Here is a 282010-nt window from a genome sequence, read left to right as displayed (position 1 = left end):
GGTCATAATGACCCCTGTTATCTCAGCTGGCTTGATTTCACAATGATGTCTGATGATGTCATAATCACCCTGTTATCTCAGCTTGCGATGTCATAATGATGTGAGTGATGTCATAATGATGTGCATGATGTCATAATGACACCTGTTTACTAGTTTTCAGCTTGGAATCTCATTGATCGTATTGATGAATGTCATATGACCCTGTTACTAGTTTGTTTCCACCTGAAATGATGTTCACCAGTCGATAAGTTTCACCTGGAAGACCTGATGTCATAAAGACCCTGTTATTTCAGCTAGAATCTAATGACATTTGATTTCTCAATGATGTGATGATGTTCATAGCACCCTATTACTAACCACCTGTCGAGTCTGACAACAGGCAGCAGTATAGACCAAGTGGGCAGATCATTTCCACTAATGGGCCCCAATATTCACTACTACGCGATTCCTTGTGTTCAATGAGTTGAATGATGTCCAAAGGAACAGTTCCAGCGCTGACCAATAAAACTGGGGAAGATAGACAGACTTGTGCAAAATAAAAATGTTCTAATACTACGTTAGTTAGCCAAAAAGTAATGTATAAAGGCTGGTAGTACGGATGTGTAACATCAATACAGAACACGACTTCCGCTTTTCAGCCTCTCTAACTCGAGCTAGTCAACGTCTTGAAGGGGACCACATGGGCCCTTCATGTCTCTGATTGGTTCACTGCCTGGTAACCAAGGTTAACCAGTCAGTGTTAAACCGGGCTTGCAAAGCAGGAAGGAGTCTTCTGCTATTATGTGAGACATCCCAGTCACTCCAGCCTTTATACAACAATTTTTGGCCTAACTAAACATATAGGAAAATGTTTGTATTTTGCAGAGCTATCCTATTTACCAGGTTTGAATTATATACACGAACAATCCTTTAATGGTTCCAAAAATCCAGGCTGAATTGTCGGCCCCCCCATACCATTTTCACTCTCACAAATCTGGCCTCGTTGCTAAAAGTTGACACCCCTGCCTTAACCTCTGCCTTACCACTAATGTCCAGTGGAACACACTTTGAAATATATTGTCTCACAGGTTAAAAAAAAATGATTGTAGGAGGTCCACCTATTTTACCAAGCGGCAGAGTTTTTAATTCGAATATTCAAATTCAAAATTCTTAAAAGGAACAGTATTTTTTTGTTTAATTTAAAATCAAATTTGGCTACTTACCTAGTGACTTACGCTAAAATAAATGTGAAATTCAAATACAAAATTAAAATTTCCAATTTGACTCTTGATAAATCTGCACCCTCTAATGTAAGAAAAAAATCGCCCTTTTGTAAATGCTAATAAATACATGATAACGTGAACACAAAAGTTACAAGTTAAAGTAGTTGCCCAAAAAAAAAATCTTTTAGCACTTTAATTGCAAGAATTTTTACTAGCTTAATGCACAAAACATGCCTTAATAGTGATGGCGAATTTGACGCCTTTTCGCTTCGCCGAAAAATTGGCAAAAAATTTCAGCGCGAAATTCGCCGAAACGGCAGAAAAATTCGCCGAAAAAACGGCGCCGCGTCTCGTTTTGATGCCGCCCGCCCAGTTTGACGCCGGCGACCGTTTTTCGACGCCGGCGCCCGTTTGACGCCGGCGGAACTTTTTTTGTAAAAATTTTTTGTGACGCCGGCGAATTTTTAAACCGCGAAATTTTCCGGGCGTTTCCGCGAATTTATTCGCTCGGCCCGAATCACGCAAATTCGCCGCGAATCTCGCCCATGCGCGAATAAAATTCAGCCCCATCACTAGTCCTTAATACATTGGTAAAGGCGTTGAGTGCAGCAGGACTCCTTATATTTGTTCTATATGAATTTCATGCGTCACACCTTATTTGCACCCTCGCTATATTGTTTAAAAATTCAATCTTTCTTATTCTGCATACTATCTTGTTCTGAATTGATTTTATGGTTGTTATGTGAAAACAATAAATATTTCAAATCAGATGCAAAAAAAATAAATAAACAAATAAATAAAATTAGCGGTGAGCACAACTTCCCTTGTTTGTTATAGTTTCATAAACGAGCATGGCCAAGCTCCATGTTGTAGCCCCCAGCCTTCCCAGCTATAGTCATGGTGATCCCAGTGTCCGTCAAAAAAAGGCATGGACGGTTTAGAGGGTTGCACCGAATACCGGTTTCTGGCCTTTCTCAGCCAGGACGCAAGAATCCGTGTCCTGAATCCTCGATTTCGCATATGTAATTTAGGGGCAGGTAGCGGAAATCACGTGACTTTTCGCCACAAAAGATTTCATGCTTTTCCCACCTGTATCATCATGACCCTACATAGCAAATTGTGGATCAGATTCATTCGCAAGTTTGGCCGCGCGAATCTTCACCAGAGATTCATCGATTTGGCTGAATCCCAAAAGTGGATTTGGTGCCATCCCTACTAAAATGATATAATGAAGCAATAGAATCCTAAGAGAATCAGATGAAGTTGGAGTGTAGGACTGCGCCAGATATGGATGACTTGATGTTAGTTGTCCAGCTTAAATATTATAAAAATACCCCCACTTGTAATATATAAGCGGATAATATAAGTTACAGAAGACGTTGTCCAATGACATAGCAAGCACGAGCGTCGAAGGCTGAGTGTTTATATACAGGTCATGGAACTCAGAGTGAATTCTAATATGTCCTCATATTGCAAACAGGGGTTACTTACTTATTATAATACACCACATTTCCAGTGAGTCATGTGAAGAAACGACATCCACTAGCTCTGATTCAGAACCAAATGACATTCACTAGGCACCATTGATAAGCGATATAATCAAAGGACGATTCATGGCTTCTGTTATATATTAGCAATCTCAGGACAAACAATCCCTGTTTTGTTTACCAAGGGAAGGCCATTTTTTTGTAGCTGTAATGCACAAAAATGTCTCAGTGACCTTAAACTATATGAACTAATGCGATTTGAGTGCGCAGAGGACTCTTGTCTCCTCTGAAGGAGAACGGGGCAACTAGATTGGTGGAAGGAGTGGACCACAGAGTACTGGATTATCATTTTAATATTAATTTCTCTAAAAAAACATACACGTATATTACTCCGAGCTATAAGCTGATAAAAGAGTATAAGCCGAGGTACAAAATTTACCTACGAAACCTGGAAAACTTAATTGACTCAGAGTATAGCCGTAGACACAACACAGCCCAGTCTCCCAGCAGCGCACATTTCGCCAAAGCGACCCCCCACAATCAACCGGACTTCTTTGCAAAGTTGATGCGTAACCGAGAATTGCCAGACGGATTACTGTGTGCATTGTCCCACTTTCCCCATTTACCAGTGCAGAGGGTGCTGTGTGATCATTGCCATCACTGTTAAATCTTTCGACTAACCAACAGAGGCGCTGGGTGATATTCAGTCACTGTTATTCTTTCATAATAATCAACAGGAGGGCGCTGCTTTGTTTGATTTATTGGGGGCCAGTCCAAACTTTGTAAAATTTCCCCTTTCATATAACCAATAAGAGGGCCGCACTGTTATTCTTCATATAAACCAACAGACAGGGAGCCTGTGTGATCATTGCAGTCTCTCCCCAACGTTAACTTTGGTATAGGAATGATTGAAAAGTGAACTGCAATCACAGCTACTGCCACTGACTCCAGTATAAGTGCGAGGTAGGACTTTTTCAGCACATTTGGGAATAGCTGACCAAACTCGCGCTTATACTTCGACGTATAATACAGGTAAACCATAAGAATCTCATACAGTGAAAAAGCAACGTGTTTTCAATGGAAAATTATTAAATGGTTGTTCCCCTTAAGTTACAATATCAGCGTCATGATGTGAGAGAGTGCCGACTTTCTGAGACAATTCCGCAATTTGGCTTTTATCTCTTTTTTCCAATTACAGGTTGTTCTTCTTTTTAATCATTCCAGCAGTCCTTCAGTTTGCTTCTAAAATATGCTACTTTCCAAAATTACCCTTAGCAACCAAGCATTGAAACTAAGAGACCTGGATAGTGAAGAGAGGAATACATACAGTTGCAATAACCCAATCAAGCGCCCCAAGACCCTGCGATTAGCTGGAATCGCAAATACACCACCACTTAAAACCTATGCAAGATCTATGTTAGAAGTCACAAATGGCAGAGGTCCTTGAACCATCTTGAACTCTAGGTTACATGTCAATTTTCTCTCCAGATGGATCTATTGCGCCCAAAAACTCGAATCAATTTGCTGCTTTGAGTTATGTCGCCAGAAAACTTGATTCATTCGTGTTCTGGGTTAGACTTGAACCTCGCATATTTGGGTTTTTGCCAATTGGGTTTTTTCTTAAATAAGATATATTTCGAGTTTTCGAGTGCATTCGAGGTAAAAAAAAAACCTCTGACACTCGAATTTTTGATCAATAATCCCTTAACAGAATACTTGTTTTTAAGATGGAGTCATACCTCAATCCGTTGCCACCATTATGTAGCGAGCTTAATCTGAAGGTTTTTTGAGCTTCGCTGTCAGTCTTCGCGACTCAAACTAACCAAATGCTATGTAAGTAGATGACAAAAATCGCATAGAAAAAGCGATAGAACCCGTGCAAACCATCGCTGAAATAATGTGTACTACCAAATATGAAGAACATCTTAAATTTGAGGTTTCAGACCAATTATAAGCAAAGAAAAAAATCAAAAACCTGATTGTTAAAAAAAGGTCCAACTGGATCACAGCAGCCATTCCATTGACCTGTAGGACCTCAACTGCTTTTCACTGCTGACAGTTTTGTATCCGAGTTTTTCCCCAACTCCTTTCATTCAGATAAAAACCTACATTTAAACTTTAATAAAGTGTCCACACATCAACATCAATCAACATCATCGATCATCCATCATAGTGACAACATCTCTGTTGTCACCCGTGTGTTTTATTCATTTTCCAGCTATACAGTTAAAATATTTTTAAATTAGGGATTGTCATCCTGGGTCATATCTTCTTTATGATTCCAGGGATCTTTTCCAATAGTGTCCATATTTATCGAGTTCGCCTTTAAAGTGTAGGTTCATTTTCCTCATTAGCTGCTTATCCACTAGATTGTCCCTTCTATAGCCATCATGCATGTGGGCCTGTCCTTTTCTCCACGTTGAGCATAAACAAGTACCCACCCTTTGACACTCCGAACAGATTTGACCAACGAGCGAGTTTGTCTACAGTGTCCTGGGTGTGGAGCCGTTCCCAAACAGCGTTCGTTAACCCACTGGCCCTGCTGCTACTATTAAGTTGGAACAGTGCATTGATAAAAGTCTGTAAACAGACATTCCGGTCCTCGGCGCCCCTGAGAGAATGCGAGCTTAGCGGCCGAGCGCCCACCATCCAGCGTGCATAGCTGCAATCCAATATTCCAGCACATACTTTTAAATCCCGTGGCCAGGCTGTTGGTGGAGAGACAAGTGCTGAGCCGGTCCTGTTCGATATTGGCAGCGCGAGTTTGAAGCGGTCCAGCCGTTCTCGAGTAAAGAGCCATTTTGGTTGTCAGACGAGTTCCTGAGTACCTAGTGCTGCGTAGGCCTGTTACTGCACTTGTCTTGGCGCACTCTCTTGGAAAGAAGCGGTTCCCTCAATTTGCCCGTGATGTATTTCCTGCCGTGTATAGTACTTTTATTATTCACAACGCCATCTGCTGGTTGTGCTGGCTTAACTTTTGCTGAATGCAGTTTAATAAAGACCCATTGCTGGTTGAGGCTGACACTGTCTGCATAGTGCTGCTGTGGAATTCGTGAGTTACCTCAGAGAAGCCTCTCCTTAATTGGTCCTGGATACAAATTTAGGCTAGGTGTCTTGCTAGTCAAGGCTTATCGCCTTGTCAGTGTGTGTTATTGCGAACCAGTTTGTGGACGTGCTGCCTGGCTTTTCAGCTATTCTGACTTCTCCCACATTATTAAAATTCTCCTCTTCTACATATGGCACCTAGATTTTTGTGTTGCATTCTATCACTAATTGTTCTCAAGTTAAGAAGAAAAAGTTATTGAATAACACATCAGGATTATAAACAAAAACAAAACAAAAACACAAAAAAAACTAAAAAAAAAAACCTAAAAAAAAAATTAAGGAAATTTCCAGTAATAGTACTTTAAGGAATCTCTCATCGTGGATCTCGTACATATGCTATTGATCATACTTGGACTATTCCTGATATAAACTTAGATATGGCCTTAGAACTTTACTTATTACTCATTTATATTTGTAAATTGGTTTCTCTCACTCACGAGCTCTTTACAATGATGCTTTATTTTGCTGATGTTGTAAGTCATGCTCATCTTCTACTTTTGATATACTACATATAGTAAAAATGTCTCTTAATTAGTTTCGTGGAAGATTAATCGTAGTAATCATTTATAAAAAGAAAAAAAAATCCTAACAGCAACTTAGAAAGCACTAAATGTGATGGTTGCCCTTCTTCAAGAAACTCATCTAACAATGATCTCTGACAATGTCCACACTTCTTAGAGATTGGGTTGGAATTATTGCTTTTTCCCCAGCCTAAAATATGAAAGGAGGCGGTAGCAATTTTATTTCACCGAAACTTAAATGCCCAAATTTATCAGAGATAAAGATGAGCATTGGTAATTTATTCATGTTGAAGTTTGATTTATGATAAGAACAATGGTCATTTTATCGATTATGCCCTCCCAAACACACATAAAGAAAAAATTCTTGCTGAATCTTAATCATAGGATCCTCGACTATCCCTCAACCTCAAATAATTATTGTAGGGGGTTGATCTCAATGAGACTCATTGGTCTCTAGACAAGATCTGCGATTCCACTTAAGGCCTAATGCAGGAAAAAATCCAAATAATAAATGGCGTTAATTTTAACTCTCTGGTTTGACTGATTGTCTGCGCAGACTTTTACACCCAACAGAAAGGACTTTTACACATTTCTCCTCCCAATATATGGTTGGGGACCAGAATTGATTATGTCTAGTTTCAAATGACGTTGTTGGTAAAACCATCTCTGCGGATATTGGCTATTGTCACTCTGACCATTTGCACCTGTGATACCCAAATTGCCACTTCTAAGCGTTTCAGAAGATTATGTTCACTGGTCCGTTCCAAGTTAACTCTAGCAGATCACCCCAAATTTCAAAGATGCTTTAAGAAAGGCTGGGATTTATTTATCTACAGCAAAATTCAACATTCTAATAACCCATCTGCTAATGTGGGAAACATCTAGCGAAATCCGTGATTAAGGTGAGATATCAGCCTAATTACAATACTCGACTTACACGTAAACAATTAATTATAATGTTTGGAAGTTGAGCCTTACAGCAAGAGATTGCTACCTTGAAACTAAAACGCCATTTCCTTCCCTCACAAATAGTCAGAAATATAAAGAAGTGTCTAAATCTTTAAAGCATGGTAACTTTAAGAGATTCTACCTTTGCTCAACATTCCCAAAGCAAAACTGGCTAAATTTTAACCAACAATAATAAAGCTAATATTTTGTTTTTTTCTTTTTTTTTCTTTTTTTTTTAATGTTTAGTGAAACCTCTACTAGATCCCGCTGAATAAGACATTCTGCTTTGATTAACGTTAGTTTACAACGGTTCCTGCACCAATAACCCATCAAAATAGTCTAAAAAATCTTAAAAGATTATTACGAATCTCTGTCATTCTTGCTCTGGTCAAATTCTTGTGAGAAGAGTGCAAATTTTCTAAAATGCATCAATACCCCAACTCTCTACAGCAACAGTTGCGAAGAGTTTTAAATTAAACCTATTTCCTATAAGAGCCGAATTATTTCGCACCATTAATAATGGAAATAACTTCCCTCGTATAGAAATAGTTTATTTAAATCTTCCACCATTGTCTCTGTAGAGAAGTTGAGTGTTATCTAATCTCCATCTTTTAGAAAAATTCCACTCGTCCACAGAATTTGACCCAGAAGAAGAATACAGAGATTCGTAATAATCTTTAAAATTTTTACTAATTTTGATGGGTTTATTGGTCAGGGAACCTTGTAAACCTTTAACTTTAATCAAAGCAGATTTCTTATTCCAGCAATCTAGTAAGGTTCACTAAAACATTATTAGCTTTATTACTAAAATTAGCCCAGTTTTGCTTTGGAATGTTGAGCAAAGGTAGAACTCTTAAAGTAATCCAATGCTTTAAAGATTTAGACACTTCTTTATATTTCTGACTATTTGTGAGGGAAGGAAAATGTTTTAGTTTCAAGTAGCAATCTCTTTGCTGTAAGCTCAACTTCCAAAAATTATAATTAATTTTACGTGTAAGTCGATATTTATAGGCTGATATCTCACCTCTAATCACGGATTTCCATGTTTCCCACATTAGAGATGGGTTATTAGAATGTTGTGAATTTTCTGAGATAAATAAATCCCACCTTTCTAAAAGCATCTTTGAAAATTTGGGGTGATCTGCTAGAGTACTTGGAAAGGACCGTGAAACATAATCTCTGAAACCTTTAGAAGTGGCAATTTGGGCTATCACAGGTGCATGGTCAGAGTGATCAATAGCCCCAATATCCGCAGAGATGGTTTTACCAACAACGTCATTTGAAACTAAGACATAATCAATTCTGGTCCCCACCATATATTGGGAGGAGAAATGTGTAAAGTCCTTTTCTGTTGGGTGTAAAAGTCTCCAGACATCAGTCAAACCAGAGGAGTTAATTAACCCATTTATCCATTTGGATTTTTTCCCTGCATTAGCCTTAATGGAATCAGATCTGTCTAGAGACCAAAAATGAGTCTCATTGAGATCAACCCCCTAAAATAATATTAGATTGAGGGATAGTCGAGATCCTATGATTAAGATCAGCAAAGAAATTTTCTTTAGTGTGTTTTGGAGCATAAATCGAAATAAAATGCCATTTCTTATCATAAATCAACACTTCAACATGAATAAATCTACCATGCTCATCTTTATCCTCAGATAAAATTTGGGCATTTAAGTTTCGGTGAAATAAAATTGCTACCCCTCCTTTCATATTTACGGCTGGGGAAAAAGCAATATCTCCAACCCAATCTCTAAGAAGTGTGACATTGTCAGAATCATTGAGATGAGTTTCTTGAAGAAGGGCAACATCACATTTATGCTTTCTAAGTTGCTGTAGGATTTTTTTTCTTTTTATAAAATGATTACTACCATTAATATTCCACGAAACTAAATTAAGAGACATTTTACTATATGTAGTATATCAAAATAAAGATGAGCATACTTACAACATCACAAAATAAAGCATCATTGTAAAGAGCCTCTGAGTGAGAGAACCAATTTACAAATATAAAATGAGTAATAAGTAATTCTAAGCCATTCTAAGTTATATCAGGATAGTCCAAGTATAGATCAATAGATATGTAGAGATCCCAAGATAGAGAGATTCCTTAAAGTACTATTACTGAAATTTTCCTTATTTTTTTTTTAGGTTTTTTTTTTTTAGTTTTTTTTGTGTTTTGTTTGTTTTTGTTTATAATCTGATGTTATTCAATAACTTTTTCTTCTTTAACTTGAGAACAATTAGTGAGAGATGCAACACAAAAATCTAGGTTGCCAATGTAGAAAGAGATTTTAATAATGTGGAGAAGCAGAAGAGCTGAAAAGCCAGGCACACAGTCCACAAATGGTTCAATAACACAATGACAGGCGATAGCCTTGACTAGCAAGACACTAGCCTAAATTGTATCCAGGACCAAGTTAAGTGAGAGGCTTCTCTGAGGTAACTCACGAATCCACAGCAGCACTATGCAGACAGTTCAGCCCTCAACCAGCAGATGGCGTCTTTATTACTGCATTCAGCAAAAAGTTAAGCCAGCAACAACCAGCAGATGGCGTTGTGAATAATAAAAGTACTACTACACGGCAGGAAATACACACGGGCCAAAATGAGGGAACAGCTTCTTCACCAGAAGTGCGCCAGACAAGTGCAGTAACCAGGCCTCGCAGCACCTCAGGTACCTCAGGAACTGCGTCCTGACAACCAAAATGGCTCTTACTCGAGACCTGGACCCTCAAACCCGCTGCCAATATCGAACAGCCGGCTACACTTCTCTCCACCAACACCCTCCACGGGATTTAAAAGGTAATGTGCTGAATATTATTGCAGCTATGCAACGCTGGATGGTAGCGCTCGGCCCCTAAGCCTCCATTCCTCTCAGGCGCCGAACCGGAAGTCTGTTTAAACTTTTATCATCACTGTTCCAACTTAATATAGAACCAGACCCATGGGTAACACTGTTTGGTAAACGGCTCCCCAACAAACCCAAACACTGTAACAAACTCGCGTTTCAAATCTGTTCGGCCACAAGATGTACTTTAGCCTCAACGTGGAAAAGGACCAGGCCCACATCATATGGCTATAGAAAGGACAATCTAGTGGATAGCAGCTAATGAGAAAATGACCTACACTTTAAAAGACAAACTCGATAAATATGAACAAATTTGGAACCCCTGGATCAATAAAGAAGATATGACCCAGGATGACAATCCCTAATTTAAAATATTTAACTGTATACTGAATAATAATAATAATAAAAACAACACGGTGACAACAAAATGTTACATTGACAATGATATGATTTTATTTAATTACATTTAATTTTATTTTATCTGAATGAAAAAGTTGGAAAAAAAACTCGAATACAAAACTTCAGCAAGTAAAAGCAGTTGAGGTCCTACAGAAGTCAATGGAAGCTGCTGTGATCCAGTTGGACCTTTTTTTTAACAATCAGGTTTTCTGATTTTTTTTTGCTTATAATTGTCTGAAACCTCAAATTTAAGATGTTTTCATATTTGTAAGCACATTATTCAGCGATTTTTACCGGTTCTACTTTTTATATGCAGATTTTTTCATAACTTACATAGCATTTGTAGTTTTGGCGAAACTACAAAAGCTCCAAAAAACCCTCAGATTGCTCTAAATAATTCAAATGGAGGTCACTGACTCCATCTTAAAAACAAGTATTCTGTTAAGGGGATTATTAATCAAATCTCGAGTGTTAGAGGTTTTTTTTTACCTCGAATGCACTCGAAACTCGAATAATATCTTATTTAAGAAAAAACCCAAATGGCAAAAACCCAAATATGCGAGTTCAAGTCCCGTAACCCAGAAACACGAATGAATCAAGTTTTCTGCGAAATAAAACTCAAACCACTCAAATTATTCGAGTTTTTGGGCAAAACCCATCTGGAAAAAAAATTGACCATCAAACAGGCTGTTAACCTATTCAAATGGTTCAAGGGACCTCTGCCATTGACTTCTACATGATCTTGACAAGTTTTAATGGTGTATTTGCGGATTCCAGCTAATCCAGGGTCTGCCCCTTATTGTTATTGCAACTTATTATTACTCATCTTCATATTCCAGTCTCTTAGTTAAATCAATGCTTGGTTGCTAAGGTAATTTTGAACATAGCAATTAGAAAGCAAACTGAAGGACTGCTGAATAATTAAAAAAAAACACATGTAATAAAAAAAATAAAACCAATTGCGAATTGTCTCAGAATATCACTCTCCACATCATACTGATATTTAACTTAAGGGGAACAACCCATTTAATAATTTCCAATTGAAACACTCTTTTCACTGTATGAGATCTCTATAGGTTTACCGTATATACTCGAGTATAAGCCGAGTTTCTCAGCATCCAAAATGTGCTGAAAAAGTCTACCTCGACTTATACTGGAGTCAGTGGGCAGTAGCTGTGATTGCAGTCACTTTTAATCATTCCTATACCAAAAGTTCACTTGGGGAGAGACTGCAATATCACACAGCTCCCTCTGTTGGTTATATGAAAGAATAACAGTGCGCCCTCTATTGGTTATATGAAAGAATAACAGTGACTGCAATATCACACAGCGCCCTCTGTTGATTATATGAAAGAATAACAGTGACTGCAATATCACCCAGCGCCCTCTGTTGGTTATACGAAAGATTAACAGTGATGGCAATATCACACAGCACCCTCTGCACATGGTAATGGGACAGTGGGACAATGCACACAGTAATCCGTCTGGCAATTCTCTGTCACCATCAACTTTGCAAAGAAGTCCGGTTGATTGCTGGGGGGTCGCTTTGGCGGAATGTGCGCTGCTGGGAGACTGGGCTGTAGTTGTGTCTAGGCTTATACTCGAGTCAATAAGTTTTCCCAGTTTTCGTAGGTAAAATTATGTACCTCGGCTTATACTCGGATCAGCTTATACTCGAGTATATACGGTATGTTTTTTTAGAGAAATTAATATAAAATGATATCCAGTAACTCTGTGGTCCACTCCTTCCACCAATTCTAGTTGCCCGTTCTCCTTCAGAGAGAGACAAGAGTCCTCTGCACTCAATCCATTATCAATATATTAAGGTCACTGAGACATTTTGTGCATTAAGCTACAAAAAAATGCCTTCCCCTTTAAACAAAACAGGGATTGTTTGTCCATAGATTGCAATATAATACACAGAAGCCATGAATATCCTTTGAATTATATCCTTATAAATGGTGCCTAGTGATGTCATTGGTTCTAATCAGAGCTAAGTGATGTCGTTTCTGTCACATGACTCACTGAAATGTGTGTATTATAATAAGTAAAGTACCCCCTGTTGCAAAATATGAGGATATTAGAATTCACCTCTGAGTTCCATGACCTGTATATAAACACTCAGCCTTCGACCTCGTGCTTTGATATGTCATGGAACTCTTCTGTAACTTATAATATCCTTATATATTACAAGTGGGGTATTTTATATATTTAAGCTGGACAACTACATCAAAGTCATCCCATATCTGGCCAGTCCTACACTCAACTTTCATCTGATTCATTAGGAATTCTATTGCTTCATTATACATTTTAGTAGGGATGCACCAAATCCACTATTTGGGATTCAGCCAAATCGATGAATCCTTGGTGAAAGATTCGGCCAAATTGCGAACTGAATCTGAATCCAAATTTGCATATTAGGGTCATGAATGATACAGTGGAAAACATGATTCTTTTGTGGCGAAAAGTCACGTGATTTCCCTACCTGCCCCTAATATACATATGCAAATCAGGATTCAGGCACAAGGATTCTGCCGAATCCTGCTGAGAAAGGCAGAAACCGGTATTCGGTGCAACCCTCAAAACCGGTCCATGCCCTTTTTTTGACCACCACTGGGATCACCTGACTATAGCTGGGAAGGCTGGGGGCTACAACATGGAGCTGGCCACTGCTCCTTTATAAACTATAACAAACAAGGGAAAGTTGTGCTCACCGCTAATTTATTTATTTGTTTATTTATTTTTTTTGCATCTGATTTGAAATATTTTATTTGGTTTTCACAATAAACCATAAAAATCAATATCAGAACAAATAGTATGCAGAATAAGAAGATTGAATTTTTAAACCAATAAGCGAGGGTGCAATAAGGCTGTGACCATGAAATTCATATAGAACAATATAAGGAGTCCTCTGCACTCAACCCTTTACCAATGTATTAAGGACTAGTGATGGGCGAATTTATTCGCCATGCGCGAATTCGCGGCGAATTTGCGTGATTCGGGCCGAGCGAATAAATTCGCGAAACGCCCGCGAAAATTCGCGGTAAAAATTCGCCGGCGTCAAAAAAAAATTTTTACAAAAAAAGTCGCCGGCGTCAAAAACGGGCGCCGGCGTCGGAAAAACGGTCGCCGGCGTCAAAAACGGGCGGCGGCATCAAAAACGAGACGCCGGCGCCGTTTCGCGAATTTTTCGCCGTTTCGCGAATTTCGCGCGAAATTTGCCAATTTTTCGGCGAAGCGAAAAGGCGCAAATTCGCCCATCACTATTAAGGACATGTTTTGTGCATTAAGCTAGTAAAAATTCTTGCATTAAAGTGCTAAAGATTTTTTTTTTGGGCAAACTACTTTTAACTGTAACTTTTTGTTCACGTTATCAATGCTATTTATTACAATTTACAAAAGGGCGATTTTTTTCTTACATTAAGGTGCAGATTTATCAAGAGTCAAATTGAAAATTTTAATTTTTATATTTGAATTTCACATTTATTTTAGCGTAAGTCAACTAGGTAATAGACCAAATTTGATTTAAATTAAAAAAAAAAAATACTGTTCCTTTAAGAATTTGAATTTGAATATTCGACATCTAAAACCTGCCGACTTGGTAAAATAGGGGACCTCCTACAATCATTTTTTTTTACCTGTGAAGACAGATAATATTTCAAAATGTGTGTTCCACTGGACATTAGATGGTAAAGCAGAGGTTAAGGCAGGGGTGTCCAAACTTTTAGCAACGAGGGCCAGATTTGGTGAGGTGAAAATGTATGGGGGCCGACCATTCAGCCTGGCATTCTTTGAACCATTAAAGGAATTGTTCGTGTATAAATTAAAACTGGGTAAATAGATAACCTCTGCAAAATAAAACATTTTCTAATATAGTTAGTTAGCCAAAAATGTAATGTATAAAGGCTGGAGTGACTGGATGTCTAACATAATAGCCAGAACACTACTTCCTGCTTTGCAGCCCGGTTTACACTGACTGGTTAACCTGGTTACCAGGCAGTAACCAATCAGAGACATGAAGGGGCCCATGTGGTCCCCCTTCAAGACGTTGACTAGCTCAGAGTTAGAGAGCTGAAAAGCAGGAAGTAGTGTTCTGGCTATTATGTTACACATCCAGTCACTCCAGCCTTTATACATTACATTTTGGCTAACTAACTATATTAGAAACATTTTTTATTTTGCACAGTCTGTCTATTTACCCAGTTTTTATTGTCACGCTGAACTGTTCCTTTGACATCATTCAACTCATTGAAACAAGGAATCGCGTAGTAGTAATATTTGGGCACATTAGTGAAATGATCTGCCACTTGGTCTATACTGCTGCCTGTGTGCTGAAGGTGTTAGTAATAGGGTCATTATGACATCATCACATCATTGAGAAATCAAATGACCATTAGATTCTAGCTGAAATAACAGGGTCTTTATGACATCATCATTCCAGGTGAAACCAGTTATCACTGTGACATCATTCCAGGTGAAACAAACTAGTAAACAGGGTCATTATGACATCATCACATACGATAATGAGATTCCAGCTGAAACTAGTAAACAGGGTCATTATGACATCATCACATCATTATGACATCATCACATCATTATGACATCGCCAGCTGAGATAACAGGGTCATTATGACATCATCACATCATTGTGAAATCACCAGCTGAGATAACAGGGTCATTATGACATCATTCCATGTGAAACCAATTATCACTGTGACATCATTCCAGGTGACACATTAGTCACACAGTCTATTTTTCTCATTTGCTTTGTAGCTTCCGTAGGAGCAACACTGCAAATAGGTAAGTGCTGAAAGCTTTTATATCATACAGAGAATTCAAGGTACAGTATTAATCTGTGGTAGTGCCAAGTGGGAATTAATGTTTAGAGATATTGTAATGATAAGAAATGTTCATTTTAAACATAGGAACTAGGCCATTAATAGTTAATATGGTATGTGTGTATGTATATGTATTTATTTCATATATATACATGTATTATAGAAAACACTCGCAGCCAGTGATGTATAGTGTGCACACTGCCTGTCATTTGTCTATAAGCCTAACATAAACAATTATAATTTTGTAAAAAATCATCCCCTATGCCACATTTGTACCAACCATTTTTCATGTACATCATAACTTAAAAGTTACATTGGAGTTACTTGAGCTGTATAAAAGCACTCTACCTGCATAAATACTATATATAGTACACATAATATACATACACACATATATATAAATAATACACAAGAGCCATGAATAGCCTTTATATAATATCCTTTAAATGGCCCTTAATATAAGGTTATTCAAGGTCATCTCAAAGTTCAATGACCTGTATAAAAACACTCTGCCTTCAGCCTTGTGCTTTTATATGGTAATGGATCTACTCTGTAACTTATACTATCCTTATATTTTACAAGAGGGGGTACTTTATTAACTATATATTATATATATATATATGTGTGTGTGTGTGTTTTGTATATAGATATATAAAATAATGTGTCCCCAGTTGTAAAATATTGGGGAGTTATAGAAAAGTTATAGAGTGACTTCATTTATGGATCATCGCTAAATGAAACTATAATATAATCATTGTGTAGGAAATGAAGGAGTAAAAGTATTATCACGTGTTTGTATATGTATATGTGTTTCATCTATATTTCTCTTTTCTTGTCCCCTTTAGTGAGAAAAGGAGTCAGAGTTCTTTGAGCCACAGAGGATGAGTCTTACTCATCTTTTTTCGTGGTTCCTCATTGGACTCTGTCTTCTCATCTCTAATCCATCACCATCATCATCATTTCCATTACCTGGTAAGTGGAGAAAGTAAATACAAAATAAGACAGCTTTTCTTTGTGGAATGGCTGATTGATTTCTAGCAGATTTGAAGATGTTAATCTATATTTTTCTCTTACTTTTTTAGTTTTGAACATCGGACACTTGACTTACCCTGAGGAGAATGTGAATTTGAAATTACAGTCCTGGAATATTATACCATGTAGCTTCACTGCGAACTCTACTATCAGATCTGAACAGCTACATCTACAATGGCTCAAAACCCTAGATGAAGGAAAGAGTTACATCCCCTTGATTAACTGGTCGGGAGCCAATCAAACCAAATTCTCCAAGTCAGGGCAACGGTTTCAGATATTCCCATATCTTCTTCGTAAAGGAAACTGTTCTCTTGTGATTAGTCCTGCAAAGAGAAATGACCGTGGCACTTACAAAGCTCAAGTCACCATTAATGGAAAAGTCTACGAGCCTGTGCCAGAAGTCAAGGTTCACTTCTTGAACACTCAGAACTTAGGTAAAGTATAAAGGCATCCTTAGCAATGCCATACTGTTATATTTGATTAAAGTTTTTTAGATAGATAGATGTCCTTCACCTAATCCTTATTTATCTACAGAGGAAGAAGAGAACTCGACAAAGATAGAGGACCTAAAAGGGAATGAAGAAATAAAGGATCGGCCATTAATCCGGATCAAGAGAGAAGCTTCCACTACCAGCAATAGCAGTTCTGTCATTATTGCACTTGTAGTGGTTGCGGTATTTGTGGCCCAGGTCATTGTGTGGTGAGTTATTTAATTATAGACCTTTTATTTGGATTGAGGAATTACTGCAAAGTCAATTGCCATAATTACACATTTTATCAGTTACAAAAGTTATTTGTTAATGTAACTGCTATTAACAACAGCATCTGCACTGCTTGTCCTGACTCCTCAAACAATGTTGCGCCCCAACCGGTTAAAGCCGCTGAAGAGAACTGGAAGGGATCAGGCGCCTATTAGATTGTTTTAAGAGTCAGATAGCAGTCTCGAAAATGTGCCACTTAAGAACCTGTATTCTTTCTATGTTTGTGCAGGTTCTTGATTTACAAGAGCTTGAAGAAGAGGAAACCCACCGATGCCGAATGGCTGATCACAACTGGGGAATCCAAGACAAAAGTTACTGCTGAAACCACCCAGAGGTCTGTAAGATTTTAGTTCGTTTCCAGAGGCTGCAAACACAAAAAAAAAATTCTGCCCAAAGCAAATATAATTCATTAGAGCTTTCCCAATATATTAAATAATGTTATTATAAAATTCTGTGCATATTTTTCTGCTCTAAAGTATAATATTCCAGTTTTTCTAAAAACATTAGTATCACCCAATCCCCTTCTAGAGGTTAGAATAGTCACAACCCACTCCTTTCCATTTTACTCCTAATTTTTATGATTTCCACTCACTGTCATATTGGAGTTTTCAATCTGCGTATTTCTTTTGTTCAGGATTCCTGCAGATGCAGCAGATGAAATCACAGAGGAACAGCAGCCAAAAAAGAAAAAGTGAGTAGGAGATGAGTTTTTTCTCTGCCACCCTGGCTGCTCCCCTGCTAACCAAATAGTAGCAATGTGGCATTATAATAGCAAGGCTGATGCAACAGCATCTTTGTATGTTGTCCTAAATGTTGATAGGAAAATAACACTAAATCCCACCTGCGACTATTTTATAGTTAAAGCTTAATCACACTAGTGGCTTTGTAGCTGCAACTTGATTTTGATTGATAATCTTTGCAATGGCAGAAGGTGTCTATAGCAAGTTACAATCAATTTCTTCTGTTTGTGCAGGACTAAAACAAAGAAACTGAAGAAAAAATCTGCTAAGAAAATCCAAGTGGCTGACACTGAGGAGGTGGATGAAGAAGAACCTCCCACAAAGTCTACCAAGAAGATCAAGCCTTCCAAGAAATCTCCTCCTAAATCTAAGAAATCTAAGAAACCTGTTGTGTAAGTATTTTATATTGACTAATATAAGCCTTTGTGGTTTTATATAATTTCCCATAAGGGTTTAGATATATTAATATAAAATGGCAACATTAACAAAACAGTCACTTTAGTGGTTTCCACATGGCATTGGATTGGAATAATTCTCATTATCATTTTTACTTTGTGTCCAGGTCTGAGACGACTAAGGTTGAGGAGAGTGAAGTTGAAGAAGAGGAAGAGCGGCCAATACAGAAAAAGTAAGTTTCTCAGTTTTGCTCTTGGCATCAGAGCCGGGTCAAGCTGGCCGGTCGTCCTAGGCAACCCGGCTGGACTCTTGCCTCCCTCCCCTGTATGCATGTGCACAAATGCATGATGGTGTCACGGGATTGGGTGGTAATGCACAGTGATTACCTGCCATTGGTGATGAGCTCTGGGACTAGAGGTAGGCAGAGAGAAGAGGTACGTGCCAAGTTCTACCCAACTGCATCCTAGGCACATGCCCCTTCTGCCTTCCTCTAGATCTGTCCCTGCTTGACATTCCCAGAATACTTTCAGCCACACACCATGCTAACACCTGTGATACCAAAGGCTGGACTGTCACTGTATATCCATGGGTTTTACTGAATGTTGATAGAAAAATGTCCTTCAAACCCACTGTGATTAAATTTTGCATTTAAAGCTCAGTCCCACTAATGACTTTGTAGCTTCCATTTGAGTTGGATGGAACACATTTGCAATGGCAGCAAGTTACATTCCATAATTTTGTTTTGCAGGACTAAAAAGATAAAGAAATCTGTGAAGAAAATAAAAGTGGTAGACACAGAGGAGGCTGACAAAGATGAACAACAGCCAGAGGTTGAACCTCCCAAAAAGTCTACCAAGAAGCGTCAACCTACCAAGAAGTCCGCCCATAAGGCTGAGAAACATACAATGTAAGTTTTTATATCTACAAATATACGCTTTTGTGTCAGTATATTGTCTAGGAAAACAGATTTTGATATATTAAAATTAAATGGCGATATTAATGGTTTTCTGGAGATGATCAATTTTTCTCAGCACACAACATTGGATCTGAAAGGTTTTCATTCATTCTACCTTTTGGTTTTTAAGCTTGAACAAAGTTTTATTTTAAACCATTTTTCCATTGATTGTTGGGGTGCAGTAATATATGAAATATCAGCTTGTTTTAAGTCAAATTCCCTATACACATCATTAATCCGCTGGTTATTGTTCTTTGTAGACGTTTATGGGATGTGCTTTTTACTTTTTTATAATGATTTCCAGGCAGCATTGGTTAAGGGAAGATCTCATTAACTTTATCCTGTCTATTTGTTCAGGTTGGAGACTCCTTCCACTGAGGAGACCGAGACTGAGTCTGAAGAAGAGCAGCCTATAGTGAAAAGTGAGTTTATAAGCTTGCTGTTGGGTGGAACCCCACATGTGAATATCATTTCCACCCAACGCACATTTAGTTAGGTGGAGCAAATTGGCAATGGCAGAAAGTTACAATTCATATATATATTCTGTTTGTTCAGGACTAAACCAAAGAAAAAGAAGGAAAAAGCTGCTAAGAAAGCAAAAGTGGAAGACACAAAGGAGGAGGAGGATGAAGAAGAAGATGAAAAACCTCCCAAAAAGTCGACCAAGAAGAGTCGATCTTCTAAGAAGTTTCCCCTTAAGGCTAAGAAACGTGCAAAGTAAGTCTTTATATCTACTAATATACGTTTTTGTGTCAGTATATTGTCTGGGAATACAGATTTTGATAAATTAAAACTAAACGGGGATATAAACAGTTTACTGGAGATAATCACTTTTTCTCAGCACACAACATTGGATCTGAAAGGTGTTCATTTATTCTACCTTTTGTTTCTTTAGGCCAACATACGAGGAGGCTGAGGAAGAGCAAACTCCGTGAGTTTTTAAGCATGAACTAAGTTTTGTCTTTATTGTTTTAAACCATTTTTCCATTGATTGTTGGGGTGCAGTAATATATGAAATATCAGCTTGTTTTAAGTCAAATTCCCAATATAGATTCTTTAGTACATCTAAACACATCATTGATCCGTTGGTTATTGTTCTTTGTAGATGTTTATGGGATGTGTTTTTTACTTTTTTATAATGATTATCAGGAAGCATTGGTTAAGGGGAGATCTCATTAACTTTATCCTGTCTATTTGTTCAGGTTGGAGACTCCTTCCACTGAGGAGACCGAGACTGAGTCTGAAGAAGAGCAGCCTATAGTGAAAAAGTGAGTTTATAAACTTGCTGTTGGGTGGAACTCCACATGTGAATATCATTTCCACCCAACGCACATTTAGTTAGGTGGAGCAAATTGGCAATGGCAGAAAGTTACAATTCATATATTTATTCTGTTTGTTCAGGACTAAACCAAAGAAAAAGAAGGAAAAAGCTGCAAAGAAAAGAAAAGTGGAAGACACAGAGGAGGAGGATGAAGAAGATGAAAAACCTCCCGAAAAGTCAACCAAGAAGAGTCGATCTTCTAAGAAGTCTCCCCATAAGGCTAAGAAACGAGCAAAGTAAATCTTTATATCTACTATTATACGCCATTGTGTCTGTGTATTGTCTGGGAATAAGGATTTTTATGGATTAATATTAAAGTGGGGAAAGTTGAATCGGTAAAGGTTTCATTATTGTTTAACACTCTGTTTGTTTAGGCCTAAATATGAGAAGGAAGAGGAGACTGAAGAAGACCAGACAGAGATAAGCCAGTGAGTTTCTAAGACTTAACACTGTGTTATTTTACTGTTTGTTGTATATAAAATATCAGTTCTCATTATCTTTAAACTCTTTATTTGTTCAGGTCGGAGACTTCTACCACAGAGAAGAGCGAGACTGAGCCTGATGAGGAGCAGCCAAAAGTGAAAAAGTGAGTTTCTAAGTTTACAATTTTAAATCCAAGGGTTCCTCCCTCTTGAGGTACTTGAGGTATCTGTTGCATTGTTACCCACCAATTTAGTCAGTTACATTTCATATATTTATTTTGTCTGTTCAGGATTAAACCAAAGAAAAAGAAGAAAGCTGCTGAGAAAATAAAAGGCAAAGATGCAAAGAAGAGCAAGAAAGATAAAAAATCTAAGAAACCTGCACCGTAAGTGTGTTTTTTAATCCAGAATGAGCTTTGTTTCTTTTAAATTGCTTCTAATATCTTAATATTAAACTGGTATACTTATTATTTATTGGGGGCAAAGAATGATGTACGTTTCTAGGGACAGTGTCTACTTTGCTAAGACAAGTCCTGCTGTTATTCACATACTTTCCATTTGTTTAGGATTGAGGAAACTGCATCAGAGGAAGAGCAGAAAGAGCCCAGCGAGTGAGTTTCTATCCTTGAGGTTATTTCTTCATGTTATTAGAGCTCAGGACCTCCATCAGGGGGTGCTATGGTCATGGGCCCCATGGTAAAGTAAAGGATGAGATGCAAAGCATGATTATTGGGTTAGGAAAGAGGTGGGTGAGGGTGAGGAGGGGGCCCAGTTGACCAATGGTCTAATAATTGAGACCCCATGAAGATAATACCCTGCTAACATAGTAGTACGGGGCATCAGGATTATTAGTGGAAGCCCTAGTGGGATGCAGCTCTACATGTTATCCACTTGCCTCTGCTTTGCCAAGTTCTGATGTTATTTACTTATGTTTTTGAATGTTTAGAACTGAGACTCTTGAATCAACGGTGCAGGAGGATACGTCTGAAGCTGGATCAGAGGAACAGCAGACAGAGATCAGCCGGTGAGTATTGATCCACACATAACATTTTCCTTTATTGCTTTTGATTAAAGGTGATCTATCACCTTCATGGATGCATTTCTTTTAAAACGTAATGCATGATCTGATTACAATTTGTTTGTTTAGGAGCAAGACTTCTCTGTCGGAGGACACAGCTGCATCTGACGTAGAAGAACCTGCTGAACGCGAAGCAGAGGAACCTGCTAAACCTGAAGTAGAGTCAGAAGATAAAGGAAAAGTGACAAAGTTTGTACGGAGAGGTGCTATAAGAAGACGTACAAGAATGACCAAAGGGCCTAAAGAGTAAGTTAAAGGGGGTTATTTACTAAGCTCCGAATACCCGAAATTCCCCGAAATGTTGTGATCTTTTTTATAAAATTGGATTTTTAAAAAAATCACAATTTTTTCAGAATTTATTAAACCCCAAGGGCTAAAAAGCCTGAATATAAAAACACGGCATCTTAAACCTACAATTTGTTTGTTTAGGAGCAAGACTTCTCTGTCGGAGGACACAGCTGCATCTGACGTAGAAGAACCTGCTGAAGGTGAAGCAGAGGAACCTGCTAAAACTGAAGCAGAGGAAACAGCTAAACCTGAAGTAGAGTCAGAAGATGAAGGAAAAGTGACAAAGTTTGTACGGAGAGATGCTATAAGAAGACGTACAAGAATGACCAAAGGGGATACTGATACTGAGAGGCCTAAAGAGTAAGTCTTTTAAATTCAGTGTTTTTAGTGCTACACAACCTCTGTCTTTATCCGATCATATTCATTCAGGTCTGTGTCTATTTTAGTAAAGCTTTAATTAGTAGATCACTGACTCACACTTATTCTAATGATTTATTCTTCACATAGAATTGAACATTCGTTACTTATCTGTGTAATTCTTGTGTGTTTAGGATTAAGCATCCCAAGCCTTCTGATGAGGCTGAAGCAGAGTCAGAAGAACCTCGTGCTGAGGCTGAAGCAGAGGCAAAGACAGGCAAATTCTCCAAGAGGCCTACAGAGTAAGTCAAAGGGAGTTATTTACTAAGCTCTGAATACCCGAAATTCCCTGAAATTTTGTGATCTTTTTTATAAAATCTGACTTTTAAAAAATCATTAATTTTTTCGGAATTTATTAAACCCAGAGGGCTAAAAAGCCAGAATATAAAAATACGGCATCTCAAACCTGTCGAGGTTGCATAAAAATCAATGGGAACAGTCCCACTGATTTTTGGTTGTGTCGGGGGTTTCAGGCAATTTCACCATGTTTTTGGCGCTTTCGGTGAAAACTCAGAAAAATTCGGAGATTACCCCCCCAAAAATTTCTTTCTGTTTAATTACGTAATCCCTGTCCCAGTTGAACTTATAGTAGTGCTCAGTTCTGTACAGCCTGCAGTTCTTAGCCAACCATGTCCAACTAGTAGTTTGTTGCAAATTAATACAATGGTAATGATGGTAAATAGGAAGCTTTTTATACATGCGCCCCACACAAGATAAATACACATTTCTAAATACTTACATTGCATTTTGTGTTCTGTTTAGAAATGAGACAGATTCAAAGGGACTTCCAGAGAGAAAGACAGTGGATGAGGCATTGCCTCCCGAAAAGAAGCAAGGGGATAAAAAGAAGGACCATGCTGAGAAAGACTCAGAGGTGCAGCCCAAGAAAAAGGCTGGGGATGAGAAGGACTCAGCAGTTCATGATAAGAAAAAGCCCGGGGATGAGAAAAAGCTCCGTACTGAGAAGGACTCAGCGGTGCATGATACGAAAAAGCCCGGGGATGAGAAAAAGCTCCGTACTGAGAAGGACTCAGCGGAGCATGATAAGAAAAAGAATGGGGAAGAGAAAAAGCTCCATACTGAGAAGGACTCAGCGGAGCATGATAAGAAAAAGAATGGGGAAGAGAAAAAGCTCCATACTGAGAAGGACTCAGCGGTGCATGATAAGAAAAAGCCCGGGGATGAGAAAAAGCTCCGTACTGAGAAGGACTCAGCGGAGCCTGATAAGAAAAAGACCGGGGATGAGAAAAAGCTCCGTACTGAGAAGGACTCAGCGGAGCCTGATAAGAAAAAGACCGGGGATGAGAAAAAGCTCCGTATTGAGAAGGACTCAGCGGAGCCTGATAAGAAAAAGACCGGGGATAAGAAAAAGCTCCGTACTGAGAAGGACTCAGTGGAGCCTGATAAGAAAAAGACCGGGGATGAGAAAAAGCTCCGTACTGAGAAGGACTCAGCGGAGCATGATAAGAAAAAGACCGGGGATGAGAAAAAGCTCCGTACTGAGAAGGACTCAGCGGTGCATGATAAGAAAAAGACCAGGGATGAGAAAAAGCTCCGTACTGAGAAGGACTCAGCGGAGCATGATAAGAAAAAGCCCGGGGATGAGAAAAAGCTCCGTACTGAGAAGGACTCAGCGGAGCATGATAAGAAAAAGACCGGGGATGAGAAAAAGCTCCGTACTGAGAAGGACTCAGCGGAGCATGATAAGAAAAAGCCCGGGGATGAGAAAAAGCTCCGTACTGAGAAGGACTCAGCGGTGCATGATAAGAAAAAGACCGGAGATGAGAAAAAGCTCCGTACTGAGAAAGACTCAGCGGTGCATGATAAGAAAAAGACTGGGGATGAGCACCATACAGAGAGAAAGACTGCAGATCATAAGAAGTGAGTTTACTTTTCTTCATGCTATTTTATTTTGAATGGGTGTAGTTGCCCTTTAAGGACTAGTTAAAAGGAAAATGGCAATATTTTCTGAGGGGCGCAGTGTGAGTGTGTAGCATATGTGCATACACCAGAAGTGATAAGTGTATTTATGGCATATTGCCTCCACTTGTTGCTTGATTATGGATCCATATGTTTAGGTGCCACACAACTAGACCTCAGTTACCATAGATCAGTAGTATGTAGGATTAGTTTTGATAATATGTTCATTTTATTTGTAGGGACCGAAAAGCAAAGAAGGTGGAGACTTCCAAAGTGAAGGGAAAGAAGAAGATAAGCAAACGTCCAGCTAAGTGAGTATGCTTGTCTAAACAATTTCATCCACTCCCATTACCCCAGCACTGGGATTTTCACACACACAATACAAGTATAGTTTGAGTGGTGAGTAATAGGGATGGGCGAATTTGTCCCATTAAAGTCAATGGGCGTCAAAATTATTTTGATGCCCGCAACAATTTTTATACGTGTGCCTATTTTGTCCAAACGCATTAAGGTCAGTGGGTGTCAAAATAACGCACAACAATTTTTTTACGCGTGTCTTTACTGACGCTCGCCTAAATTCTTTTGATGTGGTGGATTTTTCGCGAGTGAATATTTGCCGCAGTTTTGCAAATTTATTCACTGGCTGCGAAATGCAGAAATTCGCCGCAGAGTCACAGCTGGTGAATTTATTCAACTATCACTAGTGAGTAAATTGAAACTTTTCTTCATTACTCAAGTTTTACCTACATGGGACCTAAAAGTGGGATGCTGAGCGTGGGGTGTGTACATGTCACAATGTCTACAAAAGCACACCTATGGTGTGGTGTATTATGTTCTATTAGAATGGCATTTGAAGGTGTAGCAGTAGGTTAGGTTACCGAGGGTAAAGAGCAACTATTGGTCTAGATCTCTCTTGCTAATTACTGGTAGTCATCAAGCAGATGCCTCCGATGATGTGAATTTACATTTAGCCTTAGTTACACAACTACATCATGTTACATAGATCTGGGTGGCTGTATAGATTTATACATTCATGGGAGTGTTAATACAAATACGACTGTCAGTCTGTGTATTAAATATTGCCATATTTTATGCAGGTCTAAGCCAACTAAAAAGGAAAGTGACACAAAGAAGGCAACACCTTCAGCTAAGACTACGGCCCCTAAGAGGTAAGTAATGTTAAGCTTCTTGCTTCATCTTCATTACCCGAGCCTCAAGCTGAGACTTTCACATTCGTATTTGTGGAAGCTTAATGGGTGATTAAAGGAGGGTAGGCTGAGAGTAGGTTCCATGTATGTTCCACAAACATTTGAAATGATTAAACTCTGCCTTATTTTGTGCAGCAAGAAGATTATAAGGGCGCCAAAGAAGGCAGTAAAAGCCGTCAAAAAGCCGACAACAACAGCAAAACGGCCGACAACAACAGCAAAACGGCCAACAACAAAAGCAAAACGGCCGACAACAACAGCAAAACGGTTGACAACAAAAGCAAAACGGCCAACAACATCAGCAAAACGGCCGACAACAAAAGCAAAACGGCCGACAACAAAAGCAAAACGGCCGACAACAAAAGCAAAACGGCCAACAACATCAGCAAAACGGCCGACAACAAAAGCAAAACGGCCGACAACAACAGCAAGACGGCCGACAACAAAAGCAAAACGGCCGACAACAAAAGCAAAACGGCCGACAACATCAGCAAAACGGCCGACAGCAAAAGCAAAACGGCCGACAACAAAAGCAAAACGGCCGACAACAACAACAAGACGGCCGACAACAACAGCAAAACGGCCAACAACATCAGCAAAACGCCCGACAAAAACAGCAAAACGCCCGACAAAAACAGCAAAACGCCCGACAAAAAAAGCAGCGTCCAGTGTAAAACCCAAGAAAAGTTTGTCACGTACTAAGACAGCAAAGAAGTGATCTACTGATCTTTATTAATGGTCTTTTCAAGTTGAAGAGGCGGATAAAGAGGGAGGAGGAGGGTTTAGGGTGCTACAAACACCCTAATGCTCATGTAACATCAAGCACCTTTTGATGTTACTTGTGCTAAACAAATATTCTAATACGCCTTTGATTAAGGGCGGATCCTGCTATACATTTTTACTTTTTTTTAAATAAAGTTTTTTGCTTCTAACCTAACGCTTAGGACCTCGATTTGTAACTCTTGCAAATATTTTAATGTGACCTTGAACTTCAAGAACTTTATGTATTACACAACTTTAAAGGGGTGGTTCACCTTTAAGTTAACTTTTAGTAATATTATAGAATGGGCAATTCTAAGCAACTTTTCAATTGGCCTTCATTTGTTTTATGGTTTTCAATTTTTTGCCTTCTTCTGATTCTTTCCAGCTTTCGAATGGTGGGCACTGACCCCATCTTAAAACAAATGCTTTCTAAGGCTACACATTTATTGTTATTCCTACTTTTTATTACTCATCTTTCTATTCAAGTCCTCTCCTATTCATATTCCAATGTATGGTTGCTAGGGTAATTTGGACCCAGGGGTGTAACTACAGAGGGAGAAGACCCTGCGGCTACAGGGGAGCCCAGGAGGTATATGGGGCCCTGTGAAGCCCTTATTAATGAGTCATTTTTATATCTATTGGTAAAACAGGAAAATCTCTGCATATTTGGGGGGCCTAATTGACATCTAGTTATACCACTGTTTGGACCCTAGCAACCAGATAACCGAAACTGCAAACTGGAGAGCTGCTGAATAAAAAGCTAAATAACTCAAAAAACACAAATAATCAAAAATGAAAACCAAATGCAAATTGTCTCAGAAATTGAGACTGAGACAAAGGCAAATTGCTTCCCCCCCCCCCCCAAAGACTTTCCTTGGAAACTTTGCAGATGTTGCAGATTTGACTTATTTCAGGAAATATCACAAGATTCCAACGGTATAACCAATGGCTGTTGGTTGGGTTGCCGCCAGTTTGGAATTTGACAGACCTGGTTTTCACACATGGGCTGTCCAGTTGCCTTTCAGGAATGCGTCCAGGACTCTAACTTGATTGATGCAGAATTCAGCCAAACACTGACTGCCACATCATAGTCCTGCTCCCTGATGGCACCAGCTCTGCCCCAGACATTACATGTCTCAAGCCCCTGGACCTTCAAGAGAGGAAAGAAGGCATCCCTGTCTGTAATGCACTGAATGGATGTAAGGCTTATTTTTTGGCATCGGACAGGAAACCCTTGTTGTAGAGGAGAGGAGGCCACAAATTGGCCTCCTTCCCTCTTTCCCCAGACAGGTGAAAAAAAGAGGTGGTTGGCTTGGGTAAACACGTATCTCACAAACTTCAAAAACTTATATTTGCAGATCTACTTCCACACACTACCAGGAGTTTTTATACATTGTACTATTGAAGAGCCAATTGAGTTACTTTGATAAACTATAAAGTAAAATACAATTCAATATGGCAGCTTCTTCTGGTATGTCTTTATGGAAACATCCTGAATACACAGTACCCTATGCAACCGAGTATATTGTCCATAAAGAACAAACAAGGCTACAGCCATTTCTCTCTCTCCATATTCACATGACACTTGCTATAAACAATACTTCCCATCTAAATCTATATCTTGTTACTCGCTGTCATATTTACTGCCGCACAGCGCCGTTCCTCGTGCATAGTGATCAATAGAACTAGCGCTGTATCTCGGGGATAAAAACATGGTGACAAATAAAAAATCTCTTTTCTACGCCGCTGAAAGGGACAAAAAAAAATATGTATTCACCTGGGGGGCGTTTAGAGTTTCATTTTGTACAACAACAAACCTAATAAATAAATAAATGGACGTAATGGCTTTAAGAGAAATTGCCTCCACGCAGAAAGGAAACTATTTGTAACGATATGAAGACTTAAATTAATCAATGTCACCTTTTTCCCTTGTCTCATGAGAGGTCTATATATATATATATATATATATATATATATATATATATATATATATATATATATATATATATATATATATATATATATACACTCTAAGTACATGGTGTTCCCAGTTCCCAAATCTGCATAATAGAAGGGATAATTATTTCAGTACATATTTATCCCCCCATTCCAAATTTTCTCCAAATATTAAAGAGCAGAGTGATTGAAGCAGGATCATTACATCAATGATTTTGACAATCTTAATCCCCCCACACCTTTTAAGATAATTGTTGATGGGCCTATTTCAAAGACAGCACTGTATCGGTGGCACAGCAATTAGAGAACTTTTATAATGCCTTCCAGGCACATAAATTATAAACCAACACATTTTCAAATGACTGCTAACAGGGGGAAAATAATACTCCCGCTGCCGGTTTCACTCCAAGACAAAGATTTATCGTGCCCTCTAGTGGGGGAATGTCGATTCAAAACAAAGAAGAAAATGAAACTTATAAAGGAGAATGTTCATGGAGAACAGTGTTTATATTAAATACACAACACCACCCTGTACTGTATCATTAAACAGTATAAAAATGAAAAATAGATAGGTTGTTAAATTATTGGTTCCCTAGCTGCTAGATAGCCTATATGCTAGGGCTTCTGTGGGGGCAGTAGATAGTAGATAGAATTAACACACACCTTATGTTTTCATGGATAGTAGCAGGAGACACACCAGGTAACGCTTGGCTGCTTATGGTTGTTCACTAATGAGTGCAAGCATGCAATGCTCAGAACCTTGAAGAGCAATCAGGATCTGCTCAGGCTCATGCCTCCTCTGATGAAGCACCCAGAGCTGCGAAACGCTTCAGGAGGGTGTGGCTTGTATGAGGTATGGAGACGAAGATGAGACGCTTCCATGTGGTTTGTAACAAATGAATTCAGTTAACATAATTTTGTAATGATGGTGAATTTGCACAAATAAATGCCTGAAGTGAGTTAATGTCCATCCCTTGTTCTTGAATAATTGCTCAGGCCCATGCTCCCTAGCATTGGTTTCCCATGAAGATAAGCAGGAAAATACAAGAAGAGCCAGAAAAGTAAGAGATATGACTTTCCCAAAATTCAAAGGAACCAGTGTACAATTCTGATTTCTTAGACCAGTGTTCTCCAACCAATGGGGAAGCAGCTCACCCACCCCTTGGATGTTGATCTCAGTGGCCTCAAAGCAGGTGCTTATATTTGAATTCCAGGCTTGAAGGCAAGTTTTGGTTGTATAAAAACCAGGTGCCAAACAGAGTCTCCTGTAGGTTGAAAGTCATAGCCAATGACAGCCATTATTTGGCATCCCTGGGGACTTTTTTAATACTTTTGTTGCTCCCTAACTGTTTTTACCCTTGAATGTGGCTCATGGATACAAAGGGTTGGTCAAGTATCACTTAGACAGAGATGTTGAACTTGATAAACACTTGTCTATTTTACCCTGATCTATGAATGTATGAATGTTGCTGCTACATTGATTCAGTGGGACATATTAGGGGTTATCTATAATATGGTAGACAGGGTGCAAAGTGTAATCCACCATGTTTTTGCACTTTTCACCCAATAAGCATTGCAGAGACTAGTAAAGAACAGACATATAATATTTTAATGCAATGGGAAATTTGCAGTAAATGTATATTGTAAAGTTGCTTAGAATTTAAATTTATCTTAAGTAGGAGTTGCAATATAGGATGAAATAATCGGAATGATAAAAAAAAACAGTTCTGAATTTTCTTTGGAATAATTTAGTAGACTAGCCTTTGAATGTCATGTATGAAGCAGGCACATGATGAAGGGCCATAAATTACAACGGCAGAACAGCTACGACTCCTGTGGCTTCACCACATTCACACACAGGAACCCTACTGGCTCTGCTCAAGGGGGTCATCAAGAAGAGCGAAATCAACAGATTTTGTGCAAGGCAGAGCCCTGGTAGTACCGGAGCCACTGACAGATTTCAGTGGAATGTTATTCCCAAACATCTGTTATCAGATGCATTTTCCTTAAAAATATGCATTTATCTATATGTATAGTTTAAAATAATACGATTATCTGGCATCTTCATAATTTTTTAACCATGTTCCTCATGTGACATTTCTGATTGTCTGTCTCTTGGTCCAGCCTGAATCTTATCAACATTTTCATTAAATAGCAGACAGCAAATCCAATGTTTCTCTGAAGGTGCAGCAAACGAGAAGCGCTGAAAACAAAGTTGGGGAGCAAAGGGAATATAGAAGGTGTCCTGGTGGACATTCTGAGATAAAAGCATTGTTAGATTCCTGTTGCAGGGCTTTCTATAGGAATTGTCTTATTAGCAATTCCTCTTTAGTCTCTAAATGTCATTCATACATGTACAAGTGAGAGGGCAAGTTATGGAAAGTGGAAAGTTTTCAGGGGATTCATCTAAAACTATATTCTGATGAATTGTTTAGATTCTGGAGCTGAGAATGGCTTGTGATCTCTACAACCTTAGATGCACTGCAGCCACCTAATACCTGTGGTTGAAGAATACTGAAAAACAGTGTTTTGTTAAAAAGAACACATGAAGATGACCGTTGACTTATTACAGGGTTGTCCATTTATGTATCCAAGGAGAAGGTATGATTGTCCAAGACAAGACATTGTCTCTGCATTTGAAAGTCCTCCATAGCCACCCGATTTCTTCCATTTGCCCATTTTTAGCTGCACAAGGGGTGTAGTTCAGGTTCAGTCTCTTTGGATGGTGCTTCAAAACTGAGGTAGGAGTCCTCAGTAGGAGGGGAGGTTCCAGAAAGATAGAACTAGGCTGCATGAGGTTACAGCCTCATATCATACCCATGCTGAGGGTGGTTATCAGAGCAGGCAGAAGCTCCACCGAGGAAAACAAAAGGGTTAGTACTCTAGGTGTTGCCTGCCAGTGTATGGACACTTGTTAGTGAGTGCTGCTACTTATAAATAATACACTGCTTCTGTCCAGAAACATCTAGGAAGTAACTGCATTGAATACGGAGAAGTGAATGTATTGTTGGAATGTTTAACAACACACTAGGTATTCACACAACTGGGCAGGAAGCATAGCAGTATCTTCAGCAGCAGCAAAGCCCTGGGCAACCATAGAATACACAATGGACTGATACCAACCTCATTTATCAGAATCCCAACATGTATGTGTAACATGCTTTTCTGGGGAACATGTTTAATGTATAACAAATTCCAAGAATCAGTAAATATATCACATCATGCAGAATATAGTTTTTCAGATGAGTATTTCCATCTCATTATACAAACACACTAAGCATGCCTTGGCACAGATCAAAAGTGTAGCAGTAAATTAAATGCATAGAGTGTGAATATTTCTCTCCTGGCTTCTCTAGAGAGGTAGCCCTGACCTTCTCATTAACTCAAATACAGCAATAACTCAGTCTCCAGTTGAACACTTCCAAACAAGCAAGGGACTGGGCCATTAATAACTCTGCACCTCATGGTAGGAGAATTAATAGGCTTGACACATGGTACAAGTGGAGCAGTTTAGCCTACAGTACCGGCACACAGAAACATAACTGAATAGATACATAACTGGGCCTGTAAAAACAGTTGCTTCTTGCCCTGCTATAGTCCTTTACTTGCCTTCACACTATTTCCCAGCAGTTATATTGATGCTTATTTTTATGCTCCATAACTTGTAATAAATCTTAGGTGGGCATATTATTAGGGTTTCAGGAATGATCTTATCACTGAACCAAGGTTTGTGACTTTATCTGAAACAGTTGGTCACAGTAATAATATAAGCAGGGCAGGGGACAATCAGTGACCGTGTCCCGACATGCCCCTTATTTAATTTGCTGAAGTTGTTTGCACATGGATAGGAAACTGGCTACAGAGGGTGGTTGTTAATGGGACATTCTCTATTTGGAGTAAGGTTCTTATTGGGGTCCCTCAGGGCTCGGTATTGGGTCCACTTTTATTTAACTTGTTTATTAATGACTTAGGGGAGGGTATTGTAAGTAATGTATCAGTGTTTGCAGATGACACAAAACTATCCAGCCCAATTAATTGGACGTGACATCCTTGCAACACGATCTTGACAAACTGGCAATCTGGGCAGCTAAGTGGCAAATGAGATTCAATGTTGATAAATGTAAAGTCATGCACCTGGGATGTAAAAATATCCAAGCCACTTATACCCTTAATGGGACTGCACTAGGCAAATCCATTATGGAAAAGGACCTTGGAGTCCTTGTAGATGATAAACTTGGCTGTAGCAAGCAATGCCAGTCAGCAGCATCAAGGGCAAATAAGGTCTTGAGCTGTATTAAAAGGGCATAGAGTCACGGGAGGAGGGGGTCATTCTTCCACTGTATAGAGCACTTGTAAGGCCCCATCTAGAATATGCCGTACAGTTTTGGTCTTCATCACTCAAACAGGACATTATTGTATTAGAGAGGGTACAGAGAAGGGCAACTAAGCTGGTAAAAGGTATTGAAAATCTTAGCTATGAGGAAAGACTGGCCAAATTGGGGATGTTCACTCTGGAGAAGAGGCGCTTAAGGGGTGATATGATAACTATGTATAAATATATAAGGGGATTATATAATAATCTCTCTAATGCTTTATTTACCAGTAGGTCTTTCCAGCTGACACAAGGTCACCCATTCCGATTAGAAGAAAAGAGATTCAGTTAGGCAGGTTAAAAAAAAATTAAAAGGTTGAACTTGATGGACCTATGTCTTTTTTCAACCTAACTTACTATGTTACTATGTATGTTACTATGTATCGTGGAAGAAAAATTGCCTTCCATTTGCCTGCTGAAATCAGTGCTTGTAATCTCATTTTCATTAAAATTTCTCAAAACTGGGGTGTTGAATCAACCTCAACTCATTGCATCTTCACCAACCCAAAAACTTCAACAACCATGCATTAACCTTGATTTCTCAATCATTAGTTTACTCATTTCATAGTTAGACATTTCTTTCTGATTCTGTGAGGGACAAACTGGCTTCAGGGCCCTAAGTAATAACATTGTTTTGAGTCTGTGGCAATGTTTTCTCCTAGTTGCACATAGGCTCCTTCCAGCTAGTTTAGTGGCCCAGTCTGACAAGGTAACAGATGACGACTGTGAATAAGAGAGAAAAGAAGGGAAGAAGCAAGAAGGGAGAAGATAAGTAATACTGGAAATAACAGTCAAACTGTGTAGGCGCTGATTGCAAGCAACACTTTTATGATGAAATACAAATAGTAAAAAGAGTCAAAGGGTTCTTTGGAGAAACAGAAGCAGACTTGTGATTTCCATATAATCAAAACTATAATCACTTTCCTGCTGAGAATTTGTTAATGGTCAGGAATAAAGAGTCATTTTATTCTAATACTGGAAAATTAATTGATATTTTATTTCCTTGGTGACTAGAATAACGAAGAGCGTCACTAAGCAATTTCTTTGTTGCCAGGTAATGATACTGATCTCTGTGTCCTGGTGAAACAAAGAGCAAATCAGCATGTGCAGGAACATGTGCGGGACATAGTTATTATTATTATTATTAACATGTATTTATATAGCGCCAACATATTGCGTAGCACTGTAAAGTAAATGTGATTATACAACTAAATCACGTGAAATTATATACATAGATCATATGAAGTTACATACATCACAATCAATACCGGTACAAAAGGTGAGGAAGGCCCTATGCAGAAAGAGCTTACACTCTAAAGGGAAGGGAGTAATACACAAGGTGTGGGAGTGGGCAAGATCGAATTAAGTGGGTGAGAAATGTGGTACTGTATGTGGTGTTGCATTTGGTAGTTAAGCAGAGTGAGGGTAGGCTTCTCGAAAAAAAAAGTGTGTTTTAAGAGATTTCTTGAAAGCAGAAAGGTTGGGAGAAAGTCGGACAGACCGTGGGAGAGAATTCCAGAGGAGGGGTGCAGCCCTTGCAAAGTCTTGAATGCGAGCATGTTCTATAAAAGTTCTATCTATAATCTGAGCTGAATACTTAGGCTTTATAGAAGCTTATTTATTTTTGTATGTAACACTGAATACCCAAGACCAGTAAAGAAATACAGAAATAAACTTTGGTTGTGTTTACCCAGAGGCTCTGCATGACATGAGGCTAATGTAAGATTTATAAGGTTCAGAATTAAATCACCACAGAAAAGGCAACTATTCCATACCGAGCATGGAAGCCAAGACCCATTGGCATCAGCAGATGTAGTAATAAATTCCATATAATATGACTTAGTCATTATCCAAAGATGAATGTTGACAGCTAAAAGAATGCAAACCTTTTTGAGGTCACCTTAGCACAAAATAAGGCCAGGGATAAAGAATTTGCCTTCAGATTTCAGGTTTGGTGGATACATTCTACCCTTTAAAGGAGAAGGAAAAGGTTAAAACTAAGTAAGCCTTATCAGAAAGGTCCACCTAAATATACCAGTAAACCCTGCTCTGAGTCCTCTGTCATAAGAAACACAGCATTTATTTCCTTCTCTTGTGTACTCGTGGGCTTCTGTATCAGACTTCCTGCCTTCAGCGTAAACATCCTTGCCCCGGGCGTGAGCATGCTCAGTTTGCCCCTCTTCCCCCCCCCATCTCTGCTGTAATCTGAGCCCAGAGCTATAAGTGAGCAGGCAGACTCAGTCAGGAAGTGATGTCACACCCAGCTAATATGGAAGCTGCTATCCTAAACAAACAGAGAGCTTCTAGAGCTTTTTACTCAGGTATGGTAAAGCATTCTACAGAATAAATAAAGCATTCTAGTTTGCACCATTGTGGCTAATCTATTGGCAATAAACTACCTCAGTGGCTTTCCTTCTCCTTTAAAAGAGAGGTAATCCTGTTTGAAGGTCTAAATAAACACTACCAGGAATTTAAACTGCCTCCGTGGCGTGGCTTTCCTTCTCCTTTAAAATAGAGGTAATCCTGTTTGAAGGTCTAGATAAACACCACCAGGAATTTAAGTTACCAAACAAGTTATCCAATCCACAGTTCATGGTTTCAGGATGCCCTCAACAGCCCCATCAATCAGCTGAAAACATAGGTGGATCTCAGAATTCTCTATGTATTTTCTGATCGGAGGGTGTCCTTGCTTCTGTTGGGATATCTAGAAACTATCAACCATCATTGAGACTCAAAGATAGAGGGTGAATAAACATGGTCACAGTAAGTTTCAGGCTAGTACCACCTTCCAATGGAAAACACTGTGCCCATGGCATACTTGGTAATGTCGGGCAGGGAACGCTCACTTCAGTCCTAAACATTGTACGATATATGTGCCAATGTGCTCCTAGAAACCTGTGCAACTGTTTGTGTTGCAGTAGTGCTGCATGCAGGAGGGGTGGACTTCCTGCATAAGGACAGGGCTTTCAATCAGTACTGTGTTCTACACCTTGTTCCACACCTTGTTCCACATACTGTATATTTAACATGGAGAACGGCACAGATTGAATCTTTGTGCATAGGCTCTCCAAGCTGCAATCCTGTAGCACTTTGCAAGGCTCCACTAATCCAGCTCTTAATAAATGGACCCCATTAGTCATTTAACTGAGCTCCAATCTGGCAGTTCTTGCACTGAACTCCATCAGACGTGGGTTTATATTTTGCGGATACTTGTAGGGGTGATCACAACACCTGCTGCTGATTGCTCCCTATTAATATAAATAGCAAGAGCCTTGAGTTGCCTGGATGGGTGACTATTAAAATATCAAGTGAGTCATTGACCTTGCATGTAGTGGGATATCCAACCCTACTTGACTAAAGATGGGCGTACTTGTGCTTTTCGTTTTATGTCTGACTCCTCTGCACCTAATAAAACTCATGGAATGACAACAGCCCTACATTGGGTAATTTATCCAGGTACTTGAACTCCTTCATTAGCCCAAAGGTGTTGCTATTAAAATCTTAACATTTTCTGCCCCCGTTTTCAATAATTTCACATAAGAACATATTCATCTCTGTTATTCTTGACACAACTTCTCAGGCTACTCTTATAAGGACGAACGAAATGGCTAATGCACTGATCGGATAACAAAGAGTATTGATCACCATCACTTTCCATTCACCTTGGCCTCAGGTGGATATGGCGGATTATAATATTATATTACGTCAATACCCCAAGCTCTTTGTTAGCCGCTTAGAGACGCATGGATTTTTAGTGACAATTTGATCTACTTACAGGCAGGATGACCGTTTTAATTAACCATCGATCAATAAAGTGATCAGAAATTCGGGTTCCTGGGGAGATAATTTATCCAGAAAGCTGTAATAATGTTCTCTAAATCAATATTTACTGCAGGCCATTCTTATTTACACTCAACATCAGTTGGTTAAATGGCAAAACCTTCTCTCTTATCTTTCTTCAAGTTTCCTTATGGCCATCACACCATAGAGAAAATATGGCAGAAGTCAGGTGGGCTTGGGCATTAAAGGATGATGGTGTTTAATAGTCTTTTCTAAACCCTATAGATTTATTATTAATGTATAAATTCATTCCAACTTCATTTCCCAAGTCACCTTGGGGAAGTTAAATGGGATTATTTATTTTTTTTTTTTGTCTTTAGGTTTTTTTTTCCTTACGTCTCATTAAACTCTACGCGTCCCCCGGTAATTTTTAGCCAGAGATAAAAATCAGTCATTTTGAAAAGGGGATGAAGATTTGTGGCACTGGAGCCTTCGTAAGACTGAGGAAAAATCTACAAACGACTGATGTTCACTCATTCCATCAATTAAATAATCCTTCAAAAGGGAAATGAAAACAAAGTCACTTTCTTGCAAAGTCGGTCTTTGATAAACGAGGATGAAAAGTGGGGCTTGTTTGGGCCTTTGTGTTAAGCTGAAAGCAGTAGGAAAGTTGATGTCCTATATGCTGTGTTTATAAAGTGGCACATGGAAGTCTCATTTATTTCGGAAGCAGACTGATTTAGAACTAATAACAATAGCACCCTATGTATAGTTGAGGTTTGGTTTTTATTGTCCTACAACTAATTTAGTGTCCCCCATGTTATTAATATGTAATAATAAGGTTATAGCTGCACAAGGAGTTTTGAGGGATTCCTCTCCCATAAGCTCAACTGCTTCGATGCAAAGCAAATACTCCAAAATAACAAAAGCATCATCAACTAGGTGTGAAATGTTGGCTTACCTTGCACATGATACATTTTTTGAGCAACGACAGTCTAAGGGGACAAATTATTAGACCATAACTTTTTAGGGACTGGCTTTTTGATGCCAAAAATCTGAAAAAGTTTTAGGGAAGCTTGACTTTTTTGAGATTTACTATGCAGGGCTGTATTAGGCCGACAGGAGACTGGGAAAAACCTGGCCAGCCTAAACCCGATCCCTCACCTGCCTGAAATTCCCTGACTTCTTCCGGCCCTTATACATAGAAGGATTGCAGGTACGCGATGGTCATAGGTAGGGGGGAGGAAAATGAAGGAGGGTTGCGGCTCGTGCAGGGGGCCCTGGAGTTTGCGGGCCCATGATGTGGCAGTCTTGGTGGGTCTGGAACCCTCCAGGCCGACAGTTACTATGCAACAAAACTGTGACAATGCCGAATTCAAAAATACTCCAGCTAGAACCTGTCGAAATCATGTAGAAGTCAATGGAAAATGGAAGATCTTTCTTTTAGAGGTTTTCGGGTGTTTTGGGCTTTTCTGCGACAATATGAAAAAGCTGAAGTTGTGTTACAAGTCAAAAAGGTTTTGGCGACTTTTTCCCGTCCGTGCTTTAACAGTTCGGATCTTTAAATAAATTTCATGACATTTGTGGTTTTAGAGAAAGTGAGTGTAGTCGTGGTTTCAAAGACCTCTAAAATGAGACTATTGATAAATAGGTACATATAATAGATTAACCAATAATAAGCTAGAGGCACATAAACCTCTTCCTCTGCCATCTTTCCCTCTTGTTCATCTGAAGTCTGTCCCTTCCACTGCACTTAAAACAACTTAACTCTATTTATTTTAATGCACAGTTTGTTTTTGCCTTGCTGTGGGCACCTACAAAGCCGTTATTGAAGTATGTAAATCATACATGTGTCCTATAACTGCCTAGAGATGGTGAGCACCATCTGTAGCTTATATTTCAAGGAAGTGGCTTTACTTCCATACATATAATATTTATATATTATATCTTATATTATATTATGAGAGTAAAGTCATTACCTTGAAATATAAGCTACAGGTGGAGCTCATTGTAGCAATAATAAAAGCCTATTTCAAGTTTAGGAAAAGTGTTCATAGTAAATATTCTGTTTGCAGAAACTGTTTATCCAGTTATATGCCCTTCAGATAACATTATCTTGTAGGTGTTTGATCTCTGCTGCAAGTCTTTCCATCCTGCAAGCAAAGGCATTCAAGGACAGAATGTTTTAATGTGAGCATAAACTTTAATATTAAATGTTAAGTCCGCCCTTTGTTAAAGTACATGGATGTCTTTTAGGCAAGTGCTTTGGGGCGATTCCAAGAGGACAAATTGGTATTAAAAATGACACAAAAATTAAGATAGGACTTTAGATGTTCTAAATACTCTGTTACGACTATAAGAAACATTGATCACCAACATTTCTGCCACTGGTCTTCCTTATCTACCATGGCAAGTCAGACCTCAAAGGAATCTTGTATTCTGGCCTATGATTAGCATCATCATCATCATGAAGGGAGGGTATACCCCTGAAACGTCATCATCATCCGGATGAAGTTAGTATCCCGCTGAAACATTGATACTTGTGGTGATGCAATTAATGGGGTAAGCTCCCCAATTACATAATTTGAGTCTATGTATATTCTGCAATTGCTAAGGGACTGAAGGGTATATTTATCAAAGAGTGAAGTTAGAAATCTCCACAGTCCACAGAGTGAAATACCGCCTTTCTCCATTCATTTCTATGGGATTCTTAAAGGCGTATTTATCAAATGGTGAACTTTCACTACCACCCTTTGATAAATACGCCTTTAAAAATGCCATAGAATGGAGAGAGGCGGTATTTCACTCTGCAGACTGTCGAGATCTCGAATTCACTCTTTGATAAATATATCCACAAGCAGGATCAACGAATGACCAGCAGCACCAGTGCAGTATATGTGAAACACGGAGTTCGGTGGATCAATCGCATTAAATACAAGAAACCCATACCATGGATAGCAAGAAAGCTTAGGGCTTTATGAAAAGTTTAACACATATATCCAGAATGCTCATGACATGGTGTTTTCCAGATAAGGGATCTTTCCGTAATTTGGATCTTCATACCTTAAACCTACCTAAAAATAATGGAAATATTAAATAAACCCAATGGGATTCTTTTGCCTCCACCAATGATGAAATGTTATCATAGTTGGGATGAAGTACAAGGTTCGGCTTTCGTTTTACAGAGAAATCATTTTGGAAAATGTTGAGTGATTTGATTATAATGGAATCTACGGGAGATGGCCCTCCTGTAATTCAGAGCTATCTGGATAACGGATCCCATACCTGTGTGTATGTATATATATATATATATATATATATATATATATATTGATGGAAAGGCCAACTGCTTGTGAGTTGGATTGGAAAGCACAAGACACCAATGACTGAATGACCCGAAGAGTTCCAGACATGTATAGATTTATTTTTACAAAGGTAACCAAAATCTTATCACGCCAAATGACACAGCACTGATAAAATGGGACTGTACAGCTAAGTAAATGCATTTTAAAGCGGACAAATGTACAGGCTCTGGTGGTTTAACGGAGATGACATGGAAATGGATTGTGGGCATAACAATTGCAAAGAGATGCCATAACTTTCCTTTATGGGGAAGAGCAGGAGCATATCAGTCGCTTTATCCCACACCATGTTATTCTGGTAAATATCATAATTAGACACAAAATTACGTACAAAAAGAGTGTTGGCCTCCAGTTGTCTTTGATCTTTATTATTTATTTTGTACGTTTTGTTTTACTCCAACCTGCAAGTGTAAATGCTGCCCAGTTGTCAGGGTGACTTACCCCTGCAATCAAAAGCATTGCTCTGAATGAAGTAACTAAACAGAAAATATATAACTGGCTATCAATAGTATATATCAGTGATCCCCAACCAGTAGCTCGTGAACAACATGTTACTCCCCAACACCTTGACTGTTGCTCTCAGTGGCCTCAAAGCAGGGGCTTATTTTTGAATTCCAGGCTTGGAGGCAAGTTTTGGTTGTATAAAAACCAGATGTACTGCCAAATGGAGTCTCCTGTAGGCTGCCAGTCCACAAAGGGGCCAATAGCCAATCACAGGCCTTACTTGGCAGCTCACAGAAACATTATACATGCTAGTGTAGCTCCCCCACTCTTTTTACATCTGAATGTTGCTCACGGGTGAAAAAGGTTGGGGTGTGTGTGTGTGTGTGTGTGTGTGTGTGTGTGTATATATATATATATACAGAGCTATATAAGCCCAATGGGCGGCACACACCCTGTACAAAAAGAGACCTTCATTTTATTGTTATTTTCTTGTGTCATTCTTCTTTTCAGAGCCTCCACTAATCATCTTCTATTTTGATTTCAAAACGGCCTACTGCTTGCTGAGATAGTGAACCAGCAAATCATTCAAATTAAAAACACACACACACACACACAAAAAGATCAAATGCAATTGTCCTGTAATTACCCTATCGCCCAGACAGCAGGTAGGAATTCAGAAGATGACCAGAGAAGAAAGACAAAGGAGGCCATACATGTGCAGATTCCGTATATCACATAGGTCCATGGGCTTTATGGGATGGATATGAGGGATCATACATGTTACGGCCACCTTTCCATTGTTCCACAAATTCACGGCTGTGGCTTCACTTGTCTTCATCTGTTGATGCCCCATGTACTGGCTGACATCTTCAATCAACAAACCAACTGATATCCAAACTACACAGATATTGGTCGGGATTGTCGTTCCACCTTATACATGTATGGCCTCAGCTCAAGATAAACAATGAAACTGAACACTTATTAATTTGTTGCTGGAGTTAGTGACCCCCAGCAACTGGATAGCATTTTCGGTTGCAGGTTGCAAAACGCAGAACAGGAGCAATAATCATTAAAATAAAATAATACCAATGCTTCAACTGCTCAAACCAAGACAATAACTTTATCCATATCGCTTAAAGCACTGAGCTTTAATGAAAGTACGGCATTAAGGAGTGGTGGCTTGGGCAAATCGTGCAGCCTTGAAGAACTTTTCTTTATTTGTTTGTAGCGATGCACCGAATCCACTATTTAGGATTCGGCCGAACCCCCGAATCCTTCGCAAAAGATTCCGAATACCGACCCGAATCCTAATTTGCATATGCAATCTGGGGATGGGAAGGGGAAAAATGCTTCACTTCCTTTTTTTGTGACAAAAAGTTATGTGATTTCCCTCCACATTCCTAATTTGCATATGCAAATTAGGATTCGGGTTCGGCCAGCCACAAGGATTCAGCCGAATCCGAATCCTGCTGAAAAAAGCTGAATCCTGGCCGAAGCCTGAACCGAATTCTGGATTTGGTGCATCCCTATTTTTTTGCTTATTTCACAGATAAACATGGGATACCTCATCAAATTCAGCACAGGAGTCAAGGGTGGTGGTACAGAAAAGAACAATTTGAAACCGAAACCAAAACCAAATGGAAATTATATACAATGAATGTAATGGTAAGACCACAGTCTAATTATCTCAATGAATGGTTAATTTATTTTTTACTTACTCCAATATGGTGATGCATTACTAAACCTGAATATCTACTAAAGAAAAATAACTTTTTCAGATATGCTCAAAACCTTAGCCTCTGATATGGTAAGATTTCAGCTCGGATTCTGCATTTTTGGCTTTAGCTTGGCCAAAACAAGTGACTGGCACTTGGTGGGCCCCTTATTTATATGTGACTGCTCTATGAAAAAAAGGCACAGAACTGAAAGTGTCTGGGTAACTGAAGCTGCCCACTTGTTTGCCCCAGTCTAGTAACCCATAGAAAACCAATAATATTTGTTTTGCAAATCTTACCTCTGCTGCTGATTGGTTGCTATAGGTTATGGATTGGTTGCTATAGGTTACTAAATCAATAACAAATGTCTCTTAAAGTTAATCTTCTGGTGGGACTTAAAGCCCAGTTAGGGTAAGATTGCGGGAGAATGACCATTTGCTCACCTAGATCCACCTCAATGCCCAGCTTGAAGTTCAATTAGATATGTTATTATATCTGTACTCATTTTATGAGCTAAAGGGGGCCCTGAGCAAAGTTTAGACCATCAAGGAGGTCCATAGGGAAAAGGCTGGACCTTCAAGTGGGGCTTGATCTGAGAAAGTCTATCAACATCCCCCAGCTTCTTGACATCCTTTGTAGTATCCCAGGAAATTCAGTCGATCCCAGCTCTTTTTTTTTCCAGGATTAATAAGAACCTTGAAGGGGAACTATCACGAAAATGAAAATTTTATATAAACTTCATCATACTAAAATAAGAAATTTATTAAATAAAATCAATTTCTGAAATAATCAAGTTTATTTTCACTCTCCCCATTCAGCATCTGTCTCTCTTCATTCTGTCTTCATGCAGGAGTTGAAAGTCTGATTTTGAATGACGGTTGGGTCCAATGAAGCCTTTGGGATGGCTAGTTTTGCCTAGAAGTTCAATCTTAGAATCATTGGAAATTCTGTCTCTCTACATGCAGGATGTTTGCCAAAGGCAGTTATTTATTTAGATTTTGTTTGTGCTGTTATCTGAGGGAACTCTAACACATCTGCACACACAACAGAAATAATAGATCTAACTGTCAATGAAAATCTGACAGTCAACTCCTGCAAGAAGACAGTATGAAGAGAAGCAGATGCTGAGAGAGTGAAGATAAACTTGATTATTTCAGAAACGGTTCAGATTTTTGAATTGAATATACATAGAAAGTTTCTTATTTCAGTATGATGAAGCTTATTTTACACTTTAGTTTTCAAGTATATCAGGGCAGACGCATGCGCAGTAGAAAAAAATAACCAGCTTTTTCATTAAAGTTCAGCTTTTCTCTCTACTGCGCATGCGCGAGAAGATACAAAGAAGCAGGAAGAGGGCCACTCCATGGTGCTCGCTGGAAGAACCCCAGGCCGGTGCGCTTTTCTGCTGATAGGAGCACTGCCCCAAGGTGTCAGGTAAGTTAGCCCAACTTTTGGCATCCCCAAGTGTTAAATGGTATTCCTTCTCCTTTAAAGGAAAACTATACCCCAAAATGAATACTTAAGCAACAGATTATATCATATATCCTATTAAGGGACATATTAAAAAATCATAGCAAACTGGAATATATATTTAAGTAAATATTGCCCTTTTACATCTCTTGCCTTGAACCACCATTTCGTGACTCTATCTGTGCTGCCTCAGAGATCACCTGACTAGAAATACTGCAGCTCTAACTGTAACAGGAAGAGGTGTGGAAGCAAAAGACACAACTCTGTTAATTTGCTCATGTAAAGTTTGTTTGTGTGCACAGTGAGTCCTACAATCCCAGGGGGCGGCCCTTATTTTTTAAAATGGCAATTTTCTATTTATGATTACTCTATGGCACATACTACTAAAAAAGTATATTATTATGAAAATGGTTTATTTACATGAAGCTGTTTTATGCAATATCTTTTTATAGAGACCTACATTGTTTGGGGGGTATAGTTTTCCTTTAAGTCTTCAGCTGAACCTAAACTGAATCTAATTCATTCCAAGGTATTTTACATGAGAAACGATGGCTTTGGTGCATCCTTAATTCTCTGATATTTTCTTTCCAGATGAAATTAATGGACCGATTTTTGTGGTCTTGTTTATTTAATTTAAAAAAAAATAATTCAAGCGAATTAGAAGTGAATTGCTTCATTCCATCTCAAAACGGCAATACTTCCACTGCCAAATCAGAAAAAATGGAAGTCTATCACAACCCAGAAACCCCAGCACTTAAATGTAAATGGGAAACAAAAAAAAGATATGTAATGGGTGTTAAGTCTTAATTTAAGAGACTGAAAAGCAGCCAGTTGATTTTGGAAGCCTCTCTGAACGTTGCCAAAGTCATTCTCGGGAAGGTCAGCTCACATTCACAGCAAAACGCTATCTGAAACTGTAACAAATTGTTCATAACGGCATCTTGAAACGAAAGTGCTTTAAATTTGCTTTAATATATTTCAGTGATTGAAACTGGGACGGTGCGCCTGATTTCAATTCCACTAGAAATAAAGGGAGCTTAGCGTGAATATTGTCTTTTTTATTTTTTATTGTATGCCCCCCCCCCTTTTATACAAAAAAATCTACAATTTGGCTAACACAAGGCCTAATTCCTTTTAAAACTGAAATAAAAACAAATTGCTGAAGCTCGAGTCGGTTCTTAGAAAACAAGTTTATAATAAAAATAATAATACAAAAACGAAAAAAAAAAAAAAAAGGTAACACCAGAACCTGCCGCACTCGCTCGGTGCGTGATTATGATGCTGAACTATGCAGCAAGTGAAATTTACATTATTCCGTATGTTCTGTAACAGTTTGTCTTAAAACACAGGACAGGTATGCCTATGTATGAATGAACGCGAGACTATTATATCCTTCACAACAGTTACATGGATTTCACATTTATTTCACAGAAATGTAATGGCCTAATGCTCGTCTAAGCTGAAGAGTATACGAAGAGCACTAGGAGGTGCTCACGGCGACCAACTCACCCCTCTGTTTTGCAGACTGGGAATTTCAGCAACAAAACGTGTTCGGAAAAGGGGCTCGCCCCTTGTTTGTTTTTCCACAGAAACACCATGCAGACTGTGGCAACTAGAACAATGCTTACAATGCACTCTTTTTCAGAGGGACCTTACAATGAGGGCAGGCTGGAGAAGGTGAGCACCTGCTTGAGAGAAAAAGAAGAGTTCATGGCTAAGGAGAACACAAGTGCCATATTTTCAGGGATTATTTTTCCTGCAGCAGCGCCGGGATGTTGATGTTCCATCCGATGGCCTGCCGGTCGAAGCCGCAGCTAAAGAGGTTACATGTTGGGTGGTCTTCGCTCCAAGCACAGCAACAGACCATTCTACGGTGGCCCTGTAAATGGAAATATTTCGAAATATAATTTCCCACTGATGGTATAAACACTAGAACTATAACTAAAATCAAGATGGTTGATTGCCTTTCAAGGGGTTGTTCACCTTAAAATTAACTTTTAGTTTGATGTAGAGAGTGGCATTCTTTATTATTAGTGGTTGTACAGCTATTTCAATTATTCAATTATTTCCAGCAGCTGTCCAGTTTGCAATTTCAGCAATCTGGTGGCTAGGGTGCAAATTACCCTAGCAACACATTCATTGATTTAAACAAGAGATTGGAATATGAATAGGAAAGGGTCTGAATAGGAAGATCAGTAATAAAAAGTAGCAATAACAATACATTTGTAGCCTTAAGATGGCCATAGACACAACAATAATATCTACGGATGCACCGAATTCACTATTTGGGATTCGGCCGAATCCCTGAATCCTTTGTGAAAGATTCTGCCGAATACCGAACCGAATCCTAATTTGCATATGCAAATTATGGGTGGGAAAGGAAAAAGTGTGAACATTTTTTTCACTTCCTTGTTTTGTGATGAAAAGTCATGTGATTTCCCTCCCTGCCCCTAATTTACATAAGCAAATTAGGATTTGGTTAGGCCAGGCACAAGGATTCCAATCCGAACCCTGCTGAAAATGTCCTGGCCGAACCCCAAACCGAATCCTGGATTCGGTGCATCCCTAATAATATCGTACAAAACTAATCTCGTACAATATTCGGTGCGTGTATGGTGGGAGACGAGCCGATTGATGGCAGAAGACTTGGGATATCAGTCGGCAGGTAGAGGTAGAATTCTATTATTTCTATCTGTATATCTGACGATTCAGCTCTACCCGTGTGTATTGAAACAACGATCTTTCTTGGAAACATCTTTTCCAGGAAATATCGTAATTGTAATCTTTACAGCAGCGGTTCCCAACCGGGGACCAGTGTGGAGCCAAATTTTTTGCAAGGACCAGGGGTCGGCGTCCAATTCTGGCGCGCCAAGTTAATTGGTCGCTAGGGTCAGTGGCCCAGTTCAAGACTGCCCGCAGCCGGCAGTTGGGGACCCCTGCTTTACAGCCCATTTGTTTTTTTAGATAGGGTCAGTGTCCCCATTTTAAAGCTGTAAAAAGTCAGTGTCTTAGAATACTATGACACAGAATAGATTATAGAACATAGATTATGCCATTCTATAACATACCAAAAGTAAACTTAAAGGTGAACCACCCCTTTAAATCATGACGTCGGGGTACCGTGAGGATTCGACCATATAATAAAGGCATCCACTGTGCACCCATTTCAATATATTAGGGACATTAAGGGTCAGTTTATCAAAGGTAAATTTCGAAGTTATGTGAATGTTTCTTAACTTAAATTCGAATTTACTCACAACTTGAATGGGAGGTTATTTATGAAAAATCTCGAACGACTAATATTTGATAGAATACGAACGACCAGAAAATTCTAAACAAATTTGAATCGAGTTTTTGTCTAAAAAAAAATAATCTTGAATGTCAATTAACATATTCAAATGGTTGAATGGACCTTTGCTATTGACTTGTACATGAACTCGGCAGGTTTTAGGTGGCGGATATTCGAATTAGAACGGTTTCCAGGGTCAAGTTGTGATAAATCTCACAATTGAATTCAAATTAGAGTTGGTGATCTAAATTCTAATTTGTGAGTTTTGACCAAAAAAAAAAAATTAGAAAATTCAATTTTGCGTTTACTGTACCATTCAAACTTTAATAAATCTGCCCCTAAGACATTTTTGAAAAAAAAGCTGGTCATTCCTGGCTAAGAAATCAAGGTGAATATCACACTAAGACCTTAAATCTCTGGTGTTAATAATATTCAAAATTTGGAAACTAACCATGCACCATCAGACCTGGAGATTTTTAAAGGGAAAGGAAAGCCTGGAAGTGGCTGCACAGTAGATACTTCACTATAAGCTTTCCACACTGTATCAAGCCATTCTCCCACTGTCGATAAAGGTACTTGCCTGTCTGTTGCTGCGGGGAAGACGCGCTAATCTTACTCCTGAAATGTCGAATAACCGAACTTGTCGGTTGTCATGGGGAAGGGCTATAATCCTTTGGCCAACAGAAACGCTGATCCTGAAAAGCAAATGAAAGGAACATTGGTTAAGGGCTTACAACAAACAATGTATTCTCATTTTAAAGTTGACACTGAAGCCTACGTTTCCATAGGCAGATCAGTAAATGAGTTCAATCAAAGGCTTTTAGGCTGAAAGCAAGGGCTGAAGCAGATAAGCCTGTCCCAAAATATAGAATGTTTCAATACTGATTAGTCAATACAGGGTGCTAGTTGTTCCCCATAGCTGCTTATTCACATCTCTACTCTTGTGAAGCCCATGCTTGTGCCTAAGCTGGTTCAAGGTGTTTCTCAGCCATTCTCCATCCAAGACAACCTCTCTTTCTAGAGAAAGTGCTCTGGTACTACAACCACACTAGGCCACTATTAGCAATGGCTACTTTCAATGACTTGCCAATCCTGTTATAGTTAACAAAACCCTCTCTGCCCTCGCAACCTCAGTCCAGCACTGGATTGGATGGACTACCTGTAAGAAAATAGCTTCACTTTCCTTACTAAAATAGAAATGAGACCTCATCCTAAAACAGTGCAGCCTTTGTGTTTAGTGGGAGGCCAGTTCAGAAGCAGACAGTCCCTATTAGGAACATGTTTCCTTAAAGGGATTCTATCATGATTTGTTTGATGTAGTTTTAATTTCTAAATTACAATGCTTACACTGCATCACAATATAAAATTTCATTCCTGAACCAGCAAGTGTATAATTTTAGTTGTAATATTGGTGTGTAGGTGCATCTTAGGTCATTTTGCCTGGTCATGTGATTTCAGAAAGAGCCTGCACTTTAGGATGGAACTGCTTTCTGGCAGGCTGTTGTTTCTCCTCAATGTAACTGAATGTGTCGCAGTGGGACCTGGATTTTTACTATTGAATGCTGTTCTTAGATCTACCAGGCAGCTGTTATCTTGTGTTAGGGAGCTGTTATCTGGTTACCTTCCCATTGTTCTGTTGTTAGGCTGCTGGGGGGGGGGGTGTTATATCACTCCAACTTGCAGAGCAAAAGTCACATGACTGGGGGCAGCTGGGAAACTGACAATATGTCTAGCCCCTTGTCAGATTTCAAAATTAAATGTAAAAAAAATCTGTTTCCTCTTGAGAAACTGATTTGAGTGCAGAATTCTACTGGAGTAGCACTATTAACTAATGTGTTTTGAAAAAAATTTTTTTTTCCCATGACAGTATCCCTTTAAAGTTTGTCTGACACTGCATTTGTACAACACCTTTATTATTTACTTTATTATTTTATCAGTGTTTTCTCTGAGACATGCACAATCAATATCACTAAAAACAGTCATGGTTATTGAAATAAAATCTACAATTGTTTTGAAACATAATTACAGGTATGGGACCCGTTATCCAGACTGCTCGGGGCCTGGGGTTTTCTGGATAACGGATCTTTCCGTAATATGGATCTTCATACCTTAAGTCTACTAGAAGATCATGTAAACATTAAATAAACCCAATGGGCTGATTGTAATAAATATTAATTATATCTCAGTTAAGTGTTTTATTATTACAGAGAAAAAGGAAATTTTTTTTAAATTTAGATTAAATTTAGATTATTTGGAATGGGAGCATTCTGGATAATGGGTTTCTGAATAACGTATTCCATACCTTTATGTAGTAAATTTAGGCTGAAAATAAGAATTTTCTGGGAAGCACTGACCCAAAAGCAAAGAAACTCCCACAGCTCTTGCTGACTAAACTAAAGCAGGAAAAGTAATGCATTTGTATCCATACATAGTTCACCTTTAAATTAACTTTAAGTATAATGTAGACAATGATATTCTGAGACATTTGTCAACTGGTCTTCATATTTCATTTTTATGAATTCAGCAGCTCTCCAGTTTGGTATTTCAGTTGCTATCTGGTTGCTTGGTCTTGTTTTTCCCTAACAACCAGGCAGTGGTTTGAGTGAAAGACTGGAATAAGTATAGGAGAGGGACTGAACAGGAAGTTAAGTAATACAAATAATAAAATTGTAGCCTTGCAGAGCAATAGTTTTTTCAGTGAAAGCTGGAACGGGGTAGAAGAGTAAGGCAAGCCGTTTTAAAATGATGAAGAATAAGTAATGAAGACCAATTGCAAATTTGCTAGGATTAGGACATTATATAGCATACTAAAAGTTACCTTAAATGAGAACCACCCCTTTAATGACTGAATTCCAGCATTCGACTGTATTTCAAATTAAACTATGAACCCTATTCTTTTATTTAACCCATGAATATTGTAGGGAAAAAAGAAATAAATATATATAGCAATGTGGAATGAACAGCAGCACTGTCTGAAACCCAATTTGACAGAAGTGTGGCCTTACTGGGATAAAACACAATTGTACTGCAGTTTTGCCCAGCAAACAAAAAAACAAATTGTAAGGAATGCAGCCGAGTCAAGTGATCCCAGGCTCCAGTGATGAACGGAAACCTGTTTAGTAACGGCATCCACAGCACATTACATTAATGTTTCAGATCAGCCGCTTGTCCTATTTCACACTTGAGAATCCTTGGCTGGAAAGAGAATGAAGTATATTCAAATTGGACTTTCAATATGAAGCCACGGCCGGGGATTCATGTTGCTTTGCTCTACAAACAAGCCGAAAACCATTCCCGTTTGTCAGTTGCAATTGGAAAGAACGTTAATGATTGTTGGAGAATATCACTAGTGTGTGCTCCTCTCTATTATAAGAGTCACTGACCTGTCATTTATAGCAGCGGTAGGGTTGCCACCCGGCCGGTATTTTACCGGCCTAGCCGGTAAAACACCTGCCAAGGCCGGGGCCGGTATTACAAATTTACCGGCAATGCAGTTGCCGGTAATTTATAATATCCTTTAAAAAAAAAAACCTCGGCCTGCCCCCATTTGCGCAGAACTTACCGTTTTTGTAGTCTTCTTCGCATTGCCGCGATGTTGCTCCGCCTCTTTTTGTGTCATGCTGTGTAGCCCCACCCCCTTTTTGCATCATGGTCCGCCTCCTTTTTGTACCCGCCCCCACCAGCCGGTTATTTTTTTCATTAAAGGTGGCAACCCTAAGCAGCGGTCCCCAACCTTTTTTGCCCCAGGGACCAGTGTAAAGCCCTATTTTTTTTAAAGGACCAGGGGGCGTGAACTACAGACATTGCTTAAAGGGATACTGTCATGGGAAAACATGTTCAGTTAATAGTGCTGCTCCAGCAGAATTCTGCACTGAAATCCAATTCTCAAAAGAGCAAACAGATTTTTTTATATTCAATTTTGAAATCTGACATGGGGCTAGACATATTGTCAGTTTCCCAGCTGCCCCCAGTCATGTGACTTGTGCTTGAACTTTAGGATGGAACTACTTTCTGGCAGGCTGTTATTTCTCCTACTTAATGTAACTAAATCAGTCTCAGTGGGACTTGGCTTTTACTACTGAGTGTTGTTTTCAGATCTAGAAGGCAGCTGTTATCTTGTGTTAGGGAGCTGCTATCTGGTTACCTTCCCATTTTTCTTTTGTTAGGCTGCTGGGGGGGGGGGAGGGGGTGATATCACTCTAACTTGGAGTACAGCAATAAAGAATGGCTGAAGTATATCAGAGCACAAGTCACATGACATGGGGCAGGGGAAACTGACAATATGTCTAGCCCCATGTCAGATTTCAAAATTGAATATAAAAAAAATCTGTTTGCTCTTTTGAAAAATGTATTTCAGTGCAGAATTCTGCTGGAGCAGCACTATTAACTGATGTGTTTTGAAACACCAGCATCAAATTTTGTGCAAGCCGCGTCACATTCGGGTGCTCCACGTCAAATTCTGGCACACTGCGTCAAATTTGGGCGCCCTGCATCAAATTCGGTCTCGACGGCCCAGTTCAAGTATGTCCGCGGCCTGGTGGCTGGGGACCCCTGATTTATAGGATTCGGGGGACACAGCTTATAAATACACATTCAATGAGAACAATACACAGGAAAAGAGGGACCATAAATGGATAATATACAGGTATGGAACCTGTTATCTTGAATTTTGTGACTTGGGATTTTCCAGATCTTTCCGTAATTTGGATCTTCATACCTTAAGTCTACTAGAAAAACATTTAAACATTAAAATAACCCAAATAGGCTGTTTTTTTAAGTTGGGATCAAGTACAAGGTACTGCTTTATTATTACATAGAAAAAGGAAATCATTTTTAAAAATTTGGATTATTTTATTATAATGGAGTCTATGAGAAACAGACTTCCCGTAATTTGTGGCTTTCGGGATAATGGTTTCCAGATAACAGATCCCATACCTATATAAGCACAGAGCAGGCATGAGCATCCTTGTGCTGTAGAACTACAACTCCCAGAATGCCACAGGCACAACACAAGGCAGGTTACACTCTCTCCTATGATTAAGTGGACGAAACGCATAAGGCTATGTATTCATCTACTTTTTGCCCTAAAATAAAGTTTTCAGTTTTTTTTTTTTTTTTTTTTACACGTTTGTGGAATCTGTGAGTGCCTGCGATTTTTTCTTTAGGCTACACTCTCTCTCTCCTCACCTGTTTACTGCAGAGTCTGTTCGGATTGTTGCAATAGGGGACCTCATATTTTTTAAATCCCACACCTTCACAGTGCGATCATCACTGCCAGATACGACGTTGTCGCCAACTGTGAAAACAGCGGATGTCACTGTGCTGAAAAGGAAAATGAGAAAAGATTTTCAGAAGGCTGAATAATATGGATTAGATGAGCATGTGGCACACTGGGTAAAAACACAGCAAAGCCGACCGGTTATTACAATAATCAGTTCATTTGCTACAAATGGTCATTAGGTGCAATTAAAGGAATTGTTCAGTGTAAAAATAAAAACTGGGTAAATAGATAGGCTGTGCAAAATAAAAAATGTTTCTAATATAGTTAGTTAGCCAAAAATGTAATGTATAAAAAAAGGCTACAGTGATTTGATGTATAACATGTCAATCAAAACACTACATCCTGCTTTTCAGCTCTCTTGGTTTACACTGACTGGTTACCCTGGTTACCAGGCAGTAACCAATCAGAGACTTGAGGGGGGGCCACATGGGTCATATCTGTTGCTTTTGAATCTGAGCTGAATGCTGAGGATCAATTGCAAACTCACTGAACAGAAATGTCCCATGTGGCCCCCCTTCAAGTCGATGACTAACTCAGAGTTATAGAGCTGAAAAGCAGGAAGTTGGATACTGGCTGTTTTATTAGACATCTGTTCACTCCAGCCTTTATACATTACATTTTTGGCTAACTAACTATATTAGAAACATTTTTATTTTGCACAAACTATCTATTTACACAGTTTTTATTTTCACACTGAACTGTTCCTTTAAGCCAGCGCATTCCATTCCAAGATCTGAAAAACCTTTGACAATGTCTACACTAAGAGGCCCATTTATCAAAGGTCGAATTCAAGTGAATATTTTTTAATTCTAATATACTCACAAATCTACTGGGAGGTTATGCAAGGAAAAAATGCAAATGACTAATATTCGATCGAATGGCTCCAACCAAACAAATGTTCTACAAATGTATTGTTTTTGCTACTTTTTATTACTGATCCTTCTATTCATACTCTCTCCTATTCATATTCCAGTCTCTTATTTAAATCAATGCATGGTTGCTAGGGTAATTTGGACCCTAGTTACCAGATTGGTTAAGATACAAATTGAAGAGCTGCTGAATAAAAAACTAAATAAGTCAAAAACCACAAATAAAATAAAAAATTAAAACCAATTACAAATTGTCTCAGAATATCACTCTCTACATCATACTAAAAGTATTATACTAATTTAAAGGTGAAACGCCTTAAAGTTCCAGAGTCTCAAAATGAAGCAAAATATAGCCACCTCCTCCTGGTCCCTCGCAGCAGGCCAGTTCCACTTGTCAACTCTGTTGTTTCATGGGTGTAATACCGAGTTAAATAATTAGAAGAAAACAAGGTGCTCCAGAATGAAATATAAAGGGACTCACCAAACAGTGAAAGTGATCCGGGTGCACCAGCCCCAGACCCCCAGCTTTAGGGAGCGGTACAGCATCAAATATGAAGGCAGAGCTGACCGGCACTCAAACGGATCCACAGGACCAAAGGATTCAGTTAAAAAATTATTTTATTTGTAGAAAAGTTAAAAATATATCTGCATCTCCATCTACCCTACGCGTTTCGCACCTAAGTGCACTTAGTCATGAGCCCAAACCTTAAGTCTAGTAGGAAAAAAATCATTAAATAAACCCAATAGGCTAGTTTTGCTTCCAATAAGGATTAATTATATCTTAGTTGGGATCAAGTACAAGCTCCTGTTTAGACTTAATGTATGAAGATACAAATTACAGAAAGATCTCTTATCCCAAACCCCAGGTCCTGAGCATTCTGGATGACAGGTCCCATACCTGTACAGCTAAAAATGTCCATGAGCAACCAATATCTTGCCTGTAATGTGTGTAATATCAATATAGTGAAATCCTGTATCTGTGGGCAATGAAGCTAAATTCAATATTCCCCCCCCCCCGGCCCAGAGCCGTCCCTCCTGTCACTTCATATTTAAAGAAGCGGTACAGGTGAGTGAAGTGGAACGTGCCCAACATTCCGACCTCGCGCTCCCCTGGTTTATAAGGAAGGGAAATACGTGCACATTTTGTGGCCCAGCCATTACACTAATTGATGTTCTGCGATTTCTCCTTTCGTTGAGTTTGATTCCATGACAGCAGCCTTAGCAGGGGTCATGCACATCAAATTCTGAGAATTTGCTCGTTTTAATTTAAAATGCTAGTTGTTTCTGTCATTTCCTCGGTACTGAGAGAATTTGATTTCATGTTCCATTCCGTCTGCTGATTAGAGATTAGCACTTCCCGGGTCACAAAGGCCCAATTTACGCAAGCCCTCTTAATTTAAATTGACATCAAATTAGGATCTAATTAGGACCTGACCATATCGCATTAATGAGACAAAGTTGCTTAATGTAATTTCTCAGAGCAGCCCCATTCCTCAGCAAATGCCAGGGAAATAAGTTCTTTCTCCACTTCTTCGGTGCCAGCGGCTGTAGCTAGCGTTTCATTTCTAGGGCACAATGGTTTGAGGGGCCTGAAAGTACATTGGGGTATTCTGCCTTCTAATCAGTTTTTTGATGCCAAGTTTTCACTAGAATGTAGCAGAGAGGTGGAGGGTATTCTGCAGAGAAAGGTTTAAATATCTGCATACAACTGTAATTATTCAGATGAGAATGAGCAGTCCTGCTCTGCTGAGCATCATAAATAAACTCTAGTACAGGTATGAGACCTGTTACCCAGAATGCTCTGGACACGGGTTTTTCCGAATAATGGGTGATGTGCGGGCTGACACGATACCCGCAGGACCCGCGGGTCGGGCGGGTTCGGGTCGACCTCGCACTGCTCCTCGCGGCCACCTTCAAATGCCGGCTTCTGACTTCCGGTTTTATAGTCTCGCGTCTGCTCACCCCACCCCTTTTGTGACGTCATCGGTGGGGCGGGTCGGCTCGGGTCTATAAAAGGAGGGGGTGCGGGAGGGCGCAGGCTGGTTAGGGTCGGATCAGGAAAACCCTGACCCGCACATCACTAGGATCTTTCCGTAATTTGGCTCTCCATACCTTAAGTCTAGTAGAAAATCATGTAAATCTTAAATAAACCCAACAGTCTGGTTTTGCTTGCAATAAGGATTAACACATAACAACTAACAACCATGACATCCAAGAAGTATCTATCAAAGCTAACTATTCCACTATAACACTGTCTCTTCTAGATTCTGCCCTGTCCTTCACGCCTCATATCTAGTCACTTATTAAAACATGTCACTTTCACCTAAGGAACATATACAAAATACGATAATTTATCACTGAAGATGCCACCAAAATTCTTATTTGCTCTCTCGTCATATCATACATATCATAGACTACTTTAACTCTATATTAATTGGCCTTCCCCTCCAGAGACTGTCACCTCTCCAGTCCATAATGAACACTGCTGCGAGGCTTACACACCTCAGCAACCATGCCACTCTGTCAAGCTCTGCACTGGCTTCCGCTACTTTTCAGAATAAAATTCAAATTAACAACCCTGACATTATGCCCCACCCTACATCTCTGAACTCAGATCTATACACTCACCCAACCGCTTACAATGCTCCTTTACTGACCTGCTACTCAACAATTCTCTCATTACCTCCTCACATGCTCGCATTCAAGACTTTGCAAGGGCTGCACCCCTCATCTGGAATTCTCTCCCAAAGTCTCTCCGACTTTCTTCCAACCTCTCTGCTTTCAAAAGAAGGAAAGGCGTTGACCATTAGGGGGTATCAAATGTTAGGCACCCCCAAGTGAAGGTAATTACTTACCGGACACTCCGGGCCAGTGCTCATATCAGCAGAAAACTGCACCAGCCCGGGGTTATATCAGTGAGCACCACGGATCGCTTTTCTTCCGGCTTCTTCTTTCTTCTAATTTTCTCGGGGCAGACACATGTGCAGTAGAATGCAAAAGCCGACTTTTTAGTTAAAGTTCGGCTTTTCACTCTAATGCGCATGCGCAGCCGCGAGAAGCAAGAAGAAGCCGTAAGAGAAGCTATCTGTGGTGCTCACTGGTATAACCCCGGGCCAGTACAGTTTTCTGCTGATATGAGCACTGGGGGTGCATAATATTTGGCACCCCCAAATGGTAAACAACTTTACTTCTCCTTTAAAGGGGATGTAAAGGCAAAAAAATAAAATCCCATTTTTACTTTCTTTAATGAAAAAGAAATCTATCTCCAATATACTTTAATTAAAAATGTGTACCACTTTTATAATAAACCTGACTGTATGCAGTGAAATTCCTCCTTCGTTTTACTTGCTCTGACAGCTGCATATGGAAACTTCAGATGGTCCTTAGCTGGGAAACAATCATACTTTCAAACGGCAGGGGGGAGCCGTCCCCCTCCACCTCACTTCCCTGAACTCAAGCAACTTTGTTTGTTTCTCTGTAAAGCAGCCAGCGACTGTGTTGAGATTTGTATTCACAGACCCAGTGCAGTCTGTATATTCTGTTTATTAATCAGTCTTGTTGCATCAGCTTCTATGGCAGATATTATTTACTTGTGCTAATTGATAATTTATGACGATCCCTAAGCAGCCCAGACCACACTGAGCATGTGCGTAGTCTTCGTCTTGCAAAGATGTTTAACAAAGTTACAAGATGACTGCCCCCTGTGGTCAACTTTGAAAGAATAAATAATTTTTTTTAATAAGGCTTCTGGTGCAGTAAGTTCATGTTTATGTTTAGTATACAAAATACAGCATTTCTAGCATTTTACTTTAGACTTTACTTCCCCTTTAAACAAACTTATTTAGAAAAGCCTACCATCACTCTGCTTAACTGCCAAATGCCGTACCACATGCAGTACTGCATCTCTCACCCATTTAAAAACTATATATATATATATATATATATATATATATATATATATATATATATATATATATATATATATATATATATATATATATATATATTTATATTAAAAAAGAATGAAGACCAAGTGTAAAGTTGCTTAGGATTGGTGCTTCTATAACATACTAAAAGTTAACTTAAAGGTGAAGAAGAAAAGTCTTGCAAAGCACATTTTACTAAATCCTTGAGTGGCCAATGTAATTTGTCCCTAAAGGCAACAATGTACTGACTCCATCAGTTTTGGATGCTGCCAAATACTGACTCCTTTACAAAGGATATTACAGAATCCCAAACAAAATCTGAACTATAATTTGCATGGTTACATTTAAGAGAGAGAAAAAAAGCAGTTTGGATTTGGAACCATTCAAAAATGGCTAGGATAGGTCAGAACGCTAAAGAGAAGGAGAGGAAACAAACTTACAGAACTTTGAATCATGGTTAAGAGGCCATCCCCCATATGTACTAAATGGCACTACATTTGCCCAGTATCAGTAACCCTTAGCAACCAATAAGATGTTTGCTTTTAACCAAGTGACCAGTGTATACTACCTGTTGCTATGGGTTATGACACTAGGCAAACTTAGGGCTTTTATTATATAACCCCTAAAGTATCTTATTTGGATTTAGAGAGAGTCTCTATAACATATTAGGATACACTATTAGAAAAATTTATATCAAAAAATGATATAAGTCCCAAAGCTTTCTTCAAGTAAAAAATATTAATTTATTGAAGTACATTTTAAAAGAATTAAAGCTGGTACATACTACCCCCCATATCCCACCTTACGCGTTTCGCACCCTCCGGCGCTTAGTCATAGGTGTGTCTATCAGTAGGGGGTCATTCACAGAATTTAAACCCAAGTAGTCCCACCCCTTTCTTGTTTAAAACCAATCATGGGTCACAGGCAATTATCCCTGCTTAATACTCTTTAACCCATAATGTTCCTTGAAGGGTGTATGTACCAGTTCAGTAATATAACAATTTATATCTCACATTGCGTACAAAACTTTCTTTAACTTCACAGTTTATATAATTGGTTATTACACAATGTTATTTTTAACAGTATTTTACATATAAGTTAATTAATATCTAGCCTTACACAAATTCCATTCTTGTCAGCCTTATATCACATGTATATGTTGTCTCCATTACAACCGTTTTCATAGTAAATCTCATAAATAAGTGTATTCTTTTTCATTATACATATTTAGATATAACATGTCACATCAAATTCATGATTTAATCCCAATGGCAACCGCGTTCCCAGATGAAAAATCCAGTACACTTCTCTCTTATGTAATAATTTCTGATGATCCCCCCCCCACATTCCTAATCTCACTCTCTCTATTCCCTGTATGGAGAATTGATTTACATCCCCCCCACTGCATAACGCAAAATGTTTAGTGACATTACTCTTCTCTACCATTTAGGGTTCCTAATCTGACTCAAATGTTCCCTCGCTCTCTCCTTCAGTTTCCTACCAGTACATCCAACATATTGCTTGCAGCACTTCAAACAGGTGATCAAATAAACCACAAATGCAGTGTTGCAGTTAATATATCCCTTGATTTCAAACTCCCTTCCTATTACTGTAGACTTGAATTTTTTAGACACTTTCATATGTGTGCAGGTAACACATCTGCGACTACCACATTTGTAGCTAGAGAAGAGTAATGTCACTAAACATTTTGCGTTATGCAGTGGGGGGGATGTAAATCAATTCTCCATACAGGGAATAGAGAGAGTGAGATTAGGAATGAGGGGGGGGGATCATCAGAAATTATTACATAAGAGAGAAGTGTACTGGATTTTTCATCTGGGAACGCGGTTGCCATTGGGATTAAATCATGAATTTGATGTGACATGTTATATCTAAATATGTATAATGAAAAAGAATACACTTATTTATGAGATTTACTATGAAAACGGTTGTAATGGAGACAACATATACATGTGATATAAGGCTGACAAGAATGGAATTTGTGTAAGGCTAGATATTAATTAACTTATATGTAAAATACTGTTAAAAATAACATTGTGTAATAACCAATTATATAAACTGTGAAGTTAAAGAAAGTTTTGTACGCAATGTGAGATATAAATTGTTATATTACTGAACTGGTACATACACCCTTCAAGGAACATTATGGGTTAAAGAGTATTAAGCAGGGATAATTGCCTGTGACCCATGATTGGTTTTAAACAAGAAAGGGGTGGGACTACTTGGGTTTAAATTCTGTGAATGACCCCCTACTGATAGACACACCTATGACTAAGCGCCGGAGGGTGCGAAACGCGTAAGGTGGGATATGGGGGGTAGTATGTACCAGCTTTAATTCTTTTAAAATGTACTTCAATAAATTAATATTTTTTACTTGAAGAAAGCTTTGGGACTTATATCATTTTTTGATATAAATTTTTCTATAGTTGATGGCCCTTTTGAACTGGGGCAAGTCCCGTTGGCTTGGTTTGATTAATATGGACTCCCGATTTTGTATAGAGTAGTGTAGGATACACTATTACACATGTATCCAGTTGCACCCCTTTATAAATGGGCACAGCAGACATTTGCATAACCCATGGGTATTTATTCTTAATAGTGACTGAAAACTACTGCGGAAATCCTGACTCCTCCCCATATGATTAGTTTCAAATTATAATAAGTAGTAAACAGATTTTTGTCCCCATATTCTAAGGCCATCCCCATACCCATGGGCTGTGGCAACACATTTTCCCAATACTATTAAAATGGTTTATTATTTCTTTAGCGCTTTATTTTCCCTTTACAGGCAAAAGTTGAACGTAAAAATTAAAAACTGGGTAAATAGAAAGGCTGTGCAAAATAAAAAAAATGATTCTAATAAAAAAGTAATGTATAAAGGCTGGAGTGACTGGATGTGTAACATAACACAACACTACTTCCTGCTTTGCAGCTCTCTTTGTTTACACTGACTGGTTACCCTGGTTACCAGGCAGGAACCAAACAGAGATTTGAGGGGGGTACCTCATGAGTTATAACTGTTGCTTTTGAATCTGTGCTGAATGCAGAGGATCAATTGCAAACTCACTGAACAGTTATGTCCCACGTGGTGGCCCTTATAGTCACTGACTAACAGAGTAAGAGAGCTGAAAAGCAGGAATTAGTGTTCTGTTATGTTACACATCCAGTCAGTCCAGCCTTTATACATTACATGACTAACTAGGCTAATTGTGTAAGGACGTAGATGAAACAGATTTCCAAAAGGTTTTACTAAAGCATAGCCCACTCCTTCTTTCTTTCCAGCTGTAAGTGTCCCCCAAATAAATGGATTGATATCACCAGATCGTTTGTTCCTGTCTTTCCTCGAAGGCACAGCCTTACACAATTAGCCTGGTAATCCACTGGGAGAACTACCCTGTACCTAATCACCGAATTGGAGAACTATAACTCACACCTCACACATTTACTCACAGCTCTTTCAACACAAGTAATTGCTATTACGAAATTGGGGAAACCACCTATTATAATCTAGGAGTAAATATTGTATTACAAAATTTTAAACAAGTGACCACCCACCTAAAGTAATTTGGCAATTGTTTTTATGTATTTTCACTGATTATTTATTGAGTTTCTGTCCGGCCAGAATTTCAATTGAAGATTTTTGAATGCTAAATAAATTTTATACTTTCTAAACAACTTGCTCTTAAAATACACCTTTAATTGATTCTAGGTATCAGGTAAACCATTACAATCCTTGGAGGGTGGCGTAACTTTAGACGCCGCCCAGCGATTGGAACTTTCATTCGCCTCTAATAATCATTTATACACCCCCGATCTTACTTTATACTGGAGGGAAATACTAGATACTCTAGAAAGGGTTCTTCAGGTGACAATTACCAGAACACCTAAACTATGTGTCTTAGCCATAATACAAGATCTTAAGTTAAACCAATATCACTCCCTCTTTCTCTTGGAGGCACTATTACTAGCTAAGAGATTAATAACTCAGAATTGGAGAGCAGTGACCCCTCCTACCTTTTCCTCATGGAAAGCTATAATGCTATAATACTGTATCTAAAAAGGGGAGTTCCCACTAAATTTCACAAAATTTGGGGTCCCTGGACCGACATCTACCCCCAACACCCAAGACGACCCTTAGCAGATCAAGATTAGGAGACAGACACTACACGAGGTCATTTATTCTTATACTAATAGTACTGTGTTTGTTATATGGCATGCTCCCTATTTTGTGTTTAATTCAGATATGTGACATGTAATTCTATGTGCTCCTTTTTCTGACACTTTTGATGTACACTGTTTGCTTTATTTCTTCAATAAACTACCCGAATTTAAAAAAAAAAATAATCATTTATACACATCTGTAGAATGGGTATTCTAAATCAGGTGTCCTAAAACAAGAATATGGTTTTGATCCAATGGATATTTAAGTATAAGTATCAAGAACAAGGTGTCTAATAATAGATAAAATATTCTGTCCTGTGAATAAAAACCTCTATAAATAAAATAACAGTAGTGCAATTATTGTTCCCCTATTTAATGGCATTGCATGTGTGTTCAACTGGAAACAAACAAGAAAAGATGGACACTAGTGGAAAGCTTACTAAAGAATAACGGGAATGCAAATCAGTGTAATTAATTAGGAAATTAAACAGCCCCATTTATTACTTTGCCAGCTTAGCTCTTTCAATTCTGTGCTTCTCCAAGGCTGACGCTGCCAATTGTTCCCTGTCTTTTGTGATGGGTCTTTTTCCAGGAGAGTTGCCATGCACACGCAGTCCATATGGGCCGCCTTAAAGGGGATCTGCACCCGCAAACTCTTCCTTGGGTAATGCAGATTGAAATAAAAAGCATTTTTTCCCAAAGTACATTCATTACAAAATGTTCAATGGTTTGAAAGTTATTGAAAAATAAAATGATGCAGTATTTGTTTATCCTTTGTTTTTCTCTGATTCCCGAAACAATAGAGAAAAAAAGAGTTCTGTGCAAGTGTTTGAAAAGAAATGCTACGGACAGACACACGGGTAGTAAAATAGACAGAGATGATAGACATGGCAGAAAGACAGATATACGGATAGTAAAATAGACATAGAGATGATAACATGGCAGAAAAACAGACACACAGGTAGTAAAATAGACAGAGATAATAGACATGGCAGAAAGACAGATATACAGATAGTAAAATAGACACAGAGATGGTAGACATGACAGAAAGACAGACAGAAGTGAATTAAAATAGACAGATAATAGACATGGCAGAAAGACAGACATACAGATAGTAAAATAGACATAGAGATGATATACATGGCAGAAAGACAGACATACAGATAGTAAGGGACAGAGATGATATACATGGGAGAAAGACAGACATACGGGTACTAAAATAGACAGAGATAATAGACATGGCAGAAAGACAGACAGAAGTGTAGTAAAATAGACAGAGATGATGCTCTGTAAGGCAACAAATGTATTGTTATTGTCTATTACTCCTCTTTCTATTCAGGCCTCTCCTATTCAAATCAATGTATGGTTGTTAGGGTAATTTGGACCCTAGCAACCAGACTGAACTGAAATTGCAATCTGGAGAGCTGCGGAATAAAACCGAAAACTCAAAAACCACAAATAATAAATGAAAACCTAATGCAAATTGTCTCAGAATATCCCTCTCTACATTGTAGTAAAAGTTAACTCAAAGGTGAAAAACCCTTTTAAAATCAGGGGATGAGGTTTTTATGTACATAGGCTAGGTTACTGATCAATAGTCAGATTTCTCTAAGCAGCACATGCCATGCTAGTGTAACACACTGAGCATCTGTATAAAATGTTTTTTTTTTATATATAAGGTTTTTTTCCCCTTTAAAAGTCAATCATGTAGCAAATACCGACGACCCTGTACTGCTGCGTTCTGTACTTGTCATAAACTGTTCCTTGGCCTTAGTAGACCTGGAATGGGACCTGGAAAGCACTTTGCGTTGTTTTTGGATAAATATTTGTATCCTTTAAAATCTGAGGAATCAGTAGCAGTGCATCACCCTGCAGATGAGGATATACCCTATGCGGATCCGGGTGTTAAAGATCCTTAAATGTGGCTCGTGTAGAATCAGCTGAAACCTCTGTAGGTTAAACAGAGGTTAAATTGCTCTTTAATAACGGACTCATTTAAGGCGATGCACCAATGAAAGACCACTGGACCATGTTCTAATGACATGCTAAAAGACATTAGTATTTTAATAACTCACAGGTATGACAGATAATGAATAGGAAGGGGGGAAACCCATAATTTCTTGCATTGGAAGCAGAGTCTAGAGACACTTTAAGCCGTGGGTCTCACGGGGGAGCTTGGTGCGATGCTCCTATCCTCTGGAAAAGAATTCCGACTCTGCCAAACCCCAGCAAAACTCATTTATCTTGTCGTAGGGAGCAGCGGAGCATGCACTTCCAGCTGACAGCGTGGCACTTTCTCACCACACACCACTGCCCGATCTGGAACATTCTGCTCCCTCCGTGGGTCTCAATCAAGGAAAATACTGTGATGCTAGCACTCCTCATTAGGACTAACAGCTGTCTCCCCAGTCACACAGAGACCGCAAACTGTTTTGCATAACAATCTGCTGAAATTTCACACACAGGGGAAAAAAAATATGATGTGAAGGATGCTGGACCATGAAGTGCTGATGTGGTATGATCTTACTTGGCTAGAGACCCCTCGTATTAACTCTTCTTTCCCCTGGCATCAATCACAGGGCCTACTACACCGGGCACAGCCACAAAAACATCAACGGGTTCATCAGAATCACACAAGATCAAACACACACACACACACACACACCGCTGTGCAGAGAGACATCACCGGAGGGCGCTACATTCAGATGGAAATTCATCAGCAGCAGGTAACATTCTCTAATAGGCTGGGTTGGGCACAGACCCCTCACCTATTTATTGGAACTCTTCTTTGAAAGGACCAAGCATGCATACATACTGGGAAATCCTCTGTAAATTAAACTCATGCCAAGGAAAAGTTTCTTAAAACATGTCTGTGTTTAAAGGTTAAGGAAAGACAATATACATTGAAGGTGCCAAAATTTAGGCACCCCCAAGTGATTATATTTACTTACCTGAAACCCTGGGCGGGTGCTCCTATCAGCAGAAAACTGCAACAGCCCAGGATTCTTCCAGCGAGCACCAATGAGCAATTGTCTTCCAGCTTCTTCTGTTTTCAAATTTCCCGGGGCAGACAAAAATGTAGTAGAACGAAATAGTCGGCTTTATCGTTTTAAAGTTTGGCTTTTCACTCTACTGTGCATGCACATTTGTGAGAAGACAAAGGAAGCAGGAAGAGGATCGATCCGTGGTGCTCGCTGGAAGAATCCCGGGCCGGTGCAGTTTTCTCCTGATAGGAGCACCAGCCCGCAGTGTCAGGTAAGTAAATATAATCACTTGGGGGTGCCTAACTTTTTGGCCAAGTGTAAATTGCTTTTCCTATAATATAATTAACGGGTCATTTATAGCCACAAGTGCAACTGAGTTTGTGCAAATTCCCCAGCAGTCAGTTGTGCGTTAAAACCCCATTTATTAATGGTCCTCCTGTTCCAAATGGAGTTGCTTCTTTGCCTGCTCACACAAGTGAACCCTGCATCTAGCATTACTTCCGGACCAGGCGGCAGTTTCAGGGTTCCCACAGTGCCTTGTGTCAATAGGCACACTTGTTTCTAAAGAATCGGGGGCACGTGTCACTTTTACGCCAGAAATTTTGGACTTCAAGTATGTTCATTTTAATGCATTGGCTGCAATTGCATTAGGTGCAAATTCCCCTTGGCAACCAAAACTAAATGTGATTGTGCTCAGAATTGCACTTTGCTCACTGCTTTTGTACCCATAAATGAAAGCGCAACTGAAGGATCCTCTGCTGGTGGGTCCACCATACTGCCTTGTGTCCCATTTACTATTTTGTAAAATCCATGAAAAAACAGTGAACGAGCAAAACAGGCCTTTTACTGGATGAAGTGAAGAGACCAGGATTTGATGCAGTTTGGGGGAAGACTACTTGCGATTGCAAGATTTGTACAGGGTTTGCTGTGATGGGAACGCAAAAACATAACTGACCTGCACAGAGCCCTGATTTCAACTGAACTCCTGTGGGGTGGGCTGTTATAGAAGCAACCAACTTCATATTAATCCCTTTGGCTTTGGAATGAGATGTTGGACAGGCAGGTGTCAGGATAGTTTTGGTCATACAGAATATATAAACTGCCTAAAAGCAGGAGTGGTGGTGTCCCGACATGTCTAATTAGGCAGTTAATTTCACATAAATGTATGGGAAGAACTGACCAATTGTGTTTTCTGCCTGAGCACTGTGATCATCAAACACCCTGAGCGCCTCAGTACTAAAGGCTTAGTATTCCTTCTCAATAGGCAGGGACTTCTAGCTACTTAATCATGGACAGTTAGTAAAGCTAGGGCCACGCTACACGGAGAAATGCAGGACATGAATCTGCTGCCCCTCTTCTGCTGCACTACCCAAAACGGATTTGCTTCCGGAATCAACAAAATCAACAAGATTTGGATCTGGCAGAACCGAATCCAAACCGACCTAAAGTGACGTGATTCAGGGGGATCAAATTTGTTCCCCTCCTTCATTCGACAAAATCCTGCCTGAAACATTTGGGGTTTGGCCAGAATCTCAAAAATAGGGATTCAGTGCATCCCTGCTTTTAAACATAACCTGTAACGTGCCTATTTTTATTTGATGGCAGCAACACCCCATACCATGCATCTATTCAAACTAAAAATAAAACTATTTTTAACTTAAACAGCGAGAGTAAAGAAAAAAGGGGGGTGGGGTTCGTACTAATAAACTCCTAAAGCCCCCCTAATGAGGCCACTAAACCAGTATGCAAACCTAATCTAACCTGTGAAAAAGAAAATCGTGGAATTTACCATGCAACTTGTAAAATGCAAAAAATTATATAATTTGTGTGGTACTCTTAAACACATGCTGCAGGCTTTCCCCACAAATACAGCATTGACTACAGTACTGAATTGGTGAGAGCGAGCAGGGGGAGGCACGCAGCCCAAATCAGGGCCCGGTTGGTAAGGACAAGGCTAGCTTCACCTCCTGACTTTTTAATCCGGCATTAGGAGCAGAGTGAAGCTCTTGCCTTGAACCACCATTTTGTGATGGTCTGTGTGCGGCCTCAGAGATCACCTGACCAGAAATACTGCAGCTCTAACTGTAACAGGAAGAAGTGTGGAAGCAAAAGACACAACTCTGTCTGTTAATTGGCTCATGTGACCTAACAACTATGGTTTGTGTGTTTACCGTGAATCCTAGGATCCCTTATTTTTTAAAATGGCAATTTTCGATTAATGATTACCCAATGGCACATACTACTAAAAAAGTTATTATGAAAGTGGTTTATTTACATGAAGCAGGATTTTACATACAAGCTGTTTTATGCAATATCTTTTTATAGAGACCTACGTTTTACTTTAATCATTAGGATTATCAAATCTACCAGCTAAGAAGGTTTTTTGGTTGGCCCCAAACAGATCTGGTCTGGTGGGACTGAGTTGCAATCAACTATACACCCTTGTATGGCTACTTAAAGGAGAAATAAAGCTTAACTAAAGAGGTAGCTAGAAATTTTGTACATTGTGTTTGGGGCTTCTGTACCAGCCCAAGGCAACCACATCCCTTTAGCAGTAAAGATCTGTGTCTCAAAAGATGCCCCAGTAGCTCCCCATCTTCTTTTCTGCTGATTCACTGCACATGCTCTGTGCTGCTGTCACTTACTGAGCTTAGGGACCCACTCACAATATACAGTACACATAGAATAGAAATGTCACAATATAAGACCGATTAGTAATTAATACAGATAATTACTACATGGCAGCACAGAAACCAGCGCAATTAGCATCAGAATGTAATAATCAGTCCTGTAGCATCAGCTTATATTACAGACCAACCTCATTTTCTGCTGGATAATTAGTGACGAGCCCTAAGCTTAGCTTCTCAACAGCTGCTCAGAGCCCACTGAGCATGTGAGTGTCACAGACACTAGCCAAGATGGTGACCCCCTGTGACAAGTTTGAAGTCCTGGATCATTGCTGCTATTGACAAGCTGAAACTTTAGGCTGGTGCAATAAGTGCAGTATATAAAATATGGCATTTTTAGCCATATTAATTTTTAGGATTTAGATCTCTTTTAAATCAATGCAAATCAGAGTATCTGTATTGGATTCTCAATAGCAACGCTGCCCAATTCTTTCCATGGACTGGGCCGATTAGCTGCCATATTAAATGCTCATGGGCTGGATGATATCTTAATGCTTATACCATGCATATCAGTCTGTGGAGCTCACAGAAAGGCAGGGGGGCATACAAAAATACCTTACTGTTAAATGCTAAAATGTCAAATAAGATTTGTTTTCCGCTGCTAGAGATTGGCACAAAAGTCAATTATTTGATGGCAATCTGGGACCAAAGAAACGGTTAAAAGGCCGTTTATCCTAGTGCATGCCTTCGCTTGGTATCCACGTCTCTTCCCAATATTCTGCCTGTATAGTAGGAATTAGTTCCCTTGCATAAAAGACTTTACTGCAATCTAATCAAGATGATTCACCACCTTCGTATTTTCAATGGTACTTTGGGTAAATGTCAAGAAAGGCACCTTATAAATGATTGACACTATACCAGTCTGAAGAGGAAAAGTGATCAAGACTGTGCACGTTTTTTTTTTTTTCTTCTTCTTCTTTTAACTCATCTGCCGCTTGCAATTCAATCTCAGGCAGCTACACGGATTCCAAAATGCCCCATAAAGTAAATGAATTGTGACAAAAATTCTAATAGAAAAAATGGAAAATTTACCACAGCACATTAAAGCCCTAAAAGCTAAAATCAAACGGAAGAAAAAAACTGTATCTGAAGTCGGAGAGGAAGAAATATTTAAAGTAACAGTGAGTTGAAGTAGCTGGAAGCAGGGGACGTGTCTGATGCACCTCGTGTATGCTCTCTGTGGCCTCACAGACTTCCCAGGAATAGCCTTTTTTTTTTTTATTTTGGGATGGTGGAAACACTTTCATGTAGACCTTTGTTAAATTAATTAAGAAGTTTTAATGATGGCGATTTTACTACTAGTGCCAACTATGGTGCCATCAGCAGAGACGTTGCTTGTTCTTCTCCGCCTTGTTTTAGAGTTCCTGAAAAACATTCAGGTTTTTGGTGGACCTTTGTGTTCATGCAGGGCTGTATTAGGCTGTGGCCCATCTACTATTCTTGCTAATTATATTGCAAAACTTTGCAGCACATGCAACAATCTGCAAGAGATGGGTAGCCTCCCTTGACCTCTACCATTAGATTTGGTTGCAAGAATTTCTCGCATTTACCCACAAAATTTATAGGAGCCCTAGGGAGACTGTCATCAGCTTTTGTCGGACATAACTTTCGTACGATTGCTGTCAGGGGCAGAACATCGGCTGATCTGTTCTTTTGTACTTTATTTGATCGGAATGGTTAGTGGCAGGTCAGAGATGGGGAAGTCCCCCGTGTGTGGGGCCATCCTACGGGCTTCCCCAACCGATATCTGGTCCTCGATCGGGCAGGTTCGAATTCAACCGCTCGTATCGGATGCATTACGATCCGATTGTTGGGCCCTAGGGCCCACGATCAGATCAGCCCGATATCGCCTTCATCAATGTGGGCATATCAGGGAGAGATCTGCTCATTTGGTGACATTGCCAACTGAGCGGATCTCTACGTCTATGGCCACCTTAACGCCTGGTGGGAACAATCAGGCATTATTCTAAAAGTTTCATATTTTAAGGAAAGGATATCTGTTCTTTAAAGTTATGCTAGGTGAACGTTAATTATAGGAAGTTCTAAAAGACAGAGTATGGCTTGTTACCTCTGCTGTGCACAAAAGGATAATTATACTATAAGTCTAGTACTGCTTTGTGCGCCAGTTTCTTTTCTCTTCAGGTTCCCTGCACTCTGCATGAGGGATCAGACTGTTCCAGCCCAAACTGCTGTATAAATAAAGAACCTGTGAAAGTACAGAGTATGTCCATCTCACACCCAGCGGGGTATCCCCTACCATATTCCACTAACAAGGGCAGACAGTGGCACCTCAGGCAATATTAGAAGTAGCGATCCAACATTACATGGAATTATATTAAAATATAACCAACAGCAAAAAGGTTTTGTTTGCAGAATATCGTTCTTTTTATGCAATCACAAATAAACAAAGAATAAGTAGAGGTGCTAAGGGTACCCTTGGCCAACCCCATCTAATCCTGCTTGGTCTTCCAACAACAGAGGTGACTAATGTTATTTGGCCGTTTCTATATTATTCTAGCAGACCATTTATACACAGTATATAGCATGTTCTTTGGGATTATTTCACTTGCAAAGCAGGAATACAAGAACGTTCCATAGAAAAAGTTATTGGTCTTTATCTTACTAATGGCCTGAATGTAAATAGTCCTAAAAAATATACTGTGTATAATCTCATAGGCAGACATCAACAGCAGCAATCCTCAGACGTCTCTTCCATAAATGTGTTTTTCTGGAATGCCCTATAGCAGTGGTCACCCTTTGGATGTTGCTCCAAAAGCAGGTGCTTATTTTTGAATTCCAGGCTTGGAGGCAAGTTTTGGTTGCATAAAAACCAGGTGTCCTACCAAATAGAGTCTCCTGAAGGCTGCCAGTCCACATAGAGGCTATAAAATGGCCAATCACAGCCCATATTTTTTATCCACAGGAACTTATTTCCATGCGTTTGTTGGTCCCCAACTCTTTTTTTACATTTGAATGTGGCTCATGGGTCTGCATGCTGAAGCTCCATCAGCCCTAAAGCATCAGCTTCTGTGGCAGGCGATCCTCACTTTCTGCTAGATGATTCGTGCTGACCCCTAAGCTTTGCTTCGCAACAGCTGCCCAAAGCACACTGAGCATGTGCAGTATCCATGACACCACTATCAGAAATCCAAGCCGGGAAGCTCCTATGCTCAATTTTTTAAGCCTGAATCGTTACTTTTCTAAAAAAAAAAAAAAAAAAAAAAGCTACATTTCTAGGCTGGTGGGGTAAGTTCAGCATATAAAATATGGCATTTCTAGCTCTATTCTTTTTTTAGGGTTTAGTTCCCCTTTAAGAGAAAAAGAAGCATGCCAGGCCCAAGCCTTATAACATACTTCACTACTATACAGGGATTGCTCGACCATAACCCCTTTAAGAATACAACAATAGGATGTACAATGGTCTTATAGGGGAACTATAGCAAAAATCATAATTTAATATGAGCTTCATCAAGCTGAACTAAGAAATTGTCTAAATAAAATTAATTAAAAATTCTGTCTCTCCCCTCCTTAGCATCTGTCGCTCTTCATCCTGTCTTCATGCCAGGATCTGATTATGATTGACAGCCTTTGGGGAGTCTAAAAGATGCATTTGAGCTCACTCTTTCAAAATCACCAGAAATCATGTTTCTCTACATGCAGGACATGTGCCAAAGTCAGTGATTTTGTTTGTGCTGGGATCAGTTATATGAGTTGGCTCTTACACATCTGCTAGGGAAGAGAGCCCCCCTAAAAGATATATTGGATCTGTCAATCAAAATGTGCATGAAGAGAGAATGAAGAGAAACAGATGCCGAGAGAGGAATAGTGACAATTAACTTATTGCACAAATTGTAAAGAAGTTTTAACTGATTATACATAGAAAGTTTCTAATTTCATTGTGAAGCTTATTAAAGGGGAACTATCGCGAAAATGGAAATGTAATATAAGCTTCATCATCTGAAAAAAGAAACTTTATATATACAATCAATTAAAAATTCTGTAGCATTTCTGAAATAATCAAGTTTATTTTCACTATCCCTCTCTCAGCATCTGTTTCTCTTCATTCTGTCTTCATGCAGCAGTTGGGTGTCAGATATTCATTGACAGTAAGACCCAATATATCTTATAGGGGGGCTTCCTTTCCTTGCAGATAAAGTAGAGCTCATTCAAATAACTGATTCCAGTACAAACATGATCTAACAAAATAACTGCCTTTTGAACAAATTCTGCATGTAGAGAGACATGATGTCTGGAGATTTTAATAGAGTGAGCTCTAATACATCTTCTAGGCAAAAGGAGCTCCCCTATAAGATATATTGGATCTGACTATAAATAATTATCTGACACCCAACTCCTGAATGAAGAGAGAATGAAAAGAACCACATGGCGAGAGAGGGATAATGAAGACAAACTTGATTATTTCAGAAACGATACAGACTTTTAAATTGATTGTACTTTTTCTTATTTCAGCTGATACTTATTCCGCTTATACTGAATTTTCCCAATAGTTCACCTTTAAATTTTCATTTTCATGATCATTCCCCTTTAAAAGAGACCTTCACTTTGGCGGAACCCATAGCCTCATGGTACAAATGTTAATTGGAATGAATGTTGGGGTCCCTGTTCTATGTTATGCAGCACATACGCTGAAGTGCAGAAGATTCTGGACTAAATCCTGAGCTCTTGAAAGAGCTAGAGCCCCATCTGCTGGATGGCAACAAGCTATGCTGTTTTGAGAAATTTTAGAGCAATAAATAACGGTTGTACACTATTCCCGTGAAACAATTCTATTACTATGATTTTATTAGGCTTTTTTTAAGATTTGCTGCATTAGCAAACAGCTTGCTAGGCGAAATATTTAAGGCTCGTTTTATGGATGAGTTCAGGACAGATTGTAGTTTTTTTTAAAAATTTGTGCCTACGTCGGCGGCCTTCTCACAGCCGAGTCTTATCACACAGCTGCAGACACTCTTAAGAAAAGCTCTATATTAAGATATAGTGGCAATGAAATTATGAAAAGGAAAAGCGGCGCATTCAAATGGCCCACAGAAGTAATATTTCAGGAGGAAATCTTCATTCAGATAAACCCACTCCAATTCTAAAGTATTCCTTATAAGCAAGTAATAAGCCGGCAGATTTAGAAAATGGAAATCTCTACAGGGCAGCTCCAAACCCGAAATTTATTAAAGAACAAAAATCCCTTAGGTGGGTAAAAGAGCGGCAATAAAATACATTCAAGGTGTTTCAAGATCTGAAAGGTAATCAACGCAGACTAGCACGGAGAAATGAGGAATAGCTGCTTGTTAAAGGGACACTGGCAGCAAAGCACCTTGGATCCTAAACACAAGACTCGGGCAAAATGAATAGGCTATGTAGTCAATGTAGAGGTAATAGAACTAAAAAGGAGCGGCAATCTACAGCAGTGGTTCCCAAACTTTGAGCTCTGTGCCTTGCCTGGGTGGGCCATTTAAAAGAGAACTAAACCCTAAAAATGAATATGGCTAGAATGCCATATTTTGTATAATGAACCAGTCTAAAGGTTTAGCATCTCAATAGTCGTAATGATCCAGGCCTTCGAAGTTGTCACAGGAGTTTCCCCATTTTGGATTTTGTTAGGCGTGTCAGGGGCAATGCTCAGAATGCTCAGTGTGCTTTGTGAAGCTGTTTATAAGCTATTTTAGGGGTCGTCGCAAGCAGAAAATGAGGTTTGCCTGTCATACAAGCTGCTGCTACAGGACTGATTATTACATATTGATGCTAATTGTAGGTTGTTTTTTTTACAGAGCATGTACTACTTGTACAAAAACGGAAAAATTAACAATATTGTGAATTCAAAAAGTAGTGTAGATATCAACACTTTGAAACACTCATTGAAGGGCGTCAATTGATTTGTATTTTTATTTTTTTAGGCAGTATGTCAATATGTTATGTATTGCTAGACGGGAAGCCCACCCTCTTTTTCCCCTGTAGATTTCAGCTTTATAGGAGAAGGAAAGTCATTTGGCACTTGGGGTGCCAAAATGTTAGGCACTCCCAAGTTATTGTATCTACTTACCCGACACCCCGGGCCAGTGATCCTATCAGCAGAAAACTGCACTGGTCCTTGGTCTTCCAAGCGAGCACCATGGATCGATCTTCTTCCTGATTCTTTACTCTTCCAATTTCTCGGGGCACAGTAGAACAAAATAGCCAACTTCTTTATTAAAGTTCAGCTTTTTGCTGTACTGCGCATGTGCAGCCGCAAGAAGAAAAAAGAAGCTGGAAGAAGATCGTGCAGTTTTCTGTAGATAGGAGCACCCGCCCAGGGTGTCAGGTAAGTAAATACAATAACTTGGGAGTGCCTAACATTTTGGCACCCCAAGTGCCAAATGACTTTCCTTCTCCTATAAAGCTGAAATCTACAGGGGAAAAAGAGGGTGGGCTTCCCGTCTAGCAATACATAACATATTGACATACTGCCTAAAAAATAAAAATACAAATCAATTGACGCCCTTCAATGAGTGTTTCAAAGTTTTGATATCTACACTACTTTTTGAATTCACAATATTGTTAATTTTTCCGTTTTAACCCGCCCCACATGCATATACATAGATGAAGTGTATTCAAGCATGGGCTCACTAAAGCGAAAGACAAGCACATGATAGCAAGTACCAACCTCACTGTAATATCTTTGTTGGGGCACCCAGTTCTGACAGTGTCTGTGTTCACTGCAAATCCAGTACTACCTTAAGAAAAGGAACCTGCAACCTCACAGATAGAGCAGGGAATTTAGCCATATTTATTTAGAAAGCTGTGCACAACGCTTCAGGGGTCAATAGGGCTGAGACAAATTAGGAAACTATGATAAGGTAGGTGCCTTTTCCAGTTTAAGCCTCCTAGCTTGGAAATGCTGTAGCGGTTTGCAGCCACTTTAGCACAGCAAAGACTTTTTAAACAAGCCGTAGTATTTCTATACCATCATTGCCCAACACTCACACACTTGTTTGGTAGAAAAAGATGATGTCAAAGTTAATAGCACCATATTGCGTTAGGGTTATTAAACTAGCAAAAAATGAGTCAACAAAATAAGGATTGTTTTATAGCTTTTTTTTTTTTTTTTTTTTAAAGAAGACTTAGAAACGAAAATGTAATCTAAGCTTCATCTCATGGAATTTTAGAAACTGCACCAAATTTTCAATTGATTATATATTGAAATGTTCTAATTTACACAAGATGAAGATCATTTTAAATTTCCATTTTCACCATAGTTCCAGTTTAATAAAAAGGCAAATAAAAATTGATCATGTCTTTGATGGAATCTGGAAAGTGAAATAGGTACCAAGAACCCTTAAAGGAGAACTAAATCCCCCCAATAATAATAATACTACCCTATATAGTCCCCCTCATTGTTTCTCCCCTGTATAGTTCATTACCCCTGAAAGTGTCCCAAATACATTGCTCACATATTGGTGCAGAGTAAGCGCAGCGGAGCTTCTGGGCGCCATCTTCTGGATCTTCGGTCTTCATATGTAAGGAGTACCAAGTTGGAAAAAGTTCCGTGGATTGCCAAAAGGAAGAGGACCCAAGATCCGTAATATTGCTTAGCTTCGCTTACTCTGCACCGATACGTGAGCAATGTATTCGGGACACTTTCAGGTTTAATGAACTATGCGGGGGGACTATCTAGCGTAGTAGGCAGGGGCTTTTCTTATTGGGGGGTTAGTTCTCCTTTAAAATATCCCTTTAGTATTACTATTGTCTTAAGTATAAAAAAGGAGACCTCATTATTTCAGGCTGTTTACCTGTGAAGGAGAATCTGAATTAATGGTATCTCCTCATTCCACACTTACAGCAAAGAACAGTCAAACAAACTATAATTCCTCTTTAATACCAGATAGGATAGAAGCATAAAATACTTGCTCCTTGTGCAATACAACATACAGGTTTATATAAACAGGCACTACTGAATGTGTATATAGCATAAAGGAATATGTAACAGTGTTCTTGTAAAATGGGAATCTACTCACTCTGTGTGGCCCTGAAAGACATTCACAGAATGTATTGAAGGATCTCTGAAATCCCACAGACGAAAAGTGGTGTCCCTTGAGGATGTTACAACCAGGCGTTGTGTAGGGTGAGTACAACAGTGGGTCAATTCCTGGTCGTGACCTAAAACCACAAACAGGTTTAGAGAATATATCATACAGCACTCTTTCCAGCACCACTGAAGGGAATGTCAACCTAAAACATAATGGTTTGCCTAATAAAAGAAAACATAATTCTAAGCAAGTTTGCAATATACGTTCATTACAAATTTTCTATGGTTTTTAAGTTATTTGTATATGTATTGCTATTGAAAGCAGTGTCTGTCCCTTTCTTTTTTCTGCCCTGGTGTCTCAGACTGTTGATACAATGTAAGACAAGGCAGCTGATTAACAGACCTGTAGAAAAAGGAACACCCAGGAGTTAAGCAAGTGCTGCTTTCAATAGCAATTGCTTTTACAAATAACTTTAAAAGCACTGAAATTTTGAAATAAATGTGTATTAAATAGTTGCTTAGAATGATGTTTTCTTTTATTAGGTAAATTATTATTCTGTGGGGTTGACTTGCCGTTTAACTTTACTAGCAAAAAGAGTCCACAACGGTTTTAACGTTCCATGGTATAGTTAATGGGAATGAAAACTATAAAATGTGAAAATATTTTAGCAGACATTTGATTTTATATTTCCTTGTTAAATGGCATTTAAGCAAAAGTTATACCATATGCCAAGATCCGAAATCTTGACGTGTACCTGTAAGGGAATGGACGAGCTCCGACGTCTCTACATCGTATAAATTTGCTGTCCTGTCCCACGATGCAGTTACTGCTTGCTTTCCTCCCACCAGCCAGTCAGCTGCTATGACAACACCCTGATGGCTTTTAAGTGCCGTTAAAGGGACTCTGACAGTGGGGCAGTCACTTGAGGCATCCCCATCCCCGTCATTTTCATCTTTATCAGAGAAGTCCACTTCTTCCTCTCCAGAAATCTGCTGAGAAGGCAAAATTTTCGACTTGAGGATCTTTTCAAAGTGAAAGGATCCTGCAATCAAAACCCTACAACAATATTCAGAAAGCCCATTGGACAAGACAAAGGCTTTGAGCCTGTGTGTGTTTACAAAGCATGTGCCTTATAGGAGATGTAAATTAATCCTACTAAAGCTGGCCATACATATGTAGGAATCAAACGAGTGGATCTCTCCCTGATAAGCCCATTGAGGTGGGTGATATCGTGCTGATTGGATCATAATGAGGAGAAAATGGCTGGTTAGATGGAGGACTGCATCAAAGAGCAGATGCGGTCCTCAATCTGATGGTATTTTTAAGCCCAGCCGACCAACATCTGACAGACTTTTGCTCAGATGTCGATCAGGGAAGCCCGTCTGTTGGCATCTTATAATCTGCTTTATAGGAACAGTTCAGTGTAAAAATAAAAACTGTGTAAACAGATAGGCTGTGCAAAAAAAGTTTCTAATATAGTTAGTTGGCCAAAAATGTAATGTATAAAGGCTGGAGTGACTGGGTGTTTAATACAATAGCCAGTACACTACTTTCTGCTTTTCAGCTCTATAACTCTGAGTTAGTCAGACTTTGCAATTGATCCTCAGCATTCACCTCAGATTCAAAAGCAACAGTTATAACGCATGTGGCCCCTCCCCCTCAAGTCTCTGTTTGGTTACTGCCTGGTAACCAGGGTAACCAGTCAGTGTAAACCAAAAGAGCTGAAAAGCAGTGTTCTGTTCTGTTCCACATTCAGTCACTCCTGCCTTTATAGATTACTTTAAGTCAAGTAATTCTATGACAATATGAACATAAATATAAAATAAATGACAAAATTATTCATATTCATTAATGTCCATATTGTCATAGAATTCCTTGAATAAAGGCACAGGGGCAGATATAACATTAAGTCGGCAGTTTATTGCCCAGTGTATCAATATCTGTCTGAAAGTCGGCCAGATGTCGATCACCCAGGTTTAAAAATCCCATCGGATTGAGGACTACATTGGTTCGTTGATGCAGTCCTCGATCCGACCAGCCATTTTTTCCTTGTTATCCTATCATTCAGATCAGATCAGCACGATATTGCCCACCTCAAGGTGGGCATATCAGGGAGAGATCCGCTCATTTGGTGATCTTGCAAAACGTACAGATCTACATATGTATGGCTGTCGGAGGTTCCAATACACTGGGCAATAAGCTGCCAATTTAAGCTATTTGGCATCTTACATCTGCCTGTGTATGGGGGTGGTTCATTTTTAAATTAACTTTTAGTATGTTATAGAACGACCAATTCTAATCAACTTTTTAATTGGTTTTCATTATTTATTTTTTATAGTTTTATAGTTATTTGCCTTTTTCTTCTGATTCTTTGCAGCTTTCAAACGGGCGTCGCTGTCCCCTTCTAAACAAACAAATGCTCTGTAAAGCTACAAATGTATTGCTATTTTTATTACGGATCCTTCTATTTAGACTCTCCCCTATTCATATTCTAATCTCTTATTCAAATCAATGCATGGTTGCTAGGGTAATTTGGGCCCTAGTTACCAGATTGCTTAAAATGCTAATTGAAGAGCTGCTGAATAAAAAGCTAAATAACTCAAAAACCTTCAATAATGAAAAATTAAAATCAACTGCAAATGATCTCAGAATATCATTCTCTACATCATACTAAAAGTTATCTGAAAGGTGAACAACCCCTTTAAGGCGAGGAATTCTATGACAATATGAACATAAATGAATATGAATAATTTTGTAATTTATTTTATATTTATTTATGTTCATATTGTCATAGAATTCCTTGACTTAAAGTAATGTAGTCTAGAGTGCCTAGATGTCTAACATAACAAAATGAACATTAAGGAATACAAACAATTTTGTGATTTATTTTTTTTTCTGTTAGAAATTAAAGTAGCCCCATAATGACCTATAACCGAGACAGCCCTGCCTAGGTTATAGGTCATTTTAGGGTTACTAATAGAATCCCTTAACTTAGTTGGATGGCTTTACATCCCCTTTAAAGGAGAACTAAACCCTAAAAATGAATGTGGTTAAACATGCCATGTTTTATTTACTGAACTTATTGCACCAGCCTAAAGTTTCAGCTTGTCAATAGCAGCAATGATCCAGGACTTCAAACTTGTCACAGGGGGTCACCATCTTGGAAAGTGTCTGTGACACTCACATGCTCAGTGGGCTCTGAGCAGCTGTTGAGAAGCTAAGCTTAGGGCTCGTCACTAATTATCCAGCAGAAAATGAGGTTGGTCTGTAATATAAGCTGATGCTACAGGGCTGAATATTAAATTCTGATGCTAATTGCACTGGTTTCTGCATTGCCATGTAGTAATTATCTTTATTATTTACTAATCAGCCTTATATTGTGACATTTCTATTCTATGTGTACTGTATATTGTGAGTGGGTCCCTAAGCTCATTAAGTGACAGCAGCACAGAGCATGTGCGGTGAATCAGCAGAGAAGAAGATGGGGAGCTACTGGGGCATCTTTGGAGACACAGATCTTTACTGCTAAATGACTGTGGTTGCCTTGGGCTGGTACAGAAGCCCAAAACATAATGTACAACATTTCTACCTACTTCTTTAGTTAATGTTTAGTTCTCCTTTAATAAACACAAGTTCCAAACACTAAATATAGAACCAAAATGGGTCGCCCAGAGCCTTGTGGCTTTTAGCCCAAGAAGGTGTTAGGCTTACACTGGTGTCTGCCATTGGCTGAGGAGTGGGTAACTGCACCATGTAGCGCCAGATGTGAGCTGTCTGATCTCCAGATGCTGAGGAACAAGAAAAATGTTCATAAAAAAAAAAAAAAAAGTCAGATTAGACAAATGTACATTGAGAATTTTTACAGAGTTTTACAGGTGTCTAATTGGGGTTTCTGGTGTTGCCATTATGGAGCACAGCAGGTGCATGAAATGTATGTCTAACTCACGGCTTTCCAGATACAGAATAATAGACCTACGCTTGACGCAAGACAAACGAGGATATGTATTAATCAGAACTGCTTAGATATTAAAAATGGCATATTTTGTTGAGGAACTAAAAGGAAAATTTTTTTACTTTAGCATCCCCTGGTGTTTTCATTCCTAATACCATCACTTTGTGCATTATTTAGCTATAACTATGTATCTAAAGGAGCTTAGCAGATTCCAAAAATACAACAAGGACAAAGTGTGACGCTATACTATACAAATATCCATTAAAATGTTTCTGAAATGGGCAGAAAAGTGGCACTGGGACACTTCGTACAGACCAATAATGGTTGTAGAAAAACAGAAGTGGTATTATCTGTTCTGTTTTCCACGTGGCCATTACTAATAATGAGATGCTGAGTTTTTAATATTCTTATTACGCTCTCTCCCATGTTGAGGCATGAGCTGGGCATATGCTCAGTATAGTGATTGATTGAAGCCATGGAACACTGTGCATGTGGCCTCCTAAATCAGTCACAAGGGAGTAGGGGACAAGTGGTGCTGCTGTGCACCCCAATAAACTACTCAGGGGAGAGGCACCAGCCCAGGGTAAAAGGTTAGTGATTATGGTCACTGGGAAGCCCCAATATCTGAACTTTCTAATTTTTAAACTTTAATTCTGCCTCCAGCGAAATGCTGAATTTAGACAAAAAGGTAGCAATCCCATCAAGAATCAGTGGCACAACTTGTGGCTGTCCACAAAGAAGAAATATGAGGAATTAAGCACTTTTTTGTTTTCAGATTTTTCACCAGAAATAAAGACTTTTTTTCAATTACTTTTCATTTTTTATTAATTAATGTCTTCCCAAAATCCAAGTTTAAAGTTGAATGTCCCTGTCTCTGGTGTTTCAGTCTGGCAGCTCAGTAATTCATGTGCAGACTCTAAACTGTTACAAATTTGCAACATTTAGGGGCATATTTATCAAGGGTCGAATTTCGAATTGAAAAAACTTCAAAATTCTAATTCAAAAAGACCAACCAAAATTAAGTCAAATTTTTTTTGGTTTGAAAAGGTCAGTTTTAGATTGAATAGGTCCGTATTCGGGCGAATTCGAATTGTTCGAATCGAAGGAATATCGCATTTGATCGAATTCGATTTAAAGTTTTTCCCCAAAAAAACTTTGATTTTTCAAAGTCCACCCATTGACTCCAAATAGGTTTTAAGAGGTCCCTCATAGGCTAAAACAACAATTCAGCAGGTTTTAGATGGTGAATGGTCGAAGTCGATATATATATATATATATATATATATATATATATATATATATATATATATATATATATATATATATATATACTCGTTTTGAACTGTGGGTATTTATATATATATATATATATGTATTCATATACATAGTACGATATTCGAATTTTCGTGTTTTTTTTTCAAATTCGAATTGAATTTGGACTATTCTCTAGTTGAAGTACACAACAAATTAGCTCGAAATTCGAATTTTTTGATTCGAAAATTCACCTCAACCTTTGATAAATCTGCCCCTTAGTTGATACATTTCTCAGCAGCATCTCTGGAGTATTAGCAACTATTGTATCAATTCTTACAGCTGCCTGTAATGAAACCCAGAGATTCTGCTCAGCAGGGACAAAGATAAGAAATGCATCAACTAAATGAATCAATTTAGAACAGTTTACAGGGTCAGCGACCCCTTCCCAAAGCTGCTTTAGAAGGTGAAAAATGACAGTTTACATTTCAATATTAGAAAACGGTCACACATAGAAAATAGAAAGTAATTGGAAAAAGTCTGCATTTCTGGTGACCTGTCTGAAACCAACTGAACTGAAGTTGGAGGGTGAACAACCCCTTTAAGTGAAGTGGTAAATGTGTAGATGATAACCCCAAGCATGCAGTTTGCATTATACTCTGCAACGACAGGGGTTAATTATACCATACAACATGTTTAAGTGTGTCATTGTGGCCACTAGAGGGAACCAGGACAACACGTATTTCAGAAGCACAGAGAGCAAAGCTCCAGCATAACTAACATGCCGATCCTTAGCAGAAAGATAAAATATTACTAAAGCGTTGCCTCCTGCAGCCAAAACACTTAAGATTTATTTTCAATTCTCATTGCATAAAAATTTTCTGTATCTAGAAATGTAGCCCCAGCTTACTAGCTTATGGCTGGCCGCAGGGAAAGGTAAAAAAGCGTCTTATGTCGGTGCTATATAAATAAAGTATAATAACGAGTATAAAACATAAGGGTCTCACCTGTTAATGCAATCTGTTCTGTTGGATGGAACTTGATAGAATTCACTGTATAAAAAGAAAATGTGTGTATAAATCAATGTTCAGGTTAGAAGAGCGGCAAAAAGCAGTACAGATATGGCACCCGTTATCCAGAATGCTCAGGACCTGGGGTCTTCCGGATAACTGATCTTTCTATAATTTGGATCTTAATACCTTAAGTCTACTAGAAAATCATGTAAACATTAAATAAACCCAATAGGCTGGTTTTATCTCCAATAAGGATTAATTATATCTTAGTTGGGATCAACTACAAGAGAATTTATCACAGAGAAAAAGGAAATAATTTTTAAACATTTATTTGGATAAAATGGAGTCTATGGGAGACGGCCATTTGTAGCTTTCTGGATAAATGGTTTCCGGATAACAGATCCCATACCTGTACAACAGAGACAGGTAGACGGTGATAAACTTGTTCCTGCTTACTGCACCGGTAGGGATGGGCGAATTTTTTTGCCGAAAAAATGACGCCCATATACTTGTATGGTGGAGTGCATAAAGAAAAAAAAAAAGACGCACGTCAAAACAATTTCGCCGCACGACAAAAATTTTTTGACGCCCATAGACTTTAATGGGCGTCTGTGACATTTCTCCGGCGGCGAATTTTTGGCAAAACAAAACGGGTCAAATTCACCCATCCCTACCCACCAGCTTTATCTTAAAGGTACATGGTCATATAATGTATGAATGTTGAACTACATCCCAAAAGCACAAAATAACACCAATATAATTTACAGAAATGACAAAAAACCATACAGTCGTAGTCACGATTCATCCTTCTGGGCTTTTATGTCCAGACTCCAAAATGCTTCACGATTTTTTCAAATTTAACTTTCTCTTACCTCCACGTCTAAGTACCAGCATTAATTCTATGACTGCATATCACAATTGAGAGAAACTGTGTCCTGCTTGTTTAAAATGATGTGGGACTGGCATTCCTTCCTTGACTTCAATCCTAATTGTGGAGCGATGCTGGGAAATAGGATCCCTAATTAGTTGTATTGTCTCTCCTATGTACAGTAGTCCATGTGGCCCATTTATCAAAGTCCTAATTTATCTAATTTTCTGAAAAATCCTCCGACCAAATCCACACAGGTTTTTCCCCTTGTTTGTCAATACATTTTCCTGAAAATTTTCTGTGTGAAAAAAATCTGAAAAAATTGTGAAAAAAATCAACCGTACAAATTTTTAGATTTTCCACACAATTTTTTTCCTGATTTTTGCCTGAAAACCACGAAATCCTCCGATTATTGCATAAAACCCAGCGCTGATCAAGATATCTTCGGGACTTCTCCCATTGCTTTATAAGTCAATGGGAGAATGATTTTTGGATTGGACTTTTTCCATCCTTGGGGTATAATAAATTCTGAAAAATTTGTGTTTTTTTCCCACTAAAAATTCGTATTAAATAGTAAAAAAACACAATTTTTTTGGATTTTTGGCATTCGGAGTTTAATAAATAACCCCCTGAATACAGTAAGCTGCATAATTATTGGAACATATATAATATTCTCTTATCTCTCACATATATTTTACCTGACTGTGGGTGACTAAATGTAGAGCCTTTGGATATGTGCATGCTTGATATAATGTATTAACTATATTAAATAGTTCATTTTACGTATGCTTGATATAAACGTACGACTGATATAAATCTACGATTTGATGAGGCCTTCCGGGGCTGTTTTGGCATTTCAGCACGGCGTGGAGAGAGGTCCGATGAGTGCTCCAGGTTTGTATACGTTTGTCGACGGATATAAATGTATGCCATAAGATAAAACAAATCTCAATTTAGTATCTGGGTGAATTTTTGTTTGCACATTGGCTGTGTGCTGGTGCCTCTGCAACAGGTTTTGTACAATACGGGAGGGCTACTTGCACAGGGACTAACAGCATTATGTGCCTGCAGATACCTGTACAGTGCCATAACTAGCTGTATCAGGCTGTATCATTCAGTACCGACTGAGAACAGAACAACCAACTGAGCCCCATAAACAAACCAGTAAGCCTTCGGTGCACCTATATAAAGGCTTACTTAGGAGACTAGTCTCCCATTAAAGGACATGTAAACCCCCTCCACAAAAATGTAATCAGCGAACAGCCTCTTTGAAACCTTTAGATAACTGCCACTCTGGTTAAAAGGTTAACAGTAAGGCTGCAGCATCCCCTTAATCACTTAGAATTCCTTCTCCTCCTCTAACACACTCTGCCCCCTCCCTCAGGAATTTACTTTGGCTGTTGGTTCAAGAGCATGCTCAGTTCTTCTCAGCTCAGATTACTAAATACACCCTACAGTCTACCAGGCAATGAAGAGATGGCATTGCTGCTTCCCATAGAAACTCTGCTCTAGCTGTCTGATCCTATTTTTTTCTCCTAATCACCTCTCCTGAGCTCAGCTTAACGATTACAGTGCTCAACCTCAGCAGAACTAAAGTAGAACCCCCATTTTATGATTTTCAGGGGACCAGAAAAAAATGGTGTAAAATCCAGGAAAATGTAAAATCAGGGAAATGTATAGGAGACCCCTGGGCGTCAGTAGCCAGTTACCCCAACATGTATAATATATACGTGGGACCACAAAATAACAATGTAAAATGATGGAAAACTTAAAATTGGGGATGTAGAATTGAGGTTACGCTGTATTTATCAAAGTATGTTGTGCCTGTGTAAAACCTGAATTCTGTATTGCATGAACTTTACAGAATACACGTCTAAATGTTACTGATGATGTGTCAGAGGGAAAATGGGCGCCGGGTGAAAACTGCTATTTGATTTAGGAAAATGTGATGGCGCTGACAAATGGAGGGGTATATGCACTACACATTATGTGGCTTGGGAGGGAAGATGTGCCCAACTTATATACATGGTAGGAAAATGTAGGCTTAACATGTCCTTTAAAATACATTTCATAAGATACATATACTGAAGTGATAAAAACCAGTCGGGCACACAATCAGCACACGACTATCTGTATATTACCTGATCCAGCGTGACCAACATACTTAATAAGGCATTTCCCAGTCTCTATACTCCAGAGTAATGCTGTGTGATCTACAAAAAAAAAAAAAGATAAAGGATTAGAAAACACAAAATATTTATTTCATAATTACTAGGATCAATGTGAGCTGTTAATAATAATAATAATGGCTTGGTTGCTATAGTCACAGAGCCTAGCATCCAAAAAGTGGCCTGACTGGGTCTGAGCTCCAATTCTTCAGACTTGTTTATTTCTTGGTATTTATTTAGCGCTGACACATTTATGCAGAATCCATCTAACAAGAGAGCCAGGCTCCCTCTAGCTCTAGTACCCCCCCCCCCACAAACTCCAGCACAACATGTTATCAATGAACACTGCCTATACTGGTAATGGCAGGGCATCACTTAGACCTGTGGTTCCCAAACTGTGGGGCTGTCCCCCCTAGAGAGTCCTCAGAGCCTTGGTTCATTCTGATGGCCAGTTAGGAGAAGATTTGGACCTACAATCTGAGCTGAACACTGCAAGCTCATTCTTGGCACTTATTACATTAAACTGCAGTAGGTTCAACCCCTGTTTGTGTGTCTGTACATTAGTGTGGCTATGAACAAATACTTAAAGGGGAACTATCGCAAAAATGTTTTATATAAGATTCCTCATACTGAAGTAAGAAACTTTCTTAATACAATCAATAAAAAATTCTTCATTGTTCCTGAAATAATCAAGTTTATGGTCACTATTCCTCTCTCAGCATCTGTTTCTCTTCATTCTGTCTTCATGCAGCAGTTGGGCGTCCGATGAATGATCCAATATATCTTATACGTGGGGCTTCTTTTCCTAGCAGATGTATTAGAGCTCTCTCAGATAACTGATTCCAGTACAAACAAAATAACGGCCTTTTGCACAAATCCTGCATGTAGAGAGGCATGATGTCTGGTTATTTTAATAGAGTGAGCTCTAATGCTTCTTCTATAGGAGCTCCCCTATAAGATATATTGGATCTAACTGTCAGTGAATATCTGACACCCAACTGCTGCATGAAGACAGAATGAAGAGAAACAGATGCTGAGAGAGGGATAGTGAACATAAACTTGAATATTTCAGAAACAATGCAGAATGTTTAAGTGTATTTAGAAAGTTTCTTATTTCAGTATGCTGAAGCTTATATTACGTTTTCATTTTCACGACAGTTCTTTCTTAAAGGATAATTCAACCCTTTAGCAAAAAAATACAGAGTAGAGTATTGGCTCAAAACACAAGGGGCCCGAGGGTTAAGGCTGACGAGTTGCCCCAGAGGTAGTTCACGGGCAGGCTCTCACAACCTCTCGTCTCCGCTAAGCCCCACAGATGACAGACAGGGTACTGGTCTATATACTTGCGCTTGTCCTGCACCCTCCAATGACATTATAGAAGAGGAAGGTGGGTACATATATCGGCACATTATTGTGGGCTGGGTGGGGGTTATTTTAAAGTGGTCACTAATACAGATAAACAACAATGGAGGGGTTGGGGCCTGACTTACCTGCAGAAGCAGTTCCCAGCACCACTGGCTGCGTCCGTGTAACACTGACATCCCAAAGGCCATCTCTGTGCCCAACATAATCCTTAACTAGCTGGCAGATAGCTCGTGATGTTGTGGTCTTGAAGCTTGAGACAATCTAAAAACAAACATATACATAATATAAACAGTCACAAAATGCACAAGCCTCACTTAGAAGGCAGGAAGGAGAATATCCTGTGATTATTCACTCCAATAAACATCCCATGGAATCATTCCCAGGATTTAACTCATTAACAGACAACCTTCTGACACGGTTTTATGTACTTTACTTTCAGGAAACCATTGCAATATTTACTCAAACCTGATTAGGCCTAAGCGTGTGCCTTCCTGTGTAAAGGGGAAGATTAAAAAAAAGCTGATTTTACATTTACTGGCCTGATATGAGCCCGACAAGGTATTGGATTCCTATAAAAGTTTCCAAAAGTGTTGTTGCCTCTGCACATAGGAATGGGACGGGGGTTTAAGAAGGGGTTCAAGAATTTGGAAGCAGTCCCAAAGGCACTAGAAAGCTCTGCCACCTTAAAGGAACAGTAACACCAGTAAATGAAAGTGTGAAAAAGTAATGAAAATATAATGCAGTGTGTTGCTTCAGAAACACTACTATAGTTTATATAAACAAGCTGCTGTGTAGCCATGGGGGCAGCCATTCAAGCACAGGATACACAGTAGATAACAGATAAGTACTACTATAGTTTATATAAACAAGCTGCTGTGTAGCCATGGGGGCAGCCATTCAAAAGATGAAAAAGGAACAGGGTACACAGAAAAAAACAAACAAAAGCTCCGCAGCATATAAAGGCACTAGAAATCTCTGCCACCTTAAAGGAACAGTAACACCAAAAAATGAAAGTGTGTAAAAGTAATGAAAATATCATGTTTGCCCTGCACTGGTAAAACTGATGGGTTTGCTTCTCTGTAAGGCTGCACATGTACTGCTATTGCTACTTTTAATTGTGCATCTTTCTATTCAGGCCCTCTCCTATTCATTTAACAGTCGCTTATTCATATTAATGCATGGTTGCTAGGGTCATTTTGATCCTAGCAACCAGATTGCTGAAACTGCAAACTGGAGAGCTGCTGAATAAAAAGCTAAATAACTCAGAAAACCACAAATAATAAAAAATGAAAACCAAGTGCAAAATGTCTCAAAATATCAATCACTACATTATACTAAAATGTCATTTAAAGGTGAACAACCGGGCCCACCACTAGTGAGTTTTTTGAGAAACACTTATTTAGAATAATTCAAACACATTTTAGGCTTGCAGTGAAGGCCATCCTAGGAAATAATTAATAATAAGGGTGTTAGATGGCTGTTGGCCGGATTCACACTTTTTTTTGTAGCACAAGTGTTTAATTTTTGCATAAATCGTGGTAAACTCCATTAATACAAAACAGGGTAACAGAAACAATGGACCCATCTATGGAGAACATAATTAATCAGGTCTAACCAATCAACTCTACAGGCTTTTTTACCCTTCCAATTACCTTGCCTCATAGAGTTAGATCTCACTGTGACAGATGAAAATTTTCTAACCAGGCCGATCAATTTTCTGAAAAATCATTAGATGCACAATCCTTCGATTCCCACTAAGCTCACGATAATTTGACGGATTTGTCATATCGCACAAGAATTGGTTGTTCAGGCCATGGCTACAAATGTATTGTTATTGCTACTTTTTATTAATAATTTTTTTTATTCAGGTCCTCTGCTAGGGTGATTTGGACTCTCGTTACCAGATAGCTGAAATTGAAAACTGAATAAAAATCTAAATAACGCAAAAAACACAAGTAATAAAAAATTAAAACCAATTGCAAATTGTATCAAAATATCACTTTACATCAGGTATCGCCAACCTTTTGAACCTGTGAGCAACATTCAGAAGTAAAAGGAGTTGGGGAGTACCACTAGCTTGAAAATTTTTCTTGCGGTGCCAAATAAGTGCTGGAAATCGACTTTTGGTAGCCCTTATGTGGATTGACAACCTACATTGAGGCTCTGTTTAGCAATGTACCTGGTTTTTATACAAATAAAACTTGCTTCCAAGCCTGGAATTCAAAAATAAGCTCCTGCTTCGAGGCCACTGGGAGCAACATCCAAGGGGTTGGTGAGCAACATGTTGCTCAGAAGCTACTGGTTGGGGATCACTGCTTTACATCATACAAAAATTTAATTCAAAGATGAACAACCCATTTAATTCCGGTCATTTGTCGGGGGTTACTGTTCCTTTAAGAGAGAACTCTCCATAGAATTCATTATCTCCATGATCACCCCCGAGAACTAGCTACCAAAATATCACAAATAAACTATTAGCAGGATTCTCACACTGAAATCAAAGTAAGCTTAAGAATTATTAAACCGCAAGGTGGCAGAGTTCATTATAACATGACAAGGATTATTAAATTGACTTGGGTTAGTGTACAAAAAACACTGCAAATTTTCGTTAGTTAGTAACTCAAGTCTGAGAAAGCAGACGTTGTAAAAACGAGCCAGACTGGAAACAATGCAGGTTAAAAAGAAGAAGGCTATCATACCTTTCAACTGACTTGTTTTAATATACATGAGATAAAGGCCTGAAAAAAAGGTAAAAACCAAAGAAAAGGGCCTCGGAATTTCTCCTTTTGGTGTGGCCATAGGTGCTCTGAACATTATCCCTCTACTATTTCATCTTCCATTCTCTGTGCTATTAGCGGATAAATTTCTTATTAGCGGATATACATCTTGTAACAAGCATAGTAATGGTTTTACTCCTTCCCATTCACAACATTGCAACTCCTGTAAATATTACATGTGTAGATTTTCACAGTTATGAACAACATAAAGTTAACATTTTTTTCCCTGCATTAAAGGGGTCGTTCAACTTTGAGTTAACTTTTAGTACGATGTAGAGAGGGATATTCCTAGACAATTTGCAATTGGTTTTCATTTTTTATTATTTGTGGTTTTTGAGTTATTTAGCTTTTTATTCAGCAGCTCTCCAGTTTGCAATTTCAGCCATCTGACTGCTAGGATCCAAATTACTCTAGCAACCATGAATGCAATATAAATAGGAGAGGCCTGCATAGAAAGATCAGTAATAAATAGTAGCAAAAACAATACATTTGTAGCCTTACAGAACATTTGGTTTTTAGATGGTGACCCCCATTTGAAAGCTGGAAAGACTCGGACGATTCTTCTTTCCAAATAAATAAATCATGAAGACCAATTGAAAAGTTGCTTAGAATTGGCCATTCTGTAATATACTAAAAGTTAATGTAAAGGTGATCCACCCCTTTAAAGGAGAAGTCAACCCTTTAAGAAAAAAAACCCGCACCCCCCCACAGAGACCTCCCTCCCCCCAGCCTAACTGCCCCTACGGGGAAATGTCCCATACTTTACACGTACCCCTTGTCGCAGATTCTGCCATCGGAGTTCCATGCAGCCATTTTCCGGGTCTTCGTGTCTTCTTACGGCAAATCAGCAATTTTCTTCAGTTTCAGCGCATGTGCAGTTGTCGCAAACCGGCAAAATTGCTCAATTACGCATTCGCCAACATGTCGATCTCCCACTCAGCTTGCCAGACCCGGAAGATGGCTGCTTGGAACGCCAATGCCAGAATCTGCACTGAGGGGTAAGTATGGGCCATTTCCCGGGGGGGGGGGCAGTTCGGCTGGTGCGAGGAGGGAGGGGGTTTCCGTGCAGTGGGGGGTACAGGTTTTTCTTAAAGGGTTGACTTCTCCTTTAAAATTACTTATTTTCAATTTTTTAATAGACTAAGGGGCAGATATATCAAGGGTTGCATTGAAAATTGGATTAAAATTTTCGATTTTTTTTATATTCAAAACCCTCAAATTCAACTAGGGAGTCATTTCATTCAACTTGAGTTTTTTTTAAATAATTCAAATTCAATTTTCGAGATTTATCATACTCTGGCCCTTTAAGAATTTGAATTTGACTAAACACCAACTAAAACTTGATGAATTACTGTTTAAAGGACCAGTAACATAAAAAAAGTTTTTTAAAAAAAAATTGTACTTAACGGAAAAAAAAACACATTTAACTTTAAATTCGCAATGTCTTTATTAAGAAACTAGACATTAAGCCCGTTAAATTAACGGGCGCTAGAACATATGTAGTCAAACATTTATAAAAACAGAATTGTTCTAGTCTAAAAAAAATTCGCCAGAGACGGTCCGTGGGACACATGCGCAGTAGCGCAATCCCACGGACACAGGGACTGGACGCAGAGACACTTCAACTTTATTATTTAATAGGCCGCCAGAGACGGTCCGTGGGGCACATGCGCAGTAGCGCAATCCCACGGACACAGGGACTGGACGCAGAGACACTTCAACTTTATTATATAGGATAACTTACCGATTTTCCGCTTGCGCTCCTCTACAGAAACGGCGACGATCCATCGTGAGGCGCTCAATTTCTCTTCCCTGCCTTCTATAGGAGATAGCCAGGGAGGAGAAATCGAGCTCAGCACGATAGAGCGTCGTCCTGTCGCCGTTTCTGAAGAGGAGCACAAACGGAGAATCTGTAAGTTATTTCTTATTAAAGTTAAATGTGTCTTGGTGGTTTTTTTCATTAAGTACAAATACATTTTTTTTTTTGTTACTGGTCCTTTAAGACAATGGGAGAGGTGCAGGGATCAATTTGGAGATGTTTGCAGCCTTCCTGACATTCGAGGTTTTTATCTGAGAAAAAACTTGAATAGAGTTTGATCAAATTCGATTCGAGTTTTCGGCTCGTTTAAATGCGTCAGTTTAAAAAAAAAAAAATTTTAATAATACATTTCGATTGGTCGAATTTATGGGAGTAGTTTTAAAAAAGTCACACGAATTCTAAATTTGACCCTTCATAAATGTGCCTCTAAATGATCTAGGAGATTGATGAATTGTAATTCGTAACCATATGAACACAGTGTTCTACAGCTTGGGACACTTCTTTGTCTAGAGAGCCAATTATTGCTTGTTCTATATGATTTGAGACATGTGATTCATTGGAGCCACAGAAAATCATGTGAGATAATAGCACATGTTGGGGCACAGCCTACGAATATCTGGAGAACAGCTAAGAGCTGGGACTTAGACAAAACCCTGCTCTATATCTGCTCCAGTGAAATATATTCCAGTGATGTAAATGATGTTTCACAAACTAATCTGTGTACCTGTGGCATAAATATGTTTTTATCATATCTGCAAGCAAGGCTGACGAATGCAATGTTATCTTATCAGTACAGGTATAGGACTGGTTATCCAGAATGCTTTACAGATAACGCATCTGTCTGTAATTTGGATCGTCATACTTTAAATCTACTATAAAATCATACAAACATTAAATAAACCCAATAGGGATCAAGTACAAGCTATTGTTTTATTATTACATTAGAAAAGGGAAATTATTTTCAAAAAATTTAATTATTTAATTATAATGGAGTCTATGGAAGACAGGCATTCTGTAATTCGGAGCTTTCTGGAAACCGGGTTTCCGGATAATGGATACCATACCTGTACATATGTGCAGGGTCTGCCATATTGCTGCATTCATGTAAACATTAAATAAACCCAATAGGCTGGTTTTGCTTCCAATAAGGATTAATATATCTTAGTTGGGATCAAGTACAAGCTACTGTTTTATTATTACAGAGAAAAGGGAAATTATTTTCAAAAAATTGGATTATTTAATTATAATGGAGTCTATGGAAGACAGGCATTCTGTAATTCTGAGCTTTCTGGAAACTGAGTTTCCGGATAACGGAACCCATACCTGTACATATGTGCAGGATCTGCCATATTGCTGCATTCATGTAAACATTAAATAAACCCAACAGGCTGGTTTTGCTTCCAATAAGGATTAATTATAACTCAGTAGGGATCAAGTACAAGCTTATGTTTTATTATTACAGAGAAAAAGGAAAATATTTTTGAAAAATAGGATTATTTGGATAAAGTTGAGTCTATGGGACATGGCCTTTCTGTAATTCAAAACTTTCTTGATAAGGGATCCAATACCTGTATTGAAAAGATAGTTCTCTTTCTATATTTCATGGTTAGCTCCGTTGCATCTCACTCATTTTAGACCTATTCACCTATGTTGGCCTCCCGGTCTGTCTCTGTTGCCCACGTGAAAATATAGATTTTTATATTGATAAAACTTGATTTCTAAATACTAAGTGAGCGATGCACGCAGCTAAAGAAACATAAAACTGATCAAAAAAACAATATATACTGTAAAACAGAGGCAACAGTAACAAAGGGATAGTATTCACCTAAAATCTCTTTAGTAAATTAAATAGTACTAGGTGTTGAAATGACATCTGACTATTGTTTACATTTTTAAAAATCTATCTTTTATCTTTCTAAAGCAATCATTTGAAAGCTGGGCTATGGCTATGTGCACTGAACAGGGAAATTTATTTAGAGCTCTCTATCTACCTTTGAGCAAACAAATCAACCAACCTCTCCCTTATCTAAGCAGCATCAGTCTATTATCAAGGGCATCTCGATGGACTGGTAGTTTTATCAGATCCCTTTAAGTTCTTTGGGACTAGAAGAGAGAGGAAGCACTAACGTGAAACTGGCTTTGTTTAGTGCCACAAATAACAGAAATGATGTAGGCAAAAAGTGTGTTCAGTACAAGTCTGATTCATTCAGCCAATGTTGAAAATGTATACCGCTCCTTTTAAGGAGACGGAAAGGTTAAAACTAAGTAAGCCTTATCAGAAAGGTCCACCTAAATACACCAGTAAACCCTGCTCTGAGTCCTCTGTCATAAGAAACACTGCATTTCTTTCCTTCTTTTGTGTACACATGGGCTTCTGTATCAGACTTCCTGTTTTCATCTTAAACCTCCTCGCCCTGGGCGTGAGCATGCTCAGTTTGCTCCTCTCCCCCTCCCTCCTCTGCTGTAATGTGAGCTCAGAGCTATAAGTGAGCAAGGAGAGACTCGGAAGTGATGTCACACCAAGCTAATACTGCAGCTGCTATCCTAAACAAACAGAGAGCTTCTAGAGCTTTTTACTCGGGTATGGTAAAACATTCTACAGAATAAATAAAGCATTCTAGCTTGCACTATTGCAGCTAATCTATTGGCAATAAAATGCCTCCGTAGCTTTACTTCTCCTTTAACAAGCCATAAATGTGTCCTGTTCCATTCACTCTCTAGCTACATTTTTCTGTGTAAGAATTATGGCAGGATCAAGGGATAAGACAATTTTGCCTTTGCTCTGATTCAAGGTTACAGTTTCTGACTTTAGTACAGTAACTGATTACAGTAGATTGTTATGGACTACTGAGCAAGTATTCAGTCGGAATTATTCAGATACATATTATAGTTTGTCATATCAGTTATTATAAACGGGAATGTTAGAAGAAGCTGTCAGTTTGTGGGGGTGGTATTTTGTTTAAGTGCTTCCTCTTCTCAAACATTTCATGAGGAATGCATGCCTGTATTTAGGTTAAAGGGTAACTAGAGTTGAATAAATAAGTATACAGAATTTAGTAATGGGTGGAGGGCACACCAATTCAGCAAATGCTGTAGGTAAACAGTGCAAGAGGTGCAAACATCAAAAGGGTACCCCTACAATGGGTACCCCACAACGTAACAATATATAGATAGGTATGCACACTCAAAAGAAGGCAAGTATGGTATATTTAAAATAAAGTTTTACTTGTTTATGCAAATAATACACACAAAGCCACAATAGTAGGCCTGTATAATACAATACATAAGCTTACATGGTATATACCTAACGTTTAAACATAGCCACAATTACATAAAAACCACCAATTTTACTAACTCACCATTTCCCCTCTCTGATCACAATATGCTCACATTTCAACTCTCACTAATTCCCTCCTCACCCCCTGCTATTCCCCAAACACGTACTTACCGTGACTTGCAAGCTATAGACGCGTCACATCTCTCTTCTTCCTTTGACTCTCTTCACTCTAATATCTCAGCCATCTCATGTCCTAATGTGGCTACCTCTGTCTACTATAGTACTCTCACCACTGCCCTAAATGAGCTTGCTCCTATAAAAACTAAACGTTCTAGACCCAAACCACTTCAACCTTGGCATACTGCTCATACAAAAGCGCTCCAAAGACACTCACGTGCACTTGAGCGTCGCTGGCGCAAATCCCGTTCAGAATCAGACTTTTGGAGCTACAAATCTGCCCTGCGCTCCTTTAACACCAGCCTCTTCCAAGCCAAACAAACATACTTTACTTCACTCATTAACTCCCTTTCTAAAAAACCAGCACAACTTTTCTCCACCTTTAACACTCTCCTTTCCCCTTCTCCACCCCCTCCATGCACATCTGTCTCTGCTCAAGATATTGCTGAGCACTTCAAAAACAAAATTGACACTATCAGAAGGGACATTACACTACTCAACCCCCCTAGACTTCCACCACCCTCCCTCCACACTCCTCAGTCCCTCCTGTGCTCCTTCACCCCTGTCACTGATGAGGAAGTCTCAAAGCTTCTGGCCTCTTCTCACCTTACCACCTGCCTGCTTGATCCAATTCCCTCAAAACTTCTCCGCAATACCAATCCTTGTCTAATCAAAGCCTTAACTCACCTATTTAATCTTTCCCTCTCAACTGGACTGTTTCCTTCTCAACTAAAACATGCTCTTGTCACCCCCATTCTGAAAAAACCCTCTCTTGATCCCTCCAATCTTGACAACCTCCGACCTATCTCTCTGCTACCTTTCATCTCTAAACTACTTGAGCGCCTAGTCTACAACCGACTTACCTCATTCCTCTCTGACAATAACCTGCTGGACCCTCTACAATCTGGTTTTAAGCCACAACACTCCACGGAAACTGCCCTGACTCGACTGACTAATGACCTTTTAACCGCTAAAGCCAACAATCACTTCTCACTACTAATACTGCTTGATCTCTCAGCCGCATTTGACACTGTAGATCACCCTCTCCTCCTCCAGTCCCTCCAGTCACTTGGCCTTCGTGACACAGCCCTGTCCTGGTTCTCTTCTTACATCACCAATCGTTCCTTCAGTGTCTCCTACAATGGAGTAGCATCTTCTCCCCTACCTCTTTCTGTTGGAGTTCCCCAAGGCTCTGTCCTGGGACCATTACTATTCTCCCTCTATACTTCCTCCCATGGCAAATTAATAAATTCTTATGGTTTCCACTACCACCTCTATGCTGACGATACTCAGATCTATCTCTCATCTCCTGATCTCAACCCAGAACTCCTAACTCGCGTCTCCTCCTGCCTGTCCGCTATCTCTACCTGGATGTCACAACGCTACCTTAAATTAAACCTCTCTAAAACTGAAATGGTTCTCTTTCCTCCAACTAACACCAGTAGCATCCCCGAAGTATCCATCATAGTTAACAATTCCACTATCACCCCCTCTCCCCAGGCCCGGTGCCTTGGGGTTATCCTAGATTCTGCCCTGTCATTCACTCCTCATATCCAGTCACTTATTAAATCTTGTCACTTCCACCTAAGGAACATATCCAAAATACGATCATTTATCACCCAAGACGCTGCCAAAATTCTTATTCACTCTCTCATCATATCGCGTCTAGACTACTGTAACTCTCTTTTAATTGGCCTCCCCCTCCAGAGACTGTCACCTCTCCAGTCCATAATGAACACTGCTGCGAGGCTCATACACCTCAGCAACCGCTCCTCCTCTGCCTCGCCATTCTGTCAATCCCTGCACTGGCTTCCATTACCTTTCAGAATCAAATTCAAATTAATGACACTGACTTTCAAAGCACTTCATAACTCTGCCCCACCCTACATCTCTGAACTCATCTCTATATACTCACCCACTCGCTTACTACGCTCCTCTACTGACCTGCTACTCAACTCTTCCCTCATTACCTCCTCACATGCTCGCATTCAAGACTTTGCAAGGGCTGCACCCCTCCTCTGGAACGCTCTCCCACGGTCTGTCCGACTTTCTCCCAACCTTTCTACTTTCAAGAAATCTCTGAAAACGCACTTCTTTCGAGAAGCCTACCCTCACTCTGCTTAACTACCAAACGCAATACCACATTTCTCACCCACTTAATTCGATCTTGCCCACTCCCACACCTTGTGTATTACTCCCTTCCCTTTAGACTGTATGCCTATGCATAGGGCCTTCCTCACCTTTTTGTACCTGTATTGACTGTGATGTTTGTTACTCCATATATTCTATGTATGTAATTCATGTGATGTAGTTGTATAATCACATTTACTTTACAGTGCTACGCAATATGTTAGCGCTATATAAATACATGTTAATAATAAATACATAACAGTAAACAGTAAGTATTACAATTATACAGCAAGGAGCAGATACACCTACCACCAGTATGAGAATGGCCCCAACGTTTCGGCGTAAGCCTTTGTGAATCCCCTTGACAAAGGCTTACGCCGAAACGTTGGGGCCATTCTCATACTGGTGGTAGGTGTATCTGCTCCTTGCTGTATAATTGTAATACTTACTGTTTACTGTTATGTAATTGTGGCTATGTTTAAACGTTAGGTATATACCATGTAAGCTTATGTATTGTATTATACAGGCCTACTATTGTGGCTTTGTGTGTATTATTTGCATAAACAAGTAAAACTTTATTTTAAATATACCATACTTGCCTTCTTTTGAGTGTGCATACCTATCTATATATTGAATAAATAAGTAGTCTAGAAATTATATGTTTTGGGCTTCTGTGCCACCCCAAGGCCACACAGCTGACTCACGCACTGGACTACTGACTGTTATCTGATCTTAGGAACCAACTCACAAAATAATGTATACATATAACATAACATTCTCAATACTTCTATATCTAAATGAGTATAACACACTGGTACATTCTTATTTTTTACACAAAATGTCTCCTTTAAAGTAATGAAAATATAACGTACTGTTGTGCCGAACTGGTAAAATGGACGTGTTTGCTTCAGAAACTCTAAAATAGTTTATATAAACAAGCTGCTGTGTAGCCATGGGGGCAGCCATTCAAGCACAGGATACACAGTAGATAACAGATAAGTACTACTATAGTTTATATATCTGTTATCTACTGTGTATCCTGTCCTTGAATGGCTGCCCCCATGGCTATACAGTAGCTTGTTTATATAAACTATAGTAGTACTTATCTGTTATCTACTGTGTATCCTGTGCTTGAATGGCTGCCCCCATGGCTACACAGCAGCTTGTTTATATAAACTATAGTAGTACTTATCTGTTATCTACTGTGTATCCTGTGCTTGAATGGCTGCCCCCATGGCTACACAGCAGCTTGTTTATATGAACTATAATAGTTTTTCTGAAGCAAACACACCAGTTTCCCAGTGCATTATATTGTCATTCATTTAAAAACAATTGCTGCTGTTACTGTTTCTAAAGAGTCGATGAACCTCTGGGCTGATGCACGAAGTTCAAGTCTGTATAAAACAAAATTTCTATTCCATTTTAAGTGTAGTTCTTCTTTAACTCTACAGTGTGAGCGGAGAAACACTTTAGCTAAACCAAGGGAGAAGTATTTCCATTTATTTTTACTGTTGGCACCTTTTCCCTGTTTGAGAAATCCAACTGATTGGCCAAACAGACACCATGTGAGTGGCCATAAACACTACAGTAACATTTCTATTGGTCCATTTGTTTGGACTCACAGAACAAATCACAGGCAGTATATATATATATATTTATTTATTTTTTCTCAGTACTTGTCTGACCTAGAAAGAGCCAGTAGCACAAACCCCCTTTATTCTGTGAGATCGGAAAACCAGAAGCCTAATGATTTGTTTACACAAGAAGTGGAGGAGATGACAAAATAAACAAAATGATAGGACTCTATCATCCCTTTATTTGTTCTTAACTTCCCTGGGTTTAAAGCCATACTTGCTGATTCAGACAATGACCTAATTTGCTGCTATACAAACAGCTTCCATTGCTAGGAGGAGATACATTGAATTCCACTGGGCCACTATTGGGCCACTAAGTGGCAAAATAATTATATAAGTACATTTCTCAACAGAGAATGAAGACTTTCACCATGTTTGCAGGTGCAAATGAAATACAGGTATGAGATCTGTTGTCCAGAATGTTCGGGACCTGGGGTCTTCTGGATAATGGATCTTTCCATAATTTGGATTTTCATACCTTAAGTCTACTAGAAAATCCTTTAAACATTAAATAAACCCAATAGGCTATTTTGTTTCCAATAAGGATTAATTATATCTTAGTTGGGATCGAGTACAAGGCACTGTTTTATTATTAAAGGCAAAAATTAAACATTATTGGGATAAAATGGAGACTATGGGAGATGGCTATTCTGTAATTCGGAGCTTTCTGAATAACGGGTTTCCGGATCCCATACCTGTATTTTATATTAGTTCTTGCCCCTATGGAAGGTGCCAGGATGGGAAACACAAATAATGAATAAAGAAGGTTTTACCAAGTGATATTGTTTTCTCTGGTGTGGTTTGTAACTGGCCTGTTGGTGGAGGCAGAGTCTCAGGTCCAAGAGCTGAACTTGTTGAAAAGCATAGCTATAAAAATGGCTAAACGTGGTGTGAAATTCCTTCCCTGTATAATCTAATGTATGTAAACACCCTGTAATAACCTCTACCCCATGCCTGCAGTTACTAATAGAGACAGTGAATAATAGTGGAACATGAGTTGGTGTCTGTTTAAACAATAGAAAGTGTTCCGGATGATAGAGTGCAGAATTTTTATCAACCTTGCAACCTCTTTAAATACAGGAAATTTCTCCACCACGGCAATGTCTGTGGGTTTTTTCCTTTATCCCTGTGCCAATGTTACGGTGTAATCTAGATCTATAATTAAGCAATATGGCTAAATTACATATTGGTAAGCCGAGCACTAAGTTAAAGGGAATGTCAACTCCAAAAATTATATTTTGCATAATAAAAGAAAAGAAAACATTGTTTGCTTTATTTGCATTATACATTCATTACAATTTTTGCAGGGTTTTAAGTTATTTGCATATGTATTGCTATTAAAAGCAGTGTCTGTCTGTCCCTTACTATTCTCTGATCTGGTGGCTCATACAACGCAAGACAAGGCAGCTGATTAAAGGAACAGAAACATCAAAAAATGAAAGTAATACAAATATAATGTAGTGTTGCCTGCACTGGTAAAACTGGTGTGTTTGCTTCAGAAACACTACTATTGTTTATATAAATAAGCTGCTGTGTAGCAATGGGGGCAGCCATTCAAAGGAGAAAAGGCTCAGGTTACACAGCAGATAAGCTCTGTAGAACATAATGGCGTTATCGGTTATCCACTATTTAACCTGTGCCATATAGACTTTTTTCAATTACCGCCATTGCTACACGGCAACTTGTTTATATGAACTATAGTAGTGTTTCTGAAGCAAACATCAGTTTTACCAGTGCAGGGCAACACTTATGGGCCGATTTATCAAGGGTCGTATTTCGAAGTAAAAAATACTTCGAAATTCAACCATCGAATTGAAATACTTTTTTGAAATCAGTTTTACCAGTGCAGGGCAACTGAAAATGTTTAATAAATGTACAGTATATTGGAAAGTTGCTTAGAATGATGTTTTCTTTTACTAGACATTTTTATTTTGGGGTTGACTTGCCCTTTAAAGATGTCTGAAGCCTGATCTGTTGTGGACATTGAATTCCATGTCGTCAGCATATTCCAGCTTCCTAACCCTAATACATCCACGCATCCCCAAACAACCAAAAGTTTCTTAGCACCAACCCCACTCTCTCTCTCTCTTTTCTTTTTTGGTAAAAACTGAATTCTTTATAGACATTGGTTGCCCTCAGATGCAGGTAACTTGGTAATGCTATGAACCCTGTACCCCCTCTATTTATGCCCCTAACCAGCAAACAAAATATAAACTTGGATAAGTAAGAGCAAACACTAATAGGGGTGGGGATCGGCCACTGAATATGATCATCAAAATGCAAACATTCTGTAGCTGTTATTTGAAGTGTTCGCTGTAAAAGGGAACAGTTGATAGATATGATGCCTTATGTAGCTTATGTAAGAAATTTAACACTTTCAGGTCATTCTGTGCACATGCACAACAGCAAACGGGGAACAGAGGCATTACCCAGTCTCCACCCCTCAACTCCCAGCTTCCCATTCTTCCTATTCTGAAACTGCGAGTTCCACCTGCTTTCCTAGGGAAAGAATGTGAGCGCTACAGCAAGCAGGAGAAAAGAAAATATTTAGCAACTCTGTTAACATCCTACCAAACAAAAGAGTTGTATCCTTACTGGTTGATATTAAAGGAGAAGCATACATAAGGATCATTTATGTGGTCTGTGCATATGAACGGTGGATAGGACATGTACAGTATGTATCAACCAGTAGAGATTTCCAACTACAGAACTGAAATAGAGAGCAAGCGGAGTCCATAGATGACCAATTTCCTGCAGTAGAAAAAAAAATCTATGTCCCTGGCTGCCAAGCACCATAGATTGTACATTTTTGAGTTCGCCTTTGTTCAGAATCATGTGTTTTTGTCCCAAGTGAAGTGTGCGTTTCATGCTTCAAGCTTAAAAATCCTATAAAAACATTGCAACTGCCATTATCTGGATGGGAAATTTTGATATACAGTGTACACGGCTTACTGTTGAATTCTGTGTAATAATAAATAATAAATAACTGGCGGAAGAATGGTGTAAAGAGATGAGTTATGAATTTTTCATTCTCTCATTAGACTAAAGCAACAGGTTGTGTATCACAGGCATTTGTACGCTATAATTTATTTATGATGTTCCTTAATAACGTACTGTACACAGAGGCACTGAAAGAGAGAAGTCAGTTGATCAATCAAATATATGTAGTAAAACAAGATAAACCCCCCTACCATATTGCTGCTCGGATATCCGTGGTCTGAATAAAAAGTAAATAAAAAATGGATAATGCACGGTTTCCATTAAGATAACGAGCAGTCCATGAGGGATTGACTCCCAACAGAGAAGAAGCATCAAAATGAGGATATGAGACCAAAGCACCGATATATGAAAGGCTGAATGAGATTAAAAGGCTGCTCAAAAATTAATTGGCTATTAAACTGGTTTCAGTTTTATTAAGATCAAGATAGAATTATACACAGTCTAAGTCCTGCTAAACTGGTTTGTGTTAAATGTTGTAATTAAGGGGATTCGGTCATGATTTTTATGATGTAGTTTTTATTACTAAATTACACTGTTTACACTGCACTCTACAACATAAAATTTCGTTCCTGAACCAGCAAGTGTATTTTTTAGTTGTAATATTGGTGTGTAGGTGCATCTCAGGTCATTTTGCCTGGTCATGTGCTTTCAGAAAGAGCCAGCACTTTAGGATGGAACTGCTTTCTGGCAGGCTGTTGTTTCTCCTTCTCAATGTAACTGAATGTGTCTCAGTGGGACATGGGTTTTTACTATTGAGTGTTGTTCTTAGATCTACCAGGCAGCTGTTATCTTGTGTTAGGGAGCTGCTATCTGGTTACCTTCCCATTGTTCTGTCGTAAAGTTAAGGTCACACTGTGAGATTCGGGGGGATTTAGTCGCCCAGCGACTAATCGCCTCTTCTTTGGGGCATCTAATCTCTCCAAACTGCTTCCCCCTGTCTTCCGCCAGCTACAATGAAAAAACGCCTGCGGCATGGCACTCGCAGCGCTTCGTTTTCCGAAGTTGCCTCACAAGGAGCAGGCGGAAGACAGGGGGAGAAAGTTTGGGGAGATTAGTCGCCCCAAAAAGAGGCGATTAGTCGCCGGGCGACTAAATCTCCCCGAATCTCACAGTGTGAACTTACCCTTAAAACTGCAGCGGGGGGGGGGGGTGAGGGGGGGTGAGGGGGGTGATATCAGACAAGCTGCCCAATGAAATCTTCAGCATTTTGACTCCAGAAAGGTCAAAAAGCTTCTGGCCATAGCTCCAGTCAAATTCTTAGTGTTAAGCCCAAATCCAATACATGTTTAAGCACATACACTAGGACTGAGAATGTCACTAATGTTATCACTATCTCAGGGTGAAGCAACAACTTACACTGTTCTATAAGCCAGAGGCAAGAAATTATTTTTACCTTGCTGGTGGAAGCTTTGTAAGTTGTCTTCAATTTCTGGGACAGCTGGCTTGTACTGTGACTAGCTGTGAAGACAAAAGAAACAACATTAAAGGGGTTGATCACCTTTAAAATTAATTGTTAGTATGATGTAGAGAGTGATATTCGGAGGCAATTTGCAATTGGTTTTCTCTTTTTATTATTTGTGGGGGTTTTTTTTTTTAATTATTTAGCTTTTTATTCAGCAGCTCTCTAGTTTGCAGCAGTCTGTTGCTATGGTCCAAATTACCCTAGCAACTAGGCATTGATTTGAATAAGAGACTCGAATATGATTAGGAGAGACCTGAATAGAAAGAAGATTAATTTAGTATCAATAACAATCAATTTGTAGCCTTACAGGGCGTTTGTTTTTTAAATGGGGTCAGTGACCCTCATTTCAAAGCTGGAAATAGTCAGAAGAAAAAGGCAAACACATTTAAAAAACTACACAAAATATATAATGAAGATCAACTAAAAAGTTGCTTATAATTGGCCATTCTATAACATTCCATAAGTTAACTTAAATGTGACTTACCCATTAAAAGGAGAACTAAAGCTTAACTAAAGAAGTAGCTAGAAATGTTGTGGCAAGTGGCTCAAAACCTCAATGGCCATGTTTTTAAAACAACTGAATCATAGACAGAACTCAGACACCAGCCAGTGTGCTACTATCTGATAGAAAAACATCTGCAGACTAAAAGTTAAGGGGCCGTCTCAATGTATCAAGCAGAAAATGAGGTTGGTCTGTAATATAAGCTGATGCTACAGGGCTGATTATTAAATTCTGATGCTAATTGCACTGGTTTCTGTGCTGCCATGTACTAATTATCTGTATTAATTACTAATCAGCCTTATAGTGTGACATTTCTATTCTATGTGTACTGTATATTGTGAGTGGGTCCCTAAGCTCAGTAAGTGACAGCAGCACAGAGCATGTGCGGTGAATCAGCAGAGAAGAAGATGGGGAGCTACTGGGGCATCTTTGGAGACACTGATCTTTACTGCTAAAGACCAAAACATAATGTACAACATTTCTAGCGTCTTCTTTAGTTAAGCTTTACTTCACCTTTAAAACTGACTGCTGAAACATCCACCGGCAATAAGAGACTAACCAAGTACATTTATCCATTAGAGATAAATATATAATATGTCATTGCGCACCTCTACTATATCTAAAGGACGATATGAAAGAATCATTTTGTTCTTTTATTTTGTGCTCTGAAAAGCCACTATTAATATCTATTCCTACGGCATAAGGACTTTAGATGTGTGTCCTCGCTCCTAAAATGAAGACTTAAATGAATGAATGGGCTGCTCATTCTCAGTGCAATTGAGAGGAAGTATTTGTATCATGTTAAGAGACTGTAGCTCCATTCTAGAATACAATAGTTGCCACATGGCCCAATTAAACAATGCCTTGTTTCCCTTGAGCATCTGTGTGTGTATTGTGCTGACAAGCACAGCTCATGCTTTTTATAGTACACAAAAAGGCTGACCTGTATAGGATTTCAGCACACACAGCGCTGTGGGTTTTGCAGAAACCAAGCAATTAATCCCTGCTTGAGTGTATGAAACTGAATGTCATAAAGCTCTTACTCTCTCATGCAACACACATGCCAGGAAACATTTTCTGTAATATATAACTATTCTTACCTTTTGTTTTCATCTGTCCTTTGCTTAATTCCGCTCCATCTATGGCCTGCCCTTCCACTGCCAAGCGATCGTTCAGTGTATCTATTTCCCGACGTACTTTTTACATATGGGGGAAAAAATAGAAATATGGTTAAGTACCACTTCCTTTTAATGTTATCTGACATTTAGAACACTAACTCAGCAATATCTGACCTTTAACCCTGTAGACCTCTCTGCCATGGCACCCCTAACCCTTATAAAATATTAGGGATGCACCGAATCCAGGACTCGGTTCGAGATTCGGCCTTTTTCAGTCCTTCTGCCCGGCCGAACCGAATCCAAATTTGCATATGCAAATTAGGGGCAGGAGAGAAATCTCATGACTTTTTGTCACAAAACAAGGAAGTAAAAAATGTTTTTCCCTTCACACCCCTAATTTGCATATGCAAATTCGGATTCGGCATTTGGGCGAATCTTTCGCAAAGGATTCAGGGGTTCGGCCGAATCCAAAATAGTGGATTCGGTGCATCCCTATAAAATATGAAGGCAGAAAACTCAAATATTTAATGTAAAAAACAAGAATGTATCAGTGCATTAAGCACTTTAAGATATAGAAGGAATGTGCTTTAAAAAGTTGTGTTTCTGGTTACTTTTTGGAAAATGTCTGTAAAAAATCCTACTAGTCCCGCCCATCTGTTCCACTTCCTGCTGCCTCCTTTCCCAGGCTGTGCAGGGGAGCCGCCAGCACTCAACTCACTGCACTGTAGGACAGGAACCAATCAGCAGCTAGGCTGACCTGATAGGGAACTGAAGCCTGCCTTTGCTTGTGTGACTGCAGGGCTGTGATTGGCTGTCCTCCTCATACTGTGCTTCTGACAGAGAACATAATACGCCTACCCCTTATACATTATTGTCTACACAATTAGGGGGGGGGTTTCGTTTATCCTATATGTCTCCTTTAAGCGACGTTAAAAGATAAAATATTGAGTGCACAATAAGTATTTCTATAACATGACCACGAGGAAGTCTTTAGTTTAGAGGTGTCAGTATCACTCTAAAAACACAAGCACACATTTTACAAGCCACTGAATGAATACTGGATCATAGGGTGTATAGAAAGCGCTGAGCCAGCAAAGAGGTTGTGTTTGCAGCTGAAGAGTAAAACTTTGGGTTGTTCAGTTACGGGCAGATTTATCAAAGGTCGAGGTGAATTTTTGAATTTAAAATACGAATTTAGAGCTATTTTTGTGTTCTTTGACTAGGGAATAGTCCAAATTCGATTTGAATTTGCAAAAAATTTGAATATCGAAATGTATAATTTACTAAAAGGGTCTATTTAGTAAATATATTATAGCACACCTAGGGGCCCATTTACTAAAGGTCGAAGTGAATTTCCGAATGAAAAAAACTTCGAATTTCGAAGTAAATTTTGGGTACTTCGTCCATCGAATAGGCCAAATTCGACTGATTCGAATTGAAAATACTTCACAAATTCGACCATTCAAAAATCGAAGTACTGTCTCTTTAAAAGACTTTGACACTTTACCACCTTAAACCTGCCGAATTGCTATGGGGACCTCCTAGAACCCATACCCAGTATTGGGCTAAGTTTTGAGAATTCAAAGGATTTTTTTGTAAAATCGTAGGATCGAATCCTTCTCCTTTAATTATAATGGCGCACAACATCCCCAATTGTCTGACTCGTAGCAAAATAATCAGCACAGAATCAATACTTGGGTACTGATATATTTAAGTATAGCACGTCTACAGTGCTGGTTTCTAAAAACTAGAGATGCACCAAATCCAGGATTCGGTTTGGGATTCGGAATTTTTCAGCAGTATTCAGAATCCTTCTGCCCGGCCTAACCGAATCTGAATCCGAATTTGCATATGCAAATTAGGGGCAGGGAGGAAAATCATGTGACTTTTTCCCCGATCCAACCCCTAATTTGCATATGCAAATTAGGATTCCGATTTGCCCGAATCTTTCGCGAAGGATTCATGGGTTTGGCCTACTAAAAACACAGCCTCAAAGCAGCTTTTGGGGAGGCAAGGGTTCAACGCCATGTACTAAATTGGATTCCGGCCAGGACACTATCTACAAGCAATTTGTGTGAGTTTCCTCTGCGTAATTCGGTTTCCATCCACACTCCAAAAGCATACAGGCAGATTAACTGGCTCCTCATAAAACTGACCCTAATGTGTGTGACTGTATAAGGGACCTTAGACAGTACCAGGGACTGATGTGACTGATCTAGAAACACTCTGCGTAAAATGCTGCTTATTTTTGGAAATTTTGGATAGAAATAATTAACCAATAATAATACCTGATGTATTAATATCTATGCAAGCTGCACCATTTATTTTTATCATTAGATATCCGTTGAAAACAGGGATGCACCGAATCCACTATTTTGGATTCGGCCGAACCCCCGAATCATTCGTGAAAGATTCGGCCGAATACTGAATCCTAATATGCATATGCAAATTAGGGGTGGGAAAAACATTTTTTACTTCCTTGTTTTGTGACAAAAAGTCACGCAATTTCCTTCCCCGCCCCTAATTTGCATGTGCAAATTCGGATTCGGTTTGGCCAGGCAGAAGGATTTGGCTGAATCCGAATCCTGCTGAAAAAGGCCGAACTGAATCTATATATTGCTGGAAAATAAGGAAACTGTAAAGTCCTTCTCTAGAAACAAATACTCACATTCCAAGTTCTCCAAGTAAAGATTCTCAAATTCTCTTTCTATTTGCCCGAAAAGCTCCAGCAGTGTATTGCGAACGGATGGCGGAAGCTTGGAATCCTTTAAGCATATAAATGGAGAAGAAACAAAAAATAAACACATTAAATCAGTTTCCAGCTCACATAGTCTATTAAAAACCAAGCAGAGTGTCTCCGAAGAAGAAGAATAACAAGGACAAGGAGAGAAAAAGCGACTAGTGAGGATTGAAGTTCATTTCCACTATTTTTGGTTCTGTAATGTTTTGCTTTTTTTTTTTTTTAATTAAAAAGATTTTTCCTTAATTCTATTTAGGGATGAACCGAATCCACGATCGGTTCGGGATTCGGCCTTTTTCAGCAAGATTCGGTTTCTGCTGAATCCTTCTGCCCAGCCAAACCAAATTTGTATGTGAAAATTAGGGGCGGGAGGGAAATCATGTGACCTTTTTGTCACAAAACAAGGAAGTAAAAACCCAACCCTAATTTGTATATGCAAATTAGGATTCGGATTTGGTTCGGTATTCGGCCGAATCTTTAGCAAAGGTTTCGAGGGTTCGGCCGAATCCAAAATAGTGTATTCGGTGCATCCCTAATTCTATTTCTTGTAATGCTTTTCAAATTAGCCCCCTATTCTGCTTTTTTTCTAGCCTGCGGCTCATAGTTTGTGTAACTGGCGCTTTTATTATTACTTATTTAAATATGAAATTGTTACTTTTTTTGTACAGGTATGGGACCTGTTATCCAGAATGCTCTGGACCTGGGGTTTTCCTAATAATTCCCTTCAGTAATTTGGATCTTCATACCTTAAGTCCACTAGAAAATCATGTAAACATTAAATAAACCCAATAGGCTGGTTTTGCTCCCAATAAGGATTAAAAGACTAATGTAATTATTTATTTTTTTTTTTAAAAAAAAATAGTTTCTACTAAACGGAAAAAAAAAAACCCACCAAGGCAGTTTTAACTTTCAATTCGTTCTTAATGAAAACTTTCAGTTTTCATTAAGAAATTACTTACTGATTCTCTGCTTGGCGGCGACAGGGCTACGATCCATCGTGTGGCACTCGATTTCTCCTCCCTGCCTTCTATAGGAGATAGCCAGGGAGGAGAAATCAAGCGCCGCACGATGGATCGTCGCCCTGTCGTTAAGTAGAAACAAATATTTTTTTTACATTTTTTATGTTACTGGTCCTTTAATAATATCTTAGTTGGGATCAAGTTCAAGGTACTGTTTTATTACTACAGAGAAAAAGGAAATCATTCTTAAAAATTTGGATTATTTGGATAAAATGGAATCTATGGGAGACGAGCTTTCCGTAATTCTAAGCTTTCTGGATACTGCGTTTCCGGATAACGGATCCACACCTTTTGCGTATATTTGTATTCACGCCCACTTCAATTCTGACTTCCAAACTGCTGCCTGGTTATTGGGTTGATTAAGCATTAGTGGTTTGAATTGCAGGTTGTTTCAGAATATTACTGTCGACATCAAACTAAACATTCATTTTAGGGTAAGGTCACACCTGGAGATTCGGCTCACAAGGAAACTTCAGGCGACTTCGGAAAACGAAGTGCCGCGAGTGCCATGCCGCAGTCGATTTCTCATTCTAGCAGGCCGAAGACAGGGGGAAGCCATCCGGGAGATTAGTCGCCCCAAAGAAGAGGCGATTAGATGCCGGGCGACTAAGTCTCCCCGGATCTCCAGGTGTGACCTTACCCTTAAAGTGAACTTACCCTATAAATGAAATTGCACAGGGAACAGAAAGTTGCATCTAACCTGTATTTTTATCATGGTTTTACTCTGAAGTCATACACAGGTTTTTATGATTCTAGACACAAGTCTGCAATACCTTTTACCTCACGGAAGTCACTTCAGTCCATGTTTATTATGAATGTGCCACAGAATATACTTTAGCACTTTCCGTTTCTAATATACTATTGATGTTGTGGTACAAAGTTCAACTTTATATACCTTAACTGTGATGCGAGGCACTGCTCAGAAACTGAAGGCTGGAGATATTCACCATAGAGAGCAGCTGAAAACCTATTCTGGGTCAGCAGATGATGCAAGTGGAAAAAAGGAGAGTGTTGCCTCCCAGTTGGGGACAAGTCATTGGAAATGTACAGACAAACAATAATCCCTACTGGGATATACATGAACTGAACCAAGGCAAGGGTTTTAATATTGCTTTTAAAGGAATATTATCAGTTACTTTCATTTGTAAATGATAAAACTTAAAGGGGTTGTTCACCTTTTAATTAGCTTTCAGTATGATGTAGAGAGTGATATTCTGAGACGATTTGCAATTGGTTTACATTTTTTATTATTTGTGGTTTTTGAGTTATTTTATTTTTATTCAGCAGCTCTTCAGTTGGCAATTTTTAGCAATTTGGTTGCTAGGGTCCAAAATACCCTAGCAACTAGTGATGTGCAGGTCGACCCGATACCTGCGGGACCTGCAGGTTTACCCGCCACCTTCAAATGCCGACTTCCGAGTTACGGTTTTATAGTCTGGCGTCTGCTCGCCCCGCCACTTTTGCGACGTCATCGGCGGGGCAGGTCGGCGCGGGTCTATATAAGGACCCTGGAAGCGCAGTTGTGAGCGGGCGCGGGCTGGAGCAGGGTTAGGGTCAGGAAAACCCTGACCCGCACATCACTACCAGCAACCATGTGCTGAATTGAATAAGAGACTGGACTATGGATAGCAGAGAGCTGAATAGGAAGATGAGTGATACAGAGTAGTAATTATAATAATTTTGTAACGTTTCAGGGTCTATGTTTTTGGATGGGTTCAGTGATCCCCATTTGAAAGCTGGAAAGAGTGAGAAGAGAACGGCAAATAATTAAAAAACATAGAAAAAATAAATAGAAAATTGAAAAGTTGCTTAGAATTGACCATTCTATAGCATACTAAAAGTTAAATTAAAGGTGAACCTCCCCTTTAAACAAATATTAAAGGGTAACTATCGCGAAAATTAATACTGAAATAAGAAACTTTGTAAATACAATCAATTAACTATTGTGCGTCGTTTCTAAAATAATACAGTTCGTCTTCACTATTCCTCTCTCAGCATCTGTTTCTCTTCATTCTGTCTTCATGCAGCAGTTGGGTGTCAGATGAATGATCCAATATATCTTATAGGGGGGCTTACTTTCCTAGCAGATGTATTAGAGCTCTCTCAGATAACTGATTCCAGTACAAACAAAATAACTGCCTTTTGCACAAATCCTGCATGTAGAGAGACATGATGTCTGGTGATTTTAATAGAGTGAGCTCTAATACATCTTCTAGGCAAAAGGAGCCCCCCTATAAGATATATTGGATCTAACTGTTAATAAACTTCTGAATGAAGAGAGAATGAAAAGAAACTGATGCTGAGAGAGGAATAATGAAGATAAACTTGATTATTTAAAAAAAAAAGTACAGAATTTTTAATTGATTGTATTTAGAAAGTTTCTGATTTCAGTATGATGAAGCGTATATTATATTTTCGCTATAGTCCCCCAATAATATTTATGGCTAGATTCTTTATTCTGTCACTAGGGAAAGTAGAAAAAAAATCTCTTCCTAATTTCCGAACCCTTGGCCACCCTAATCTTCAGGAAAACTAGCGGTAGGTCAAGCTTGGATTTGCAGCCTGGTAGCTACGATAATTAAACCATAGCAACGAGGCCGTGGTTTCGAAGTCAGAGCAGATGATGAGCAGGCGAGGGTCTGAATAGAAAGAGGCCGCCTTTATGGATAGAAGAGAAATTATTGGGGTACTCAAGAGGGATAACTCATTTCAATACAAATGAGTTACAACGTGAATGACTCTCTGTTGCTGTGAGTTGGAACTTAGAAATCTCACCTGTCCTTCCAACATGTCTCTCTGCAGCCCGAGGCGATCTTGCTCTGAGCTGTTGGTCCTCTTTATGGACAGGCTGTGAGATTTGCGTTTCTGCTTGGTCTGGCGTGCAGCTGCCCAGCTTCCACTTTCAGTGGGCATCCCTCCTCCAAGAAGTGGCTTCAAGAGAGTTAATAAACAAACTGCAAAGAAACAGCACATTTTAATTAGAAGACTCCTGCAGACAGAGCCGGTTAGTATGAGGGGGAGCATATTTACTTTAAATTGTATTCCAGCATTGCTGCATATTTATTTTAGCATTATTACACAGCATTTAGTTCTCCTTTAATTAAGCCCAGAGTTTTATTTCCATAGTTGCCAGTGTGGCCTGTTTCCAGAAGTAGATGGTACAGGAATTTGCTCAGTTTTACAACCATCTATCTTGGTGGCTGCTGGCAGCAGATGAAGTTGATATTCTGTCAAATATCGGAGAAAGAATAGTGTTTTATTTATTTTATTTTTTTGTTACGACAACTGCTGAAAAATTTTGTATTATGATTGCACTGACTGAATCATAAACAAGGCTGAGCATGGAAATCCATTATATCTTACAAGAACGCTAAAATCAAAGATGTGCCGTGGCTTTGCAGCTGCCCACACAACAGCGCTACAAAACAAACGTTTCCTGAATATTAGTACGGAAATAGCAGATTTTCATTCTGCAAACAAATTAGTTAACAGATCCAGCTCAGAACACACACACAATGCTGCAAGTGCATTCATGCAAACACCATTAGCACACCGGTCCTTAAAGGAACAGCTACAGCAAAAAACAAGTATTTTAAAGGACAAAGACAGTTAAACTAAAGAAATAGGCTAGAAATGTTGTAAATTATGTTTTGAGCTTCTGTGCCAGCCCAAGGCGACCAAAGCCCTTTAGCAGTAAAGATCTGTGTTTCCAAAGATGCCCCAGTAGCTCCCCATCTTCTTTTCTGCTGATTCACTGCACAAGCTCTGTGCTGCTGTCACTTACTGAGCTTAGGGACCCACTCACAATATACAGTACACATAGAATAGAAATGTCACAGTATAAGGCTGATTAGTAATTAATACAGATAATTATTACATGGCTGCACAGAAACCAGTGCAATTAGCATCAGAATTTAATAATCAGCCCTGTAGCATCAGCTTATATTAAAGGGGAAGCTCATTTTCTGCTGGATAATTAGTGACGAGCCCTAAGCTTAGCTTCTCAACAGCCAATCAGAGCCCACTGAGCATGTGAGTGTCACAGACACTTTCCAAGATGGTGACCCCCTGTGACAAGTTTGAAGTCCTGGATCATTGCTGCTATTGACAAGCTGAAACTTTAGCCTCGTGCAATAAGTTTTGTATATAAAATATAGTACTTTTAGCCATTCATTTTTAGGGGTTAGTTCTCCTTTAAAGGATAACTAATTGCACTGGTTTCTGTGCTGCCATGTAGTAATTATCTGTATTAATTACTAATCAGCCTTATATTGTGACATTTCTATTCTATGTGTACTGTATATTGTGAGTGGGTCCCTAAGCTCAGTAAGTGACAGCAGCACAGAGCATGTGCAGGGAATCAGCAGAAAAGAAGATGGGGAGCTACTGGGGCATCTTTGGAGACACAGATCTTTACTGCTAAAGGGCTGTGGTTGCCTTGAGCAGGTACAGAAGCACAACATTTCTAGCTACATCTTTAGCTAGGCTTTAGTTCTCCTTTAAAACCTTTTTTGCACTTGTAATAAGAAGTCCCCGTAGCTCTGCTCAGTTCACAGTTTCAAGATTTCTGTTCTGCTTTTAGCAATGATTTTACACTTTCTGTCTAGAAAGTGAGCTAAGAAATATGAAGCTCTGTAACAGTGTATTTCACACAGTTGTGTCACATACATAACAACTACTCAGAGTTCCTTTTCCTTTTCAACTCCACCCAAAACCGGTGAGAAGGTTGAACAAAGTCAATTTCCAGGCTCTGTTTCCTGCTGGCTAATTCATTAAGTAAACAGTTTTTTCTGGAACCCACAGGCTGTATGCCTACATATACACATGGGAAATAATATCTGCTTATGGCACAGAACATTCAACTGCATTTAAAGGGGTTGTTCGCCTTTAAATAACTTTCAGTATGACAAAGAGAGTGATATTCTGAGACCGTTTGCAATTGGGTTTCATTTATTATTATTATTGTTGTTTGTGGTTTTCGATTTATTTAGCCTTTTTTTCCAGCAGCTCTCCAGTTTGCAATTTCTCCAACCTGGTTGCTAGGGTACAAATTACCGTGGCAACCTTGCACTGATCTAAAGAAGAGACTGGAATATCAATAAGAGAGGAATGCATAAAAAGATGAGAAATAAAAAGTAGCAATAACAATTTGTTTTTTAGCTGGGGTCAGAGACCCATTTGGAAGCTGAAAGGAGTAAGAAGAAGAAGACAAATGAGTCTAAAACTATAAGAAAGAAAAAATGTAGGCCAATTGAAAAATGAGGGATGCACCGAATCCAGGATTCGGTTTGGGATTCGGCCAGGATTCAGGCTTTTTCAGCAGGATTCGGCAGAATCCTTCTGCCCGACCGAACCGAATCCTAATTTGCATATGCAAATTAGGGACTTGGAGGGAAATCTTGTGACTTTTGTCATAAAACAAGTAAAACATGTTTTCCCCTTCTCACCCCTAATTTGCATATGCAAATTAGGATTCGGATTCGGTATTTGGCTGAATCTTCCTAGAAGGATTCGGGATTTTCGGCCGAATCCAAAATAGTGGATTCGGTGCATCCCTATTAGAAATAGGCATTCTATTACATACTAAAAAATTTACTTAAAAGCAACTGTCCAGCTATGGAAGTTCATCTTCAGGTTGTCCTTGCTCTTGCATTTACCCATCCTTCTCTTTTATGAACATTTTTTAACTCTAAACATGTCTCACCTCTCCCCTAAGATATTTCCAGTGGAAGATCTTCTCTTATTGCATCACAAAGACGTCTTCGAAAACATGGTTGAAATCTAAATCTACAGAAAAGTCAATTCTCCCCCCTAGCAGGACTGTATCTTGATCCAAGATATTGACCATTTAAGCAACAGCTATGGTGGCCATCCATGGTCAGATTTAATCTGTCAATTAGCCTTAAAGTGGCCATTCACGGGCAGATTAAAGCTGCCGATATCGATCCTTTAGACCAATTCGGCATCTTATCTGCCCATGTGTGGGGCTCCCGATGGGTCCTGCCGATCAATATCAGGCCAAAAGTCGGGCAGATATCCATCGGCCAAGTTTGATTTTGTTTCTACGATCCAGGACTGGGATCCAGTTCCTGTGACACTGTCCTGTGCCCAGCCGTTAGTTGGCATATTGGTTAAGATCCGCTCGTTTGGCGACCTTGCCAAACGAGAGGATCGTATAGTATATGGCCACCTTTAGACTTCAGACCTAAGCTAGCCATAGACGCAAAGATACTATCAAGCGAAACGGATGGTACGATTTTCAGACCATTTGTGGATCGTCCGGACATTCTTCGTACCATGGCGATTGGTCATTCAGTCGATTGGACGGGTTAAAAGATTTTTATCGGCTAACGATAATATTTCTGCATGTACATGTATGGGACCTGTTATCCAGAATGCTTGGAACTTTTCGGATAACGGATATTTCTGTAATTGAGATCTTCATACCTTAAGTCTACTAGAAAATCATTTTAACATGAAATAAACCCAATAGGCTGGTTTTGCTTCCAATAAGGATTAATTATATCTTAATTGGGATCGAGTTTTCATTTGAAAAATTTGGATTATTTGTATAAAGTGGTGTCTATGGGAGACGGCCTTTAGGTCATTCAAAGATTTCTGGATAACAGGTTTCCAGATAATGAATCCCATACCTGTACTATCGTTCAAAACGACAGTTCGTACGATGTTCAGACCGTTCGTCCTGACATTTTTCGTACCATAGCGATTGGTCATTCAGTCGATCTGACAGGTTCAAAGATATAAATTATATTGGTTAATGATAATCTCTCTGCGTGTATTGTTTATCTGATGATATCAATGGGAGATGGTCAGACTATTGCAATCGTTCGTTTAGTCGATCGGACAGATTAGAAGGTTTCTATTGGCCAAACAGAGTCTCCTGTAATCTGCCTGTCCACATAGGGGCTACCAATAGCCAATCACAGCACTTATCTGGCACCCCAGGAACTTTTTCATGCTTGTGTTGCTCCCCAACTCTTTTTACATTTGAATATGGCTCGCAGTTAAAAAGGGTTGGGGATCACTTTTGCCTGCCCAGATAAGAGGTACGGGACCTGTTATCCAGAATGTTTGGGAACTGGAGTTGACCAGATAATGGATCTTTCTGTAATGTGGATCTTCATTTCAAGTCTACTAGAACAACATGTAAACATTAAAGGGGTGGTTTACCTTTAAGTTGACTTTTAGTATGTTATAGAATGGCTAATTCTAAGCCACTTCTTAATTGGTCTTCATCTACTTTTTTTTTATAATTTTTTCATTTATTTGCCTTTTTCTTAGGGATGCACCTAATCATCATAATATTTTGGATTTGGCCGAACCCCTGAATCCTTTGCAAAAGATTTGGCCGAATACTGAACCGAATCAAAAAAAATGTACTTCCTTGTTTTGTGACAAAAAGTCACGTGATTGCCCTGCTCGGACCTAATTTGGATATGCTAATTAGAATTCGGATGGGCCAGGCAGAAGGATTCGGCCGAATCCATGGCGAATCCCGAACCGAATCCTGGATTCAGTGTATCCCAAATTTTTCTTCTCATTATTTTCAGCATTCAAATGGGGGGGTCACTAACCCCATCCAAAATAAATGCTCTGTAAAGTTACATTCACAGGCTGGTTTTGCTTCCAATAAGGATTAATTATATCTTAGTTGGGATCAAGTACAAACTACTGTTTTATTATAACACGGAAAAAGGAAAATTTTTTAAAAATTGATTATTTGGATAAAATGGAGTCTATGGGAGTTGGCCACTCCGTAATTCTGAGATTTTGAATAACGGGTTTCCGGATAACGGATCGCATACCTGTACACGGCACGATATAACCCTAGAGCATTTTGTGAATATGTACTAGGGGAAACATTAATGCTTTATCTGCAAAAAACAATGCCCACTGTTTTATTATTACAGAGAAAAAGGAAATCATTTTTAAAAATATTTGATTACTTGGATAAGCCTCCGGAAATTCGCCAGCGATGGCTTCGCTCACATCACCACACTTCGCCAATCGAAAATTCGCCAGGACAAAGCTAATTCACTAAAATGCGAAGTTGCGTCCGGGGCACCGAGCAAAGTTTCGATAGCATTAATTCGGCAAGCAAAGAGAAGTTGCGCTATCGTTGGCTAATTTGCATACGGTGGGAAGTTAAATTTCAATGGACGTATATGTTGCAGCCAATACACTACACAAGCCCAGGGAACCTTAATAAAATAAAATAAAGTTGTTATATTTCCCTACACATGAGCCCAGTGTATAGTTTATGTGTCATATGTTAAGAAATGTAGGGGGGAAGCCGGTACCCTAAAAAAAATTTATGATCTTTTGCAGCCTATCACCCTGAAAAACTGGGTTTTTTGGGACTTTGAAAAATTCTTTTTTTTTGAGGAACTCCTATCTACTCTATTGCACTTCGCCTGGTCTGAGGCAAGTCTGGCGCAAGAGGTAACGTTCATTAAAATCAGCATCTTAGTGAATTTACGTAGTTACGTCCATTCGCCAGAGCGAAAATTCCCCTGGCGTTAAGAGTGCGAAGTAGCAATAGAATTTATCTCCTTGGCTAGCGGATTTACGCCTGCGCCAGTTTTTATTTTCGCTAACGTTACTCACTTCGCCCTTTTCTGAATTTCCCTATACGGGAGATGGCCGTTCCTTAATTCTGAGCTTTTTGGATAACGGATCGCATACCTGTAAAGGGCAAGATATAACCCTAGAATGTTTTGTGAATATGTACTAGGGGAAACATTAATGCTTTATCTGCAGAAAACAATGTCCCCTCCAAGGTCATAATCCAGGACACGGTCGTACACAGCTTTCAGCCTGCCAGGACTGCTAGGTGCTGTTATAACTTGACAGCCCAAGGGCAAAGACAATGTTTCTGAGAAATGTGTATAATTCTGCTGAGTTGACGTGCGATAAGGTTCGTTTTCAGGGAGAAGTCATTTTAATTTGTTTTCATGCTGCCTTTTATGTCCTGCCAAAACAGATTAAAATCTCTAAATGAGAAGTAACGAGAGCTACAAGCACACGGATGTGAATACTATACAGTCAGTGGGATTTATTACTTGCTCAACTGCATTGTTGCAAAGCGCGTACGTTTGGGATACAGCAAGGCATTTTATGAAGGGGGTTTCGACTCATTTAAAGGGATACTGTCATGGGAAAACATGTTTTTTTCAAAATGCATCAGTCAATAGTGCTACTCCAGCAGAATTCTGCACTGAAATCCATTTCTCAAAAGAGCAAACAGATTTTTTTATATTCAATTTTGAAATCTGACATGGGGCTAGACATTTTGTCAGTTTCCCAGCTGCCCCCAGTCATGTGACTTGTGCCTGCACTTTAGGAGAGAAATGCTTTCTGGCAGGCTGCTGTTTTTCCTTCTCAATGTAACTGAATGTGTCTCAGTGAGACATGGGTTTTTACTATTGAGTGTTGTTCTTAGATCTACCAGGCAGCTGTTATCTTGTGTTAGGGAGCTGTTATCTGGTTACCGTCCCATTGTTCTTTTGTTTGCCTGCTGGAGGGAAAAAGAAAGGGGGTGATATCACTCCAACTTGCAGTACAGCAGTAAAGAGTGATTGAAGTTTAGCAGAGCACAAGTCACATGACTTGGGACAGCTGGGAAATTGACAATATGTCTAGCCCCATGTCAGATTTCAAAATTGAATATAAAAAAATCTGTTTGCTCTTTTGAGAAATGGATTTCAGTGCAGAATTCTGCTGGAGCAGCACTAATAACTGATTCATTTTGAAAAAAATTTTTTTTCCCATGACAGTATCCCTTTAAAGAGATACTTTACAGACAAGTCACACAGTCACCTGCAATAGTTCCAGGGTGCTCTAGCACAAGAGTTTTGAAGACTTTTTAATGCCTTGAATTCTTATCTGTCAACACCCAGGCCTAACCCATCTGAATCACTACTAGTGAACTTACAGCGAGTGTTACAGGTGCCTGGGAATTACTGGCAAATTACCTCCTCCTTGAAAAATGTGTGACAAGAATTACTGAAAAGGCAACGCATTTTCAGCGCCAAAAATCTTTTGAACTCCCATTCTTGTCTATATTCCTAAATTAGGCTGGCCGTACAATGGCAGATTTAAGCTTCCACACATTCGAAGATATACATACACGCCTACATATATACACGCCTACATATATACAGGAATGGGATCCGTTATCCAGAAAGCGCTGAATTACAGGAAGGCCATCTCCTATAGACTCCATTTTAATGAAAAAATTTAAAAATGATTTAATTTTTCTCTGTAATAATAAAACAATATCTTGTACTTGATCCCAACTAAGATATAATTAATCCTTATTGGAAGCAAAACCAGCCTATTGGGTTTATTTAATGTTTACATGATTTTCTAGTAGACTTATGGGCAGATTTATCAAGGGTCGAAGTGAATTCAAGGGAAAAAATTCGAAATTCGAAGTAATTTTTTGGATACATCGACCATCGAATAGGATACTACGACTTTCAATTTGATTCGAAGTAAAAATAGTTAGAATATTCGACCATTCGATAATCGAAGTACTGTCTCTTTAAAAAAAACTTCGACTTCAATCCTTCACAAAATTAAACCTGCAGAAGTGCTATGTTAGCCTATGGGGACCTTCTACAACCCTTTTTTAAGTCTTTACACATCGAAGTAAAATCATTAGATCGTACGTTAAAATCGTTTGAATTTAATCGTTTACTTCAATCGTTCGATGGCCAAATTCTGTGAAAAATACTTCGATATTCAAAGTATTTTAATTCGATGGTCGAATTTCGAAGTATTTTACACTTCAAAATTCGACCCTTGATAAATATGCCCCTTAAGGTATGAAGCTCCAAAATATAGAAATATATATATCTATATATAGAAAATGTATTTATATATATCTATAGCTATCTATATATCAATTTAATATACACATACTAAGGCGGTTATTTATCAAAAGTCGACTTTGTGAGGTTTTTTTTGTACCTCGAATAAACGCACAACTCGAATGAAAAATTATTGAATGTAAAAAAAACTAAATTGGATGCAATCGGGGGAAAAACTCTAATACAGGTATGGGATCGTTATCCAGAAGCCCATTATCCATCAATTATGGAATCATAATTAATCATAGAAAATCATGTAAACATTAAATAAACCCAATAAGCTGGTTTTGCTTCCAATAAGGATTAATTATATCATAATTGGATCAAGTGCAAGCTACCGTTTTATTAATACAGAGAAAAAGAAATGGAGTCTATGGGAAATGGCCGTTCCGTACTTCAGAGCTTTCTGGATAACGGGTGTCCGGACAACGGATCCCATACCTTACGTATGTATAATCAGTCCTGTATATATATAATCACTGCACTTAACAGAAAAAAGCGTAAATGTCCGTATTGCTGAATTCCAGCTGTTTCACATGGTATAACAAAATGGTGACTATGCCCTGAAGCAGCCCTGCACTCATACATGCTCTAATGAACAATACTGGCTGATCTTGGGCTGAATACAAAGTGGCTTTTTATTATTTCTATTATATCAGCTCCATACACTTCTCAGTCACAGTATGAATTCATGTCAATGGAGCTAAAAATAAAAGAGAATGCTCTACGCTGCTGTAATCCACATACGTATGTGTGTGGGTGTGTTCTTCCGACTTTCTTGCTTTCTTTTAAAGGATAAGTGAACCTTTAAAATAAGTGAATGTAAAATTGATGAGGGGGCTATTCTAAGCCCTTTTGTCATTTACATTCATTTATTTTCTTTTTTTATTCCAAGATATTAAGGGATACATGTGCTGTTAATATGAATACATTTTGTAACAACATCGCCACCTGCTGGTCAGTTTCTGACCAGTCTGACCACAAAGTAGTCAAGGAAGTTGTCAGGAGAAAGAAAGAGGCTATTCTGATGTTCTTCTGCTTAGGAAAGATTTGAGAAAGATTTGAGAAAGGTTTCTAATTGTTTTCTTAAGCAGAAGAACATCAGAGCAGTCTCTTTCTTTCTCCTGACAACTTCCTTGACTACTTGTTTTTTTTCTATTTATAATTACCCAATGGCACATATTACGAAAAAAGTTTATTATTATGAAAATGGTTTATTAACATGAAGCAGGGTTTTACATATGAGCTGTTTTATGCAATATCTTTTTAGAGACTAACATTGTTTGAGGGGTATAGTTTTCTTTTAAGAAGACAACTAAATAAGCAAAGGTTAACCGGCTGACAGTCAATAAAAATGGCCCCCTTGAATACAGAGCAGGTGAAGCTCAATAGACCTGTATTATAAATTAAACGCCGGAAACTCTGGCTCACAGGAGATAGAAGCAGCCTTGACTTGATAGGACAGAGTGCAAAATTGAATTAATGCTGTAACCAAGTTAGCATACAGCTTTACCTTTGATTTGTCTAGCTCCAACTAGAAAATAAATGTCAGAGCCAGCGAGGCTGTTATGGATACAGACTTGACTGTATCCTCTCCTCTACGCTCCTCTTTGTGTCCAAAAATGTACACACTTTGTTGTATAAGGTGCAAAGTACAAGCTGCCCCGACTCATGTAAATTTAATATTGCTACAGGTATGGGACCTGTTATCCAGAATGCTTGGGACCTGGGGCTTTCCAGATAATGGATTTTACCGTAATTTGGATCTTTGTACCTTTAGCCTACTAGAAAATCATGTAAACATTAAAAAAAACCAATAGGCTGGTTTTGCTTCCAATAAGGATTAATTATATCTTAGTTGGGATCAAGTACAAGCTACTGTTTTATTATTACAGGTATGGGACCTGTTATCCAGAATGCTTGGGACCCGGGGTTTTCTGGATAATGGATCTTTGCATTCCATTTCCAAAGCCTACTAGAAAATCATGTGAACATTAAATAAACCCAATATTCTTGTTTTGCTTCCAATAAGGATTAATTATATCTCAGTTGGGATCAAGTACAAGCTACTGTTTTATTATTACAGAGAAAAAGGAAATCATTTTAAAAATTTGGGATTATTTGTTAAAATGGAGTCTATGGCAGAGGGCCTTCCTGTCATTCAGAGCTTTCTGGATAAACAGGTTTCCAGATAACGGATCCCGTACCTGTACATGTATGGGACCTGTTATCCAGAATGCTTGGGTTTTCCGGATCATGGACCTTTCCATAATATGGATCTTCATACCTTAAGTCTACTAGAAAATCATATAAACATTAAATAAACCCAATAGGCTGGTTTTGCTTCTAATAAGGATTAATTCTATCTTAGTTGGGATCAAGTACAAGCTACTGTTTTATTATTACAGAGAAAAAGGAAATAATTTTTAGAAATATGGAGTATTTGAGTCTATGTGAGACGCCCTTTCCATAATTGGGAGCTTTTTGGATAATTGGTTTCCCGGTTAACGTGTACAGAAAAAAGGAAATTATTTTCGAAAATGTGAATTATTTGATTAAAACAAGGTCTACGGGAGACAGTAATTCAGAGTATTCAGATAACAGATCCCATACCAATATTTTAAACTGTTCTAAACATTACCCTAATGGAGTTCGTCTTCGTTTGGGCTCAGATCCCCGTAACCGTCGTTGTACAACTGGGCACAATGCCTAAACGTGAAGCACCTCTCACACCCAAACTGCAAGGACTGATGTTATCACGATGATGAACTAGTAAAAGGCGCAATCCAGAGTTATTGCTAGTGATAACATGAACACAAACAGCAATTAAACTTGACCCAATCACTGCACGTTTGTAGTGCTCTGCCCTGTACAAGAGCCAATTAAAAACTCTTCTGTACGTGAGCATTTCTTCAATCCTGCCAGTGGCATTGAGCGCGAGGAGAAATAATCGGGAGCATTTGATCGATTCGTTCTACTGCGAGTCTTAAACAAACAAGGCTGAGTGCGCGCAGAGCTATGAGCGGAATACAGCTGTCCCCAGAGACCAGCATCAAATACATTTTGTTATCACACAAAACAACAACGATCCATTAATAAAGCTGTTCAATTAACCCTGTATACTGGAATAGGAATGGCAGGCTCCCTCCTAGGCCTAAACTAGCAACAATGGCTAAGGACTGCTCACCTGGCAATGCCCTGGCTACCAAGTGACGGGCAAAATCAGGTTGATTTAAAGTCCTGGATCACTGCTGCTATTGAGAAGCTGAAACTTTAGGGTAGGACTACATGCACGTTTTCGTTGCGATCCGACAAAACGCCAGCGACAAATCGCATTCGACGGAAATAAGGTAAGAGATAGAAATGTCAGATGAAGTCGCAGCATTGATCCGACGCAACGTGCAGCGTCTGCATCCGACAGTCGCGTCAGATCAACGCTGCGACTTCATCCGACATTTCTCTTACCTTATTTCCGTCGCATGCAACTTGTCGCAGATCGTCGGATCGCAAGAAAACGTCCGTGTAGTCCTACCCTTAGGCTCGTGCAATAAGTGCAGTATATAAAATACGGTTCTTTTAGCCATATCCATTTTTAGGGTTTATTTCTTCTTTAAAGGGGTGAAAATGAAAATGATATATAATAAGCATACTGAAATTGTGTAAGTACACTCAATTAAAGGGGAACTATTGCGGAAATAATAAAATGTACCGTATATACTCGTGTATAAGCCGACCCGTGTATAAGCCGAGGTACCTAATTTACCTAAGAAAACTGGAAAAATGTATTGACTCGTGTATAAGCCTAGGGGCCCCATGTCAGATTTCAAAATGTGAATGTGACCCAGCCGCAACAATTGGGGGACACTGGGCAGGTACCTGTTACTGTCTGTGACTGACTGTGTCGCCGACCGGATTTCATGTTTGCTTCCCTCTGCCACCCCTATTTCATGTTTGCTTCCCTCTGCCACTTCCCCCCCCATCTGTCGCTCTCCCCACCCTGGCTGCTCTTCCCTCTGTCCTTCCCTCTGTCACCTCTGCTCTTCCTCTGTCCTTCCCTCTGTCACCTCTGCTCTTCCCTCTGTCCTTCCCTCTGTCCTTCCCTCTGTCACCTCTGCCCCAGCCGGACTGCCTGTGACTGCCTGTGTCGCCGCCCGGAGCAGGTCCAGGAGCTCCGGGCGGCGCGTCCTTCCCTGCCGGCGTTCGCTTTCAAAATGGCGGCGCCCATGGCCGCCACGTGGGTAGCGGCCGGCGCCGCTACCCACGTGGCGGCCATGGGCGCCGCCATTTTGAAAGCGAACGCCCGGCAGGGAAGGACGCGCCGCCCGGAGCTCCTGGACCTGCTCCGGGCGGCGACACAGGCAGTCACAGGCAGTCCGGCTGGGGCAGAGGTGACAGAGGGAAGGACAGAGGGAAGAGCAGAGGTATGACCCGCGTATAAGCCGAGTTTGAGTTTTTCAGCACATTTTGGGTGCTGAAAAACTCGGCTTATACGCGAGTATATACGGTAATATAAGCTTCCTCATACTCAAGTAAGAAACTTTCTAAATACAATCAATTAAATAATCTGCATTGATTCTGAAATAATCAAGTTTTTGTACACGATTCCTCTCTAAGCATCTTTTACTCTTCATTCTGTCTTCATGCAGCAGTTGGGTGTCAGATGCTAGGGGAAGGCGTCAGAAGAGGTACGTGCCTGGCGCCCCTGTGCCTTTGCGCCCTAGGCAAGTGCCTCTTCTGCCTACCCCTATTTCCGGCCCTGGCTCCCCCTCAAATAGGAACTGATTCCAGTACAAACAAAATCTAACAAAATAACTGCCTTTTGCACAAATTCTGCATGTAGAGAGACATGATGTCTGGTGATTTTAATAGAGTGAGCTCTAATACATCTTCTAGGCAAAAGGAGACCCCTATAAGATATATTGGATCATTCATCTGACACCCAACTGCTGAATGAAGACAGAATGAGGAGAAACAGATGCTGAGAGAGGAATAGTGAAGATAAACTTGATTATTTCAGAAACGCTACAGAATTTGTAATTTGGATTATTTAGAAAGTTTCTTATTTCAGTATGCTGAAGACTTAAATTTTCATTTTCACGATAGTTCCCCTTTAAATATTCTGCATTGTTAATCAAGTTTATCTTCATTATCCCTCTCTCAGCATCTGTTTCTCCTCATTCTCTCTACATGCAGCAGTTGGGTGTCAGATATTCATTGACAGTTAGATCCAATATATCTTTTTGGGGGGGCTTCCTTTCCTAGCAGATGTATTAGAGCTCACTCAAATAACTGATTACGGTACAAACAAAATCTAAAAAAATAACTGCCTTTTGCACAAATTCTGCATGTAGAGAGACATGATGTCTGGTGATTTTAATAGAGTGAGCTCTAATGCTTCTTCTAGGCAAAAGGAGCCCCCCTATAAGATATATTGGATCAGGGGTGTCCAAACTGCGGCCCGAGGGCCACATGCGGCCCAGGATGCATATGAATGCGGCCCAGCTTGGTTCCCGAGGAAACGTCATGTCGCAAAAGATATAGGAAGAGGGGGGACTCTGCCCATTGCCCAGTTAGTAATAATAATATAATAATAAGTCTATTTAATATCCAGGTGTCCCATATTTCAGTGTATAGCTCCATCTGGTTATCCAACTGGCATTGTAGTTCTTTTGTGTGCATTTCCTTTACTTTTACAAACCAAACATGTTTGTGTATTTCATGTGTGGCCCCAGACAATTTTTCTTTTTCCAATGTGGCCCTGCGAGCCAAAAGTTTGGACACCCCTGTATTGGATCATTCATCTGACACCCAACTGCTGCATGAAGACAGAATGAGGAGAAACAGATGCTGAGAGAGGAAAAGTGAACATAAACTTGATTATTTCAGATACGATACAGAATTTTTAATTGGTTGTATTTAGAAAGTTTCTTATTTCAGCATGATGAAGCTTACATTAAATTTTCATTTTCGTGATAATTCCCCTTTAATCATGTGCCCCCCCCCCCCCAAGGGTTGACAATGGCAGTCTATGCAGACCTGTAGTGAGAGACACACACGCAAAGGTAGATGTGGTCCCAATCAGATGGAAATAGATATCTGGCTGACCCCCAACTGAAATCGACCTTAAGGCCATCATTTAGGCATTAAACATGGGATAAGCATGGGTAAGACAAAAGCAAGTAAGGGAAAGTTGTGCTCACCACTATTTTTTAAAACCATTAGGCGGGGGTGCAATGAGGGTGTGACCACAAAATACATATAGTCAACTACAAGAGGTCCTCTGCACTCAACCCATTATCAATATATTTAAGACAGAGACATTTTGTGCATACTGCTACTAAAAAATGCCTTACCCTTTAAACAACACAGGGATTGTTTGTCCATATATTGCAATATATTTAAGCTGGCCAACTACGTCAAAGTCATCCCATATCTTAAATATATTGATAATGGGTTGAGTGCAGAGGACCTCTTGTAGTTGACTATTAAGACAAAAGCAAGAACAGCATCAGCAATTCAAATAGCAACACTTCAGCAAAATCGCCCAAGGAGGTCACAGAGTTCCGCATCGATGTGCAGAAATACTTGCCAAAGACCACACAGTTCAAGGAACTCAATGCAAAGCTTATCCTTTATATTGACAATATGAAGTCATTTCACAAGGCTTTTTTCCCCCAACCCATCTTTTTTGGCCCTCCTGCTCCAGGGTAGAAAATATCCAGATCCTAGTGATGTTTACAATGGCAGTGACAGCTATCTAGTTGTACATTTATATGGCAGTGGCCCGTCGGAAGATCCCTTATACACAAGCTGACAACTTGGTAACTTTTAACGGCCCACCTTAGGGTGCTCTGTAGTTTACATCTGATCAGCAACCACCCTGGTTGTACTTTAAAGGAGAACTAAACCCTAAACATGAATATGGCTAAAAATGCCATATTTTATATACTGAACTTATTGCACCAGCCTAAAGTTTCAGCTTGTCAATAGCAGCAATGATCCAGGACTTCAAACTTGTCACAGGAGGTCACCATCTTGGAAAGTGTCTGTGACACTCACATGCTCAGTGGGCTCTGAGCAGCTGTTGAGAAGCTAAGCTTAGGGCTCGTCACTAATTATCCAGCAGAAAATGAGCTTCCCCTGTAATATAAGATGATGCTACAGTGCTGATTATTAAATTCTGATGCTAATTGCACTGGTTTCTGAGCTGCCATGTAGTAATTATCTGTATTAATTACTAATCAGCCTTATATTGTGACATTTCTATTCTATGTGTACTGTATATTGTGAGTGGGTCCCTAAGCTCAGTAAGTGACAGCAGCACAGAGCATGTGCACTGAATCAGCAGAAAAGAAGATGGGGAGCTACTGGGGTATCTTTGGAGACACAGATCTTTACTGCTAAAGGGCTGTGGTTGCCTTGGGCTGGTACAGAAGTCTAAAACATAATGTACAACATTTCTAGCTACTTCTTTAGTTAAGCTTTACTCCTCCTTTAAGGCTAGGGCCAGATGAGCTGGATCTTGGCCTGGAAAGAAACTGTGCAGTGCAGGCAGACACAGCAGATTTCAGCAAGAAATCCAAAATCCGCTGCATCTGTCGGCACCCGAGCGGAGGTAATGTTTCCAGGTTCCAGAAGGGCAGCAGCGGAGGAGCGAATTCTCAGCCTGAGTTTCTCCACAGGCGGACATCTAACTGATCTAGCCCTAGCCTAACACTAGTAAGTGAGCTTTAGCCTATGGGAGAAACAGAACAGGGATACCAGGTGCCAAAATGAAAGAGTGTAAATTGCATTTTTGCATAAAGGTGTTTCCTCTAAACGCAGCACCAACACCCTCCCACAGGTAAGACTTCTCACGGTTCTTTTTCTGACTAAGCGCATTTTACGGAGTTTTCTTTTTACTTAAAGCTTTTTCCAAGAGACTGTAATTGTTTTTCACCCTTTAAATGCCAGACAATTTCCCCTCTTCAATCAGTAAAGGCTAGTACATTTCAGCTTGTGCTTTAGGGGAATTTCTACTGAGATTTCTAAATCTGCCTTAATAGCTCTAACAGCATATATGACTAAATACCTAATAATTATATTTAACAAAATAAAAAGAACTGCAGGCATAGGACCTGTTATCCAGAATGTTCGGGACATGGAGTTTTCCAGATAACGTATCTTCCCGTAATTAAGAACTTCATACATTGTCTACTAGAAATTCATGTATTTACTAAACTCCGAATGCAGAAACCACAAAAATGTTGTGATTTTTTTTTCTTATACAAAAGGAATTTTAAAAATCACAAATTTTTTGGAATTTATTAAACCCCGAGGATGGAAAAGTCAGATTCAGAAAATCCAGCATCTCAGACCTGTCAAGGTTGCGTATAAGTCAATGGGAGAAGTCCCGATGATTTTTTGATGTGCACTGGGTTTCGCGCAATACACCAACGTTTTCGGGCAAACATCTGATTTTTCAGTTGAAAATTCCGAAAAAATTGTTAAAACCAGGTGAAAAATCCGAAAAAAAATCGTGAAAATCTGATTTTTTTTCCCCGCAAAGCAAATTTTCGGGAAAATGTAATGATAAATAAGTCTAAAAAACCCCGAGCAGATTTGAACAGAGTTTGTAACAGAAAATATTGAGATAAATTCGGACTACAATAAGGATGAATTATATCCTATTTAGGATCAGTCTCTTATTCAAATCAATGTATGGTTGCTAGGGTAATTTGAACCCTAGCAAGAAATTGCAAACTGGAGAGCTGCTGAATAAAAAGCTAAATAACTCAAAAACCACAAATACTAAATAATGAAAACCAATTGCAAATTGTCTGCAAATGTCTTGATCTACATCATACTAAAAGTTAAATCAAAGGTGAAAAACTCCTTTAAGGCAGTCCACTGCAAACTAAGTATAGCTCAGAGATGTCAAAGCGAATAGCACATGGGGTGCTGTGACTGTTAAAGGAAAACTATACCCGCGAACAATGTTGGTCTCTATAAAAAGATATTGAGTAAAACAGCTCATATGTAAAAACCTGCTTCATGTAAATAAACCATTTTCCTAATAATATACTTTTTAGTAGTACTGTATGTGCCATTGGGTAATCCTAAATAGATTAATTTAAAAAATAAGGGCCACCCCCTAGGATCGTAGGATTCACATTGCACACAAACAAACCATACATGTTAGGTCACATGAGCCAATTAACAGACAGAAGTCTTTAGCATCCACACTTCTTCCTGTTACAGTTAGAGTTGCAGTATTTCTGGTCAGGTGATCTCTGAGGCAGCACACAGACCATCACAAAATGGTGGCTCAAGGCAAGAGATGTAAAAGGGCAAGATTTACTTACACTGCAATCCTCGCACTCCCCCATTCTCTTCACCGTTTAATTGTGTAGCCAGGGCATGGGGATGGACATCAGGTCCCCCATTCTGGTGCACAAACAAGATTCTGAGATGACCCCAGTCCTAACACCTATTTGAGGGTTACAGATTTGGCCAGTGCCATTACAAATAGCAGTGAATACATGCCCTAACAAATCTCATGTGGATAAATCTAAAAGAGGTGCCCAACGGGGAGGCCAAAGATCTGCATGACATTTTTACCACCCATGTGGAATACACAGGCAACAGGCAGAGAATTGTCTGATAATGGGCCCCACTCAGCGCTATCATTGCTCAGGGGGTTCAGACAGGACCCCGTGTCTGATTTGAGCTGATCCCAGAGCACTGCTGCTTTGAAAAACACTGAGCATTCCTACCCGACAGGAAAACATTTATAAAAACATTAGTCATCTTCGACTAAGAGCAGCCAAATTAAAGCAGGATATTGATTCCTAGTGAAAGCCTGAACATGGCATGCGGCCAAATTTGTCACAGTGAAAATGAAAGAATCGTTTTTGTACACAGAAAGGCAGATAGGTCTACGTTGATGCTCTACAGAGCGTGAATACGACATTTCATATGGTTAGATAAAGCACACACAAAGCAAACAAATAAGACGCAATTCTTAAGGCTACTATAGTTATGAGACCTTATATCCAGAATGCTCGGGACCTGGTGATTTCCGGATATCTCATATTTCGGATCTTCATGCCTAAGTCTACTAGCAAATCATGTAAACATTAAATAAACCCAATAGGCTGGTTTTGCTTCCAATAAGAATTAATTATATCTTAGTTGGGATCAAGTACAAGCTACTGTTTTATTATTACAGAGAAAAAGGAAATTCTTTTTAAAAAATTTGGAGTATTTGGATAAAATGGAATCTATCGGAGACGACCTTTCCATATTTCGGAGCTTTATGGATAACAGGTTTCTTGATAGCCGATTCTATATCAGTAATAGGAAACAAATCATGGTGAGATGGTCCTTAAAGGAGAACTATACCCCCCAAACAATGTAGGTCTCTATTAAAAGATACTGAGTAAAACAGCTCATGTGTAAAACCTTGCTTCATGTAAATGAACCATTATCATAATAATATACTTTTTTAGTAGTATGTGCCATTGGGTAATCATAAATAGAAAATTGCCATTTTAAAAAATAAGGGCCGCCCCCTGAGATCGTACGATTCACTGTGCACACATACAAACCACATGTAAGGTCACATGAGCCAATTAACAGACATAGTTCTGCCTTTTGCTTCCTCACTTCTTCCTGTTACAGTAAGTGTTGTAGTATTTCTGGTCAGGTGATCTCTGAGACAGCACAGATAGAGTCACGAAATGGTGGTTCAAGGCAAGAGATGTAAAAGGGCAATATTTATGTAAATATATATTCCAGTTTGGTAAGATTCTTTAATATGTCATTCAATTTGATATAAACTATCTGTTGCTTAAGTATTCATTTTGGGGGTATAGTTTTCCTTTAATCTGTTGTCAACCTAAACAGGTCTATCCAAATGTAGGTGTTAAAGGAGAAGAAAAGGTTAAAACTAAGTAAGTTTTATCAGAAAAGTCTATATAAATACACCATTAAACCCTGCTCTGAGTCTTCTGTCAAAAGAAACAGAGCATTTCTTTCCTTCTATTTTGTACTCATGGGCTTCTGTATCAGACTTCCTGTTTTCAACTTGAACCTCCAGGGCTAGGGCTCGAGCATGCTCAGTTTGCTTCTCTTCCCCTCCCTCCTCGATGCTGTAATCTGAGCACAGAGCTATGAGTGAGCAGGGAGAGACTCAGGCAGGAAGTGATGTCACAACAAGCAAATATGGGAGCTATTTTCCTATACAGAGAGAGGTATATGAGCTATTTACTCCGGTATGGTAAAGCATTCTACAAAATAAATATAGAGTTCTGGCTTGCATTATAGTGGCTAATATATTGGTCAAAAACTGCCTTAGTAGCTTTAGTTCTCCTTTAAGGCATATTTCCTAAACTAGTGAATGTCGCCAAATAATGTGGATCTTTGTCAATCTGGACACATAGGTGGTGCCCCCAGGCTAAATCAGATCATCCTAGGGATCTATGCAGTTCCATCAGGAGAGAAACACATTGACGGCCTCATGAAGACCTGATGGCATTTTCAAACCTTACCCAACAGATATTTGAGCAATTCCAGACAAAATCATGTTGGCACCATACACAGGCCAACAATCGAATGACTCCGGTTGTGTATAGCCTTTGAAATATTTGGAATGCACCTAAACAAATCTTAAAGTGGACCTGTCACCCAGACACACAAATCTGTATAATAAAAATCCTTTTCAAATTAAACATCAAATCCAATTTCTATTTTTTATTAAAGCATTCATAGCTGTTTATATGATTGACAGCTCATTTAAAAATCTCAGCTGTCAATCAAATATTGTCTGGCCCTCCTCTATGCCTACAATTACTTTCACTTTCCATTCAGCACTTCCTAGATGTCACTGCTCTCCACACATTCCCCCAGTGTCCACAAAATGGCTCCTGCCTGCTTGCTATGATAATGAATTCACAGACTGAAGGAAACAAGATTCAAATAATTTATATTGTGTAATCAAAGTTCATTTTGCTTGACTAATGTGATGTGAATAGGATTTTGAATAATTCTTTTGGGTGACAAGTCCCCTTTAAAATCCTAATTTCAAATAAAGTAGAAACTCAACTTTACATAACCTCCTTTTACACTTTTTTTTTTTTTTGTAGTGCCATCAATGTATATCATGCATTTCTCTTATTGTAAATGTTCTCAGATTTTATGCCATTTTCTCTGGTGCCCTGAAAAACTTAAAAAATTAGGGTTCTACTATAGCTGAAAATGCCGGGAATATTGCTATGAGCCATTATCCTGCTGATGTTCTGTTTTCAGGGCACGGCAAATGAATCTGCGCTAGTAACATGGCAACAAAAGTAATCTGTGCCACCAACTGTAGTAATTTCAAAGGAAAATGTAAATGAGCTATTCCAAGAATAATCTGTATTCCAGGTCAGGCTCGCGGATGATCCTGGAAAGAGGCACAGACATACTAGTTGGAAAGCTCCACAGTAGTGTATTACCCACCCTCCGTAATCACAGGGCTGGCTCCACAATAATAAGTTAGCAGGGCCCTCTTCCAAGGGGCCCATATAATTAGTCCACTGCTTAGCTAGGCCCCCTGGGTGGAGGGCCCTGCCAACAAGTAAAATAGGGACAAAAATTCCCCTCGCATTATGGAAAAACCTCTGATTCGCCCCTCCACAATTATGCCCAGACATGACAATTTATGCCAAACTCTGACCACGATCCTCCCAAAACCAAGCCTGGCACCTTCAACCTTCAAAAATTAAGCTTTTCTATTTTGGGGCCCTCCTCTACAACAGCGTCCCTAATTACAGTACCCCCTGTATCCCTCTGATGGTGGTTGTGCCTATTCAATGTGGCTTTAAAACTATTTGGTTACTAGGGTCACTTACTCGAGCAAACATGCACAAAGGGCCTGGCTAAAAACATCAATAATTAAAACTTTAAATGCAGACTTGTCTTTGCTCATGCCGTGTCAAGTCCTGCCAATATCATTTAAAAAGAAACCTGGATATATGCCCAGCACCACCAGTCTTCGGCAAGTGTGCTAACACGCCCGAGGAATTTTTATGATTTTATATAGCATTCTGCCATAAATGTACATAAAGTGGTACAGATTAATATATGAAGTTTGGGTAATGTTCAGGGTGATTAGGCAAAGCCAAGGCTAAAACATAATGATACATATATATATACGACCTGCACCTGACCATAACCCAGTGCTTCATAATCCAAACTGCCCCTGAATCCTCATCTGGCCTCATCCCTGAACACTCACCTGGCCTCATCCATTACTACAATGCCACAAATGGGTGAGACTGGTGCAGGCATCAGAAAAGAGGGTGGATTCGCTTGTGTTATCAATGTAGGAGGCCCTGCTTTATGTTGAACAACCCGCGCATGCACCCCAGCCATTCAAAACTGAAAAAGGAGAAAAGGCACAGGATACACAGCAGATAACAGATAAGCTTTGTAGTATACAATATGATGTAACTGTGCTTATCTGCTATCTACTGTGTATCCTGTGCTTGAATGACTGCCCCCATGGCTACACAGCAGCTTGTTTATATAAACTATAGTAGTACTTATCTGTTATCTACTGTGTATCCTGTGCTTGAATGGCTGCCCCCATGGCTACACAGCAAATTGTTTATATAAACTATAGTAGTACTTATCTGTTATCTACTGTGTATCCTGTGCTTGAATGGCTGCCCCCATGGCTACACAGCAGCTTGTTTATATAAACTATAGTAGCACTTATCTGTTATCTACTGTGTATCCTGTGCTTGAATGGCTGCCCCCATGGCTACATTGCAGTCTGTTTATATAAACTATAGTAGTACTTATCTGTTATATACTGTGTATCCTGTGCTTGAATGACTGCCCCCATGACAACACAGCAGCTTGTTTATATAAATTATAGTAGTACTTATCTGTTATCTACTGTGTATCCTGTGCTTGAACGACTGCCCCATGGCTAAACAGTAGCTTGTTTATATAAACTATAGTAGTACTTATCTGTTATCTACTGTGTATCCTGTGCTTGAACGACTGCCCCATGGCTACACAGTAGCTTGTTTATATAAACTATAGTAGTACTTATCTGTTATCTACTGTGTATCCTGTGCTTGAATGGCTGCCCCCATGGCTACATTGCAGTCTGTTTATATAAACTATAGTAGCACTTATCTGTTATCTACTGTGTATCCTGTGCTTGAATGGCTGCCCCCATGGCTACATTGCAGTCTGTTTATATAAACTATAGTAGTACTTATCTGTTATCTACTGTGTATCCGGTGCTTGAATGACTGTCCCCATGACAACACAGCAGCTTGTTTATATAAATTATAGTAGTACTTATCTGTTATCTACTGTGTATCCTGTGCTTGAACGACTGCCCCATGGCTAAACAGTAGCTTGTTTATATAAACTATAGTAGTACTTATCTGTTATCTACTGTGTATCCTGTGCTTGAACGACTGCCCCATGGCTACACAGTAGCTTGTTTATATAAACTATAGTAGTACTTATCTGTTATCTACTGTGTATCCTGTGCTTGAATGGCTGCCCCCATGGCTACATTGCAGTCTGTTTATATAAACTATAGTAGCACTTATCTGTTATCTACTGTGTATCCTGTGCTTGAATGGCTGCCGCCATGGATACATTGCAGTCTGTTTATATAAACTATAGTTGTATTTCTGAAGCAAACACACCTGTTTTACCAATGCAGGGCAACAATACATTATGTTGTCATTCCTTTAAAATACTTTAATTTTTTGGTGTTACGGTTCCTTTAGGGCAGAGACACGCTCAGATTCGGGGAGATTTAGTCGCCCGACGATAAATCACCTTTTCTTCGGGCAACTAATCGCCACAAACTGCCTCCCGCCGTTTTCATATTCATATTCCAGTCTCTTATTCAAATCAATGCATGGGTAATTTGGACCCTAGCAACCAGATGGCTGAAATTGCATAATGGAGAGCTGCTGAATAAAAAAGCTGAATAACTCGAAAACCTTCAATAATAAAAAATGAAAACAAATTGCAAATTGTCTTAGAATATCACTCTCATACTTGGTTATTCTTAAAGGTGAACCACCCCTTTAAGCCACACTGCAGTGATATGCGGCTCAGCCAGAAACCCGCAGGACCCTACGGGTCGGGTGGGTTCAGGCCGACTCCTGCACAAAATCTTAGTGTCGGGTCAAGCTCTTCTCCTGCTCTCTCCACCCGTGACCTGGCACTTACGGCGCTGAAATTGATAGACTTGCACCCGCCCCTTTTGTGACGTAAATTCCAGGGCGGGTCTATAATTAAAGGGGGCCGGGTGCGGATTGGGAGGGGGCGGGTTAGGGTTGGGTGTGGGTTGAGAAATTCTAGACCCCCACATCACTTCCCACTGGTCTGCCCAGTGGCAAAGTATAAGGGACAATTAAACTCTACCAATTACCTATACAATGTCTCCAAATTACGCAAAGGCACCTCCAGTTTGGCTATTTAGTCCATCCAAATTGACTGCAGCATTATGGGGGATCAGTCCAAAGTCCCTGTCTGGGAAGCCTCGCTGATGGCAAATATTAGCAATAATGCAATTAAAAAAAAAGCACCTGACATCATGACATTAGATCAATATTAACATCAGCACTAACTGTACAGTTCACACTTCCCTCATCACATTTAGATCAAGATAAACATCTTTAAAGATTTTTGTTTAAATTACAATTTACTGCAAATGAGTCACAATTTGTTTTCCTTCAGGGCTGTGGGTCTATTTACTCTTGGGCTCCCGCGTGTATTCTGATGTTCAGCGTTTATCAGACCTCAGCACAGGCAAACCCCGGCGTGTTACGGGGAGGATACACCAAATAAGATTTTGCCAATACAAATGAGTTATAATTGAAAAGGCTAAGATGTACCCACATCCATTCAGCATGGTCACCTTTAAATAAACTTGATGTAGAGAGTGATATTCTGAGACAATTTGCAATTGGCTTTAATTTTTTATTTGTGGTTTTTGATTTATTTATCTTTTTATTCAGCAGCTCTCCAGTTTACAATTTCAGCAATCTGGTTGCTAGGGTGTAAATTACCCTAGCAACCAGGCATTGATTTGAATAAGAGACTGGAATATGAGTAGGGGAGGCCTCAAAAAAAAAAAAAAAAAAGATGAGTAATAAAAAGTAGCAGTAACAATACATTTGTAGCCTTACAGACCATTTGATTTTAAGGTGGGGTCAGTGACCCCCCATTCGAAGGCTGGAAATAGTCAGAGGATGAAAGCAAATTAAAAAAAAAAAAAACATAAAAAAATAAATAATAAAGCCCAATTGGAAAGTTGCTTTGAGTAGACCATTCTATTACATACTAAATGTTAACTTAAAGGTGAACCACTTCTTTAATTTGAAAGGTAACGTTATACATCCGTAATCCGGAAACCCGTTATTGGTAAAGCTCCGAATTAAGGAAAGGCCATCTCCCATAGACTACATTTTATCCAAATCAAACAAATTTTTAAAATTGATTTCCTTTTTCGCTGTAATAATAAAACACTATGCTCTGTAAGGCTGCAAATGTATTATTATAAGTGATGGGCGAATTTCTTCTGTTTCGCTTCGTCAAAAAATCTGCAAATTTCCTGCGAACTTAGAGAAAATAACAAATTTTAATAATCGAGTCAACTTTGACGCCGACGTTAAAGTCAATGGGCATCCGAATAGCGTTGATGCGCGCCGGCTTTGACGAAAGCGACTTTTCCGACGCATGTCCAAAATTTTTTGACGCCGGTGAATTTTCACAGCAGTTTCGCTAATTTATTCGCCAGTGGGGAAACGTGGAAATTCGCCGCAAATTCGCCCATCACTAATTATTATATCTTTCTATTACTCATTTCTATTCAGGCCTCTCCTATTCATATTCTAGTGTCTCATTGAAATCAGTGCATTGTTGCTAGGGTTAGGTGGACCCTAGCAACCAGATTGCTGAAATTCAAACTGGAGAGCTGCTGAATAAAAAGCTAAATAAGTCAAAAAACACAAATAATAAAAAATGAAAACCAATTGCAAATTGTCTCAGAATATTATTCTCTACTTCATACTAAAAGTTAATATAACTTTGAACAACCTGTACCTCAAAATGATAATGTCAATGGAGCTCCTGAGCAGGGCTACAAAATATATATATATGTTGTTTGGCAACGTGGAGGCCTATTTATCAAAGGTCGGATTTTAGTGGTTTTGGAGGTTTTTTAAAGCACGACTAAACTTCCTTTCCCTAAAACCACAAATGTCATGACATTTATTAAAACTCTCTACATCATACTAAAAGTTAACTCAAAGGTGAACAACCCCTTTAAGATACTGGAGGAGGGGGCATACAAACTCCTTGTAGATTGTGCCCGGCATACGGACATATTTACACTATAGGGAAATGCACTACTAGTCAAACAGGTATTTAAATGAAAAACATCATGATGTGGCACTCCTGCTCTGGGCATGAAATCAAGCCTTATTATAATCAGCAGAAGGAGCGAGGAGTTGTTCCTTCTATATAGAATCCATTAGCATAAATTAGCAGAGTATTACACGCTGGAGACTGTTGAGTAAAATAAAAGAGTTATGGGGAAGCATAAACCAAAGGCATGCCAAGTTTCAGGCAGGGACCTCTTTGCTTCCAACACAAGCCTAATTAAGCAATGATTACATTGTATTATTGGCACCCATATATTTCAATGTGACGTCCCTAGTGGATGAAAGGAAGAATATTTCAAATAAGACAACTCTACTGTTCCTTCTAGGGGAGCCGTCGTATATGTCACCATGCCCAAAACAGCAGCGACAGTAATAGATAATAATTATTATAAGGGGATGTACACCCCAAACTAAAATGTTACCGAAATACTAGGTGACTTTTCAATATACATTCAGTGAAGATTCAATGGTGTTTAAAGGAGAAGCAAACCCAAAAGTTTAAAAAACCCTACATAGACCCCCCCCCCTCCTTCTCCCTGCCTAAGTGTTATCCCCCGGCAAATGCCCCTAACTTTTTACTTACCCCTCGGTGCAGATTCAAACATCGGAGTGCACGGGCGTAGGGATGGGCAAATTTTTTCGCCTTGTTTCACCATGGAAATGACGCCCATAGACTTGTATGGTGGCGTGCGTCAAAAAAAAATGTTTTTTGACGCACATAGACTATAATGGGCGTCGGCGACAATTTGCCAGCATCAAATTTTTGGCAAAACTAAACGGCTCAAATTCACCCATCCCTACACGGGCGCCATCTTCAGCCGATTCGGTAATCTTCGGAATGAGACTGGCACTTAGGCCATTTTAGCGCATTTCGCATGCGCAGTTGTCGCGGAACAGAAAATTGCTCCAACTGCGCATGCACCGCCGGTCTCAAAGTCCAAAAATGCAACTCATCCCCATGTTGCAATTAAAAGCAGCTGGGTGCATGGGTGAGTGGCTTATATCATATATTGAACAAAACTAATTAGCACAGCACACCTATTATATAGCTTTTAGGAGAAAATCAGATTGAAAGGAAAACGCCTATATTTGGAAAAAAGATGCTTAAGCTCCGCCAGTCTCATTCCGAAGATTACCGAAGAGAAGAAGATGGCGCCCTGAACTCCTCTAAACAGGGGTAAGTAAACACTAAGGGGGTAGGCTTTTTTTTAACTTTTGGGTTTGCTTTACCTTTAAGTTATTTGTAAATGCAGTTGAAAGCATATTTTTTCGGTTGGTAGGCTCGCATTTTTTTTTCTTTTTTGGTCAAAACTCACATTTTTGAGTTAAAAAAAAAAAGAGAATAGATTTTTTACGATTTATTATGCCCCAACCCTGACTTTTCAGATCGTTAAAGGGGTGGTTCACCTTTAAGGTAACTTTTATTATGTTATAGAATGGTCAATTCTAAGCAACTTTTCAATTGGTCTTCATTATTTATTTTTTATAGTTATTTGCCTTTTTCTTCTGACTTTTTGCAGAATTCAAAAAAAAATGGTCGTTGCTGACCCCTTCTAAAAAACAAATGCTCTGTAAGGCTACAAATGTATTGTTACTGCTAGGGATGCACCAAATCCACTATTTTGGATTCAGCCGAACCCCTAAATCCTTCGCAAAAGATTCGGCCGTATACCGAACAAAATCCTAATTTGCATATGCAAATTAAGGAAGGGGAAACCATTTTTTACTTCCTTGTTTTCTGAGAAAAAGTCATGTGATTTTCCTTTGACACCCCTAATTTGCATATGCAAATTTGGATTCGGTTCGGCCAGGCAGATGGATTCGGCTGAATCCAAATCCCGCTGAAAAAGGCCGAATACCGAACCGAATCCTGGATTCAGTGCATCCCTAGTTATTGTTACTTTTTATTAATGATCCCTCTATAGGCCTCTCCTATTTATATTCCAGTCTCTTATTCAAATCAATGTATGGTTGCTAGGGTAATTTGGACCCTAGTTACCAGATTGCTTAAGATGCAAATTGAAGAGCTGTGAGTTCATTCAAGGTATAAAAAAACTCTAAAATTCAATCTTTGATAAATACCCCCCTATATTTTCAAACCTTTCTATCCACAAACCAAACAATATCCGTGGTACACAGATATCAGTCAGATACCAGAAATCATATGAATCGAAAAATCAGTATGTGTATTGCCAGTTTTAGATCTAGCAATGCACCTTGTTTTTATTACTTTTTCTCTATTTTAGCAAAATACTCAGGGTGATCATGGAGAGCCATTTTTGTCAGTGCAGTTGAGAGAGACAATGATGGACGAGGAGACAATGACCTTGGCTACAAAGAGGTTATACTCCCAAGAAGGACATTTCAGCAGCTTCCTCAGTTGGCAGTTTAATTGAATGTCTCCTCATTTACCCCCATATAAAGCTTTGGTGAAGGAGGAGGAGATAAACAGCCTGACATTGTGCATAGAAAGGAAGAAAATGTTCTGCAGGTTCAGGGACAAAGCAAGCCGGCAGGTTCATCACTTTATTTGGAGCACAAAGACTACTTAGTCAGTAATGTGTAGGTAGTCCCAGGAGAACTTCCATATCTAAATGTGGAGCCTCAGCAGAAACCAAGTGGTTCTTCTCTTCTTGTTTCATCATTCTCTTATTGTTTGGCGATTTATTTATTCTTTCTATTCTAATTAGGGATGCACTGAATCCAAATTTTTGGATTCGCCCGAACCCCGAATCCTTTGTGAAAGAGAACCCGAACCCTTTGTGAAAAGAACCCGAACACTAATTTGCATACGCAAATCAGTTAGTGCGCGGCTAAAAATATTTTTACTTGCTTGTTTTGTGACAAAAAGTAACATGATTTTAAGGATTCGGTTCGGCCGGCTGAAAATGCCCGAATCCTAAAGAATCCTGGATTCGGTGCATCCCTTGTTCTAATATGAGAAACAAGTAAGAGTAATATATATTCAGGCCAAATATCTGGCGCTCTTTGTCCTGTTCTACTGCAGGGCCCCCCACTAGTGGCTTGCGAGCAACATGTTGCTCCCAGTGGCCTCAAAGCAGGTGATTATTTTTGAATTCCAGGCTTGGAGACAAGTTTTGGTTGTATAAAAACCAGATGTACTGCCAAACAGAGTCTCCTGTAGGCTGCCGGTCCATACAGGGACTACCAAATAGCCAATCACAGCCCTTATTTGGCACCTCCATGGACTTTCTTCATGCCAGTGTTGCTTCCCAACTTTTTTACATTTGAATGTGGCTCATGGGTAAAAAAAAAGTTTATCCCTGTTCTACTTGGAAGTTCTGAGTAGACTGCACCTTTTGACACCTAGATGACAAACAAGAGGTCTGTGTAATTCGTAGGGAAGCAAATAGCAGAAGACTTCAAAGGAGGCTGGCACAAGCCTGGAAACCACGAAGTAGTAAAGCCGGAGTCAGATAGTAAAAGGTTAAAAAAAAGCTTACGTTGTGTTTTTCAAAAATTAAGAAGCAAGGCCTGACGCTTTTCGTGTCTACCACGGACACTTAGTCATAGGCTGAACATTGAACATTGCATACACACTATTTAAAAGAAAAATGGGAAGCAAGTGGGAAGTAATATAATTTGGTAATATATAATTCGTAGGGATGCACTGAATCCAGGATTTGGCCTTTTTCAGCAGGATTCATGCCTGGCCAAACCGAATCCGAATTTCCATATGCAAATTAGGGGTGGGAAGGAAAATCACCCAACTTTGTCATAAAGCATAAAAATGTTTTTCCTTCCAGTCCCTAATTTGCGTATGCAAATTAGGTTTCAGATTCATTCTGCCATTCGGCCAAATCTTTCACGGAGGATTCAGGATTTACCTGAATCCCAAATATATATACAGGTATGGGACCTGTCATCCAGAATGCTCGGGACCTGGGGTTTTCCGGATAACAGATCTTTCCGTAATTTGGGTCTTCATGCCTTAAGTCTACTAGAAATTCATTTAAACATTAAATAAACCCAATAGGCTGGTTTTGTTTCCAATAAGTTGACCACAAGACCTGGGTGCTCAAGTATTAATTATAAATATAGAGTTTCAAATGCTGGCACTCACAGGATTGAGGACCGTTTGTCCTTGAGAAAGAACCGAAACGTTGGCTAAATAAACCTTCATTTGGATTCATCAGATAACATTTTTTTCTCTCTTTTTGGGCAAATCCTGTGAGTGCCAGCATTTGAAACTATATATATATATATATATATATATATATATATATATATATACACACACATCTCTCTCTCTCTCTCTCTCTCTCTCTCTCTCCCCCTCTCCCCACACACACACATACATTTTTCCCTATTGCTTTTGTAGCCTGTGTTAGTTCTGTTATCATAGATTACTAGACAACAATATAATTTCTTCGATATTCCTCAATCATCTAAGACATTGGGTATTGACTCTGCCTCCTAGTTTGGAACAGAATCAATAACAAAGTCATTAAAAGACACAGCCTGCCTCATCCATTGTGGCAAAGAAAATCCATTCCAAGAACAACACCAAAGTTTTATAAAAGGATACGGAAGACTACAGGAGCATCTGATTCATCATATTCTACATTCCCCCTAACCAACCACTGGCACCACAAATATATATCTGCAATATTTTCCTTGTCAGGCAACTTGTCCGACTGTCTATGTAGTATGCACCCAAGGTTACCACGTGTTACATTTAAAGGAGAACTAACGCCTAACTAAAGAAGTAGCTAGAAATGTTGCACATTATGTTTTGGGCTTCTGTACCAGCCCAAGGCAACCACGACCATTTAGCAGTAAAGATCTGTGTCTCCAAAGATGCCCCAGTTGCTCCCCATCTTCTTTTCTGCTAATTCACTGCACGTGTTCTGTGCTGCTGTCACTTACTGAGCTTAGGGACCCACTCACAATATACAGTACACATAGAATAGAAATGTCACAATATAAGGCTGATTAGTAATTAATACAGATAATTACTACATGGTAGCACAGAAACCAGTGCAATTAGCATCAGAATTTAATAATCAGCCCTGTAGCATCATCTTATATTACAGACCAACCTCATTTTCTGCTGGATAATTAGTGACGAGCCCTAAGCTTAGCTTCTCAACAGCCGCTCAGAGCCCACTGAGCATGTGAGTGTCACAGACACTTTCCAAGATGGTGACCCCCTGTGACAAGTTTGAAGTCCTGGATCATTGTTGCTATTGACAAGCTGAAACTTTAGGTTGGTGAAATAAGTTCAGTATATAAAATATGGTATTTTTAGCCATATCCATTTTTAGGGTTTAGTTCTCCTTTAAGGAAGCAGTACTTGCAAATGTATGTAAAGCGTGGGTCTCAAAAGCAACTTGTCTACGACTACCCTGTTATACTGCTTGAACTTTTAATAGGAAAACTTAATTGACTTAACATAAATTAAAGCAATTCATATATTTTACAATGGGAAGTTAACACTTTTTGTGCACCAGAATGGGGGACCTGATGTCCATCCCCATGTCCTGGCTACACAATTAAATGGTAAAGAGAATGGGGGAATGTGGGGAGAGCAGTGACATCTAGGAAGTGCTGAATGGAAAGTGAAAGTAATTGTCTGCCTGAGGCTTAGAGGTGGGGTAGGCAATATTTGATTGACAGCTGAGATTTTTAAATGAGTTTAGAACAGCTATGAATGATTCAATAAAAAAAGAATTTGGATTTCAGGTTTCATTTGAAAAGAACTTTTATTGCTTTTTATGTCTGGGTGACAGGTCCACTTTAAGTTCTGACTTATTGATACTTATAAGGTAAACAAGCCTTGGCATGTGTATACTACTACAGGTATGGGATTCGTTATCTGGAAAACCCGTTACCCAGAAAGCTCGAAATGACAGGAAGGCCGTCTCCCATAGACTCCATTTTATCCAAATAATTTAAATTTTTAAAAATAATTTCCTTTTTATCTGTAATAATAAAACAGTAGCTTATACTTGATCCCAACTAAGATATAATTAATCCTTATTGGAAGCAAAACAATCCTAATGGGTTTATTTAATGTTTACATGATTTTTAAGTAGACTTACGGTATGGAGATCCAAACTACGGAAAGACCCTTTATCCAGAAATCCCCTGGTCCCAAGCATTCTGGATAACAGGTCCCATATCTGTACAACTCTGTACAAACACCAGGTGCCAATTAACAACAGCAACCAATATGCACCTCCTAACTGCCCCCTAAACTTTTTGGAACTGTGTCCATTCCATTACATGTCACGTAACTCCAGGGTGACTTTGGGCATCCGTATATTTTTCAACAGGAGGTATTTTATTTATTATAATGTGTATACGGTGCTTAGTGATGTCATCAGTTACAATCGGGGCTTAGTGATGTCATTTCTGTCACATGACTCACTGAGGATATGGTCACGGAAAGCCTCGGTGACTTATAATATCCTTATAATTTACAATAGTAGGTACAGGTATAGGAGCTGTTATCGAGAAACCCGCTAACCAGAAAGCTTCGAATTACGGAAAGGCCATAGACTCCTTTTTATCAAAATAAACCAAATTTTTTAAATTGATTTCCTTTTTCTCTGCAATAATAAAACAGTAGCTTGTACTTGATCCCAACTAAGATATTAATCCTTATTGGAAGCAAAACCTGCCTATTTGGTTTATTTAATATTTACATGATTTTCTAGTAGATTTATGGTATGAAGATCCAAATTATGGAAAGATCCCTTATCTGGAAAATCCCAGGTCCTGAGCATTCTGGATAACAGGCCCCATACCTGTACTTTATTCACTATATAAATGGTGATGTAATTTGTGTTTCATAGGAAACTGCATATGGCCAAGGAACGCTGAAGAGCTGTCAAATATCTCTCTGTATTATACAGTAGGGGGGACATGATTCTCTATATTGTAGAAAGAATGTTTATGGCTTTATATCTTAAACCCTTAAGTTCCAATCACTGGCGTGTGGGTTGCAGCTGCAAATTTATGTGCATTGCGCTGTATCAGATTATGCAAATGTCCCTATCCCCGCATGTAGCTGCATGAATCTGTGTATCTTGATGGTTTATTATAAATCACGCTGTGCTGTATGGTATCATCAGTTGGGCTCAGTTGCTAGACATGACTTTATTCGACTCATTTGCAATTGCCCACACAAAACAGAGATTTCCTTGCATTATTCACTTTGCAGAATACTGATCTAAGCGAATGGTTCATTGGTTGCTATTGGTTACTGCGCAGGGCTAGAATGGGCCAGTGTTAGTAAAGTAAAATTGGGATCTCCTATTATTCATACTGCAGATTTCTATCACAGGCTCCAAAAGCCCAAAATCAGGAAAAGCCTTGCTCCACACCTTCCCTAATAAGTACCCAATGCACTTAAAGGGGAAGTAAAGTGTAAAATGGCTAAAATGGGGTAAAAGGCTAGAAATGCTGTATTTTGTATACTAAACATAAACTTACTGCACCACAAGCCTAATCAAACAAATGATTTATGCTTTCAAAGTTGGCCACAGGGGGTCACCATCTTGTAACTTCGTTAAACATCTTTGCAAGACTAAGACTGTGCACATGCTCAGTGTGGTCTGCACCACACTTCAGGATCATCATAAATGATCAAAACAGCACAAGTCAAATAATATCTGCCAGAAGCTGATACAGCAAACTGATTAATAATCAGAATATACAGACTGCACTGGGTCCTGTGTTGTCATGTAATCTAATGTGGATTTTATAGTTTTTCTATTGTTTAATACAAACTTTCTACAACTCTGCAGAACCAGTGGCTGCAGCAAAATAATCCTCCAAATAGAATCCCAGTTTATCTGTTTAAATCTGGCTCCATGATCTTTGTCCCTGCAGCTGGAGTTGGAAACAGTAAAGGGGATGTAAAGGCAAAAATAAAATCCAATACAAATCTTTACGGAGTCGCCGACTGCTCTACAGGGAAACAGACAAAGCTGCTTGAGTTCTGCATGGCTGGGAAGTAAGGCGGGGGCTCCCCCTGCTGTTAATTAGTATGATTGTTTCCCTGCAGAGCAGTTCAGTATCATCTGACAATTCCTATCCACAGCAGTAAATGAAGGGAGTATTTCACTGCATACAGTCAGGTTTCTTATAAAAACGGTACACATTTTTTAATTAAAGTATTAGGGAGATAGGTTTCCTTTTCATTAAAGAAAGCAAAAATTAGATTTTATGTGTTGCCTTTATATGCCATTTAAACTTTGTTGTTAAATCTCCATTCTATCTGCAAGACAAAATCACAGGACAGACCACTAAGTTAAAAAACCGACTTTATTTATGGCTATTGAAATACATTGAAGGTCAAGTAATCACATTATCGCCAGATGCGTTTCGGACTCATCTAGTCCTTCTAGTCTAGTTATGGGCTAAATTATGTTCCTTTCAAAACACATACTATCTGCAAGACAGGCATGTAACAAGCAGAAACAGGCTAATGACCTTGGGTCCCTGTGCTAATGTGCCTGGGGAAAGTTCCCGTTGTGTGCGTGCGTGCCCATTACTTATGCAGCGGATGATAAGCTTGCTTAATGTTACGACTTCCTAAAACCTGCCTGCTCTTCTCCTCTTCAATAATTAAGCGCTGAACTCTGCACTCAAAGTAACAGCAGAGAGTTTTCTTCTAAACTGAGCAGTTCAGCTGCCCTTGAAATGGCCTCTGCTTTACTTCTGTTTTTACTCTTAAAGGGGTGGTTCACCTTTCAGATAACTTTTTGTATGTTATAATGGCCAATTCTAAGCAACTTTTCAATTGGTCTTTATTTTTTTATCATATTTAAATGATTTTCTTTGTTCTTCTAAATCTTGCTATCTTTCAAATGGGGGGGGGGTCACTGACCCCATCTAAAAAACAAATTGCCTGTAAGGCTACAAATGGATTGTTATTGATATTTTTTAATTACTCATCTTTCTATTAAGGCCTCTCCTATTCATATTCCAGTCTCTTATTCAAATCAGTGCATGGTTGCTAGGGTAATTTGGACCCTAACAATCAGATTGCTGAAATTGCAATCTGGAGAGCTGCTGAATAAAAAGCAAAATAACTCAAAAAACACAAATAACAAAAAATGAATACCAATTGCAAATTGTCTCTTTGTATCAGTCTCTACATCACTCTATGGGGTTATTTACTACATTTTTCTGGTCAGGGTTTTTTGGGCAGAAACTTTTTTCGTGGAAAAAAAATCTTAAATTTTTCGAGATTTATTACACCCCTGAAGCTGTTAAAAGTCCGAATCTGAAAATCCCCCATCTTAAAACCAAATACTCATCTTTCTATTCAGTCCTCTCCTATTCATATTCCATTCTCTTATTCATATCAATGCATGGTTGCTAGGGGAATTTGGATCCAGGTGGGGAGCTGCTAAATAAAAAGCTATAAAAGCTCAAAAACCACAAGAAATAAAAAATGAAAAACAATTGCAAATTCTCTCAGAATATCACTCTCTACATCATACTAACATACATTCATTGCAATGTGTGGTTTTAAAGTAATTTCTACTGGAAACAGTATGTCCCTTATTATCTGCACTGCTGTATCTGACTATTGAAACAATTTAGCAGAGGTCCAGCTGATTAAAAGAACTGTTAAGGCGCAAGCAGGGAATTACGGGAGAGTAGACGGCTGCTACCTTGTGTCGTGATGCAGAACTGATATAGCAGAACGTAACAGGCGGCTATTACATTTAGGGCTAGGCCACACAGGAAGATTTCAGGGAGATTAGTCGCCTGGCGACTAATCGCCGCGTCTAATCTCCCTGAATGGCTTGCTGGTATCTCGCACCCGATAGCGCTAAAGTCGCCTGCACCTATTCACACGCGGTGACACGTTTTTCAAAGTCGCTCGATTCAATTTCGAGCGACTTTGAAAAATGTATCGCCGCGCGTGAATAGGCGCAGGCGACTTTAGCGCTAGCGGGTGCGAGATACCAGCAAGCCATTCAGGGAGATTAGTCCCCTCAAAGATGCAGCGATTAGTCGCCAGGCGACCAATCTCCCTGAATCTTCCTGTGTGGCCCTAGCCTTACAGGGATGTTTTGGCTGTAATCGAAGAGAAAAGTCTTGGGCAAAATGCTTTTATCTGCCTATCACTGCTGGTAATGAAACTCAATGAGACGGGCTCAAGCTAGCTTTTTGTTTAAATGGAGGTCTGTCCTTGAGTAACAATAAAGGAACAGGAACATCTTAAGGAAAAGTAATAGGGCAAAATCTGAAAAGTAGTCACATTCTCCTTCCTGATCCAAAACAAATCAGCAGTTCACCGAGAGGCCCTCTGTATAAACAAGCCCCTCCCTTCCTCCAGCTACAGACTGTTAGGCTTTAAGATAAGGAGCTGCTCAGACGGATTCTAAGCTGATTTGTGCGTTTACAAACGTGGAAACAACTTGCAATTTCAGGTTTTAGCCTGTTTGGTGCAAGAAACAAAACAAAACCATCACAAGTGAAACAATAATGAGAAGTCATATTGAGAAAGGAGGTATACTGCTACTTTGTATAGACTGCTCCAACCTATACTGGAACCTTACTTACATTCATATAATCATTCACAAGCCAAAATTGTATCCTGCAAGTGCCAGGAAGTAAAAGGCATTATTATGAAAGGGTAAAGACAATTCTCAGCAAAAATTACAAAGAATTCAATGTTTCCAATAATACAGAACACTGTGCATAATTAGCAGCAGAATATGAGATAATAACAAAGGTAATAATGCAAAATTCTTTTTCCGCTGTTCCCCATTATCCTAAACCAATACTGCAGGATACCGGCAGCTCACAACAGGGGCTCAATCCTTATTATCAATACAATGTTTTCATTAACAATGCACTTGCTAAAATGATTAAACAAATGCAAGCTGCTAGAAGACTTCCTGGAACCATAAATACATATTAATATTTAATATTCAGAGAAGCCTCCTGACATGTCATTGCAGATTTCTTTGATTACCGATTCCCAGTAAATATCCTTTACATCGTATAGTGTTAGCCTTCAGACGGCATTATTATCCAGCCCTTACCTTGTATACACAGAAGCTGGCATTAGAAAAATGTTTCCACCACAAATGTTTTTAAAGGAACAGTAACACCAAAAAACGAAAGTGTTTTAAAATAATGAAAATATCATGTACTGTTGCCCTGCACTGGTTAAACTGATGTGTTTGTTTCAGAAACACTACTATTGTTTATATAAACAAGCTGCTCGGAAGCAATGGTGGAAATTAAAAACGGCTATATGGCACAGGTTAACTAATGGATAACAGATAACACCATTAGACAGACAGAGCTTATCTGCTGTGTAACCTGAGCCTTTTCTCCTTTGAATGGCTGCCCCCATTGCTACACAGCAGCTTATTTATATAAACAATAGAAGTGTTTCTTAAGCAAACACACCAGTTTTACCAGTGCAGGGCAACACTGCATTATATTTTCATTACTTTAAAACACTTATTTTTTGATGTTAATGTTCCTTTAAAACGGTAACGAGATATTCACAGCCTTCTGCTTTGGTTATGTCATCAGGTACCTTATCATCTCCTTTTAATATAACTAACGGAACTCGTCAGGGATGCCCACTCTCACCAATTATTTTTATATTAACACTTGAACCCCTAGCACAAAAAATAAGAAATAATAATCTGATAAAGGGTATCAAGCTTGGTGGATCGGAGTATAAAACGGTAACGAGCACACATCTACAGCAACTGCTGCCTGTATAATTCATCGGGGAGAAGCATTTGTATAGGCAATATAGGAAGAGAAAAATCTCAATTGTCCAGTAAATTAAAGTAGGGTTGCATCACTTACTGAGAAACTAATTTACTGGAAAATTGTACAGGTAAAAGATCCATTATCCAGAAATCTCTGAATTATGGAAAGGCCTCTTCCCATAGACTCCATTTTATCCAAATTTTTACAAATTATTACCTTTTTCTCTGTAACTATAAAACAATGCCTTATATTTCATCTAAACCAAGGTATAATTAATCATTTTTGAAAGTGAAATAACCCTACTGGGTTTAATAGATGTTGATTTAATAGATATGCAGAACCATCAAGAGAACAACATTAATGTGGTCTTCATTGATGAGATTTTCTAACCTGCCCAATATAGGAACTAGACCTGTTATACAAAATGCTTGGGACCTGGGGGTTTTCTGGATAATGGATCCTTCCTTAGTTGGGATATTCAAACCCTAAGTCTGCTTAGATTTTCCATTATTAATTAGGGGGATCACTGACACAGAGGACAATTTCACGGATTCCTCGGCTGCTCTCGCGGATCACGGTTTGGTGTTGAGCTGTACGCTGTACTGTAAATATTTTATCAAGGAATCTATTATGGGAAACTCTGTAAATGTATTTTATTTTCCACTACACAAGCACAAAGCAACAAAGTGATGCACTAGACACACTGTACCCTGATACATCAGTGACAGCACACAAGTAATTAAAAACCCAAAGTTAACAGCAATTGTCTCATCCGTGAAGCACTGTATTACATTGATTATAAAAGTAAACATCCCATTATATCAGAGCCTCCTTTTCATCATTTATTTATAAAAGGCCAAAGGGTTCTGACTGATCCACAATAGCATATGTGAAGCCCAATTCAGCAGTTCTATGGGCTCTCGAATTTCTTCACTCAGGCACCCAATAAAGTGGAAATCTCCTGTTATATTAATAACACTTCAGGGCTGACATCAAGGGGGGGGATAGGTGGGAGACTTGCTAGAGCCAAGTAGGGTGCCCAAAATGACACAAAAGAGGTGAGCATATTTATATGTAATAGGGCAGTCTGTTGTCTGGGGCTCCATCATTTCTTGCAGTACAGCAGTAAAGTGTGACTGATGTTTATCAGAGCCAATGTCGATGCCATGGGGCCGAGCAATTCTGGAGCATCATTTGTTATCCGATTGTAGCTTGCCATTAAATTCCTTTTCATGTTAATACAGGGATAGTCCATTCTGATGCTAAATCCATATTCAGAGTTGGAGAAAGACTCTGGCTGAACCCAAATCTCTTCATCAGAGGATAAACATTTAAAGAACATGCACAGCTCAAGCCAATCACAGCTTGTATATATAATCTGGCCAGGATCAAAGTAACATGTACTGTGCTCGCAGCCTTGCACTGCTTTCCTCTGTGTGTGCGTATATATATATATAAATACATATTATCACACAACACAATGAGCCTGCCATATCTGGGGATGATTAAAGGAAAAGTTACAGAAGCAGAAGATATCCCAGGCGTTCCATTGTTAGCAAGTCATAAATTGTCCATTTGGCAAGCAATTCCTACTGCCTGTGGCCAATATTTCAACTGCAACAATGTGTGAATGAATGGCAGGTCCTTTGCTTTAAGCAGCAGGGAGAGTCTTACAATGAGTCTGTTTTCAAAAGAATCAAATGCTTTTCCCTTTTATGTGACGGAGAATTCAGTGATGTTGCACACACACACACACATGCTTTAGGCAATACCATGTGCAGCTTTCCATTGGCTTTTTTTGAGAGTTGAATTATTTTGTCGGCACAAACATGACATACTTCCAGAAGTTTATCTTAAATGTAATTGCGGTTGAAAGCACTATAAGCTTGAGTCCTGCGCGGGTCCATTTTTTGGAACCCAGACCCGCATTCTTACCCGCTTGGACCCGCTACCCGACCCGCAAGTACCTTATCCGCAACCCGAACCTGGGACCCACTGACCATCAAGAATCAGGAAGTGCTGTCATAGGAAACCAGATGTGACATCATCGGAAGTAGGCGTGATCAGAAAAAAGGAGTAAAAATCACTATTGAGAAGACCAGCGGCCCGACCCGCAAACCCTCAGAACCACCGACCCGCATCTATACCCGCACTCAGAACTTCTACCTGCAACCTGCAGCATAACCGACCCGCTGCAGGACTCTACCATCAGTAAGTCCCTTTGCTACTCTCTGCAATGCTGGTTCTGACTTTTGAAGTGATCTAGCAAAAGTCAGCAAATTAAAGGAGTTTAAGTTAATTTTTAGTAGGGCTAATTCTAAGCAACTTTTCAATCGGTCTTTATTTTTTATAGTATTTGAATTATTTGCCTTCTGACTGTTTCCAGCTATCAAATGGGGGTCACTGACCCCATCTAAAATAGAAATGCTCTGTAAGGCTACACATTTATTGTTATTGCTACTTTGTATTACTCATCTTTCTATTTAGGCCCTCTCCTATTCATATTACAATTTCTTATTCAAATCAATACATGGTTGCTAGGGTAAGCTGGACCATAGCAACCGGAATGCTGAAACTGCAAACTGCTGCTGAACTAAAATATAAAAAGCTCAAAAACCACAAATAATAAAAAAAAAACAATTGCAAATTGTGTCAGAATATCACTCTCTACGTCATACTAAAAGCTAATTTAAAGGTGATCAACCCCTTTAACAGACCTATAAGGGAAGCATGCAAGGCACTGCAGGAAATTTAGCCTTGGCTGGAGGAGACATTTACTGTATTGACTTGAGTCTGAACCAGCAGTGTAGAGAACAGACAGAAGATACTGCTTTTCATAGAAATTGCATTTATAGGTATCTTTACAAGCATAAAAAGAATAACATTTTCTTTCATTAGGCAATTTGGGGCGGGGAATGTTACAACCCCTTTAAAGAAAGAATGAAAAGAGAAAATGATTAAGCTGTAAGAATTCAATGTACGTGTAAAGTTTGTCTTGGTCCATTAAACATAACCATCCAATCAGCAATGATTTATCTGAATGAGGCGGACATGGGAACCAACTGACAATGCCGGTACACATATGGGAACTTTTCTACAGAATGCTCTGGACCTGGGGTTTTCCGGATAATGGATCTTTCCTTATTTTGGATCCTCAACCTTACGTCTACTAGAAAATCATGTAAACATTAAATAAACCCAATAGGCTGGTTTTGCTTCCAATAAGGATTAATTATATCTTAGATGGGACCAAGTACAAGCTACTGGGTTTTTTTTTGTTTTGTTTTTTTTAAAAAACTTGTTATTATTGAATATGATAAAGTAAAATCACATGAAAGTTGTTGTGATTATGACATAAAATATAGAACATTTTAATAACTTTTAGAACTTTCATCTCAATTATGATTTAAAGTGTGGGGATGTAGATCCTATGAGAATTAGTTTAGATAGGAGGTTAGTAATCTGTTGACTCCTGGGAGGCGCATGATCAGGTTGTAGTTGTTCTTGTTGTAGAGCTTCTAGGTATTGGGATGATTCCATGATCAAAGGGTGTTCTTTCAAAGTTTCCATATCGTACCATGATGTATGTCTAAAGTAGGGATGCACCAAATCCAGGATTCGGCCAGGATTCGGCCTTTTTCAGCAGGATTCGGATTCAGCCGAATCCTTCTGCCCGGCTGAACCGAATCCGAACCCTAATTTACATATGCAAATTAGCGGCAGGGAGGGAAAATGCGTGACTTTTTGTCACAAAACAAGGAAGTAAAAAATGTTTTCCCCTTCCCACCCCTAATTTACCTATGCAAATTAGGGTTCGGATTCGGTTCGGTATTCGGCCGAATCCTTCGCCAAGGATTCGGGGGTTCGGCCGAATCCAAAAAAGTGGATTCGGTGCATCCCTAGTCTAAAGGTACAAATCGTAAGGTGTCTGATTTGTTGTGGAAGGTGTGTCATGTAGGCTGTCCATGTATTGAACAATTTCAATGTATTATGTTCTTTTCTGGTTATTGTTTCTAGCCAGTCCATATGAAAAATATGGTGTCGTTTTTGTTTTACCAGTGTTAATGGTGGGGGGGTCTGTATGTAGCCATTATTGCAGTATTGTTTTCCTGGCTGCTGCCGCTAGTCTTCCCATTTAATGTTTTTCGGTTTTTGTAATTTGTGTAAAGGTATTACTGAATAATGCCCATTCTATATGTGTTTTCGGAGGGGTTTTCCAGCCATCTGTGCACCGTATGAAATAACTTCCTCCCAGAAGGTTTGTATTAATGGACAAGCTACTGTTTTATTATTGCGGTGCAAAAAAATAATTGGATTATTTGGATATGGGAAATACCTTCCCGTAAGTCTGAGTTTTCTGGATAAGGGGTTTCCGGATAACGGATCCCATACCTGTACTGGCGTTTGTTAGCCTTGCAATGTTGCAACGGTTGAGAAACAACAGCATGTGGTGTATTGTATGGTTCCCTGGTACTGCCATTACTAAGCCTGAATACAGGCACAGGCTGAGAACCATATTGGAGTATAAGGTGGCTCCCCAGTAATGGTGGTTCTTAGACTGATATTTGGCACAGGCTGACAAGCAACAGTATTGGGGGTATAAGGTGGTGCCCCAGTACTGGCATTTCTTAACTTGAAACATTGCACAGAGTGAGAACCAACATCACTGAGGGTATAAGGTGGCTCTACATTACTGGTATTTCTTGGCAAAGTTTGAAAACCAACCATATTTTGGGGTATATGTAGTCCCCAGTAGAGTCCTGCTCTGAAACAATTTTTGAGACCCGAACCGGACCCAAACCCACACCGCAACTCACATATTTACCCACTTGGATCATCTATCCGACCAGCAACTGCCTTTTCCGCAACCCAATACCCAACCAGCTGACCCCTATTATACAGGAAGTGCTATTGCTGCAAACCGGAAGTGGCTTCATCAAAAGTGGGCAGCGACAGAAAAAACTTTTTGTAAATTTTTAAATAGAGGAAAAATATAAGATAAGAAATATAGACAAGACCCGCAAACTGACAAGCAGACCCGCATCTATACCCGCACCTGAAAATACTACCCTCATTCTGCAGGGTACCCGTATTTTTTTGGGTAACCCTCGGGTACCTGACCCGCTGCAGGACTCTAGTCCCCAGTACTTGCATTTCTAAACACATGCTGAAAACAAACAGTATTGGGGGAATGAGGGGGTTCCCCAGTACTGGAATTTCATACCCTGAAACATGGCAGAGGCAAAGAAGCAAGATTATTTAGGTTATAAATTGGTTCCCCATCGATACCGCCAATAATCTTGGTTTTCAGCCTGTGCCAAGTTTCAAGCTAAGAATTTACAGTACTGGGGAACCACCTGATACCCCCAATACTTTGGTTCCGACTTATGCCAAGAAATGCCAGTACTGGGGATCACTTTATACTAGGGATGCATCGAATCCACTATTTGGGATTCTGCTCAATCCCTGAATCCTTGTTAAAAGATTCGGCTGAATACCGAACCGAATTTGCATATGCAAATTAGGGTCAGGAAAGGAAAAAAAATCTTCTTTTGTGATGAAAAGTCACGTGATTTCCCTACCCGCCCCTGATTTACATATGCAAACTAGGATTGGGATTCGATTCAGCCAGGCACAAGGATTCGGCCGAATCAGAATCCTGCTGAAAAAGGCCGAATCCTGGATTCAGTGCATCCCTATCCCAATATGGTTGTTATTCATACTGTGCCGAGTTTCAGGCGAAGAACCGACAGTTCTGGCAGCACCAGACAGTTCCCTCTGAATCCCCAGTACAGTCAATAAAGGGCAGTAGCTTTGGTTTCTGTTGCCCCACTGGCTCTAATAAGAACCTCAAACTGGCAGTTTTTGGGCCAAATTCTAAATGGCATATTTCCACCTTGTACGCCAGTGTCCTTCTGGTTACTCTCGCTCTAAGACAAGGAGCAACTGCCAGCGCACAGGGGACTTTCTCTTTCTTCAAAACCAATGTATGTTGCCACAATTTGGAAGAGTCTCTGTGCAGTAAGTGGCCTCAGGTAAGTGCAACTCCCAGCACCTTCCTTCTATAGGCGATCCCTGGAAGATCCAGACTGACACAAACCAGAAGCTACAGGTACTAGCGCTCAATGGAATGTGAAAGGCACAACCCAGCTGAATAACAGACCTGGAGGAGAACAGACTCCTGCTACATTGTTTTATTGAGTCAGAAGCAGAAGCCACAGAAGGCCAGACAGATACTGATATCAATAACATTTACACATAACTGTAAAGCCATTGGGGATGTATAAAGAATATAGACTGGAAAAGGGGCTCAGAATTAACAGGCCAATAACAGTATTGTTGGAGATTCTCTTTAATGCCCTGGGCATCTCCAGATGTAGTTAAAATACCCAGGCAGGCTGGCAGGGGCTTCTGGGAGCTGTAGTCCAACTAAAGAGCTTAGTGTAAGATAATGGCATGTTTACATTCATAGCCACCACTGCCGCCGCCTCCCTCGTCACTGGCTGACATTCAGACACAGCATCCTGAGTGTTATCTCCATCAGCAGCCCTCCCTCACAGCTCCCAGGGGTCACCCCAGCACGAGCCCAAATGCCCGGCCGCTTCCCTTCACCCATTACCTGTCTGGTTAGAAGAGCGGCAACAGCAGCGCAAACAGCGGCCAGTCAAGCACAAGGGCAACCTCCTCCGTCTCACTCTCCAACACACGAACCACCACCAGCTCCGGGCATTTCGCCTTGACAACGGAAGTCCCACCCCTCTCCTCTCTCAGTCGCCACAGCCCGGTGAAGATTTCGCTGATTGGACAGAAGCGCTGCCTTGGGATTGGAGGAATGCCCTGCCTGTTTACTAAACACCTTGCACATAAGGCCCTCTATGCCTCCTGCTGGCGCGCTCTGGTTTTGGGGTTATTTATATCCAGATTATCCGGTGAGGGAAGGACATAAACACAGAATTAGCTGCCCAGCACTGATCCAGCCACTGCGTGAACACATGTCAACAAGAAGCAACTTTAAAGAGAAACTCCACTCATATTATCTTTCCACAATGAAATATACAAGGGGAGTGTAACCAACTTTCCAATATGCCATAATGACAAATTTTTCAAGGAGAACTAAAGCTTAACTAAAGAAGTAGGTAGACATATTGTACATTATGTTTTGAGCTTCTGTACCAGCCCAAGGCAACCACAGCCCTTTAGCAGTAAAGATCTGTGTCTCCAAAGATGCCCCAGTAGCTTCCCATCTTCTTTTCTGCTGATTCAACTCACATGCTCAAAAAAAAGCAAACTATAGTTACATAGTTAAGTTGGGTTGCAAAAAGACCAATGTCCAATCAATCAAATATAACAAACTGTTTTTCTAAATGAGCATTTCTGTATTTAAGAGGTTTTTTTTTGATAACCAATTTCTGTATAGTAGATCCCATGCCTCTAATTAGAGGTTTGGGCTTACTCATCAGGCAGAATATAGAGATAGGGTTGCCATCCCTGTGGTTTTGAACAGGACGTCTCAGTTTTTTAAAGGGCTGTCTGTTCAAAACCTTCTGTCCGATTGAAAAGATTCAGAAAACTGAACAGAAGTCGTCAGGAGCGAGGCCAGGAATGCATAGAGGACTTACTTACAGCATGACTGCTTAAAGCAGGGGTCCCCAACCTTTTTTTACCCATGAGCCACATTCAAATATAAAAAGAGTTGGGGAGCAACACAAGCATGAAAAAGTCTATTGGGTGCCAAATAAGGGCTGTGATTGACTATTTGGTAGCCCCTATGTGGACTGGCAGCCTACAGGAGGCTCTATTTGGCACTATACTTAGTTTTTATGCAATTAAAACTTGCTTCCAAGCCTGAAATTCAAAAATAAGCTCCTTCTTTGAGGCCACAGAGAGCAACATCCAAGGGGTTGGAGAGCAACATGTTGCTCACGAGCTACTGGTTGGGGATCACTGGCTTAAAGCATTAAACTTTCAGGTGCCAGATTAAATGTACCCTCTCTGCTATGGTAATTACCCTCTCTACGTTAAGGTAATTTTTAGTGTGTTATAGAATGGATCATTCTAAGCAACTGGTCCTCATTTATATTTTTTAAAATTTTTGGCCTTCTTCTGACTCTTTCCAGCTTTCAAATGGGGGTCACTGACCCCGTCTAAAAAACAAATGCTCTGTAAGGCTGCACATTTATTTTTATTGCTGCTTTTTATTACTCGCCTTTCTATTCAGGTCATCTCCTATTCATATTCCAGTCTCTTATTCAAATCAATGCATGGTTTCTAGGGCAATTTGGACCCTAGCAACCAGATTGCTAAATTTGCAAACTGGAGAGTTAAAGGAGTACAAGCCCTTTCATGAGTACACCCAGGTCAGTGTTGTGGCTTGACCACTGCTACTCTGTGTTGTCTGGGGCAGTACAACTGTGAAGAAGAGGAGAAGATCAGATGCCCAGGAGAGAGAAAGGTAAGCATGTTTGGGTCAGCAAAATACCCTTGTGAAGATACAGTGGCCATTTCTGATACATAGAGCTGCTGTATTTTGGGGAGCATTAGAGCAGCCCTTCACCTTCACAAAAATAAATCATTTTTTATGTTTTAGTCACTATTGAAGTTAAAATGTATTGTTTGCGGCAATATAATATAACCCAGTGCATTGCTAATCGTACGTTGCTAAAGCAAGGTTTTGTTATTCTAAAGAAGGATAAAAAAAGAAAAAACCTTAGGGATTGCAGTTGGATAACAGTTTACACCCAGCGCGACTCCCTCATCAATTAAATATTTACTCATTTCGTACATGTTGCTGCAATTATGCAAAAGGAAAAAAAAAACACATAAACACGGATTTTAACAAACCTTTTCAACTCTAATGAGCAGCCCATAAATTAGGCGTGTAATGTAAGTGTGTGGGGGCACGGAGTCCCTCAGCTTCAGGGCCAAAGCACAGCGTGGAAATCAGCCAACAAACATATCATGGGATGTACAAAATCTTAATAATGAGCTGCAGTAAATGTCTCGTTTGTAAACTCTCATTGACGGCGATTCTTTTTTTTTTTTCAGTCTTCCTGCAATTACTGCAAGCACAATGTTTGCGCCGGGTCTAGTAACCCATAGCAACTGATGTTTGCTTTCAAGCAGCAGGCCAGCAAATGGTTCCTTCTGATCGGTTGCTACGGGGGATACTAAAGCTCGGGTAAATATTGCGCTGGTGTCTTCATTTTTTATATTATATCTTTTGATCTGGAGGTTTTCAGTTTGGAAATGAAACTGCGCATCAGTGATCCTAGCAACCAGACAGAAAGGTTAGAAAGACAGACCGGAAGAAGAGTAGCAAATGACTTAGATAGAAAACTAACCCATTCTGATTAGAAGAATGAGGTTCCGCCTAAATATTCGGAAGGGGATTTTTACAGTGAGAGCTGTGAAGATGTGGAATTGTCTCCCTGAATCAGTGGTACAGGCTGATACATTAGATAGCTTTAAGAAGGGGTTGGATGGTGTTTAGCAAGTGAGGGAATACAGGGTTATGGGAGATAGCTCATAGTACAAGTTCATCCAGGGACTGGTCCCATTGCCATTTTGGCATTTTTTCCCCTCTGAGGCAAATTGGAGAGGCTTCAGATTGCTAGCGTTCGTTCGCACTCTATTGGCAGGCAAATTTTTGCTCTGGTGAATGGTCGTTACTCCGCAAATACAGTGAGGTGCAGATTTTACCTCTTTTGCCTGATTCGACTTCGCCACCTCAGACCAGGCGAAAAGTGCTTAAAGTGGACCTGTCACCCAGACACAAACATCTGTATAATAAAAGTCCTTTTCAAATTAAACATGAAATCCAATTTCTTTTTTTTATTAAAGCATCCATACCTGTTGTAAGCTCATTTAAAAATCTCAGCTGTCAATCAAATATTGTCTGCCCCTCCTCTATGCCCTGGGCATAGAGGCGGGGCAGACAGTTACTTTCACTTTCCATTCAGCACTTCCTAGTTTCCACTGCTCTCCTCACATTCCCCCGTTCTCTTTACTATTTAATTGGGGATGGACATCAGGTCCCCCATTCTGGTGCACAAACAAGATTCTGAGATGATGCAAGGCTTGTCTTGATAACAGTGTCCACAAAATGGCTCCTGCCTACATGCTATAATTGTTAATTCCGAGACTGAAGGAAACAAGATTCAAATAATTTATATAGTGTAAGTAAAGTTCATTTTGCTTGACTAATGTGATAAAATAGGATTTTGAATATTTTTTTGGGGGTGACGGGTCCCCTTTAAAATAAGATAGATCTTCCTCAATCATTACATCATGTCCTGTGTGCCGAAAATGCATTAAAGTTCCAAAAACGTTGGCGACTGTTCCTTTTTCAAGCGGAATTGCCTGCAAAAGTCCTGACATGAACTTCTTTTGGGTAACCGGTTTTCTCTAGACATTTCATAACATGTTTATTATATTATTATAATAATATTAACTCTCTTGTCTTTATTAAGGTTCTTTATTAAGCATTTGAACCGTATGCAAATTTAAAAGCTTAGATCACTAGTGAACTTTCTCTAGGCACAAACGATCGCTAGCACATCTTCGCTATGAAATGCTCCCACTGCCGAAGTAACTCTAGTAAAATCTCGCCAGCGTTCGGCACCCAGGGCGCAACTCCGAATATTACAGAATTAGCGTAGTGGTAGCAAATTTGCGCCTTGCGGAGTGGTGCGATGTGTGCAAAGTGGACGCTGGCGACAATTCGCCCCTTTAGTGAATCTGCCTTAGTCTCTGGAGTTACATTTTTTGGTTGCTCAATGGAGTATCTCAGGGATACTGTGGGAAGAGAAAGAGTACGTGGTATATCCTGGTGGAATGCCTGTACCTCATGGGATTTGGGTGAATATCTAAGGGTGGCTGCACCAGGTCCCATAAGATTGGACATGAGCAATGATTTAATTATCGGCAAATGCTGGACTACACAGAATGTGTCCATATTATATTACAGCTTCTCTAGTGATGCTAAAAAAAACATTTTTGGCCATGTCCACTGTGGTTGCTGCTGTCTGCAGGACTTCCAGCCTTTCTGTCAGTGCCCCAACCCTTTGGACATTCAGTTTCAGGAGCAGCTCTACACCAGCTGATTCACTTAGTGCTCCAGCCTATTTCGGGGAGTGTGTGTAAGGGGCCTGGCATCTCTTTTTTGGGTGCTCTTGGTGAATTCTCCTCCCCAACACTTGTTCTTGAACTCCCCAAAATGCACTGGGGTTTCCCTGTCAATTCCCCAACATGGTGGTGCCAACCACAACTTCTGAGCTGATTGCAAACTGATAGACGGGTGCAGGAGGCTCCCACCACCCAACTATGGTAATGACATGGGCAGAGCTTGAGGCATGAACAACTGAGCATGGCTGTGACAGATCAGGGACACCAGGGTGCAGGTTTGTACATCCCTGCTTTATTTAGTATTCATAAGTATCACCCTAAACTCTCTAAATTGCCTTTTCTTATGCAGGCTCTGTTTGGAATGTATGGAATATAGAATCCATGTGACTTCTTTTCATTGAGAAAATGAGGCAGGCACATGATGTTCTAAAGGCCTAATTGGAATGCAGTTTGCAAGTCACATGGTTATGTAAATGTCTCATTCACATGCTTTCTCATTAATATTTAGTATCATTGATTTAAGCACTTTAAAATGTGCACATGGATGACATACTGTAAATGCATCTGTGTATTTCTGTTTACAGAGCATTAAAGGAGTTGGTTGCCTTAAAGTAAAGTTTTAGTGTGTTATAGAATGGCTAATTCTAAGCAACTTTACAACTGGCTCTCAGATTTATAGTTTTTGAATTATTTGGCTTCTTCTTCTTCCAACTGTTTTTAGCTTTCCAACAGGGGTCACTGCTCTGTAAGGCTACAAATTTATTGTTATTGCTACCTTTTATTACTAATCTTTCTATTCAGGCCTCTCTTATTCATATTCCAGTATCTTATTCAAATCAATGCATGGTTGCTAGGGTAATTTGGACCCTAGAAATCAGATTGCTGAAATTGCAGACTGGAGAGCTGATGAATAAAAAGCTAAATAACTCAAAAAACACAAATAATAAAAAATGAAAACCAATTGCAAATTGTCTCTTTGTATCAGTTTCTACATCACTTTATGGGAGTTATTTACTATTTTTTTCTGGTCGGGGTTTTTTGGGCAGAAACTTTTTTTAGTGGAAAAAAAAAACTAAATTTTTTTGGGGTTTATTACACCCCTGAAGGTGTTAAAAGTCCAAATCTGAAAATCCTCCATCTCAAACCTGCCGAGGTCATGTAAAAGTCAATGGCAGATGTTCCTTTTACAATCTGAAAATATCGTGATCTGCTCTGGGTTTCATCCGATAATCCAAAAAATTTGAGGGTTTCGGACGATAAAAAAAATCCCAAAGGAATTAGTACAATTAGAGTTTTCCCTTGATTTTATTATTTTCCCGACCTGACTTTTTCAAGTTGTTTTATTGATAAATAAGATAAAATCGTGGATGGGTGTTTGGTCGAGCTTGGTTAAATAAAAATATGAGAAAATTTGAGTTTTAGTAAATAACCCCCTAAAAGTTCATTTAAAGGTGAGCAACCCCTTTAAATATGTATACCACCACATTGTAGGTTCTGCTAGGCAAGTTACGTTGGCCCTATTTATAAACACATGAAAATGGAACATATCCTGATTTCCCTGATCCCAGTTACTGAACAATGGGAAATAATCCTTGCATGTTTAGGCCATGCACACGTGGCATTGTGATCAGATCTCTTCCTCTTCACATGCCCATGCCAAGGTTGCCTCTCCTCATTCAGTGATATACCCTGTTCATATGAATTATATAGTGGTGAGGGGAATGGTGGGAGACAGCTAACGACAACAGAGAACATGTTGAGACTTGAGCTATTAGTTAGAGCTGATACAGCATTTCCCTAATGTGCCTTCATATTTTCTACCTTAATAGGCACCGGGTCACTTCCCATTAAATGAACTGTGCAAAGTTGCTAAGGGGCTAATGGGCTTGTAAGTGGGTCAACCATAACAGAAGAGTCCAGCTCCCAACTAATAATGTTGCAGGTCTTTACTGAAAATAGAGCAGATACACACTATCCCCCTGTTTCTACTCTGTGCAATGCATGCAGTTTAAAGGGGACCTGTCACCCAAACCTAAAAAGCCGTATAATAAAAGTAATTTTCATGTTAAACATGAATTACAAATTCTTTTTTTTATTAACACGCCCATAACTGTTATAAACTCGTTTAAATATCTCAGCTGTCAATGATATATTGCCTGCCCCTCCTCTATGCCTTAGGTTTAGAGGCGGGGCAGGCAATTACTTTCACTTTCCATTCTGCACTAAATCTCATTGCACTCCCCGAATACCTTCTCTCTCCTTACTGTATACCGGTAATTGTGTAGCCAGTACATGTGCATGGCCATCAGGTCCCCCATTCTGATGCATAAATAAAATATTACAATAAACTTTAATACGCTTTTGATAAAATGGCTGCTGACTGATTGCTGTGATTGTGAATTCTAAGGCTAAAAAAAACAACATTTAAATCATTTATATAGTGTGAGTAAAGTTTATTTTGCTTGACTAACACCAAAAAATAAGATTTGGAATTATTTTTTAGGGTGACAGGTCCCCTTTAATGGAGTGTTGAATATAAACCCATCAATTAGACAAATTTTCTCCTGATGAACTTGACCCTTGTGTGTATGTGGGTGCACCCGTATGTAGAAGGAACTTGGAAGGGTCACAAAGTTTGTGTCAGGTCTAGAAAGTCATTGCAGCCCAACAGCAGCAGTCATTGCTGGTCATCTTTTTAAAGCAATTTTTATTTTTTTTATTGGTTTTTAATAATTGGCCTTTCTCTTCTGCCTCTTTCCAGAAGAGACTATAATTCTAGTGTTAGAATTACTTTTTAGTACTTATCTTTCTCTGCAAGCCCTCTACTATATATATTCCTATCTCTCGTTGAAACCACTGCCTAGTTGCTGGACTACCCTAAATAAGACCCTAGCAACCAGATAGCTGCTAAAATACCAAATGAATTATTTAGCCTTCTGACTTTTTACACCTTTGAAATTGGGTCACTGACCCCAGCAGCCAAAAAAGTATTGATTTGTGAGGCTATAACTTTATTGTTATTGTTAATTTGTACAACTTGTTTTTCCATTCAGGCCCTCTCCTATTCATATTCCATTCTCTCATACATACCACCCCTTGGATGATAAGGTTAGTTAAGACCCTTGCAACCAGATGAACAAAAAAAACTACAAATAATTAGGGATGCACCAAATCCAAATTCAGCAGGATTCAGCCTAATCCTCATGCCTCTTGCATATGCAAATTAGGGACGGGATGTAACTCTTTGTCACAAAACAAGGAAGAAAAGAATGTTTTTCTGCTTTTTCCCTTCCTGCCCCTAATTTGCATATGCAAATTCGGATTTCTGAATCTTTCATGAAGACTTCGGGAAATAGTGGATTCGGTATATCTCTACAAATAATTCAAAAATGAAGACCGATTGTATATTTGAATATTACTCTCTACATTATACTAAATGTTCACCCAAAGGTATATAACGCCTTTAATGTGATAGGATAAAATATATTTATTAGTATTATTTGATTTGTTCACATGGTGTCACAGTACTTGGATATCCTCCATATTAATATATATATATATATATATATATATATATATATATATATATATATATATATTTAAAGCTCAATGAGTTTGTATGTTCTCCTAATGCCTGGGTGGTTTTCCTCTGAGTACTCTGTTTTCCTCCCACACACCACAAACATACAGTAAGCTCCACAGGGGAAGGGACTGATGGGAATGGTGTATAATCACTGTGAAGCAAAAAATAAATAAAATAAAAAACAGGAATATTATTAGCAAGAGAGAGCCAGATGCTAAAATGGGCACAAATGTGAACACAGAAAGAACAGAAGAGGGCAGCACAGACAAAGGAAAGTATCTCAGTAACAGAATGGCATTTATTTAAGCCAGTTATAAAGCCTGAGCATAATAAATAAGGATCATCATTCTAAGCGCCCCATTTACAATGATTTACACAGAAAAAATGGTGTGTTTGAGATACATGGTTCGGCTACTTGATTCCATTTTATTGTACCTGGTTGTACCCAGATCTGAATTTTAAGCATTTATTTTTAAATTCAATCTGCTGCTTAAAGGGGAAACAAACCCCCCTGCTATTAAAAATCCCTACCCTGTACCCTACATAGCCCCCCCTCCCTGCTCCCCCCCCGCAGCCTAGGTGTTACCTCCTGTAATTGCCTCTAATTCTTTACTTAAAGTGATACTGACACTAAAAAATTTTTTTTAATTAATATTAAAAATATTAATCTACATTAAAAGTTACCTATAGGTCATGTTGATAATTTTTTGCTGACAGTTCTGCTTTTGTAAGTAATTGTCACTTGAAGTAGAGTCCTGCAGCGGGTCGGGTACCCGCAAAAACATGCGGTACCCTGCCGGTTGCATGTAGAAGTTTCAGGTCTGGTTATAGACGTGGGTTGGTGGTTCTGCAGGTTTTCGGGTTGAGCCGCGGGTCTTCTCAGTATCGATATTTACTCCTTTTTTCCTTCCGATGACGTCACTTCCGCTTTACAATGACAGCACTTACTCCTTTTTTTTCCTGATCACGTCTAATTCCGATGATGTCACTTGCGGTTAACAGCAATTTCTGATTCTTGATGGACAGCGGGTTGCGAGTACCAGTTGTGGATAAGGTACTTGCGGGTCGGGTAGCGGCAGGGGTGCTTCGCCAATGAGGCGAGTTGAGGCTGTCACCTCAGGCGGCAGCACCCCACTAGGTACCAGGGGCAGCAAAAATGCTGCCCCTGGTACTTTAAGAGCGAATTTCTGGGGGAGGGGGGGGCAGCAGCAACTGCGGAGGGGCCAGGATCGCCCCTGGGTAGCGGTTCCAAGCGGGTAAGAATACAGGTTGGTTGGGTCCGGGTTGCGGATTGCAGGTTGCGGGTACGGGTCGAGTTCGGGTCCCAAAAAATGGACCCGCGTAGGACTCTTACTTGAAGTTCCTAAACCTGACTGTTTTACCAACCTGACTGTCCCTTCTCAACCTGTCAGTTAGAGTTTCTAATGCTAATGCACTACTGCTGCACAAATGTAGTGTAGTAAGAAAGGTAATGTAAAAGCATCAGGCAAATACTTTTAAGGCAAAATTATAAATAGCATTCAAAGAAAATGTTATGATAGATAATAAGGAACAGTAATATCAAAAAATGAAAGTTTTTTAAAGTAATACAAATATACTGCAGTGTTGCCCTGCACTAGTAAAACTGCTGTGTTTGCTTCAGAAACACTACTATTGTTTATATAAATAAGCTGCTGTGTAGCAATGGGGGCAGCCATTCAAAGGAGAAAAGGCTCAGGTTAAACAGCAGATAGCAGATAAGCTCTGTAGAACATAATGGTGGTATCTGTTATCCACTATTCAACCTGTGCCATATAGACTTTTTTCAATTTCTGCCATTGCTACTCAGCAGCTTGTTTATATGAACTATAGTAGTGTTTCTGAATCAAACACACCAGTTTTACCAGTGCAGGGCAACACTGCATTATATTTTCATTACTTTAAAACACTTTAATTTTTTTGTGTTACTGTTCCTTTAACTCTCCTTGCAGAGTCATCGCAGCGGATCTCACGGGCGTCAACTTCGCATGCACCAACTGCACATGCACCGACTGTGCATGCACCGATACGCAGCTCAGGGGGTTTATTTCTCCTTTAAAATAAAGAAATAAGTCTTAATCAAACACTTGAGTTAAGTATGCCATTAATGTGTTTCTTTTGGAAAACTCTGTTGTCATAGAACTTAGCAGCTGGGAAGAAATAATGACTCATTTCCCTGTCATATGGGTCAGCACTGACCTGAGGCCTGAGATGCCAAGTCCAGATGGGACTGAATAGGAGGTTGAAAGCAAAAATGCACTGCTGATTGTTTGTGATTGGCTGATAGGGCTGTGTGTTGTTATGTCCTGCAGGAACAAACATTATTATTGAGAAGTAACACACTCTCTTATATACAGTATATACTATCTGTGGTTATCCATAGATAGTCTCCCCGAAGAAGAGGCTATTTATTACCAGGTGACTAAATCTTCCCAAATCTGAGTGTGTGTCTCTGCCCTAAAGGATGAAGGGCAAGGTCACACAAAGGGGCAAATTCACTAAGGCGCGAAGTGCCGAACGCTAGCGTTAATTCGCTAGCGTTTGGCATTTTCGCTACTGCGCAAATTCACTAACAAACGCTGGCGTAGTTTCGCTAGTGTTACTTCGCAACCTTACGCCAGGCGAATCTTCGCTAGCGACGAAACTACGCAAATTCACTAACTTGCGCAGTGTAGTGAACGCTACCTTTTACGCTAGACTTCCTTCGCCACCTCAGACCTGGCGAATCGCAATAGAGTAGATAGGGATTGTTTAAAAAAAAGTCAAAATTTTTTCTAAGTCCCAAAAAACGCTGGCGTGTTTTCTACATGATGGCTGATAGGCTGAAAAAGATCGAAAAAATTTTGGGGCTCCCCTTCCTCCCCCCTACATTTCCTGACTCATGGCAACTTACCTAGACAGTGGGCACATGTGTAGGGCAAAATAAAATTTTTATTTGCAGATTTGAAGGTTTTCTAGGCATTTGTAGTGCAGATACGTGTTCCTCCATTGAAATTTGAATTTCGCGCCGTATGCAAATTAGCCTTCGCTAGCGCAACTTCGCTTTATATAGCGAAACAACGCTAGCGCAACTCCGCAACCTTACGCTACCCCTGTGCGCAATCCATCTCTCGAGAGTTTGTCCACCATATTGAAAATATGCGACGTATTTCACATATTTTGGCGGTGTATTTCCAAACCTGCAAATCCCATAGAGTTCAATAATATGGCATTCCTTGGTGTATTGGCTAGTGATGTGCGAACTTGTCCCATTTCGATTCGCGGAAAAATTTGTTGCAAACTTCAGTGACTTCAGAAATCGCAAGTGATTCTTATGCCACCCCGCCGGTCAGGGCCAGAACTATGGGTAGGCAGAGTAGGCACGTGCCTAGGGTGCAAAGCTGGGAGGGCGCCAGGCACGTACCTCCTCTGCCGCCTACCCCAAGTCCGGTTCCCTTCTCTTGCCAACTCAATATGTGTTTTTCGCGATTTGTGCGCTTCTGCGCATGTGCACGCGAGCGCAAATTCGCGCATGCGAGCACTGATTCGCGCATGCGCACGCGTGCTAATTCGCACAGGTGCCGCGGCTGGCGGGCCTGCCTAGGGCGCCTGGCCAGCGTGGCCCAGTACTGCCGCCGGTGATTCGAATTCTGGACAGCGAGAAGGCATTTTGGGGAAATTAGTCACCCAAAGAAGAAAATATTTGTCGCTGGGCGACTTTTCTCCCCGTCTGCCATTACCCATAAAGTCAATGGGCATTTTTTCTTCTGGCGACTTTGTTTGTCCTAATGCATTAAAGTCAATGGGCGTGTTTTCTTATAGTGACTTTTTCTCTCCAAATGCATTAAAGTCAATGGGCGTTTTTTCTTATGGTGACTTTTTTCTCCAAATGCATTAAAGTCAATGGGAATTTTTTCTTTTGGGCGTTTGTTCTGAGAATTTTCTCCCCAGTTTTTTGAAAAAATTCGCACATGGTGAAATTCGGAATTTAGCCGCAAATCCATGGCTGGCGAATAAACTAGTATTGGGGTTTCTGCTGAAAAACGCAAATACTGGTGTGGTGTGTCGGATGTTGGCTCGCAAGTGCCCCATGGGAATTGCTATAGTGCATATTCCATTATTTTCAATAGGCCATCATTTTATGCGTATTTACACTTCACTGCAGGAACAAACAGCGCCCTGAATTCCTCACCCCCCAACACAGAACCCTATTCTCTAGTTGTATACGTAATGCAGTTATGTGACTATGCATCCCTTTCACCTCTCCCAATTCAATCCCCAAAGCCCTTTATTTTCATCTGTTGTTAGAAGTGTCACTTTTGTGTGAGAAATTCTAAAGTCTAACCACTAATATATACATATATACATATAGCAGCAGCAGCACCGATGAAATAAAGTGGTGTGTGTGCCTGTAATAGTGTGTCACGCTGTCCAATTATGTTCGTTACAATAAATGAAAAAAGAACAACTGACAGACTGAACATATGGTCTGTGGTGCATCTGGCAGAAATACATTTTATCAGAAGAAAGCTTTATCGCAAATATATAAAGTTTTCAGTGGCACCAAATCCTGTGAACTAAAGTACAGCTGTGCGCTGTAATTCAGTTCATTTAAAGGAGGAACTCCACGATGCGTGTGGAGCCGACATGTCGCCATGCGACGAAACGCATGCCACGTGTCAGATGTTATGAAGAAACAGGAAGTGAAGGCGAAAGCAGCGCGCTGCGTTTTCATCCGACAGTCGGATAAATGTCGTTTTTACCTGCGATTTCTCCTTGACTTCCTGTTGCTTCATAACATCTGATGTCGCATGCGTTTCATCGTATGGAGACGTGTCAGCTCCAGACGCATCGTGGGGTTCCTCCGTTAGTTTCATGTTGCCTTTATTAGTAGCCTAAATTATAGAGAGCACCCAACGGACAAACTGTAAACAAAATGTTTAGTGCATCTGGCACATATACACAGAGTATCTGGAACCCAATATGTGCTGGGAAGGCTCTTGCTGCCATGCTGGAACAGTTCACGAGTGGTTGTTATTGCCTCCTAGCAGGCCCGGACTGGCAACCTGTGGGGGTTCTGGCAAATGCCAGAGGGGCTGCTATAAGGTCCCATAGAAAGTCAGTATTTAGTGGGCTGGTAGGGGCTGTTAGTGCCTCTGTGTGGGCTCTGTGTACCTGAAATGCCAGGGCCTATTTTAATTCTCAGTCCGGATCTGCCTCCTAGTCTTTAACTGTGGCACTAATCACAAGCAAACTAAAGGTAGCCATACTTGGAGAGATATTTTATTCTGGTTGGCTCCTCAACAACCTGTGCCATATATATGCATATATATTTTAAAAACTGTCCTTCTCGCTGCCACTCACCTGTTACCTGTACAGTCAAAAATAGTCAGCACAACCTTGTTGAATCTTCTTACTTTCTTTAGATGGGTGCAGGTTCTCCAGTGGCCACTTTCCACCAGCAAATACAGATAAAGTACGATATGAACAGCACCACAATTCTTATAGAAGTTAAAATGCCTTTATTGCTCAAGTGACGGGCATTACCGCAACGTTTCAGGCCTCATTTGGCCCTTTTTCATAGCTTGAAAAAGGGCCAAATGAGGCCTGAAACGTTGCGGTAATGCCCGTCACTTGGGCAATAAAGGCATTTTAACTTCTATAAGAATTGTGGTGCTGTTCATATCGTACTTTGACTCACCTGTTACCTGTCACGCCTCCCTCTAACAGGTGGAAAATTCAGATGCTAACAATATTCAGCAGCATTATTACTCATTCATGATTGGGTTACATTATGCTGGGTTACAGCACTTTTACTCGCAGTCAGGTGCATAACTACAGAGGAAACAGACCCAGGAGGTATAGGGGCCCCATGAGGCCCTAACTCATGTACAATTTCAATAAATTTTGCTAAAACAGGTCAACCTCTAGACATTTTGGGGGCCTGAAAAATAATTTGCTGTGGGGCTTAGTAATATCAATCTACGCCACTGCTACCAATATTCTTAGGGCTATATTATGCTGGATAACATTATTATTACCAAAAGTAGTTCTTGAGTAACATCATGCTGAATTACAGCATTGTTACTTACAATATTCCTTGGGTTTTATTATGCTGGGTTACATTATTATTATTACTCAAATAGTTCTTGAATTACATTATGCTGAATTACAGCACTGTTACTCACAATAGTCCTTGGGATGTATTATGCTGGAATACATTATCATTATTACTCAAAGTAGTTCTTGGGTTACACTATGGGTCATACTATTGTGACTCACAATAATTCTTGAATTACACCATACTGGGTTACATTATTACTCAGAATAGTTCTTGGGTTATGTTAGCAGTAGTAGTTCTTGGGTTACATTATGCTGGGTTACAGCATTGTTACTCAGTAGTTTGTAGGTTACTGCTTCTGGGTTATGGTATTGTTGCTTACATTATTCCTTGGTTTACCTTAGTATTGCTAACAATAGTTTTTGGGTAACATTATTGTTAAACTGGCCATACACATTCCGATTTTAGTCATGGTATGGCGAACGTTCGGATATTGATTATATGCTTTAATGACATGATCTAAGACTAAAGTTCAGATTGAAACTGTAGGATTGAAGCAGGAAAAAATTACAAATCAGACAATGTTCTGGCCATTTAACTGACAAACAAATCTGCGGGTTTTGGCAAATGCCAGAGGGGCTGCTGTAAGATGCCATAGACACTTACTATTTATTGGGCTGGTGAGGGCATCTATATACTTGGAATGCCAGGGCCTATTTTGACTCCCAGTTAGGGTTGCCACCTTTTATGAAAAAAAATAACGGCCTTCCAATATTCTTGCTATTTTTTCCTATCAATAACATTGGCATCAAGCATAATTTTTACCGGCCAGGTGGCAACCCTACTCCCAGTCCAGACCTGGTTAGTTAAGGTGGCCATAAATGGGCAGATTAAAACTGCCGATATCAGTATTTTAGACCGATTCGGTAGCTTATCTGCCAGGGACGGATTTACATAGCAGGCACCCCTAGTACTACTGCTGTTCATCGCATGTCCCCTCCCCTTCCTTTGTGAACATGCACATATTTTCAGCATAGGGTTGCCACCTTTTCCCCCAGTGGAGATCGGGCAGGGCCATGATGTACAGTATAGGGGGATGGCCGTGATGCGGAGTGGTGGGACCAGGGCCGCCGACAGGGGGGACAAGCGTACCGGGCCCGGGCATGAAGGGGGGCCCGGCAGCGCTGCATTTTTTTGAAGATCCGGGCCCCCCTTACGAGCGCCCGAGCCGTACGACTTGCCTCTTCAGTGCCGAATGCGGAAGTGCCGAAAAGCCGAAGCCGATGCGACGAAAAGACCCGAAGTCACGGAAAAAGCCGAAGTCCCGAAGTCACGAAGCGCCGAAAAGACCCGAAGTCACGAAAACAGCCGAAGCCGAAGTCCTGAAGCAGCGCAAAGATCCGAAGTCACGAAAACAGCCGAAGTCCTGAAGCGGTGAAAAGACCCGAAGTCACGAAAGGAGGCGAAGTTGAAGTACTGAAGCCATGAGTTCAATCCTACTGAACACCAGTTTGTGTTTTTTTTTTTTTTTAATCCCCTGGCCACCAATGTATTATTTTAATATTCTATAGGCCCCTGCCACCAATCTTTTTTTTAAAACTTTTGTTTTTGGGGCCCCAATTTTTTTTTTAACTCGTAAGGGGCCCCTTGCCACCATTGTTTTTTTTTGGGGTTTTTTTTTTTAAAAAAAATTAATTTTCTTTTTGGTGGCCCCAAATTTTTTTAACTTGTAAGGGGGCCCCTGCCACCAGTTTTTTTTTTTTTTCAAAAAAAAATTATTATTTTTTTAAATTTTTTTGGGGCCCCAATTTGTTTTTAACTTGTAAGGGGGCCCCTGCCACCATTTTTTTTTTTTTCAAAAAAATTTTTTTTTTGGGGCCCCAATTTGTTTTTAACTTATAAGGGGGCCCCTGCCGCCAATGTTTTTTTTTTTTCAAAAAAAATTAATTTTTTTTCAAATTTTTTTTTGGGGCCCCAATTTGTTTTTAACTTATAAGGGGGCCCCTGCCGCCAATGTTTTTTTTTTTTTTCGCCCTCCGAAACGTTGTGTGACGCAATAAACACACCAGGGGTAGGACCCCGGTTTAATTCGCTTTGTGTGCCAGCCTGTTCTTTCTTCTCCTGTGATTAAGGACCGCATCAGCTACGACCCGTTGACGCCCATTCTCGAATATCTCGATATCGCCCTGCCTTTGGGGGAAGATCCGATCGTTTGGCGAACTTGCCAAACAAGCAGATCTTATCATGTATGGTCACCTTTCCGCCCCTGCAAATGACCCCTTTCCATGGTACAAAAATTGTTAATGTGATTATTCAGATCCCTCAAATGGTCATAAAATTGTACAAAATAGATGTGTGTATTGCCAGCTTTACTCAAAGTAATCAGTGGGATTACAGGCTGCCTGTACCCTACTACGTGCCCTAGGGAAGGGGTGAGTGAACACTCCAATGAGGAGGGAATGTAAACAGTTGTTGCTAATGAAGGCGCTGAAGTAAATCATGTACAGGAATGAGGCGGGCTGGTAACTAGTGATTTATTGAAGGAGTTGGGATCTTTGTAGAGCGGGACTACCGTTATTTAGAATACACGGAATTTGTGGGGAATGAAGCGATTAGGAACAGTAAAATCAGTGTTAAAAGTCACACACACCGCCGGCACAGCAACGAACAAGTTTTCATGTAAAGGCGTGGCCTTTCACATGCGAAACAAATTTAGGGCGTGGCTTGTCAACTACAACAGGAGCGTGACGCGGGGCTGGGCGATTACTTTTTGCACGCTCTCTGACGTATATGCCAGTAAAACGCTTTCTATCAGATTGCTGCGCGGTTTTTAAGAAGTAAAAGGGCCCTCGCTGTGTCTCCCTCCGCCTAGCTCCTCTTTACTCTATCTCAGCGCTCCGAATGCCCGTTCTATAGCCACCAGACACTCCTGGCGTGTTGAGAATCGGCAGATGGTCCGACGTATCAGTGCCTACTTTCCATTGGTCGGGAAAGTCTGGGGAGCTGGGCGGGCGGATATTTAATTGGTGACAAGATGTTGAGCTGCGCTCTAATTGGTCGGAAGGTAGTCCAAGGGGCGGGAGCTTGTCTGTTTCTGAGACGCGGTAGGGGACACCTGGCTGTCAGTGCTGGGCTGCGGCAGAGTGCGGCTGATAAGTGGCGAGAGTCTGGTTGGTGAGTATGAGGCTCCTTATTGTCAGTGCTGAGAGGCTTCTGTTACTTCAGATATGAGAGAGAACCACCCAGCGTCTTCCTTTATACTTTTCAGTGTTGCACGCACTGCATTGTGGGACTCGCAATTGAGGAGCCCTGTCAGACTGTAAGGGGGTTAATTTAATAAAAGGCCCTAAGCTTTTCCAAGAGCAGTAACCGATAGCAACCAATGAGAATGTAGCATTTACTGGTCACCTGTTTAAAAGCAAACATCCTATTGGTTACTGCTCCTGGGCAAACATAATGCCTTTATTACATATGGGTATAAGTGTCTGTATGGGGGCAGGGCCAGTTGGTTTGGGGCCCTGTCTGTATCACATGTTCCAATAGGCTGCCTGCCCATAACATATTGTGTAGCATGTGCCAGTGGATATATAGGAATGTGCAACATGTAAAGCTGAGGCTGCTATTGAGCTGCAACATCCCACTAGGGTACAGTGGGAATTCTGGGAGTTGTAGTTCAGTCATAGCTGCCCCTCCTTCCCCATACTGTAAAGCACTACCTTCCCACAGTGCCACGGCCTTCCTAATCTCTTACTCCATCCCTTACACCTTATTTTAAGGACATAGGTCCCAGTGGGTATAGAATGGGGGTCTAATTTTTTTAGTAATGCTCCATGTCAGTGTTTCCAAACTAGGGATGCACCGAATACAGGATTCGGCCAGGATTCAGCCGAATCATATGTAAATTAGGGGCGGGTAGAGAAATCACAGGACTTTTCATCACATCCACTTTTTCCTTTACTTCCCTTTATTTGCATATGCAAATTAGGATTCGGTTCGGTATTTGGCCGAATCTTTCACCAAGGATTTGGGGATTCAGCCGAATCCCAATTAGTGGATTCTTTGCATCCCTACTCCAAATTCCTACAAACAAAGCACCATTCACAGTTCTCACAGCTGAAGGCTGTCCTTGGCTGTTGGTAGCTGTAGTTCAACAACTAAATGCCCAGCTGTTATTTTCACATGTGTTTCATTCTGGAAATATTTTAACATGGTCTCTTTTTTTTTTTTTTTTTTTCCCCACTAGTAGGCAGAGGAATAGCAGAAAGATGCCGGAAATAAACACAGACTCGCTGGACAAGCAGCAGGTGATGCTCCTGGCTGAGATGTGCATACTTATCAACGAGGAAGACCAGAAGATCGGAGAAGACACAAAGAAAAACTGCCATCTAAACAGCAACATCGATAAGGGTTAGTTCCCCTTTAGTAAATAAAAAAAAAGCCCCCCGAACTGCTTTAGAAGGTGAAAAATTACACTTAACACTTCAATAATAGAAAAATGGTGACACATAGAATATAGAAAGTATTTGGAAAAAGTCGTTATTTCTGGTGATCTATCTGAAAACAACTAGTTGTTTGAACAACCCCTTTAAAGGAACAGTAACGTCAAAAAATAAAAGTGTTTTAAAGTAATGAAAATATAATGCAGTGCTGCCCTGCACTGGTAAAACTGATTTGTTTGCTTAAGAAACACTACTATTGTTTATATAAATAAGCTGCTGTATAGCAATGGGGGCAGCCATTCAATAGAGAAAAGGCTCAGGTTACACAGCAGATAGCAGATAAGCTCTGTCTGTCTAAGGGTGTTATCTGTTATCCATTTGTTAACCTGTGCCATATAGCCGTTTTTCAATTCCCGCCATTGCGCCACAGCAGCTTGTTTATATGAACTATAGTAGTGTTTCTGAAGCAAACAGATCAGTTTTACCAGTGCAGGGCAACAGTACATGATATTTTCATTACTTTAAAACACTTTCATTTTTTGGTGTTACTGTTCCTTTAAAGGAGGCACCATATGTGATGTATAGCTGCCTATATGAATCCTCTTTCCTGTTGCCAAGCGGAAGTGTAAAACCAGCTCTTTCATTACTACAGGCATGCTCCACCGAGCATTCAGCGTCTTCCTGTTTAACTCTGAAAACAAGCTATTACTGCAGCAAAGGTCTGATGCCAAAATCACATTTCCAGGTTGGTATTTTTAAAGCAAATTTAAATGATTAAGTTTAACCCATGAGCAGCAATTCTTTTAAAGGGATACTGCCATTCTTAAATGATTCCTTTTAATTTCCATCTGGAAACAAAGCAGTGCAAGGTTTGGAGTAGTAAAGTCCACCTTTGGGTTATATATGATAACGAGATATATATAAAATAATAATATACATATGAGATCTGTTATCTGGAAAACCTTTATCCAGAAAGCTCAGAAAGGCAGTCTCACATAGACTCCATTGTATCCGAATAATCCAATTTAAAAAAAAAACGTAACTTGTACTTGATCCCTACTAAGATATAATTAATCCTTATTGGAAGCAAAACCAGCCTATTGGGTTTATTTAATGTTTACATGATTTTCCAGTAGAATTATGCATGAAGATCCACACCAAGTAGAAGAATCAGGAGCCAGATGTTAAAAACTTTTTGCATTTTATTTTCCATAATTTAAAAGCAAGGGCCTGACTCGTTTCGTGTCTACTTAGGGGCAGAGTTATCAAAGGTCGAGGTGAATATTCAAATTCAAAAAATTCGAATTTCAAGCTATTTTTTGTGTACTTCGAATAGAGAATAGTCCAAATATCGATTTGAATTTGAAAAAAAATGTAAAAATTCGAATATCGAAATTTATCATGTACTTTCTCTTTAAAAATTCGACCATTCGACATCTAAAACCTGACGAATTGCTGTTTTAGCCTGTGGGGGACCTCCTAAACCCCATTTGGAGTTAATTGCTGGACTTCAAAAAAGAATAGAAGTTTTTTTTTTTGGGAAAAACTTTGATTCGATTGAATGCGCTATTACTTCGATTCGTACAATTCGAATTCTGCCGAATAGTTAATTTTGGTTGGTCTTTTTGAATTCGAATTTTGAAGTTTTTCAGATTCGAAATTCGACCCTTGATAAACATGTTCCTTAGTCATAGAAAAACTAACTTTTAACATCTGGCTCCTGATTCTTCTACTTGGTGTGGTTCGGCCTGTGCCAGCCTCTTTTGATGTTTCCTGGTGTTTGTTCCCTCTGCTGAAGGTCTGGGGTGTGTGCACCCGGGCCCACCGGATAACGGGTCCCGAGCATTCTGCATAACGGGTCCCGAGCATTCTACATAATGGGTCCCGAGCATTCTGGATAACGGGACCCGAGCATTCTACATAACGAGCCCCGAGCATTCTGGATAACGGGCCCCGAGCATTCTGGATAACGGGGCCAGAGCATTCTGGATAACGGGTCCCATACCTGTAATAATGTATACATTTTCTCTGGTGTTTAAACTAAGCATCTGTATGAGCTATGAGAGGTTTTCTTCTAACCAACCCAAAAAGAGCCAATAAAACGGAACTAAATGAGGTCTCATTCGTACTGAAAGTGCATGATTTTGTCACATAGGCTGCTACACAAACACTTGCTGCAGTCACCCACTAAATACCCCCCAGGAGACGGAGGAAGAGAATTCCATTGGGGTGAGGAGAGCAGCACAGAGACGACTGAAAGCTGAACTGGGGATCCCCATGGAGCAGGTGAAACTCTTATTTATAGTACTGAGGCCTTAGCCCTGACATTTTGTGCTTCCACTTTATCTGATTTCATATAGATAGGGCAGTGTCATTATGCAAGTGCAGTACTATAGCAACACACCGAAATACAGTAACACACCGAAATATCGTAACTCCTATAAATATAGAGGGAACTTTCTGCTCCGGCCTTTATCCACTCTTGGATTGTAGCCGACAATCAGAGCCAAAATATATCCAGCTGCTTGTTGGCTGCCTTCAGCCGTCCTACTTTCACTGACCTTATTCCAAATACGTTGAAGACGGACCTCTGCAACAGATTTCTATTTTCATTGCCGGATAGTTAAAGAAACAGTAACACCAAAAAAATTAAAGTGCATTAAAATAATAAAAAATATAAAGTACTGATTGAGCTTCTCTCGTACAACTGGTATGTTTGCTGCAGAAACTCTACAATAGTTAGCCATGGGGGCAGTTATTCAAAGGGAAAAAAGGCACTGCATACTCAACAGATAAGCTTTGTAGTATACAATAGGATTGTTCAGAACTTATCTGCGATCCATTGTGTATACTGTGCTTGAATGGCTGCCCCCATGGCTACGCAGCAGCTTGTTTATATGAACTATAGTAGTACTTATCTGTTATCTACTGTGTATCCTGTGCTTGAATGGCTGTCCCCATGGCTACATTGCAGTCTGTTTATATAAACTATAGTAGTACTTATCTGTTATCTACTGTGTATCCTGTGCTTGAATGGCTGCCCCCATGGCTACACAGCAGCTTGTTTATATAAACTATAGTAGTACTTATCTGTTATCTACTGTGTATCCTGTGCTTGAATGGCTGCCCCCATGGCTACACAGCAGCTTGTTTATATAAACTATAGTAGTACTCATCTGTTATCTACTGTGTATCCTGTGCTTGTCGTATGATGGCTTCCCCATATCAGGGAGTGTTGTTATGCCAGATATAACATACCATGCACATAGCACAGTTTTCTTCTCACAGTAGATAAGTGTAATGTTAATATAGATATGATAGGTATGTGATCCGTTATTTGGAAACCAGTTATCCAAAAAGCTCCGAATTAAGGGAAGGGTGTCTCCTATAGACTCCATTATCCAATTTTTTTTAAATGATTATCTTTTTCTCTGTAATAATAAAATAGTGCTTTGTACTTGATCCCAACTAAGATATAATTAATCCTTATTGGAAGCAAAATCAGCCTATTGGGTTTAAGTATGAAGATTCAAATTATGGAACGATCCCCTATGCAGAAAACCCCAGGTACCATGCATTCTGGATAACCGGTCCTGTACCTGTATTTACATATTATATGCAACCCCTTTGCTGTTAATTACTCAGTCTCTGCTCTAAACAGTAATAATAGTCTATGAAGCTCACTAGAGTAAACATGGGCCAAATGCTGCCTGTCTTGTACTAACCTACTTCTGCCACTAACTCCTTTGGCTGACAGTTGGGTGCAAGGAGTACAGGTATGGGACCTGTTATCCAGAATACCCTAGGTCCTGAGAATTCTGGATAACATCTTTCTGTAATTTGGATCTTCATGCTTTAATTATACTAGAAAATCATGTAAACATTAAATAAACCCAATAAACTGGTTTTACTTCCAATAAGGATTAATTATATCTTAGTTGGGATCAAGGACAAGCTACTGTTTTATTATTACACAGAACAAGGAAATAATTAAAAAAAAAAAATAAGATTTGATTATAATGCAGTCTATGGGAGACAGCCTTTCTGTAATAGGAGCTTTCTGGATAATGGGACTCCAGATAACTGATCCCATACCTGTACGACATCAGAAGGTTCTGGAGCTCAATGGAGGAAATCTATTTTTCATTACAGGTGATGCCAGATGAGCTGAAGTACCTGACCCGTATTCATTACAAAGCTCAGTCAGATGGAATCTGGGGAGAACATGAAATCGATTATATCCTATTTGTGCAGAAGGACGTGGCGCTAGATCCCGACCCGAATGAGATCCAAACCCATTGTTATGTGTCGAAGGAAGATCTCAAACAGTTGCTGGAAAAGGCTAAAGGCGGGGAAGTAAAGATCACCCCATGGTTCCAGCTCATTGCAGATACTTTTCTCTTTAAATGGTGGGATAATCTGCAGAACTTGGAGAAGTTTGAGGACCACGATAAAATCCATCGAATGTGAGCGGGACGGAGGAGGTGGAGCATGGACTGCGGGAGGCGGGCAGATTCTGGGGCAGCTTTTCCGATCTGTCTGTGGCTTGCTATGGAGTCACCTTCAGATCCCAGTAGTTCATCTGCAGCAGTTTGTGATCATTAGTATTTAGTGAGCTGGTTAAGTTAGAGCCTGAAACCCCAGAGTATCCCCTGTTATAAAGGGAATGAGGCATCGGGGAGTGGGTAGGTACTGGGGGGCATCACTTGAACTACCCAAGCAATAGGCCCATCTTTCAACTCTCACTAATGCTATGCTACTGGGTGAACTACATTTAATATTTAACAACTGTTGGAATGGGAGTCCTTTCTTAACCCTTAAACTGCCGATTATTTGTGCCTCTCTTTGGGAGTGAGTGGGTTAAAGGGCTTTGCCACAGAACAAATTAGTGTTGATTTGACATTACTGATTGGAGCAGAGAAATCAACAGAAAAGGGGTTGCATATAATATGTAACTACAGGTACGGGACCTGTTATCCAGAATGCATGGGACCTGGGGTTTTCTGGATAAGGGAACTTTCTGTCATTTGGATCTTCATACCTTAAACCTAATAAAAAAAAATTAAACCCAATAGGCTGGTTTTACCTCCAATAAGAACTAATTATATCTTAGTTGAGATCAATTACAAGGTAATGTTTTATTATTACAGAGAAAAACAAATCATTTAAAATTTTTGGATAATGGAGTCTATAGGAGACATTCAGAAAGCTCAGAATTATGGGAAGGCTAACTGGTTTCTGGATCCCATACCTGTAGGTATTTTGTTTGTTTAACGTGTAGGCATTGGTTTTCATGATGTTTACTAAAGCTCTGAACTAATTAAATAATTATTTAAAAATCATTTGATTTCTGGTGTATGATATGGGTTTTTTTTTTTTACAATATTTTCATGTAGACTGCACATTAGTCTCCATATTGCTATATCTCAAAGGGGTGGTTCAACTTTAATTTAAATTTCTAGTATGTTATAGAATGGCCAGATCTAAGCAACTTTTCAATTGGTCTTCATTACTTGTTATAGTTTTTGAATTATTTGCCTTCTTCTTTTGACACTTTCCAGCTTTCAAAAGGGGGTCACTGACCCCATCTAAAAAACAAATGCTCTGTAAGGCTACAAATGTATTTTTTATTGCTACTTTTTATTACTCCTCTTTCTATTCAGGCCTCTCCTATTCATATTCCAGTCTCTTATTCAAATCAATGCATGGTTCCCAGGGGAATTTGGACCATAGCAACCAGACTGCTGAAATTGCAAACTGGAGATTTGCTGAATAAAATACTAAAAGTTATCTCAAAGGTGAACAACCCTTTTAAGATTGCTGTAAGTAGATCATTATACAGAATCAGTTTTGTTAAAGGGGTAGTTCCCCTTCCAACATTTTCAGTTCAGCTGTTTTCAGCTAATTCACCTGAAATAATTTCTTTTCAGTCCCTTTCTATTTGTGACCGTTATTTATGATATTGAAGTTTGTTTAGTTACATTTTTCACCTTCGTATGTCGAAAGCAGCCCTGGGGGGGGGGGGGGTTGCCGACCCGTAAACTGTTCTAAATTGATACATTTAGAATCCCTGAGTTTCATTACAGGCAGCTGTTAGAATTGATACAATAGTTGCTAATACTCCAGAGATGCTGCTGAGAAATGGATCAACTCAATGTTGCAAAATTGTTACAGCGCAGAATATGCACCTGAAATACTGAGCTGCCAGAATGAAACAGCAGAGACAGGGACATTTAACTTGGAAAACATGGAAAACTATTGAAAAATGTCTATTTCTGGTGGACAATCTGAAAACAACGGAACTAAAAGAAGTGGTTTGGAAGGTGAACAACTCTTTGAACCTGTCAAAACTATTCTCCATAGGGGAAAAAAAAAATTGAGCGGGCTGGGAAGAAATAATCATGTGATTCATTCCCCCCCTCCTGTCCAAATACAGTCGTTTCGGCAATAGCTGACAGGACTGAATGCTTCTGAAAATAATTCAGATGAGATGAGTGTGGCAGAGGCCAGGAGCTGGGCAGTGTGAGGGGAGGAGCTGGGCAGTGTGAGGGGAGGAGCTGGGCAGTGTGAGGGGAGGAGCTGGGCAGTGTGAGGGGAGGAGCTGGGCAGTGTGAGGGGAGGAGCTGGGCAGTGTGAGGGGAGGAGCAGTGCGGAAACATTACGGACAATGCACCCGGCAAAATGGTCCAGGGGAGAGTTGGCAAAACACTGTCAGCAAATGGGCCCAATTTAACCACCCACACACTGGGCCAAATTGGGCTCATCAAATCATTAGCCTGGGGGCCAGCGACAAGATCATACAGAAGGGCCTACAGTCCGGTCGGATGAGGCCCCAACATAAGTCAATATGATCCAAATTAGATGGAAAACTCAAACCCACCTGTTTGACAATTTCCCACCAAATATGTGAGCCAGCCTGTTGGTGGGACCCCATACGTGGACCAATAAGCTGTGACCAGTGTCGGACTGGCCCACAGGGATACCAGGAAAACTCCAGGTGGGCCCAGGTGTCAGTGGGCCCTCCTGCTTCTAAACATTTGGCATATTTCATGGTCATTACCTATTTCTATGAGAACAAAGAGACTAAATAGATTGAATAATAGATTATAGTATGTAAAGAAAAGAGACTAGCAGAATAGAGGTTGCATGAGGAGAGGAAGAATAATAGTACTGAGAGTGGGCCCCTGATCTAAGGTCTTTTGGTGGCCCCTGGTCTAAGATTTTTGGGTGGGCCCCTGGTGTCCCAGTCTGTGACTGGGTGTGTTATAATGGCCCATGTATCGGCACCTTCAGATGCATGGCTAAAGGGCAAGTTTAACCCTTCCACAGATTTTTGCATTTTTAGGGTATTCAGAAGACCTCCACATACCCCCAAATTTCACCCTGAAGCACCACTATTCAGCACCCCTAGGAAAGGTCCAAGGCTTTATATCTTGGGAACCTCTGGAATATTTTACTTTCACTCAACTAAGCATGGTAACAGTGCAAAGAAGTTCCATGGAACATGCTAGAAACGCAAAGCTGCTACAGGTAAGGCAACTACTGGTGCAATTTGTAGGGATGTACCGAATCCACTTTTTTGGATTCGGCCGAACCCCCGAATACTTTGCGAAAGATTCGACCGGACCGAATCCTAATTTGCATATGCAAATTAGGGGTGGGAAGGGGAAAACATTTTTTACTTCCTTGTTTTGTGACAAGTAGTCACGTGATTTCCCTCCCTGCCCATAATTTACATATGTAAACTAGGATTCGGCCGAATCCGAATTCTACTTAAAAAGGCCGAATCCCGAACTGAATCCTGGATTCGGTGCATTCCTAGCAATTTGTCGTCATATGTAGAGTCCTGCACAGGGTGATTGCCATAAAGACATCTTGTGTGTCCTCCCTAAAGTCTTACTTAAGCTGGCCATAGATGCAAAGATCAGATCGTACGAATCATCGTACGATCGGACTTTCCCATCTCCCGACCCGCCACTAACCATTCAGATCAAAGTCTTACCAGTCAGATTAGTTAAAGATCAGCAATGTTCTGCCCCTGACAGCAATCGTACGATATCTATGTCCAACCAAAGCTGGTGACAGTCTCCCACTGAAAATCATACGATCGGCAATACACGCAGAGATATTATCGGCAGCCGACAAATTTTCTAACCTGTCCGATCGACCAAACGACCGATCTCCGCCGGACGAAAGATTTCGGGACTCTCCACACGTTCCGAAAATCGTACGAATCCTCGATTCGTACAATCAGATCTTTGCGTCTATGGCCAGCTTAAGACATGAATAAATAAAGACTTGAGATCTCTGGCTACAACCCTTGGATCAAAATACAATATTGTCTTCCACAGACGTGGGGGCACATTTAATTAGCTCGAGTGAATGAATATAAGAAAAAATACTTTGAATTTCGAATGTTTTTTTTGGCTACTTTGACCTTCGACTACGGCTTCGAATCGAACGATTCAAACTAAAAGTCGTTCGACCATTCGATAGTCGAAGTACTGTCTCTTTAAAAAAAACTTCGACCCCCTACTTCGCCAATTAAAACCTACCGAACATCAATGTTAGCCTATGGGGAAGGTCCCCATAGGCTTTCTAACAAATTTCTGATCGAAGGAAAATCGTTCGATTCGAAGGATTTAATCGTTCAATCGAACAAATTAAATCCTTCGACTTCGATATTCGAAGTAGAAGGATTTAACTTTGACAGTCAAATATGGAGGGTTAATTAACCCTCGATATTCGACCCTAAGTAAATGTGCCCCCTAGTGTTCAGGGGCTTCACTTCGGTGCTGTCAAGGGGGCCCTTTGGGTCGAGTACGACTGTACCCCCGTGCCCCCCTGATGGCGGCTCTGAGTATAGGTAAAACTTGAACTCCCTGCATTTGTGTACTTTTCACTTGCACCAAGGAAAGAATCAATGCTCAATACTTGGTTTAAAGGGCATGTAAAGGCCAAAAAAATAAAATCCCATTTTTACTTTCCTTAATGAAAAAGAAACCTATCTCCAATATACTTTAATTAAAAAATGTGTATAAGAAACCTGACTGTATGCAGTGAAATCCTCCCTTCATTTACTGCTGTGGATAGGAATTGTCAGATGGTCCCTAACTGCTGAGCAGGGAAACAATCATACTTATGAACAGCAGGGGGAGCCCACGCCTTACTTCCCAGCCATGCAGAACTCAAGCAGCTTTGTTTATGACGATCCCTAAGCAGCCCAGACCACACTGAGCATGTGCACAGTCTTAGTTTTGCAAAGATGTTTAACAAAGTTACAAGATGGTGACCCCCTGTAGCCAACTTTGAAAGCATAAATTATTTGTTTGATTAGGCTTGTGGTGCAGTAAGTTCATGTTTATATTTAGTATACAAAATACAGCATTTCTAGCCGTATTCTATTTTAGACTTTACATGCCCTTTAGGTACAAGGTTTTGTTGTGCCAATAAGCGATCGGGAGATTGTTTGGTGTCAGATGTATGTCTCAGGTCAAGGTCAATACATAGAGAGTCATTCTACAGCGAAGCCTTTCTAAACCAATGAGAGTGCAACATTATTTAAGCACTGGCCCTAACGATCAGAGAATATTCTGATGGGCATCAGCGGACAACCAAACGCAACACTTGAGGAAGATTCTGATTCAGTGACCAAGAACGTGGTTTCCAAATTCCTCCATGAGTTCAGAAACAGTGAAAGGGTTAGCGACATCAGGTCACCCCCAGGTCTTGATTTCCTGGAGATGACACTTGCCTTCTGCAATTCCAGGTTTGGATGGTCTGATATCACTTTATCATATCAAGATGTTTGCAAAATATATGCCTCAGGGAAAAGGGGCATCGCCTACAGGGGCGCGCCGCCAATGAGGCGAGCTGAGCCGCTCGCCTCAGGCGGCAGCGCCTGAAAGGATTCCAGGGGCGGCAAAAAGCCGCTCCTGCACCTTTAAGAGCCGAATTTCCGGTATTTGAACCGGAAATTCGGCTGTACTATTGCGAGAGAGCGCAATTGCGCTCTCCGCAATAGTGTTTCTGCCTCCCCTCCCGACGCGTAAGTTGGTGAGGGGGGGGCGGCATTTCAGGAGCCGCCTCAGGCTTAGTCAGAATCGCCGCTGATCGCCTACTGAAATGAAAAGGTACTTTGGATTGGTTAGGGGAGCTATAAAATTATATGGGACTCTTAATAAACTAGTGATGTGCGGGCCAGGACATTGGGTTTACCCGCAGGTCGGGCGGATTCGGGCCGACCTCGCACGATTCTTCGCGTGTGGGTTGAGCTCTTCTCCTGCTCTCTGCACCCGCCACCGTCAAATGCCGGCTCCCAACTTTCAGGTTCTTTTATAGACGCTGCGCTTGCTTGCTCCTTTTGTGATGTCATCAGCAGGGCAGGTCTATAAAAGTAACCCGGAAACGCGGATGCAGGCGGCGCAGGCTAAGGGCAGGTTAGGGTCGGGTCACTAAAACCAACCATTTTTCTGGCTTTCAGCAATATGTTGGCTAAGGGCTAAACTACACAAGGAGATATTGATCAGATTGTGTGGGTCAGATTTTATCTGATCTTGACAAGCAACACTAAGCAACAGCACAAGATTTTGTTGGACCCTACAAAATTTGATCCCCCCATAGCTGTAATGTAACATCAGATCAGATAAAGTCTGATGTCTTGCTCATGCACCTACATCCAACATACAAGGGCAGATTTAAAGGGGAAGGAAACCTAGTCGGCGCAAACCCCCCCTCCCGTTTGTTGCCCCCCCTCCCTCCTCCCCCCTGGCCTACCCGTCCCGCTGGGCAAATTCTCCTAACTTGTTACTTACCCTTCTGCGCAGGTCACATCTTCTTCCTGCTGTGAACGGCGTTTTGGCGCATGCGCAGTAGGATCATTTTCGCCGGTACGGATCTACTGCGCATGCGCCGGTCAAAGCAGGAAGAAGAGGGGTTTCCTTCCCCTTTAAGGGTCAAATTGAAAATTCTATTTTTTTTTTTTGTCAAAACTGTCAAGTTAGAATTGTGAGTTATCCAAACTCAATTCAAATATTAATTTGAATTTCGAGATTTAGCTGTGGCCCTTCGACTTCGACTATTCGTCACCTAAAACCTGCCGAGTTCATGTATAAGTCAATGGGAGAGGTCCAGGGACCAATTTGGACATGTTACTAGCCTTCCTGACATTCGAGTTTTTTTCGGAGAAATTCGACCTTGGGATAAATTTGCCTCAATCTTCAATGTAATTTATACATCAGATTTTTGTATCAATCCCATGCGACTACATCCAACAAAATCTCCCCAATACATTCTCTCTTCTGTCAGTGATTGACATTACTAATAAATTCAGCATGAGTCAAGGAGAACAGATGTTCCATGTTTATTATTCACAAACATCTCTGACCAGCATCCTGGCACTGATTACAGCAAAGATTTTGTGTTGAATTTTTAACCAAAAAAAATAAATTGACAGTTAATTCATATGGGAAATCTCAGTAAATTCTCTGCAAATGTACCAGACAATGATTTGTTATGCACGGCTTCTCATGGGAAACTTGTGAAACGGCACATGATTTCTATCTCCCTGTAAGTACAGTAACAGAAAGAAAGGAGAGCTGGATGGGTGCATGGCATCCTTATGTGATGGTTACTAAATATTCTGTATATAAGGTCCATTAAAGCAGAGGATTTCATTATTAACACTTTATCTGCTGTCTGTCTTCCCCGATTTCCTCTTGCCGGAAAATAAATGCTTGGGTTTCAGATCAAACACGTGCCTGTCGCCCTCGCCTTTCTTGCCCAAACGATTGTTCTTCTTCTGGGAATTCTTCATGATCTTCTTAGCCTTTTTCACCATCTGTTTTAAACAGGAGAGAAACCATCATTACCCACAATGCAACTGCACTTCACTAAATCAATGCGGTTAACGTTATTTCCTTCGTATACGTTATTCCTAGTGATGCACCGAATCCACTACTTTGGCAGAATATCGAACCGAATCCGACCCCTAATTTGCATATGCAAATTAGGGGTGGGAAGGGGGAAAAAGTTTTTCTTCCTTGATTTCTGACAAAAAGTCACATGATTTCGCTCCCTGCCCCTAATTTGCATATGCAAATTATGGTTCGGCATGGCAGAAGGATTCGGCAGAATCCCGAACTGAATCCTGGATTCGGTGCCTCCCGAGTTATTCCCTTTGTAAGCTCGGGACCCAGCCGTCTACATCGATTAGTCTAATTGGATACGATGGAATAGTTGGGAGTCCGGAGCACTGGCACTGTATAAATAAACTGTATTCTGTGAAATCCAACTGTCATCTGGCAATGAAAGGAGAGATTTCTGCTGGATGACTGACTTTACAAACAGCTAGTCATTAAGTATGGCATTGTGCCTGCAAGTACTGAACCCTACAGGTAAGGACTGGCTACAACATCCAATCAAGTGAGCAGGATTATGCCGTATCCATTGCCTAGTTATGTGTCTATGTCCCATAGTGTTGCACAGCCACTACCCAGTTAGACCAATTCTTTGGGATCATTATATCAAAGAATAAAGAAATCAGGATCTAAAGAACAAATCACAGGTGTATAAATACAATTCCCAAGGAAATTAAAGGCACAGGGACCTTGACATCACGCATTCCAGACTGGTCTCGCGGAGTCTTGGAGACGCTTCTGCTGCGGGAGCGAGTGGCGGGCGGCTCAGACTCCTCCCTCTTGCGTTTTCTTTGCACGCTCCTTGATCTCGCCTGAGTAGCGTAATGTGTCTGAAACAGATAAAAGGAAAACCAAATGACCCTTGCTGAAATGATTAAGACCTAGACACAACAGATCTATGGGTAAAAGGCAAGTGACTGTTCATCTATAGCAGAACAACAACTCCCAGTATCCTCACAGCAGCCCAAGCCTGGATAAAAAGACAGGTTGTAGAATTTTCTTAATGTTTTTACCTCGTCTTTCTCGGTCATGTCAAGACCCAGGGAACTCATCTCCTTCTCCAAGGACTTGCGTTGCACCTGTTGGTAAAGGAAAATTAAATTCAAAAATATTTCTATATAATGCACTTTTAGAACTTTCCCTTGGGGCCTGTGGTTTTCCAGATAACAGATCCTTCCATAATTTAAGATCCTTCATACCTCAAGTCTACTAGAAAATCATATAAACATTAAATAAACCCAATAGGCTGGTTTTACTTCCAATAAGGATTAATTATATCTTAGTTGGGATCAAGTACAAGCTACTGTTTTATTATTACAGAGAAAAGGGAAATCATTTTTTTATAATTTGGATTATTTGGATAAAATGGAGTTCTGTTATTCAGAGCTTTCTGGATAACGGATCCCATTTCTGTACAAATATTTCACAGCAATATAAGAAGCCTCCCTCCCTACTGAGCATGCTCCCTGACCTGCAGCTTTACTATACAGTCCATTTTCTAATAAACCCCAAAAGGTAAGAGCATACCTAGGTTCCCTATTACTTGCCTTTTTAGCAGTTCTGGGCAGTCTCGGCCCGTGTATATCTTTCTCCTTTGACGCGAGGAACTTCAGCTTTTTCTTCTCGCGGATCTGCTGTGCCAGTTCTCTGATTTCGACCATTTCTTCGTCCTCGCTCTCGGGATCACTGTCGTATTCTCCAGCGCCTTCCCGCAGTTCCTCCTCTTTCTCCAGCTCCTCCAGTTTCTAAAGGAACAAGAAAAAGAAGAAATTCAGCTGCAAATTCTTAAGGAGAAACGCATGAAGTTTACAATGCCCTGGACTGCAAACTTAACGGGGGTTATTTTGCAGCCAATGGAGCGAAGCTACCATCTGTGGGATTATGACTGAACGCCTCTAAGTCAGAATCCCCCCTAAACGTGACGATACCGCAGCGCCGCGGAGCCTCGGTCGGCCTCGGATAGCCGGAATTTATGTGAAGTGTTTTTTTATACCTCAAATGAACTCGAATGGTTTCTGATTAAAAAAAAATGGAAAAATCTCAAATCAGCGAATTCGGGGTTAACCGGAAAACTTAAATTGATAAGCGTTTCGTTAAAAAAAAAAAAACACGAGTCGCTCGAATTCATTGAGTTTTCCGGCAATACCCTCTGAAAAAAAAAAACTTGAACATCATGAAGGCTATTAACATTTTCAAATGGTCAAATACAAGAGTCCTCAGCACTCAACCCATTATCAATATATTTAAGACAGAGACATTTTGTGCATACTGCTACTGAAAAATGCCTTACCCTTTAAACAACACAGGGATTGTTTGTCCATATATTGCAATATATTTAAGCTGGCCAACTACGTCACAGTCATCCCATATCTGGCCAGTCCTACGCTTAATTTTATCTGATTCATTAAGAATTCTATTGCTTCATTATACATTTTACAAAGGGACTTGGTTTTACCTGCAACTTAACTTGCTGCTTTCAAAGTAAAACTCCCAAACTTGGCTGCCCTTTTATTAGACACCAGTCAGGTGATCCCACTGGTGTCTAAGTATGGAGCATAGGACTGGCCAGATATGGGATGACTGACGTAGTTGGCCAGCTTAAATATATTGCAATATATGGACAAACAATCCCTGTTTTGTTTAAAGGGTAAGGCATTTTTTAGTAGCAGTATGCACAAAATGTCTCTGTCTTAAATATATTGATAATGGGTTGAGTGCAGAGGACTCTTGTATTTGACTATATGTATTTTGTGGTCATCGCCTCATTGCACCCCTGCCTAATGGTTTTAAAAAATAGTGGTGAGCACAACTTTCCCTTGTTTGTTATAACATCTTCAAATGGTTAAGGGGACCTCTGCCATTGACTCCTGAATGACAGGTTTAAAGAAAAACTAAAGCTTAACTAAAGAAGTAGCTAGAAATGTTGTACATTATGTTTTGAGCTTCTGTACCAGCCCAAGGCAACCACAGCCCTTTAGCAGTAAAGATCTGTGTCTCCAAAGATGCCCCAGTAGCTCCCCATCTTCTTTTCTGCTGATTCACTGCACATGCTCTGTGCTGCTGTCACTTACTGAGCTTAGGGACCCACTCACAATATACAGTACACATAGAATAGAAATGTCACAATATAAGGCTGATTAGTAATTAATACAGATAATTACTACATGGCAGCACAGAAACCAGTGCAATTAGTTATCCTTTAAAGGAGAACTAACCCCTAAAAATGAATGGCTAAAAGTACTATATTTTATATACAAAACTTATTGCACGAGGCTAAAGTTTCAGCTTGTCAATAGCAGCAATAATCCAGGACTTCAAACTTGTCACAGGGGGTCACCATCTTGGAAAGTGTCTGTGACACTCACATGCTCAGTAGAATAGAAATGTCACAATATAAGGCTGATTAGTAATAAATACAGATAATTACTACATGGCAGCACAGAAACCAGTGCAATTAGCATTAGAATTTAATAATCAGCAAACCTGTAGCATCAGCTTATATTACAGGGGAAGCTCATTTTCTACTGGATAATTAGTGACGACCCCTAAGCTTAGCTTCTCAACAGCCAATCAGAGCCCACTGAGCATGTGAGTGTCACAGACACTTTCCAAGATGGTGACCCCCTGTGACAAGTATGAAGTCCTGGATCATTGCTGCTATTGACAAGCTCAAACTTTAGGCTGGTGCAGTAAGTTCACTATATAAATGATGGCATTTTTAACCATATTCATTTAAGGGCTTAGTTCTCCTTTAAGATGGTGTATTTTCAACTCAAGCTAAGTTTTTTTTACCTGAAAAATCTATTTTTGACTCCAAAATAACCTCTATTTTTAGTGGAAAACAGAACTGGATTGTTAATAAATCTTTATGGGATAACACTGCAAGCAATATCTTCTTAAAGATTACCCGATGCCCACTGACAGTGAGCCGACTTGGGTCATGCTAACCCTGCAGCTGTCAGTTGGTTTCCATGGAGATCCTACGTGGGGTGGTTTGGATTATGGAAGGATTTCCCATCCACCCTACACTAGACATTGATTAGGAATAGAAGGTTTTAGTCCTATAGAAGAGTCGGATCAATGGTTGGTGCTACAGTGAAAGTTTTCTTCTCCAGGACATTGTTCAACCAACTTCCTTCCATCACAGTCAACTTGCATCACCACTGAACAAACAGAGCAGCTCAACAGGAAGCCAGTGCAGCAGAGAACACTAGCAAACTGACCCTTAATAATAAACACCTACACAGGGCAAATAGCCAAACACTAGCCCATCTATTTGCCATTGTCAGGCTGGTTAAGCGTATGGATCAGTCTCCGAGATTTCCAGAGCTGAATACAGAAGGCACGGGGCTAAGGGGCAGATTTATTAAAGGACCAGTAACAGCAAAAATTTTTTTAAAAGATTCGTTGGTATAAGAGGAAAAAAAACACCAAGACTAATTAAACGTTAAAATCGCACAGCCTTCATTAAGAAATAACTTACTGAAAACTCAGCTTGTGCTCCTCTTCAGAAAAGGTGATCCGGTGATCCATCGTGCGGCGCTCCATGACTCCTCCCTAGGAGATAACCAGGGAGGAGAAATCGAGCGCAGCACGATGGATCGTCGATGTGTTGCCTTTTCTGAAGATTTCTGCAATTTTAAAGTTTTAGCAGAGATGCACTATTTTGGATTTGGCCGAACCCCCAAATCCTTCGCAAAAGATTTGGCCGAACACCGAACTGAATCCTAATTTGCATATGCAAATTAGGGGTGGGAAGGGGGAAACATTTTTTTACTTCCTTGTCTTGTGACAAAAACTCATGCAATTTCCCTCCCACCCCTAATTTGCATATGCAAATTAGTATTCGGTTCAGCCAGAAGGATTCGGCCGAATCCTGCTGCAAAAGGCTGAATCCTGGCCGAATCCCGGATTTGGTGCATCCCTATTAATTAGTCTTGGTGGTTTTTTTCGTGGTATAGGAACGAACTTTTTAAAAAAATGTTTTGATGTTACTGTTCCTTTAAGGGTCGAATAGTAAATTCAAATTAAGAGTTTTGTTGTCAAAATTCACACATTCCAATTTTAATCCCCCAATGCGAATGTAAATTTGAATGTGAGATTCATCACAAACCTGGACCCTAGTTCTAATTTAAATATTTAAATATTCGCCCCCTAAAACCTGCCGAGTTCAAGTCAATGGCAGAGATCCGTTCAACCATTCGAATAGGTTAACTGTCTTCTTGACATTCAAGGTTTCTTCCGGAAGGAAAACTCGATTCGAATTTTCGGGACTATCCCATTGAATTTAAGACGTTTAAAATCATTTCTTAATTAGCCTCCCATTCGAGTTGTGAGTATATTCGAATTTATTAGAGTAATGATAAAATTCACATAAATTCGACCTTTGATAAATCTGCCCATACGTGGGTATAAAACTGCGGTACCTAATCAAATGGATCCTGTGATTAACCCCTTAGTGACACACTAACATACAAGCCTTACCTTCATGATCTCCGGATCAATATAATCAGCAATATTGTGACCCTGCCAGATTTCAGGTATTATGTCCTGTTTCTCAGTGGGATTCATCAGGTCCCAGTATTCTAGAGAAACAATGAAAATTCACAATAAGCAAACCAATATTTGAAGATGATGATTGGTCCCCACCCCCAACAAGGTTCCTATGGGATTCTGCTTTATTGCTCAGTTTAGGAATTAAAAACTTACTCTGCAGATCCAAGATATAATCGTCTCCCAGTTCCATTTCAATGTCCCTTTCCTGCAGAGAAACACACAGTAAATACAAGGCCTAGAAGAGGGTTAAAGCACATTTATACTACATTTGCCCATATTAGCCCAAAAACAGCTTGTGGGTTCCCCTGTGTTGTTTACTTACCAGTCTCTTTTTAGGCGCATCTGTAACCATGCGCTTCTTTCTCTCTAGTGCACCCTCAGGAATAAATGGCAGTCGCTCCTGAAATTAAACACAGCAATTCAGGTTAAGTGCTGCAAGCTGAGCTTTCCAAAAAGGGCAACTATCGTGAAAATGAAACTTTAATATAAGCTTCCTCATACTGAAGTAAGAAACTATCCAAATACAATCAATTAAATATTCTGCACTGTTTCTGAAACAATCAAGTTTATGGTCACTATTCCTCTCTCAGCATCTGATTCTCTTCATTCTGTCTTCATGCAGCAGTTGGGTGTCAGATGTTAATTGACAGTTAGATCCAATATATCTTATAGAGGGGCTTCCTTTCCTAGCAGATGTATTAGAGCTCACTCAAATAACTGATTCCAGTACAAACAAAATCTAACAAAATAACTGCCTTTTGCACAAATTCTGCATGTAGAGAGACATGATTTGAATAGAGAGAGCTCTAATACATCTTCTAGGCAAAATAAGCCCCCCTATAAGATACCAACATGCCCCACAACATGCAGCCGTTAAGCTGGTGAGGGACTAGCTTCATGTCATTCCAAAACTTTGACTCAATCGAAGGAGTTTGTAGGCTACCCACCTTCCCGTCTCTCTTCGCTGGTATGGCCAAGTGCAGCCGGTTCAGTACGTCGTTCACCTTGTTGCCTTTCATTTTGTTTTCAACGCGATGAACCAGAAGTCGATCACAAGCCTGGGAAAATTAAAAAGGACCATCAGCCTGGAAAACTCACTGGCATCTGTGTTCTACTGACACAAGCCAAAGCAGCCCAAACAAACCTCCGTTTTGACAGTCATCACTCCTTCCTCAGTGAGGGTGCTGGTCTCGATCACGGTCAGCCCTTCATTTTCCAAATCCTGGAATATTTTCTGAAAACAGAGACCATCAGTTAAACCAGTGGTCCCCAACCAGTAGCTCGCGAGCAACATGTTGCTCACCAACCCCTTGGATGTTGCTCCCAGTGGCATCAAAGTAGGTGCAAATTTTTGAATTCCAGGCTTGGTGGCAAGTTTTGGTTGCATAAAGACCAAGTGTACTGTCAAACAGAGCCTCCTGTAGGCTACCAGTCCATACAGGGACTACCAAACAGCCAATCACAGCCCTTATTTGACATCTCCATGGATTTTTTCATGCTTGTGTTGCTCTCCAACTCTTTTTACATTTAAATGTGGCTCACCAGTAAAAAAGGTTGGGGACCCCTGAGTTAAACCTAGAGGTAGTTCACAAACAGAACCAACACTTGGAAACAAATAGAACACCAGCCTGGGCTTCTTCCAATGATGATACACCATTATAATAACAAAAATAAAACTAGAATTATATATCACTTGAGCAAACTCTCTTCAGTGTGTGATAAATATACATGTTGTAACTAGAAGGTGGCAATGAACCAGTTGTGTATCCCTTTACTTTAAAGGAGATGTAAAGCCTAAACATAAATATGGTTAGAATTGGCTGTATTTTATAGGGGTTCAGCAGCCATTTAAAAGCAATGATCCAGGACTTCAATGACGTGCAGAAGAACTCCCCTCTTAAATTTGGCTATATCTTTTTAAGTGCCATTGGCACTGCACATGCTCAGTGAGCTCTGGGCTGCTATTGAGAAGCTAAGCTTAGGGGCCGTCAGATAGATATAATCAAGCTGAAATTGAGGTTCATCTGTCATTGAAGCCGACGCTCTCTCTCTCTATCGCTCTCTCTCTATCCATTTCTCTCGCTCTCTCTCCATAGCTCGCTCTCTCTCCATAGCTCTCTCTCTCCATAGCTCTCTCTCTCTCCATAGCTCTCTCTCTCTCCATAGCTCTCTCTCTCTCCATAGCTCTCTCTCTCTCCATAGCTCTCTCTCTCTCCATAGCTCTCTCTCTCTCCATAGCTCTCTCTCTCTCCATAGCTCTCTCTCTCTCCATAGCTCTCTCTCTCTCCATAGCTCTCTCTCTCTCCATAGCTCTCTCTCTCCATAGCTCTCTCTCTCCATAGCTCTCTCTCTCTCCATAGCTCTCTCTCTCTCCATAGCTCTCTCTCTCTCCATAGCTCTCTCTCTCTCCATAGCTCTCTCTCTCTCCATAGCTCTCTCTCTCTCCATAGCTCTCTCTCTCTCTCCATAGCTCTCTCTCTCTTCATAGCTCTCTCTCTCTTCATAGCTCTCTCTCTCTCCATAGCTCTCTCTCTCTCTCCATAGCTCTCGCTCTCTCTCCATAGCTCTCTCTCTCTCCATAGCTCGCTCTCTCTCTAGCATGCCTATTTCTGGTTTCTTATTAATTAGGGGGATTATAACAAAATATAAGGACTAATGGAGATGAATAGGAAGATTGTGAACAGTCAGAATGGCACTTTAGATTTGGCTAAAACTGCAAGTGACACCTTCACAAATGGCGAAGGCCAAAAAAGCAAAATACAAATACATGATTGATAGAGCCGGGCAATTAGATGCAGGATGAAATATAAATGGTGTTTATAAGCTTCAATTATATCTGATCAGGACACACATATATATGAAGTAACCACTTACCTGTTGTTCTTCAGGGAGTTCAGAGACCCTCTTAATATCACACTTATTCACGACAATAATCAGAGGCTACACAAAGAAGAGAAAGCTGGAGTTCAGTACGGCATTTGTGTGGATGAATTCAGACTGGCTATAGGCACACTACTTACTTTATTGGAAAAGAGGGGACGGATGTTGCTAAAGAGCTCCAGCTGTTGTTCTATGGAATGGCCACACTGCTCGGAGATGTCCATCACGTAGAGAATGGCAGAACGCAAGTGAGCGAGGGCAGTGATTGCCTGCATCTCTATGGTGTTCCTCTCCTCTAGTGGGTGGTCAAGGATTCCGGGGGTGTCTACAACCTGCAAGGACCATCACATGGAAATACTTTGACTTTGTTGCTTAAAGGGATTCTGTCATAATTTTTATTATGTAGTTTTTGTTTCTAAATTACACTGCAAATAATTCACTCTACAATATAAAATTTAATTCCTGAACCAGCAAGTGTATTTTTTTTAGTTGTAATATTGGTGTGTAGGCTCCATCTCAAGTCATTTTGCCTGGTCATGTGCTTTCAGAAAGAGCCAGCACTTTAGGATGGAACTGCTTTCTGACAGGCTGTTGTTTCTCCTACTCAATGTAACTGAATGTGTCTCAGTGGGACCTGGATTTTACTATTGAGTGCTGTTCTTATATCTACCAGGCAGCTGTTATCTTGTGTTAGGGAGCTGCTATCTGCTTACCTTCCCATTGTTCTGCTGTTAGGCTGCTGGAGGGGAAGGGAGGGGGTGATATCACTCCAACTTGCAGTACAGAAGTAAAGACTGACTGAAATTTATCACATGACTGGGGGCAGCTGGGAAACTGACAATATGTCTAGCCCCATGTCAAATTTCAAAATTAAACATAAAAAAATCTGTTTGCTCTTTTGAGAAACAGAATTCTGCTGGATCAGCTCTATTAACTGATGTGTTTTGAAAAAAAGCATTTTTCCCCATGACAGTATCCCTTTAAAGCATTACTTATAAGTCATGCACTGAAACCAAATGCTGGCAGGTGCCTGCAGATTCTTCTGCCTACCCCTAGTTCAGATTCACTTCCGTCTGCAGCTCTCGCTTATCCCTGACCCTCTCCCTCTGACCCTCCCCCCCCTCACCTTACCCCTTTTCGTTGCCCTTCCCGGCCCTGATCAAGAGCCTTGAAATGCAAAAAGACCAACCTGCCACCGTAGGTATTTATAATCCATATGTCCCACGAATAAGGACTTTGTGGTGAAGGCGTACGGCTGCACCTCTACATCTGCCCTGGTCACCTAGAAAGAGAAATCGTTCTTAGCACCAATATGCACTTCCTTTCACAAGAATAAACCAGGTACCCCAAGGTGATTGTGCACAAAGCGTTACTCAATTCACCACTGAAATGAAGGCTAAACGTACCTTGTTTATGAAGCTGGATTTGCCCACGTTTGGATAACCGCACAACAGGAGGGTTCTGGTGTTGGGATCAATGGTTGGCAGACGGGAAAGATGTTGCCGCACTGGGGAAGAGAAAACAAATCTAGATTATGAACAAGACACGTTATTTTAAGGGACATACACTGACCAAGGAGGGAGTCAGAGTAAAACATGCTTTGTATGACCTGGATAAAAATATGAACCATTCAATGATTATTTGCCCATATTTTAACAGCTTCTTTGCCGAAAAATGAAGGAATTGTAGACCATATAAAAAGGACATATTTATTCATTTATTAAGGGTCGAATTGAAAATTCTAAATTTTTTATGGTCAAAACTCAAATTCAAATTGTGAATTATCCAAACTCGATTCCAGTTTTAAATCGAATTTTGAGATTTATCATAGTCTGGACCTTTAAGAACTCAAATTCGACTATTCGGCACTGAAAAGCTGCCGAGTTCATTATGGGTCAATGGGAGAGGTGCAGGGACCAATTTGGACATGTTCTTGATAGCTGTCCTGACATTAAAGTTTTTTTTTTCAGAGAAAAAACTCAATCCGAGTTTAGTCTAATTTGATGCGAGTTTTACCCAGGGGAGATTAGTCCTCAGGAGGAAACTTTGAGGCGACTTTGGAAACTAAGCGATCCAAGGGCCATCCCGCTGTCGATTTAGATTTTAGCCGGCAGGAAGGCATTTAGGGGAGATTAGTCGCCCGAAGAAGAGGCGACTAATCTCCCCCAGTAGCCTCGTGTGCCACTACCCTTAAAGAGCAAGTGGGTCTACGTAACTTTTCGTTTCTATGGTCTACTGGCAGGAAGGTACCAGAATCCCCCACTCCTGTCCCATTGTTTCCTGTTTTATACTATGAGACAGTTAAACGGATGTGTTCAATGATGTCAACATACAGAGACCCAAAGAAATATAAAAAATTACAGAGAAGTATAGTTTCTCTAAGAGCCCTCCGTAGCTATTTAAAGGAAGCCTTGGATGGAGAACTGAGCAGAAACCTGCTTGGAAAACCCATGGCCCCTGCCAGGTTAAAAGGTTTATTCACCTTTAAAATTAACTTTTAGTATGACGTAGAGCGCGATATTCTGAGAAAATTTGCAAATGGCTTTAATTTTGTTATGTTATGTGTTTTTTTTTTTTTTAGCAGCTCTCCAGTTTGCAATTTCAGCAGTCTGGTTGCCATGGTCCAAATTCCCCTAGTAACCATGCATTGATTTGAATAAGAGACTGGAATATGAATAGTAGAGGCCTGAATAGAAAGAGGAGTAATAAAAAGTAGCAATAATAAATGTGAAGCCTTACAGAGCATTTGTTTATATAAGATGGGGTCAGTGACCCCCATTTGAAATTTGGAAAGAGTCAGAAGAAAACAAACAATGCAAACAAAAAAAAAATGAAGACAAATTGTAAAGTTGCTTGGAAGTGGCAATTACTAAATACTAAAAGTTAATCAAAGGTGAACCATCCACTTTAATGTAATACTGGCCCTACCTTGTTCCAGGTACTCCAGGCTCTGCTTCTGCCTTTTGATAATTGTGCACATGCGCCCCAGAGCCGCTCGCTTTAACTGCTTGCAGCGATACAGTGAGTCGCCGTATTTCATCAGTCTCACATAATCCTTAGACACACTGGGAAAGACAAAGGATTAGTCCAATGTGCCCCGGCACAGCAATACAGGTACTATATACAGGAATGGGACCTGTTATCCAGAATGCTCAGGAGATGGGGCTTTCCAGATAAGGGATCTTTCCATAATTTGGATCTTCATACCTTAAGTCTACTAGAAAATAATGTAAACATTAAATAAACCCAATAGTCTGGTTTTGCTTCCAATAAGGATTAATTATATCTTAGCTACTATTTTATTATTACAGAGAAAAAGGAAATAATTTTTTACAATTTGGATTATTTGGATAAAATGGAGTCTATGGGAGATGGTCTTCCCATAATGCAGAGCTTTCTGGATAATGGGCTTCCAGGGAACGGATCCTATATCTGTACAAGATAAAAATGGGTTCTTACTTGTCAATGAGATTCTTGGCTATGTTGAGCTGTCCCAGTGCCAGTTTGTAATGATCTTTGTCATACAGGACGTTCATTAAATCGGCATAAAACGGATGCACGTCCTACAGTAAGAGAAAACACAGTCATTTTACTATACCCATTAATAACTGTAACAATTAATTACTGGGCCCCACAGCAGAATCAATGTGGGCCCCCTAAACTTTGGGAAGAAGACATTTGTTATAAAAAAAAATATATATTTATATTTTATATATATCTATATATCTATCTATATATAGATATATATAAGTTACATCTCTAGGGGTTTACACGTACAGGTATGGGCCATGGTATTCAGAATGCTCGGGAACTGTGGTTTTCCGGATAATGGGTCTCTCTAATTTGGATCTTCATGCCTTAAATCTAATGTAAACATTAAATAACCCCAATAGACTGGTTTTGCTTCCAATAAGGATTAATTATATCTTAGTTGGGATCAAGTACAAGCTACTGTTTTATTATTACAGAGAAAATGTTATTTTTTTTTACTTTGGATTATTTGGATAAAATGGAGTCTATGGGAGATGGCCATTCTGATTAACGGGTTTGCAGATAACGGATCCCATAGCTGTATAGGGAATCAGGCGGAACCACTAATCTAGGCTCTACTTCTTAAGCTTTAGATATCATCTTTACAGCAAAATGAACACTCCCAATGGTAATTCTACTGCATTCTGTACCTTTAATTCACCTTTAAAGGGCAAGTCAACACCAAAATAAAAATGTGCCTAATAAAAGAAACTTTCCAATACACATTTTTCATATTTTCAGCGCTTTTCAAGTTAGTAGTATAAACAATTGCTATTGAAAGCAGCATTTGCTTAACTCCTGATTGTTTAACTGTTTAAATAATGTTGCAAAAGTCTTAGTTCCCCAGGTCTGTTAATCAGCTTCCTTGTCTTACATTGTATCAACAGTCTGACACAGCAGGACAGAGAATAGAAAGGGACAGACACCGATTTCAATGGCAATACATATACAAATAACAAACACCATTGAACATTTGTAATGAACGTATATTACAAAGATGTTTTCATTTATTATTGCTTGGGTCGACATTCCCTGTAAGTCAAATAATACTTACGTCCAGTTTAGGGAAATCCGTGAGTATCTGGGACAAGCGGTCATGGTAATTCTGCTGAGTGTACTTCACTTTCCTCATATAAAAGTGCCGAATTCGGTTGATCTGATAATGTTTGTGAACTACAGTCGGCGTCTTTCTTTGGGTTTTGGACAAAGTCAGATCTATGAAGTCCTGAAAGTAACAAAGAAAATTTTCATTAGTGAAAAGAAAACTAGAACCGCCATAACGCATTACAGCTATGGGACCTGTTATCCAGAATGCTGGGGTTTTCTGGATAACGGATCTTTACATGATTTGGATCTTCATAAATTAAATCTACTAGAAAATCATGTAAACATGAAATAAACCCAATGGTTTTGCTTCCAATAAGGATTCATTATATATTAGTTGGGATCAAGTACAAGCTACTGTTTTATTATTATAGAGAAAAAGGAAAATATTTATAAAAATTCTGATTATTTGGTTAAAATGGAGTCTATGGGAGACGACCGTTCCGTAATTCTGAGCTTTCTTGATAATGAGTTTCCAGATAACGGATCATATACTTGTAAAATAAATATATAGCACGGATATTCCACAGCTCTATACATTAAAAATATAGACTGTTTGCAAAAACGGACTCATAGCGCTCATTAGAGATCACAGTCCTGAGCTATAGATACAGGCGATTGAAGAGAGTAATATGTCAGAGTCTTACAGAGAATATTAAAGGTATCGCTCACCTTTGAGAACTTTTAGTATGATATTGAGAGTGATATTCTGAGACAATTTGCAATTTGTTTTCATTTTATTATTATTTGTGGTTTTTGAGTTTTGTTTTTTGTTTTTTTTTAAATTCTTTAGTCATTTTTTTTCCATTTAAAAAAAGAAGTCAAGATTAAACAGCATCAAATGTATTGTATCATTTTATAGCATTAATCAAAACATAAAAGATAACCAAATAAAAGTTAGAAAAAAAAAACAAACATTATAATTATATTTTATATAATCAAATTATCACTTCTGTTCCCCTTTTACATAATTATTTCAGTATCCTTTTCCCTTTTATATTTGCTTTTTCTAGCATCGTTTATACCTTTCACAATTATTTTCTTTCCTTATTTAAGGAATTAACCCATCGTTCTCATAATTTATGGTGTTTAATAATTTTTTCCCTTCTTTTTTGCTATTATGTCTTCTATACCTCATTTCTTTATTCCCTAAATAGTTTGAGTTATTTAGCGTTTTTTGCAGCTTTTTGCAACTTCAGCAATCTGGTTGCTAGGGTCTAAATTACCCTAGCAACCGTGCATTGATTGGAATAAGAGACTGGAATATGGAAATGGGAGAGGCCTGAATAGAAAGAGGAGTCATAACTATAAGTGTGTAGCTTTACAGAGCATTTTTTTTTTTTAGATGGGGTCAGTGACACCAATTTGGAAGTTGGAAAAAGTAAAAAAACGAATAAAATAATAATAATAAAAAAAAGTCTAATTGAAAAGTTGCTTAGAATTGGCCATTTATGCTCATCTCTTCACCTTGGGATAGGGTTGCCACCTGTCCGGTATTTTACCCGCCTGGCAGGTAAAAATGTTGGTTTATCCCAATGTTATGAATAGGGAAAAACCATAAATATATAAGAAGGCCGGTATTTTTTTCCAGAAAATGTGGCAACCCTACCTTGGGACCAGAAATTAATTATTTTCCGACTTTACTATCTGACATAATATGTTATCTGTCTATCATGCCTATAAGGAATGGCACATCTCCATGCAAGTCATTCCTGATATTTATTAACTACAATTCCCTACACTCCCTGGTAACAAGGCCAAATAACCCAGTGTGATTAATTAACTTTTAGTATGTTATAGAACTGCCAATTCTAAGCAACTTTCTATTCAGGCCTCTCCTATTCATATTCCAGTCTCTTATTCATATTAATTCATGGTTGCTAGGGGAATTTGGACCCTAGTAACCAGATTGCTGAAATTACAAACTGGAGATCTGCTGAATTAAAAACGAAGTCAAAAACCACTAAAAAAAATGAAAACCAATTGCAAATGGTCTCAGAATATCCCTCTTTACATAATACTAAACGTTAATATAAAGGGTATGAAATAATGTTCCTCTCTGGGCATTTAATTGAGCTTTTATATTAAAAGTGAAGGGAAAAGAGATGGTATATTCCTGTGCTCACTAATAACGTGCTGTAGGGGGGATAGCTGATTAAATATCCCTGGCAGGGGCATGTGTGTGGTTGGTAGGGGACTGAATATGAATAAATTGAGTTTTTCTGGCTACAGGCAATTACTGTCTAAAAGATACAACTGAAAGTCGCTGTCCCTATGAGCAGAGACATTGCAGCGTTTCCCCCCGCACAGAGCAGAGAAGTGATCAGCGTCTCCACGTGTCCGCACTGGGGATTTAAACACGTGCCAAACCCGCACTTCCCTAACCCGGAAACCACTCATAACACTAAACCCTCATCTCCCCGGCACCAACAAGCGCCACCCGACCCACCTTAGCGGCCGGGACCACCATAATCTTCTTAAAGTTGTAAAGCGCCATGGCTGCGGCCGCTGATCTCCCAGGCCGAGCTCAGCGTAGAAGGGAAGGAAAGAGGCAGCGACCGGAAAGAGACGCATCAGGAAACCGGAAGACGGTGTTGGTGAGTCAGTGTCGGCCATGTTTGTTGGGGCAGGTTTTACCTTGTTGCGCCATAAAGTGAAAGTGATTCAACATTTCAATTACTGCATCAGATCCCGTGTAGATTTAGAGGCTTCATGCTTGGGTTATTAGATGTATATCCCTATATAGCCCTACATACATGTGCGTGAATTATTGTGCTTCACCTTTCAGCTAAGTTTTAGTATTTGTTATAAAATGGCCAATTCTAAGCAACCTTTCAGTTGGTCTTCTTTATTTTTTATTGTTTTGAAACGAATTACTTTCTGCTTCTGACTCTTTCCAGCTTTCAAATGGGGGTCACTGACCCCATCTAAACACAAATGCTCTGTAAGATTACAAATTTAATGTTGTTGCTACTAGGGATGCCCTCAATCCACTATTTCGGTTTCGGCCGAACCCCCAAATCCTTCACAAAAGCTTTGGCCAAATATTGAACCGAATCCTAATTTGTATATGCAAATTAGGGTGGGCAGGGCTTCCATTTGAAATCACGGGGCGCTGTACAAAAATATTCAGCCCACCTAGGGTTGGAACCCAGCCAGTATTTTACCGGCCTAGCCGGTAAAAGACCTGCCAAGGCCGGGGCCGGTAGTACAAATTTACCGGCAATGTAGTTGCCGGTAATTTGTAATATCCTTTAAAAAAAAGCCCTCGGCCTGCCCCCATTTGCGCAGAACTTACCTTTTTTGTAGTGTTCTTCACATTGCCGTGATGTTGCTCCGCCCCTTTTTGCGGCACACTGCGGAGCCCGTCCCTTTTTGCGTCATAGACCGCCTCCTTTTTGTACCCGCCCCCCACCGGCTGGTTATTTTTTTCACTAAAGGAGGCAACCCTAGGCCCGCCCTGGCCCCCAAGCTCCACCCCAGATCCCACCCACTCTACATCACAGTTAAAAGACCACACAGACATCAGCGCTAAAAAAGGTAACCCCCACACACACACACACACATGTAGGGTTGCCACCTTTCCCTGTGGCTCCAGCCGGACAGGGGGTGGTCCCGTGACGTCAGTGGGCGTTCCCGTGACGTCAATGGGCGTTCCCGTGACGTCAGTGGGCGTTCCCGTGACGTCAGTGGGCGGTCCCGTGACGTCACGGGGCGGAGCTATGACGTCGCGATCGCCGATTGGCCGATCGCGGCGTCAATCAAGCTAATCCCGCCCGGTTTTCCTTATTTGGAAAACCGGGCAGGAAGCATTGAACCGGGCAGCCCTTCAAAATACCGGGCTGTCCGGTTCAAAACCGGACAGGTGGCAACCCTACACACATGAGTTATAAAAAACATTGGTGGCAGGGGCCTATACAATATTAAAATAATACATTGGTGGCCAGGGGATTAAAAAAAAAACCACACACATTTCGTGACTTCGCTTCAGGACTTCAATTTCGGCTGTTTTCTTGGCTTCTGGTCTTTTCGCCGCTTCGGGATTTCGGCTGTTCCACTTTTCGGCACTTCCGCTTTCGAGACTTCAGCTTTTCTGCAGTTCCGCATTCAGGACTTCGGCGCTGTCAAGGGGGGCCAGGGCCCAGTACACTTGTACCCCATGTGTCCCCAAGTGGTAGACTAAACAGTACTGTAAGGGCTTGCTAGCTTTTCATCTGAAAATTCATATAATACATTTGGATCATTTCCATTTATGTGATCGACTGTTGATGTGTGTTGTGCAGGTTGTTTTTTCTTGTAGGATTTCTTAACAGCAAAATAAAATGAAAACGGATGTCTCCTTGTCAGTGGCGTAACTAGAGTGTGCCGGGCCCCCCTGCAAAAAAATCTTCAGAGGGGCCCAGCGCACTCCCTATCCTCCCGCCTACTTCCCGCCCCATCTGCCCCACCCACATCCCACCTCTGCCCCACCCACTCCCTGTCCCCTACTGCTGCCGACTTGTGTCCCCCCTTCCTCGCTGCAGGTAAGAGAGCCTGCGACTGCGGGGTCTGCTTCCTCTATAGTTACGCCACTGCTCCTTTTGACTGGGCCCAGGAGGATATTTTATCACCCAAGTCTGAATTTGCCTAGATAGCTAGACCCCCTTAGCTTATGTATTGTTGAAGAAATTCAGGAACTAAAGATAACTTGAGGTAAAAGACAAAAGTTTATTTGGCATGCGCTCCATGGATTCTGAACTCACAAAGCATCAGAACCCTGAACAAAGGAATCACAGCGTTTTATAGATTTGGGAACATTTAAAATGAGAATGTAAGGGAGTAAAAAGAAGTTACAGATGTGAGAGCAAAGAGATATCACTCCACAACACAGAAAAACAAAGAACTGCTCTTATAGCCCAGGAGGTGGCTCTGCCTCAAGGCCAGGATACTATTGACCAAGGCTAGTTTGAGAGCACAATCCATCCATATCACCATCATCATCATCACATATGTGCAAGTTATGCAGCCCTTTACAATTACATGTATGACAAATAGGGTTCTTACAAGGGTTAAAAATAACAATAGAATCCGAGGTCCATGCTTGTAAGAGCTTACAAAATTTTAAAGACTTTTAAGGTTTAGATCTCCTTTAAACACACATTATGCCCTTAAATATAGCAGCTGAATAAAGCTTACACAGAGCAATAACAATACCATAGTTTTATGGTATCTTATATAGTCTATCAGCTCAGCATACCCAGAACTGCTTATACTGACTGCCATTGACTATAATAGTAACAGTCAGTAGGCACAATGGCGGTTGCCATTCAAGTAAATGGTTTTATTATAAGTATTTCTGTGCTGACAGAGAAACTGCTTGTTTTGCCAATAGCCTAAACTTGCTCATAGCCTGTATACCAAAAAACAAGGCCAGTGTAGTTATTGCTCTGTGTTAGGCTCAATAGAACAGGTACATTTAAGAGCATAGTAAAATAATAAATTGATATCAATTTAGAGTGATCCTCTGAGCACTTTTGCAATTTACATAATTTTTTTTATGGTATCTAAAATACTATCCATTTTAGAAAGTTTAAGACAGTCAGTGGGGCAGATTTATCAAGGGTCGAAGTAAAAATTCAAAGTAAAAAAAATCGAGTTTCACGCTATTATAGTATACTTCAACTATCAAATACGCCAAAATTCGATTTGAAGTTTAAAAAAAATTAGACTATTCAAATATTGAAATTCATCATGTACTTTCTCTTTAAAACTTCGTCTTCGAACATTCGCCATCTAAAACCTGCCAAATTGCTGTTTTAGCCTATGGGGGACCTCCTAGAACCTATTTTTTTAAATACTTAGAATCAAATTCGATCTAATACAATCTTACTTAGATTTGAACGATTCAAATACAGCCGATTCACCCACAGAAAAAAAACTTTGATTTTTTTTTTTAATGAATTTCGGTTGGTCTTTTTTCTTCAAGTTTCGAAGTTATGGGAGTTCAAAAAAACTCCCATTACTTTGAAATTCGACCCTTAATAAATCTGCCCCAGTGTGTAAGTGATCTTAACTGTCTATGCCCTTTGTGAATAGTACTTTACCCTAAGTTTGCTGACTCACTGGGGCTCATTTATAAACAGTGGGCAAATTTGCTCCTGGGCAGTAACCCATGGCAACCAATCAGATGATTGCTTTCAGTGCTCATCCTGAAGCTGGCTGAAAAAAGCTAATCACTGATTGGTTGCTATGGGTTACTGCCCAGGTGCAAATTTGCCCACTGTTTATAAATGAGCCCCAGACTTTCAGAGGAAGCTGTTGAGCCAAAACCCTAGTATTAGCGGTCTATAACTGCTAATGTACAAGAAAACACTAAAACTAGAAAATTAATATAAAAGTGACTGGATTAAGGTCCCCTATAAGAGCATGTAAATATAAGATAAATGTCTTTCTCTTTAAAATGTTCTAAATATTCATGCATCATATGTCTGGAATCTCAGTTAATCACAGTTCTGTCCTCATTCCACAGGTCTGTATTTTTATCCAGAGTGGTTTATATATATCGTCAGTGATTTGCATCATGTCATTCACCTGTATATTTATTAGAGTCAACTTACTTTAATTAGGTTTGCTTTGTCTTTGTATTTTTAGAAATCAATAATTACGTTTGCTGTGAATTGCAAGCTATAAACTCTGTCATCTCAGACCTGGTTATTGAGTAACGACTGACTCAGAAAATGTTGTCACGGTTCTATGGCAGAAAAAAAAAAAAGCCGTCTCCCAGCGAATTATTAATTATTATAATTCTGTGTGAGATTGTAGAGAAACATATTTTAGGAAGGAGTGGGCGAGCAGGCAAGATTAAAAGTCTGAAGCCTCTGATACAGAGGAATTGCCAATCAATTAAAGGGGAACAATCATCTTTAATTGTTGTTATCGATGAAGGTGTAGATAAGGATTGCCCTCGAAATGGTTTAACGAGTTGCCTCACGAGGAAACTTCTGGCGTCTTCGGTAATCGAAGCGCTGCGAGTGCATTGGCGCTGGCGTTTTCTTGTTATAGCAGGCGGAAGGCAGTTTGGGGAGATTGTCACCCCACTGAAGAGGCGATTAGTGGCCAGGCGACTAAATCTCCCCAAATCTGCCTGTGTGCCCCTGCCCTTAATAGTACAAAACTCAATAAAAGAGTGGTAGTATTATGTGTGTTCCACCAAAGGACAAAGCAAGTGTTAATCAATATCATTTTGCCCTGTGGGTCTATACCCAGAGATAGGTCATACCTCCCAACTGTCCCTCCCAACTGTCCCGTTTCTTGTGGGACAGTCCTGATTTTGACAGCTCAACCGGCAGTCCTGGTTTGTTACTGAAATGTCCCGACTTTCTCTTTGATCTCCTGCACCGAACAGCCAGAAAAAGATACAACGTTTCTGAAACTTAATTGGCTTTTGGCAGACAGCCCAGAATATGTCGCAGGTGCACTTGGATACTTTTGTAACAATTTAATATAAGCAAAGAAGCAAATGTGACAATTTAAAGGAGAATTAAACCCCATACATAGACCCCCTCCCCCCAGCCTAGCTGCTACCCCAGGGCCCGCACCCTCTCAGGGCCCCCCGGCAGCTCACGCGCCATTGACAAATGCGGCTGTACGGAGGGGGGCGGGGCCGGCTGCGCGTCACGCACCAGGGCCCGCCCCCCTCTAGTGACGCTACTGCAACAGTCTGAACCATCAGGGCAGAGAATAGAATGGGACAAACACTGCTTTCAATAGCAATACAGGAATGGGAGTACCAGAAAGCTCAGAATTACAGAAAGGCCGTCTCCCAAAGGGGTAAATTTATCAAAGAGTTAAGTTCCGCCACTAGAGTGAAATTCCACAGCTCTCAATTCATTTCTATGGGATTTTGAAAGGCGTATTTATCAATGGGTGAAAGTTCACCCTTTGATAAATACGCCTATAAAAATCCCATAGAAATGAATGGAGAGTGGCGGAATTTCACTATTAACTTCACTCTTTGATAAATATACCCCATAGACTCCATTTTATCCAAATAATCCACATTTTTAAAAATGATTCCCCTTTTCTCTGTAATAATAAAACAGCAGCTTGTACTTGATCCCAACTAAGATATAATTAATCCTTATTGGAAGCAAAACCAGCCTATTGGGTTATTAGGGGGTTTATTATGCTCTGAATATCCGAAATTCTAATAATTCATAGTTTTCGGACTAAAAAAAAAAAAACTACTAATTTTTCGGAATTTATTAAAGCCTGATGAACTTAAAAGTCCGACTCTGAAAATCCGGTATCTCAAAGCTCTCGAGGTCCGTTATAAGTCAATGGGGAAGGTCCCAGTGTCTGAGCTGCTGTCCGTACTGATATCCAATAATTTCTGTGATTTTGGGCCAAAAAATCCAAAAACTCAGAAAAATTCATAGTATTTGCAGAAAAGTATGAAAAATTCATACTTTATCAGATCAGATCAAATGATAAATAAGGTCCATTCGGGCAGTCGGAGTTGATTCGGTTTTTATGTCAGAAAATTTTTTGGACCTTGATAAATAACCCCCTTAATGTTTACATGATTTTCTTGCAGACTTAAGGTATGAAGATCCAAATTAAGGAAAGATCCTTTATCCAGAAAACCCCAGGTCCCGAGCATTCCGGATAACAGGTCCCATACCTGTAGAAATAATTTTTTAACCCATAGAACATTTGTAATTAATGTATATTGCAGAGTTGCTTAGATCGATGTTTCTTTTATTAGGCAAAAGTTGATTTTTTTGGGTTGACATTACCTTTAAGTGACTTTCTCACCAAGACACAGAGTTGCTCATATTACACTGAAATGAGACTGGCTGTTATGTAAACATATATATTTGCTGCCAGTGAATAATTCTGATGGAATGTATAAGTGGGTTGTTTAATACTGCATTGAGAAATACATTTATAGGGATGAGAGGATCTCCTCCTACTTTACCCTGATGTTCTTGTTTCCAGGAATGTGTGCCAGTTCTTGTTATAAAAGTAAGACCTCTGTGGGCTGGCTATCAAACAGATGTATGCATTGAAACAATCACTCGTTTATTTACTTTTTATAAAGCACAGACGCAGCTACACATTTTTACATGTTTGTGAAGGGTGGAAGGAAAGCAGAGAACCCAGAGGAAACACCCATAGGCACACAGAGAGAACATACAGACTTCTTGCAGTTAACGCATCATTGCAATGCAATTATCAAAGGTCGAATGCTAGAGTTTTTTTTTAGTTCGAATGAACTTGAATAACCTTGAAACTCGAATGGTATCTTATTTAAAAAAAAACCTAGAAAGTCTAATATTCAAACGAATGTTACTGCCCCGAAAACTCAAATCGAATTCGAACGCAATTTGAAGCGATTTTATCTCCGGAAAAATTCGAATGTCAGGAAGGCTGTTAATTTCTTCAAATAGGTCAGCGGACCTCTGCCATTGACTTCTACATGAACTTGGCAGGTTTTAGGTGGCAATCTATCGAATTTGAGGGGTAGGGTGATTATAAATCTCATATTTCGCTCAGAAGACGAGGCGATTATCACCAGGCGAAAACATCTCCCCGAATCTCCTCGTGTAGCCTTACCCTAAATTGTGAGTTTTGACAAAAAAAAAAAAACAGCTTTAAAATTCGAATTTACCATTCAAACCTTGTTAAATCTGCCCCTTAGAGTGTTGTTTATCAAACGTGAATTTTAGAGTTTTTTATACTTCAAATGAACTCCAATTAACTCACAATTCAAATGTTTTTTTTATGTAAGAAAAGATTTGAATGGAAAAAAACTCAAATTCTTGAGTTTGAGTTGCAAAACCCAAAAACTCGGATTGTTTTCTGCAAAAAAAAAACTTGAATTGATCAAGTTTTTGAGCAAAACCCTCAGAAAAAAAGTTGAACATCATGAAGGCTAATAATATCTTCAAATGTTTCAAGGGACCTCTGCCATTGATTCCTACATGACCTCGACAGGTTTTAGATGGTGTATTTTCGGATTCAAGCTATATCCAGGGTCGGGGTATAATAAATCACATTCACATTTTTTTTATCCGAAAAATTGATTTTTAACCTTAAAACCCCCCAAATGTACTGCCAACTAGCCGATGTGGTCCTGGATCGCAGCAAAAAAAAAAAAATCAAACTTGCCTGAGTGATATCTTTCCGATTTTTGGCCTGATATCATTCGGAAGCCCCCCCCACACGGGCCGATAATCTGTCTAAAGGACTAGTATTGGCAGCTTTAATCTGCCTGTGTATGGCCACCTTTAGTGATGTGATATCCCCATTACTCCACCTACTTCATTATGTCTGCCTCTTATGTCATCACTGCTCCACCCCCAATGCAATCTGCCCTGCCGACTTTGTTTGGGTTTAGCCACCAGCAAAGGTGTAAAAAAGGTGTAAAACACCTGCCAAGGCCGGGATTACAAATATAATTGCCTGTAAATTTGTAATACCCTTAACAAAAGCCCTTGGCCCTCTGCTCCAACCTTACCTTTTTTTTGCCTTCTGGGCAGACCCGGACTGGCAATCTGTGTATTCTGGCAAATGCCAGAGGGCTGCCATAAGATGCTATAGAAAGTTACTATTTTGTGGGCTGCCGGGGAGCTGAATGGGCCTCTCTGTACTTGGAATGCCAGGGCCTATTTTGACTTTCAGTCCAGCCCTGCTTCTGACCATCGTGCGATGAGGCTCCGCCCCTTTTGCATCACAACACTGTGGCTCTGCCCCTTTTGCGTCACAACACTGTGGCTCTGCTCCTTTTGTGCCCACCCCCACCACATCTGGTAAAATTTTCCTGAAAAGATGGCAACCCTAGCGGTGCATGAGCTGCCAGGAGGCCCTGAAGGGCTACTAGCCCTGGTCCAATCTCACCCCTGCTTCCTCCAGTAGTTCCACCACTGACCTAGGGTTGCCACCTTCCCACATAACAGGCAGGGGGTGGGGCTGTAACATCAGTGGGCGTGTCCTTGCCATCAGGGGGTGGGGCTATGACGCAGCGATCGCCGTGTCAATCAAGGGAATCCTGCCCGGTTTTCCTTATTTGGAAAACCGGGCAGGAAGTTTTTACCCAGCAGCCCTTCAAAATACCAGGCTGTCCGGGTCTAAACCAGACAGGTCGCAACCCCTGGGTAGGGTTGCCACCTGGCCGGTAAAAATAATGGTTGATCCCAATGTTCTTAATAGGGAAAAAAGATAAATATATAGGAAGGCCGGTATTTTTTTTCCAGAAAAGGTGGCAAAAAAAAAAATCCCGCCCTTTTTGGTTCTTATCAATAACATTGACATCAGGCAGCATTTTTATCAGACCAATCAGGCGACAACCCTAGTCAGGTCAATGTTCTCCTCATATAACAAAAATAACTGTCAGCCCAGTGTAACGAGAAGCCATTGCTTTAAACTGCTGTGTAAATTCCTTACACAAGAGAGGATTATAATTCTCTGGATATTTCTTTATTGATTTGGGCTGGTCTGACAATTCCCCAGACACTGCTGCACTGGACATAAAGGACAAGTCCACTCTTCTTAATAAAATAGATTATCCATCCCTAAACCGCATCCCGGCTATCATTCATATTGATATAAGGCGGGAGAATTCAAAAAGATTCTCCAGTCGAAAACATTATGACCAAAGCCATTGTCAAAGCGCCAATGGATAAAGCTCCTCCCACTGCGTCACCTGTTGCTACGAGGGCTAGCGATGTGGGTGGAGACGTGGTGGAAGGACGGGAACCCTGCGGCAGCCAGACACCGCCCACTCAACACGGCCGGACTTCCCCCGTGACGTCGGTAGCAGTTCCCTGCGTCAGGACAGCGCGCAGGCGCAAAGAGCTCCGTTCGAGCCAAGCCAGCTTGACATTGGCCAATAGACTGAGGCGCTGGGCGGGATTTCCGGCGGGCGCAGGAAGTTAGATAGTGGCTAGTCTCCACCCCCTTCTCCCGGGATAGAGTGCTCCCTATTTCCTGTGGGTGTCCCTCCGCCTGACTTCTTCTACTCCCGGGCACCCGCGGCAGCGGCTCCTGTTACCCCCTAACCCCTATCCCTGTTTGCGGGGCCTGCGTGGTCGTTTCCTTATTTCAACCTCCCGTCCTCGTCAAGTGGAATATCGCCTCTTGCCCCTCCTCTCCCGCCCTCCCCATCCGACACCCGCCGGCAGTCCGCATCTTAGCCGGAGGAGACCAGGGGAAGTGACACGAGAGAGGAGGCCGGGGACCCGAGAGGCACACGCACAGGTGAGAGCGCTGGAAACACAGGTTGTGGCCTGCTCAGCCCCGGAAGGCTGCTGCTTGTTCACTTCAGGATGTCCTCTCCCTTCAGCAGTTGTAATACATCTCCCAGCATCCCCTCTCAGCTGCAGGTTAGCTGGGGTGTAGCTGGACATTGCCCTTTGTGCCTATGTAGTTTAGAGGCTTGTTTAATATCTGTCAGACTGGACCTTTATCCATTCATATAACTACCCTTTATCCTTCCCCACCCTTATAATTATCTTTACTGATTTTGCACCTTGTATCCCTTGTGTGAAGTTTGTCCCACTCTCTGCAATAAGCTGAGCTACTGCTTCTGTCTGATTATGTCACAAACTGGGAAATGAGCTTCAATGTTGATAAATGCAGGTTATGTACAAAAATAACATAAATGCAAGTTATACACTAATTGGCAGTGTGTTGGGAGTTTCCTTAAATGAGAAGGATCTAGGGGTCTTTGTAGATAACAAGTTGTCTAATTCTGGGCAGTGTCATTCTGTGGCTACTAAAGCAAATAAAGTTCTGTCTTGTATAAAAAAGGGCATTAACTCAGGGGATGAAAACATAATTCTGCCTCTTTATAGGTCCCTGGTGAGGCCTCATCTGGAGTATGCAGTGCAGTTTTGGACTCCAGTCCTTAAGAGGGATATAAATGAGCTGGAGAGAGTGCAGAGACTAAGTGCAACTAAATTGGTTAGAGGGATGGAAGACTTAAATTATGAGGGTAGACTGTCAAGGTTGGGGTTGTTTTCTCTAGAAAAAAGGCGCTTGCGAGGGGACATGATTACACTTTACAAGTACATTAGAGGACATTATAGACAAATAGCAGGGGACCTTTTTACCCATAAAGTGGATCACCGTACCAGAGGCCTCCCCTTCAGACTAGAAGAAAAGAACTTTCATTTGAAGCAACGTAGGGGGTTCTTCACAGTCAGGACAGTGAGGTTGTGGAATGCACTGCCGGGTGATGTTGTGATGCTGATTCAGTTAATGACTATAAGAATGGCTTGGATGATTTTTTTGGACAGACATAATATCAAAGGCTATTGTGATACTAAACTCTATAGTTAGGTATATAGAATTTATGTGAAAGTAGGGAGGGGTGTGTGTATGGATGCTGGGTTTTCATTTGGAGGGGTTGAACTTGATGGACTTTGTCTTTTTTCAACCTGATTTAACGAAGTAACTAACTATGTCACAGTAGTGATGTCACACACAGCAGTCTGTGGAACCAATAGGCAGCCAGTGGGCCCTGACTATACCTAGTGAGACATGGCCTCCAGTTGGGCAGCTCTGCTTATTGATATGTCCAAGGGGTTAAAAAAACTCTAGGTGTATAGTGAAGAATTGGATTGTGGGGAAAAGGTGGGTTTTTGCACAAATAGGTGTAGGTCACACTCAAGATTGTATCCTGAGGAAGGGAGGTTAAACCCCTGCCAGAAACGTTGATCTTGTTAGTGGTATACTAATAAAAAGAGGGGCCCCTTCTCAGACTGCAGATAATAGTGTGTTTGTGTGCGGATCAGTGAATTCCCTACAGCTCTGCTTTATGTCATGTGCCCTGGGTAAAGCTGCATTTGTACATTAGAATGAATGCAAAAAATGTAAAGTTTGGTGATACCTTCTATTGGCTAACTGAATAAGTAACATTTGCAAGCTTTCGGGGCACACAGGCCCACACTTTATACCATTGGATTACTGAAAAAGTGTTTATGGGCAATACATTAGAAAGTTACAGATAGACAGAGATAACTTGTAGATATAATAAAAGTCATTAGGGTGGGTTGTAAATAGTCCAGGGGTCTGGATTCCATACCTCCCAACATTGCCAATGGTTGAACGTATGAAGAAAAAGACGCTGGACCCAAGCTGCAGCGGTTCGGGTAACCGAGGGTTACCCACAAGAACCTGCAGGTTGTGGGTAGAAGTTCCGGGTGCGGGTATAGACGCGAGTCAGCGGTTTTGCAGGTCGGTCCGTGGGTCTTCTCAATAGTGTGTTGTTTTTTTTTACTTATTTTTTCACGTATACTTCCGATTATGTCACTTCCGGGTTACAATGACAGCACTTCCTGATTCTTGATGGTCAGCGGGTCCAGGTTGCGGATAAGGTACTTGCAGGTCGGTTAGGGGGTCCCAAGCGGGTAAGAATGCGGATTCCAAAAAATGGACCCACGCAGGACTCTAACCCAGGCAGGATAACAGTTATCCTGCTTGGGTCCAGCTTCCTTTAATTCATATGATTATTTTAGGAAAAACAAAGTCTCTGCCATGTGTCTTTGCATGCTCTTTTAGAGCTCACTCAAATAACTGATTCCAGTACAAACAAAATCTAACAAAATAACTGCCTTTTGCACAAATTCTGCACGTAGAGAGACAGGATGTCTGGTGATTTTAATAGTGAGTTCTAATACATCTTCAAGGTAAAAGGAGCTCCCCTATATATATTGGGTGTCAGATAGACATTGACAGTTAGATCCAACTCCTGAATGAAGAGAAAATGAAGAGAAACAGATGCTGAGAAAGGACTAGTGAAGATGGACTTGATTATATAGAAAGTTTCTTATTTCTGTTTGCTGAAGATAATATAACATTTGCATTTTCGAGAGTTCCCCTTTAAAAAAGTTCCCCCAAACTTTTAACTCTTTACACTTAAATATAATTTGTTTGTTTTCTTAATGTAATGTCTACAATGTTCCTCATGATGATAAATCAATTAATTATCTTTCTGTGCATGCCGCTGTTTGGGTTTTGCAGAACTATAACTCCCGAAGTCATCCAAAAGTTAGGCTATGTTTTAGAATGCTGCTCATTGCAGTTCTACAGCAACAGATGACGTCCTGGGCTTGTCTAATGTTTCGAAGAACATCATTTTTGTCATTCCAGTATAAAGGGTTATTCTTAATTTGCTTAATTCTGCAGTAGGGCTCTCCAGGCTGCTCACTGCCACTTTAAAAAACTGACGTTCAGGATGAGCTTAGCAGGTTACAATTTATGTCTGTGCCCTGATTGGTTCCTTTGAGTATATACTCCTCCATCTTCAATGTACAATTCTCCAGTATGTTGTGTTAAATGGATGGGTGTAAAGTTCTCCCTTAGCTTTATTTGTAGGGGCTGAAGTTTCAATTCTCTGTTCCCTTATTCTGAATGGCCCAGTGCCGACTAAAGAGCCTGGCATAGTGCCCCACACATGCACATTTGTTAAGTATTTAATTGCTGCATCGAGTCAGCACTTCAACCTGTCTGGTGGATAATATTTAACTCTTTGTGATCCTCTCCTAGGATCAGGAGTTGGAACGCTCTCGTGTAAATCTGTTCTATGGCCTCCCCCTGCTACTCGACAAGGGATCTCATAATGTTGCTACAGTGCAGTCACCCCTAACCTATTTCTCTTTAAACGGCTAATAAGATTTAGCAATGTTTCCCTCGCCCCTGCCCATCCTCCCATTATCAGGAGCACTCCTCTGCTTCTGCAGAACCTGCACTGCGTATGCTGCAGCTACAAACTTCTCCAACTTCTGCTACCTTTTTTTTTTTTTTTTTTATTCCCCCTCGTTCCCAAGGGACTGGCAGGTCCCACGACTTCTTTTTTTTTTTTTTTTTTTTTTTTTATACATATAAATGATAATTCAGCTTGATCACTTTTATCTTCCCCTTTGCCCATTAAATAAAAGACAGAGAATAATTACTTCTGCGTTTGATGTAATTGTAATTTACTTTTAACATAATCTTCTTATTGCTCTTTTTTCTTTTTTTATCTTTCCTGCACTTGTATTTACATACGTTCAGATATAGATTAAAGGACAAGGCGACCGCCAGAATGAGTCATTAGGTGTGTAAGGTTACAATAAAAAAGTGCATTTTCCAGTCTTCCAACTATGCATGATTCTCCCTGAAGTACTACATCAATATGACTTTTTCTGCTTTAACTTTTAGGGTAGAACTACACGAACGACTTCCAAGCGGATCTGACGCCCTGCGCTAAAACGCAGGCGTCTAATCGGATGCAACGAAAAATAAGGTAGCAAATGTCGGATGTTGTTGCAGCGTTCATCCGTCAAGACACGTCTGTCGGATGCAGATGCTGCGGCTGCATCTGACAGTCGTGTCAGAGAAATGCTGCGACAACATCCGACATTGCTATTGCTTACCTCATTTCCGTTGCATCCGATTTGACGCCCGCGTTTTGGCGCAGCGTGTCTGATCCACTGAAAGGTGTAGTTCTACCCTTAGTATGATGTAAACAGTGATATTTGGAGACAGTTTGGAATTGGTTTTAATTTTTTTTTATTTCTTGTGGGTTTTTGAGTTATTTTGTTTTTTATTCAGCAGCTCTTCGGTGATCTGGTTGCTAGGATCCAAATTAATAGCACCCATGCATTGATTTGAATAAGAGACTAAAATATAATTAGGGGAGGGTCTGAGTAGCAATGTAAATAATAAAAAGTTGCAATGAATATGTAGCCTTACAGAGAACTTGCTTTATCGATGGGGTCCTTGACCCCCATTTGAAAGCTGGAAAGAACCAGAAGAAGGCAACAAATTAACAAAATATAAATAATGGAGCAATTGTAAAATTGCTTAGAATTAGCCATCCTGTAACTTATTAAAAGTGAAAGGGGCTGTTCACCTTTGAGTTAACATTTAGTATGATGTAGAAGAGAGTCATATTCTGAGACAATTTACTATTGGTTTTCATGTTTTATTATTTGTGGCTTTTGAGTTATTTAGCTTTTTATCCAGCAGCTCTCCAGTTTGCAATTTTAGCATTGATTTGAATAGGAGAGGCCTAAATAGAAAGATGAATAATAAAAAGTAGCAATAACAATACATTTGTAGCCTTACAGAGCATTTGTTTTTAGATGGTGCCAGCGACCCCCTTTTGAAGCAAAAGGCAAATAATTAAAAAAACTAAAATGAAGACCAATTGAAAAGTTGCTTAGACATGGCCATTCTATAACATACTAAAACTTAACTGGAATGTGAACCACCCCTTTAATTAAAGGTGAACCACCCCAAAGTAAATGGTATTGTGCTCAGGTATTTTTTATCTTAAATTCTAAATAAAAAAAAGAAAACATTCTGTTAAAAAGCTTGGAAGAATCGCATTCCTCCAGACATCAAAAACTCCAAACCACCCACCCATTTACTTTTATTTATTGCAGCCACTTTAAAATATGTCTGCTTGTTAAGGTGGCCATGTCGTTAGTAACCTGACAACTGTTACCATGGGCCAAACAGAGCGATAGGGGCCATTCATATGCACCACTGCTCTTCTGTTGTTCCTGCCGACTGCATGAATGCTTTTGGCAGTAATGTTTAGAAATGCAGCAGTTAGGGCTTGCCATATGAGTAAACTGGGAGCCATTTTATCCACTGAGCTGCTAATTGTGTCGGCAACAAAATGCTTGCCCCTAAGGTGGTGGTTTTCTGACTTTATTTTAAGTAGGGATGCACCAAATCCAGGATTCGGCCTTTTTCAGCAGGATTCCGATTCGGCCGAATCCAAGTGCCTGGTCAAACCGAATCCAAAAAAAATCATGTGACTTCACCATACAAACAAGGAAGTAAAAAAAGTTTGGTTTTTTTCCTCTTTCCGCCTTGTTTTCCTAATTTACATATGCAAATAAGGGTTCATATTCGGTTTAGGATTTGGCCAGATCTTTCATGAAGAATTTGTCCAAATCCTAAAATAGTGGATTTGGTGCATCTCTACTTTTAAGCCTTTCAACATTAGGTCAGGGCCCCACTTGAACATGAAGGTTTAAGACTAGCAATATATCACCTTAACTGAGCTTTATGCTGGACTTTCAGGAGTATATAAGCAAACAAATAGTTATTATCCCCAAATCTCACTGTAACTGGTCTAGAGGCTGAGCCTCCACAGACACTGCACTAGCCATGACTCAAGGTGGACCAACCAGAAAATTTGGGAAGGACTAAATCGGACCTGTTGGAGGCAGTACCTATGTCTTTTTTTTTTCAGAGAGAGCTCATCACTTGTGCCATTGCCCTTGGCGTAGTGTTCTTAGCTGGTTTGAACGATTTTCCTCCCCTTTCCACGCTAACAAACTAAACACCTTCACTAAAGGCAACCCGAGGGCACAGTGTAATTCAGCACCTAGTGTCTTGGAATAGATATAGATTAAGAGCAACCTGATTTTTTTTTTTAGATTTCATTTTGAAATCTGACATGGGGCTACACATATTGTTAGTTTCCCAGCTGCCCCCAGTCATGTGACTTGTGCTCTGATAAACTTCAGTCACTCTTTACTGCTGTACTGCAAGTTGGAGTGATCACCCCTTCCCCCCCCCAGCAGCCTAACAACAGAACAATGGGAAGGTAACCAGATAACTGCTCCCTAAAGCTTCCCATAGACGCAAATATTTTTCTTTCCAAACAACCGATTTTACCAACCAATCCTTCGAAATGATGTTGAAGTTAGTGGGATTCGAACGATCTTACATCTTACGATTTTTCGGCCAACATCTGTCAGGAAATTGATCGGCCATGTTTGCAGGGCCAAGCAGGCAGCTACCCTTTCCTGGCAAATTGGTCTTTTTAGTTTATAGCAATTCAAACGATCATTCCGAGATAATCATGGTCTCACGATGACAATCGGATTCTCAACATCTATGGCCAGCTTTACACCAGATAACAGCTGCCTGGTAGATCTAAGAACAGCACACAATAGAATAAGTAAAAAATTAATTTATTGGTGGCATGGCCAGTTTTGGGCTATCCAAATCAACTACTCAGCCTGTGCATTAGGCCACAAAGAACTTTTTTTAGGCGCATTTATCTGAGGTTGAATATCAAATTCATGTGCGTTTTTTAAACTCCTTCAAATTAGAATATACTCGAAATTCAATTGGGTTATTAAATAAAAAAATTGAATATATAAAACTCAGACTAATTTTACTGACTCTAAAACTCCAATCAAATTTGACTATATTTTTTCTCTGAAAAAAACTCAATGTCAGGAAGACTACTAACGTCCAAATTGGTCCGTGTACCTCTCCAATTGACTTATACATGATTTCGGCAGGTTTTAGGTGATGAAGAGTTGAAATCCAGTTCTTAAAGGGCCAGGATATGCTAAATCTCGAAATTCTAATTAAAACTGGAATTGGGTTTGGATATTAAACAATTCGAATTTGAGAGTTTTGACCGTAAAAAAAAAAATTTCTGGTGCCTTGACCAACCACAACAAAATCCCTTTGAGGACTGCATGAACCTGTGAGCCTCCTGTTGGGCAGCCCTGCTATATTCCATTGCTTCAACTTGTGTCTTAGCTAGAATGCTTGGTTCCTCCTAGAGAATGATTGTTTGATTTCTTAAGAAAATTGCTTAATAAACTGACTTGACCTGGCTCTTTGGCAATTGCACGAAGACCGCCAAGAACTAAGCTCTTCTCCATCATAGTTTAGCTGGTGGGACACAAGGCATGCAGGTGCAAAGAATGATGAAACAGTTACCCTTTAAAATCTGTTTCTATCCCCAAATTCAACACATAAAAGGGGATTTATGAGTCAGATTAAAAAGAGGCATTTCCAGCCACCTTCTGCTTCCTGACAAAGGCACCATTGTAAAAGAAAGAAAAAAAGGGGTTTATGGAGAAGTGGAAGCATAATACATTTTTTTTCTTCTGTGTGTAATCATCTGGTGTTAATCTTGTGAACAGATCTGTTGATCCTTTGTAAACCTGTCTCCCTTACACATTCTTTACTTTCAAAGTAAAGGAAATCTGCTTTTGGTATTAAAGGGGCTCACGCTGCACATAAATAAAAGTGTCATGTGGGTGGTTTTATATCTAAGGTCCTTGGCTTTCTGTTATATGCGGAGTGTTCCCCATTCATTATTGGAATAATACAGCCAGTATATAAGTAGATTGACTGTATTTTTCTATAAATGCTCAGTAAAATGTATGTAGTAACTATTAATGTATGAACAAGATTGCTCAAATAGAGAGGAAACCATAGTGATCATAGTGATCTCACTCCTCCTGTTCCATATTAGGGCAGAGACACAGATTCAGGGAGATTAGTCTCCAGCGACAAATCTCCTCTTCTTCAGGGTGACTGATCTCCCCAAACTGCCTTCCGCCAGCTAGAATTAAAATCGGCGGCGGGATGGCACTCGGAGCGATTCGGTTTCCGAAGTCGCCCGGAGTTGCATATGCAAATTAGGGGTTGGAAGGGGAAAACATTTTTTACTTCTTGGTTTTGTGACAAAAAGTCATGCAATTTCCCTCCCCGCCCCAGGATTTGTATTTGGCCAAATCCTGCTGAAAAAGGGTAGGTGATTCAGTGCATCCCTAATAGTGAATAAAGTTCCCCCCTTTTGTAAAATATATTGTGAATAAAGTCCCCCCTCTTGTAAAATATAAGGATATTATAAGTTACCGAGGAGTTTCATGACCATATAAAAACACGAGGCCGAAGGCCGAGTGTTTTTATACAGGTCATGGAACTCCGAGGTAACTTCTAATATCCTCATATTTTGCAACTGGGGGTACTTTATTTATTATAATACACAAGTTTCAGTGAGTCATGTGACAGAAATTACATCAGAACTCACCGTTTATAACTGATGACATCAGAACTCACCGTTTATAAAGATATCATTTACAAGATATTCATGGCTTTTGTGTATTATGAGGATATTATAAGTTAAAGAGGAGTTTTCATGACCATACAAAAACACGAGGCCCCCAACAGGGGGTACTTTATTTATTATAAAATACAAGTTTTAGTGAATCAAGTGACAGAAATGACATCACTAAACTCGGATTATAACTGATGACATCACTAAGCACTGTTAATATAGTGAATAAAGTACCCCCTCTTGTAAAATATAAGGATATAATAAGTTACCAAGGAGTTTCATGACCATATAAAAACACGAGGACAAAGGCCGAGTGTTTTTATACAGGTCATGGAACTCCGAGGTAACTTTTAATATCCTCATATTTTGCAACTGGGGGTACTTTATTTATTATAATACACAAGTTTCAGTGAGTCATGTGACAGAAATGACATCACTACTCACCGTTTATAACTGATGACATCACTACTCACCGTTTATAAGGATATAATTTACAGGATATTCATGGCTTTTGTGTATTATAAGGATATAATGTACAGGATACTCATGGCTCTTGTGAATTATAAAGAAATCAATAGGCTGTGCTCATGTCGTACCTTCAGAATGAAAGTTGATTTGTTGTGCTTTATGCTAAATAATTGTTTTTCATTCCTTGTCATTTTTGACCAAAGATATTAAATATTTAGGTTGACTGTGAGTCTATTGGCCACAATTGTAACTGGCTATGCTGGAGACTTCTCTAGCAATGATGATTTATACAAGAGACTTTTTATTTCTGATACCTCACTGGATAGGTCAGTCTCCATTGCTGGTCCATATTTTGTGTTCATCCTTTGTATACACTTTTAGGTGAAACGTACTACAGGTATCCGGAAACTTGTTATCCAGAAAGCTCTAAATTACAGAAAGACCATCTCCCATAGATTCCATTTTACCCAAAAAAATCCAAATTCTCTGTAATAATAAAACAGTAGCTTGTACTTGATACCAACTAAGATACAATTAATCCTTATTGGAGGAAAAACCAGCCTATTGGGTTTATTTAATGTTTACATAATTTTCCAAGGAGAAGCAAACCCTAAATGTAAAAATCCCTACCCCCCTACCCTACATAGACCCCCTCCCTCCTTCCCTCAGCCTAGCTGCTACCCCCGGCAAATGCTCCTAACTCTTTACTTACCCTTCGGTGCAGATTCTGTCCAGCGGAGTTCACTGGCGCCATCTTCTTCTCTTCGGGAAGTAAGTTGCATATCAGCGCATGTGCAGTTGGAGCAATTTTTTTACTCGCGATAACTGTGCATGCGCTGAAACTCGCAGAAATTGCCGAAGCGCCGGGAGAAGACCTGAAGATGGCTCCCGTGAACTCCGCTCGACAGAATCTGCCCCCATAACAAGCAGTTTTGTCATTCACAGTTTCACTAAACAGTACATGGTATGAACAATACTCAAATCTAAATAAATCAAATATTTTATAGCGTCTTCTCCATCATATATGCGGGTTCATAAAAGCTGTGTAAGATATTTTTGCATTTATTCAAAATAATGCAGTTGCTTTAACGGGGCAGTTCACCTTTAAGTTTACTTTAATTTTATAGTCTAATGTCCCGTTCCTAGCAACTTTGCAATTGGTCTTCATTATTTATTTTTTATAGGGTTCTTTTTTGTTGTTGTCTTTTTCTTCTACGTCTTTCCAGCTTTCAAATGGGTGTCCCTGACCCTGGCAGGCAAAAAAAAAATTGCTTTTTGAAGCTGCTATTTTATTGTTACTTCTTATACCATATCTTTTATATTCAGTTGCTCTCCTATTTATATTCTAGTTAATAAGACCCTAGCAACCAGATAGCTGCTGAACTTCCAACTGGAGAGTTTCTCAACCAAAATCTAAGTAACTGAAAAAACATCAAAACTAAATAATTAAAACCAGTTGCAAATTGTCTCAGAATCTCAATGTCTGTTATACTACAAGTTAAATTTAAAGGTGAACAACTCCTTTAAAGGATAAGTAAACCTTTAAAATAAGTGAATTTAAAACGGACGAGGGGGCTAAGCACTTTTGTAATTTACATTCATTATTTATTGTTTTTATTCCAAGACATTAAGGGATACATGTACTGTTAATATGAATGCATTTTGTTACAGCGCCACCTGCTGGTAATTTTCCCACCATTCTGACCACCAAGTAGTCAAGGAAGTTTTTAGGAGAAAAAAAGAGGCTGCTCTGATGTTCTTCTGCTTAGGAAAGATGAGAGGTTTTTACATTTTTTTCCGAAGCAGAAATACTTTAGTATATATATATATAGATATATATAGATATATATAGATATATAGATATATAGATATATATAGATATATATAGATAGATATAGATAGATATAGATATAGATAGATATAGATATATATAGATATATATATATATATATATATATATATATATATATATATATATATATATATATATATATATATATATATATATATATATAATTTTTTTTTTTTTTTTTTAAATAAGTAGCAACAACGCTGCTAATTACAACAATGCTTGCTGTATGACTTTTCTTCTTGCTGGACTTGAAAATCTGGCCACATTGGCTTGTGTTGGGTGTGGTTTAATGTTATACCAGGGTTTCATAAAGGCCACAGTGTGTGTATCCCCTGCACTCTTTACAGCCATTTCACTGTCTACAGTTGCTTCTGTGTAAAATATATCTAGTACAGGTATTATACATGTGTTACACCCCCGCAACTTGTGACGGCAGTGGGTCAGTCCCACAATCTGGGAGACACTGAATTAATAGCTCATTATTCTAGTACATATATGGGATCTGTTATCCAGAAAGCTCTGAAGTCTCCTGTAGACTCCCATTTTATCCAAAGAATCCAAATCTTTACTTTTCTCTGTAGTAATAAAACAGTAGCTTGTACTTGATCCAAACTGAGTTATAATTTATCCTAATTGGAGGCAGAATAATCTTATTGGGGTTGTTTAATGTTTACATGGTTTTTTAGTAGGCTTAAAGGAGAGGGAAAGGTTAAAACTAAGCTTTATCAGAATATAAAGGTATATATAAATACACCAGTAAACCCTCAAAGTAATGCTGCTCTGAGTCCAAAGAAACACAGCATACCTTTCCTTCTATTTTGTATACATGGGCTTTTGTATCCGACTTCCTGTTTTCAACGTAAACCTCCAGGGCTTGGACTTGAGCATGCTCAGTTTGCTCCTCTCTCCCTCACTGCTCTAATCTGAGCCCAGAGCTATGAGTGAGCAGGGAGAGACTCAGGCAGGAAGTGATGCCACACCAAGCTTTAATATGTCAGCTATTGGCAATAAACTGCTTCGGTAGCTTTTTTTTTTTTTTTTTAAGTAGACTTAAAGTATGAAGATCCAAATTACATAAAGATCCCTTATCCTGAAAACCCAGGTCCCCAGCATTCTAAATTAACAGGTCCCCTACCTGTATTGGTAATGATCCATGTAATGTTGACTTATTCAACTAAAGATTCTTATTGTGCTAAAGTTAAATCCATACCACGCAGCACTAATCTGATCTATTTATGTCTTGCTTTGCAGAGTGTTCAGTAATTGTGCAGTTGTTGTGCAACGCAGTCAAACTTGTGGACTTCATATTGTTTCGGGGGATTTTAGGAGAAACTGACAAAAGCTGCAAAGACAGGTACATATGTTTGTTCTTATTTCATTAAATTGGTAATACACCTTTAAATTAGCTTTTGATATGATACCTGCTTTTCTGGGACAATGAGCTGTTCTGTACACGTCCAGTTTAGAATGTCAGCATCTATCTGGTTGCTAGGGTCTGATTTATCCTAACAACCAGGCAGTGGTTTGAATGAGGAAGCGAGAGAAGGACATAAGTAATAAAAAGTAGAGAATCTTAGCCTCGCAGAGCCATCATTTTTGTGGTTGCTGGAGTTACCTCCATTGGAAAGCTGGGAGGAAGGCAAATTATTAAACTATGAAGAAACGCACACCAGTTAAAGTTAGTAGACCATTTCACAACATACCAATAGTTAACTTAAAGGTGAGCTGATCATTGATTTTATGATTTACGGCCCATCAACTGTCAAATACCTGATTTACAGCATCGTAGATACTGTGTTTCATATTTGCTGTTTATTCTGTGCCGCTCTCTGGGTGTTGTCTGCGTGAACTGTATTTGGCTTCTACTTCTAAAAAATTACAATTATGCGCATCAACTACACGCTCGTGCATTTGGCAAGTGTGTCTTTTGCGATGATAAACACAGATGGGATCAGTAGCTTGTACTTGATCCCAACTAAGATATAATTAATCCTTATTGAAAGTAAAAACAGACTATTGGGTTTATTAATGTTTACATAATTTTCTAGTAGACGTAAATTACTTTCTATTTTCTTTGTATCACAGTTTTTCTAATATTGAAGTGTCAAGTGTAATTTTTCACCTTCTAAAGCAGTTCTGGGAAGGAGGGTCGCCGACCCTGTAAATTGATACATAGTTGAGATATTTCTTATCTTTGTCCCTGCTGAGCAGAATCCCTTATGGTCCCCATAGACGCGACGATTCTTCTTGCCGAACGACCGATTTTAGGGAAGCCCGACCGATCCTTCGAAATTATCGTGCGGTTAGTGGTATTCGAACGATCGTACATCTTACGATTTTTCGTCCGACATCTGTCAGGAAATTGATCGGCCAGGTCAAAAAATCTTTGTCGGTCCCAGTTCAATCTATCTGTTTGCAGGGCCAAGCAGGCAGCTCCCCATTGTTTTCCTGGCAAATTGGTCTTTTTAGTTGATGGTAAATTCGTACGATCGTTCTGAGAAGATCGTGGTCTCACGATCAGGATCTGATCTTTTAAAAATCTCAACATCTATGGCCAGCTTTAGTTTCATTAAAGGCAGCTGTTAGAATGGATACAATAGTTGCTAATACTCCAGAAATGTAGCAACTAAATGTAGCAACCTAATTGTATCCACCAAATGTTGCAAAATTGTATTAGAGTCTGCACCTGAATTACTGAGCTGTAACAACAGAGACAGGAACATTCAACTTTAAAGGGGTTGTTCACATTTGAGATAACTTTTAGTATGATATAGAGAGTGATATTCTGAGACAATTTGCAATTTGTTTTTATTTAGCTTTTTATTCAGCAGCTCTTCAATTTGCATTTTAAGCAATCTGGAAACTAGGGCCCAAATTACCCTAGCAACCATGCATTGATTTGACTGAAGAGACTGGAATATGAATAGGAGAGGCCTGTATAAAAGGCTCAGTAATAAAAAGTAGCAATAACAATACATTTGTAGCCTTTTGAAAGCTGGAAAGAGTCAGAAGAAAAAGACAAAAAACTATAAAAAATAAATAAAAAAACAAAAAATTGAAAAGTGGCTTAGAATTGTCTGTTCTATAACATAATAAAAGTTACCTTAAAGGTGAACACCCCTTTAAACTTATACTTTGGAAAAACCGTAAAAAATAAATAATGGAAAGTAATTGAAAAAAGGCTTTATTTTTGGGGAGCAATCTGATAACAACTGAACTGAAAAAAGTGTTTGGAAGGTTATCAACCCCTTTAAGATATGAAGATCCCAATTACAGAAAGATCCTTATCCGGAAAACCTCAGGTCCCGAGCATTCTGGATAACAGGTCCCATACCTGTACTTTGAGCAGGATTCAGATGCACTTATTCAAGAATTTGCTATCCTTTTTTTTCTAGTATTTGACTCACAGAGATGAATATTGGGATTTATGGGAGCACGTTGCAAAAAGTATTGCATATTCTATTCTCTCGTGAAATTTGCCAGCCATGCATTTTTCCATGGAACAGCAGAGCAGCTATAACAGTTTTTATTTGATTTCTTGTAAATGCAATACAATAAAAGCATGTAAAATGTGTGACTACGTCATCTTTTAATTGGCAAGCCCATTGTAAGGCATATAAAATGCATATTTATAGGCACACGAGATGTCGTTCAAGTGAAGCTGAAACCGTTTCCATGAACTACATCAAATATTCTGACTGCAAATAAAAACTGCCCCATTATCTTCCTATTTAGCTCTAACGTATTTGCAAAAACAGCGCCCTGGCTGGTGCTTTATTCTGTGGCGAGAGAGGGATATCTTCACTAGTCGTCCATTTAAAGGGGAACTATCGAGAAATTTAATATAAGATTCAGCATACTGAAATAAAAAACTTTCTAAATACAAAAAATTAAAAATTTTGTACCATTTCTGAAATAATCAAGTTCATGTTCACTATTCCTCTCTCAGCATCTGTTTCTCCTCAGTCTTTCTTCATGCAGCAGTTGGGTGTCAGATGAATGATCCAATATATCTTATAGGGTGGCTCCTTTTGCCTAGAAGATGTATTAGAGCTCACTCTATTAAAATCACCAGAAATCCTGTCTCTCTACTTGCAGGATTTGTGCAAAAGGCAGTTATTTTGTTTGTACTGGAATCCGTTATTTGCATGAGCTCTAATACATCTGTTAGGAAACGGAACCCCCCTATAAGATATATTGGATCATTCAGCTGACACCCAACTACTGCATGAAGACAGAATGAAGAGAAACAGATGCTGAGAGAGGAATAGTGAGGATAAACTTAATTATTTCAGAAGCAATGCAGAATTTTTAATTGATTGTATTTAGTTTCATTTTATATTTAATTTTCAAAATATTTCCCCGTTAATATTGCATTCTACTATGGCTCATGATTTGTAGATTAACTAGTGCCCAGGTACCGTATGTGTTTATTAGTATGCGCGTGCATAATTGTTTATCCCTATGGATATTTATCACTCCTTTGGGACTACTAGTAACCGTGGGAATGGATCTTAAAAAGGACTGAAGATTTACAGGGCCATATACTCTTCCATAGACACATTCTCAAAGTGCCCTTCTGAGCAATTCTGCAATTTCATCTACAAGTATGGGATGCGTAATCCGGAAACCTGTTCTCCAGAAAGCTCCGAATTACGGAAAGGCCATCTACCATAGACTCCATTTTAACCAAATAATCCAAAATTTAAAAAATTATTTCCTGTTTCTCTGTAATAATAAAACAGTAGCTTGTACTTGATCCCAACTAAGATATAATTAATCCTTATTGGAGGCAAAACCAGCCTATTGGGTTTATTTAATGTTTACATGATTTTCCAGTAGACTTAAAGAGATACTGACTAGTGATGGGCGAATTTATTCGCCAGGCGCGAATTTGAAATTTCCATGCTTCAGTGCTGCAGCAAATTTTCAACGGCGCCAATTGCGATGCCGACGACAATTACCTTATGACAATGACTTTAATGCAATTGGATAAAATAGGCATGCGGCAAATTTCCGCCGTCATTTCGACTCTAGCAACCAAATTGCAAACTGGAGAGCTGCTGAATAAAAAGCTAAATAACTCAAAAAAACACAAATAATAAAAAATGAAAACTGATTGCAAGTTGTCTCAGAATATCACTCTCTACATCAGACTAATACTAAACTCACAGGTGAACAACCTGTTTAAGAAAAACGCATATATGTATATCTTTTCAATATTTTTTCTGCGTGTAACGCACTCTATGCCATGAGCTCTGCACTGTGCAAAATAACAAAATCTGATGTTTTACAGAAAGATTTATATATATATATATATATATATATATATATATATATATATATATATATATATATATATATATATATATATATATATATATATTAATAATTAAAGTACATTGTTTGTGTTTATAGTGTTTTTTTTTTTTCTAGAAATGCTGTTCTTTATCCCAGTGTTCTCCTTTTGAAAGGGAAGCTGCTTGGAGTGAGTTGCTAATAGATATGTTTGCTTGTTTAGCTTTCTAGGGGTGACTCGTTCTCTCTGAGGAGCCAAGAAGCAGACGGCTCATGACTTCTGATCAGGATACTAAAGTTGTGGCTGAACCGCAGGTGCAGCAAGTCCAAGAAGCCAAAGACAGTTCTCATCTCGTAAGTACCGAGTTCTGCTGTCAATGTGTTTATCTGGTAACTCAAAGCAACCAATCAGATGTTTGTTTTCCAATACATGCTTCTTTTTTGTTACTACAACAGTAGCAAACATTGCACCTTAAAGGAACTGTAACATCAAAAAATGTAATTGTTTTAAAGTAATACAAATATAATGCAGTGTTGCCCTGCACTGGTGAAACTGCTGTGTTTGCTTCAGAAACACTACTATTGTTTATATAAATAAGCAATGGGGCAGCCATTCAAAGGAGAAAAGGCTCAGCTTGCACAGCATATAAACTCTGTAGAACATAAGGGTCAGGGGACATGCTCAGATTCGGGGAGATTTGTCACCCTGCGACAAATCACCTCTTCTTCGGGGGCGACTAATCTCCCCGAACTGCCACCCGTCGGCTAGAATGTAAGTTGCCAGCGGGATGGCACTCGGAGAGAGCTTCGTTTTCCTAAGTTGCCTCACGAGGAAACTTCAGAAAACGAAGCGCTCCAAGTGCCACCCCACCAACGATTTCGATTCTAGCCAGCAGGAGGCAGTTTGGGGAGATTAGTTGCCCCAAAGAAGAGATTTGTTGCCAGGCGACAAATCCCCCCCCGAATCTGAGCGTGTGCCCTGAACCTAATGGTGTTATCTGTTATCCACTATTTATAGCCTTTTTTCAATTTCCGCCATTGCTACACAGCAGCTTGTTTATATGAACTATAGTAGTGTTTCTGAAGCAAACACAGCAGTTTTACCAGTGCAGGACAACAGTACGTGATATTTTCATTATTTTAAAAAACTTTCATTTTTTGGTGTTACTGTTCCTTTGAAGCTGAGGGCACACAGAGCTCCACTGCTTTCAGTCTGCAAATTTTTTGTTTGTTTTGGAAGCTGAAAGAAGCAGATGAGCTCCCTTACATACATCTGTAAGGGTGGTGACACACAGGGAGAGTTAGTCGCCTGCAAGAAATCTTTGCTACTGCGACGACTAAAATGCTTTCCCACCAGCAAGAATGTGAATCACCAGTTGAATGGAATAAGTGTTGCTTCCAGGTGCAAGCACAGGGAACAGGCTGACAGCAATGGAGCCAATGATCATAGGCCTATGTGTAAGTGCCCCAGCAGGCACGAAACGCGTTAGGCCTTTGGTTTTCATGGCCTTATAAATGTTTTAGTACTTTTTTTTTTTTTTTGGAATACTCGCTTTGTTTGGTTTGTACCGCATGCTCCTAGATTGGGGGAATGTGAGTTATTTTACTTTATTTTTGATTTACTATTGCGATTAGATTATTATATACTTGGGTAGTGCCTATAATTGAGTTGGCGTTTTTTAGTCCGGCAACAGCTGTTTAAATTTCAAAGCTGAATGGTATGGGGGAAAATAAGGAACAATGTGTGACTGAATTATAGGAATGCACCGAATCCAGGATTCAGTTCGGGATACAGCCAGGATTCGGCCTTTTTCAGCAGGATTCGTATTCGGCCTAATCCTTCTGCCCGGCCGAACCGAATCCTAATTTGCATATGCAAATTAGGGGCGGGAGGGAAATCTCGTGACTTTTTGTCACAAAACAAGGAAGTAAAAAATGTTTTCCCCTTCCCACCCCTAATTTGCATATGCAAATTAGGGTTCGGATTCGGTTCTGTATTTGGCCGAATCTTTCACGAAGGATTCAGGGGTTCGGGCGAATCCAAAAAAGTGGATTCGGTGCATCCCTACTAAATTACATACCAAGGGCTTGATTTACCAACATTTGAATTCATATTTTTTCAACATTTTCTGCATAAAAATTAAAATTTGAGTTATGTTTTTAAAAACTTGACTGCTGGGCAAAAGAACTTGAATGTAAAACATTGGCATCTTAAAGCTTGCAAGTTGATTTTGAAGCCGGCAGGAGTTGTCCTAGACAGAACTCAAGCCATATTTGAGGTTTTCGAGTTTTCTTGGGCTTGTAAACTCACAAATACAAGGTATTAAGAGTTTTTTCCACGATTATATTCAATTGAGGTTTTTTTTATATAAAAATTCAGATGTTTTTAATAATAGTAAGCAAAACATTCAAGGTTTTTTTTTTTTTTGTTTTGGTAGGAAAAACCTCACAAATGAGATTTTCGATAAGTCCACAAATTGTCAAAGCAAACGGCAGAACAGTTTAGATAGCTCGTCCTATATCCACTATGTACATTATTTCTCAGGTCCTGCCAGTCTTCTAGATGAGCCGTATGAGTCTGGCTGCAGGCTAGCTATAAGCTGATGTAAGATGCGGGATCCACAACAGACACTTTTCTCCTTTTTAAGGCAGTTTATTTACACACAGGGGTGACCATTTCAGGATATAAAACAAAATCATAAAAATAAATCCTGCCCACTGGGCTCTAGCTTCACACATGAAGAGTTCCCTTACTAAACTGGGCCCCTTGTGGACTACCAGTAAGCCAACACATAAGTAGGGGTCACGCCTGTACTCCCATTTCTTTTGGGGGATTGCTCAGCCTCTGTCACTTGCTGTCGCCTCTCTCCGCACCTTGCAGTGGAAAATGGCACCCCAGCCCCTCTGGGAGTTCCTCACACAGGCAGGTCTCCTACCTGCTCTGAGAGAGATTCCAAACAGCCTCACTAGAACTAAATGCCTTTCCACAGGACAGCCTTCCATGAGCTGGATTACTGGATTGGCCTTTAAAAAAAAGCCTTTAAACAAAGAACATATTCTCTGTCTATTAACACCCATTCTGGTGCCTACCTCTCCCATTATAGAGATCTTAAAGGGAAAACACACCTTTTCCTACATCTTTTTATTTGCTCTACCGCACTGGTTATACCCATACTGAAAAAATCACGTTGCACTAGTTATGTTACATGTAGTGCTGGGTACACGATCCTGTCCAATATATCTGTGCCATGGATATCAGTCGGCCTGTTAATCAAACTGCTTAAAAAGTTCACTAGTTCACCATGTTGCCCAGTGCTTTTTGCATTACAGGTCCACTATACTGTTGTCAGCCAGAGGGTTATAGGTGCTAGCAGCCCGCTAGCCAGATGCTAGCAGCCCGCTAGCCAGATGCTAGCAGCCCGCTAGCCAGATGCTAGCAGCCCGCTAGCCAGATGCTAGCAGCCCGCTAGCCAGATGCTAGCAGCCCGCTAGCCAGATGCTAGCAGCCCGCTAGCCAGATGCTAGCAGCCCGCTAGCCAGATGCTAGCAGCCCGCTAGCCAGATGCTAGCAGCCCGCTAGCCAGCTTTATGATCTGGGGCAACTCTGTGCATGTGATTGGTTGTGTTTGGTGGTATCATCTTTTCCCCTCCTTTTCCCACTGTAATCACTGATATGCAGTGCTAGCGTAATGCTTGTTAAAGAGGTGCTTCACCATTAATATAACTTTTAGTATGTTCAAGAACGGCCAATTCTAAACAACTTTTCAATTGGTCATCATTTATTTTTTATATTTTTTTACATTATTTGCCATCATCTTCTGACTCTTTCCAGCTTTCAAATCGCAGTTCTCGGTAAGGCTACGAATGTATTTTTATTGCTACTTTTTATTACTCGCCTTTCAATTCATGGCCTCTCGTATCCATATTGCAGTCTCTTATTCAAATCAATGCATGGTTGCTAGGGCAATGTCGACCCTAGCAACCAGATTGCCGAAACTGCAAACCAAAGAGCTGCCGAATAAAAAGTTAAATAACTCAAAAAAAAAAAACCCTCAAATAATAATCAATGAAAACCAATATCAAGTTGTCTCAGAATATCACTCTCTATATCATACTAAAAGTTAATTTAAAGGTGAACACCCCCTTCTTTGACCAGATGGTTTGCATTACTTGTTCACTGTCGCCAGCTGCTCGTCCACGTTTCATTGATTCGTTGCCAGAAGCAGTAAAGTGACAGTTTGTCAAGCCCTCCCAGTCCATACGCTGCGGCTGCTTTGCTGACAGATGAGGCCTAACATATAGATCTGCTAACAGGCTATTTATGGTGAAAACGTATCCTGCTAGTTCTTACTCCATAGATGTGTGGCCTCATGTATGAACATATGAATTGCACCTGTCTCTGCATTCCCTTGCTCGCTGCTCATGTAACCTGAGCCTGTGATCCGTAAGGAGGAATAGAGGCTTATTATATTTATTCTGTGAGATTTTACATGCGTATGTTTCAGCTCGCTGGCATAGGATAAGTGACAGTTAACCCCGTCACTCTGTGTACTAATTGCACTCTGGAATAAACAATTGTATGTTTCATTGGATATGTGACGGTAGATTAGGTATAAATACTGCACGTGTTCTGAGTCACATGTTTTATGCAGAGGGAATTTTATACACTCTGATCCAATGAGTTTACTTTCTGATCTCGATACGGACAATGAAGTGAATTTCCTACTCTGAGTAGAGGCTGATGTGAATATGGAGGATAGACTTCCCCATGTCTCAGCCTGTGATGTGAATATGGAGGATAGGCTTCCCCATGTCTCAGCCTGTGATGTGAATATGGAGGATAGGCTTCCCCATGTCTCAGCATGTGATGTGAATATGGAGGATAGACTTCCCCATGTCTCAGCCTGTGATGTAAATATGGAGGATAGGCTTCCCCATGTCCCAGCCTGTGATGTGAATATGGAGGATAGACTTCCCCATGTCTCAGCCTGTGATGTGAATATGGAGGATAGGCTTCCCCATGTCCCAGCCTGTGATGTGAATATGGAGGATAGACTTCCCTGTGTCTCAGCCTGTGATGTGAATATGGAGGATAGGCTTCCCCATGTCTCAGCCTGTGATGTGAATATGGAGGATAGGCTTCCCCATGTCTCAGCCTGTGATGTGAATATGGAGGATAGGCTTCCCCATGTCTCAGCCTGTGATGTGAATATGGAGGATAGGCTTCCCCATGTCTCAGCCTGTGATGTGAATATGGAGGATAGACTTCCCCGTGTCTCAGCCTGTGATGTGAATATGGAGGATAGGCTTCCCCATGTCTCAGCCTGTGATGTGAATATGGAGGATAGACTTCCCCATGTCTCAGCCTGTGATGTGAATATGGAGGATAGACTTCCCCATGTCTCAGCCTGTGATGTGAATATGGAGGATAGGCTTCCCCATGTCTCAGCCTGTGATGTGAATATGGAGGATAGACTTCCCCATGTCAGAGCCTGTGATGTGAATATGGAGGATAGACTTCCCCATGTCTCAGCATGTGATGTGAATATGGAGGATAGACTTCCCCATGTCTCAGCCTGTGATGTAAATATGGAGGATAGGCTTCCCCATGTCTCAGCCTGTGATGTGAATATGGAGGATAGACTTCCCCATGTCTCAGCCTGTGATGTGAATATGGAGGATAGGCTTCCCCGTGTCTCAGCCTGGGATGTGAATATGGAGGATAGGCTTCCCCATGTCTCAGCCTGTGATTTAGGATAAAGATATATTAAAGTGTTGTGATCCTCTGGCTAGGTTGAAAAGACTTGATTTAGGCTATTGTTCACCTTAAATCAGTGCCTAATCCTCCTGCGTGTTCCAACCACAGCACGTTCTATGCCATTGCTAATATTGTCCTTGTGTATTTGTCATCACCGTGTCTCAGCATTACTTACAGGCACCAAGATTGTTTAATCTCCTTGGCAAAACTGTGTATCGCAGCAACAAACTTACACAATGGGCATGAGTAAAACCCTGCTTTTGTCACGTTTGATGGCAGAATTAAAGGGGTGGTTCACTTAAGTTAACTTTTAGTATTATATAGAATGACTAATTCTAAGCAACTTTTCAATTGACCTTCATTGTTTATTTTTTATATTTTAATTATTTGCCTTCTTCTGACTCTTTCCAGCTTTCAAATTGGAGTCACTGACCCCATCTAAAAAAAAAACAAATGCTTTGTAGGCCTACAAATGTATTGTTATTGCTTTTCTGTCCCTCTCCTATACATATTCCAGTCTCTTATTCAAATCAGTGCATGGTTGCTAGAGTCATTTATACCCTAGCAACCAGATTGCTGAGACTGCAAACTAGAAAACTGCTGCTGAATAAAAAGCTAAATAACTCAAAAACCACAAATAATAAAAAATGAAAACCAATTGAATATTTTTGCAGAATATCATTCTCTACATTATATACTAAAAGCTACTATAAAAAAATTTTTTTAAGGAAAAAAAGTTTTGTTCTATGTATGTACAGGTAAGTGATCCCTTATCCAGAAAGCTCTGAATTACAGAAAGGCCATCTCCCATACTCTTATTTTATCCAAATAATCCAAATTGTTAAAAAAACAATTTTATTTCTCTGTAATAATAAAACAGTAGCTTGTACTTGATCCCAACTAAGATATAATTTATCCTTTTTTCAGGCAAAACCAGCCTATTGGGTTTATTTAATGTTTACATGATTTTCTAGTACACTTAAGGGATAAAGATCCAAATTACGGAAAGATCCGTTATCTGGAAAATCTCAGGTCTTGAGCATTTTGGATAACCGGTCCCATACATGTCCTTTTGTTTATGATAAAGGAAGTCTAAAACTGCTGTAAATTGTGATTGTTCGTTCAACATCTTCCATCAGACTCCAGCCCTAGTGTAACACAGGGATATTTATTTGTGGCAGGTGATTAACTGCATCATAGTCTTTAATTCTACATCATATGAGGATAGTTTAATTGGTTATTTCCTTACTTTATTTCATGGGAACATTTCCTAGTTCACTTTTCAAGCAGTTACATTAATTAACTTGATTTGCAGCCAGGTTTAAAGAAACTGCCTGGGCCTGAATCTTTGTAAAAGTCAATAATGCCGAAGCCTAATAGCATATCTGGGGGGTTAAAGGAAAAGCATCAATGGAACATAGATGAACAAATAAAGACTTATTGCTTCAGAAGTGACATCAGAGCAGCATGATTTAGAAAGTGGCTCCTATAGATAAAAAGAGAGAGCAATGTGTGTGAGCTCTGTGCTGCTTATAATGTTTCCCCTCTCATTGTCAGACGCTTGGGAATCAATTGCCTTATGAAGATAAATAGTGTTCCAACTAGGCATTTTCCACAATGTGTTTAAAGGGGTTGAATTTACTTCTAGTACAATGTAGAGCCTTCTTTTCTAATTTCAATAAGTTTTTATTGGGGGTTTTTTCAAGTTAAATTACAGCTTTTGGTAAAAGCCTAAGTAAAGGTTTTTACATTAACACATAATGACATTAATAATCACATTAATTATTAAAATTTGTATAGAATTGGTCACAAACAATATGTTTATACAGTATTTTAGTAATAAACTTATATTTCAAAACATTGTTATAACAAACCTTATTGTTTGACTAAATACCTCTATTAATAGTAAGTCAAGGGATATCTGTATTACACCCCAATGGTGGGGGTAGAGGGTTCTTTTCTGAGACCATTGGTTTTCATTTTTTTTTTTTTTTTTTTTTTTGTGGTTTTTGAGTTATTTAGCTTTTTATTCAGCAGCTTTGCAGTTTCAGCAATCTGTTTACTAGGGTCCAAATTCCCCTAGCAACCATGCACTGATTGGAATAAAAGACAGGAATATGAATAGGAGAGGCCTGAATTGAAAGATGAGTAATACAAGTAGCAATAACAATACAGACAGTCCTCTGGTTACATATACCCAACTTAAATACAACTCACACTTACAGACAGGGGCTGTTTCACTAACGTATTATGTTTTTCTTGGCCTTTATTAGCATTTAGCTTTAATAAACTGCCTGCCCCAATCCCCTCTGACATGTGTTGTCTACTGCAGAGCACAGAAAGGTAAAAATAAATACTATATAATAATAAGACAAACGCCTGTCTTGTTGCATTTAATAAGTAAATCCATTTCAACTTACTTACATATTCAATTTAAGAACAAACCTACAGACCCTTCATAACCCGGGGACTGCCTGTACATTTGTAGCCTTACAGAGCATTTGTTTTTTTAGGTGGGGTCCGTGACCCCCATTTGAAAGCCTGAAAGAGTCAGAAGAAAAAGGCAAATAATTAAATATCTATATAAAATAAATAATGAAGACCAATTGAAAAGTTGCTTTGACTTGACCATTCTATAGCATACAAAAAGTTGACTGAAAGGGGAACCACCCTTTTAAAAGCTCTCTTGATATCTCAGTGACTCGTGTTGTAATATCTTGAAGATTTTGGGGCGCAGTGTATGATACAACTTTTGTTCCTTAGTCCCCACAGGTGGCTTGTGTACATGAGCATTGTTCTTGGGTGAGCCATAAACCTTGATGGGACCTTCCCTTATCGATCGAGAGATCAAGGATGGTTTTAATTGTATTCTCCCCTCAGTCTTTGGTGAATTCCCAGTTTGTGTACTTCTATGTTAAAGGAAAACTATACCCCCAAAATGAATACTTAAGAAACAGATATAGTTTAAATCAAATTAAGTTAAAGAATCTTGTTGAACTGGAATATATATAACCGCAAATATTGCCATTTTACATGTTTTCCCTTGAGCCACCATTTTGTGTCTGTGTGCTGCCTCAGAGATCACCTGACCAGAAATACTGCAGCTCTAACTGTAACAGGAAGAAGTGTGGAAGCAAAAGACAGAACACTGTCTGTTAATTGGCTCATGTGACCTAACATATATGGTTTGTTTGTGTGCACCGTGAATCCTAGGATCCCAGGGGGCTTTAAAATGGCAATTTTCTATTTATGATTACCCAATGTCACGTACTACTAAAAAAGTATATTATGAAAATGGTTTATTTACATGAAGCAGGGTTTTACATATGAGCTGTTTTATGAAATCTCTTTTTATAGAGACCTACATTGTTCGGGGGTATAGTTTTCTTTTAATGAATTGTAATGCCAACATTGCATAATATTTGCACACTTATTCGACTGCCGGACCCCCCCATCCAATAGCAGTGTCTCTGAAGGGATTGTGTTGCATTGAAAACCTGTCTGGACTCTGCAACTTTTAAAGCAGACAGCTGCTCATTTTCGTATCTTGGCATAGCCCTTGAATGCAGAGCATCCACTATGCTTTGGATTGTAACTTGACTGACAGGGCCATGTGGCCGGTTTGTCTGCAAAGTGGCTATTTTTGTCAGCCCTGGCAGTGGCCTTTTTTTTTTTTTTTTAATAAGCGATATTGCAATCTGTCGTAGTCTGGTTAAAGCATCGGCAAGAGCCGACAGCAGAGCATGCTTGTAGAATGGGCTGTTGTTTTAGTAAAGAGTTGTGTCCACGCAAAACCATTGAAAAGACTGGATTGTTCAGTACAGCATCATGTGATGACTTGGGACAAAGCCCTCCTTCAGAAAATGAGGATTTTCACGCAGAAGAAAAATCATCAGGCTTTTTGAAAACTGCCGTTTCCATCCCAGGAGATGTGCCTTTCTCCAACTTAAATTCAGACCTTGGAAGTCATGGGTGCAAGGGCTCAAGATATACATGTTACAACAGCATGGATGAGAGTCAGCCTTCACAGAGAGCAAGCCGATACAGGTCAGACAACTTTTTATACCCTTTAAACTGTGCTCCTCATGTATTGGCGAAGTATGACAGTTTGAAAGAGGCAGAAACCAGAGAAGGATTAAGCTGTGAAATGCACTCACAACTTGATTCAGAGGCTTTAAAGGGCCGACACTCACAGGGGCAGGAGACCTGTAATGGCGTAACCTCTAATTCTGCTGCTGCAAAAGTTTCACCGGCGGGTTGTGACCAGGGTGCTCCTTTTCACGTGTTGCTGAGTCTAGAGCAGAGCCAGCAGGAAGCTCCCTCCTTAAAAGCACAAGGCTTGGATGAAAGCCAGACCACATGGAAGGGTTCATTAGCAGAACAAGCGAGTGAAGAAAATGATGCCACCAACATCTGTCAGGTCAAAGCTGTAATAGACCTCCGTAAAACAAAAAAACACATGGCTGAAAGCCTGCACTTAGCCAGCTCTGCGGATGAAAGTGAAAATACAAATATTAGGACCAACACGTTTTATAGCATTTGTGTGGTTGATGCTGATGATCTGAAACTTGATGAAGTGCCTGAGTCATCTACTTCGGCAAAGCAGCCGGATCCGTCTCCCTCTGAGGGATCAGATGGTGTCGTAGAAAGCACCTACAGCCCAGCACACGGTGTAGCCCAGCAATCAAATAAACCTCTGGAGCCAGATTTTGTGCCTCCCACAGTCAGATCGGATTTAAACCATGTTGGCAATGTGCATACGTTTTCCAGTGGGGCAGTTTTTTCTGTGAATTTGCCAGATTTGCTCACATTTGATACTGGAAAACCAGAATGCGTTGGCGATGATTCTACAGAACTCCCTGTAGATACACGAGCAAATGAGCGTGAGCTAAACTCAGACCAAGGTGGATCACATACAGTTTCTTTCTCCGATGACGCAAGTGATGAGAAATGCTCCAAAGAGCAGAATTGCATTGATCCTTTCCCCAAAGAGATAAACAAGCTCTCACAACATGAGTCGGCCCATTTACTATATTCTTTAAATGAATCTGTGCAATGTAGGGGGGTAGAAGATTCGGAAGGTGGTTGTACAAAGTACGACATTCAGCCGGACATTAACACTATTCATAATACACTTTATTGTACAGATTCAGGAACAGATGAGTTGGCCAATGATTCGACACGTGTACTATATTCTTTAAATGAATCTGTGCAATGTAGGGGGGAAGAAGATCCATTAGGTGATTGTACAAAGTATGACATTCAGCCGGACATTAACACTATTCACAATTCACTTTATTGTACAGATTCAGGCACAGATGAGTCTGCCAATGATTCAACACTATATTCCTTAAATAAATCTGTGCAAGGTAGGATTGAAGAAGAATCCAAAGATGGTTGTACAAAGTACGACATTCAGCCGGCCATTAACACTATTCACAATACACCTTATTGTACGGATTTTTGTAATGGTATGCAAATCGAAAACTCTGAATTTATCTCGCGCCAAGAGGTGCTCTTCAGCAATGACCATCTTCCAGCATGCACTGATGATTTTATGAGCAACTCTATTGATAACTTCTTATTGGAGTGTAAATCGATTGCTCAGTCCCCAATGGGAGATGGTCTAACTGAAGCATGTTCCCTAGAAAAAGTGGAATGCTTCAATACAGACCTGGATAGAAATCTGGAAGATCCTGTTCAGCTACACTTCACAGAGGAGCAGTTATTGTGTAGTGCTGTGTCTGTGGATGAAAGCAGTGTTGTATCCAATTTCCATTCAGATTTTTCAAAAGAAACTGTGCAGTGTAGGGGGGAAGAAGTTTCCGAAGATGGTTGTATAAAGTACGATGTTCAGCCGGCCCTTAAAACTATTCACGATACACTTAATTGCACGGATATTTGTAATGCTATGCAAGGCGAAAGCTCGGAATCGATCACGTGCCAAGAGGTGCTCTTCAACAATGACCATCTTCCAGCATGCACTGATGATCTTATGAGCAACTCTATTGATAACTTCTTATTGGACTCTAAATTGATTGCACAGTCCCCAATGGGAGATGGTCTAACTGAAGCATGTTCGCTAGAAAAAGAAGTGGAATGCTTCAATACAGACCTGGATAGAAATCTGGAAGATCCGGTTCAGCTACACTTTACCGAGGAGCAGTTATTGTGTAGTGCTGTGTCTGTGGATGAAAGCAGTGTTGTATCCAATTGTTATTCAGATTTTTCAAATGAAACTGTGCAGTGTAGGGGGGAAGAAGATTCCGAAGATGGTTGTACAAAGTACGATGTTCAGCCGGCCATTAACACTATTCACGATACACTTTATTGTACAGATTCAGGAACAGATGAGTCGGCCAGTGATTTGACCCATTTACTATATTCTTTAAATGAATCTGTGCAATTTAGGGGGGAAGAAGATTCTGAAGATGGTTGTACAAAGTATGACATTCAGCCGGCCCTTAACACTATTCACAATACACTTTATTACAAGGATTTTTGTAATGCTATGCAAGGCGAAAGTTTGGAATCGATCAAGCACCAAGAGGTGCTCTTCAGCAATGACCATATTCCAGCATGCACTGAAGATTTTATTAGCAACTCTGTTGATAACTTCTTATTGGAGTCTAAATTGATTGCCCAGTCCCCAATGGGAGATGGTCTAACTGAAGTATGTTTGCTGGAAAGAGAAGTGAAATGCTTAAATACAGATCTGGATAGAAATCTGGAAGATCCTGTTGAGCTACACTTTACCGAGGATCAGTTCTTGTGTAGTGCTGCGTCTGTGGATGAAAGCAGTGTTGTATCCAATTGTCATTCAGATTTAACTGAAGGTTTACAGAACAATATGTTCACATTAGAGCCTGACGTCAGGAATGTATGTAAAATGCTTGCTGTCCCAGAAGAGTCACACCCCATGCCCAGTAACCATGAAATTGTTGACGACAACACAGATCTAAGGAGCTTTCCAACTGAGGATCCAGAACACTATGCATATAATATGGGACCTTTAGGAGCCAACGGGCTACCAGAGGGTTTACCCTGCTTAGAAATCCAGGGCACTGTTTCTCCAGACCATATTAGTGAAGAGACTTTAATAAGCTGTGATGTTTCCCGCATGAGCCAACATCCAAATGCCGTGCTGTTGGCTTGTGTTTCCAGTGATCTGGACATGAATCCAGTTATTAAAGAGGGTACTGCAAATCTGCCAGCTGAGATTTCATGTTCTGAATTTTTTGACACGGAAGGGAATGTTCTCTGTGGGGTAAATTATTTTGACCTAAATTCACCTTTTAGAAGTTTTCCGGACAATGAGGAAAAGCCTACAATGAATTGTTTTTGTGATCAGATAGAAGAAGCTGGAGAAGATACATATGGGCCCAGTTGTGGTTTGGGTGCCTACTATACGGGAACTTCTTTGGAATATGAGTTCTTGGGCGAAAGCGAGTTAATTCAACCCAGACCCCCAGTTTCAGATGAGCAGATAGATTGTAGCATCAAATATGAACTTGGACAGTTGGTAACAGAAACCACACAAGACCATGTGGATCACAATCCGAATGACTTTGAGGCAGAAGACGATGCTAATCAGCTAGGTAAGGGTGATGGACTCTGTACCAACAGGGCAGATTATGACCAAAGCCAGGTCGACGAGTATGTGGCTATACCTTCTTATGAGATTCACAATATGGCCCAGGAAGCTCTCTGCACTCTAGAATGCTCAGAATCCAAGGAAGAGCCCGCACTACATCTAATGCAAGAGCTCCTGGATGAATCGCTGGCAACAACACTACCTCTGGATGACAGTTGCCACTGCACTTTACCTGATGGCGGTTTTATTGTGAATTCTGACTATCCAATTGACTTCCTATGGCATCAAGCCCTATTGGCAAACCTAAACGGAAACCATGGTGACCACTACAGCGACAAGATTCTCGAGACCACATCGGATCTCTCTGCCTCAAAATATGCATTTCATCTGTTGGTTCCAGAAAGTAACCGCATCTGGGAATGGCAAGAAATGTGTTCCAATTCTGTGAGTATCTCACAAAATAGTCCCTTATTTATTCTTTATTGGCCAGTACAATTGTCTGAAGATTCTTTAGATCTTCTTTGATGGTTCATTTACTAGTGCAGTCTTTTATTATAGTAACTGATCTACAGTTTTCTTAAAGGGGTGGTTCACCGTTACATTAACTTTTAGCATATTCTAGAATGGCTCATTCCAAAATTTTTGGATCAGAACTAGACTGCTGAAATTGCAAACTGGAGAGATGCTGAATTAAAAAGTTAAATAACTCAAAAACCACAGATAATAAATAATGAAAACCAATTGCAAATGGTCTCAGAATATCACTCTCTACATCATACTAAAAGTGAACTTAAAGGTGAACAACCCCTTTAATATGAAGGTTGCAGATATTCCTGTTGTTTATTAGAAGGCTGTGCGTTGCTTGTAGGTTACGCAGGCGCATAATGCAATGTGATATAAGGTTCTTGCTTTCCCAGCCTGAAAGCATTCATATGTATGTAATCAGCTAGTGCTTTGGTTTTACTGTGATTAAAATGTATGATCCATCCCTTGCATAACAGGTGCAAGAGGGAACTCTAACAGGCTGGAGCAAGCGTTATAATAACAGGTGGTGGAGGTCACTTGCACTGCAGGCTTTCCAAAAGGGAATCAGAGAGTTACAGTTGACCAGAATCTTATTTGGGTCTATTATGGGACCTGTTATACAGAATGCTCGGGCCAGGGGTTTTCCGGAAAAGGGACCTGTCTGTAATTTGGATCTTCATACCTTAAAGGGAAAGTAACACTAAAAAGTGAAAGTAATTAAAATATAATGTATTGTTGCATTGCACTGGTACATATGTGTTTGCTTCAGAAACACTACTATAGTTGACATAATGGTGGTGCTGTGTAGCAATGGGGGCAGCCATTCAAGGATCAGGTTACATAGCAGATAACAGATGCATTATGTAGAACCCATTGTATTCTACTATCTGCTAAAGAATACTGATTGAATGTGTATGGTGTATAGTTTTAGCGTGTGGTTGCATAAATTAATATATACACAGTGAGCAGCACACTGATATTGTTCTAGACTTGACAGTGGTTTAAACTGATACATGTCTGTAATTTAAGGGGTCTTCGGCACAGGCAATTCTTCATGCATTCCCAGGCAGTGGCTTTTCATTCTTTCCTACCCTAGTCCCATGTGCACTGCTCACTAGCTCATACAGATCAATCCTAAACAGGAGAAACTGATTAACTTCATCAATTACTAATTGTGTATGGAGTCACTGGCCACCCTAGTCTGTCCCCAGGTCAAGATTTTTTTTTTTCATGTCTGTTTCATCCATGTATTTCAGTATACGTATTTTTGTGTGACCCTGTCACTTCTAATTACACTGACCTTTATAAAGGTCTTAGAGACAGACCGAAATCTTGGCCGGTTCCATTTTAATGTATCTAATAAATATGAAGTTTTAATTTTTTTTTAAAAAAAAATCCTGGTGTGGACCTGTCTTTTTGGATAATATATATGCATCTGAGTTGTTTCATTTAAAATTCATTGTGGTAATGTACAGAACCAAAATTAGAAAAAAAGTTCTGTCCAAAGATTTAGGGACCTAACTGTATAGTTAGTAAGACCTATAGACAGTCGCTATATATTGGGCTGATGAGGGGCTGTTTGGGTCTGTGTGTACCTGAAATGCCAGGGCCTATTTTCATTCTCAGTCCAGACCTGATACCAAAGCAGATACAGTATATAGTAACCAGGCAGATATATACTTTGGCCAGTACGACTCCGCTCAGATGTAGAAATTAAAAAAAAAAAAAGGAAAAGGAATAGCACTGATAAATCCATAAATCCTTAAATAGGATTATACAGGGGTTAATTAGTTGCTATAAGCACATACACACAATTATCATCAGCCAGGAATTGATCAAAGTGCAAAACAAATCAGTTCACGTATAAGGCAGGTGCACATAAATACATTATGGTGATTTCTTTTTTTTAATGTATTTTTTTGTTTGTTTTTTTATTGTAGGAATCAACCAAGGTCTCAGAGTTAAACCCCAATGCTAAAGTATGGGGGAATCCCATGTTAAATGTGGAAGCTGGGGGTACTGCTGATGGAACGGTGGGTCCATCCTGGGAAGAGATACCCGATGAACCCCCAGATTCTTCCAGAGAAGGTATGTGCATCTTCTATTCAATACACTCCAGTATGACTTTTGTGTACATTCTGAGATCAGCATTTAAATCAATGCTTTATATTTCCATACACCAAACTCAATTCTCCATTGGATGACAAAGTAGAGCCGTAAAGCAAAGCAAAATTGCTGTTCTATTTGCAGGAAGGAAACACCAACACTTACATTTACCCTGTAAAACTTATGAAGAGACCTTTAAAAGGAATGTCAACCCCAAAAATATTTTATGCCTACTGAAAGAAAAAATATTTCTACGCAACTTAGAGGCCTATTTATCAAAGGTCGAATTTCACATTCATGTAAAAAAAAAAAAAAAAAAACACATTCGAATATACTTGGAATTTGATTCGGGGGTTATTTAATTAAAAAAAAATCTAAAACTCGGACGAATATTACCGACCCGAAAACTCTTAATCAAATTAGACTAAATTCGAATCAAGTTTTTCTCCGAAAAAAACGCGAATGTCAGGAAGGCTATTAACATCTTCAGATTGGTCACTGGACCTCTCCCATTGACTTATAAGTGAACTCGGCAGGTTTCAGGTGGCGAAAAGTCAAATTCAAAATTTTAAAGGGGCATGGTTTGATAAATCTCAAAATTCAAATTGATTTAGAATTATTCACAATTAGAATTTGAGAGTTTTGACCATAAAAAAACCCAAAAATTCAAATTTTAAATTCGAGCCTTAATAAATCTGCCCCTTAGTGGATAAAGTTTATTGGAAAGTTGCTTAGAATTATGTTTTCTTTTATTTGGTAGATTTTTATTTTGTGGTTGACTTGCCCTTTAAAAGACAAATAAAGCCAAATAAAGCAAAATTCACTGGAGCATAAATGTAAGCACTGCCTAGTGAATTCAATAGCTGTTTTTTCGAATATAAATAAATAAATTCGAATATACTCGAAATTTGATTGGGGGTTATTTAATTTTAAAAAAATCAAGTATCTAAAACTCAAACTAATATTACCGGCCTGAAAACTCTAATCGATTTAGACTAAATTTTAATCAAGTTTTTCTCCGAAAAAAACGTGAACGTCGAGAAGGCTAGTAATATCTTCAAATTGGTCACTGGACCTCTCCCATTGACTTATACGTGAACTCGGCAGGTTTCAGGTGGCGAATAGTCAAATTCTAAATTTTAAACGGGCATGGTTTGATAAATCTCAAAATTCAAATATAAATTGATTTAGAATTATCCACAATTAGAATTTGAGAGTTTTGACCATAAAAAAATGTACTTCGAGCCTTAATAAATCTGCCCCTTAATGTATAATGTATATTAGAAAGTTGCTTAGAATTATGTTTTTTGGGGTTTTTTTGGCAATTTTGACTTGCCCTTTAAAAGACAAAGCCAAATTCACTGGAGCATACATGTTAAGCACTGCCTAGTGAATTCAATAGCTGTTTTTTCACCCGCACAGGGGAAAAGAGGAGGGGTGTTTGCATGTGCATCCACTCCCCAGTGCGTTTTACCTTTTTTATCTTTAGAAATGCTCTTTTTCCACCCAAAAAAAAAATGAATGTACTCAGGATTGCATGCTATAATGAGATCCTCAGGCCTTGGTGTAGCCTCCTGCTAACATACGACTACATGAATATTTCAGGCCTGGAAGCCGATGATGAGAGTGAGAAGAAAAGTGAAAATGCAGTGTTAACAGTGTTACAAGAAGTACCCCCATCCGTTTCTGTATCAGACAGAACAGACATGAACACTATATCTCTGGGAAACTCCGAATATGAATCTATGCACGAAACCACCCATTCAGGTAATGACTTTCTATGTAATTTGTGTTGGGCTGCCAGGAAGATATCCAGAGGGCACTTGCTTTAGCTATATACGGCCTTGCGTTCCTATTAGTGATGTGTGGTTCAAAAAAGTTTCTACCCACGCTTAGAGCAGCTGTGAGTGGTCAGCATGGTGACCATTCAACCTGGTCAATTCTCAAAATTAAAAAATCACTTTTTATTCATCATAAATATTAAAAAGTAGGCATACAGACCAATTGATGCTCCGCCTTACGCGTTTCGCCGTAAGGCGGAGCATCAATTGGTCTGTATGCCTACTTTTTAATATTTATGATGAATAAAAAGTGATTTTTTAATTTTGAGAATTGACTGGGAATATATTTTTGAATTTTTGATTTGAGTGCCCTTTGGAGTTGGGGGCTATATTCCAGCACTTTTGGCCCTTTTTGACAGGCCTGTATAGACTGCAGCAGTTGAGTAGTAAATTTTTTTGGACCATTCAACCTGGCCAAGACCCTCCTCTGGGGGCAGTTTGTTGGTTCGAATCCGCCAGAGCCATGCATCACTAATGCCTATACCCTAGTAATTCTCTACTTCTCTATAAAATGCATGCAAATGAAAGAAAAAATAGTTTACAGAAGAGGCCTTATTCTAAGGCACCTGGTATTTCCATCTGACACTGATCATTTCCTCAGTACAGGTATCTGACCTGTTATCCAGAATGCTCAGGACCTGCAGCTTTCTGGATAACACATCATTCTGTAATTTGGATCTTCATACCTTAAGGGCAGAGACACACGCGCAGATTAGTCGCCCAGCAACAAATCTCTTCTTCGGGCGACTAATCTCTCTGAACTGCCTCCCGCCGGCTAGAATGTAAATCGACGGCGGGATGGCAATCGGATCGCTTCGTTTTCCGAAGTCACCCGTAGTTGCCTTCAGGCGTCTTTGGAAAGCTAAGCATTCCGAGTGCCATCCCACCGGCAATTTACATTCTAGCAGGCGGGAGGCAGTTCGGGGAGACTAGTCGCCCCTGAAGAAGAGGCGATTTATCAACGGATGACTAAATCTCCTCAAATCTGAGCATGTGTCTCTGCCCTTACTAGAAAATCATGTAAACATTAAATAAACCCAATAGTCTGGTTTTGCCTCCAATAAGGATTAATTATATCTTCGTTTGGATCAATACAAGTGTGGGACCTTTTATCCAGTATGCCCGTGACCTGGTGTTTTCCAGATAATGGATCTTTCCATAATTTGGATCTCCATACCTTAAGTCTATTAGAAAATCATGTAAATATTAAATAAACCCAATAGGTTTTGCTTCCAATAAGGATTAATTATATCTTAGTTGGGATCAAGTACAAGCTACGGTTTTATTATTACAGAGAAAAAGGAAATCATTTTTGAAAATTTGGATTAAATGGAGTCTATAGGAGACAGCCTTTCCATAATTCGGAGCTTTCTGGATAACGGGTTTCTGGATAATGGATCCCATACCTGTACTACATTGGTAATGAATGTATTTTAAAAAAGGGCAGATAACGTTACCAACCCTGCAGGCAGCAGCAGGAAATTACCTGCATTAAAGGGGTAGTTCACCTTTAAGTTAACTTCTAGTTTCTAATTTGGACCCTAGCAACCAGATTGCTTAAAATTCAAGAACTGCTGAATTAAAAGGTAAATAACGCAAAAACCTTAAATAATATAAAATGACAACCAACTGCAAATTATCTCAGGATATCACTCTCTACATAATACTAAAAGTATGAACAAGCCCTTTAAGTGGAAATAAAGACATTGTTTGCATGAGCATGTATAAGCCCTAGACTAAAGTGCAAGCTATGTATCACAGCACAGAACGAGTGTCTTGGACAAGCCAACTTGTGATCCAAATGCAACTTTCAGCTGGCTGTGTATAGAAAGATGATTGTGCACTGATATCTGAATGATACATTTTCGACCTCCATGCTCCATACATGGCTACCTGGCTGACAGTTGTGACAAACCCAAATGGACACTTTGATATATGGGCTGGAACATTTAAGGATAAGGAAAGATTAAAACTAAGTAAGCTTTATCAGAAATGTCTACATAAATACACCAGTAAACCCTCAAAGTAATGCTGCTCTGAGTCCTCTGTCAAAAGAAACACAGAATGTCTTTCCTTCTATTGTGTACTCATGGGCTTCTGTATCTGACTTCCTGTTTTCAGCTTAAACCTCCAGGGCTAGGGCTTGAGCATGCTCAGTTTGCTCCCCTCTCCCTCCCCCCCCCCCTCCCTGCTGTAAGCTGAGCCTAGAGCTATGAGTGAGAAGGGAGAGATTCAGGCAGGAATTGATGTCACACCAAGCTAATATGGCATCAGCTAAACAGAGAGAGAGCTTCTAGAGCTCTTTGCTCAAGTAAAGAATAGAAATTTCGTTCTAACTTGCACTGTTGTGGCTTATCTATATGCAATAAACTGCCTTGGTAGCTTTCCTTCTCCTTTAAATGGATTTTCTTGAGAAAATAAAACATGTTTTAGCCTTGTGGCTGTGCAGAGATGATGACTATCATTTCAATGCTTTCCTTTCCCTGCCTGTTTGCAATTATGGCTGTAAAATTATTATTGACAATTTCTGGTATTTTATAAAATTTGTTGGACTAATATGTGACAGGTGTTAGTGATTTGGTTGCCGGTTTATCAGGATGCACTTTTATCGCTCACTAACTTTTATCGAAAATCCTGCTCATGTGTTTTTCATTTCTTTCCCCATTAAACATTCAGGAGCAAATGATCTGCCACAGCCAGAAGGTCAAGAAGACCTCCGCGATTTGCTTAAGAAAACACTGGAATTTTGCTTGTCTCGGTAGGTGCCATTGTAATAATGATTGTAAGCTCACATTTCATTGTCTGCAAGGTGGGAAAGGATGAGCCCTTTAGCAGAGTTGATTAGCGAGCATTATGGCTAGCTAAACGTTCATGCCTTAAAGGAGAAATAAACCCTAAACATGATTGTGGCTAATTTTACAGTCAAATTAAAAAGTTTGGGAACCCCTCTCAGCCTGCATAATAATTTACTCCAGTTTCAACAAAAAAGATAAGTGTTATGTCTTTCATTTTTGTTAACAAAGAATTTTAGTGAAGCAGTATTCAGTTGTATGAAATTAAATCAAATGTGAAAAACTGGCTGCAAAAATTTGGGTACCCTTGTAATTTTGCTAATTTGAATGCATGTAACTGCTCAATACTGATTACTGGCAACACCAAATTGGTTGGATTAGCTCCTTAAGACTTGAACTTCAAAGACAGGTGTGTCCAAACATGAGAAAAGGTATTTAAGGTGGCCAATTGCAAGTTGTGCTTCTGTTTGACTCTCCTCTGAAGAGTGACAGCATGGGATCCTCAAAGCAACTCTCAAAAGATGTGAAAACAAAGATTGTTCAGTATCATGGTTTAGGGGAAGGCTACAAAAAGCTATCTCAGAGGTGTAAACTGTCAGTTTCAACTGTAAGGAATGTAATCAGGAAATGTAAGGCCACAGGCACAGTTGCTGTAAAACCCAGGTCTGGCAGGCCAAGAAAAATACAGGAGCCGCATATGTGGTGGATTGTGAGAATGGTTACAGACAACCCAAAGATCACCTCCAAAGACCTGCGAGAACATCTTGCTGCAGATGGTATTTTGGAGATCTTTGGAGACACAGATCTTTACTGCTAAAATGCTGTGGTTACATTGGGCTGCTAAAGAAGCCCAAAACATAATGTACAACATTTCTATCTATGTCTTTAAGTTTTAGTTATCCTAAAGGAATAGTTCAGTGTTAAAATAAAAGCTTTGTAAATATATAGGCTATGGAAAAAATGTTTCTAATCTAGTTAGTTAGGCAAAAATGTAATGTATAAAGGCTGGAGTGACTGGATGTGTAACATAAAAGCCAGAACACTACTTCCTGCTTTGCAGCTCTCTTGGTTTACACTGACTGGTTACCAGGCAGTAGCCACTCAGTGATTGGAGCGGAGGGGCCACATGGGTCATACCTGTTGCTTTTAAATCTGAGCTGAATGCTGAGGATCAATTGCAAACTCGCTGAACAGTTATGTCCCATAGGAGCTTCCTTCAAGTCACTGACTAACTCAGAGTTAGAGAGCTGAAAAGCAGGAAGTAGTGTTCTGGCTATTATGTTAGACATCCAGTCATTCCAGCCTTTATACATTTTTTCCTAACTAACTATATTACAAACATTTTTTATTTAGCACAGCCTATTTACTTGTCTTGTCTGGTGTGAGGAGAATCTATCTACCGGTATATTAAATAAATTGATTAAAAAAGGAGTCTGATTTAAGTCAGTGTGTAAAAAATGGTTTCTTAAGAATAAAGAGACACCCCTTCTTTATCAATTGTAGAGTATTAGAGATTTGCTGGAAGGATTTTTATTAAGAATTTTTTAAAAAAGACTGATTGATTGCACCAAGTGTTAGTGTATCCGTATTTGTAATAACATGAATATCTCAGAAACTTGCTCACATTTATAGTGCGTGATCAAATTGCACTAGCACTTTATCTAAGTATATCGTTCTAATTTGATCACACGCTATCAATGTGGGCAAGTTTCCGATGGAATAGGAAATATTGAAGTTATTACAAATACTGATACACTGTTTTTTTTCCAAAACACATCAGTTAATAGTGCTACTCCAGCAGAATTCTGCACTGAAATCCATTTCTCAAAAGAGCAAACAGATTTTTGATATTGAATTTTGAAATCTGACATGGGGCAAGACATTTTGTCAATTTCCCAGCTGCCCCCAGTCATGTGACTTGTGCCTGTACTTTAGGAGAGAAATGCTTTCTGGCAGGCTGCTGATTTTCCTTCTCAATGTAACTGAATGTGTCTCAGTGGGACATTGGTTTTTACTATTGAGTGTTGTTCTTAGATCTACCAGGCAGCTGTTATCTTGTGTTAGGGAGCTGCTATCTGGTTACCTTCCCATTGTTCTTTTGTTTGGCTGCTGGGGGGGGGGGTGATATCACTCCAACTTGCAGTAAAGAGTGATTGAAGTTTATCAGAGCACAAGTCACATGACTTGGGACAGCTGGGAAATTGACAAAATGTCTAGCCCCATGTCAGATTTCAAAATTGAATATAAAAAAATCTGTTTGCTCTTTTGAGAAATGGATTTCAGTGCAGAATTCTGCTGGAGCAGCACTATTAACTGATTCATTTTGAAAAATTGTTTTTTTTCCATGACAGTATCCCTTTAAGCAGATCCATGCCATAAGTTGAAGTGATACTGACTTCTGTAATAACACTATTGAATTCCTGACATAGGTCCCCAGGTCTATACAGTATGTTAAAGTATTCGTTCGCTTTCCTGCAAACCTGAAATATCTGAATGCAGCCCACACTACACCGAGGGCCAGTTTTTAAAAGTCGTTTTCCCCTAGGCTGCTAGGCTTGCCCCCCATCTCCTACTGCTCCCCTCACCCTTTCATTGCCACTCCTGCTCCAACATAATCACCTCCACTGGGGACTGAGTGGGAGTCATTGTCCCCTTCCAGATTTTTGCTTCCCTAGGACCAGGCCTACTGTTCATTAGGGTATTTAACATGTCTGGTTCATTGCTGGGCAGGCCTCCTCAGTAATACAGCATATTCCTATATTATTAACACTGTATCTGCTTGCTTTTTCGCAGAGAGAATCTCGCCAGTGACATGTACCTAATATCACAAATGGACAGCGATCAATATGTGCCAATAATGACTGTAGCGAATCTTGACCTCGTTAAAAAACTCAGCACCGATATGGATCTAATCGTTGATGTGTTACGATGTAAGTTTAAAAAAAAATGGTCATGGTTTTAAATTCTGATAATTTCGATTTTGGCTGATTTTATTGCGGGAAGTGAAAGATCGGCATTCTGTGATCCTGTGTAGTACGGCTGCATTTGTTAGTATCCCTAGTCTCTGCAAGTGCATAAACCTCTCTTTGCTTGCGATATCCGACTCTCCGATGTTTGGGAATACATCTTCTAGGCAAATGAAGCCCTCTTATAAGATCTATATTGGATCTCACACGCAACTGCTGCATGAAGAGAGAATGGAGAGAAACAGATGCTGAGAGGAATAGTGAAGATAAACTTGATTATTTCAGAAACAGTACAGAATATTTAATTGATTATTTATTTTCGCGGTAGTTCCCCTTTAACAATGCTTGGTTGTAAGTTGTACATGATTTCAAATATCCAAATCCATTTGGATATAGGAGATCTTATCCTTGACACATTTATAAAACTGGCAGAGGCTTGGATATTCTTAACATATAGGTGCTGAACTATATTCAACTATAGTGTTTCATACTATAGGGCAGATTAACTTGGGTATAATCCCCTTGGAACGATTCGCCCCAACTTCATCAGACGTTAATTCGCAGCGCATACGCTTATTAACCAAATGCAAAGTTACATCTTGGCAGACGAATGCTGCTGAAGCGTCACCAGCGATCATTCCTCCGCATGAACATTTCATAGCGAACTTTCGCTAGCGTTTATTTCTGCCTAGCGAAACTTTATAAGCACTCTAACTCTTAGGTCAATTTGAATAGGGCGGGTACATATAGGTCATATATATGTCTTTATTAGAGATGTTGTTCAGATTGCTGGAAGTGGCCACAAAATGTTCAAGGAAGCAAAATAAAGAAAAAAAGAGATCCTCTATTGTCCTAAACACAAGCCCACCCTAAAACAAATGTGGCATGACTCTCAAATGGTTAAAGGAAAACTATACCCCCCAAACAATGTAGGTCTCTATTAAAAGATACTGAGTAAAACAGCTCATGTGTAAAACCCTGCTTCATGTAAATGAACCATTATCATAATAATATACTTTTTTTTAGTAGTATGTGCCATTGGGTAATCCTAAATAGAAAATTGCCATTTTAAAAAATAAGGGCCGCCCCCTGAGATCGTAAGATTCACTGTGCACACATACAAACCACATGTAAGGTCACATGAGCCAATTAACAGACAGAGTTCTGTCTTTTGCTTCCTCACTTCTTCCTGTTACAGTTAGTGTTGTAGTATTTCTGGTCAGGTGATCTCTGAGGCAGCACAGATAGAGTCCCGAAATGGTGGTTCAAGGCAAGAGATGTAAAAGGGCAATATCTATGTAAATATATATTCTAGTTTGGTAAGATTCTTTAATATGTCATTCAATTTGATATAAACTATCTGTTGCTTAAGTATTCATTTTGGGGGTATAGTTTTCCTTTAAAGAAAAATTTAAACAAAAAAAAAAAAATGTAACGGTTACAACCGTTAAACATAATCCCACTTTAAAATATGAAAAAAAAAACGCCAGTGTTTTGTAGGCATACAGGATATGATGTCACTGACAAGATTCATGAGGTATAACCTGGAGAAGGAAACTCTGGCAAAAAGGGGTGTATTACTGGAACATTTGCACTTTGATGAATTTGCGGAGTAACGATTGTTCACCTGCCAGGCGAAAAGCGCAAAACTTTGTTAGCACTAGCGCATTCTCCTCTTCGTCTGTTAGTAAATTGGTGATGTGCAACTTGAGCTTTGTTCTAATGTGTAAAGTTGGCCATACACACACAGATGTGACTGTACAAAACAAAGTTTCAAACAATATTCGGTGCATGTATGGCTGCAGAAGATTTGGATATCAGTCGTCTTGTCAGTTGTCAGAGATGGAAAACTTTGGTAAGAAATTTTGGTGCCTTTGAAGGCACCCGAACATCGATCAGAGGATACAGCTGAATAGTCGAAGGTGTAATTCTATTGTTTTTACCTGTTTATCCGACAGCAGATCTCTCTCCAATATGCCCACCTTGAGGTGAGCGATGTCAGGCTGATCCAATAGTGAGCTCTTGGGCCCAATGATCAGATCACAATGATGAGAATATGGGTGGTCAGTCCATGGACTGCATCAATGAACCTGGTCGATCAGGGGAAGCCCGTCAAAGGGTCCCGTAAACTGCCCAATAAACTGCCATTTTAATCTGTCGGCATCTTATATCGGCCCATGTATGGGGAGCTTAACTTTGTGCCATGTCAAATGTTCTTGTTATATTGCCCTATTTTATCATTTATTTATTTATTTTAATATTGCCATGTCAGTAAAGGGATTTCTTCTAATATTTTTGAAATTCACGTCCATTTTAGCTTTGCCTCTAGTGCAAGTGGACGAGAAAGGAGAGAAAGTCAGACCAAATCAGAATCGGTGCATTGTGATTCTACGGGAGGTTCCTGAATCTACTCCTATCGAAGTAAGAATGACCTTATTAATCATAGTCTTTGTTTCAAAGTCTGGTTTTTCACAAATTTTTTTCTACTGTTAGAAATGATGTTGCTTTTAACTTCTACCTAATTCTGCATTCTTTCAGGAGGTGGAAGCCCTCTTCAAAGGAGAGAATTTGCCTAAATTTATTAACTGTGAGTTTGCCTATAATGACAATTGGTTCATTACATTTGAATCAGAAGCTGATGCACAACAGGTAACTAACATTAAATGTAACAATACATCATTGACAAATACAAATTCTGCAGGCATAATACACACAAGCTGTTCCAAAAATGCATCTAGCATAGAGCCCACCTCTGATTTGCATCTCTAGCTGAAAATAAAAAGCTTCCCAATCAACCTGTCTACTGAAACTGGCTGTACATGGTTAGATTTGATTGGACAGTTTGGCTGATTTCAGTTACTGGCTGGGGATGTATAGCATGTTGGGGGGGGATGAATTTAGGCTGATAATCCTGTGAACCTGATGGAGATTTATTGTCAAGAGTGATAATACTCCATCCACTGGTCTGCTGAAAGGAAGCAAAGAGCTGCAGCTCCTGTCCACATCTTTCCGTGCATGAACTGTATCCATCCATTCTAAGATTGAATGCAAATGAGATATGATCCGAATGCTGGAGACCCTCCTATCGGGTAATCGCTCTTTCAGCAAAGGGTCTCTTATTTTCTAAATCTTCGATGACATATTCATCCTTTAAGTGAGTTTCCATTTGACTTAGATCATGCTACTGAGGTTTTCAGTGTCATTACTGTCATACGGTGATTCGACCAATCGTTTCAGTAGATGAGAACTAGGGACAGCTTGAAGGTGTTGATGAATAAAATAATCATTTGGGATAGTTTGTGTCTTTATGAATAAAATAAACACTTCCAGGCATCCTACTTGCTTTAGTTGAAGCCTTTTGCACTTAAAGGAATTGTTCAGTGTAACAATAAAAACTGGGTAAATAGAGAGGCTGTGCAAAATAAAAAATGTTTCTAATATAGTTTGTTAGCCAAAAATGTAATGTATAAAGGCTGGAGTGACTGGATGTGTAACATAATAGCCAGAACACTACTTCCTGCTTTTCAGCTCTCTTGGTTTCCACTGATTGGTTACCAGGCAGAAACCAATCCGTGACTTGAGGGGGGGCACATGGGTCATAACTGTTGCTTTTGAATCTGAGCTGAATGCTGAGGATCAATTGCAAACTCACTGCACAGTTATGTCCCATGTGGCCCCCCCTTATAGTCACTGACTAACTCAGAGTTAGAGAGCTGAAAAGCAGGAAGTAGTTTTCTGTTATGTTACACATCCAGTCACTCCTGAATTTATACATTACTTTTTTGGCTTTTAGTATGTTGTCAGTATGGAGTTCAGCGGCTTAGCATGGGCAAGGGGCTATGTCTGTGATGTTACTGTTCCTATAATGGGAAGGATTACTGGGAAGGGTACAGTTCCACCTAGTATTTGTCTAGTATTAATATAACTTCTGGCATTGGCAGGCAAATTAGCCTTCTCCAGGGAAATGTAGGTGTAAACAGGAGGCACACATTCTGCATATTTCTACAACTACTTGTGCAAACACGAATTCGGTTGTTCCTTGTTTAGTAAAGCTGTATCGAATACTCCCAATTCATTGCATCATCTTTGGCTGTTTCCTTGTGTTTGGTACTGTTGCTCCCCCCCCCTTACTTTCTGCCTTCGTCATTAACTGATCAACGTCTCTTCTGGTACAGGCTTACAGATACCTCAGAGAAGAGGTAAAAACATTTCAAGGGAAACCTATTAAGGTGAGTTAACAGAAGTATTTGCCTTGTAATTTGTTGAACGGGAAGTTGCAACAAGTGGTGTCTTCTTACACCCGGGCCAAGCAACAACAATAAGCTGGACTGGTGTATTTTATTAAGAAGAGCCGTACCAGCCTGGTGTATAGAAGGTCAACCATTTTAGTCCCTGGGGTAGAGTCCTGCGCGGGTCTATTTTTTGAAACCCGTACACGTATCTGCAATCCGCAACCCAGACTTGCATTCTTACCCTCTTGGACCCACGACCCGACCCGCAAGTACCTTATCCGTGACCCGCTGACTATTAAGAATCAGGAAGTGCTGTCGTAAACCGGAAGTGACATCATCAGAAGTAGGCTTGATCAGAAAACATTAGTAAAACGCTTTTGAGAAGACCCGCGGCCCGACCCGCAGAACCCCAACCCGCGTCTATACGTGCACCCAGAACTTCTTCCCGCAACCCACAGGGCACCGCAGGTTTTTGCGGGTACCCGACCCACTGCAGGACTCTACCCTGGGGGATGTCCTCAACAATTTTGCCAAACCCCACAAATTTTTTGCTTTTGTAATTTTTTAAAAAGGCCTTTAAACTTACTTTTAGAATGATGTAGACAGTGATATTCTGAAACAATGCTGCAGTTGGTCTTTAATTGAAAGTGACCTACCCCTTTATATAGGGCTTGTCTATAACAAGCCAGTCAGTAATGTTATTTTATTTTGTTTGTGAAGATTCTCATTCATCCAGGTCATGGTTTATCTGTAGAAAGAAGTCAAATCAACTGGACTTGCTTGTTTTTTGTTTTTTGAAGACGTTTCACCAGAATTCAGAATTGAGAAAGCCAGTTGGATGACTGGTGAAACGTCTTCAAGAATAAAAAAAAACACAGCAAGTCCAGTTGATTATTTGTACAGATATAGTGGAAACAGATTGTTTGTGGTATGCTTTCAGACCGTTCTTTATTAATGTGTTTCTAGAGCCAATCCAGTAATAACATTTTCCATCTGCAGGCGAGGATCAAAGCAAAGGCGATCGCTATCAATACATTTTTGCCAAAGAATGGTTATAGACCAGTGGACATGAACTTGTACACACAGCAGCGCTACACAACGTCCTTCTACATACCTCCAGTGTACAGCCCCCAACAGCAGTTTCCTCTCTACAGCTTAATTACACCTCAGACCTGGTCTACTGCACACAGCTACCTGGACCCTTCCTTGGTATGTGCCAAATCTTTATCTTTATTTTTCTCATTGAATGAATGCTGAAAATTGCACCATAGTACTTGGAAAAGCATATGTACTTGTTTTTATTTAATAGAGCTTAATATTAATAATAATCTGGTAAAATATAATTCCTTGCATTGTTTAGGTCACGCCTTTCCCTAATACCGGATTCATCAATGGGTTTACGTCTCCAACATTCAAGCCTGCCGCTTCTCCTCTAGCTACTCTTAGACCATATACACCAAGGAACAGGCAAGTAGCACTATTTTTTTTTTTTTTTTTTGGTATAACCTGATTTCTTTATGTATGTAGCACACCCTTGAGTGCACTGTGCATTTGTGGATTAGTGTGACCAAGTTAAACTGCCTGTAATGTGCCCAGAACCCCAGCGTACACATGCAACTCCCGGTACCTGGTGATAATTCAGTGCAGAAGGAGATTCAGTCAAGTTTTTTCTCAATAAAATAACCACTCACCCCACTGTATTCAGCCTCGGGTCTTGTATCTTGGCACCTTATTTGGTCCTCACTCACTGTATTCAGCCTGGGGTGTTGTTAACCGATCTGGTCCTCAACTCAGCCACTGTAGTCCCTACTCTAGTGGTTTACTTACCACGGGCTCCTAACCCAACTACTTATTCTCGTTGGAGCCACAGCTGCTCACTAGCTACTCTGTGCTGACTCTCACTCCTAGAGTGACTATTACCATATTCACTATCACTAAATAATTTTCTTATCTAGCTTTTCACTGGCAGACCTGGACCTGTAATACCTCCCAGTGAGGCAAGGTCCCAGGACAGACCTTGAGCACATGGAGCTAAACCCCTTTATACTTTAAACTACTGCCGCCTAGTGGACAAACCCTGTCTAGAGTAATCCCAGTGGACCCAGAAATGAGACATAGTTGCCTGTGTATACTAAGGGACCACCTATGTGTCCCAATACTAAGGGGAAAATGAGTAAAATACACTCAAATCTCAGGGTAGTGGAAGTATTTAATGGAAAAGTAAAATTTACACAGAGGGGAGGCATGCCAGTTAGCCTCCACAGAGGGAATATAATAACTAGTTTTAAACCTTTTGCTTATTACTTTGTGCACTTTGCCATCATCTTCAAGCATTTCCCAGAGATCCCTTGTTCCTGTCTAGGACCTTTGACATGTGCCTATTTATGTATATCATTTATAATTGGTGCCTAGAAATGAGTCAGGTCGCACAACTTTAAAATTGTCTGTTATCCAAAAACCATTTACTTTAGGTCTTGGACTGCAGCGTTAGGGCTTTATATGCTTATGGATCACCTTGGAAGATATTAAATATCTTGATTTTCTAATAGGGGCTACATTATAGTCAACATGCAATATACTGTCAGCCAGAATAACTGGAGAACAACGGAGAGTCAGAACAATAATTAGCAATTGCTGTAGAATAAAACCAGACTGATAATTGGCACAGAAAAACGTAAATATGTTTGTCTTTTCCCAATAGGAATCCTGGCAAATCACATCTACGACATACAATTCCAAGCACAGACCGAGGGCCAGCACTACTTGACGGGCCAACTATTTTCAACTTTACTACTGACCGCTTAATTAACGGGGTGCGTAGTGCGCCCACACGGCAACCGGGACAAAACAGAACGCGGATGCAGAATGCGTCGACTTTTGTAAAGCGGGATATTGGTACGGGCAGGGTGGAGCCCACAAATATTGATCCTTCACTTGGCCTTGGACGAGGGAGGTGAGTTTTACGACTCCTGAAAGAGTGTACTGAGAAAGAACTGACAAATGCTGCATGAAATGAATGTCTAATGTTGGTTTCTACAGCTGACTATAATCCATATAATCCATTGCTTAGAAGAAATGTGGGGGTTTCTTTCTCGGCAGGGGGCACTGCCATCCTTTATTGATTTATAGAAGGAAAGCTACCGAAGCAGTTTATTGCCAATAGATTAACCACAATAGTGCAAACTATAACACTATATTTATTCTGCAGAATGCTTTACAATATATGAGTAAACAGCTATAGAAGCTCTCTGTTTTTTTAAGATAGCAGCTGCCATATTAGCTTGTTGTGACCACTTCCTGCCTGAGTCTCTCCCTGCTCACTCATAGCTCTGGGCTCAGATTACAGCGGGGAGGGGGAGAGGAGCAAACTGAGCATGCTCAAGCCCAAGCCCTGGAGGTTTAACCTGAAAACAGGAAGTCTGATACAGAAGCCCATGAGTACACAACAGAAGGAAAGGAATGCCGTGTTTATTTTGACAGAGGACTCTAAGCAGCATTACTTTGAGAGTTTTTCTGGTGTATTTATATAGACCAGTGATGTGCGGGTTCATGCCGACCCCACACGCTTCTTTGCGGGTTGAGCTATTCTCCTGCTCTCCCCACCCGTCGCAGTCATGCTTTCTTACGACTTCCGGGTTCGTCTTTTATAGACGCTTCACCTGCTCGCCCCACCCCTTTTGTGTGTATGGTGCCGGTCTATAAAAGCAACCAGGAAGTGCGAATGCGGGCAGGCCAAGGGAAGGGTGGGTTAGGGTCGGGGAAATCACTGATATAGACCTTTCTGTTAAAGCTTACTTCGTTTTAACCTTTCCTTCTCCTTTAACATGCTAAACATTGAACATTCTTTCTTTCTTTCTTAAAGTAATGTACATTACATCTTTTATCACAGGAAAAATTCTTATGGCTACAGAAAGAAGAGGGAAGACAAGTTTTCGGTGAGTTTTTTTTTTTTTAGTTCTCTTTATCTGTGTTACTGATTAGTTGTACAGATATGGGACCTGTTATCCAGAATGCTCAGGACCTTGGGTTTTCCAGATAATGGATCTTTCCGTAGTTTAAATCTTCCTACCTCAAGTCTACTAGAAAATCATTTGAACATGAAATAAACCCAATAGGCTGTTTTTGCTTCCAATAAGGATTAATTATATCTTTTTCAGAGAGGTCCGACACAGTCCCCTCCACCTATGAAGCCGCCCTCTCCAAGCTTTGAATTGGGATTGTCTAGTTTCCCGCCTTTACCCGGTGCCGCTGGTAATTTAAAACCTGAAGACTTCTTTGAAAACAGAATGTCTAATATGGTGATCAGTACATCAAAAGAAAAGGTAAGTTATCATTCTGTGTCTTTTGAGCTGCCCAATGTTTTTGTGTGATCTGCTCATTGGACCAAGGCTAACGCCTTCAAATAAGAATCTGCCAATCCGCTGGCATTTGCTTTCCCCCATGTCTGCACCCAGGCCGATCTAGTGACTCTGGGTACATACACACAAGATTATGGTTATGATCAGAGGCCCCCCATGTGGTTGGAGCCTTAGTGCTTACTGATCCCATCTGTCCAATTTGGCCGAAGCTGACTACAGGTTTGGTGGTTTGGCAGTTAAAATTTTTGGCACTTGCACTTTCTCAAGCTGAATTCTCCTATTTGCATTCTGTATATTGGGTAAGGGGCAGATTTATCAAGGGTCAAAGAGAAATTTTTGAATTGTGAATTATCCAAACGCGATTTGAGTTTTAATTCGAATTTCAAAATTTATCATACTCTGGCCCTTTAAGAACTCAAATTAGACTATTCTCCAGCTCAAACCTGCCAAATTACCGTATAAGTCAATGGGAGACATCCAGAGACCAATTTGGGGATGTTTGCAGCCTTCCTGAGAAAAAAACTCGAATCAAGTTTTTGGTTTTTTTTTAAATTCAAATCAAGTCTTTTGAATTCGATTCGAGTTTTCTGGTCGATTCAATTAGTCCGAGCTGAGGAAATTAGATTTTAATAATAAATTTAATTGGTCGAATTTATGGGAGTAAAAAAACTTGTGTGAATTTGAAACTCAACCCTTGATAAATGTGCCTCTAAGTGTTAGAAAATGCACGGTAATGTCGAGAAATACATTTGCGTTCATACTAGTGTAGATGTTCGGAGTGCACTTAAAGGAAAACTATACCCCCAGAACAATGCAAGTCTCTATAAAAAAAATATTGCATAAAACAGCTCATATGTAAAACCCTGCTTCATGTAAATAAACCATTTTTTAATAATAATATAATTTTTTTAGCATTATGTACCATTGGGGTGATCATAAATAGAAAATTGCCATTTTAAAAAAAAAAAATAAGGGCCACCCCCTGGGATCGTACGATTCATGGTGCACACAAACCATACACGTTCAGTCACATGAGACAATAAACAGAGTTCTGTCTTTTGCTTCCACACTTCCTGTTACAGTTAGAGCTGCAGTATTTCTGGTCAGGTGATCTCTGAGGCAGCACACAGACCATCACAAAATTTTGCTTAAGTATTCATTTTGGGGGTGTAGTTTTTATTTAACCAGCACTTGGCTAATGCCCTGTTTCTTCAAAAATTACCCAATTGCCTTGTCTTGTGCAGCTTCTCGGCAATGATATTTGAATTTTATGCTTTTTGAAACACAAACATGTGCTCAATTCTTGCTGCTTCTTTCCTTTAGAACCTTAATGTGGATGCAAGTACAAACACTGTTCCTTCTGGAATCCCCCGGGAGCCACTGTTGCCTATTCCTGCTGCACTGCCAGTAACTTTCCAGAGCCCACCATCCCCATCACATTCTCCAGAGTAAGATTAAAATCTTTTGGGTTTTTTTCTTCAGTACATACAGCAAGTTAAAAGTTAAAGGACATGTAAAGGAAAAAAAATAAAATCCCATTTTTACTTTCTTTAATGAAGAAGAAATCTATCTCCAATATACATTAAAATATGTGTACCATTTTAATAAGAAACCTGACTGAATGCAGTGAAATTCTCCCTTCATTTACTGCTGTGGATAGGAATTGTCAGACGGCCCCTAACTGCTGAGCAGGGAAACAATCATACTTATGAACAGCAGTTGTAGCCCCCGCCTTACTTCCCAGCCATGCAGAACTCAAGCAGCTTTGTTTGTTTCCCTGTAGTGCAGTGGGCGACTGTGTAGAGATTTGTATTGGATTTTATTTTTAGCCTTTACATCCCCTTTACTGTTTCCAACTTCCACAATTATGGAGCCAGATTTAAACGGATAAACAAGAATTCTAGTCGGAGGATCATTTTGCTACAGCCACTGGTTCTGCAGAGTTGGAGAAAGTTTGTATTAAAAAAATACAAAAGCAATAAAATCCATATTCAATTTCATGACAACACTGGACCCAGTGCAGTCTGTATATTGTCATTATAAATCAGTCTTGCTGTATCGGTTTCTGTCTGATATTATATGACGTGCTGTTTTGATCATTTATGACAATCCCTAAGCAGCCCAGACCACACTGAGCATGTGCACAGTCTTAGTCTTGCAAAGATGTTTAACAAAGTTACAAGATGGTGACCCCCTGTAGCCAACTTTGAAAGCATAAATTATTTGTTTAATTAGGCTTGTGGTGCAGTAAGTTCGTGTTTGTTTAGTAAACAAAATACAGCATTTCTAGCCTTATTCTGTTTTACACTTTACTTCCCCTAAGTTCACATAAGAGCAATTGCACAAAAGGCAGTTTCAGGTGTTAACTTTGTTGTTTGCTATTGGTCTCCTGGGATGCGGAAAAACAAGAAATGTTCTCCCACATTAAAATGCAGGTTTATTTTTACTGGTTAAAGAGGTTGTTCACCTTTGAGTTAACTTTTAGTATGATGTAGAGATTAGTATTCTGAGACAATTTGCTATTAGGGTTGCCATCTTTTCTGGGGAAAAAAATACCGGCCTTTCTATATGTTTCTTTTTTCCCTATTAGTAACATTGGTGGCAATAACAATACATTTGTAGCCTTACAGAGCATTTGGTTTTTTTTTAGATGGGGTCAGTGACCCCCATTTGAAAGCTGGAAAGAGTCAGAAGAGCAAGGCAAATATTTGAAAAACTATAAATAAATAAAAAATCAAGGCAAACTGAAAAGTTGCTCAGAATTAGCCATTCTTTAACATACTAAATGTTAACCACCCCTTTAAAAGCAAACAAAGTGCTGTAACAACTGTTCTTCACTCCAGATGCCTCGTTGCTCAACCACACCGTAGCCAACCCCCCTAATACTGCCCAATTTGCTGTAATTAAAGGAAAAGTGGTTGTGCTAGCGTTTTGCGTTCTCCTTTGACCATGATACCTAATAATGATATGTATTTTTCAATGCAGTGAATTAAAGATGGTTGATGTACAGCAGAGAGAGTCTCCTACTATAGAAAGGATTTCTGCCACTCTAACCACTGCTAGCAAATCCGTTCAAGTCAATGGAGCTGCTACAGTAAGTATTTGTTCAACTGTGTAGTAATGCATGTTACTTCTAGTCTGTCAAACTTCATTGGATGTTTTCAGAATAAAAATATTTACGGTCTTGCTGGAGTATTAAAGGGTAGCTCAGTCAGTTTGTGTGTCCTATTATCCTTCCTTTTTCCACCACAAGTTTATGTAATGCCTAATACATATCAGTTTGACGTGAGGTCGGACACTAAATGTCAGGTTTTTTTTCAAATCGCATCAGTTAACAGTGCTACTCCAGCAGAATTCTGCACTGAATCCAGTTCTCAAAAGAGCAAACAGATTTTTATTATATTTAATTTTGAAATCTGACATGGGGCTAGACATATTGTCAATTTCCCAGGTGCCCCCAGTCATGTGCTCTAATAAACTGCAGTCACTCTTTACTGCTGTACTGCAAGTTGGAGTGATATCACCCCCCCCCCCCGCCAGCAGCCTAACAGAACAATGGGAAGGTAACCAGATAACAGCTCCCTAACACAAAATAACAGCTGCCTGGTAGATCTAAGAACAACACTCAATAGTAAAATCCAGGTCCCACTGAGACACATTCAGTTACATTGAGTAGGAGAAACAACAGCCTGCCAGAAAGCAGTTCCCTCCTAAAGTGCTGGCTCTTTCTGAAAGCACATGACCAGGCAAAATGAGCTGAGATGCACCTACACACCAATATTACAACTAAAAAATACACTTGCTGGTGCAGGAATGAAATTTTATATTGTAGAGTGAATTATTTGTAGTGTAAACAGTGTAATTTAGAAATAAAAACTACATCATAAAAATCATGACAGAATCCCTTTATTCACGTTATACTTCATTACATATTATGACTTTTTCATGCATACATGGGGACTTCCTGCTACTCATAGGTACTTTACTCCAAACAACACATTTTGCTTGTTTTGCTTTATTCCAAGGATTCCAGATATCCTCTCGGTATTAGAGACCATGTCCTACAAAACAAAGAAGGATCACAGTCCCTTTATTTGAAAGGTTCATTGATATTTAGGCTCATGGCACACTGGTGTCCTCTCCTTCAGCATTATTCAGTCTCTAGAGAAGCAGACAGGATCCATCTGTCTCCCGTCCTTGGCTCTAATCGAAACCACATACTGGGGTCAGCCAGTTAACTTTAACTAAAACTGCCTGTTACTGCTGGTGACATTTGGTTTAGAGCTGAAGCTAGTGGTTAGTGGAGTTGGACTCTTCTCTGCCAGATGAAGAACAACAGTGGAGATTAAAGGGCTGGTTCACCTTTAAATTAACTTTTTGCATGATATAGAGAGTGATATTCTGAGACAATTTGCTAATTGTCTTTTTATTCAGCAGTTCCAGCAATCTGGTCGCTATGGTCGAAATTCCCCTAGCAACCATGCATTGATTTGAATAAGAGGCTGAAATATTGATAGGAGAGGCCTGAATAGAAAGATGAGTAATAAAAAGTTAAAAAGTAATAAAAAGTTAATAATAATAAATGTGTAGCCTTACAGAGCATTTGTTTTTAGATGGGGTCAGTGATCCCCTTTTGAAAGCTGGAAATAGTCCTAAGAAAAAGGCAAATCATTAAAAAACTATAAAAACTAAGCAATGAAGACCAATTGGAAAGTTGCTTAGAATTGGCCATTCTATAACATAATAAAGTTTTCTGAAAGGTGAACCACCTCTTTAAAGGACCAGTAACATAAAAAAAATTAAAAAAAAAAAAATGTTGTACTTAACGAAAAAAAACCCACCAAGACACTTTTAACTTTAAATTCGTAAAGTCTTTATTAAGAAATAACTTACCGATTCTCCATTTGTGCTCCTCTTCAGAAACGGCGATAGGGTGACAATCCATCGTGCTGTGCTCCATTTCTACTCCCTGCCTTCTATAGGAGATAGCCAGGGAGGAGAAATCGAGCGCCGCATGATGGATCGTCACCCTGTCGCTGTTTCTGAAGAGGAGCGGAAGCAGAGAATCCGTAAGTTATTTCTTAATAAAGACTTTACGAATTTAAAGTTAAAAGTGTCTTTGTTGCTGGTCCTTTAAGGCTTAGTCTTAGTACTGTGTTGTCTGGAGAATTACCTGCTGGTTAAGCAACAAGGGGATAAATAAGTGCCTAGCTGGGATTAAGCTGTGTAAACACAAGCCATATAAATATATGAAATAAACATCTAAATTGAAAATGACTAAAGGTGGCCATACACTATTAGATCCGCTCGTTTGGCTGGGTCGCCAAATGAGCGGATCTTAACCCGATGCTCCCACTAACGGCTGGGCATATCGGCTGAATCCGAACGTTCGGCACTGGGGATGAACGATCGTATTATAATGCTGAGAAGGGTGCCAAACGGGTCGCAGGACCGAATCAGCCGTTGCGGTCCTGGATCGCAGAAAAAGTCAAACTTGAATTATCGATTTTTGGCCTATCGATGTCTATAGGACCGTGCCCGTGTATGGCCACCTTTAGAACACAGATGTACTCGTGCGGCTGCAGCTTCCCCTTAACATTTAATACCTAACAGCATTTTTTCCCTTTCGTTTTAAACAGGAATTAAGAAAACCCAGTTATGCAGAAATATGCCAGAGAACAAGCAAGGATGCAGCACCCACATTACAGCCTTCAAAGGATCCCAAGCAAAACTCGACCGTTTGCGTGAAAGAAGAAAAAAAGCTCGCTGACACACCGACGGAAAAGTCGAGGGAGAACCCACCTCCCAAATCTAACCCAGGGCGGCCCAAAGACCAGAGGAGACTATCAGGTCGCAGGTCTCCTCCTCCTCCTCCTCTGGCCATCGGAAAACGTGTGAATAAGGAACCCGGCAGCCCTCTGAAATCTCCTTAGTAAGACCATGGGCAGAAGGAGACCTAAGCATCACACCTTTATGGTTGTACCCCACTCAAGTACAATGAAATGAGCTGCTGGATTAGCATAGGTAGCAACGGGCGGATGAAAGGCTTCTTTCATTTCTCTCCCCATGCCTTGTAAACCCCAATGATTCAGGTTACACAATCACTTGCCAATATTCCCTATCAATATCACTTTGGTTGTTTGAGGGCTAGCATGACGACTGATATTCACGCCATAGACCAAATATATATATTTGTTTTGTTCAATATATACATTTTCTTTCATTAGTACATTAAATTCAGTGTACTGAAAGCTTCAGAAGGATTTTCTTTTTCTGTTTTTGCCCCATGCAAAAAAAATATTTAGCAAAAATGTATCCTTCTGCATTATTTTTATTTTTTTTTTATTGGTATTTCTGAAATTTTGGTTTTGTGATGGAGTGAATACCAACCGTCGATTGTTCCCAAAGAAGTTCCTTTAATTAATACAGCTACCATAACCTATCCAGCTTCACATTGTAAGTACAGGGATGCAATCAATTTTCAAAGCACATTGCTCTCAATTCAGAGAAGAGAGTGCTAGCACTGACGGCTGTAGTTCTCTTGCAAATTTCCATGTTTTCCTTCAAAAAAAAAAAAAAAAAAAAAACCACAGAAAAAAAACCCCATAGGTCATTTTTTTTTTTTTTTTTTGGAATCCAGTGGCAGCTGTGTACCTGTACATTGGCGGCTTACACCTCCCGAATTGCTGACACACCAGCATTTGGATTCACAAAACACGTGTGATAATGTTTAGAGGGTTCCTTCATCTAAGTGGGGTGGGGGTAGGAATGCCTGTCGACCCCGCCCCCACCCGGGGCAGGGTTACGGTTTTTATTACAAGACGTATTCAATTTAAAAAAAAAAAAAAAATTCTGAAGGACAAGGATGCACTAAATTTAGCACGTTTCTAATAAAGAAGAATATAAATTATTTTAGTTTTTGAAATGTGTTAAGAAAAAAAAAAAAAGTATTCGGGGGAAAAGCGGGGCGGATGTTTTCCCGCTACAGTTTATTCCACACATTTGTTTATTTAACCTGATAACCTACCGCCGCATCTACTTCGGGTAGTCCATAAGGTTAGAAAACTGTTATGATTTTTTTTTTTTTTTTGGTTTTCTTTTATGAAAAAAGAAATATTTCCATCCAATATTTAAAGACTTGAATTTTATTTAAACTTGAAAAAAAAATAATGACTTTGCCTTAACTTTTGTATAAGACAGCTTAGGTTTAATTAAGTCTGACCCCCTTAAGGGTTAGCATGAGTGAAATACAAACTTACTTGGTTTCAGTGTATATCTGTCACGGCTGACCCGAGTAATAACACTGTTGTACAGGAACTAGCAACAGTTTGTTTTTTGTAAAATACCTTCACCTTTTTTTTTTTTTTTTTGTCTGTTTTTTTTTTTTCTCCCCCTTTTCAGATTGTTAAAATGTAAATGCAAATAGTCGATACTGTATTAAATATGTGCACTTGAAAGTGTGTGCTTTGCTTGTACAGTTGTAAATAATCAGAACATATAAAGAGGAAAAAAAAAAAAAAGGTACCTTATGGGGAAAAAAATGCTAAAAAATTATTGTTGATATATTCTAAATGTTGCTGTTGAGCTGGATGTAGATAAAACTCAATGTTGTGGTTTGAATATTCATTTTTTTCTTTACTTTTTTTTTTGTTTTTTTAATCTTTGTGTGTGGAGCTGACTCGCCTGTTCACTGCAAAAAAAAAAAGGGAGATTTAGCAGAGTCTTATTTGGAAACACAAAAAAACCCTCATCTGTTTTGAATGACAATATTAACATAAAAGGACCTTTTTAGAAAACCTATGTAAATAGTGTTTGCTGGGAACCACTACCAATGGCACTAGTTCACAAAATTCATTTTGACACCACATAAAACCAAAAGGCTGACTAAAGGCCCCCAAACACGGGCCAACAGACCAAGTCGGCAGCTTATTGGCCCATGTGTGGGACCATCCGACGGGCTCTATGTTAATCGAGCAGGTTGAAAAATCGCGGCCGCATCTGTGCGTGTATGCAGTCCCGAGATCCTACCACCCGTTTCAGAATCATTGTGATCCAATCGTTGCGCCCTAGGGCCCACGATCTGATTAGCCCGATATCGCCCACTTCAATGTGGGCATATCAGGGAGAGATCCGCTCGTTTGGAGACATTGCCAAACTAGCGTGTCTCTGCGTCTATGGCCACCTTTAGGGCAAAGACACATGCTCCAATTTGGGGAGATTTTGTTTCCCGGCGTTAAATCGCCTCTTCTTCGGGGCGACTAATCTCCCCAAACTGCCTCCTGCTGGCTAGAATCTAAATCGCCGAAGGGAAGGAACTTCTAGCACTTCGTTTTCCAAAGTCGTCCGAAGTTTCCTTGTGAGGCAACTTGGACCACTTTGAAAAACGAAGCACACCGGTTTCATTTTTCCTGCGATCGAGGACCGGATCAGATATTGGGCGCAGATCGTACGTCCGCATCAATTTAATTTGTATAATCCGATCGTTTGGCCCTAGGGCTAAACATTCGGATTAACCCACAATCGCCTTGCTGTTTTTGCCATATCCGTTCTTTTGACAACCTCGCCAAACGAGAGAATCTTATCATGTATCTCCTTAAGGAATCGTACTACTTGACCGCTCATGCCAGTAGCAGTATTTAAACATGTGCTCGCGTCTCCGGGTTTTGTTTCACGCCGTTCTTTTTATCCGTGCTGGAGATCTATTCAGATCTGTTGGTCAATTCCTTTTCTATAGAAATATTCTTTGAAGAAGGAACTCAAATTCTTGCAGAACAGTAGTATTTAATTCCCCGCTGTCACGGCGCAAAGCATCAGGGAGAGAGTATTTATGGAAAACTCTTGCCTTTAATGAAGTTTTAATTAGTAAGTGGCAGAATTGCTGCTCAGAATTATCTATGCTTGATTACGGAAAACCTAACAAAGGAGCAGCTGGAATGGAAGCTGCAATATATATATAATACACAAAAGCCATGAATATCTTGTAAATTATATCCTTAGAAACGGTGACTAGTGATGTCATCCTTTATAAACGGTGACTAGTGATGTCACCCTTTATAAACGGTGAGTAGTGATCTCGTTTTTGTCACATGACTTACTAAAACTTATGTATTATAATAAATAAAGTACCCCTTGTTGGAATATATGAGGCTATTAGAAGCCACCTCGGAGTTCCATGACCTGTATAAAAGCACTCAGCCTTCAGCCTTGAGCTTTTATATGGTCATGGAACTCCTCGGTAACTTATAATATCCTTATATTTTACAATAGGGGGTACTTTATTCACTATATAAATTCATCTGGGAGCTTGCTATCTGCGGAGTTACATTTGTTCAGTGTTGGGAAAAGAATCCAAGTGCAGGGCTAATTTAGACCATAATTTACTTTGAAACATGAATCAGCAGAAAATTAGGTTTTCTTCTCCGTTGTTTTCACTTAAGCGTATCGAAATGTGTTTAGCTGTATATATTTTTTTGTGCAAACAGAACAATCCTGTGCAAAGTTGCGTTTATAGATTTGGAAGTGAATGCCGCTGTGTTGCTTGCCGAGGCCTTCACTTTGACTACACAGAATGTCCTGTGTGCACAAAAAGCTATAGCCTCCTATACTACTGTACATTTAAGGGTAACTTGACCGTACCACTACTTCTCTGTATGCTTGTTATATTTTTCAGCTCAGTAACTTAAGGTTTTGATATACTATGAAAGGGAGGAAAACTTGTAGAAAGCTGGGTTTCATTCTAGCATCCGAGAGTCAATTAAGCGGACAGTTGCAAGACATTGTAGACATTTACCCATTTTGTTTATATTTTCTGCCTTATGCCAATAATTTCTAAAAAAAAAAAAAATTCTTCTTCAAATGAGTTTTCTAGGAAGGGAGCCATGTCCATGGTGCAGTAGTCGGAAACCTTAAGGAGAATCCATTGTTGGACAATGAACCAGCAGACTATTGGCCGACATTCTAGTAAATGATTGCCCAACATTCTAGCAGACAGTTGCCTTTTTGGCTAATGTTGTCTGCTTTATGCCAATGATTTCTAAAAAATAAATAAATAAATAAAAAAACGGTTAATGAGTACTCTAAGAAGGGAGCAGTGTTTATCTTGTGGTAGTTGGAAGCCTTAAGGAAAGTCCCTTGTTGGGCCTTGTTGGGCCTATCTAGCAGACAGTTGTCGGTTGACATTCTAGCTGTCGGTTGACATTCTAGCTGTCGGTTGACATTCTAGCTGTCGGTTGACATTCTAGCTGTCGGTTGACATTCTAGCTGTCGGTTGACATTCTAGCTGTCGGTTGACATGCTAGCTGTCGGTTGACATGCTAGCTGTCGGTTGACATGCTAGCAGACGGTTGTCGGTTGACATGCTAGCAGACGGTTGTCGGTTGACATGCTAGCAGACGGTTGTCGGTTGTCATGCTAGCAGACGGTTGTCGGTTGTCATGCTAGCAGACGGTTGTCGGTTGACATGCTAGACGGTTGTCGGTTGACATGCTAGACGGTTGTCGGTTGACATGCTAGCAGACGGTTGTCGGTTGACATGCTAGCAGACGGTTGTCGGTTGACATGCTAGACGGTTGTCGGTTGACATGCTAGACGGTTGTCGGTTGACATGCTAGACGGTTGTCGGTTGACATGCTAGCAGACGGTTGTCGGTTGTCATGCTAGCAGACGGTTGTCGGTTGACATTCTAGCAGACGGCCGTCGGTTGACATTCTAGCAGACGGTTGTCCATTTTGCTAATGTTTTCTGCTTTGTGCTAATATTTTCTAAGAAAACCAAATATCAATTCAAATGAGTTTCCAAGAAGGGAGCAGTGTTTTATCTTGTGTTATTTTGAAACCTTAAGGAGAATCCCTTGTTGGGCATATGTAAGAGCAGAGAGTAGTGGTGCATCTGTGTCTGACGGTTGTCTGTTAACATTCTAGCCGATGGTTGTCCGTTGAAATTCTAGCTGACGGCTGTCCGTGGACATTCTAGCCGACGGCTGTCAATTTGGCTAATGTTTTCTGATTTATGCTAATATTTTCTAAAAAAAACAAAAACAAAATATCAATTGAAATGAGTTTTCGAAAGAAGGACACAGTGTCCATCTTGCAGTAGTTGGAAACCTCAAGAACAGTCCCTTGTTGGGCAAATGTAATAAGTAACAGCCGAGAGTAGTGGTGCATCTGTGTCTGAGTGACTTCTGAGCGTAAGTGTATTTATGTGTTCTGACTTTTTTACACTAACAGCTGCGGGCAGTTACACGCAACCACTTTTGGAGCCAAGCTCGCTTGCCATGCGTTTAGTTGCCCCGCGGCACACAAGTGGTTTCTGAGCGACTTCATGATTAAAGAACTTGTGACACTTGTACAGCTGAGGGTTTTCATTTTATTCTTTTTCTTCCATTAAGACTGGAATCAAGCTTATGTGTAAACTATTGGTAATTTAATTTTTGTTTTTATTTTTTTGTGACATATAATGTAAAAAGAAAAATGTCTAATTTGAAAAAAAAATGTAGGTTATTAAAATAAAGATTTAGGCACTGTTATGCTTTTTTTTTTCTTTTTCTTTTTTTTGTAAATGGCTGCCTGTACATGCAATGTTAAATGTCTGATGGGGTTTTGGGTGGCTTTGCTTTATTATGTTCATTTAAAGGCAACTGCTAATATCTTAAAAATGAAAGGGAAAAAAATGAATGTAAATGGCAAGTCTTTAGAGCATCACTGTGAGCAATTTTATGTTTGTTTTAAGAGTTTACATTTCCTTTATATATCTAGTTCACAGAGCAATGTCTATTTTATACTTTTTTGCAGTTTGCCCATGCTTACACTATTTCTGCTTAAAGGAGATCTAAAGCCTAACTAAAGAAGTAGGTAGAAATGTTGTACATGATGTTTTGTGCTTCTGTACCAGCCCAAGGCAACCACAGCCCTTTAGCAGTAGAGATTTGTGTCTCCAAAGATGCCCCAGTAGCTCCCCATCTTCTTTTCTGCTGATTCACTGCACATGCTCTGTGCTGCTGTCAAATACTGAGCTTAGGGACCCACTCACAATATACAGTACACATAGAATAGAAATGTCACAATATAAGATGATTAGTAATTAATACAGATAATTACTACATGGCAGCACAGAAACCAGTGCAATTAGCATCAGAATTTAATAATCAGCAAACCTGTAGCATCAGCTTATATTACAGACCAACCTCATTTTCTGCTGGATAATTAGTGACGACCCCTAAGCTTAGCTTCTCAACAGCTGCTCAGAGCCCACTGAGCATGTGAGTGTCACAGACACTTTCCAAGATGGTGACCCCCTGTGACAAGTTTGAAGTCCTGGATCATTGCTGCTATTGACAAGCTGAAACTTTAGGCTGGTGCAATAAGTTCAGTATATAAAATATGGAATTTTTAGCCATATTCATTTTTAAGGTTTAGTTCTCCTTTAAACTGGTTTACACCAACTAAATTAGTTAACACTGTACATCACAATCATCGCCTAGTACAATATGCTAGTCGTGGTCACAATGAATTTTAGTGCTTCTAAATATTATAGAACAGTATTTAAAAAAATATTTACAATTTTGTAAGAAAATTCACTTGACTGCACAAGATATGCAGTATAAAGAGTACTCCAATCGTTCTCAGCTTGTGACTGGTGCAATATGTACAAGTATTATTTACATGGAGATCTAAATGACAAAGCCAGCGTTGCTGTAAAATAAAGAAGGATTTCTATAGAGAGATTCCTCAAGGAGGCCAGTAGAGGGCAGTGTTGCCCATGGTATCAATTTCATCAGCCTAAAACTGGCGTCTTTGCTTTACAATGCAGGAGGATAACAGGGCATTGACATTCATGTAGTTCATATCACTCCAAACATATTCCGCATCGCTGTATAATACATGGTGCATACACTAAACATATAAATATCAACCAATATAAAAGGTGAAGATGGACTTGCTCAGCAGAGCTGACAATCTAAAAGGAGGAGGCTTGAAACACAAAGGGGGTTATTTACTAAACTCCTAATGCAAAAATCACGAAAAATTCGTGATTTTTTTTGTTATAAAAAAAAAAAATTCACAAATTTTTCGGAATTTATTAAACCCAGAGGATGGAAAAGTCAGAATCTCAAAATCCGGCATCTCAGCCTTGTCGAGGTTGTATATAAGTCAATGGGAGAAGTGCTAATGATTTTTTGATGTGCGCTGGGTTTCAGGCAATACCCCGAAGTTTTAGGGTGAAAATTATGAAAAAATCTTGAAAATTATATGAAAACTTCAGAAAAACTTGTGAAAATATGATTTTTTTTTTTTTCCCCGCAAAGCAGATTTTTGGGAAAATGTAATAAATAAGCATAAAAAACCAGAGCAGATTTTATTGGAGTTTGTAGCAGAAAATATTGATATAAATTCAGACTTTGATATAAATTCAGACTTAAAAATTATTATATGTATATTATATGTACGTCACCTTAAAGGGTTGTTTACCTTTGTGTTAGCTTTTATTATAATTTAGAGCAGGATATTCTGAGACAATTTGCAATTAGTTATTTTTTATTCTGCAGCTCTCCAGTTTGCAATTTCAACAAACTGGTTACTAGGGCCCAAATTACCCTAGCAACCCACGAATAAGAGATTGGAATAAGAATACGGGAGGCCCTGAATAGAAAAATTAGTAGTAAAAAGTAGCAATAACAATAAGGGGGTTATTTATTCAAATCCGAATTTATCCTGAATTTTATCTTAAAAAAAAATCCCAGAAAACCCAGAAAAAATCTGATTTTCGGGCTAAACCCAGCGCAGATCACAATAAGTTCAATTGGAGATAGGTCACCCATTGACCTCGATAAGTCTGAGATGTCGGATTCTGGCTTTTTGCAGCAACGGGGTATAATAAATCTCGAACAATTAGAAGTTGTTTTTTTTTCACTAATAATTAGGGGCAGATTTAGTAAATGGCGAAGTGGCTAACACTAGCGACAATTCACTAGCATTACCGCCTGCAGGGTCAAATCGCAAGCAAAAAGACAGACGCTAGCGGTCATTCACACTCTATCTCCAGGTGACTTTTCGCTCTTGCGAATGGACGTTACTCCACAAATTCACTAAAGTGTGAATTTTACTCTTTCGCCAGAATTGCCTTCCTCAATCTTCTGTCACTTACATTATATCATGTGAGCTGAAAATGCATCAAAGTCCAAAAAAACGCTGGCGTCTTTTCGTTTTTTCAGCCTTATTGCCTGCAAAAGACCTAACTTAAACTTTTATTGGGTAACTGGCTTTACCCAGACATTTTATAACATATGGAACATTAACTATACAGTGGGCTCATGTGTTGGGCATAAGAATAACACTATTGTCTTTATTAAAGGGATACTGTCATGGGAAAAAAAAAATTCAAAATGAATCAGTTAATAGTGCTGCTCCAGCAGATTTATGCACTGAAATCCATTTCTCAAAAGAGCAAACAGATTTTTTTTATATTCAATTTTGAAATCTGACATGGGGCTAGACATATTGTCAATTTCCCAGCTGCCCCTGGTCATGTGACTTGTGCCTGCACTTTAGGAGAGAAATGCTTTCTGGCAGGCTGCTGTTTTTCCTTCTCAATGTAACTGAATGTGTCTCAGTGAGACATGGGTTTTTACTATTGAGTGTTGTACTTAGATCTACCAGGCAGCTGTTATCTTGTGTTAGGGAGCTGCTATCTGGTTATCTTCCCATTGTTCTTTTGTTTGGCTGCTGGGGGGGGGGGGGAGGTAGGGGGGTGATATCACTCCAACTTGCAGTACAGCAGTAAAGAGTGATTGAAGTTTATCAGAGCACAAGTCACATGACCAGGGGCAGCTGGGAAACTGACAAAATGTCTAGCCCCATGTCAGATTTCAAAATTAAATAGAAAAAAATCTGTTCTTTTGAGAAATGGATTTCAGTGCAGAATTCTGCTGGAGCAGCACTATTAACTGATTCATTTTGAAAAAAAAAAAAATTCCCATGACAGTATCCCTTTAAGGTTCCCTAAACATGTGTCATTTGTAAGTATTTGCACCAACATTTAATTTAAAGACGTCCATACAACTTTAAATTTCCCGCCTATGCAAATTGACCTGAGCGCAAGATCACTAGCGAAGTTTCTATGGGCAGAAATGAACGCTAGCAAATCTTCACTATCAAATGCTCGCATTGCCGAAGTAACGCTAACGAAAAGTCGCCAGCGTTCGCCGCCCACAGCCAAACTCTGCATTTTAGTGAATTGTCGTAGTCTGAGCGCATTTGCGCCTGGCGATGGGTGCGAATCAGTCACTGGCGACAATTCGCCATTTAGTAAATCTGCCCCTAAGAGTTTTTGGCAAAAAAAAATCTTGATCAGAAAAATTTGAGGTTTAGAAAATAACCCACCCTGATGTGTATTTGTTTTTTATATGGGGTCAGTGACCCCCCCCCATTTGAAAACAAATCATTAAAAAACACAATTTTTAAAAAATGAAGGCCAATTGAAAAGTTGTTAGCCATTCTATAACATACTAAAAGACCAGGCTCAGTGGAGCATAATTAATACTAGTGGTACTAATAGAACCAGTAAGTATAACCTTCCGCCATATTGGCTGCTTGAAACGCAAGGGGCGTGAGCTAAGACCCAGCTCTATGGTTAATATAAAAGTGTCAGTGGAGACATTCAAATTAAATCTCTGTAGGACTTTTATTATCATAAAAACTCCCCCCAATGTGACTTTAGCCGGTGGAATTATCTCCCACCAGAAGGGAACAGAAGTTTCAGTGACATCAGAAGGAATGTGATGCGCTGGTTTATAGCCCGTCTGTCATATGAATTCCTATCATCACTATATCTTCTTATATAAAGAGCTTGTACCGGAATTGAGTTTGCCCCATGCTCAAAATTTTACAGGCGCCGAGACCCCGTGTCCCGTAGAGTTTCTAATTTCATTAACAGCTGTGGAGACGCAAAGAGATAAATTGGATTAACTCATCAACATGAAACACTTCTTTATTACACTGATTCTAGCAAAGTGCACAAACGGATGATACACAATGAGCCCAACCGGTTATCTTTTCTGCTCAATCATATGGAGAATTCTCCCTAGGGTCACTACTATTTGCACCCAAGGCAAACGCTTCTTAGTCCAGGCCCCCCACCTGCCCATTACTCTCACTCCCTTGTACCTTTACTAAACCGGCTCATGGATTCCACCTCCCCTGTGTGTGACAGTAGTGCGGGGAGAAAGGTGCACACTACATACTAACATAGTAACATAGTAGGTTAGGTTGAAAAAAAGACACACGTCCATCAAACTGCCAGTTGATCCAGAGGAAGACAAAGAAAACCCCATCTGAAGCCTCTCCAATTTGCCTCAGAGGGGGAAAAATTCCTTCCTGACTCCAAAATGGCAATGGGACCAGTCCCTGGATCAACTTGTACTATGAGCTATCTCCCTTAACCCTGTATTCCCTCACTTGCTAAACACCATCCAACCCCTTCTTAAAGCTATCTAATGTATCAGCCTGTACCACTGATTCAGGGAGACAATTCCACATCTTCACAGCTCTCACTGTAACAAACATATTTAGATGAAGCCTCCTTTCTTCTAATTGGAATGGATGCCTACTGATAAATAAAACAGAGAGATTATTATATGATCCCCTTATATATTTATACATAGTTATCATATCACCCCTTAAGCGTCTCTTCTCCAGCGGGAACATCCCCAATTGTGCCAGTCTTTCCTCATAGCTAAGATTTTCAATACCTTTTACCAGCTTAGTTGCCCTTCTCTGTACCCTCTCTAATACAATAATGTCCTGTTTGAGTGATGGAGACCAAAACTGTACGGCATATTCTAGATGGGGCCTTACCAGTGCTCTATACAGTGGAAGAATGAGCAAGTTGACAAACCTGTCCACTCCCGACCCAGAAACATCCCAGTGAGCTGCACCACACCCAGTAAACCCATTGCTGTTGTCACTGAAGGAGGTGGAACGAAGTGATGTGCAGACAGGCCCGATACCCACAAGACCCCCGGGTTGGACAGGTTTGGGCGACCTCGCTGCTCCTCTTGGGGGTCATGGGTGGGTTTGTGTTGAGCTCCTTTTCCATGCTCTCCCCGCCCGCGACCTTAGACTGTCGGTTTCCTATTTTATAGGCTTGCGACTGCCACACTTCTGTTGTGACATCATCAGTGGGGGAAAGCCAGGTGAGGGCAGGTGCTGGTCTGGGTCGAGTTTTTCTCTACATGCACATCACTAGTGTGAGTATATATATATAGGTCTGGAGGAGGAAGTGGAGTATAATAATAATGGCCAAGGATGTGTGTTTCTCTGGTTTTAGAGACACTCACGACTAGCACCCCCCCCTTACTGTTGCATCTTTACTGATCCTATTCTGCATAACTCCTACCCCTTGTTTCCCAATTAACCCACCTCCATACAGTCACACATATCGGATATATATCACCTACCTGCTGTTTCGGGGAGTAATTGTATTAAGGGGGTGGTTCACCTTCATGTTAACTTTTAGTATGTTATAGAATAGCTAATTCTAAGCAACTTTTCAATTAGTCTGCATTTTTTCTTTTTTTACAGTTTTTTAATTATTTGCCTTCTTCTTCTGACTCTTTCCAGCTTTCAAATGGGGGTCACTGACCCCATCTAGAAAACAAATGCTCTGTAAGGCTAAAATTGTATTGTTATTACTACTTTTTATTCAGGCATCTCCTATTTATATTCACTGTTAGACTGGCCCACTGGGATACCAGGAAAACTCCCAGTGGGCTCAAGTGTCAGTGGGCCCTCCTGCTTCTAACCATTTGGCCTGTTTCATAGTCAATACCTATGTCTGTATGGAAACAGCGGGGCTAAATAGATTGAATAATAAATGATAGAATAGAAAGAAAAGACACTTGAAGAATAGAGGTTGAGTGAGGTGAGGAAGAGGAGAAATAGTTTGGAGAATGGGCCAGTGGACTAAGGTTTTCTGGTGGGCATCCCAGTCCAACACTGTTCATATTCCAGTCTCTTATTCAAATCAGTGTATGGTGGCTAGAGTAATTTGGACCCTAGCAACCAGATTGCTGAAATTGCAAACTGAAGAGCTGCTGAATAAAAAGCTAAATAACTCAAAAAACCACAAATAATAAAAAATGAAAACAAATTGCAAATTGTCTCAGAATATCACTCTCTACATGATCGTTTAAAGTAATTTAAAGGTGTACAACCCCATTAAAAGTAGGGAAGATATGTGCCTCTAAACATGCCCCCAGTAGCTCCCCATCCTATTTTCATTACTTACATCTGTGAGAGCTGTAGCCTCTTTTTTCTCTAAACATGTTGATCATTTCTGCCAACACCTAAGCTTCGCTTCCCAACAGCAGCTCAGAGCTCACTGAGCATGTGCAGTGCCACTGACTCTCAAAAGATGGCCCAACAAGATGGCGAGCTTCTATGGACAACGGTGAAGGCCTGAATATTTTAGTTATAAGGCTGTTGAACCTCAGGGCTGGTACAGTATAAATTTAGCCAGTCTCACTTTTAGGGTTCAGTTCCTTTAACTGATGTAACCATATAAAAACACCAACTGATGCTGGTCAAGTCTTAATATTATTGTCATAAATATTTGCATATATTCCAGCATTTTTTTTACATTTTGGGAACAGCATCCGGTATTTCCTGCATTTGTCCAAAAAAAAGGATCTTTTGTTTTTTTTTTAATATATTGTAACAATGAGTTGAACTACTGTATTTGCGGGTTGCAAAACATCCCTCCTCTTTTTTTTATTTTTTTTATTTGCTCGATCCTTGAACAAAGATGAAACAAAAATCAGATAAGTGTTAGCTTCTAAACGCTGCTTTGTGTTTTTAATTGAAATACGACAAGGCTATTGATTGAGCTGTCGGCTCTTATCAGTGTTCCTGGAGAGGCTCTGACTGCGATGGCGAATACAGATTTCAAACGTAGAACAACGGACAAAATAATTACTGCAAATTCTCCTCTGTGATTGCTGAATCAGGACTTGTATGACAAGCCTCATATTGCCATCCATTGGATCGTGGTTAAGTTCCCCTTTAGGGTCAGGGCACGCGCAAAGATTCAGGGAGATTTAGTCGCCCGGTGATAAATCGCCTCTTCTTCGGGCGACCAATCTCCCCAAACTGCCTCCTGCCGGCTAAAATCAAAATTGTCTTACAGGATGACGCTCGGATCGCTTCGTTTTCCAAAGTTTCCTTGTGAGGCAACTTCGGGCTACTACAGAAAACGAAGTGCTCCGAGTGCCATCCCGCCGGCGATTTATATTCTAGACGGCGGGAGGCAGTTCGGGGAGATTAGTTGCATCGAAGAAGAGGAAATTTGTCGCCGGGCGACTAATCTCCCCAAATCTAAGCGCCCTTAGATTTCTGCTCAGGCAATATATTGATTTTTAATATAATTTTTTTTCTTAAGAACTGTGAATGTTTTTTAATATAAATAACTGCTTTCAGTGGTGACATTCACATTAGAGGAATGGGCTGCTGCAGGTCAATAAATAATTGAATTAGCGCATAGCAGAGAAATAATTGTTCTATTACACAGCAGGCAGCCGCCACCACCACGTTGCGCAGAGAGAGCGTGCGGGGATATTAATGATCTGCTTTCCCTGATAAAGGCAAGGCAGGCGGCTTTTCTTGGCGATAAGAGCGACACTTAAGATAAAAGTAATGATCAGCTGGGGATCTGGATGTCGGAAGCAAGAACAATGACAAGTGTGGCCTTGAATAAAAACATGGAACGTGGGAGGGTAAAGGGGAGCTGATCACCTGTGAGTTTAATTCAGGACTGGGGTTTGGAGTTGGGCATGGAGGACATCAGAGGAGGCAGAATGTAGATAATGTTACAAAGGACATATTATTTTGGTAGATATTTTCAGAGAAATACATCAAGGAACAGCAATAAGTAGGCTTAAAGGGATTCTGTCACAGGAAGACATGTTTATTTTACAAAATGCATCCGTTAATATATTTCTTTCTGCAGAATCCTGCGCTGAAATCCATTTTTGAAAAAAGGAAATAGATTTTTTTTATATTCAATTTATATTATATTTAATTTGGCATGGGGCTAGACATGTTTCCCAGGTGCTCTTAGCCATGTGACTTGTGCTCTGATCAGGGTTGCCAGGTCTAATTTTAAAAACCAGCCAAAGTCGGCAAAGTCACCGGGAAATGCAAAAATGCTTAAGATTTATGGGAGACTGGGGTACAGAGCCCAAAATCTGGTAACTCCCGACTTCTACACAAGTCAGTCCCATTGCATGCTGGTATTGTAGTCTTACATTAAACTTGGCAATTGGCAAAACTACATTACCCAACATGCATTGGGAGACACAGGCTTGGCAGATTAGAGCAAGATGCTGGTTTCCAAAGAGTTCTGTCTCACTGCCAGTCGGATATTGGTTAAATCCTAGACATGGTAGTGATCTGGGCCTCATTGCTTCTAAATGTTGCCTTCTTTAGGGTTTTCCAACCTTAACGTGGACATACACTTATTAGGGCCCGGCAGGGCAACAGTTGAAGAGACAGACGGTATCAAAGGGCAAGAACGTTATTGCAGATATTACAGATTCTAGCCCTTCAGTTGTTATTGTACAACTTCCAGTTCAACAAAGGCTGAAGGGACAAATATTATGCTCTCACTATGTCTAAAGAAGGCTTTGATTTTATGTTGCTGCAACTTCTTGGGTTCCACATAAAGTCATGTCACTCCAGGCAGGTACCCTGAATTACTTTGTGTGTGTGTCTTTCTCTCTCTGAATAACTTTGTGTGTGTGTCTTTCTCTCTCTGAATAACTTTGTGTGTGTGTCTTTATCTCTCTGAATAACTTTGTGTGTGTGTCTTTCTCTCTCTGAATAACTTTGTGTGTGTGTCTTTCTCTCTCTGAATAACTTTGTGTGTGTGTCTTTCTCTCTCTCTGAATAACTTTGTGTGTGTGTCTTTCTCTCTCTGAATAACTTTGTGTGTGTGTCTTTCTCTCTCTGAATAACTTTGTGTGTGTGTCTTTCTCTCTCTGAATAACTTTGTGTGTGTGTCTTTCTCTCTCTGAATAACTTTGTGTGTGTGTCTTTATCTCTCTGAATAACTTTGTGTGTGTGTCTTTCTCTCTCTGAATAACTTTGTGTGTGTGTCTTTCTCTCTCTGAATAACTTTGTGTGTGTGTCTTTCTCTCTCTGAATAACTTTGTGTGTGTGTCTTTCTCTCTCTGAATAACTTTGTGTGTGTGTCTTTCTCTCTCTGAATAACTTTGTGTGTGTGTCTTTCTCTCTCTGAATAACTTTGTGTGTGTGTCTTTCTCTCTCCATCTCTGTCTCACAGTTCCTTTGTTCTGTCGCCTCCTGTAAACCCGCCTTCCTTATCATTTTTCATATTGTGTTAATTTTCCTTGTGTTTTTTCTCACTGTCAAACCTAAGGGGCTTTCTTACATTTTCTCCTCCGCACTCCATCAATCAGCAAATTCTCCTTGCTCTTTCCTATCTTCTCTAATCATTCTTTATCCAAGTCTGTGTTTTCAATTTATTTCCTGCATCTCCTGCTAAGTGCTACATGTTATTACCCACCTCTATGGACAACAATACTGCGTATGCTTGAACTTTTTTTGTTTTCGTTTTGAGAAGTTTGCTTCCATATTTTATTCCCCAATATGCGGACCAACATGTAAATGCTCATACGTGCCTATATATAGCTGCTCGGTTTGGCCAATTTCCACCTCACTGCTCTTTTTAGTCTGTGGTTGGGTCATCAACTGATCTGAAAGAACCGAGGCTCTTGGTAACAGCTTAGATCCCACCATTCAGGGCCAATAATTCTGTGCTCCTGGTCAGCTATCTTTCTCTGTATGGACACCATTAAACATTCAGATCCACCTTTTATTTTCTTTTAATGGACTGTTTTTTATTTAAAATCTGGGGGTACTGTCAAAGTCAATTGGCCACCTCTTTTTGAAAGTGCAAATGCCAAAATATCTCATGAATGACCACCATGTTTACTCTGTTCTGCACATTGAGTTCATTATAATATCTATGTTGGTGCATCAGAGAAGTTGCAGTTGAAGTTACCTAGGAAGCACCTGCTATTATGTTGGTATTCCAGGAAAAACACAACCTTGCAACATGACAACTATGCATTCAGATTTCACTACTGTGGAAGTGGGAGTAGGGCCCGAGAATCTTACATCATTATAAGACCCCCATTTGCTATAGATCATTGAACAATACTGTGTAACCTGTTGAGGCTGAACCAATAAATGATGACGATGATGATGTAGAAGTAAACTCTCTGATGCCCTACTTACCAACTGATCCTTCCAAAGGAAAAACATTATTTTATAACATGCATTTATTGCAGCTCTGTAAACATCCCTTGAGATAAGAAAACAAGGTTTTACCATGAGGCAGGAGCCCCTCAAATTTTGGGTCTCAAAAAGGAGCCTGAACCAAACAATTATGCCATGATTTCTATGGTATAGTTTTTTATTACTAAATTACACTGTGTACATTGCAAGTAATTTGTTCTACCATTTAAAATGTTATTCTTAAACCAATAAATGTATTTTTTTGTTTCTCCTACTCAATGTAACTGAATGTGTCTCAGTGGGACCTGGATTTTACTATTGAGTGCGGTTCTTAGATCTACCAGGCAGCTGTTATCTTGTGTTAGGGAGCTGTTATCTGGTTACCTTCCCATTGTTCTGTTGTTAGGTTGCTGGGGGGAAACGGAGTGGTGATATCACTCCAACTTGCAGTACAGCAGTTTGTTAGATCACACGTAACATGACTGGGGGTACCTGGGGAACTGACAACATGCCTAGCCCCATGTCAGACTTATTAAATAAAATATAAAAAATCAGTTCCGCTCTTTTAAAAAACAGCTTTCAATGCAGGATTCTGCTGGAGGAGCACTAATAACTGATGAATTTTGTAAACAAAAAAACAAAAATAAACAACATTTTTTCCCTTTAAGGATTAAGGAGAGCTTTGAAATTGCAGAACTGACTCCCTGAAGTGCTTGTACTGGCAGATAAATTAGATGGCTTCAAGAAAGGGTTGGATGCCCGTTTAGCAAGAGATTCCTAAAAGAGGGGACACTCTTAGGACAATACTCTATACAGCATATATATATATATATATATATATGACATCTTACTCAATGCTTGCTCCGTTTGTTATCTCTGATTAAGATGGATATGCGCCTTCAGCTTCCATTCCTACTGATATAAATCAAACACCCTCATACATATTTATAACAAACTGTTTGCTAAGAATCTTTCATTACGAAGCTTAAAGGAATTAAGCGCCACACCAACAACGACGCATACTAAAATGTATGTGCTTTACCTGTAGCAAATGATTTAAAGAGCCAACAGCATGAAAACATCTTTAATCCTCGTTCTGAAAATTCTGCATCTGTTGAACCCAATATTCAGTCTTTATTCAAATAAAACATCATTTACTTTGCAAGGTTCTTGGCCAAGTCTAGAGATTTATATTTACTAAAAGTTCAGTTGAAAATAATGACAGAAGTGTAGTTCATATCCAACAATAACAGATATCTCCCCTACTGTATTATGAACCATCCACCTTAAAGGGGTTGTTTACCTTTAAATTAACCTTTAGTATGATATAGAGAGTGATATTCTGAGACAATTTGCAATTGGTTTTCATTTTTGATTATTTGTGTTTTTTAAGTTATTGAGCTTTTTATTCAGCAGCTCTCCAGTTTGATGTTTCAGCAGTTTGGTTGCTAGTTTCCAAATTCCCCTAGCAACCATGCATTGATTTGAATAAGAGACTGGAATATGAATAGGAGAGGCCTGAATAGAAAG

At 39.7% G+C, this 282010-nt stretch overlaps 5 protein-coding genes across 13 annotated transcripts; 3 read left to right on the top strand and 2 right to left on the bottom strand.

Annotated features, from left to right (window-relative positions):
* The first annotated feature begins 22666 nt into the window (after positions 1-22666).
* Positions 22667-26024, top strand: LOC108705873 (golgin subfamily A member 6-like protein 2). Its single transcript, XM_041566788.1, has 5 exons — positions 22667-22704; positions 22896-23003; positions 23524-24642; positions 24921-24992; positions 25779-26024. Exons 1-5 carry the CDS (start codon positions 22667-22669, stop codon positions 25852-25854), a joined length of 1413 nt encoding a protein of 470 aa, XP_041422722.1. The 3' UTR covers positions 25855-26024.
* Positions 26025-44799: 18775 nt separating this feature from the next.
* On the bottom strand, positions 44800-154173 carry wdr37.L (WD repeat domain 37 L homeolog). 4 transcript variants are annotated; one of them, XM_041565481.1, is made up of 15 exons: positions 153950-154173; positions 110034-110212; positions 106168-106264; positions 103482-103577; positions 101811-101875; positions 99847-99936; positions 85729-85864; positions 84212-84283; positions 81197-81241; positions 78698-78774; positions 75741-75975; positions 74975-75116; positions 52227-52361; positions 47620-47734; positions 44800-45629 (listed from the first exon to the last, which is right to left on the bottom strand). In XM_041565481.1, exons 2-15 carry the CDS (start codon positions 110169-110171, stop codon positions 45498-45500), a joined length of 1575 nt encoding a protein of 524 aa, XP_041421415.1. In that variant the 5' UTR covers positions 110172-110212; positions 153950-154173; the 3' UTR covers positions 44800-45497.
* A 16679-nt stretch (positions 154174-170852) lies between these two features.
* idi1.L (isopentenyl-diphosphate delta isomerase 1 L homeolog) lies at positions 170853-177876 on the top strand. Of its 2 annotated transcripts, none has more exons than XM_018266620.2 (5): positions 170853-171269; positions 172342-172502; positions 173187-173279; positions 174690-174820; positions 176687-177876. In XM_018266620.2, exons 1-5 carry the CDS (start codon positions 171130-171132, stop codon positions 177002-177004), a joined length of 843 nt encoding a protein of 280 aa, XP_018122109.1. In that variant the 5' UTR covers positions 170853-171129; the 3' UTR covers positions 177005-177876.
* Positions 177877-183879: 6003 nt separating this feature from the next.
* On the bottom strand, positions 183880-200110 carry gtpbp4.L (GTP binding protein 4 L homeolog). Of its 2 annotated transcripts, XM_018266143.2 has the most exons (17): positions 199973-200110; positions 197474-197644; positions 196348-196451; positions 195817-195953; positions 194295-194395; positions 194078-194170; positions 193029-193220; positions 192883-192948; positions 191153-191242; positions 190956-191066; positions 190331-190408; positions 190162-190213; positions 189937-190037; positions 186000-186197; positions 185466-185531; positions 185142-185282; positions 183881-184373 (listed from the first exon to the last, which is right to left on the bottom strand). In XM_018266143.2, the coding sequence occupies exons 1-17, from the start codon at positions 200018-200020 to the stop codon at positions 184221-184223; spliced, it is 1902 nt and encodes a 633-aa protein (XP_018121632.1). In that variant the 5' UTR covers positions 200021-200110; the 3' UTR covers positions 183881-184220.
* Positions 200111-209402: 9292 nt separating this feature from the next.
* On the top strand, positions 209403-265883 carry larp4b.L (La ribonucleoprotein domain family member 4B L homeolog). 4 transcript variants are annotated; one of them, XM_018267158.2, is made up of 18 exons: positions 209404-209763; positions 221952-222054; positions 226222-226352; positions 241816-241963; positions 243587-243748; positions 246499-246580; positions 249408-249544; positions 251898-252001; positions 252119-252229; positions 253756-253809; positions 254812-255021; positions 255173-255279; positions 256514-256765; positions 257702-257747; positions 257970-258134; positions 259494-259618; positions 261156-261264; positions 263810-265883. In XM_018267158.2, exons 3-18 carry the CDS (start codon positions 226272-226274, stop codon positions 264101-264103), a joined length of 2187 nt encoding a protein of 728 aa, XP_018122647.1. In that variant the 5' UTR covers positions 209404-209763; positions 221952-222054; positions 226222-226271; the 3' UTR covers positions 264104-265883. The 4 variants fall into 4 exon arrangements, with proteins under 4 accessions (XP_018122648.1, XP_018122647.1, XP_041421744.1 ...); XM_041565810.1 differs by lacking the exon at positions 209404-209763 and adding an exon at positions 220611-220629; XM_018267159.2 differs by lacking the exon at positions 221952-222054 and having other exon boundaries at positions 209403-209763.
* The last annotated feature ends 16127 nt before the right edge of the window (positions 265884-282010 follow it).

The sequence above is a fragment of the Xenopus laevis genome, chromosome 6L, assembly GCF_017654675.1.
Source record: "Xenopus laevis strain J_2021 chromosome 6L, Xenopus_laevis_v10.1, whole genome shotgun sequence".
NCBI classification, from domain to species: domain Eukaryota; kingdom Metazoa; phylum Chordata; class Amphibia; order Anura; family Pipidae; genus Xenopus; species Xenopus laevis.
This window is presented reverse-complemented; position numbering and strand designations above follow the sequence as displayed.

Excerpts from the sequence above, each read along its gene's own strand:
- idi1.L (XM_018266620.2), top strand. The coding sequence starts at position 171,130 with ATGTTGAGCTGCGCTCTAATTGGTCGGAAGGTAGTCCAAGGGGCGGGA. Across the intron at positions 171,270-172,341 it reads AAGTGGCGAGAGTCTGGTTG|GCAGAGGAATAGCAGAAAGA; the intron begins GTGAGTATGAGG and ends CCCCACTAGTAG. Across the intron at positions 174,821-176,686 it reads TGGGGATCCCCATGGAGCAG|GTGATGCCAGATGAGCTGAA; the intron begins GTGAAACTCTTA and ends TTTTCATTACAG.
- larp4b.L (XM_018267157.2), top strand. The coding sequence starts at position 235,511 with ATGGGCTGTTGTTTTAGTAAAGAGTTGTGTCCACGCAAAACCATTGAA. Across the intron at positions 252,230-253,755 it reads CAGAAGCTGATGCACAACAG|GCTTACAGATACCTCAGAGA; the intron begins GTAACTAACATT and ends CTTCTGGTACAG. Across the intron at positions 259,619-261,155 it reads TCCCCATCACATTCTCCAGA|TGAATTAAAGATGGTTGATG; the intron begins GTAAGATTAAAA and ends TTTTCAATGCAG.
- LOC108705873 (XM_041566788.1), top strand. The coding sequence starts at position 22,667 with ATGACCAAAGGGGATACTGATACTGAGAGGCCTAAAGA. Across the intron at positions 22,705-22,895 it reads GATACTGAGAGGCCTAAAGA|GATTAAGCATCCCAAGCCTT; the intron begins GTAAGTCTTTTA and ends TTGTGTGTTTAG. Across the intron at positions 24,643-24,920 it reads AAGACTGCAGATCATAAGAA|GGACCGAAAAGCAAAGAAGG; the intron begins GTGAGTTTACTT and ends TTTTATTTGTAG.
- wdr37.L (XM_041565480.1), bottom strand. The coding sequence starts at position 110,171 with ATGCCCACTGAAAGTGGAAGCTGGGCAGCTGCACGCCAGACCAAGCAG. Across the intron at positions 81,242-84,211 it reads TGTTGGTCACGCTGGATCAG|TGAATTCTATCAAGTTCCAT; the intron begins GTAATATACAGA and ends CTTTTTATACAG. Across the intron at positions 75,117-75,740 it reads GCTCGTCCATTCCCTTACAG|GTCACGACCAGGAATTGACC; the intron begins GTACACGTCAAG and ends TTGTGGTTTTAG.
- gtpbp4.L (XM_018266143.2), bottom strand. The coding sequence starts at position 200,020 with ATGGCGCTTTACAACTTTAAGAAGATTATGGTGGTCCCGGCCGCTAAG. Across the intron at positions 196,452-197,473 it reads CGGATTTCCCTAAACTGGAC|GACGTGCATCCGTTTTATGC; the intron begins GTAAGTATTATT and ends CTCTTACTGTAG. Across the intron at positions 192,949-193,028 it reads GTCCCCTCTTTTCCAATAAA|CCTCTGATTATTGTCGTGAA; the intron begins GTAAGTAGTGTG and ends TTCTTTGTGTAG.